Consider the following 288,358-nt stretch of genomic DNA (forward strand, 5'->3'; position numbering starts at 1 on the left):
CCCCTGTCCTGTTTAAATGTATTTGGGGATGGGGTTAGATTTATGTATGGTAATAAAATATTACTTTACATTACAAACTAGCAACTCAATTAAAAAAAAAAAAAAAAAAGGTTAAAGTAATGTTATAATTAGGTGAAATGTTCACTAACAAAGTAACATTTTAAACTCTAAAAAACACATAACTTCACCTGTTATAGTTATTGTTAACTCAAGTAACTACAACTTGTGTCCTAATGTAACTATAACTCCTCCCCTCGCCGTGCACTGCTAATTACTCCATACATCACAACACCAATTAAATCTTCTATACATTATTGATAATATCACTGCAATATTTGCAATTAAATTATTGATGTGCATGGTGGTGGAGTGAGTTACAGATACCTTAGGACACGAGTTATAGTTACTTGAGATAATTAGAACTGGTGAATTTCTTTCCTTTTAGAGTTTAAAACGTTATGTTGTCACTGAACATTTTATCTAACTATAACTTTTACCTTAAACTTTGGAATTTTCAGTAAATATATATATATCTATAATATGTGCACTTTTTTTTACCTCCCCCCTTTTTTTCTCGGCCTCCCCTTGGCAGATCATCCTGAAACTTTCCATGTACAACAAGACCTTAGAGAACACGTTTGTCAGAGAATTTCATGACGATTTGTCAAATGGCACCAAAGACATAGCCAAGTCAAATAATGCTTTTTTAATGGAAATTAGGTCCTAACAATAACTACACGCTGGCGAATTTCAGTAGGTAATAATATATATTTTATATATATATATATATATATATATATATACACAACTGTCATCTGTAGTCTGCAGAATTCAGTTTCAAGTTGAACCATACCCATAAGACGTATGTTTTATTCATCATGAATTCTTGAGTGGAGCACTGAAAGTATTGAAAATCAAACTTGTTTCCAGCATATAATTCAGACCACTGCTTTTAGCTGTTCAACAAACAGCATGTTATTAACAGAGTAATATCCCTCTAGTAAGAGCTTTCGGCCCTGGGAAACATTTTATGTAGAACAGCCTCTATGTGTACCCACTGAACACAGGACTGGCACTCACCAATAGCCTGCAGCTGTGAGGTTTAAGTAAAACCATGCTTAAATGCCCTCCCAGTGCATTCTGGTCACTGTGGTCTTTTCACAGCTGCAGTTCTTCCAGTGAAGCAAAGCTTAATAATTGTTCATTTCTTTCAAATATTTATTTTGTCTTAGCCAACAATACCTGTTTTGCTCTTCATGAGCTCTACAATCCACATTTGTTTGCAGCATAACAGTCGAAGACCAGTGACTTCTTGACAGTTCAACAAACCACATTACTGCAAGGTTCATCCCGCCCTGCCCCCTCAACCCCCCCGCCCCCCTCCCCCAACGGTGGACACTATATCCTGCAGAACCTAACTGGCTTTTTCAATTTTGTTTTCCCTGGACGATCACTGGCCTTTTACTACGTTTTTGTCAGTGAGAATATATATATATATATATATATATATATATATATTCATTCATGTTCATTCGCCATTGGCTTCCTTTCTGTCCCTGATGTTTCCTGGTACTGATAGTAACAGGTGGCATCACACGATGTGCTGTTCAGGTTTTTTTTTTTTCTTTAATAATTTACATAATGTGAAAAATGTTCATGGCCAACACGTTTCGGCTTCTTTGCCTTGAAGTGGACCATCGAGTCCCCATTGTGCTGAGTGTCCTTTAAAGAGCTTGTGCAAAAGTCCTTTCACCATTTCTCCTAAAAAACAACTAGATGGCTGGCCATTATTCTTGAGGAATGATTCCAACGCCATAATTTTTCCCATAGGAACCCTAAGAGTTTGTATAATCTACAAGGGAAACGGTTCATTATCCTTCTTCCCATTTGCATTTTTTCAATGTCATGGAAACAAGCTTGGCAGCTCCATTTTCTATCACATCCATTGTTCATGATTGTGCCCTGTGATGATTTCATCTGGTTTGAATTTTAAAAAAATAGTTATACTTCACATAAGGTACAATGTGCAAATTTCATTAATCATCTGTGTTTTCATCATTTCAAAGAGATAAGTATGTTTGCCACCTTCTAAAAAAAACACATTTTCCTGATTACATCTTGAAATGATTTCACTTCCCTCGAAGTTGTAGGATGGTTCTATGACTCACAAAGTGCACTGTGAAAAGAGCATTGTATATTTCATTTTTATTTTCTTACACAATCAAAAGGCTTTCTCCTTCCATCACATGAACCGTTTGTAGTTTCCTTCATCTCTGGGGGCGTTTTCCGCTCCATTCCACGACGAACAAATTATTCTTGACTACTTTCGAAATAACTGTTAAATGCATTAGTTTAGTGACATTCTTTTCATCTGAAGTAGATAATTACTATTTTCCATGGTTTCAAACTTCAGATATTTCAAGACTGACTCATTTCATTAACTTGTAAAGTGCAATTTGCAAGATATCTTGAAAATTACAATTTTTCTCAATTTCAAAGACAGTTTTCCCTGCCACAATTAATCGTATTTTGGAATTATTTGGCCAGTTCTTAATTTGCCATTTTTATTATTCAATATTTTACCACTCATTAATATTTGTTCTCTCAATTATATTGGCCCTAGGAAGTCCCAGGAAGTCCAGGTCCCCAGGAAATCCAGGTCCCCGGGAAGTCCAGTGCCCCGGGAAGTCCAGTGCCCCAGGAAGTCCAGTGCCCCAGGAAGTCCAGGTCCCCAGGAAGTCCTGTGCCCCAGGAAGTCCAGTGCCCCAGGAAGTCCTGTGCCCCAGGAAGTCCAGTGCAGAAGTCCAGTGCCCCAGGAAGTCCTGTGCCCCAGGAAGTCCTGTGCCCCAGGAAGGCCAGTGCCCCAGGAAGTCCAGGTCCCCGGGAAGTCCTGTGCCCCAGGAAGTCCAGTGCCCCAGGAAGTCCTGTGCCCCAGGAAGTCCAGGTCCCCAGGAAGTCCTGTGCCCCAGGAAGTCCAGTGCCCCAGGAAGTCCTGTGCCCCAGGAAGTCCTGTGCCCCAGGAAGGCCAGTGCCCCAGGAAGTCCAGGTCCCCGGGAAGTCCAGGTCCCCGGGAAGTCCTGTTGCAGACTGCTTGAATCAAATATCAGCGCATAGGAAGGTGCCATGAGATATCATGCTGTATTGTTAACTTGATTCCTTCCCTGATTAAAAAATACTACATAATCTTGGACAATTCCTTCAATATGTGGTCTTCATGGTCATTTTACAATCAATTCCAGAAACTGTCAATGTGCATCGTAAGGTATCCCAATGAATCATGACTGTAAGACACAGCCCGATAAGGTGCATGTGTATTTAAAAGTGTCTTTGTGCAAGATCCAGTCCCTAAATTCATGTCCGAAATGTAAAAAGCCAGCATGCGTCTCTGTGTGGTCCTCATTATGAATGCACAAATACCTCTACATCCTTGTAAGTGCCCACGGTTTGTCTGGGCCCATTAATATCATTATTCTCAGTTCTGCTTCTCCTAACTGTTAATCCTGATTTCCTCCTCTCCCTGGATTCTGCATGTCTTAAGCACCAAATCACTCCATGTCTGATGTACTCCCTACATGTTTCTCCCAAAACTGCCTTGCAATCAGATAGCTGAACTCTTTGTTTTGAAGATGTTGCAGAACTCTTAAGTTCACTTTATTTGTGGTAGTTTCCACGTATCGTCTTTTGCAAGCACATTGCAACACATACACCACATGAGAAAATCAAATCAAAAGACAAAACTACAAAAAAAGATGGTGAAAGACTATTCATTCAGACATCAAATTTAAAATTCCTGCAGATGGCATAACGTGCATATTCAAAACAGTAGCAACATCTGGCCGGAAACACAAAGGTTGGCAACTTCTAAGGCTATACGGCTTATTAAGTTGAGCATTTAATAACCTGGTTATTGAAATTGTGTAGTAATACACCACACGCTTGGCTTCATATGCTATATGTTCTTTGATCATTCTCTCTTTCCCGCTCATGAGTTCAAAACTGTTTTTGCTCTTTCTACATCTGCAACTTTGTGCTTCGTACACTTCCAAAATCTATTTGCCTTGCACCTGGCCAGTTTGACAGTCTATAGTGCTTGAAGTTAACATGTCCACTAGGGAAGATACTGTACTATTTGTTACCTGTAGGTGTTGTGATAGTTGATTGTATAGGTCCTCATCCATTAATAGTAGCTTCCAGTTCCTTCGCAATATTTGCTTAACTTGTTTGTGGGACAAATTGTAATGTTAATGAATCTCAAGCTCGATTCTTCATCTGTACTTTTTCTTGTACTAGACATTAGTAACACCCTACTTTTTCTTATCACTGAAAGTGGCATTATGGCTAAGTGTTTGAGTTAGGGCCTGATTACGATCTTGCCGAGATCGCCAATAAGGCGGGGTGAGGCTGCTGTCAAGCCAGCAGCCTCACCCCGTCAGATTACTACTTTTCAGCCGGTCAGCCTGGTGGAAACAGTGTGGCAGCATTGGCCTCAGCTCCCTAAGGAAGCCAAGGCCAATGCCGTCACACACAAGCACCCTCGGAATGCGCAGAGCAGACAGTGTGCATTCCGGGGGGCCGCAGGGGAGTCATGATCAGCACGGCGGTGCCAAACTTGGCACCAGAGTGGCTGACCATGACTCTGACCACCGCCAACCCATCGGGATCCATGATCCTGGCAGTGGTGGCGGTCCTGGCGCCAGGTCAGACCGCCAGGTTCGTAATCTGGAGGTCAGACTGCCAGAAGTGCGGTGGCCCAACCACCACCGCAAGTTTGACGGTTCTTGAACCGCCAAACTTGTAATCGGGGCCTTAGACTCAAACTAACTTTTAAAAACCTAAAAAACACTGAACTACTTCAGTTGTAGTTTAGTGAATTAATTATAACTTATGCCTCCATCGCGTATGGTTATGACCTCACATATTACATTTCAGGGGGCTAACATAGATTACCAACAAGTCAGAATTGTGACTTTAGCTAAATGTTTTGACACCCTACGCAAGAAAGAGATTCATGTAGGAAATAGTGAACTGCTATCAATTAACACGATAGAAACCAGTATTGAATAAAGTTCTGATACCGAGGGCTAGGCTAGCAGAGAATGAAAGATCTCAACATTGGTGATGCATTTTTAGATAACTTCGGGCTACTAAAAAAAGAGCCCACTAATCACCACATCTGAAACGGTCAAACCGAAAGGAGCAAGAAACAAAGTTGGCAAAGAAGAACAAGGAGAATGGGGCAGAACAGAACCAGACACCAACAGGAAAACTGCCAGACAGGAGTCCAAGAAAGAACTCAAAATAAGATGACAGTAGATGTCAATCCTCCTAATAAATCTATAATACTGGAATTTGTTGATTCCAGGATTGATTTGTTTTGATTTGTAACAAAACTGAAACTCAAAAATCACTCAGTATGTACAAACCAAAATGTGAGAGAGGGTATCAGGCCCCAGAGGTCCCTGCCAATTTACAAGCTGGTTACCCAGATTTACATTGTGCCCTTTATGATTTTGGGCATGAAAACAATTGAGGATATTGTTTAAATGGATAGGATACTTGATTCAAGATTGGAATTTGTGGGGGAAGCAGTGGTCTTAAGAATAAATCTAAGTACATTCACATTATGCCCCATGACACCCTAGACACCTTCTATGGTGTAGTCATGCAGGGTTTGACAAAAAAACTAAGAACCAACAAATAAAGTTTGCTGCAAAAAACTAACCTGGTCACAGTGGAGGGTTCAGAAAGGTCTACAATATGATCCTACAATTGTCATAAAACCTCCAGGTAAGGATGGTAACATTGAGTTTCAGATGATGAAGATAATAGACAATTTGACTATAAGGAATGGCATACTCCCATTAGCAGAGATACATATCACAATGTTAAACAATAGTATTTGGGGCTCTTGATTGATTAGAAAGACCAGGAATTAATAAATGAGGAGGAACATCAAATTGTGAAATCAGAGTTTCTCAGGTAATCCACATTTTATTTATTAACAGAATTAAATAAAAATCCCACACATCCTTCAGGGAGATGCGCTGTGGTGCACAATACCACAGCAAAAATGGAGGAGACAGAATAACCTGGCTGGCTGAAGAAACTTAAATCTAAATATAACCGAGTTACGAAGTCAAATTCCGAAACTTAACGCCGATGAGGAACAAATGCAAGTTGCAATGTACCAAATGCAGGTTGCAAGTCAGAAATGGCTTCCCTACTCTCAAAGTGCACTTTGAACCCCCCAAGAAATCACAAAGTAAAAGGGGCGTGGAGGGAGCATCCGCCATACTTTAAGATTTGCTTGAAATGTATAATTTGTTTATGACTGCAATTGTGTCTAAGCAGGCACATGCGTTTGTAAATAGGAACCTGGCCAGGCTAGAAAGCTTCCACAGTTTTCACAATGAAAATGCCAACTGTGGGCACCCCAGTGACGTACGAATGCTCTTCACAAGACCATTCACATAATGGTGACCTTTTCTTTGGATTGCAGCCCCGGTCCCTTTAAAGGACAGCGGCATTGTCTCAATAAGAATGCAGGGGTGGAGTTCTGCAGCCCCTCCCACAGATCCCCTTCCTTTTCAGCCATTTGCAATGAGCTATAAGTGGAGTCCTGCCTCATGCAGACTAATGACACAAAAGATTCATGACTCTTTACCAATGATGGTTTTGTGCTGCTACTGGTTTATAGATGTAACAAATATGCAAATATATAGTTTTAGAAACTAAAAAGGAACTTACAAAACCCTCAGAGGTACACCTGGGAAGCTGTGACTGGCACATGTTTCTATGAGTAACTTGAAAAGATTTTGTAACCTGAAATCGGTTGGCTATTTACTCCCATCCATGAGTCTTAAGATGCAGCAATAATTATATAGCGCTTACTACCCCTGATGGTGTAGAGAAGTGCTTTGCGGTTAGCAGCACGCTTTTCAGGAACAGAAGTTTAGAGATGTTTTTTAGTTAGAAGATTAGTAAAAACAATTGTGTTCTTGGGGATTAGTGCTGTAAATTGTGTTAAGCAATTACTCGTTGAGATTTCACGCCTAAAATGTATAGTTTTGAAGGCATAGAACTATGTTTGCTGAATTAGTAGAGGGAAAATGTGAACTGTTATTTGGACAGTTGGACATGTGCACCTGTTGACTGGATGAAATAGGGCAGAGGAGAAATATAGAGGGAAAGAGTTTTTAAATGTTGATCTGGGTGGCCACAGTAGTATGAGAGGTTTGGCATGAGTCAGAGTGTAGAGGTAGACGGATAGTTTGAAAGAGGTTAGTGTGAGACAAGAGGAAGGGGTAGAGTGTAAAGGGGTTTTTGTATTTGTGTATTTTTCTCCACAATAGGTGGATAATTTATATATGTATAGATACATACCTGCCACCACATAGAAGGTATACATACCTAGAGGTGTTAACATATTACTCACATGAAAATAGTTTCAAAGTAAAAAAGTTGTTCTATTTAAAAACCCATATGTAGATGGAAGGTATAAATCTTTACAAACACATGTATTCACATTGTTGCTGTTGATAAATAAAGTTTATTTTTTATAATTGTTCCTCCCAATATTTCATAAGTAAATCACTTACAGATACATTTCCTATTATCATATTTACACATTGTGATAAATATGTTTTATCATTGAAAAATAAACCCATAAGCATGCACTCATCAACTAAAATGTTATTAATAAATTGACCTAGTTATATTTGATGAGGATAAAAGTATAGTATAATATATATATATATATATACACACACACACTACACTTTTATCCTCATGAAATATAACTAGGTAAATTTATAAATTCTATTTCCTATCTATAATGTCTCTGTAACCTTTGTTTTTCTCGGAAAAAAATAATATATATAAAATATATATATTTTTTCTTTCAGAAAAAAACAAAGGTTACAGGGACGTTAAAGATAGGAACTAGAACTTAAAAAACATAGAAATTCAGTTAAAAAAAACAAAGGTTACGTAGACATTATAGTTAGGCTCACATTTTAAACGTACAAAACCATAGAAATTCACCTGCTATAGTTAGAGTTTTCTCAAGTAACCATAACTCGTGCCCGAAGGCAACTATAACTCGCACCCACGCCATGCACAGCTGTTTCATCAAAAAGTTAACTTCAAGTATTACATTGATATTATCAACGATCTTATCAAAGATGTCATGAGTGCTGTAATTTGTGGGGTAATTAGCAGTGCATGATGAGGGTGTAAGTTATAGTAATTTCTATGGCTTATTAAATTGTATTTCCTAATTATACGACCCTGTAACCTTTGTTTTTATCAGTGAATTTCTATGTTTTTTTTAACGTAAAGTAATTTTCATTACTATTTGTTAATACAATCACTGCCACGTGCGGTCTTTGGCTGTGGGTAGTGGCAGTTGGCCACAAGGCCCGTCGCCACCCGCTATAGCTGCCCAACTTTAAGCTGTGAACAGTTGGCCGCAGGGCCCGGCCTGGCCGACTCCCCTAACCACCTAACCCTGAGAGAGAGAAAGTAAGTGAGAGATTGAAAGAGAGAGCAATTTAGGCTTTGATGAAGGGTATACTTAGAATGAGTTATTTCTGAACAAATTGAAACGAAAAATGATTTGTCAATTAAGAAGAGTGAGATCACCTTTCTGTATGTAATTTAAATATTTCTAGTTGAAAAGAAACTAAAGCAAGAAATGACCACAGACTCACCGAGACTACAACCCTTAACCATGGACGTCATTTAGGGGTTGGAGCGACTTGTGCCTTGCTCCTTGCGACCCCTGGCACTGCCTTTGCGACCGCTGGCCATAGAGGTGGCAAAATGAGTCAGGCACATAGGGGCAGCTCAAATGTCCTTGTTTTTTGTCAACTCTTTATTACACTAATTGTGAATATTTTTTTCTTATTTACAATTAGTGTAATAAAAAATGAATTAAAATTTGCTGGCGCATGATCCTGATGGCACCTGATGTAAGTATGAATTTAAATGTTTGTTGGGTGCACGCTTGCGGGTGAGAATGTGTTTATGTGAGAGCGAGTGTGTGTATTTGTAGACGTGTGCAGGTGTAAGCATGCATGAGTGTGTGAAAGTAAAGGTTACATAGCATGTGATGTCACCTTCGCTCCCCCTGGCATTCATGGTGAATTGATGTTCATGCCCTTAACCTTAAGTGTGTATGTTTGAGACCTTAACCACTTGGCCAGAGGTGACTCGTTACTGTGCAGTGTCCAAAATTAGCTATCACATTCAACCCACAGATTGTGAGGGAAAAAAGACTTCAATGTTCCATTACTAGGAATGTTTACCTGTAAAAACACTAGAAAATAAACAGTCGCACTGCCCAGCGCTACTAGGATGCGAACCTTCAGCCTACTGAGTGACAGCACAGGACATTCACCATTAGGCCAGAAGTGCCTCTGTTCTGCTAGTCTGACTCTTTGAAGTCATTGTATGGAGAGACCATTGCAATAACAATCTTCCATTTTCTTCCATCCCTTCTGTGCTGCCCCCACATTGTAGTTGATATGAGTTGCAGGGAGGTGGTCCCAGGGGCTGTAGGGGGGCCGGCTGACTCCCCCAAACTGTGCACAACCCCGGGGTTGTGGTGGTCCCTGAGTCTGCAGGGGGGTGCACTCAGTCCCCGCACACATCGAAAACCTCACCCCAGGGAGGGGGTGGTCCCAGGGCTGCGGGGGTAGCAGGCAGCCCCCCTCATACCTTATTAGTTTAGCACCGGGGAGGTGATGGTCCCCGGGGCTTTGACAAGCCCAAGAGGGTAGCCCTGTGTGCCCACCTCTTTAGTTTTGGCCTGACCCCTGGACTTGGCCCACCCATTCATTTCTTTTCTTTTAAACATTGGAAAAATCCGCAGATCCATCCACTGATTTTTCTGACGTTTAAAAAAAATACTTTTAAGTCCTGGCGGCGTCTCTCTAGGACTCCAGCACCAGAGCCAAGGGGACCCTTTTCTGTTTTTTTAAACTTTTTTTTCTAGGACTTGGCTGATGCCAAGTCCCAAAATGACTGCCAAAACTTCCTTATTGAAGTGTTGGCAGTCAATCAGTACGGGGACAGTAGGATCCTCAGTGGACCCGCATCCCTGGATATCTATATATTTTTACCTCTAATTTCTCCTAAACTATTGAACAGATTAACACCACATTACAAAAAGTGCAACCTGTGTAACAAGATCCTCCTTCCTGCCAAATTTGGTGTAATCCGTTCAGTTGTTTGGGCTGTGGGCATGTATAAAGACCCAAAGGAAAATTTAATGGGGAAAACATGTTTTCAGACCCTCCCCCTTTTTATTTGGCTGCAAATTGACAGATCACCCCGACAGCGGCCGAACGGACCCAAGTATAAGTTTTGAAAATTTTGTAAAGATTTGTCAAGCAGCGCCAAAGTTATTGGCAAAACAAAAATCGATCTTCTAATGGACACTAGGTCCTAACTATAACTACCTACTGGCGACTGCCAGCAGGTAATAAATAAATAAATGTAACAAAAATATATATATATATATATATATATATATATATATATATATAATTTTTACAAGTGCTATTTTCTTTCCACCAGTAAGTATGAAGAGGTTAGAGGTTATTTTAAATATATAGATACAGACCCAGCATTATAATTATATATTTCTGCAGTATAAGGACGAAACTGAACTAGAGTGTGCTCTTCGTGTGCACATGAAGCCATCTGGTAACCCTATCTATGACACAAGCATTGTGCAGTCCGGGCAGGCTCATGGGTGTAGCCGCGGGCATGGCAATGGGCAGGATAAACGGGGCTGGCAGCACCTCCATGGTGCCCACCAGCCCCACCATCCTTGGCGCCTCCCCATCTCTCGCTTCCTCTGTGTTTGAAGATGAATTGTTGCATTTCCTCCAGCAGCAGTTGCCATGGAAACCTAATTAGTCATGTAGCAACCATGGCGAGAAGCGGTGCATGATGGGATTGGGAAACAGAGCCCAGCTCTAACGAGCTTGAATGTGCCCCTTTAAATGATTTCGAGCCGATGAGGCTCCGGCTGTATTATATTCTCTGACAAATAAATCCCTGGTAATAACATTATTAGCCTCACACTGAAGGAGATATTGAAGGCCACAGAAAAGGGAGGAGAGGGGAGGGAGAAGCACCATGTACAAAGAGAGGGGTGCATGTGAGGCAGAGGGGAGAGAGGTAGAAAAACCTTAGGGACAGATCTTACCAGGAAAGGAGGGGTGGATAGGCAACAAAAAAGATTGTATGAAAGGAGCGAGACATCAACAATATGCTAGTAGGTACGCAGAGAGACTTAGAGCTCAAGGACGGCGAGGAAACAAAGAGAGAGAAAGACAGAGAATGAATTTCAGGGCAAGATTAATCGAGAGAGGGGAGGATGCAAGAATAAAAGCAGGGCACAAGTCCTAAAAAAGAATTGGGGGGCTAACCAAGTTAGGAAGTACACAAGTGACATCTTGGCACGTGACATCAGTTTGTGACATCACTGCATGTGGCATCACAGAAAGTGTCATCACAACCCATGACCTCCTGGAAGTGACATCACAAAAAGTGACATCTGATCTTAAGACGTCACAAATATGTTTAGCAGGTCTATCATGAGTACATTTGAGCGCATCACAATGTATCACAAATGAGATTTTGCATCAGGGTTGTGCCACAAAATGACGCAACCTCAACGCAAATTCTAGGCCTCGGCTTTTACATTTATTTTTTAAAACCCTGCCACAGAGAAATTGGCAACAAGGAGAAAGATGCCAGTAAATCGTTTCAACTTATTTGGTTGCAAAGTCTGCATCTAAGAATATCTTTAAGGTTAAGGCACCTGCTGCAGTGATCTTTGTGTGGCAACTACATCTCAGTGAATAATAACAATGGTGAGATAACTCCTGAGGTTAGCATATTTTCTGGAGTGATCTGTGTTTTTTCTGGTCCCGGTTTGAATCAAAGTAGCATAGAGGGTAATATGTTTCCTGCAAAGCACTTTATATATCACAGAGATGACTGATTTTTATTTTACATAAAAAGGTAAGTCGGTTTCTGTGTTTAACACAGATCCTTTTGTGACTTGCAGTTGGCAAATTGTAATCCTTCTAAAATAGCAATGAGCTGTGAAGGATGTGTGGCTCCTACACCTAGTAACCGGCACTTTCTTATGTAACACATCCTACAGGTTGATTTACACACATATGATTGTCTATCTATAATGTTATAAATGAAAAAACACAAAATAGTGGTATTTCAATTATTTGTGTAAATATTGAGACAGGCCAAACCATCTGACATTCTTACACTGCATGCAATCTCTTAAAGCTGCTTCCCTTAAATACTGAAGTGATAAGCTGTGTGCCCTTGCCCCCCTCCATTGCATCTAGGTGTGAGGCTCCCCATAGCTCCCAGCCAGGAGACTCCACCACAAGGAAGCCTGATGGCCCCTCAACTCCAGGCTTTCTTTTGGGCCCAGCTGAAATTTAATAAGCCCCCTCCCTGTCTGCACATTGCTGCCTGGAAAAACAGACAACATGCAAGCCTTCCTGAATGTGTCCTGGTGTCAAACAATTACACAGGACATGCTTAGCCTATTTCTGTGGGGCCCAACCCCTTAGCAGGGTAGATGGCGTCCAGCTTGTGTAAAGAGTGGGTAGACCCTGTCTACACTGGGACCCCTGGACTTGTGCCCTGAATGAAAGAGAGATTTGCAGGAGGAGACAGGGAATGAGAGAGCAACCGAGGGATGCATTGACACGTGGGAGATTTGCAAAAAAAGGCCCAGGAAAGGGCCAGTTTAGGATGCATTATTGGCCAAGCGAGATTTACAGGCAGAGGCAGTGAAAGAGTGTTGGGGTGCGTGAATGAGAGAGATCTACAGAGGGGGGCGGGCAACGATTTTGAGGGCTACATTATTAACAGATATTTATAGAAAGAAGCTGGATAGGAGAGACCTACTAAGTCCACTTCCTCTTAGATTAGGGTTTGATCTTGTCAAACAAAATGGCCACCTTTGGACTTGGCCACCTAGGACCTCAACGTAGGATGATGTATAAGTTAATAACAAATAATTTACAGAAGGTGCCAGGGGAAGAGAGAGCGAGAGATGTGTTAATGACAAAGAGAGAGAGATTATCAGAAGAGAAAATTAATTAAGTGCATGTCTCTATCATTAATGATAGAGACACATTTACATAATAATGAGTCTGGAGAAAGTTAGCAAGAGGGATACATTAATGGAGCAGACTTATTGGAGGAAGGAGAGAGAGACACAAAGATACATTAATGCCCGAGCGAGTGAGATCTACAGAAGTAGGATGAAAAAGAGAGATTGGGGAAGAGACAGAGCGAGGGCGGATGCATTAAAGATGGGGAGACCTTTGGAGAAGAGGCAGGAAAGGAGAGACGGAGAAAGAGACCAAGAAAGAGACAATAACGACCGAGAGAGATTTAAAGAAGGAGAAGGACACAGTAAGAGCGAGAGGAAAAAGAAGAGAGACAGAGAGGTAGGGATGACAGACACAAGAAGAGCGATAGACAAAATACACCGCCGGAGAGTGAAACAGACTGGCAGGAAAGAGATTGGTGGGTTTAGCTGAGAATATTGTCCACTGTACCCCGTAATCAATAAAATCACATGTAGGCCAGGACAAAATATTAATTAAGATCCCGCAGAGGCACGACATAGGCCTTTGCTGCGTGGCGGGGCGGAGGTTGCACAATTGAGGGTGCCCGATTCAGCCTAAGGCCTATTAATATTTATAACCTATGGGAGTCACAAGGTGGACCCCATCACTTTGTGTTACAGCACTCTTACAGGAGCATGATATGAAACACTTCAAAGCAGGTTAGTCCTTCATACATCCATGCTGCAACGTCAAGTAGTTAGCAAACTTTTTCTGTACCACCCAATGGAGATTTGCCTGAAGCCAGCACCCTCTCTTTGGTCCAAGCTAGCCCTGGAGCAGACCCAGCGACCCTGCCCTGTTCTACCCACTAAATTATAACCTAGCTTGGACAGTGTGAAGCAGGAACGCTAAAGCCTGTCTAGACTAGTTCATCCAGTGTCCAGATGAGTAGATCGCATTCTCAAGTAACCCCAGGAACCTATCAGTTCCACTTCCTGTAAGATAGGGGTTTGGTCTCTTCAAACAAAGTGGCCACCTTGTGATCATAATCTTGGACTTGGTCAATTAGGACCTCTAGTGTACGCATCAATACGCAGACGCGGGCCCTTTATTGTTGTAACCAAATTTGTGATATTGTTTTCTAACAGGAATATGGAGACCACCCAACATGGATCTCAGGATAACACACACTGATGTTAGTTGATACTTGGACAAGTCAAGTAAACTTCTGTTAAAGAGGAGGGATGCCAGGGCACCTCACTGGGGAACCCCATAATTATATGATATGAGCAGGTCAATGTCTATGGTGGTTGAGTGGGGTGCCCTCAGCAGGGGGTATCAGAGTGCCCCTGGAACCTACAAGTTTGGCCCGGTAGTAGGCGGCAGTGCCATAATATACCCCACGCCCACACTATAGCTTGCATCAGCAGTGCCAATGAGTTGCCACTTTGACGTAAATCATACCTTGGGTGAATTTACTAAGATGAGCTGTGCAATAGTTCAGACCATCAATGGGTCCGCGTGAACACTCCAGCAAGGTCAGGCACAGAATGGTTCTTTTAACAATACTGAGTACAGAATAAAGGTCTGGTCTGCAATGCCACTGCCCCAACTTAAATACCTTTAAATAAAGAGCGGAGATCGGAAATAACCCCCTACTTCTATGCAGACTGCCAAGCCATTGCAGGTTAATTTGTCAGATAGTTTTGAACTGGCATCTAGTAATTAGATTGGTTTTGAAATGGGGGCTCCAAATGACCCCCTTCTATTCTTGTATAATGGGTTATATATGGGTCCGCGAACCATATACAATCAGGATATGAAAGTTACAAAGGAGCACTTCACAAACTATAGGCACAGGGCTACGGGTCAGCTAGGTTTATAGAGCCAATACCTGGGTGACAACGTTCATTTTCCTCATTAAAGCTCAACGTTCTAAATGCATTCAGGGCCATTGTTAGCTGAACTGTATAGGAGTATCTTTAAATGTCTCCGAGCATACCTATTGCACATTATAGTCAACAGTCAGTCTGCTCCTGAAAGCTAAATAATTTAATTGTGATCGGGGCCCAATGTTACTGGTGTCCTGCTGGCAAGAGCTTCTCTGGCTTCTGCAGTCAGCACGTGCTTTCAAGAAACCGAAGGCTGCTTTCTCTGAAATTGTGCATTCTTAACCAAATAATGCAATATTTATGCTTCTTTTTACTACTTTCTGCCAACAATAGGTTTTAGTATTTCTCAATGTTTTTAATAAACCTCTGTTTAAAAAACAAAAAAAATGTTGGACCCTACTGTTCTGAATCAACTTCTGAATTGCCTTGCCCTTTTTGTACCCACTGACTCCCAGGAAAAGATGGTCATCGACCAGAAACTAGCAGATTCTGTCAAGGTAAAAGTGGAGATTGCAGCCAGGTCATCAGAGTGATCGACTGATCCACAGGAGAAGGAAACTATATTTGAAAAGAAGGCTGGACCAGCTTGTGCAGGAAAGAATGAAGCAGAGGGCAGCTGGGCAGACACTGTGTACCCTCGCTGACGTGCAGAGCCGAGGGAATGGTGGCCAGAAAGATGCCTTTCAGAGAGAGCAGATGCAATAGGCAACTATGCATGGGTTCAAAGTGCATCAGAAAAGAAAGCATCAAATGAAGGTCCTACTGTGGCAAAACCAACAGCAAATGGAGAAACAAGTGGGTCCATCCCTTTACAAATCTCTTAACAATAGGAGGCTTAAATAAAGAAGGCTGGTCCAGTAAACAAAATAGTCCTGCAGCAAAGCTGTGGCGGGCAAGAGAAAGCTCAAAGGACAAAACATCTCATAAATGTGCCTTGAGAGGATCAACCCCTCCACTGACACATGAAGAAATGAGAAGGGATCTTCGACCTCAATAAAGAGACTTCGAAGATGGTCGCTCAGATGACAAATGACTGCTACGACTTCTGCGAGCAGGCCAGAAGAGCTCAAATTGTCTTGATAAATCACTAGACATGAAGATGGAGGGTCAGGAGGTTTGAAACCAGCCCTTCCGACAGAGAGAAGGTCCACCCTGAGAAGAAGAGACGAGCAGGTGGAACAGAGCTTTGTAATGCACCCTCTGTGGCTAGATGTTTAATATTATCTGTAAACAGTCCTGACGCAGCTTCCTCAGAATGCAATTAATCCGAGGCATGGTGGAAAGGAGTGTAGATGGAAGCCTCATGTCAGATGGAATGTATCTCCCAGGGTTCCTTGCAGCAGAAACTGCAGGGTACAAAACTGAAAGTGGTGCTTGCCCTCATGAGTAGCAAAGAGATCCTCCAGAGAAGTACCCCAGAAAGCGAAGATGGATTGGACCACTTCCAGGTGAAGATGCCACTCATGGCCAGCAGGATGGCACCGACTAAAGTCTTTGGCCCGCACATTCAGAGAACCTCCAGACTCTTCTGGACCAGCCAGACAATATGAGCCAAAGCCTAGACCTTAACCTCAGCACCTTCAGATACAGGGTAGACTACATCAACCTGCCTCTTAGTGTCCCCATCATGGTCATGTTGACCTGAGCCAGCAGACTAAAGATGGAGGACAGGATTGCCTCGGGGGCCGGGGGCATTGCAAAAAGCTCAAGTTGGCTGACTTGAAACTTCTCCTTAAGGGAGACCAAAGGCCGTGACCTACACTGCATTGAGATGACCCCTTTACCACAGGAAGGAGGTATCGGTCACCACTGTGGCCATCACTGGTGGAGGGCAGAAAGGTTTTACACATTTGAGTTGATGCATCACAAGCCACCATGCAAGTCAGGAGTCACCTCTGGGGAAATTCCAGTGTTATCCTTAGGGCTCCCAATTCCTGGCCCTGCTGGAAGATTAGGGCCCAAGAGGAGGGCACACGTGTGACGCTACGAGTGAGGAACCAGCGAAATGCACAAGGCGATTAGACCCAAAAGGCAGAGAACTGTCAGAGCTGAAAAAATAACTCATGACATTTTGGCATCATAGTCAGAATGTTCCACTTTCACTTGGGAGGTTGGAATGCAAAGCAGCATTCTGTGTCAAGCTCTATGCTGATGAAGAGGAGACACTGTCAGGGTTGGAGGTGCAATTTGAGGGGATAGAGGGAAAGCCCGATGTCGAACAGCAGGGAAATCACAGCCTGCAGTTGGTCAACACTAGCTGCAGTGAAACCACTGGTAATCAAGGTACCGGAATGCAGAGATCCTGGACCTGTGAAGATAAGAACTGACATAACCTTTGTGAAGACTTGAGGTGCAGATGTTAACCCCAATGGCAGGACTGTGAACTGGTAGTAGCACAAAGAGCAGGTACCTCAGGTGCGACAGCGGGTCCAGTATACAAAAATACATCTCCTGCAAGTCAAGAGACATAATCCAATCTTCCAGCTCCAGAGATTGGAGAACCTGCATAGGAGACAGTATCTTGTGCTTCTCTTTTGTAGCAATGCATTTCACACACGAAGGTCAGGACTCGGGCAGAGGGTGCCGCTTTTCTAGGGGGAAGAAAATTTACGAGAATAGCATCCCTGCCCTATCCTGTTCTCTGGAACCAACTCTGCCATACCTCTGCTCAAAGGAGTCAGCACCGTCTGCTGCAGAATGTGAGCGTGGTCCTCCAGGATGATGAGAGGATAGCAGGGATGGGACTGGGCAAGTCCTCGAAAGGAAGGGAGTAGCTTTGCTTGACAATTTGCTGGACCCAATAGTCCATTGTGATGGACTACCAGTGTGTCAGTCATGGTTATCCCACCTTCACATGCCGCAGTTGCCCCATCAAGGTCAAAGTAAAGCAAATTTGCTGGTGGCCACAGACGAAAGAGGAAGAGGACTGCTTCTGTTGCCCATGCCAGCCTCCTGAACTGCAATGTTCTTTGTAGCAACAAAAAAGCTTGCTCTCTTGCTGTACAGGCTGCAACAGCTGGCATCACCAAAAGGGTAAAAATCTTAATAGAATTCACTGAATCCGCTGCTCTACTTGTGGAAGTGAGTGCAGGGGGGGCTGCTCTGATGACGGGCCATAGCCCGACTCTGGTTTAACCAGTCCAGAGTCAAGTCATCTTTCTTGCCATAATGACAAGCGCTTTTAAAGGGTATGTCATAAGCTTCTCTTGGGCGTCCGTGAGAACCTGGTGGAGTACATACAAGTGTTCTGGCAGAACCCTCGGACCACACCACTGAATGCACTGTGTCCAAGCCGGAGCGGAGGATTTGTTTGCCGCATCATGTCTATCACACACAGCTCCACAAAATTGTCACAAAGGTGATCAGGAAAATTCTGAATGACCATTTGCTACTTAGCCCACAAAGAGTGGAAATAACAGGCCAGGAGGCAAGTTGCATTTGTGGAGCAAATGGTAAGGCCTCCAGATGAGAAGACTTTGTTACCCATGGCCTAATTCTTCTTTCATTCCCTATTACAAGGAGAAGTGGTGAAGTAAACTGAGTTCTGCTTAGAGGATGGAGATGCCTGACCACTGGGATCTCCAGGGAGGGATGAGCCATCGGAAAGTTTGGGTTCGTAGGTGCTGACCAAAGGCAGTGGACAAACTGGTGGTTTAACATCAGACAGAAGCTGGTTTCTCTTGAATGACCAAGGGGAGCACTGATTCAACTGGTGCAGAAACAGGCTGGAAAATGTCTTTGAGGAGGTTGGTCTTCCACGAGCAATGGCAACTTGAGTACTTCTTGAACTCTGTATGGAACAGCTATGAATGACGCAACTTCCTCAGTGGGAGGCTCCAAAGAGCATTCCAGATCCAACTCCAGACCACATGCATTCTGCAGGTCAGGAGAGTAACCAGCATTCACCCCAGTGAGGGGGAGAAGATGACAGGCCTAACTGAAATTATCCTCACTGTGGTAAATGATGTGAGACATCTGAATATGAACCAAAGAGCTCTCCAAGTCTGCAAAAATACTCCATACGAAGTAAAAAGGTGTTGAAGAGGGTTGTCCTCCACCAGGTGCTAAGTTCTAAATGTGGACGTGACCTAAACAGCCTTGGTTTCTAGAAAGTTTTCTAAATGTTGTAGCGGCTCAGAAGACTCTGAAGAATCATGAGTAGAAGATGGGTCTGGGCACTGGTGGTGGAGCAACTAGCAAGTCCTTTAGTGGAGGAATTGTGGCATGAAATGAGCTATCGTCAGAAGCCTGGTTCGGGGCCCCTGGGCTACTTCCACATTTGGATAAATCGTGTGACCCTGGGCAATTTATTTTCGGCTTATTACTCTGTCACCTCTTGTCAAGACTGGGCATTTGTATCTAAATCAGGTTTAAAGATGTTAGCAAGTATACAATAAACAAATTGGACAGGAACCCAACCCTGGAGGAGAGAGCGCCCACTCTCATAGTCTAGTCACCAAATGTGTTAGTTTGGTGGCTGTGGGACATCCAATAACATCCAATCCAAATAAAAGTGGTGGGTGTCCCAGCCCCACTGTATATAGTGTAAAGAGTCTTTATCATTCTTTATATGGAGGATGGGATATCCGCCACTTTATGACAGATGTCCCTTAGCAACCAAACTCTAAATAAGGCCCTAAGTGTCAGGTTCTGTCTATGCTGTTACATTACAATTAAAGAAAAGAAGTGCTTGCTAGCCCCCGGGAAGCACGTCAACACCTTGTCAGCGGTAGCCAGTGCTATATTAACACAATTACAATATAATAAAATAAAATGAAATACAATTCAGTTGCATATTCCTTTTTACACACTATAATATTAGTCAAACACACTGCTTAGAGGTGCTGTCAGTAAGGTTACTTGAAAGGCTTTCAGCAGTGCTGCTCCAACACTCTTAATGGTTCAGTGCCACTTCACTTTAGAAGTTAATATCCCTCATTAGTGGCGGGCTAGACATTTGTGTTGCTGCAACTCCTCCCTTCCAGCCGTCTTTTAAAGAAACACTGGCCACCCAAAGGCATCTCTTCACAGCTCTTCATGCTGAAAGCATGTTGGACTGGAAGAGACAAGGCGTATCGAGGCACCTTGTCCAACCAATTCAAACATATTGTCCTGCTCCTAAACCCTTTCTTGTGTTCTCAACTATGCGTGGCAGAAATCAGGGTATTTGGCACCCAGCACTTGCTGGCTGCAGAACATGAAACAGACAACCCCAAAGTGAGCCAATCCCACACTAAATAGGACAAGTGGCCATCCTACTCAGGAAAAGCAAAGTCTCAGGTGGGCGATAAGGTCTCTTCCCGCCCTCAAACATGTTATTTAATAGAATATTATGCTCTATACATCTGCATATATGACCTAAAAAAGTGTATTTGTTTTAAAACAATGGATTCAACCAAAACCATGACACATGTAGATAAAATTGTTTAGTAAGGTAGAGGCCTCCTGGCAATTATAATATGTACTCTCTCTTGTCATTGCAACATGCACTTTATAAGGTACTAAACAGTGTTTTCCATGAGTTTTTTTTTCTTTTTTTTTTTTTAGATCGAAGCCTACCAGGCAGGGCAGCTATCTAATTTACTAAAGACATCTTAGGAACATTCAGAAAGCTCACATAGGAGTGCATTCTGCCCTTTGCTTACTATTGGCTTTGTGGATTGTAACTCACATTTTCTGGCTTTCTATTTGCTGGCTTTATTTGCTTTAACCTGTCCGGATGGAGTTCATCCCTCCCGTATTCCAAACCTTGTTTACTGAATTCTTCCACAAACTTGCTTTCTGTAAACAGGCCTTTAAATCTTGTTCTTATCTTGTCACATTTGCTATGGATTCAAATACAGAGGTCAAATATTAAACTCTCTCTTCCCTCTCTGACTTCAAAGTGACAGAATTTATGTGACAATCCTGCTGAGTATCAGTGTAAGCGGAGAGAGTGTAGGATGTTTTTCTAGCATACAACAACAAAAATTGAACTGTGCTGATGTCTCAGAATATATCAGGATTAGGACAAATGAAGCACTAGCTTTTTGTGTAATTCTGAAGTATGGTGGAAACAAATATTTGAATATGATCAAAACACATCAATACAATGGGTGATGACATTTGCACACACTATCATTTGTGGACAGTAAAACCATATTTCTGTGCAAATTTAATTGTTGTTTCAATTGCAAATATGTTATCTATAATGGCAGTGTGTCACCACACCATGCGTACAGCACAATACACCACTCCACTCTGTGCCCTTCCACTCTTTGCCACGCCATTTCATCTACAACACTTAACTCCTCTCTACAACAAGCCACTCCACCGTACCCCCTCAACTCTAAGTCACTATACGACACTCCAGTCTATGCCACTCACTCCACAACACAGCACTCCACTCTATGCCCCTCCATTCCTCACCACTTACCCCACTCCACTGTACCCCAATCCAGTCTACTCCCATCCACTCAAGTGTATCCCACTCCACTCCAAAGTGCCCCAATCTACCTCACTTAACTCTACTTTGCTACAATCTACTCCACTCATCTACCCAACTCCATTCAATCTACCCCACTCCACTCCACCCTACTCTACTCCAATCTACCCCACCCCTATTTACCCACTTCACTTCACTCCTCTCCAGTCTGCCCCAATCCACTCCACTATGATTCAATCTACTTCACTTCACTACAATCTGTCCCCCTCCACTCTATCCCAATATTCCCCACTCCACTCCAATCTACCCCACTCCAAACCAATCTACTCCACTCCACTCCACTCTACCCTAATCCACCTAACCCACTCAACCCCACACCACTCTGATCAATATCCCTCCACCCCAATCTACAGCACTCCACTCAAATCTACCCAGCTCTGCTCCATTCTACCCCAGTCTACCCCACTCCAATCCAGTTCACTCCAATCTATCCCAATCCAACCCATTCCACTCCAATCTACCCCACTCCACTCCACTCCAATCTACCACACTCCAATTCACCTAATCCACCCCACTGCAATCTACCCTACCCCACTACACCCAAATCATCCCCACTCCACTTCACCCGAATCTACCCCACTCAAATCTATCCCACTCCAATCTATCATACTCTACCCCACTCCATTCTATCCCTGTCTACCCCCACTCCACTATTCGCCAATCTACCCATTTCCACTGTACCCTGCTCTACCACACTCCAATCTACCCCATCCCACCCACTCTACACCATTAACTTTTAGGCATGCTGAACAGCAGTCCCACATAGGCGTGACCTATTGGCTTTGCCAATGTTAGTCTTATACTGTGGTGTTATTAACCCTGTTCACTGTAGTAATGTTTATTAGTACACTTTCTGCCTGCATACCTTTTAGCTGCAGTATGATATGATTTTCACATCTTTCATAAAAAGACAGTAGTTTCTGCGTATCATTTTTAAAGCTAAAATCCCTTAATGTTCCACGTTTGTATATCAGACTATGGAGAGTATTTTCAGGCAGATCCAGCTGGAAACAGATGTGTCATATGGGGACTAATGACTTTAGGGAAGACACAGAGGACAGCTGGCTCATGTAGCTGTGCGGTTTTGCCTCAAGGGATCTCAAATTAGAAAATCAATTCTGTTGCCAACATTTTCTTCTTTGGAAATGTAACTCTAGCTGAAGCAAGTCTGAGAGCCTCAGGAATAGATGGACCCTGTGGTCCTCACAGACAAACCTACCCTGGAGTGCTGGCACGGCAGTGCCTTCCTTCACCTTCTTTGGTTCCCCCTTTGCCAGGCTCTCTCCCTCAAGGGCTTGACCTCTGTCTAGAGCAGGGTAGTGAGTCTCAGATGCCACTAAAACCTCACTCAGCAGTTAAGTGATGTAGCTTAAGGTCCCACTGTAATTTTAATACAGTGATGTTTGGCTTTCCATTCTGAGTTGAAGATGCTTTCATCTATCTTCTCATGTGACCAGCTAATGATGAACATGTGACAGCACTTCCTGTGCAAAGTTCCATTCATAACTTCTTCTATTACCCTGGCAGGGTGGTTGTTGGGAATATATGGAATACCAGGTGTGTTCTGTCTTTACATTTTTGGGGGGTTATGGGTGGGGGCAGAGCAAGCCTACCCGTCTTGCGCAATGTTTCCTTCAGTGGGGAAGCAGGGGAAAGCCTTTCATATATCAGTCCAGACTGGTCAACTGCCTCAAATTAAAAGGGACTTTGTTATACTAATAGTGGGCACATGGATATATATTTTGTATTATTCAATATCACTAGGAAAAGGTGGTTTTTGAGACGTTTACCTGTACTTACTGGTGTTTCCAGGTACTGGAAAACTATTCCTCTTTGTTAATCAACAAAGAGATGCTTCATGGGATCATTGACACAATGTTGAGGTAATCAATATCTTTTGACACAAATATTCTGTCCAAAATATCGTTTACCAAAATATTGTGTCCCTATACTTATAATGGTAAGTACAAAGATATAGTATAAAAAAATTATTTCACACTAATATCGCCAAAAAAATACAAAAATATCACTTTTTAAATATATACAGTGTGAAGTACTTGGGGGCTTATTTACAAGCCCCATACGCCGTGGGTGCGTCAATTTTTATATAGGAAAAAGTGACAGACCGGGGGTACAAGGGGCTTCAATCTTAAATTTTTTAATATATAACATTATTATAATGTAAATTAAATAAATCTCACTAATACTTGATGCTATATATAAATATATACATGTGTGTGTGTGTTTGTGTGTGCATATATTCGGTGACAGGCAGTGATAGAGGTGCATTGTGACAGCAGTGTGCGTCCCAATAGTGGTGCATGACAGGCAGTGATAGAAGTGCGTCGTGACAGCAGTGTGCGTCCCAATAGTGGTGCATGACAGGCAGTGATAGAGGTGCGTCGTGACAGCAGTGTGCGTCCCAATAGTGGTGCATGACAGGCAGTGATAGAGGTGCGTCGTGACAGCAGTGTGCGTCCCAATAGTGGTGCATGACAGGCAGTGATAGAGGTGCGTTGTGACAGCAGTGTGCGTCCCAATAGTGGTGCATGCACGGCCAGATTAAAATTCCATGGAGAGATCTCTGCTGAGGTGCACTGTGAGAGCTCTGCGGATGCACCAGTAGTGGAATAGTGGAGCATGATGAACTAGGGCAAACATTAGATGAGAAAGCTTTGTAAATGACTGCGGGCCTGATTTAGATTTCAGCGGGCAGGTCACTCAGTCACAACAGTGACTGATAAACCATCCACCGAAATATAAATCCCATAGGATAGAATGTGAATTCGATTTCGGCGGAGGGTATTTCCATCGCCATTGTGACAGCTGAAATCTAAATCAGGCTCTAAGTTGTGGGAGAGTGGTGCTCAAAAGGTTGGTGTAGACGTGCATAATGAGAGCTCTGCAGATGTCTAAGTAGTCAGATAGTGGCACTTGACAGCTGTGGGAAGAAATGCACCTTGAGAGCTCTGGACATGTCTCAGAATAGTGGTGCTCGACAGTTTGCATAGTTGTACAGTGAGAGTTTTGTGGATGTGGTAGATGGTAGAGGTGCTCAGTTAGAGTTCTGCAGATGTCTCAAAATTAAGATAGTGGTGCTTGACATGTTACGGTCAAAGGCAGAGGAAAATTGTGAAAGCTGTGGACTAGTGGTCAGGCCTCTATATTTTCTGAGTGCAGGAACAGTAGGTTAAATTTTACCATCCAGAAATTCCATATGGTAAAAATCAAGGCAGATCAAGCAGTGCTATGGGCACAAATGCATCCTGGCCCCCTCCCTGCCGCTGTCCAGGGGCGAGCATGGAACGCTCCTTCCCTGCTACCCCTGCCCACTGACACTCCGCACACCCTACTCTCATGCACCGTGTCTTGCACTAATTATCTGCTTCCACTTTTCCACTTATTACTTGCTCAGACCATTAATCTGTATGGAATTTGGAATTCTAGGGCTAATTCCACTCAAAAAAAGAGATCTGCATCATTTTATCCCAGTCTGTAGGGATTAATTTATAATCGCACCGAACTGGTGGTGTTTTTCCGCATGGTACTGCTTTTACCGGTGGGTTGTTCGCTCCACACCAGTATTGTGCAACCTTAACGTCCTGCTTTAGGAAGTTCCTCAGTATGAAGTCTTGGCTAGTTACAATGTTCTATTTCAGAGCAAACAAAGTTGAGATAACCTCAAGAGAGATAAAAGCAGAAATAGGGCTATCATTTTCTTCCTGCGGACTGTTCCATATGCATTCTCATAACACCTTTTCTTATCCTATATCAGTGCTATGTGGGATGATCTTGCATCACAGATATCATATGCGTCTCTTCCACCGTGGTTGATCAGCGACAAACAATTTTTCATTTTCTATCCTCACAATTTATTTATCTATATATTTTTTAAAGTTTGAAAAACCTTTATTGACCATTCAAAAAAGCATGACAATAGGAAGTGCAGTCGGCAACCACCCAGCAGGCGAGATACCTATGCAGCTGGATGAAATGCATTACGCAATACATAAATGGCACTACAACTATCAGAGCAAAGTACACAGTACAATAAGCGTTTAGTAGAATGCAGGCTGTACAGAGGTATATAAGACAGACCGCCCAACCAGTACCCAAAACCCAGGAACACTCAACAATCTCCCACCGAAGAGGAACCCTCCTCGTCCCCCTCCTCACTGCCTACAAGTTTTTGGCAGAGTAACCCCCAAACCTCTATATCAATGATCCTTAGAATTGATTAAACTGAGAATCTCTATTGCAGTGCTTTAGGTGAAGCTTTGGATATCTGGTCACTATTGGCTTTAGTAGACTCAGGAGGTCCATAAAGGTAAAGAATTCCGGCGGGCAGACCATACAGTGTGCAGGTGGAACGAGCCGACTCGTGATCTTGGTGCGGGGACTGCGGAAGGCTCACAGCAGGGTATTGGGTTGATCGCTGCGGAGTACAAGCTGTCCCCCCCCAGTGCACTGGGCCCTCTACTCCAGTGCCTGCAGCAGACATCAATGGATCCAATCCACAGCAAGCCAGATTACGAACACTGTGAATCGCAAATGGGTTTGCATAGCAACCATGCAAACTGAAGGGGCTTCAAAGGGACATGTCAGGCCAGGTCTCTGGGCCTGCCCTAGAGAAGGCTGGCTGGTCAATCTTTGGAGAAGTATTGCAGCTATACCTGGAAATGCAGACGCCAGACACTCCTAGAAGCTCAGTGAACTATCAGTGGCCCCTTTTCTTGGCTTTGATTTTAATGTGGTAGCGGCATTAAGCAGTCAAGGTTTACTCTAAAGGAAGGACATCTAGTTCAGGAAGCACATGTGTTCCAAAAAAAGGTGATGGTCAGCCCAGTGTTATTCTTCTCATAGGAAATAACATTCTACCGCCATCTGAGCCGATGGAGGGATGCGTGTAGGAAATGCAGCTAAACACACAGATGGTTTCTCTGATTGCACTAAGTGTATCATACTGTTTGCAGTCTTTTATGAGAGTTTACGGCTCCCAGGAAGGCCAGAGGACCTTCTATGCTCAGGAATGCCAGATCTGCAGAAGCAGGGGAACCCCACGTTGAGACATGCAGACCTTCAGTGGTAGAGGGCAGACTTGACGGTGTCAATCATCATGCAGCAGGGTGAGCATTGGTTCTCTTATGTGATGGGAAGAGCCAGAGGTTGCTGGGCAGAGTGCAGCAGAAACAATGGTGTAACGCAAAATGATGGGGGCGCGCTGCCGAATGTGACAAGGAGCACCTGAGTAGTCAATTTCACATGAATATTCATATGCTTTGGCCTAAATGGGGGACCCCTGAAGGGTTAGGGGCCCCCTCTGTGCCGCACAGGCCTGTGTTACGCCTCTGCGCTGAGGGTGTAAAATCACATTGGCTCTGATGATGGTCTCATACGTGAGGGGAGACGTTTCTTCTGTGTAGCTTGTGGGCCTTACATTTGGCATGCTGGCCCTCACATACACTTACATATCAGATGAGAGGGCAGTGACACAGATAACAGGCCACCACAGCTAGTGTCACTTTGCAGGTTCACGCATGGCTCATCTTTGTCGTGATGTAGGGGTTCCCACTGGTGATGGGCCACCTTTTGAGATGGTTCTGACAAAGTCATCCCAAGCCTGAAGGGTACCGTCACTTATAACGATGGTGGGCCACCACAGTTGAGGCCTCCGAGTCACATATCACTCTCACAATGAAGAGTGTAGAGGCTCACCGTGGTGATAGGCCACCTCAAGGGGTACCCCTCACCCCCCCGGTAGGATCACATGATCACATCTTCCTCAAGCTGGGTACTCGAAACTAGAGCATTAGTCAGTTGAACTATAGACTATGGTCTCCAGTCGGACTTAACAAAGCTACCCACCTCGTGGTAGCACAGGCACATGGGATCCCAGGATCTAGTGGTGATATGTTACCTTGGTGTTTATAGAGTGCTTGTTCACCTGAGTCTCTTAGCACTTTAGAGTACATAACTAACAACAAAATACAAAAATTGCACATGTTATGAGAATAGTTAAAAAGATGAGTTGTTAAAGACTTGCAAAAACTCGGTGGCGAGCGACTGGAACGGAGATGGGTGCAACTTTTGTTTCAGTCCCTTGTCTCTGCCACTGAAAAAGGCCTGTCCTCAAAAAATATGCAGATGGAAGGAATGCTTGCATGAATCTCAGCTACTGTGATTGCTGGGCCGCATTCCAAGCAACTGTTTTTCTCCCACTGTGCCACTCTACACAGACGGCTTGCAGCCTGAACTTGCCCATGACCGGCAAAGGAATGATGGACTGGAATGTTACCCAGAGTAATTACCAGTGTGACACCCTAATGTGTGATGATGTTTCCAGATGAGGGCCCACGGTGCCACAGGACCTGCAGAACTCAAGCTGCACCCTGGTGATAAGACCCAAATAGGCCGAAACAGGGCCTGTTCAGAGGGAAACTGGCCTAGCAATTTGGGCTGGGCTGGTCCTTTTTGAGCACTGCCTAAACTGATTTGCATATGGTTGGTTCCTGTTTGAGGGGGGTGGTGAGAAAAAGAATGATGGACTTCAGTGGAGCCCAGATTAATTACCAGTGGCTGAGACTAAGTCAGGCATTCTACCCATCACAGTTTTGTTTGCCTCAGTTCAATGCGCTGTCTGTGACAGGTGTGCCCAGATGTGGAACCTCTGCTCACTGTGTGTATGACTCAAGCTGCACACTTCTGAGTGTTGTGTCTTGTGAGTACATTTGATGGAACCTTTTTGGATCCTGAAAGACTCCGTAGAGTGATGCAGTACACTTTAGAACATAGTGAAGTGAACGCAGATTTAAAACGTTGAGTTTGCGGTTGCACGCTGAAAAATAAAGACGTAATACATAGCTCCGTGTGAGGCGTATTTATTTGTGGGTACCTAGGCTGGGAAGGACACTCCACTGAAGAGGCCCTAATAGGCTGAAATTGTTCTGGGTTCACTCTGTGTTCCCGCTCGGAGGGGACCTGGCTGGCAGTACAGAATGAACTTTTGCTGTTGAATCAGGATCAAGACTGATTTGCAGAAGGCTGATTCCTGTTCAGGATGGAAGGGTGGGAGATAAAATGCTGCACTGGAATGAAGCCCACATTAGTTACCAGTGGCTGAGATTATTTCAAGCATTCCACCCTCACTTCTTTGATTACCTGTGCAAAAGCAAGGCGGTTCGAAGCAGAAAAGGAAGTCCACCCCATTCTCAACAAGGCTCAGCAGCCTAGATCTTCTCTACAGTCCACAAGATTTGTTCCTGACTCCCCGACTCCTTGAGGGACGACAGACATCAATTATGTTGCTGCTGTGGTCCTTTCACTGAAAAGGTTTGCAGAGCCCATTTAATGCAGGAAAAGATGAGCAACAGATAGGAGAGAGGGCCACTTATATATACTCAGGAGACACTGGCACTTCCACATCCACTCAAATTCAAAATCTACCCCACGTTTTAGAGAGAAATCAATCTCTGTAGAGTCCATTTCTCTTTTAGACAGCTACATCTCCATGGCAACCAAAGGGGAAGAACCTTCCTCTTTTCCACTTGTGGATTCCAGGTAAACAGTTTCTGTTCTCAGCACAAAAGCATAAGACGAGGGGATGAGGCAACAGCGTAGTCTTTTGTATGAAGAGTGCATCATTTGGTCAAGGCAAAGACTTTGTCTCAGTGTGGGTTTGTCTGGTCACGACTATAACTTCGAGAACTGGATTCTTGCTTCAAGCCGAACAAAAAAGGGTCCTTCCTGGGGATGTGCACTGCAAGCTAGACCAGTGCATTGGGTTTACAGTGGATTCCAGGGGGAGCGGTGGGGAATTGAATGGAACCGCGAGGAGGAACACAAAGGCAAGAGGCAGGTAGTTATCCACCTCCAAACCTATGGAGCAACTTACACCTTTAGGGGCTCCATACATATAGGGAGTAATCCATTCCTGGATACCCAAACTCCCACGTATCTTTGTTCAGAAGCAAAGCATGGTCGGGGGAGGAAAGGGGCCGAGTTACGACTGCACAGATGTATGAGCAGGAACTAGGGGACAATCCTTACAGTGGGCTTCAGGAAAAAAGGCCTGCACCTTGCACCTAGATTCATTTGCCACTGGCCATTAGCTGTGTCATAGCCGTACCTGGGTACGGTCATCCCCCACTCTAAAAGGGGTACCAACTTAGGTGGCCCCCAAAAAAAGCTAAGAGTGGCAAGCACTCTGTGAATAAGGCCGCGCATGGTGTGGGTTTGGGTGCCCGTGGGAGTTTGATGTAGGGCCTGTGCCAGTCAGGCCCTGTGCCCATTCTCACCCCGCTCACGGCCAAAAGTTGTGTGCTGCACGGGGTTGGACACCCCACCCTACGCCCCTCACGACAATAGATTTTACATTTTAAATCTTTTTTTTAAAGTGAGGTTTTAGTTAGGAATTGTAGTAATACCTTACTTTATAATGAAATAAATATAGGAATTCACTGGAAAAAACAAAGGTTAAAGGGACATTATAGTTGGGTGATGATGTCAGTGAAAGCATACTATTTTAAAACAGCAAAATACTGAAATTCACCAGTTATAGTTATCTCAAGTAACTACCACTTGTGCCCTAAAGTAACTATAAATGCTTTTTCGACATGCACTGCTTCTACCCTCGCACGATACGTCACTCACGACATGTTCAATGACTGCATTGATAACATCCCTAATGATGTGGTATTATGTCATTGATAACACTGTGCACAGCGGAGCGCAACATAGTTACTGTCGGAAGCCGACTCTGTATATACCAAAGTAAGGTATAGTGCGCAGAGAGTCCAGTGGATCCCCAGAGGCTCAACAGAGGCTAAAGTAGATAATACTAATGTTCTCTTTGTGGTAGTGTGGTCGAGCAGTTAGGCTTATCAGAGGGTAGTGCAAAGCATTTGTTGTAGACACATAGGCAAGAAATGAGGAGCACACTCAATTACTAACTCCAGGCCAATTGTTTTATATAGCAAAATATATGATGTTACTTTAATTCTAGAACCAAAAGATCTTTGTTGCAGGTAAGTACAGTTTAGAAGTAGCAATTTACTATTGTAAAAGTTGACACTGCAATTTTTCATAGGAGTAAATAAAGTCTTAGTGGTGAAAGTGTGAGCATGGTTAACAGGTAAGTACACAACTTACAATTCCAGTCTTCGGGAATTAGGGTGTCCACAAGTCAAAGTTTAGGCTGACCCCAAAAGTGCACCACCTTCAACACAGGGCCGGCTGGGTGCTGAGGTCAAAGTTTGTGTCGGGTTTACAATGGAATCCTATGAGGACTGGGGGGGGCTTGGTAGAAAGCAGTTTGCAGGTAAGTACCCGGGGTTCCAGGACACAGGCCTGGGGGATGGGGGTGTTAGATCAGGGGGCCACAGGTTCACACCCGAGACACACCCTCAGCTGCACTGGGGCACCCGGGTGCAAGGTGCAAACACAGAGCTGGGCGCCCAATGCTTTTCAAAGGAGGGGACCCCAGGGGTCACAAAAGATGCTGCAGTCTGGGTCCACAGGCTCGGTTCCGAGAAAGCAAAGGCTGGACGGGCAACGGGTGTGCCCGTTGGACGTCGCTGGACCATCGGTCGGAATCTCCAAGGCGAGGAGGCTGCTGGTGCATGGGTGTCCTTGGGCATCGGATATCTTCATGGGATCCGGTTATGGACACGGGGGCCTTCTGGATTCAGGCTGCATTGTCATTGTGCTGGTCAGGAGGTGGCGACCCAGGGTGGACTGAAGGTCAGAATCGCCTGGGAACATTCTCTGGACAGATGGGCCCCCTGGACTCTGGCCATGGGTGTCAAGTGCAGGTTGGGCAGGGCTCATGGATCCGGCATCGTTCTGGAGTCCTTTCTGATGGTTTCTTCTGGACAGGGCTGCTGTCCTCTGGAGTTCTTGGCTCTCTGCTGGGCAGACAGTCCTCTGGGGGTTTGTAAAGGTCGCTGGTGCTGCAAGATGCATCGCCTTTTTGGAGCACGTGTCTTGGAAGCTGCAGACAGGCTGGCAGGGCTGGGTCCAAGTCAGTTGTCATATGGAGTCTTCACTCCTGGCGTCGGCTTAGCAGTCTTTCTTGTTCCTTCTTGTCTTCTTCTTGAGGTCACCAGGAATCTCGTGAGCTAGGTTCAGGGGAGCCCCTAAATATTTGATTTAGGGGCGTTAAAGCGGTCAGAGTGCAATAGCCAATGGCTACTGTCTCTGAAGGTGGGTACACCCTTCCCGTGCCCACTCCCTTTGGGGTCGGGCACATTCCTAACCCTATTAGTCCCTACCCCCTAAAACAAGATGGAGGAGTCTGCAGGAAGGGGGGTCACTTCATCTCTGGACACCTTAGGGGTGGTCCTAGCTGTAATGGTCACTCATCCCTGTTTTATGTAATTTTCACACTGGACATGCCACAAAAGTGGGGCTTGGTCCGGGGTGGCATCTCCACTAGCTGGGAGTAGCCTGGGGCACTGTAACAGGAGGCCTGATCCTTTGAGGCTCACCCCTAAGTGTTACAGTTCCTGCAGGCTTTGTGCCTGTCCCCAGAAAGCACAAAGGCTCTCACCCCATGGTTTCAGGAACTTGTCTGCTAGGGGCAGGCTGGAACAGACCAGTCAGCCCTACACTAAAGGATTGGGTAAAATACAGGGGGCATCTCTAAGATGCCCTCTGAGTACTTTTTACAATAAATCCAACACTGGCATCAGTGTGGGTTGATTGTGCTGAGAGGTTTGATACCAAACTTCCCAGCCTTCAGTGAAGCCAGCATGGAGCTGTGGAGTTTGCACTGACAGCCCATTTACTTAATATGGTCACGCTGCACTTACGATGCCTAAGAATGGACTTAGACACTGTAGGGGCACAGTGCTCATGCACCTGTGGTATAATGCAGCCTGTCTTTGGGCTGTAAGGCCTGCTAGAGGGGTGACTTACCTATACCACAGACAGTGGATTGTGGGCATGGCACCCTGGAAGGGGTGTCATGTTGACATTACCTTTTTCTCCTCACCAACACACACAACCTGCAGTGGTGGTGTGCATGTGGTTGGTGAGGCGGTCCTTGGGGTGGCACAATACATGCTGCAGCCCTTAGGGATCCTTCCTGGTCACAGAGCCCTTGGTACCACTGGTACCATTTACAAGGAACTTAGCTGGGTGCCAGGGGTGTGTCAATTGTGGAAACAATGGTACAGTTTAAGGAAAGAACACAGGTGCTGGGGCCTGGTTAGCAGGACCCCAGCACACACTCAGTCAAGTTAACATCAGATATCAGGCAAAAAGTGTGGGGGTTAACTGCAACAAGGGCCAGTGTCCTACAGTTACTTTAGGGCACGAGTTATAGTTATTTGAAATAAATTTAAGTGGTGACCTTCAGTGGTTTCATTTGTTTAAAACAGTATGTTTTAACTGAAATTTTCACCTTACCATAACTTCCCTTTAACATTTACTTTTATCAATATATGATAAATAGAAACATTTAACATAGGGGTGTTTACCACCCAATTAAAAAAAAATTAAATCATTCAAACACACTTGTGTGTGTATTTGTGTATAGATACACACACAATAAAATAGATATATAAGAAGGGAAGGGAAAATGTTTTAAAAACTGTAAGGTTAACACTTAAATACTCAATAAATTGAATAACGAATTTAAAAAAGGGCAAGGTGAATAAAGGATAACTAAACTTTTTAAAAAATGAAATAAATTATCTGAAATAACAGGATAGTAATCCAAAATAATGCTGAACTAAAGAGTGGTGTACAACTACCAGAGGCAGCCTCCAGATTGGGACGTAACATGTCAAAGATGTATTCTAAATACAAAAAAAGCTATTCTCTGTGTGAGGAATTAAGAGCTAGAAATCTTACACCAGGGGCCATATTGCAGAAGTGCCTTGAGGACGCAACAGGCATGTGCTCCTGATCTGCATGACCCCGGCTCGCTTGGCATCACCGAGGGGTCCGCAGACGCTTGTGCGACCCCCTTCTCTAATACCAATAGCACTGGCGCACATATAGCGCTATCACCAGACAGTTTAACCTCATATGTATGGTTGCATGGTCCCACGTAAACTAGGGAATCCCTTTGCCTCTGTGCCCATGATGTATTATAGGAGGGAGCAAACAAACACAAATGATGGACGAAATGCGGAACTAATCAAACATTCACCCCCAGTCACAGATCTGGGTTTAATCTAGCAATTCTTTTGCTCACCATGCCACCCCAGTTTGGAGCCAGTCATATGCAAATCAGCCCTCACCCTGTTCCCCTGCCAGGCCAGGTCCTCCTTGGACCGGAAACAAGCATCCTGGGACCGGTTTCAGGGTATCACCCTTCATCTGCCAGGGTAGCTTGAATCCAGTGGCATAGTGTGCCCGGAACCCATGTCTGGGCATACCCAATGCACTTAGGGGGACACAAGCAAACAAACACAAATGATGGGTGGAAGGCAGAACAAATCAAACATTCACCCCGTCACAGATCTGGGTTTAATAAATCAATTATAGATGGGAGCGCAGAGGCGAAGAAGTTGTCAGGAGGCACACTAACAGTGTGCCACCTGAAAGGTGGCACACTGTCAGTGCAGCCCCTGATGGCAGCCCTCTGGTGGGGGGATAGGTGGTCCCCATGGACCCGCCGACATCCCCATGCAGGCGGTGCAGTCACTCACTGCACCCGACTGCAAGGGGATCTCTAATCCCCCTTCAAAATGCAGGCGGGTTACCGCTTGCACAGTGAAACAGGAAGCGGCTTTGAAGCATCTGGTCTGTTTTTCACTTGAATGCGCTGCCCCCCAGGGCAGTGTGAGTTGGCGGCTTCCCTGGGGGCAGCGCATTCATGCTCATATGGTGCATTTTCCATGTGTACACCGGGCGCACCTTTTAAAAGGAGCACCTAGCACAAACAAGGGAAAATGCGCCATATGTGTAATACGTTACCAGGTACGAGTTCAAGCACTTGATTGCACAGTGTAGCCTCAGAAACCAGAAGCAATATGCAGATGTGGCCCCACAAAGAAGGAGCAAAGGAACACCCAAGGTAAGGCTCTGACATGATACTTCAGATGAGCCCTTCAGAACTCTCTCTAGGAAAGGCTTAACCACTGAGGGTAATTTTGGACGGTTGTAACACAGCCTCCCTTTCCTCCTGGCATTATCACCCCTCCTACTACACTGCACCGGTCACTTTGCTCTCCTCTGCCCTTACTATGGAAATGATTTAGATTTGCAATTAATAAATTAGTAGTTTATGAACTGGTTCATAGAACTGGTGATTTGTGGTCATTTCTGGGCTTTTTTTCCAATAAGAAACGGTGCGCATGGATCGAGAGATCTTGTAGATCGAGCAGTGAATTTCGCCTTGAAGGAGCAAATGGCACGGCAGGGACCCCACCAGTTAAAGCACATGCAGCTGCATTGCAAGCTTCCCTTGTTTTTGAGCCTCTTGGAATGTGCAAGTCAAAACACAGAGGTTTATATGTCAGAAACAAACACAACATGGTAGCACTGGTTTAACCAGTGGTCAACCTCCACTACAATCATACTAAAGAAGTATTTTTAAATTCCACATTCTAAGTGTTAAAGTCATTGCTCAAGCAACATTCCACTTCTCTGATAAAAAATTAGCATTAATGTCAGCACACATCATGAGGGGAACATCTTCTAACACTTTGAATTAAAACAAACCCATTAAGCCGATTATAGGTTTCCGAACTACTATGTCCATCTCGCTCGTCACAGTCCTAACACGTGAGGCGCGTCTTCACCTAGGAGAAAGTAAGTTCAATTGCCTTGAATGTAATTTTATGTTGCCCCACCCCTCTCCCTTGGTATAACATCCTGCAGGGCATCAAGAACTTCTTAAAAAATACCAAGCTAGAAACATTAAAAGGCAAAAGCAAACAAAGGAAGGGTTGAGGATTTACAATGAAGCCTGGGCTTGTATTCATTAATATTGCTGGTAACTAATTGGGCCATTCTTTTCATTAATTTAAGAGTAGTTTCTATAGACAGCTGCCAGAAGCTGCACATTAAGGACCTTGTGTGCAGATTGGGGTAACCCAAGTGAAAACGTCACCCCGACATAAATAACGTTTCCACTGGGTGAGCGCAATATTGAAGGGTAACAGTGCAGTTCTTGCATTTGGTTTTACCGTACAGCTTATGCTAAGTCAGAACGGTAAATGGACTTGAGGCCCAACTTTAATATAGGTTCGGACTGGTACTCCCCAAAGCTAAGCTTGGGTGCCTTGTGGATAGCAGTGCAAAGGCAGAGGCAATCAATTTTTGTTGTGGCAAAGCTACATTGTGCCAGGGACTGGCATGACTACAGAATGAAAAATGTTTTCTGCTGCACAGGTCTTCACCTGCTAGGATTAAATAAAAACCCAATCAACTAAAATAGAGATTGCAGGCTTTGCATAAAATCCTAACACCAAATCAAACCTGGCATACACAAAGGGCAAGTCGAATATTGTGTGATGTTCCAAAGTGTCATATGTGTAATTTATGTAAACTCATTTCACACTGCTTATTCGGTGCCGGTTGTCATCCCATAGGGATCTGCACTCACAAGTGTATCTTGAATAAAATTTACATGAAACCAAGACATCGCTCCCTTGCGCATGTGCCACAGAACAACCTTTAACCTTGCACTAAATTTATGAGAAATTACAGAGTTTATGCAGATATCTCTTTGCCAGCTGACATCAAGTAGGGATTTGTACTCGAGGGTGTAACCTGAGTACAAGTTCCAATCAACATTCTTCTGCCTCGCCTTAGCACTACAACTTGATGCATAGCGATGCTTCAAAAAATCATTTTTTCGCACAAGCGTGGTTATATCATCAACACACAACTTTCTAAGTTTCATGCTGGGCAATTTGTCCTTGTTCACACAAGGCAGCACTGCAGTTTTTCATCTAGCACTTCATTGTGTAAACAATAGTAAATCAGGACCTGAGAGAGAAATATTTTAGCTTATATTGCAGTAAGCACAGCAGTAACAAAGCAGTGTGTTCAGATGAGAGAGCCATCTGGCTGGGTTACGATGGGGTGGATGGGAGGGGGGAAAGAGGCAAAGAGGCCACAGGAGATAGAGAAAATGAAGAACTATATCATTTTAAACACTGCATAAGTTAAATATAATTAACCTACCACTTAAGCACAAAGAACAAAGAAACTTCTACGCTTTACAAAAGTGCCAAGGAAAAAAAAATAGCTCAGGTGAAGAAAGAAGACGGATGGCAGGCGGACGGAGTGCAGGCCTGTTTATAAAAACAGAGAAGAGCGAGAATGCTCTGCAAATCAAAAGGAAAGCTTAGCCAAATACAAGCAGGAAACTAAGGAAAGAATAGTCCCACAAAACGAACAGATAAGCATCATAGGGAAAAATACCAGTAGTTCAGTGCTGCTCCATGGAAGGAAAGAAATGACAACAAGGAGGGGCAAAGATGAAAGATTAACCACTAGCAAGCAAGCCTTTTCAAAGCACAATCTGAGTAACGAATAAAAAGGCAATGCGTGGGCTGTAAGCCCACAAAGTGTATACAACATGCCCCAAAGTGTCACCGCCAGCAATGCCTAGGCTCAACCTAAAAAGAGGCACAAACATGCTCAAACCCATTCTTAATTCTTGCCTTCTTAGCTATCTGATGTCAAAGACCTATAGTATACAATACCAATAATTAGAGTAGGCTTTGGGTCAGTCCATTGCTGACCGTTTGTTATCTTTTTTGTCAATCTCCTTTGCTTGCTTCTTAACCAATGTTTTTTTGCTTCTTCCTGTGCCGTATCTTGATCCTGTCCAGAAGTTTTTGTGCATTTCTCTTTCCCATCTAAAGCACACACATTAACTCTAAAAATCTCCAGGTTAATTGAGACCTGCAGTCAAGACGGCTCGAAAAGACAGACCGTAATCGCCTCTGGTTGTCCAAGCTCTGTTATCAGCAGCATAGGTGCTAACTTAGAGATTTTATGAGATAATGTATGTCCTGTAGTGAAAATGCACAGACCTCTTTTCCATGAATGCAGCACAAAGAATAGCATCATGTTATGGCCCTGTGTGTTTGACCCTGCCCTGGGGAATAGATTTTTAACCATCCTTTTGATTGGACAACTTCTATCATTCCAGTGCTCCATAGCAGGGAACTTATTTTCATTCATTTTATTTCACTATTATTTGGAAGTGTGTGTTTTTTCTGGTCTCTTCCTCTGTCTGCTACTTCTTCCATGTCATTCCTGTCCTTGGCACTCTCCCTGTTGCATCCCCCTCTTCCCAACCCTTAAAGCACAGAAACAGATATATTTGTGCCAGGTTTCAGTAAGGAGAAGACTTACTTCTTGGTTTTTTTTCATCTCCTGCCTTCCACATGTTTCCTGAAAGCTCAGGCCTTTGTGCCCAATGTTAGCATTTATGGCGTTAGGAAGGGGCAGCCTGTTGCACTCACTTAGCCTGCCTTTTGGACAGAAGGGATACCTAGAGGGATTGAGAAGATGTATCTTGTACCTGGCCCATACGTCTGCTCCCCAAGCTGCTCCAGAGCACCAAATGACTGGAGCATTTGTCCCAGTACCTTGCTGGGTGACAACTAGATGGCAAGCACTTTTTCTGAAATACGGACACATTCTCTGGCATCTGTTAAGGTATTTTAGGTACCTGTAACTAATCCTCTATGTTGCCTTTAATTTAGATTACATTCAACATCCTTTTCAAAGTCTGCTCATAGTTTCCTTTATTAAGTTTGTTAAACCAATGTGCTGATTATGAAGATGGAATGAATTCAGTATTTAGTCTTGAGATACCTTAAAATATATGTTTTCCTTTCCTCCAATATTTTGAATTGTGTTTCTACTACTTCTTAAACAATGCTTTGCAAACATGCAATGCTAAAGCCAATAGCTTAGCATTCAGATTGTAAAGGCAAGGTTGGCTTAGCCAATGCTTGTGGCTGCTACGTCCATGACTGTTACTGTTGCACTTTTACAGCAGCATGCAATCCTTAAAGCTTCCGTAACCAAATTCCCTCTATGTTAGGTCTGGGGGGAGCACTTTACATAGCTATTCAACTACTCTACTTGTTTCCACAAAGATGAAATATTCTCATTTCAACATGTGAGAGTAGAGAAAGGGAACAGTAGAAATGATGTTAGCACTCATCTTTGCATATGAAAAAAAGGCATTTTGGAAAGGTGATAATTCCCACATATCTTTACACATGACAAATGGCTTTGTGATTAAACACTGTTGTGCTTAAATCACTGTGTGACCTGCACTTTATATACTTATTTGTATTCAGAAGAAAACCTCCCAGACTGAAAGATGTTCACACGGCCGATGCAAGGTACATCAAAGAACAAAGTAGGGGTCGCGGGTTCGACCTGGATTCTGCATTGATCTGGAAAAGAGCAACAATACCAATATCAAAATTACACGGAGGGTGCATTTCTGCTTCATTTTGTGGGGTGGACAATGATTTTACAATGGGTTCCATGCATGACATGTCACATTGTAGCTATGTGAACAGTGGGAGGTTCTGCGATGTGAGTAGAGGAATTGAATACTTTCCATCAAGTGATGCCATAGACATTTTGACAGATGGCCACACCCCTTCCACAGGATGTTCCAGCCCATCCAGTGGAAGTCCCTCCTTATACCCCACACCATTTCAATTACAAATAGCCAATTTTATGGCCGTCCTGGCTTTGATCTGTCACTTTGTCCTTCTTTAGGTAAGCTACATGGCGGAGTGCACATAAATGAAACCCAGCTTTTTTTCCAGTGGTTCAGGGTAATTAAAATGCTCAGCTGACCCCTTTTTTCCTGCACCTAGTCTGACAATGTAGGGGTGCTAGAGGTGAGAGCCCCTAGCCATTAAAGGAAGCAAGGGATTATAGTTTGTGTTGGATTAAGAGCCCAGATGTTTACATTTTCATCATTCAGTGATTTATGTGTTTCTTCTGAAGAGCAGAAGTTTTCAACTTTTCTATAAAGCACAAGTAGGGCATGTGTCGCATATCTTGATTTGTGAAATGGCCGAACAACTGATGGGTGCCGTCCAGACATATCCCTGCAATGTTCTGCTGAGTGATGGGTGCTGACACAGGGCAGACTGTTCAATGGGTGTTCACTCCAGCACCTCTAGATTGTATGTCGATGTTCTTGATGGTGTTGGGGCAGCTGAGCTCTCTGGAGATTCCCACTCGTGTACCACATTATTGTCTCACTGTGAGCTGGATATGGATGGCGGCTGAACACACTATGGACATTCACCCACACTACTTCCCAGAACCTCTCTGCAGTGGGTGCTGAACCCAGACAAAATGGTGGATTTGGTGATGGGGGGGTGACTGCTTGCACCATACAAGACTCAATGGTTGGATGAGGACTCCTTGCAAAATGGCAGTCCCCAAAGAGGGATGCAGACTCCGAGCAGCATGGCTCAAGGATACGGAGAAGAATTTGTGCAACTCCTCGCAATATGGTGGACTGAAGTATAGGGCACACAACGCCCTATAATGGCAGCAACCCTCCAGCAGGGACGTAGCTTCGTGGGGTGTTTGGGGTGGTACACCCTGCTAGTAAATGTATAGTTGGGTACACGTACTTTCAGTCAGGTATTGGGAGATAGCAGTCGGATTTCAGCAGGCATGTGTACATACACTTAGACAAACAAGCATTTGCAATTCAGTAGGTCTCGCATTTGCTTGAGTTAGAGCTATTAGCATTGTAAATTCATAACTGGACCTTTCTTGCCACATAAATTGGTCACCCCTGCCTCATAATTTGGTCTTTTCCTGCCACATAATTCCAGTGGCACTTCATATAACTAAAGCACTTCCATTTACCTTCTTCCTCTATCTACAGGAAAAAATGAAAATTGTGTCATCTGCCATGCTAGATCCAATAGAATACCACTTTCACCACCCCACCATCAGAGATGCTGACTGGCTAACGCAATCCACCCCCCCCCCCCTCTCCCCCCAAACAACACAAGACACCCAAGGAGGAGTAACGAGAGAAATAAACTAGAAGGGTCACCCAAACATATCACAAGTGTTCAAACAGTCACAGTGTAGTTAGGATGTTAAGTTGGCCAGAATCATGGTCATAATTGCAATAAGGAGGGATTAATAAAACATATACAATTGTTATGTAAACCCAATAAAAACCTTTATCAGAAATAAACTTTTGGCATTAGACTGCAATACTCAGAACAGACCTACAGGGCACCACAATGCATTTGTAAGAAACATGGTCATGTAACCATATAGTTAGCCCCTAGAGGACATAACCACATGAAAAGAAAACGTCAGAAAGTAATGCAGTGTAACCATGTACTTAGCCCCTACAGGGCATAGCACATTGCAGATTTTTAGGGTTAGCTGGCTTACTGCAATGAAATTACAAACAAGGCTTTTAAAACACAAATTACTCCCAGCTGTAAAACAAAAGTTATAATCATGAGAGCGCTTTAAAAGAAACTGAATGGTGGGAGGGGTTATTATTTTGGGGTCCCCACTAACCTACTGTGATGTAGACAGAAAAAGCACATTGTAGTGAACGTTTTGAAGGTGGTCCCATTGTCCTAGAACCACCACAGGCTGAGTTAAGAGTAAAACATTTTTGTTGAAGTAATGCCCCACAAAGCATTATGGGGCGAGTTTTCGTGCCTGCGAATGTTGTAGTATGTTGACTGTAAACCTCAGAACAGCGCCTAGAGGACACCACAATAAAAATAGCACTTGTAAGTAACAGGGTAATGTAACCATATAGTTACCCCCTAGAGGGCATAACCACATGAAAAGAAAATGGCAAAAAGTAATGCAGTGTAACCATATATTTAGCCCCTAGAAGACGTGGTGCATTACACATTTTGAAGGCTATCAGGCCTACTGCAATGGTATAACAAACAAGGCCCTTAAAACAAAATTCCTCCATCTGCAAAACAAAAGTTCCAGCCATAAAAGAACTTAAGACACTGAATGGAGGGAGGGGTTATTATTATGGGGACCCCACTAACCTAGTGTGGGGACCCAGAGATGATGTAGACAGAAAGAGCACGTTGTGGTTGATGTTTAGAAGGTGGACCCATTGTCCTAGGATCACCACAGGTTATGACCAAACATGGTTTGTAAAAGTAATGGCCTGCAAACCATCATAGGGTGAGTTTCTATGCCGCAAATTTTGTACTATGTTGATATGTTGACTGTAATGCTTAGAACAGCCCCTAGAGGACATCACAATAAAACTACATTTGTAAATAACATGGTCATATTAACCATCCAGTTAGTCCATAGAGGGCATAACCACCTGAAAAGAAATAGTGAAAAGTAATGCAGTATAACCATATATTTAGCCCTTAGAGGACGGTGCCTTACACATTTTGTGAGCTAACAGGTCTACTACAATGATGTTACAAATAAGACCATTAAAACACAAACTACTCCCAGCTGTAAATCCAAAGTTCCAACCCGGAGAAATCTTAAAGACAAAATGGTGGGAGGTGTTGTTATTTTGGGGTCCACGATAACCTAGTGTGGGGACCCAGAGATTATGTAGACAGAAAAAGCACGTTGCCGTGAATGTTTTGGCGGTGATCCCATTGGCCACCACAAGCTGAGTTATGAGCAAAAAAAATTTCTAAAAGTAATGGCCTGCAGAGCATTATGGGGCGAGTTTCCCAGTGCAGTGAATATTGTAGTAGTGGCTCTCCTGCTGTGTTGGGAGACCCACTTTGAGGATTTCTGTGTTTCTTATGTAAAGCATTTATCAGTTACAAGTGTTTTTGTGAAAGCTAGGGACCGTGAAGGGTAGCGCCAAAAGAAATTATTCCAGTGTGAATAATGTGACCAGCGCTTCAATACCACAGATGAAGTTCACACTGTTCTGTGCTGTGAGCACCATGGCCGCCATGGAGAACAAAGGGGAGAGACAAAGGACAAAAATAGTTGGTTCACGCTGAAGTATATCAGCAATCATGCAAAAATGTATGTAACAGGGTCAGTCTGCAAGGCGGCAACAAAACTGCCGCACGTTGGGAGAAGCGTAATGCATTTACCAATTACATCGAGGGATTTTTTTTAAAGGCAAGCCAATGAACTAGTGAAAGTGATGGGTGTGAGGTGGGCATGGTTAAAAGTCCACAGAATACTTTCAACGGGTCGAAAAGCGCTTGCGCTCGCAACCTGAAAACACACACACTGTGTGAAAGTCTTCAAAAATATTATTTTACATAATATTGTGTTTTCTCTCTTAGTACTCCTGCCAAACTACATTCCTCAATCTTTCCACTGCCCCTTAGGCCCCACTCGTGCGCCCTGCTTGTCCTGTAATGTATTTAAGCATTATATGCCAGCCTGATTGTCAGAAAATCTGAACCCCACATCCCTCTAATCTGCCTTCCAGTGGGGTCATCAGCCAGAAGAGGTGTGGCCACCTGTCAAAATGGCTGTGATGTCATCTGATGGGAACAATGGACTTTTCTACTGATGTGGGAAGTGAGGTAAGAGGGAAACATGAAGCAAGAATCACTGCATAACTGTTCAACTTTATGCCCTGAACTTCCCTCTCTGCACACCTTAAGAGTTGCCCATAAAAAGACCGACTGGCTCTCGCGACACAGCCAGGCTTAAGAGGAGCTGCAGAATATACGAGCTCCTGTCAGAGGTGAAACATGGCGCGGAAGGAGAACATTGAAACACGGTGATCAGCAAGGGCGGTAATGACTGTAGAGTTTGACGTAATGGAACCATGTACTTTGGCAAGACGTCCATGACTCGCTGTGCCCATAAATGATGATTGAATGGACTTCAATGGGAGGCGGAGTGCAGGGGAGAGGGAGGGAGCCCACGAAAGCAGAGACAGGGACGTATATGAGGAAAAAGCAGGAAGAGGAGAAGAGGATGAAAAGAAAATGAGAAAAAGAAAAGTAGGGAAAGAGGAAAGCACAATGAGAGGGGTGAAGAGCAAAGGGACAAACTATAAAGAGGGTAAAGGAAAGTAAACCTAAGTGCTTGTGTAAAGGAGACAAGAAGAAAGTGGGAAATACACAGTATAGAGAGAAAGAGAGGGAGAAGGGGGGGAAGACATGCAATTAATAAAAGAGAAAAACTGAGAGAGATAGGAGAGAGTTAAAGAGTGTCTGTGAGAGATGAAGAATGCTATCTCTATGGTGGAGAAAATTCCATCAGTGGATTTTGCTCTTGATTAAATATTTTCTCAAGAATTCGATTTGTTTTCCTTTTTTGAAGATTCTTTTTTTTCTTATTTCCTTACTTATGTTTATATTTATTTTGTACTCATGTACACTATTTTGTTGTTGTACATCACCCTGTCACCCTCGAACTACGGTATGCTTAAGTGCCTAATAATAAAAAAAAAGTCAATTAGAATAGTTTCTGTAAATCAGGTCCTTCGCTACCTGGAAATGAGTTGGCACAAGTGAGCAATGATTTTGATGGTGATAGGTGAAGACGTCCAGATAGCATACCCAGTGCCTCGAAGCTGGATGCAGCCTTCTGGGTGGTACTGTAGTGGTGCTATCATGGGCGATGACACCATATTGAGAGTTGGCTGATCTGCAGCGAGACGTTCCTGCGGATGGCACCAGACCTCGAAGTAGTGTTTCCGGTGAGCACACAAGACTTGTAATTTAACAGTCTTCCTTTACTTAGCTCTTAGGAAACATACTAAAGTATACAAAGAGTGTTGGGTGGAATGCCTGAATTAATCTCAACCACTGGTAATTACTCGGGCTGCATTCCAGTCCATTGTTCTTTGCACAGCATGCCACTTCAGTTTGGGCCCAGCCATATGCAAATCAGTCTTGACCCTGCTCCAGTGGGAACAGTCCAGCCCGAACAGCCAAGCCAGGTCCCCCCGGAACTGGAACGCATCAAACCCAGGACCGGTATTGCCCTTGTTATGGGTTCATCAGCCGGGTACAGCTTGGTTCCAGTGAGACAGTGTGCATGGGACCCACGTCTGGGTACACCAGTCCCACTTAAGGCAACATACTAAAGTATACAAAAAGTGTTGGATGGAAGACTTGAATTAATCTCATCCACTGGTATCTACTCAGCCTGCGTTCCAGTCCATCATTATAGTGCACAACATGCCACCTCAGTTACATTTGCAAATGATGTCCTAGTCACATTGGATTCATCCGTTCCGGATTTATTGAGAGTTTCACGCTTATCTTTGCTGCCATCTAGAGTGTATTCTTATTTATTTCAAACATGTTTTCTAAATATCTTTCAGCCCTGAAAAACTTATGAGGGAATGCTGCAGGGGGGTGTGGGTAAACGGACATTTTTTTTTTATTTTGGTCAGGGAACACATCTCTCCTAAATTGCTTCCAATTATTACTTCATTTTTTATTAATCCGATTCTTCCATGTTGAGTACTTATGCATGTGCGACAGTCCTAATTAGCAGGCCAACTTTGTTTCTACATTTTCCATTTAAACACCAGAACTGAAAGTCCCTACACATGGGAGATTATCAACTCTCAATATTTTTGCAACAAAATTATATTGCATTTGTCCCGAATGGAAGACCAGACTCGTTGCATTTAATCTATACCTTGCAGCATTCCACGTAGTTAGTGTAACTGCTTCACAGTTCTCTCTGTGGTAGCTCCAGACCTACCAACCTTAAGGAAAAAAAAAAAAGAAAAAAAATTCGCTGTGTGTGTTGGGGGGCGGGGGGGCTCGGAGGGGGTGGGGCTTGTGCCCAGAATTACGTAGGACGCACTTCTGCACCCCATCCCACCAAACACCCTCCTCCTAAAAACAATCCTGCTAAGGCTGGTGCGACGTCAGCTCGTTTTTCCTGCCACTGTGTGATATCGGCTCCTCACCGGGTGACCGTGTGAAGGGAGCCGATATCACGTGACACACGGTGGCACCGTGTGAGGTGGTAGGTCTGTAGCTCCCTCACTTAGATCTAGTAGGAGAATCATGTTTAAAGGAAACAAAACTTTGAAAAGCAGGGAATGGTGTCCTAAGTAACTCAGTAAAATGTATTTCTTTATTTATAGTCGTTTTATATAGTGCAAATTCGACCCAAAGGTATGAAGCACTTTACATGAACACCGGTTCTATTACACAAGTTCTTTTTTTGGGCACAGAGAGATTAATTTATTTGCTCAGAATCACAGAATGTGGACTCAAACCTGATTCTTAAGTTCCAAAGTTAGCCGCTCTGCCATAATGCCAACCCTTTTCTTGTTTGATGTATCAATAGACGTGGGGCATGAAGATCAGCCTTTGGCAGGTCCATTGATGCACACTTTGTCTCCTTTGCAACGAGCAAGCCAGGGTTCTTCAAACAAATATGCTTTCTTCGGGGTTACCAGGTGTTCTGCAAATGACACACTTCTTACATTCTTTATCCTCAAAGAGTTCCTTCCCTCTTGCAGCCAGCTTCTCCCTCCTGTCTAAGAGGCAGGATCACAAGTTCAGATTCAAAAAGCCAAGGCTGATGCCAAAAGCACCAAGGTTTCAGAGAGCAGAGGATGTGCATAAACCATAGACCCTTGGTAGAGCCAGCTGACGCCCCAGTTCAAATCTGATAATCATAAACGTATGCAATGTTATGTTGTCTGCATTTATAGTCTGACCCTAGTGTAGTCTTGCATCACTGATGGTTTACCTGATGCCATTTCTGTTTGTCCAAAGTTTCCTTCCCAAACAGGAGTCTGGAGATAGCTGTGATGATCTGTTTAGGATGTTCTGTTCCATGTATAGTGCTGAGAGAGGGGATTTCCTTACTATTAGGTGGGTTGATTTAAAGGATCATCTGTGGTTCTGTTGGATATTTCATAGATGATTTAAGTGTGGAGATCTGTGGATGAGTAATATAGGTATCAGAGAATTTGTAGTCAGAGGGACTTACCGTGCACATACATGGCTTATGTGAGTTTTAATTTATTAAAATGCCCATGGCTTCCTCATGCCAGTCTTTGCATTTTGAGGTGTGTCCACGCCCTGGATAAGATCACCCTCCTGTCCACTTACAAGAAACACGTTAAAACCCCTTCTCCTGCAGACTGGGCAAGGAGCATCCAAGGAGTGACTCCTTTTCTCTACCAGACAGTGACCTCTCCAGTGGGCTATGGGTGACTTCCTGGTTGCAGACATTGTAATTGACGACATTTGAGACACAGCCTGTTTTTTGTACCAGAGAGTGAGGGCTGCAGTCCTCTATGATCTAAATAAAGAGTGTCCACCCAGATCACAACTGCTTTCCTGAGGGGATTTGCGTGATGAAATGCTGCCCTACCCCAGTCAAGTTACCAATGTTTGGTGTGAGTGGTGGGCATGGAGCTGCTGAGATTTGAAGTCTCCTCAGTACATGTCATTGTTGCATTCTGGTCATGGCCTTGAGACATAGGCCCAAATTTACTAAGGATTTGCACCAGCACAATGCAAATCAATGTAAATCAGCAGTGGTTTACGTTCACCCGCAAAAGGTGTTTTACAGTGGAAGGGTGCCTCCTTTACACCGCTAAGTTTACCTTGAACTGCCTTGCATCAGTGAGGCGTTTCGGAGACAAATCAGCACAACCACTCGTAGATTTTGATGCCAATCATGAGTAACTCAGACAGCCTAACAGGACCTTGTGTCAAAAAACAGCGCCGACAGCGAGCAGGGGCCAACAAGGAAGAAACCCCTGATTTGCCCCAGATACTGATGCACTGTATGCATTCTGCAGGAGGGCACAGGACAGATGCAAGCAGACCCTTCTGCAGTTGTCTATGCATAGGGATTAGAACTGAAGGGAATGCCTACAGCACAAAACATACGCAGCACAGTGCACACTCCGGGGCCAAGTCACACTAGGCAGCCGATAGGAACATCACTGCAGGGGATGGCAGCAACGGGAAGAGGTTGTGTTGCACTGTATGCATTCTGCAGGAGGGCACAGGACAGATGCAAGCAGATCCTTCTGCAGTTGTCTATGCATAGGGATTTGAACTGAAGGGAAAGCCTTCAGCACAAAACATACGCAGCACAGTGCACACTCCGGGGCCAAGTCACACTAGGCAGCCTATACGATCACTGCAGGGGATGGCAGCAAGCCAACGGGAAGATGTTGTGTTGCACTGTATTTTCCCCCTTAGACAACACAGTAAATGCGATTGTTGCACTTTATCTGTAAATCTGGACCCAAGCGTGTTATGAGTAAATTTATTTTTGACTAATCTAGCACTCCAGATTGAAAATCACATAGTGGTTTGTTATTGGTATTGCCAAATATTCTTGAATAAGAGGCGTGGCAGCCTGTGTGTGTTGTCCAGAGAGTGTGTATGCCGGAGCGTTGGCAAGGCTGAAAGAAAACTTAGAACATAAAGTCTGTTTATGATGGCATTACATGTATGTGCAAAGGCTGGGCACCGTGAAATAACATAGCAACTATGTTCCCAAGGGTCGTGACAATGTGACCACACCAGGAATGCCTCAGGTCACATTGCTAATTAAAAAGAGGCAACCCTTCCAACATATTACCATTATACATACCTGTCACTTTGAATTTTTGGACTGGGTTTCAAACGATCTCTTTCCACTGAGGTGCAGTTGCAGGGGTCTTGCCTCTCTAAAATAAGATGAAAGAAGTTAGGGTGACGGGTAGCGCCCATCTCTTTTTTGTAGGTGTTCAGCCTTCACTACAGTCTTTCTTTTGTCTCTCCAACAGAACAGGCCTGGACCCAGGTACCGGCCCATCTCTTTGTTGTAGGTGTTGAGCCTTCAATACGGTTTTCTTTTGCCCCTTCTTCAGAACAGCACACACGATGATGTGATGGGTACCAGCCCATCTCTTTGTTGTATGTGTTTGTTGTATTCTTATATGTCGGTCTCTTTAAGGAATGTAGATTTAGAATGTGAATACGTGGGGTAGGGAGGAAAAGAATGTAGAATAGAGAGAGTGACAGTTTAGCTGGGAAACGAGTTACGCTTGACGTACTTTATTTACTCTGAATAAATACTTAAAATCTACCTGTTCCTGCATCGTTGATATGACAGAAATTGGCGACGAGGTGGAGAACCTGTTCCTGTGATTTCCTGCGCCACCATTGCTAAGGGAATTTTTGTTTCATTGGTGCAATACGGCGTGTTGCTGATCTTTTGAAGAAGGACGTATGAAGAGGAAAACAATTAACTAGCAAACAACGCTAGTTTGTGAAACACACTTTCTTCTCTCTAAGCGCAAGTATTACTTGGGTTATTTTTTTTTTATCAACAATATAACGGGAACTGTAATTGGTGGGGTTGCCTAGCAACCGAAGACGCTCCTTTGCACGAGCACGCTTCAAAAGACGCTTGCTGAGTTCATTTCATGTTTTGCTCAACCATTGAAATTTCGAAAGACACGTACTGTGTCAGAAACGCTCGCGTGAATTTGGGAAACGCTCATTGAGTTATCGAGTATTGTTTAACAACTAAAAACACACCTGTACAAACAGTTGGAAGGCTGTTTTAAAGCATTATTTCTATCAACTCAAGGAGTGTTAAGCATATAAAAGGAAAAAATACTAGAATAAACTACTATTTATTCATAGACTGTTTGCAAGGACTATTACTCTTGAATTGCTGTTAAATTATTTATTTTGTTACTATAGTAAGATAAATAGATAATTTTGAATCAATATGCAATTTGAGCCCCCTACAAAAATTTTGCAATTAAAAGGAGACCCTCCTATTCCTTGGTCGAGGTGGAAGGAATAATTTTTAACTCATCTCAAAGCAATTGATGTGGATGGAATGTCTCAAGAGAGAAAGAAGAACATTCTATTACATTGTTTAGGATCAGAAGGACAGCTTATTTTTAGGACACTTCCACAAGTAATGCTTCAGGATGAAGAAATTGATGTATTCAATGATGCCCTGTGCAAACTTGAGAAAAGATTTAAACCAACCACAAGCATTGCATTGAACAGATTTAAATTTTATACTAGAACTCAACAGGAAGGCGAAGCATTTGACAAATTTTTGACCAGTTTACGTAGTCTATCCATGCACTGTAATTTTGGACCCATCACAGATGAAATGATCAGGGATCAGATCATTGTTCATGTAAAGAGTAAAAGGATTCAAGAACAATTATGGGTAATGGGGGATCCAAAGTTACAGGAAGTTATAAACACAGCCAAAGCATTGGAGCAATCGGAAAAATGGATGAGGACTGTGCAAGACGCTGAAAAAAAACAACTCTTCTAATTGGGATACCGTTGCAGCTGTTGGGAATAGTAGTAACTATAGTAGATCCACGTTGAAGTATAATACAGGAAACAAAAGAGAAGTTAGAAGTAAAAGAACAGATAGAATGTCATGCTATAGGTGTGGGAGTCTGAGTCATATTGCAAATTCTACACATTTCCCTGCTATTGGTAAAGAGTGCAACAAATGTGGAAGGTCTGGACACTTTGCCAGAGTGTGTAAGGACATTAAAAGTGCTGATAATAATGATAGGAAGAAAATCTCGTATGTACAGGATGAGAAGGAAAAGGGAGTAGTTCTTTCTGTCAAAGATGATGTCCTAGATAGTACAAAAAATATTGTGAAACAACCTAAATGTACTATAGTGGTTGAAGGTCGTGAACTAGAACTCATGGCGGATTCTGGTTCTCCTTGGACAATTATTACATATGATTATTTTCTGGAAAAATGTAAGTCGTTGTGGGATATATCTAGTTTGAAATCCTCAGACATAGTAGCTGAAGGGTTTGACAGTACAGCAATCAATATTCTTGGTTATGTAGAGACTTCTGTGTGGTTTAAAGAACGTATTGCTGTGATCAAGGTATATGTTACAGAAAAAGGGGTCAATGTCCTGGGATGGAGGGATCAAGCAGAGTTGGGCATAGCTCTGAACCCCAGGGCGATTGAACCAGTTATGCTGGCGAGTGTTGGGGAAAAGTCCAGTTGGATTACATCAAAATTTCCTAAAGTATTTTCTGGAAAATTGGGGAAATTAAAAAACTACAGCCATAGGATTAAGCTTAAACTGAATGCTAAACCTGTGACGCAGAAATTGAGAAATGTTCCTATTAGTATACGTGAGGAGTTGAGAAATAATTTGGATGAATTGGTGAAACATGGCGTTATTGAGGAGGTGGAGTCATCCGAATGGGTTTCTCCCATTATGTTGGCTCGTAAACCAGACAAATCGTTGAGATTGTGTGTTGATTTGAGAGCGCTGAATGCTAATATTATAGTTAATTGCCACCCCTTACCAAATATTAATGAAGTAGTTAGCATGATGGAAGGAGCAAAAATATTCTCTACATTGGACCTGAGGTCAGCTTACCACCAGATTGAACTCACAGAAGACTCTCGTCATCTCACGGCGTTCATCACACCACAAGGACTGTACCAATTTAAACGTATGCCGTTTGGATTAGCGTCAGCGGCATCTGTGTTTCAGAGGGCAATGTTTATGATGTTCAAAGATATGGACAAATTTGTTAAGTGTTTCCAAGATGATGTTTTGATATATTCAAAAAATGAACAAGAACACAGAGACCATCTGGAAAGGGTGTGCGAGGTATTCAATAAGAATGGACTAACTCTGAAGTTCAAGAAATGTCATTTTTTTGCAGAATCTGTCGAGTATTTAGGGCACACCATCTCAGGCAACGGTGTTGTACCCAAAAGTTCTCTGGTTAAAGCAATACTGGATGCACCTAAACCGGACAATCGTGAGAAACTTTTGTCTTTTGCTGGGTTATGTGAATACTACAGCAAGTTTATTGAGAATTTTGCTACTAAAATGGAACCTTTAAGGGAGTTAACCCGGAAAAATGTAGAGTTTGTGTGGTTGGATAAACAGGAACGTGCATTTGAGTCTATAAAAAAAGAGATTGCGTGTGCACCTACCCTCAGACCTTTCAATATCAGAGCTTGTTGTATGGTAACAGTAGATGCCAGTATGTATGGTATTGGGGGGGTGTTGTCACAGAGAATTGGTAAGGATGAATGGAATGTTAATTTTGCTTCTCGCACTTTGAATGATGCAGAGAGAAAATATGCAGTTATTGAGAAGGAGTTGCTTGCATGTGTTTGGGCTATTGAGCACTTTCGTAATTACTTATGGGGTTCACGGTTTGTGCTTTGCACTGATCATAAGCCGTTGGTTGGCATATTATCCCTGGGTGGTGGTTGGAATGCAACTGCTCGAATTGCAAGGTTAGTATCGAGATTGCAAGAGTATTCCTTTGACGTTGAGTATGTGCCTGGTAAAAGCAATTCAGTAGCAGATTGTTTGTCACGCCTACCTCAGGAAATGCCAGATACGCCTAATAGAGGTGAACCCAGGGATTTAGATGTTGTGTCTGTGGTGTCTGAATTTGTAGCTGATGAGTTTAGATCTCTTGAGGAGAAAGAATGGTTTGAGAAAGATCAGGAAGACTCTGTATTACAACAGGTAAAATATTTTGTGAGATTGGGTTGGCCAAGGAAGGAAAGAATATTAGAAGAAGTTTCTCCCTTCTTTACGATAAGAGAAGAATTGGAAATTGAGAATGAACTCCTGTTTAAGAAGGGAAAATGTATTCCACCTACGGGCATGCAATCGGCTATTCTAAGTTTGGCCCATCTTGGTCACCCAGGAATGTCCTCCATGAAAAAACTAATACGTACTTCTTTTTGGTGGCCTGGCATGGACAAGATGGCGGAGAGGACGGTTAGGGAGTGTAATGTATGTATTAATGCTGAAAAGATGCTGAAGACAGTGCCTGCGCCTCTGCGTCCTGTACCTTGGCCAGATTCCCCATGGCAAAAGCTAGGGTTGGACATTTCTGGTCCATTCTCTTTTCTACCTCATGAGGCAAAGTTTGCTTTGGTACTTGTTGATTACCATTCCAAGTGGCCTGAAGTAAAGTTAGTACCTCAAGTGACTTCGGGTGTGGTTGTTGAATTTCTTAAGGAGATTTTCGCAAAGGAAGGCAATCCTGAGACTCTAGTAACAGATAATGGTACTCAATTGATTTCGAAAGAAATGAAAGGGTTCCTTAAGTACTGCAACATCAAACATGTGACCACCTCTTTATATGAACCGCAGGAGAATGGTCAAGTAGAGAGGTTTAATCGTGTACTTAAAGATTGCACAGGTTGGGCGCGAAGTTTTGGTGGAGTTTGGAAGGAAAAGGTAAGAGAGAAATTGTGGTATTACCGCATTGCTCCGCATAGTACCACAGGTGTTGGCCCATTTAGATTATTAAGGGGTAGAGAGCCTGTGTCTACGCTTTGTCCTTGGTGGTTCAAAAAAATAACTGGAAATAGTGATGGTGGTTTTGATATTGAGAGAGTTAAAAATTATGTGGTAAATAAGCAGGAAAAGAGCAAGGAATCATATGATAGGAGGTGGGAGGTGAGAGAACCTACTTTTCTGGTGGGTGATTGGGTCAGGGTAAGGAGACCAGGAATTATAAGAAAAGACATGCCTAAGTTTAGTAGAGCCATGAAGATTGTTAAAGTCTTCAATAAGAGGGTGGTGACACAGGATGGCAAAGTTTGGAATGTTAACAGACTGGCAAAGTGTCCCCCTGAACATGATGGTGAGCTAGATTCAACGGGGTCGTGGTCCATTGGTTGTGAGAAGTTTTTTGAGCCCATTGGTGCGGATGTGTGTGGGAATGGTGACAGCGATGCGGTCGATGAAGAGAGAAGTATTGTTGTCACCGATGGTGTTGTGTGTAATAGAGATTGGGAGAACAGTGGAAGCAATGGAAGGAGTTGTATGAATGATGAGATAGAAGATGATTCTATTGCATCAAGAGTGAAGTCTGATGTGCGCAACCGACAGAGATCTTCGCGGTTAGTTGATTATGTTTAAGTGCCTATGTTAATTTCTCTTTGTTTTTAGTGCATATCTTTATAGTTATTGATTTCACTTTAGACTGTTATTATATTTCTTTATTTTGTTAAGGAGGAAAATGTGTTGTATTCTTATATGTCGGTCTCTTTAAGGAATGTAGATTTAGAATGTGAATACGTGGGGTAGGGAGGAAAAGAATGTAGAATAGAGAGAGTGACAGTTTAGCTGGGAAAGAGTTACACTTGACGTACTTTATTTACTCTGAATAAATACTTAAAATCTACCTGTTCCTGCATCGTTGATATGACAGTGTTGTCTTCTACAGTCTTTCTTTTGTCTAACATATCGGGACACAGGACGGGGTGACGTGCAACACCCCGTCTCTTTGTTGTAGGTGTGCAGGCTTCACTAGTGTCTTGCTTTAAGTGTCGCTGCTCTCAGGCCCCTGGCTGACTGCTGGAACTGGCTGGAACCAGGACTGGTCACCACAAGGGATCCTCCCTCTTGAGGTGGATATGAATTCATCTCCAGGCTCATACTCTTGCTTTTACAATGGTTTCTCCAGAGGAGGAGGGAAGGAGAGGTGCAGAGGACACACTTGGGGGGGGTCTCCTAATGAGTAACACAATTCCACATGCTGTCGGTGAGTAGCGGACACAATCAGGTCGCGTGCTCAATGAGGTACCTGTGTCACAGCTCCAGGGATGGCGGAATAAAAAACGGGAGCAGGGCATGACGCGGAGATCAGGCAATGGCCTTTGACCCTACAATTGTGGTATTGTAAGGAAGTGCAATTCGAATAAATGGGAAAGGAATGATGAGGGGGTGGAGCGGAAAGGGAGGAAACCGTGACGGACATGCAAAGAACGTAGAGTGACATCAGAGGTGGGAGTAAGAAGATGCGGGGAAGAGAACATAATGAGAGAATGAAGTGAGGCAAGGAGCAGAGAACTGGAGGGAACGTGAGCATGAAAGCGAGAGTTGGGGAAGAAAGCGAACAGAGGTGGGGAGAGAGCAGGCCCGAAGTTTTGCTCAGAAGTCTGCGGCCAGTACTGTTGAAGGTCAGTGGCACTGAAGACCACCTCATGGATCTTTCATCCACCACCAGGCACTCTCTGCCCCTTTATCTCCTTTATATGGAGAAGTGTGGCACAGTGGTTAGAGCGGCAGACCCTGATGCAGAGATCTGGCACGGGACCAGGGTTAAATTCCTGCCTTGGTGGGTCTTGGGCTCAATTCCCTTGGACCAGATAATTCTATCCTTGGTGCCTAATCTAATTAATGGGTCCCGCTTGGATGCCTAGCTTCACCCTAGGGGTGCCCAGGAGTGGGTGCCTCACAGGGAAAAGCCAGGAGGGGTTTCACAGCAGTATGCGTACAACGCCTTGAGACCCTAACAGGTGAGTAGTGCGCTATACAAGTGAAAAGTTTACAGTTTATCTCACTTTTCCAGGTCCTTTTTCATCCCTGCTTTCATTCTTTGTCATTGCTAGGTCGAGCGCGCAAGCGCTTTCACCTGTTGTAAGAGTTGTGGGTTTTCAACCACGCCCATCACTTTCACTTTTCTTGGGCTTGCCTTTCAAAAATCCTTTGATGACATTGGTAAATGCTTTACATTTGTCCCTCCTTGGGGTGGTTTTGTTACCACCTTGGACACTGACCCTGTTACATGGATGATTGGACTTTTGCCAATACATCTGAGTGCAAGCAAACTTCTTTTTCCTTTTGTGTCTCTCCTTCGTGCTCATGGCAGCCACAGCGCTTTGAATCAGCTCGCTTATGTCAACTGTTTTACTTTTCATTTTCAGTTTAAGAGGCAATAAAAGACCAGCTAGGAATTTACAACCCTCACAGATCTAACTCTCGCGAATGCGAGACCCATTGCATTGCATATGCTTGTTTAATTTTACCTCTTTCTCTGTCCCTTTTGTGGTGTTCCATCTCCTCCTCAGGGTCAAAGTCTGAAGAAGACAAATAGGGACTGGTCCCCAAAAACGAGCGCGGTGGTCCCCACCTGCGACCACCGGCTCAAATTAGGCGCTGAAACAATAAAAGGGAGAGAAGATAGAAGGAAAAGGGGCAAGAGGGCAAACAAGTGAAGAGGAGAAGAGTGTGAGCGTGAATAAGGGAAGAGAGCGGGAAAATAACAGGAGGTAAGGAAAGTGAGAAGAGGCGACGAAAGAAAGAAAATGAGAGGGAGGAGAGAAAAGGAGAATGTGAAATGGGGGCAAAGCGAGGGGAGGAAAACGAAAAGGGGGTGTAAAAGATGGAAAGAATGCTTACAAATGGAGAGAAACAAATGAGGGGGGTGTGAGGGAACTAGAAAATGGATCCGAGAGGAAGTGAATGAGGAGAGAGGGGCAGAAGGAGAGAGAGAACGAATAAATGTTATCGTGAAAAGCGAGGAGAAAAGGGGCGAGAAAGTGGGAACGCTGGCGCCGCCCAGTGGCCGGGGTTCACTACAGATGGAAAGTGAAACAGAAGCGGGAGCGTGGAAGAAGCCCCCTCTGGGGGGGTCCGAGCCGGCGTCTCCCCCCAGAACCCCGTGTTCAGAGGGGATTCGAACTGGCATCCCCCCAGGACCCCATGTTCAGAGGGGGTCCGAGCTGGCATCCCCCCCAGGACCCCATGTTCAGAGGAGTCCGAGATGGCATCCCCCCCAGGACCCCGTGTTCAGAGGGGGTCCGAGCTGGCATCCCCCCAGGACCCCGTGTTCAGAGGGGGTCCGAGCTGGCATCTCCCCCAGGACCCCATGTTCAGAGGAGTCCGAGATGGCATCCCCCCAAAAACCCGTGTTCAGAGGGGGTCCGAGCTGGCATCCCCCCAGGACCCCGTGTTCAGAGGGGTCCGAGCTGGCATCCCCCCCCAGGACCCCGTGTTCAGAGGGGGTCCGAGCTGGCATCCCCCAGGACCCCGTGTTCAGAGGGGGTCCGAGCTGGCGTCTCCCCCAGGACCCCGTGTTCAGAGGGGGTCCGAGATGGCATCCCCCCAGGACCCCGTGTTCAGAGGGGGTCCGAGCTGGCATCTCCCCCAGGACCCCGTGTTCAGAGGGGGTCCGAGATGGCATCCCCCAGGACCCCGTGTTCAGAGGGGGTCCGAGCTGGCATCCCCCCCCCAGGACCCCGTGTTCAGAGGGGTCCGAGCTGGCATCTCCCCCAGGACCCCGTGTTCAGAGGGGGTCCGAGATGGCATCCCCCCAGGACCCCGTGTTCAGAGGGGGTCCGAGCTGGCATCCCCCCCCCCCAGGACCCCGTGTTCAGAGGGGGTCCGAGATGGCATCCCCCCAGGACCCCGTGTTCAGAGGGGGTCCGAGCTGGCATCCCCCACCCAGGACCCCGTGTTCAGAGGGGTCCGAGCTGGCATCTCCCCCAGGACCCCGTGTTCAGAGGGGGTCCGAGATGGCATCCCCCCAGGACCCCGTGTTCAGAGGGGGTCCGAGCTGGCATCCCCCCCCCCCCCCAGGACCCCGTGTTCAGAGGGGGTCCGAGCTGGCATCCCCCCAGGACCCCGTGTTCAGAGGGGTCCAAGCTGGCACCCCCCCAGGACCCCGTGTTCACTGCAGCGTAACAAGAGGTGCTCTGGCAGCTCCCGCGTCTGTAAATCACGCCAGAGGAGCCTGTTAAACTGCAATTAATTGAGATGAAGTGACGAGGGGGGGAGAAGTCGAGGGGGAGGTGGGAAGAGCGGGCATCTGGCGCCCCGGTCCGCACCCCCACAGAAAGACAATTAGCCGCTGCGGCCTCTTGTGGGGGCTTGAGGGGGGCGGGCGTTAATCACAATCTGCTGCTAATTGATTAATCACCCCCAGAATGAAACGGGGCGGCGCCGGGCAGAACCCAGGCTTCCCTCGGGGGATGGAGGAGGCGCGGGCCCTCCAGATGCTCGGGTGCCCGTGGCTTATGGAGTGAGAAACGGGTAGACCAACAAGTTTATGTTGATCAGGCCACACCTTTATGGGCCACGTTTCACCCCCATCGGCCCTGACTTCCTGCCGAACAGAGCGCGATTTTGGTGAACATTTTCGGCGATACTTAAGATATTGACAGCTGAACTACAAGTCCCAGAATGCCATGCGCTGTTGACTAAAAAACTAGAACTGTCTGTTCATCAGTACGAGTGGGGGAGGTGGGGGGGGGGAGTCTTCTCTAGGAGTTGCAGATTTCCCGAGAATCACGTGGGCACATGATGTTAAAATACATTCTACCTTGTGATTGCTAGTGCAAAGTGAAAGAAACGCAATATTTTGTAAAATAAATTTTTTTAAAGGCTTTCAAAACAGAGATGACACATTTCTACTGACTCAAGCTCTTCTTCTTTATACTTTCCAAAGAATCATCACAGAGTCTCATGTTTCCCAGGTCGAAGACGGAGTAGCTCATTCAGTTAAAAGTAGACTCCTTTGCATGCTGGGATTTGTAGGCTTGTATTTGTTCCATTATCAGATTAGGACTACAAACCCCAGAATGCAAAGATAAAGCCCTGAAATGGGCGAGGTACTTAAGCACGGTCCTGGACCAGAGAAACCTGCGAGCTCCGTCCTCTGTTAATCACGTTTTTTCCCAGGTCACCAACATTTTTTGCAATTAACGGAGCTACTGTGACTCCAATGTCCAGACGAAGTGGACACTGGGCAGAAATCCGCCAGAGACCTCGTACTGCTTCAACTGGCCACATCCATCCATATTTAGGTCAGTTTATGCTGTCAGGACTGATGTGGGCTTCCTGAAAATGTACAGAGATTAAAAGCCTGCCCATTGCTTACCATTGGTTGTCTTTATTGTTACTCATTTGGCTGGTTCTTATTTAATGACATCCATTTTATGTTTGTCCCTCACACTGGAGCATAATCTCTTTGTCATCTCATAGATGGGTTGAATTCCATCCTTCTACTGCTCACCCTTCGGGAATTACTTTTTTTCTTTTGCTTAAAAACTCCATGAGAATGCATGTGTTTTTCAGCTGTTCGCTCCACTACAAAATACCCACCACTGCACACTCCATCTAGTTGTCTCTCTCGTGTTGCAAACTCTCTTGTGTGCTTTTCCCCATCAAAGTCCAGCCTGAGTTCCGAGTTGCCTTCTAGCTTGTGTAATTCTCCCACACCCTTCCTCTGTTGCTCTCCCATGTGTGTTTTTCCCCCTTCCCCCACGCACTCCTCGTTGCTTCCACGTCTGTTCTTCCATTGCCCTCAACCCCACAGTTAAAAAAAATATATATATGCAGTTTATTATGGAGAGGTCCAGGCAAATTGTTGCCTGCCTCTTCGCCTTTTATTCTCATGCTGCTATTTATTATTATTTAAAAAAAATGTACTGATCCATCTTGGATTGGTAGATAAATAAACAGGTACTGTGAAATTTTGTTGGCACGCTGCAGAATGATGCCTGTAAGCGCCTCCAAAATGGCACTAGGGCTGTGGCCTTATCATCGCATATTTTTTTTGTCCTTTTGACCACGCTGCGCTGCACTGCACTGTGCTAATGCTGTACAGCATCGCCAAAATTTATTGGCTGAGCCAAAAGGTCCGAAATGCACCATCTGTTGGCGTTGCCAATGCTTGTTTGATAAGAGTGAAGCCCTCAGCAACTTTCAGACGATCTGCTTCAGGACCATGAGAAAAACAGAACACCATTTGTGTGTTGTCTATGTAATTTTGTAAACTACCACCCAGGCTGAATGGTAGCTGATGTAAGGGCTGAACGTAATGTAGATATTAAATGAGAGGAACCTGCAGTACCGCAAATCAAGCTTCTCCTTTTCCTTTCTTTTTTATTTTTTTTAATGTTTAATTTGTTTTAAATAGATTTTTTTTTTTTTTGGCAGTTTTACATCATCGAGACAATATGATAGCACAGATCACCATGATAAACATTGGTATGCATAATATATACATCTAACATCAAATGTAAACACTCCCTCCCCTTGTGCATCTTGCATCCAGACAATCTCTCAGCACCCTGTTGATGTACCAGGACCACCCCTGCCAGTAGAACCCACCCCACTCTCCGAGGTGTCGATGCACCCCCCATAATCAGGGCTCTCGGGTATCACCGCATCTCATGGTGGGTCTAGCAAATCAGCCAACATGGCCGCCCAAGCCCGTAAACCATCTGCAAGTTTAGTGTCCTGTGGGTCCAGCGCATAAGACTCTCCTCTGCCTGTGCCCAGTCAGCCGTATCCTTCTTCCACTCCATTAATGTTGGGCCTTAGGGACAGACACCTGATCGCTAACCGTTGTTTGGCCAATGTGAGCCCCAACATTAAGAACTTACTACTCAGTTTCTTTTTCTTTCCTATAGGGACCCGTCCCAGTAGACTTTGCCCGATTTCTCTGGGGGTGTTCCATCCAGTGGCCCCATTAGGGACGGTCAGAATCCCATCCCAGTAGCCTACCATGTCTGGGAACCACCACGTTATATGTATGGAGTCCGAGCCACATGGCCACACCGCGGACAGGAAGAGGGTTTCATTGGATACATTGTGTGTAGTCTTAGGAGATACGTACACCTGATGTATGATGTTAAAGTGTGCCAGTTTAAAACGAACATTAGATGACTCCGTCCGAACCCCCTCATGAGTGGTGACCCAATCCTTCGATGTCAACGAGTCATCCAGCAGAGCCTGCCACTTATTTTGTACTGGGAGTTCCCCCGCTGGCAGGTCCTCCTGCAGGGCTCTATCAAGGTGTGTCAATAATTTGTGTCCTCCCTCAGGTTTAGCAGGGCTCCCTGAATCAGGGATTCTGGGGGCGCCTACGGTAGAGATGGACCAATTGGTCCGGCTGTCACCGATATCTTAGCATAATGCAGAAGATGCCCTGACTCCAACCCAAATGTGGTCAGGGCCTCAGGTAGAGTAATGAACCGGCCATATAGATATAAGTCTCCAGAGGTTTCACATTCTCCTTCACACCTCCGGACCAAGTACATTGATTTGGCTATCTGGGAGAAGGGGTCTGAGGGCCCACAGAGGCATATTGAGAGAAAAGGGTGCTTGGGGCATCACCCCCTTGACTACTCGTTCCCATGTCACGCAGACCTGTCTGACCACGGCTGGTGCCCCAGCCGGGACTCTAGAGTCCATCATGAAGAATTCAGGAAGAGAATGGTCCCCACAAGTACCTGCAAGCAAGCAAAAGCATTTCCCAATTTTCGCTGCCAGCAAAACAGTGTACCAGATGTTACAGTCAGGTAGTATAGTTCCCAGTGAGGCAGCTCAAGCCCCCCCTACCCCAGGTCTGCCTATGCGTAGCAAGGCTTACCCACTTCCTCCCTGTCACTCACATCAACTCAGTGATTAATTCATCCAGTTCGGTGAATACCTTACTTGGGATGTCCAATAGTGTCCCCTGAAATAAATATAGGCAGCGAGGCAATGCAATCAGTTTAACTAGCGCCACTTTGCACATTAGGGATAGGTGTTGAGTATTCCAAAATCTTATAGATGACTTCAAGTTCTCCAAGACTCTCCCCATATTGAGTTCCCTGAAGCGGGGTGTGCCATGAGCTAGCCTTATGCCCGAATATCTAATATTGTCAATTAACCAGGGCATATCAGTTGCGGTGGGGGGAGTAGAGCGGCCAGAGGCCTGCCAACCAGCCCTCCTATGGGGAATAGCCTAGATTTAGTGCAGTTCATTTTAAGGCCAGATAGTTCCTGAACTTAGCCGGAAGTGCCAGCAGAATTGGGAATTAATATTCAGGCTGCCACAAGTAGATTAGGGCATCAGCAGCATACAGGGAGACCGCATGAGTGCAGTTCCCAATCTGTTTGCCCCATCCCAACCCATCACAAAAATGTATCCCCTACACCCACCCTGCCCAAGACATCCCACAAAATTTCCCAAGACAAGGACTCAAAGGCCTGTTCGATATCCAGATGGGCTAGTGCATAAGGGTCCTCCCTATCAGCAAAGGCGTGCCAGACCAACGCAAGTCTCAGCAGGTTATGGATGGTATTTCTGCGTGGAATAAATCCACATTGATCCTTGTGTACTAAGGTGAGCAGGTAGGGTAGGAGTCGCTCCACGAGGACCTTACTTAGAATCTTGATGTTGACATTTAACATAGAAAGGGGGTGGTATAATGCAAGCTCCTCCGGGTCACAATCTATCTTGGAAAGTGCAACCACAACAGCCTCCCGCATGGAAGCCGAAAGTATGCCCTTTTCGAAGACCTCCATGTAGAATTCAAGGAGCGTTTCAGCCATCACACCCGCCCTGCGCTGATAAAATTCTACGAGCAAGCCATCACTGTCTGGGGCCTTAGCGGTCTCCAACAACCATATGGCCAACACTATCTCCTCCTTGGATATGGGAGCCCCCAAACACCCCCTCTTCCTTAGTCCACACATCAAATTGTATCATCTCAGCTGACTATAACTGTTTTTCCAATCTGACATGGAACACTCCATCTATTTTAAAGAGGATGCTGGTAACCCTGCCATCTAGGCCAACCTGTTCCACGTGGAATGATCAAGGGTGTCTAAAGCCACCAAGAGACCCTGGAAATTCGAGAGGAGTTGGGTCCAATGAATGTTGAGCAAGCCTGTTTTTATTCCTATATTAAGGCAGAAGCAAGAAACCATATCTTGTAGAACAGAATAAAACTCTATGACCTGAAGCTGAAATGTAGCTGCTTCCTCGAGTACATTCAACAGCCAAGACATGTTGGGCATTGGAGTATAATATTTAGAGTTTATGGCATCAACACTGCTCTTTGTCCAGAGAAGGGAGATCAGTTTTCAGACTGATATAATAGGACAGACTGCTGCTTGATCACGCCAAATCTCATCTGGCTCTTACACAGGAATTATAAATACATAGGGGGGAGTGCTTTTTAAAACAGAGCTTTTAAAAGAGGTTCCTCCCCTGCCAAGAGTTCAGAAACTAAAATCAGAATGAGTGATCTCAGGCTTCTTCAGCCACGGATTGGTTGAGGGTGCAGAGTCTCATGTCCTTCACAGTTGTGATCTCCCCCGTGGGCCACGTTACATATGAAGCGTCTGGTCAATCACCTGTTGGTGCGCTGAAATCCCGCATCCAAGGAGTACGATCAGGAGGTCAGGGGGACATGGAGATTCATCATGCCATGCAACGGTGGTTGAGGGAAGAACATTTGGTAAAAGTGTCCCAATTTATGTCATTCTCCACAAAGATGTTTACAACAGATGACCAGGGGTTGTGGTGCAGTTTTGGAGCTGAACGTGGCATGGGGCTGTCCAATGGGAAGGAGTTAAGGGTGGTTAAGTTAGCCGTGCAGACCTTTGCCCCTCAGATCCTTCAGCAGGAACTATAAGTGAGAAGAGACAAGAGACTTGGCATGAGATACCTCAATCACCAAGTAAGCTGGTGGGCATGGAGAGATCTTTTTGCATCATCACAGAATGTCCTGCTTCCCAATATTTGCACAGTTATACCCCCCTGGGAGGCATGCAGGGTAGACTCAGTGTATTTCAGATGGTCAAGGGTACTGCTTTGCATTTTCCCAGTGGTTCCCATAATACAGCGAGTCTTAATGAAAAAAGGGAGGACAGGGTGAGGGTTATCTTACTGGTCCCATGTTGGAATCATCACCTGGGTTTCCATTGGTTCTCCAGCTATCAGTTCTTCCCCATTGGATGATCCCACTGGACTCTTATCTATTAAAGACTCCACAGTTGCCCTTAGAAGTGCTATATCATCTGCAATGTAGGTTATGGTTATTGAGAGGTCAGCGTTGGAATCAAAGGGGCGCTCCCCACAGGCAGCGTGGTTGAAACCACAGCCTAGATGACTGTCTGCTTTGAAGTCGTACTCTCGCCATTGACAATCCTGTGAGAGATGATGTAGTATTAGACGGTAGTTTTTATTGTCTATTGATCTGCTCAAGATCCTTGACATTCTAAGAGATGGATGTGATATGGGTTTAGCTATTTCCACCTTGTGTGCTTATTGGATACCTGTAAGGACACTCCAAGTCCTGAATTTGAAACTTTGTTCTCTTTAGTGTCAAAGTTATTGAGAAGTTTATTTCTGGACATGTTTCTGGGAACCAGTTGCCTGATTGGGATTTTCCATTGGGTTCGCAAGCTTTAGAGAGATCGCCTTTTGAGCCATTAGGACAGGATGTTTTAAAGTTTCTTGCTTATAATGTGTTTTTTCATTGGTTGCTATTTCTTCAGCCAGGTGTGAGGGGGAATTACTGGTTCTCTTGTTTCCGAGACTATTTTTAAGGCCTTTTTCCCTTAAAGATTGCTCTTCTGCCACATCTCCAATTTGTTCCAAAATTTCAATCAACTTTTAATTGTTAGGTAGATTTGGTTTTGCCCGTCCTTCCTCAGGTACGGTTTAGAAGTAAGAAATGCACACTTTGGATGTCAATAGGGCATTGTTAGTGTTTTTGCCTAGAGCTAAATCATTTCTGAAAGTTGATTCTTTATTTGATTTTTTTGAATCCGCAGTTCAAGAATTTAAGCCCTAGGATGTTACCTTGAGTATGTGAGCAAAACGGGAAACCGGAGCCATAAGAAGCACAAGGAAAACCACTGGCCAGTGTAATCCGGAAGGGTCGAAAAGCATTGCAGGTTGGTGGGTGGCATGGAAGGCTGCATCAATGCTAGAAATTAATAAAGCCGCCGCCTCCTACTTTTATGAATCATTAGAAATTGTTTGCAGGGCGTCATCCGCTTATAGCGCTTGTGTGTTAAGTTCAGTAGAAAATTATTGATGATTTGAATCGTCAGTGAAATTCACCTATATCTTTAGTGGTTTGAGCGTCCTATTTCTTTTTTCTTCCTTTATAAAGATTGGGTCTCCGCTCACAGGGTAAGTACTGTGCCGGGGAAGATGGACGATGAGGTAATAGCTGGTTTCTTACTGGTAATCGTCATTACTCCAAATCACAGGCTTCCCAGGCACAGAGCAGGTTTCCCATCCCACCCATCCTGTTTGTGCTACTGGCTTCATATGTTAATAGGATGGACATACAGGATATGAGCTCAGCCTTCTTCCTGTCTCCTGCCAAGTGACTGGAAGGGGAGTGTGGCCATTTTGAAGGGATGAGAAATGTGATAGTTTTAGCTTGGTGAGTATGTAGGTGGGAGAAGCCTTCGCTCATAGGTTAAGGGCTGCGAGAGGAATACTAGGTCTCGGGGTAATGAATATTACCGGCAAGTGAGCAGCCATCTCCATCCCAGCAGAGAGGGAGTAAGTCTGAGGACCTGATGGGCTCTTTCAACTACCCTTTGCTGACCCTGCAGTCTCATCCTGGTAGGTGCTGCAGCTCTTCCTCGGAGTGGGGCTGACACTGTGGTAATGACGTCAGCCTCTGAGTACTATGGCTGTGTCATGGATGGGAGTTAAGTCATGCAGATCTTTGGCTATGAATTATCAGAGCATAAGCAGGGAGGGAAAACACTGATGATTAGGTTCAGATGGATGGGTCAGGTGGGGTAAGAAATATGAAAGGTTTGAAGCAAGTGGAACAGGCAGAGTTCACTGGGTTTCACACCTGCGCTCTTTTTAAGGCCAACTTAAACACCACGTCCTTGGAAAATTACAGGCCCAGTGGAGGAGGGAGGAGTATTTATAGAGGTATCAATGGACAAAGAAAATGGACAATGTTTTGGAGCCTTCTGCTTAGAATAGTGGTAAACTTCTTGTCGGAGGCGGGATTGCCTTATTCCATTAGCACTGGGACGAGGAGAATGGAGTTGAGGGGGTAATGTTGTCTTCCTGTGTTTATGTGAAGAGCCACACTTTCTTTGAATGCACAAGTTCTGTTTTGAGGATTTGTAATGGCTTGGAGTTCTTGTGTAGTGCCTCTCTAGTGTGTTCAGTGTGCATGGATGTCTGTCTGTGCTGTCCAGTATTGCTGCACAGTTCGTGACTGCTGAAACGAGGTGGATACATGTTGCCAGTGCGGCCATATGTAGATAAGTGCAGGACTAAGCTGTAAGGCTGCACCCTTGCCAGGATACTTGAGGGAGATTATTTTATCCCATTCTCTGGTCTCTGATTTAGGATAAAGTAATGCATTTTAAGTGTGGCCTCTGGTTCTGGTGTACAGGGACGGACGGTGACGTTCCCCGTATAGTCACATGAGTACCAATGCATTAATGGGTGTACGATTGCGGTCTGCCCTGGATTCTTGTGATGATGTCGCTTTGGGATAACATAAGAACCAGTGCAGGAAGAGGGTTTTGTCTGCTGTCTCTCCTGAATGCTTTTTATGAGGTCCATGTGTGGTGATATATCGACCAGTGCCCAAGTGGGTGTGTGGTGATAGAAGGACCAGTTCAGGAATGGGCTGTACATGCTTGTGAAGATATCCCTGTGCAGTAGTGGAAGGACCCATTCACAGGTAGGGTTATGTTAGTGGGCCACCATGTATACTTGCGGTGGTGTGCAGAAGCAGCGGTGTGTTTGCGCCCTCCATGCTTATAATGATGTCCCTGTGCGGTGGTTGAAGGACCCATACACAGGTAGGGTTGTGGTAGTGGGCCACCATGTATGCTTGCGGTGGTGTGCAGAAGCAGCAGTGTGTTTGCGCCCTCCATGCTTATAATGATGTCCCTGTGCGGTGGTTGAAGGACCCATACACAGCTAGGGTTGTGGTAGTGGGCCACCATGTATGCTTGCGGTGGTGTGCAGAAGCAGCGGTGTGTTTGCGCCCTCCATGCTTATAATGATGTCCCTGTGCAGTGGTTGAAGGACCCATACACAGCTAGGGTTATGGTAGTGGCCGCCTTGTATGCTTCTGGTGGTGTGTATGTGCCCTCCACGCTTATAATGATGTCCCTGTGCGGTGGTTGATGGACCCATACACAGGTAGGGTTATGTTAGTGGGCCACCATGTATGCTTGCGGTGGTGTGCAGAAGCAGCGGTGTGTTTGCGCCCTCCATGCTTATAATGATGTCCCTGTGCGGTGGTTGAAGGACCCATACACAGGTAGGGTTGTGGTAGTGGGCCACCATGTATGCTTGCGGTGGTGTGCAGAAGCAGCGGTGTGTTTGCGCCCTCCATGCTTATAATGATATCCCTGTGCGGTGGTTGAAGGACCCATACACAGGTAGGGTTGTGGTAGTGGGCCACCATGTATGCTTGCGGTGGTGTGCAGAAGCAGCGGTGTGTTTGCGCCCTCCATGCTTATAATGATGTCCCTGTGCAGTGGTTGAAGGACCCATAGACAGCTAGGGTTATGGTAGTGGGCCGCCTTGTATGCTTGTGGTGGTGTGTATGTGCCCTCCACGCTTATGATGATGTCCCTGTGCGGTGGTTGATGGACCCATACACAGGTAGGGTTATGGTAGTGGGCCACCATGTATGCTTGCGGTGGTGTGCAGAAGCAGCGGTGTGTTTGCGCCCTCCATGATTATAATGATGTCCCTGTGCAGTGGTTGATGGACCCATACACAGGTAGGGTTATGTTAGTGGGCCACCATGTATGCTTGCGGTGGTGTGCAGAAGCAGCGGTGTGTTTGCGCCCTCCATGCTTATAATGATGTCCCTGTGCGGTGGTTGAAGGACCCATACACAGGTAGGGTTGTGGTAGTGGGCCACCATGTATGCTTGCGGTGGTGTGCAGAAGCAGCGGTGTGTTTGCGCCCTCCATGCTTATAATGATGTCCCTGTGCGGTGGTTGAAGGACCCATACACAGGTAGGGTTATGGTAGTGGCCGCCTTGTATGCTTCTGGTGGTGTGTATGTGCCCTCCACGCTTATAATGATGTCCCTGTGCAGTGGTTGAAGGACCCATACACAGGTAGGGTTATGGTAGTGGGCCGCCTTGTATGCTTGTGGTGGTGTGTATGTGCCCTCCACGCTTATGATGATGTCCCTGTGCGGTGGTTGATGGACCCATACACAGGTAGGGTTGTGGTAGTGGGCCGCCCTGTATGCTTGCGGTGGGGTGCTGAAGCAGCGGTGCGTATGTGCCCTCCACTCTAATGATGATGTCCCTGTGTGGTTGTGAAAGGACCAGCGCAGGACTTGGGTGCATTGCTGACCAGTGCATAAATGCGACATATGCTGCAGTCTTTCCTGCATGCATGTGATTTTGTAGGGCGATTGATCAGTGTGGGACCGGATGGATAGCTGATGCCTGCCCTCTATGCTTGCTGTGCTGCCCCCATGTGGTGATATTAGAACCAGTGCACATGGGGTGCATGGCTGCAATCTTCCCTATATTCTTGGGGAGTTTGCTTTATTCTGGCCTCAGACCTCTGAATCAGGTTGAGATAATGAATAGTAAATCCTTTTGTTGGTGTGTGCCCTGCTGTGGTGTGTAGTGCTTTCCGGCTTGTTGCCTTCTCACACTCGAGTTGTTCTGTATGGTAGGGTGCCTGCGTATGCTCACTGTGAAGGAACACGTGTTGTATCTCATGTTGGGCGGGCTGAGAGTGCTCAACCAGCTATGAGTTCACCCACTCACTTTGTGCCACTTTAATCATCCCCTCTCATCCTGGTTGGACATTGGCTACTGGTGACGTCAGCGCATTAAAGAAGTTAACATGTAAACTGGAATCGGCCTTCACTGCTCAGCCTCATTAGCCCACTGATTACCTGAGACAGACAAAACATACCCTTAATATGGCCGCCCCTATCCCAGCATGCCGTACAAGAGGAAGCCTCACATGACTACATCCTGCACAGATCCAAGCTAACATGCACCAAAATACAGGATGGAAGCAGCTAGAGTGGAATTCAGGACTGAGATGAGGAAGACCGGTACTTGGAGTAATGAAGTTTACTGGTAACCGAGCGATATTCTCCATGCATTCTTGCTGGTGCCTACTCAACACCACAGGACCAGAGAAAAAGCGTCCAACCACTTTTCAAGTGACATTTTGATGAAAAAGGAAACTTTTTTGAGGGTTTAGGTAAGAAAAAACAGGGAGCAGAAAAGCTTATAAAGAAACTGAGTTATTTCATTACCTCCCCATCTTTCGTCATCATCACAGCCCTAACTTATTATTTGGATCCACCTCTCGGACAAGAATCAATGCTGCTGTTAATCACATTTTAACCCCACCTACCCTGACCCGGAAGGACATCTGCTCTGCTATAGCAGTAGTCATTGGAGTTGTATCCTGTCTCTGTAAGACCAGGTGACCTGCAGCTGTGGGACTTCTGCCAGAGTGGGGACCCAGCACCCCTTCCTGTAGCTCCATTGCTACAAGAAGTGGGGGACGATTGAGGGCCAGTGTGGAAGGAGACGGTTCAGTGAGGGGTGACTTGCATGTTGAATATGGTGATCTTGGGCCATATGAGGGTGAGTATAACAGAATGGGCAAGATGTTCACTAACCCTGGTCAATACACTCCCCCCCCCCACACACACAATCTCCTGGAGCATCTGCAGATGCTCTTCTGCAGACACTGTAACCAGACATCATGTGAAGCGTAGATAGGCATGGTTTTCAGCTCATAGTTTTTTTTTGTGGAATTATTAGGTCTCCATCTTCTTGTCCAGTGGATAAATGCTGAAATTCACCACTGAGTGAAGCACCAGCTGAAGTAGGCAATGGCGTCCAGCATCAGGCCTTGTCTATTCACTTAATGGTTCAGGGGGAGAGCAAGTAGGGACTCTGGCCACATGGGCCTCAAAAAGAGTACAGGAAAGATGCTGGTGAAGAAGAACTGTGGAGAAATACTGTAAATAAATACGTAAAAATGGGGGGCCTTCCTCTCCTCCCGCTAAGATGAAAATGTAGTAAGAGGACAATAGGTGTTTTGATCCAAGGACAGTGCAAAGCAGTGGATACACAGATTTAAGATCTTAAAGGGGTCGTCCAGTGTTGAGAGAAAAACAACCATGTACCTGTATGATGTCCTGTATCACTAACAATCCCCAATATTAAGCGTCCTAGGACGTTACTTTGTTTGATGATGTCAGCTTGGGTTTTGAGATGCATTGTGACATCAGTCACCGGATGGTCTCTTTAAGTCACCGCCTGCCCTTCAAGGGATGGGGCCCAGCCTCACATCTGCACTGCAGCAGTGTTGGATCAGCATGTTTTGGTGCAGTCACTCCTGTCCTGCATTGTAGCCAAGGTCTGACACAGTGAGGGATGAAACAGCAGCACTCCTGTCTTCAGGCCTCACAGACCCCCTCTGGCCCTCCACACACAGGAGGGGAGGTGGTGAGGGGGAGGTGATGAGGGGGATGCTGCTTTTATTCTCGGCCATCTGTATTAAAAATGTTTTTAATTATGAACGCGTGTGGCGGCTGCCCATGCGCTTAAAATTGTAAAACATCTACTTAATGTAAGTGGCAGCAAATCAAACAGCCCTGCTGGTGGGAGTGTACGCACCCGGCGTATGAAGGTCTGGTGCTCACCGGAAGCCTTGTTGTGCTGTGGCTGTCGCACTCAAAGTGCAGTGCTACATTCAGGACAGAACTGAAGCCTGGTTGTTGCCAGGGCAGAGGTACAGGGCAGTGAAAGCCAGATCAGGCTGCTCTCTGTATGTGTTTCAAGCCTGAGTAAAATACTGCCCAGGAGTAAAGCACGTGCAAACTCCTCTTTGCACGGGGATCAGAATTACAAGTTTTGTGGCAATTACAATATTCCTGAAATTTTATTGGGGAGAAACTGCTCAGTAATTACTGGTACATGCAGATGTTGGTTTGCAAATCACCAAAATCTGCCGTTTATGCCAGATTTAAAGGGCAACACTTATGAAGGATAGAACGTAGGAATTAATGATCACACCTCTTACATTCCGATCCCAGTGGCCTTGGGATGTAAAAGGTGTGATAACAACCACATGCTCTATGGGCGTATCACAGCAGAGGCCTTAGAGTCCGGGCCTTAGAACTTGGTCCTGATCTAGGTGCAGGCAGGACATCTTTGTGCAGGCATTGGATGGATGTTCCATTCTCTTTCTCCCTTCCTGAGACCTCTCCTCATCCAGACAGAAGGGGGGAGTTTATTCAGAGCCTGAGAGGGATCCTAAGTACAAAGATCTCCAGTAGGGTGTCATGCAGCTGAAGAATGTCCGGGTTAGAGAAAAGATGTCTTTTAGCGACATAGAAGAAGCCAACACTTCCTTCAACGTGATGCTGTGACAGTGTACGAAACCTTTGCAAGATGGGCGCTTTCTGTCCAGGAAGTCAAAAATTGCATTTTCAAGGAATGGAGAGGTCATGAAAAAAATATCCATGCTTGAATGTAAGTATAGATAAAATCTGTTAGAAGGATATTAAGGATCACCCCTGGGGGAAATATGGTGGAGAGACCTGCCCTTTGTTCTCCAAAATACCTTGCGACTGCTCCTGTTTAACAATTTGTTGAAAACCAGGCTATTTTAGGCCTTCAGAACATTTTGTGACATGCACTGAACTTTTGCTTCACTTAGTGCCTGGATGCACATAGGATTTGTTACCTTATATATCAGTGGCGGCTGTCGCAAATCTCAAGGGGTGGAGCGCAGGGTGGGTGTGTCAGGGGAACGAAGAAGGGAAAACAAAATAAAAAATAATTTTAAAAACATACCTGTCTGCTGCCGGCCGCCTCACTCCTCTTCTTTCCTCTAGATGGTGTCCCAGCAGTCCCTGGGACGCCAGCACAGGCTCCCCATGCAATCCTCCATGAGAGCCACACCAGGATTCGTCTGAGCAGCTTGATCTGCCGCTCAGATGCTGCTTGGGAGTCTGTGCAGTTTCTCCAAACTGGTTGTGCAACACAGTCGGGTTGGAGAAACCTAAGTGCACATGTCAGTTTGGCCGGCTGAAGACGACAGGCCAAACAAACGTGCACTCAGTGCACTTCACTCCTCCCCTCCCCCACTCCCATGGCCCAGCCCCACCACTACCTTCACACGCTGGCTGAGCGTTTTAGTTTTCCGCTGCTGGCTCTTAGCCGGGGGAGCAACGCTCTATCGCCATTGCGAAGGAGCTGCCCCTGCTCTATAGGCAGATTGATTGATCCAGTAGATTCTCTCCTTGGTAGCCAATCCAAATGCTCCCTCCTTGGCAGACGATGATACATCTGTTTGTAACCACAAGGACAAAATGGTGGGTTCATCTGTAAAGTCTACGCAGGCTCACGCCGGGTACCGGGAGCACCAATGCAGTGTAGACCACAGTGACTCCGCGAGGACTTCCCTACGGCTCTGCGAGATCTGCCTTGCTGCTGGAGATGGAGAGGAAGAACAAACCCTCACCGAGTCCTCATTGATGGCTTCCAATCCATGCATTACAGCAGGGCATCATGTGCACCTCAAGGAGTGGTTTATAGATCTTCAGAAGAATGTGGAAGCTATGAAGATCTGCTTCTGCGGCTGAGCTGGCCACCAAGCAGCCAGAAGAGAAGGCGCTAAAAATGTTCAAGGAGAGAAAGCAAGCACAACTGTGCAAGGAAAAGAAACAGAACTTCCTCATCTTTCAGGTTTGTGTCCTTTGATAAACTCCCAGCAGAGATTCATCCTTAAGAGGCCCAGAGAAGAAATGCAGGAGAGACAAGCCAGCAGCCTATAAGGGAGAGTCTTTTTCTTCAAAGGAAAGAACAGTGCTCCCACCAGTGCTGGTGGCGTGGGCTGCCACCCGGTGAACATCTGCAGTCCTTCTAGGATGCATATGTGGCACATGCATCATTGGAGGGCGCGGCACATGGATACAATAGTGGCTCTTGACTCAATGACACCTATTCAGGTGGTCTACAACTGTGTGTTAAATAAAATATTAGCAAATTAATACAGTATATGTACATAGAAAAGAAAATTTGAAAGCTTCAAAATCCTCTGCAAATGTGAGGAATTTGAAATTGGAAACTAAAACTTGAGTTGTCATCTTTATCTTGGTTTGGGGGAGCAGTGCAAGTTCAGCAAACAGAATCTAGTAGAGATGACCAATCGAAGCCGCGCCGGTGTGCGCCGATATGCACTGGGCGCAGAACAACACAAAGTGATCTGTCAGAGTCCAGCATATTGCCTTATCTTTAGGAAATGAACACTGCATTCTGAAAAGCTCCATTCTTTCCATTAAAATGTTGATTTTCACATATACTTTGTACGTGAATTAAATAAAATATTTCATAATGTATGTATTGTGTTTGATGTATACTTGTTTCTGTATTTTCGTATATTCATTTGAGGTTCATATCATAGAACTTGCTTCGGCGGGGCCCCCTCTTCCAGTATTGACTCAGTGGGGGTGCACAAAAGTCAAAATGTTAGGAACCGCTGGGATACAACATCAAGTCCGCTTCCATTCCATCAAATAGAGAAGCACTGCGGGATGTTCTGCAGAGCTGGCCAGAGAGGCGTGCAGGGATTTCTGTTTGCCTGGGGCAGAGAGGTGCACAGCCCTTCTTCAGGGGTATTCTCAGGTGTCCATCCACTGGTGGTCTTCAAGCCACTCTACTGATCTGCAAGAGGGAGGCTCTGCAGAACATAATTCATTTCATAGTTCTGGAGGAATTCTTGCTTCCCCGAAGAAGAACACAAAACGAAAGAAAGTTTAGATGAGAGAAGAAAGGGTGGATGGGTGACATAAGGAAGGGTCACCGAATTAACTGAGGTCTAAGAGGCGCAATTGAGCAGATTGTTTTCAGCAGTGAGGCAATCAGTCAAGAGTTGGACTCCCTGGCCTACCTGGTCACTCAGTGCTGTATGGGACACGTTCACTCCTTGGTGGAAGGATTTCAGTAATGCATATCTGCACTCAGTACATCTGCACACTGTGCACGTCCAGGGCCTCTGGGCAAAGACAATTCTTTAAAAATATGTGTTGTTTTTTTAACTTCTTTTACTTCTGGATAAACCTCTTAGCGTTGGCACACACGAATTTTGGAAGTATTCGTTGCCCACCCTGGAATAGGAATTTACTCCTGCCCACGACAGGAGGATATATCTGCCCAATCACCTTCAGAGCAATTCTTCCAGTCGTGAACCCAGCTCTGCGACGTGTGTAAGTCAGGCTTTTGGACCGAAAACATGGCTTTGAGACGCAAGCTCTGTCTTGTATGTAATACATTACCTCCCTCTCGTGGCAAATAATTGAACTGTCTATTTGAAGTAAAAAAAATAGGGCCATACCAACTGGCTAATTAACATTAGTTTTTCATTAATTCTTTAATTTTCGAATATACAGAGCAGTATCCCAGCCCCAAAATGTGGACAGTGTTTGAAGAAAACATTAGTGTAAAAAAATCTAATGCAGGAAACAATATTAAAATGCAATTGTTAAATGTATGCCAAATAGAAACGAACAATGGAAAATCTATTGTATTTTATTGTCTCAGAAAAAGTCGCAAAACAAATTTGAAAAAATCAACACAGAAAGGAAACAGGAGAAATAGTACTACTGGAATGACATTCGTGTGATAGAAAATGAATTTAGCACATGGAAACAAAAAGGTGCTGTAAACGATGGATATGCAAATACTATTTTAAAATATCCTGTCCTACAGTACCCAGGTGAAGGCCACGGATTGCCAGGGGAGCCACAGCGAGCAGACACCACAGAAGACAGGCTGGCTCACCAAAGGTAGAGCTGGCGAGGTGCGGGACTATCCTTCTCGGGGTCACCCCCACACCCTGCTATCCACAGTGGGGAGACTTGGGTTCATGCCCTTATTGTATTGTAGTTATTTATTTTTATATTTTTTACAAATGAAGCACTCTGTTACATAGCACAAGTGAAACAGAATCCGAAGGTGCAGCAGTAATCAGTTGCAAACTACCAAGAACAAGAGATGTGGGCAAAATTGTTTTCCAACTAACAAACCCTCATATCCGCGGCTCAAATTAACTCATAATAATACTATAACTGTACTCATATTTCCCTATATTAATCACCACTAATTCCTTTTGGGTTCCAGAGTAGCGTGCTACTTGCCGAAAAGCGCTTCGACGCCTCGTCAGGGGTAGTAAGCACTATATAAATACTATTACAATACAATATGAGTCATGCAGGTCAAGGTGGCGCCGTCTGTACCGTGGGAAGAGTTAGGAAGGCCAGAGGCAATAGTATTTACATCATTGCTCTGAACATTTGCGTTATTCTGTGCTGCCTTCCCCCTAGTCACCAAACGAGCCGACATTCCCCCACAGTTTGCCTGGGCCTTCTTGCAACGCACCACGAGTTAGCTCTGCACACTTGGCTCTTACAAAGGGAAGTAAAATGATGACGTCATTTGTGTCGCATCAGACCTTGGTCTAGAGAGTGGGAGCCCCAAGTCAGGCCGTGCGGGTATCATATGGTACACCTGGAACCCTATAGGCTGAGGCTGCGTGCGCTCACCTAACCCCAGCCTTTGTATACATTAAATGCTCGCGCCGATTCTCTTATCGGGGGTCATGCCCCCTGCATTTGTGCAGTACTGACCTCTGGATGGGGCACAGATGCGCGAGTCTGGCTGTAGATCTAGGTAAGGCTGTGCGCCATCAGCAGTAAGGTAACATGGACACTACCACAGCTACACGCAATGCGGTTCCCATGGGCGTCAATTCACCAAAATGCCGGGGGTACAGGAGTGACATCACACGCTATTTTATCTTTACTTTCACTCACACACATGCACACACATTCACTCATGCACACATTTTTTTTTACATACGCACACCCACAAACATGCACATAACATACATTAAGAAGTGTTTTTTACTTACCTCAGCTACTAAGGAGGGTAATAGACTCATAGTCCAGCTAAATGTACTCCATTTTTATTGCAATAACAGTGAATAATATATCATCCACTATTATCGTAAAGCAAAAACTGAAAACAAAGTAGTGAATCACCAAATGAGGTCGTAAGGATGAGCTGCCCCTGTGTTCCTGGCACTGATTTTACCACCTTAAAGGCCAGGGGTCGCAAAGGTAGAGCCAGGGGTCGCAAGGGGCAAGCTGGGGGGAGCTGCGAACCCCAAATGACGTCAATGGCTGTTACAGGAGGAGACTCTGGCCTAGGGATGCCCTCTACTCCCTGTAGCTCTCTTATCCGGCCACCAAAGTGTATGGAGGACAGGACTGATGTTATCATCACACAACCCTCGGTAAGACCCTGCTTAGAAGTGTCCCCTCTTGACAAAGCACCAGCCCTCTTCAGCTCAACTCGGGCCAGGTGTCACTACAGATTGTCTTATAAAGTGGATATTTCAGGGCTAAGCACCTCTTTTTTCATTTTCGTGTCATTCTTAACGTGAGAAATGAAGGTTGTGATATTTATGACCCATGCCCTCTGTTTACTCATGGAGATGTACATCTGAAGATACTTAAAGTGACCTATACCCTTTTAAGGGAGCAAGGTACATTGATGTGAGTGAGATCACCACTGACCTCCACATAAATACATTTAGACAAGTTAACAATCAGACCTGAGCTGTCTTTGTAAATTCTCAACACTTGCACCAGTCTGGGAATAGAAGCCTCTGGGCTACAAATATACTGAAGAGCGTTGTAGGCATGTAGTGATGTCCTATCTTCCCTAGGAGTCGCGCATCAAAACCCTTCGAATTGTGCGTCCGTATAAAGCCATTCTGTCAGTGGCTCAATAATGAGTGCAAAAAGGAGGAGCAATTGGGAGCATCCCTCTGCTATCACATTCAATTGCAAAGGGAGAATACCGGACTCCATACTGTTACGCGTGCTCAGGGATGACGATGTATCGCACATACCTCTGAAAGTGACGGCCAATATTCATATGTTCGAGCCGACGTATCATAAAAAAGGCCAATTGTTGGAATCAAATGCCTTTTCAAAGTACAATAAAAGCAGCAGCTGTCCTTCCCCCTAAACCCTCTGACCTGCTTGGGCCAGGAGTACACTTCGGCTTCACCAGCCTGCCTCCGTGCCCGTGACCCGGCCGTTGCTGTTACCTGAAGAAGTTCGGGGCCCTCCACCACCCGCAGGAACCCACCTGTGCCTCATCCCTGGTGCCTAGTGGTAGGTGTGTCTGATATTTCATTCAGTAGTTTGTATTTCGTTTTCTGTATTTCTGTATTCGTTTCTAAAATTGTTTTGTATCTGGACGTGCCCTTTTTGTGCCCGCTTTGCTTGTTGCGATTCTATTGTGCCCGCTTTCCTTCCGGCTCTCGCCGGTTGCCGATAACCCAGCCGCTGTGTCCCCTGCAGCCCTGCCCCCCCTTGCGCACCCATTGGACACTCCCTCCCAGCTGCTCCTCCCTCCCACCTCCCTTCTTAAGGGCACGCCAGAGGCAAGCCCATCTGCGCCCGTCTGTGGCTGGACCGCGCCCAGCGCCCGTCCTCCTGGTCCTCGGTCCTCTGACCCCCACCCCCCGAAGTACCCCTACCCTCTCAACCCGGGTCCGCATCCTGCCTGCACCCAGGCCACCCCCATACACACACACTGACCTTTCTCATGCCACTCTTGCCACTTCTCCTGCACTCACACTACCACCAGCAACACCAACAAGCACTGCAACAACACCAAACCATGCAACCACCTCAACTGCATCCTCCCAAACACCGCTCCGTCCACAAGCACGCCATTGAACTTTGGGACCTACTCACCACAAACTCCCCTGACATCGCCTTCCTCACTGGAACATGGATGAGACCCTCATCAGAACCTGACATCGCCATAGCCATCCCAGAGAGTTACAAAATCACCTGTAGAGACCGCACCAACAAACCAGGAGGAGGCATCGCCATAATACACAAAACATCCATCAAAATCTCCACCAACACCACAACTCCCGAGACAACGCAGAACACCTACACTTTCAAATACACATAAATGCTAACACCACCCTTAGAGGAACCCTCATCTACAGACCACAAGTACCCCACCCCTCATTCTGTGACACCATCGCCGATACCATCAGCTCCCACGCCCTCCCCTCCACAGACTACATACTCCTTGGTGACCTCAACTTTCACCTGGAAAACACCCACGACTGCAACACCACAGCCCTGCTGGACAACCTCGGCCTCAAGCAACTGGTCACCTCACCCACCAAATCAGCAGGACACACTCTAGACCCAATTTTCACCTCCAGCAACCACATCACCTTCACTAACACCACCGAACTCCACTGGACTGACCACCACTGCGTCCACTTCTCCTTCATAAAACCCACAACTCACCACACCCTACCGCAAGTGGAACAAGATCTCCAAGGAACACCTGATCTCCAACCTCCCACAAACTCTAACACCCATCAACAACGACCCCAACACCGCCGCCCACAACCTCACACGATGGCTAGAAACCTGCATAGACTCCCTCGCCCCATTGAAAACAAACAACACCTGCACAACCTAGACCGCCCCCTGGTTCACCACAGAACTTCAGTCTTCCAAACGAGAATGCCAAAAAACTGAGCAAGCCTGGCGCCAAGAACCCTCAATGAGCAACTTCTCCGCCCTCAAAGCAGCTATGCGCAAACACCACCAACTTATCCGGACCACCAAACAATCATTCTACAAAGAACTCCTAGACAACAACATACACAACAGCAAGGAACTCTTTGCCATCATCAAAGAACTCACCAAACCCAAATCCTGCACCATCGACCCCCCCCCCCCCCTCCACCCCCACACTCCCAAGACCTCGGCAAATCCCTCTCCAACTATTTTCACTGCAAAATCACAGCCATACACGACAGCTTCACAACGCCCTCATCATCAACACCCACCACTGACACAACCAACACCACAGCACCCTACCGCACCAACCGACTAAACAGCTGGACCCCCACCAACGACCAAGAAATCGGCAAAACCATGAACTCCATCCACTCAGGCTCCCCAACAGACCCGTGCCGCCACCACATTTTCAACAAGGCCAAATCATCGCTCCCCAGCTCCGCGCCGTCATCAACAGCTCCTTTGACACCGCAACCTTCCCAGACATATGGAAGCACACCGAAGTCAACGCTCTTCTAAAAAAAACAAAGCAAACCCGGAAGACCTCACAAACTACCATCCCATTTCTCTTCTCTCTTCCCCGCGAAGGTCGCCGAGAAGATAGTCAATGTACAACTATCTCACTTCCTTGAAGCAAACAACATACTTGACACCTCCCAATCTGGATTCCACAAGAACCACAGTACTGAGACCGCCCTCATCACCTGCATAGATGACATCAGGACCAGAGTGGACAAGGGCGAGACCGTCGCCCTCATCCTCCTAGACGTCTCTGCAGCTTTTGACATCGTATGCCACCAAACCCTTCGTTTGCCCAGCTGCTGTCCCGATCCGTGGACCAAGTCGGTTGAACCCAAGGGTGGATTCCAGACAAGAAGAATCTGAATAAGAAGGGGACAGAGTCCAGACCGCTCGAAGATGTCCGGCCGGTGCAGGTAGGCAATGCCCACCATTCTTGGGAAGAAGTCCCTGCAGGACGATGATTAAAGGGGCACAGCTGCAGAGTCCACGTTATGCACGAAGATCTGTTGAGTCACCAATGGGCTGTCCCATGTTGGTTGGCAAATTGCAGAGGAGTCAGTGGTCAGCAGAACCACCAACAATCCTTGACAAAAGCAGGAAGAAGCTGCAGGGAAGTTTTCAGGATTTTGGGGATCAGCAAGGTCTAAACAACTCGACTCTTGGAGGGGATTCAAGGCTTGCTCTCAGGAGAGCCAGGTGGAATCATTGAAACCCCCACAAGGACCCAATGGCAGCAGACACAGGGAGTCGTAGGGAGGCCTCATTAGGAGGCTGGGTCTTCTTGGAGCTCGAAGATCTTCGGAAAGAAGAATCACCAAGCCTTGGTAACAGCAACAGATACAATGCACAGGGATTCCATCCCAGTGGCTACAGCAAAGGGCCACCATCTCCCAAGTTGGACAGAAGACAAGTTGGAACTGGAGAGGGTCACAGAATCACCACCTGTGTTGCAGAGCCTTTCATTTTCCAGGGGACAACAGGATCCACTAACCGTTTGTTATTATTGTCGAGATGCCTGCAAATTCAGGGGAGTGACACCTTCATTCCAAGGGAAATTCCTTCTTGCTTCCTGATGCAGGCAGAGTTCTTGTGACTGTGGAGCATGCACAGCCTCGGGGGTTGCAGAATGCTTGCTGGAGCTGAAGAAACAATGTTGCAGTAGGAGCCCTCCCACTGGATACGGTCTTGTTTCAGTTCCTAAGGCAGACCAGCAGCGGTTCAAAAGTCCAGGTTGCAGAAGTGTCTTGCAGAGAATTCTTTGTCAAGTCTTACTTGACGAATCTAGGGTCCCACCCTCGGAGTAGCACTTAAGTAACCCAGAAAGGGTGTTGGAGATTGCGGTGACCCGGCAATAAGGGGGGTTCAGGGACGTCATGTAGCTGGCCTAACCAGTCAGATGCTCAATGGAACCTGTACCCATCTTCTTTCCAAGATGGCAGAATCAAGCAGCCACCCGGCAGAGCTCTGTGCAGCCCCCTAGGGGAGGAGTTGGGCAGGGGGTGGTCACTCCCCTGTCCTTTGTGTAGCTTTGCGCCAGCATAGTGACTGAGGGTCACTGTACTGCTGCAGCAAATGTGCCCTTCAAAGCAGTCTGGTGGCGCATAGAGGCCACTCCACCCCAGCCCAGAGACACCCATTTTAAAGGGAGAGGTGGTAATACCTCTTCCCTACAGGAAATTCTTTGTTCTGCCTTACCCTGCTTGAGTTAGGCTCATCAGCAGGAGGGCAGAACAGTGTCTAGGGTCAACAGCAGTCCGGGCTGGCATGTAGAGCCTGCAAGACTGTTACAGGCAGATCTGGGGATCCTCTAAGGAACCCCCAGAGTACATGGCATCATAGAGCTAACACTGAAATCTGCGTAGTTGCATGATTCCAACATGTTTGATAGCAAACATGCATAAGTTCAGAGAAGCCATTATGTAGTTGGACATCTCATGTTGACCAGTGTCCACTACATTCTTTTAAGATGACTTACTCACACTTACAAAGCCAAGAGAAGGGAGTCTGGGGTTTGTAGGGGTACCTCTGTTGGTGCAGGGGTACCCTCCCACTCAGAACCATGCACCCTGCTGTTGGGCTCAAGGGCCTACCATAGGGGTGACTTACAGTGTCCAAGTGCAGTGACCATGATAAAAGCCAAGCCTTATATCTAAAGTGAAAGGTGCATGCACCATTTGACGCAGGCTGCAATGGCAGGCCAGCCGACCCAGTTTGCATGGGCTCCCATGGGTGGCATAATACATGCTGCAGCCCATGGGAGACCCCTGGGGTACCAATGCCCCGGGAACCTAAGTACCATTTACCACCTCCTTACAGAGGGACCCCTAGCATGTCAATGGTGGGTGAAAGATGCACTTACCAAGTCAATTTTAGGAGAGAGAGCACATACACTGAGGTCCTGGTTAGCAGGATCCCAGTGCACTACAGTAGAAACACACTGTCAGCAGGCAAAAAGTGGGGGTAACCATGTCAGAAAGACCCCCCTTTCCTACAGCATATATCAGGGAATCATAAGTGCTGAATTACTTTTGTTTATCATACAACTTAAGTTAACTTTTAAGTTTTACTTGTGGTTGTCTCAAGGTGTGTTGTCAGATGAGTGGTCAGGAAAATCCCATGTAACTATGGTGAAAACTGTCTCACTGTAACAATTTAGGCATTTTACAAACATCTATTAGGGTATTTGCCTCAATTACCTGCATACTTATTATCTGGAAGCTCAAGGTGTAACTGGTGCGCAACGTTTGGAACGATAAACCCTTGAATGGTGAAAGTGGGGGGAAGAACGGACATGTTAGAGAACAATATTTAAAGGGAAAGAAGAGAGTGAATCAAAAATGTGTTTCATGTCAAAAACGAAACTGGTATATGTTAGTCAATCTGGAAAACATCCAAACCTAGGGCAAGGAAAACTTCATGTGGTTGTAGTAAACAAATCCTAAACACTTAGGTCTCAATTCTGCACAGAGGGTTTGGTGCTTTCAGGCACAGTGATATCCAAGAGGTAGGTATTCACCAGATGTGCTCTATAGCACCAACTATGAGTTTGCCCCTAAAATGGGGCATATTATGTTATTTTGGTGTTTTTCACACTAAAATGTGCATGTCATATATTTAACGATGGTTGCATTTTGTTACTTTGAAAATGGAACAAATATGGAAGGTGTGATCTTTCTTTTACCACTTGTAATTGTGACCCAGGGTGGTAATATAGGGAGACACTCTAAGTGCTTAGTTCGTGAAAGAAAGCGTGCCCGGAGCTTAGGTCAGAAGCCCAGTGATGTAACGAAACTCAAGAGGGCCCCCCTGCAAAGTACATAGTCACCCGCATGGCCCCGCCCTTTTACAAAGAAAAGATAGTAAACACTGTTTATTAACGTTTCCTTGTAAAGGTTTTTGCACCTGCCGCTGCTGGCGATGGGGTGACGCTTCCCCCGCCCTCATGGAGGCGCTGCCCCTGCTGGCACCACATTGTCACGCAATTCTGAGAGCTCTTTCTAGCCCTCTTGCGTCCTTAATACACTAGCACTGGCACCCAAAGCAATGATATTTTAAATGAAGCCATCTGTCATATAACCCAGCACTAACGGACAAAAACAGACTTCGTGGAGTGGTTAAATCACCATATCCAATTTGTAAAAGCCATGGATAACCTGGATGTTAAAGTTTCGTTCACGTACCTTCCTTCACATAACATCGATATCATGGAGGGAACAAATTGGTTCAGGCAAGAAGGTGGCACAAGAGGGTTAGTTCATCGCCTGCTCCACGGTGATGGGTGAGACCAAAGGCACAATAAGGACAAAGGGGGGTATCCTGGCTGCATAGAGGGGCATGATTTGATATAGTATTCAGCTATTTGAGTAGAATCAATGACAGTCACCTTGTGGAGCCCCTCGCTTGGGATGTCCTCAGTGTGTGATGTTCTCCAAGTGGGCACTCTTGTATCAATAATTCTGCTGAACATCAATTGCATATTAACAGGAATTCCTGGGCATGAACCTATCCAGCAATCCATCATACCAGTTTATCTTTCTCTCTAATATATATATATATATATATATAGATAGATAGATAGATAGATAGATAGATAGATAGATAGATAGATAGATAGATAGATAGATAGATAGATAGATAGATAGATAGATAGATATTCCAAATTAAATCTTCCACCTTGAATATCGGCGAAAGACGAGCCACTCCAGACCAGCAGACTCAAGTTGCTTGCTTTATTATAAGGCACAAAACAAACAGATGACATGTTTTGACCACTACGGGTCTTGCTCAAGACCCGTGATCCAGACCCGGTGTGTTCGAAATGCATCATCCATTTGTATTGTGCCTCAAAATAAAACAAATAACTTGAGTCTGCTTATCTGGAGTGCCTCATTTTTTGCTGATATTCGAGGTGGAAGATTTCATATGAATATATTTGCAGGGGCATCGATATGCGAGCTGCATCAACCAGCAAGGCTTAGCCTGCCCATAACTGCCTATTAACGTGGGAAGCATAATTATATATATATATATAATACGTATATTACCTAGTGGCGGTCGCCACTAGGTAGTTATAGTTAGGAACTAGTTTCTATGGGAAAAGCTGTTTTTTGCTTGCCTTTAATCTTAGAGCCGCTTGATGAATCTTCACAATAATATCCAAAAAATTCAACAGTCAAGTGAGCTGCTGTCTGGAAGGTTTCGGGGTGATCTGTGAAGCAGGGGCCAAGATAAAGGGAGGGTGAAATTTAGAGTGTTTCCAATGTTAATTTCCATAGGAGAAATTGAACAACGATAACGCCAAAACCACTGGACGGAATTGCACCAGATTTTGCAGAGAGGTAGCTTTTGCTCCAGAAAGAGCCATTTTTGTTATTTGGTGTAAATCTGTTTAGTAGTTTTAGAGAAATTAAGGAAAATCGAAATGTGTATATCTAGGGACGCGAGTGGCTGAGAACACTTCAACAAGGAAGAGTTGTGAGAAAAAATGGTTGCCTGGCCCCCAATACAATCATGTTTTAATATAGGAGCTGTGTTAATGGCCATCCATAAGCACTCCAGGGGTGGTGCAGCTGTTTCAGTGAAAATTCCAGAACTTCTCTTTAAGCGAATGTTGGTGCTTTTTGATATTTATCTTTTCATGGATTTCACTGCTTGGTTTTGCTAGCAATAAAGTGTCACTCAAAGTGTCACACATAATCAAATGACACACATAAGAAGGCTAAGACTATGGAAATGTCACACATAAGCACTCTGAAAACATGGCAGCCATGGCTAATGACAGAGCTCACGCTGTGAGATATTTAAGACACACACCCTGAACTCGCGAAACTGAAAGACAGAAACGCAACTTATAAAAGTCTGTAAGTTATGACTATGTCAGTAGCTCCTCCCCAAATTGTTGCAAAACAGAGAATTGATTAACTGAGACCAAAGAGAACTTCCATACTGCAAGCAAGTTGAGGAAAGGCTGTTTATGTAGACGCTATTATCAGTATTGTCCACTGGGTGGCAGCATATTATTTTATAAAGACCACATCACGCAAAAGGAGGAAACTTTATTTCTCATTAATCTCTCGATAGCTTTTATATTACGGTAGGTGGTATTAACCAAGGATGTGCTATTTTCATTGCGGGATCAAAACGGTAGGATCGCCAGAGGGGCGTGGCCTATGGAATTAAGGGCGTGATTTAAACACATAAACTAAATGTATGTGATTCCCATAGACCTATTTTGGTGACACTCCGAGCTTTGTGTTATGTAATCAAAATATATAACACAGCTACTGACATACACCTAAAACCATAGAGAGCTATGGGCTTTGTCAATCGTTGTTACCTGTTTAAAATAAATGATTTTGTATTCAATAATTACTATTCAAAATGTGTCAATTCTGAAATTGTGAGATTTTAAATAAAACTTTACTGAGGCCTGTGGAAGGCCAAGTGGTTTTCAGAGTGTCTCAGTTACTCCTGTAATGTTCACTCTGTGCTAAAAGCCCCCTTCCAAACACACAACACACCCACTCTGTAAGCTCTGCATTTCCTTTTACTTTCACCTTGTCTATAATTTCACAACTGTGTACTTCCTTAACACACAACTGCATAGAACCACAATTGCAACCAGGATATGTGGCCACCTCCCTGCGCGCTCTTCGGAGAGGCCTAGTATTGGATGTGCATGTATCGGCCACTGACGGATACTGTGAGAAACTCACACTGGCTTCAGCCTCAACTCCAGAGCGCTCAATCCTGGCCGAATATAGACACCTGGAGGTGACTCCGTCCAAGGTAGCACTATACAAGAGCGATATGCTACACTAAAAAATGCAGAAACACAACATCCTGGAAAAAGCCAACACTCTCAGGGAAGGCAAGCGTAAGTAAGACATGTACAGTATAAACGGGTGGTGAACCAATGACCCGCATTACCTTATCATTATCCACATCCATGTCTCAGAAATTGATCAGTGTTTTGCCAGTAAAGTTAAGGCAGGAACATAGGCCTCAACAGGGCTTTCAGTAGTGTTTCCAATGTCCCTTTTTAGGGTCGAGCTTGCGTTGCATGCGCTCGCGCATGCGTATCGCAGCGAGACGCTTTAGTATTTATAAAAGGGCTCGGAGCCCTGTCAACTTCACGTCAGTGTTTTTTATTGGTTCGTGGGCTTGCCTAATAAAATCTTCTTGCTTTCATTAGTCGAAGGCACATAAACGTCATGCCTTTTCCGGTAGCTAGCCATCCTCGAGCGCAGCGACCAAGTACAGAAAACATGCGAGGCTCGCTGTTTTCCATCGGGCTTGTGGACTTCTTTTTCTCTAATTTACGAGCGCGATCTTGCTTGGCAGAAGTCGAGCGCTTTACATAGTTAATTTTGCTTTTTCGGGTTATGTACATAAATGCACTTTTGCCCGATAGGTGAAAAGTCAGGTTAGGAGTTTACAAAGCGATCAGCTCTAACATGAGCAAACACAAGACCCGTTGCATTGTAAATGCTTGTTATTTACTACCGGGCCTGAGACCAGGATGGACCCGGCCCTGGCTGTATCAGTGCTATGATACATTTGTGATAAGTCTTTTTAAAAAGTGCAAAGATTTACAAAGCAGCTTTTGTGTAAAAAATATGAGCCTTGTGATATGGTAGTTAGTGAGTGAAGGTTCATCCTGTGTATGAGTGAGTGAGACGCCATTGAGGCCAATGGCGGTGAAGTAAGTGAAACCCCATTAGAGGCCAGTGGTATAAGAGTAAGATTACTTGAAAAGAATGAGGTACGTGATATGGGAGTGAGTGAGACTTCTGTGGAGCCCATGAGGCCTGTGGTGCAGAAATAATCAAAATTCAACTGAAATTGAGGAGAGGCTATGGTGTGCGAGACATTGCAATGAACTACGGGGCCACTGATGGATGGCATGAGTGATACATTATAGACCTATATGATGCAAGGAACGTAGATGTGAGTGAGACTCTATTACAGCGTAGGGTGTCTATGGCAGCGGATGAGTGAGATTCCTTTGAAGTGTATGAGGGGGTGATATGGGAGTGAGTAAGACTCTAGTGAGTCGTACTACAGCAGTGGCAGAGGAGTGAGTGAGTCTCTTTGGAGTGGATGCAGCTAAGGCTGGGGTGTAGGCTGGGAATGTTGAATCCCAAATAACGACGGGGCGGAATATCTTTACTGCAATATCGAGGGGCAAAATACCAAAAGGTCAGTTTCTATACACAACTCTATATATACATACCCTGCGCGTGTGTGTGTGTGTGTATATGTGTATATATATATTAATCTACAACAGCTCTTCGTTAGCCCTTGGCACGGCGGCACGCTGTGATTCACTTCCAGCATATGAACAAAGACAAAAATCACACAGATGAAGAATGTTGTTTCTTTTATTCGGATGCTCGCACATAAAACCACGTACAATGGCCAACACGTTTCGGCTGTGGGCATTCACCTGGGCCCTGACATCTGGGATTCGATATTCCTTACTAAGGTCATGCCAGATAGTGACAGAAACTTCAGTGAACTGTATGAGGCCTGTGGGTAAGTATGCATGGGAGTGAAAACGAAAGAGTAATGGCCTGATTACGAGTTTAGGTGCTGTTTATCGTACATGATAACTAACAATACAACAGGGTGCGTTATTTATCACGTGAATTAAATAACACCTATCGTGAGTTTCTGGGCAATAACATGTGAATTTTGGTGATTAACGCACCAAAATCCAAATGGTACAGTAAATACCATACAAGTTCCCCTGTTACATTTTGCCAGATTTAACCTGCTGAAATGTAATAATAGCTGAGGTATATAATATCGCCAAACTTGTAACTCTGATCTGTCCATAAACAGGGGTTTACACACGGGTCGGAATTTACCAGTCTACACATAATGAGGCCCTGAGACTACCTTGAGTTGTACTAGGCCAGTGATATAGAATTGAGTGAAACTCCACTGAAGAGTTTGAGGCCAGAGACATAGGGGTGAGTGAGACTCCACTGAAGAGTTTGAGGCCAGAGATATAGGGGTGAGTGAGACTCCACTGAAGAGTTTGAGGCCAGAGACATAGGGGTGAGTGAGACTCCATTGAAGTGTATTAGGCCTGTGAATAAGAACAAGAAAGATAAATTTAGAGTGGAAAGAACATCAGCCCTTAGGTATCAACACATTTCCTCGTAGACGCAGAGTGGGTGATTCATACATCACGCCTTAAGACTCCATAGTGATTGCCTCTGGTACTCAGTTAAAGACAATGCTTCAGTGATAATAGGGGATGAATGAGACCCCACAAAGAGGCAGGGGTTTCTCAGACAGTTACGTGTGAGGTCCCATTTAAATGCCTTGGGACTGAGCAGGACTATTAAAGTGTTGAGGGCAGTGACATCAGGTGCGGTGCCAGGTATGACAAAGCCTCTTAGGTATGTGTGTGCAAAGTTGTGTTTTTTCCTTATATACAGCACCTGATTACCCGTGCTACGTTAGACCTCTGCTGTCGAGTCAGCTGTGAGGAAAACTCTGAAAAACTAGACTCCTGTGAATGCCCTTTACACACAGCTTGAGCCCAGCTTGGCAGTGAAACATGTTTCTCTGCCCCATGCTGCTTGCTGGTGTTTCTGCCAAGTTGTTCTACGTGAGTTTATTTGTCTTTGCCTTCAGTTTCCTGTCGAGAGGGACAGAGCTCTGTCCTGCAGTTTGTGGATGGGCGGTGGGACTCTCCCTGCCACCTCCAGCATCAAAGCTGACACCACTGACCCTCTGTTGCATCTCTCTTGCTCATCCGCTCTCTTACGTGGACACTTTTCCTTTTTTTAATGCTTTTCACGGCTACATACACACAAAAAACAATATGTTTCTGTTTATTTTGAAAACAGGATAATATAAAATGTAGGTCTTCTTTTGAGTCACTCTCAGTGCAGTTGTTCATGACTGATACACCAGTGTTTGTGCAGGTTGACAGTATTTGCAGTTGAAAGGCACAAGAGTTTTAGGTCTCACCTACTTTTAGCTGTCTGTTGCCACAAGACCTTTTCTAGACCACACCAAAAAAGTACAAAGGGCTTAAAGCCAGCCTACTGCTTGCCATTGGGTGGTTTTCTTGTCTCTCTAATTTGCTTGCCTCTTATTTGATGACTTATTTCCTCTTCTGGTGTTTGTCCCTCTGCTGGAGTACATTTTCTCTACTATCACTTTTATTAGAACATTGGAATGTTGGCATGTCCATTGAAGACAATGGACTGCTGCGGGCTTTTACAGGCCGGTAAAAGCCCGCAGCGCCAACATTCCAATGTTCGCTTTGTTCACAGCAACAGCTTTTTTTTTTTTGATAGAACATTCTGCCCTGTGTGGCAGAATGTTCTAATAGCCTTAGAACCCGCCGTAGCGGGCTCTACCGGCTATTAAAGTCCCTCTCCCTTGTTAAATGCCCTCGCCGAGTTCTAAGGCTATATTGGATGACTTGTATCCTTCCACTGCTCACATTCAAGGAACTGTTTTTCCTTTTCTTTCTGCACTCCATGACAGTGCATGTGTTTTCTAGCTCTCTCCGTCATAATCTCCCCTTTCAATGCATGCCAACCTCAGGCTTGCACTGACTCCATGTTGGTCCCTCATCCCTCTACCCCCAGCTCTTTCTTTGAATTCTCCACCTCTTAATGGTCTTTCTTTTTTTTAATAACCTTCAGCCCAGCACTGAATGCCTCTGTTGCTCCACCATCCCTCCCCGTTGCTTCCCTGCCCTCTCCTTATTGCTCCTGCACCCCTCTTTTGGTAGTCTTAAAAAAAACAGTGGTTTTTATGGTCGAGCCTGTGCTAGCATGCGCTTGCGCATGCGTATCGATTGTGAGACACTGTAGTAGTTAGAAAAGGCCTCGGAGCCCCGTCCGTGTCACGTCAGTGTCTTTCATTGGTTCGTGGGCTTGCCTTTTAAAATCTGCTTGCTTTCATTAGTGGAAGGCATGCATACGTCATGCCTTTTCCGGTGGTTAGCCCTCCTCGAGCGCAGCGACCAAGTACTGAAAACGTACGAGGCTCGCTGTTTTCCGTCCAGTTTGTATATTACTTTTTGTCTTTTTTCACAGCGCGATCTCGCTTGGCAGAAGTTGAGCGCTTTGCATGACATCGACCCTGTTACATAGTTAATTGCACTTTTGCGGGTTACGTAGATAATTGCACTTTTGCCAGTAGGTTTCATACGAGTGAACAGTAGCAGCGCGATTGTGCTCTTTTTTTCCATTTAATGAGGCAAGAAAAGTCCAGTTGGGAGTGTACAACCGCTAATATCTCTAACTCGGAGAAATGCGAGACCTGTTGCATTGCAAATGCTTGTTTAAAAATATTTTTGTGGGGCTCGACAGCGGCCTTTACTGCCAGGCCACTCCTTAACCTCAAGTGCCACGTTGCTCCGCTGCCCATTCCCTGTTGCCCCTTCCCCCCACACACAGACATTGCTCCCCTGTCTCATCCATGGTGGTTTAAACAAAATCAAAATAATAAGCAGAAGTTTCTCCTTATAACTGTTTTTGGACGACCCAGCAACTGCCATTTGCCTCCAGGCTCCTCCTTTTTCTAGATGTGCTTTTGCGCACATTTATTTTTTATTTTTTTACTGGTGTGGTTATGCTCGCATACTCCCATCAGGTCCTTGTCCTGTGTGACTGCTGTCTTCTGCAAGGGTTTGATGGAGGTTTTCTTTGCCTGGTGAATGGGACACCTTGCATGCAGCTTTCCTATGGAGGAGGTGGCTCTTTGGTTGCCTTGAAGTAAATCACATCCATATCTTGCCACACCTGAAGAGCTGGTTCTGCTGCCTGGGAGTGTCCCCTGATCTGCCAAACTACCAATGAATCCTGCACGAGATGCTTTGGTTGCGACATCCCAGGTTGTCTGCAGGTAGCAGGTAAACATGTGCTGTTTCCTCCTCCCTCTGGTTGGGAAACTCCTGGAAGAAGTCTGCATAGATGCTTCCTGCTCTGGTTACCTGGGTTTCTGATTAGCGGGGCCTTCTTTACAGACCCACATGTGTGGATCAGTGCTCACCTACAGTACCAATACTTCATCTTCACCTTGGCTTTATATAAGGCTCTGAGAGGGAAACACATACCAGGAGCACATCTCTTAGTTGCTGTTCCCTCAGAGTTGGCAATAGTCCCTCATCCATGGAGAAGCCCTGCTGCCCTGAACTTCATGGATGATGTGCTTGCTGAGCTGCCCAGAGAGGTGCAGTCACAAGACCCGGTGGACTGAGGCCTGTAAACAGTGCCTATACTGAGCCAGAGGTTGCAGGTGGTGCTCACAAGCTCTCATTTTTAGGGGACCGACTGTATTTTCCTCATCAGATTTTGATCCAGAGCAAGAGAGAGAAAAACACGCAAAGGGAGGGGAGAGGAAGAGAAAGAAAGAAAAACTGTGACAAAGGAAGGAAGCAGGGATGAAAGAGAACCTGCAGGCAGGGGCCTAGTGAACCCTCTGCTTTAGCAGCCACAGCTGGGGGCGTTTTTATGGGTCTCTTTTCTGCCACTTGACAGAAAAGAGGTAATAATTAGCTAAAACGAAAAAAAGAAAGGTGGGTTGCTAGAAGAAAGGGAGAGAAGGATGGAAGAGTGGATGCATGAGAGGGTTGATGAGTGGATGAAAGTATGGGTGGATGAAAGAATGGGTGGGTGAGTGGGTAAAAGCATGGGTGAATAAAAGGGTGGGTGGATGAGTGTGTAAAAGGATGGATGGTTGAGTGAAAGGTTGGATGAATAGGTGAAGGGATAGGTGGATGAGTGAGTGAAAAGATGTGTGGGTGAGAGGATGGGTGGCTGGGTGGGTAGATGAGTGGGTGAAACAAGGTGTAGATGGGTGGATGAAAGGATGGCAGAGTAAATGGAAATCTGGGATGGATGGATGGATAATGACAAAGTAAGTGGAAATCTGAAAGGAAGGATGTGTGGGGGAAGTATGACAGTAAATGGAAATCCGTGAGGAAGTGTGGGTGAGAGAATGAATGAATTAATGAATGGACAAAAAGAACAAATGATGGCTGAAAGGCTTTATTGATTGATGGGTAAGTCAAATGGTGGCTGCCAGGGTGGCTGCACGGATGCATCCACGCATAGATGCTGGATGTGTGAACAGATGTATAGATTCAGGGAATGGCCATTGGATGGTTGGACTGGGGAAGACTGTATGAATGATGCATGAAACAATGACTGGATGACAGAATGCAAAGGTTAAATGGTGGAAATGAGCAGATAAGTGAAGCGTGAACGGATGATGGATAGATACCTGGATGGAAGTGACAAAGGCTTAGGCTCACTTACATCACATGTAAGACTTGGGCTGAGGTGAGGGGGACTTTAATTTTCCGGCTGCTCCCTTGCTGCAGGAGTGAGTGAAAGGGGCAGGGCGTGTCTGATGGTGTGAATGAAAGGGGCAGGAGGTGGAAGAAAGACTAAGCATTCTTGGCATTTGGCACCCCGACATTCAGTAGCGCCGTTGAGCAAAACTTTGGGCCCCAAAACCTCTTTACTTCCTTCCTATCTCTTTCCTGTATCACTCTCTGTCTCTTTTCTCTCGCTCTCTTTTTTCTCTCTCTTTATCTTTTATCTCTCTTACTTTTCTCCCTCGCTCTTTTCTCCCTCTCTTTTCTCACTCCCCCTGGCACAAGCTGCAGGGCAGACATGTCACAGCACACAAGAATTGCTAAAAGGCGCCACTGATCCAAACCAGTGTAAAAACTGCCTTTTCAGTCACTGCTAGAACTTCTAGGTGCTAGAATAATCTTGAGTGTCTCATCTAGGCTCGAGAAGGGACCAGGGATTTCTGGTCTTTGTGATGTAGCCTTCTTTACCTGCCATTCCTTCCTATTCTGTAAATGAAGACGGCTGTTTCTGCCCTAAAGGCTGTGATAGGACATATTTGTCATGTGATATCTGAGGTCCAACCTCTTACCGCCTCCTGGAGTCAGCCTTGACTGCTCGCCCACGCTACCTTTGGAGAGTCAAGGAACACCTCCTGTTGGAGGTGACTGCAGATGTATCCAAGACCTGGGACACCTGATAAATGAGACCATACACTAATGATACTGTCCAGGGGGCTCAGAGACAAGGCCTCACAAATGTGCCCAAAGCGCTTTCGTGCACCTCCCTGCAACAGTCACAGGTTGCGAGTCCAGTAGGTGTCCAGCACTTGGTAATCTGACAAATCACTGCCTATCTCTGTAGTGCAGTTATATCTAGATTCTAAAAGATTTAGAGTCACCTTTTACTGTAAACTATGCATTTGTCAATTTAATAAATTGTTCGACAATTGTATTTACATCTTTTATATTTAAAAACTAAAACACATAAAATGCAAATTTATGCAGCAATTGTCGTATCAAAGTGAAAGACATTTAGGGGGTGCACCACTCCAAGGCATCCAATAAGACGCAGTGAGTAAAGAAAGTCCAATACTGTTAAGTGAATCAAGGTGCAAGGCTTCTGTTATTTTCTTCCCGAAGACTTTAATTGATGTAGAGTACTTGTAGCAACATAAGGTTCATGACAAAGAAGCAGCCAACACGTTTCGCCCTATACAGATGGGCTTCTTCAGGGCAAAGTGGTACTCCAATTGGAAAAAGTGATCCTCATATGGACCACATCATTAGATAAGTGATATAAACACATCTTCCAAGGGATACCATGAATCCAACACAGGCAACACGTGTTTCGCAGCACAAAGCTGCTTTCTCAAGGCTCTCTAAATACAAAGTAGGGAATGTTGCCAACAGAAGATGAAATGTAATTCTTGAGGCCAGTTTCATGAAAAAAATAGTCTGTGCTGCACGGACATACAACACACAAGCTTCGAATCAGCCATAAATGCAATACAAATTGTGACAAATATTAGGAAACCCATGATGCGTGCCGTACTAAGATCAGAAAACAGACTGGCAGAGTTTCTTGAACTATTCCTACTCTTCTGGGAAAGGATAAATGAATGAGTGAGCCTCACAATGAAGCTCCCAAAGGGCACTGCTTGGCAGAATGACTATGTCTCACTGATGAATCTAAAAAGAAGAGATTTTAATTTACTAGGCCTGATGCCTGAGGTTAGCCAAGACTGCTTGGTTTTATTAAAATGATATCTTAAATGAGTTTAGTGTAGGGGCTTCCAGCCAGCCCTCTTCATCCATTGGTCCATTATTGTGTCATTTATATTTTGCTTCCTCCAGGAGACAGCATGGAGCAGAGGGTCAGCCCACTTCAGCCATTGGCTAACATCACTGACAGTATTCTGCCCTTTCACAAGAGGCACATCCACACACAAGGTAGTTCCCTTCAGTGCCAGGTGCTATTATGACAAAGTTGAGACCCCCAAAAAGCTTCCCAGCAATAAAGTTTGGCAAAAACAATGACGAAGAAAAACAAGCATTCACAAAGTGAAAAGGCTGGCAGCTAGCGCCAATCTATGGCTTTTCGTTGCTCGTTTCTGTTGGCTTCGGTGCAGATGGCCACAGGGAGGGCATCCTTTAAGCCTGTGGCACATGAATGCCAACGGAAGCTATTGATCTCTCGTCACTCCCACATCTGCCACAAGAGGGCGTCATACTGCAACAAATGGTCTAAAAAAGGTGGTTGTCGACAAGGGAGTGCCTAAATGCCAAAATATAATTTTAACTGCAGATCTGGGAATCCTTTCTAAGGAGCTGCACTTTTCTTAGCCAGGGACCTTGGACCACAATATGTTGGCCTCAGTTCAGCTTCTGCGTGTTTAAGAGCTGTCCGAAGAGCACACAAAGCGTCAAGGGTTACAGTGCTGTAGTCTGTTGTTGAAGTCATGTGTGTTGGGCCCGAGGTGAGTTTGTCAGTGAGTCACCTTGTGTGAGGGCAGGTGAGGCGCTAGGGTAGATTTAGGGCTTCAGGGCTCCCTCCCAGCTACCAGACTGGCTGACCATAGGGCTAATTTGTAAGTGCCTACAGGCACATTTGTGGAGACAGATGGCATCTCGCTGGCCAGATTTCTACGCTTTTGCATACGTTTCCTACTGATTCGCCACACATGGCGCTGTTTGTGGCATCAAGGTGCGGTGACATTTTCTTCTTAATGCAGCCGCTGGCCTCTGACATTCAAGACCACTTGGCGGAGACCTTCCATATTTCAGGAAGCTGAGGCACAGTTGCTGGAACAATCTACGTTTTTTTCGCACTCAAACTAATGTACGTACACTCAAAAAAAGGGAACTTTTCAGATCCTTTGTAGTACTTTGCTACCACCTTAATGCCAACAGATTAGCAAGGAGAGCGGAACTAGAGCCGAGCCAAGGGCATGGCTCGGCTCCTACATCCTGTGCACGAGTTGAGCCCTGAACATGTTTGCTTTGTAAATCATACAACAAATATCACATAAAATATGATAAAGTCTTCAAAATTCAGAAAAGTGCATCCCTTTAACATGCGGAAGCTTTGACATTAATACATCACTGCACTGAGATGTGATCGTTTTTAAACTTGAACCATCATTGAACTAGGAAGCAAGACAGTTGTCATGTAAACTCTGTACGTGGCCCAGATTATTCTAGAACAACATTATAGTCTATTAAATTGAATACAATAGATTTTGGTATTCTGAGCACAAATTTAAAAGTGCTTTCATACATGATAATAAAGAAAAATGAATTTTGGTGAAATAAAGTGTTTGCCTAAGATCACAAAATGTAATAGCTGAAGCCGCGATTCACTTTGTACAAATGAGGCAGGAAATGGATATCTTTGTCTTTCTGTATTCTGTTGCAAGTATTCTGTGGGCTTTTAACCACACCCATCTCACGCCCATCACTTTCCCTCGTTCGTGGGCTTGCCTTTGAAAAATCCCTTGATGTCATTGGTCAATGCTTTACATTTGTCCTGCCTTTGGGCGGTTTTGTTACTGCCTCGCAGACTGACCCTGTTACATGGATTATTGCACGACTGCCGATATACTTCAGTGTGAGCAAACAATTTTTTTCCTTTGTCTCTCCCCTTTGTGCTCCATGGTGACTACGGCGCTCACAGCGCAGAATAGCGTGAACTCCATTGCGGTCCTGAAGCGGTGGTCACATTGTTTACACTGTTATCTAATCAGAGTCATTTCTTTTGGCTCTCCCCTTCACGCTCTATAGTTGTCACAAAAACACTTGTAATTGATAAAAGCTTTACCTTAAAAAACGCAGAAATCCCAAGACAGCGGGAAAGCTGATACTACAATATTCATTGCACTCGTGAAGCTCGCCCCATAATGCTTTGCAGGCCATTGCGTTTAGAAAACATTGTTGCTCATAACTCAGCCTATGGTGGTCCTAGGACAATGGGAACACCTTCAAAACATTCACCATAACATGCTCTTTCTGTCTACATAACACTAGGTTAGTGGGGACCCCAAAATAATAACCCTCTTACCATTCAGTGTCTTTCAAAGTTCTCTCATGGCTGTAACTTTTGTTTTGTAGCTGGCAGAAATTTTGTTTTAAGGGCCTTGTTTGTTATATCAGTGCAGTAGGCCTGTTAGCCTTCAAAATGTGTAATGCACTATGCCCTCTAAACATATGGTTACACTGCATTGCTTCCTGCCATTCTCTTTTCATGTGGTTATGCCCTGTAGGGGCTGACTCTATGGTAACATGGCCATGGTCCTTACAAGTGCAATTTTAGAGACTGTTCTGAGCACCACAGTCAACATATACAATATTCGCAGGCACGAAAATTCACCCCATAATGGTTTGCAGGGCATTACTTTAACAAACATGTTTGCTCATAACTCAGCTTGTGGTGGTCCTAGGACAATGCCAAAAGTTTATTTCTGATAAAGGTTTTTATTGGGTTTACGTGATAATTGTATATGTTTTATTAATCTCTCCTTATTGCAGTTATGACCGTGAGTCAGGCCAATTTAACATCCTTTTTACACTATGACTGTTTGAACAATCTTGATATGTTTAGGTGACCCTTCTAGTTTATTTCTCTAGTTACTCCTCCGAGGCTGTTTGTTTCGGAATTGTATTAGCCAGCCAGCAACTCTGATGGTGGGGTGGTGAAAGTGGGATTAGCATAGCAGATTTAAATTAGGATGCTAAATGGCAATATTTTCATTTTTGGCTGCAGATAGAGGAAGAAGGTAAATTGAGGTGCTTTAGTTATACGCAGGGCCACTGAAATTATGTGGCAGTAAAAGACCAAATTATGAGGCAGGGTTGACCAATTTATGTGGCAAGAAAAGTCCAGTTATGAATTTACAAAACCAATAGATCTAACTTAAGCAAATGCGAAACCTACTGCAATGCATGTTTACCTTTTTGTGCATGTCTCTGCAGTTTTTATATAGCTCGAACTCGACCTGACGGTAGTGCTGCACTCTACAAGAGCACCGGTTACGTTTACATTCAATGTTTATAGGCACGAGGATATTAAGTGATCTGCCCAGAATCACAAGATGTTGAGCAGATGAGGAGACCCAAACCTGGTTCCCCAGTTCCAACGTCGGCAGTTCTGCGTAGAGGGGGGTGGAAGGCTTAGGCCACGTGAAAGATCAGTTCAAGATTCCAAAAGGACCTCAAGCTGAGCCGGAGCCAGGCTTCTGGCTCGGGCCTGGCTCGAGCCCTGAATGGCTCGCACACCTCTACTTCACACTAATGCCTTACCCACCCTTCTGGAAGAGCTGCTATGATGTGAGATGCTGTGATATCTGTGCTTGCATAGCGCCTTCCACCATTAATATAGAATCATAGAGCTTTCTTGAACTGGCTGTCTCTAGTGCGACAATGTGATGTCCAGGGATTTCTATCTATCAGATTAGTTGGGTGTTCTTAGTAGACATTTGTTTGTTCAAAGCCTAGTGTACTACAGGTTGTGTTCGTTAATATGAACGTAAATTGACTTTGATCCAGGAAATAATCAGAATGTGTCTAGTCCTGAACAATTTTTTTTTATCGTTTCAGAAATCTGAAATTTCACTGGTTCAGGGTGGTTTGCTTGGGGGGAGGCAGTAGTAGGTCCTGGTCGAGGGCTTCAGGGCACAGTCCCTCTGCCTCCTGAGAGGTCCCTGTGCATGTTTTCAATTAAGCGGTGTTCATGAAAACATGCCAGTGAGCAGGTCAGCCCTATCGGCCTCAACGGCAACCTCCTGATTACAGGGGAAGAGGTGGGTGGTGGTGGGGGGTGATTGGGTTGAAGGATGATCCAGCTACCGAGTGTTGTTTCAAAATAAAACACTCTGTAGGTGGATGTCTGGATTGCACATGTCTGAGGAGCGTACGTTCCCCTCACACAGGCACAATCCATTTTATTTAGTAGACATATTGTGCATGCCTCAGGCAGCAGGATATATCTGCTAAAATGAGGCTGTCAGGGGACACACAAGTGCATCCCAGAGTCCAATGATGAGCCACCCAGAGGCAGGATCCTCAGCACTGTTCCAGCTTCTCATAAAGCTGTGCTCCAGTCCTATCAAGAAGTTGGGAGAAGGATTGAGGTGGTTCTTCCCCTCTTCAAACCCACCCTTGCTGCTCCACCGGGCTCCTCGTTGGGCATCATGGCTTGCTGGTTCCAGTGCCCAGCACCAAATTCCTGATCTGCTGCTGCCCTGACACCTCTGAGGTACCAGCTAACTAAGCAAGGTAAGTACAAAAAAAGTTATTTCTCTATGCATGTTTGTATGTGTTGGTGAGTGATTGAGAGTGAATAGGATTGAGTGAAAGTGTGTGAGTGTGTTTGAGAGTGTTAACGAGAATGGAAGTGAATGAGAAACTGAGTTTGAGAGTGCTGAATAAGTGAAAGTGAGTATGAGGGAGTGAGTGAAGGAGTATGCGTGAGTTACAACCACTGATTGATTGGAAGTTGTGAGAGGAAGTCAAAGTGGTAAAGGGGTGAATCTTTCAATGGTGCAAGAGGTGCACTTGCACCAGGGCCCAGAGTCAGTGAGTGTGTGTTTGTATGTGAGAATGAGAACCAGTGTGTATGAGTACATTTGTGTGAGAGGAACAGTGAGTGGGAGTGAGTATGAGCAAGTGAGAGAATGGGTTAGAGTGAGTAAGGGGAAAGAGACTGAGGTCCAGATTATCTGCATGTTCACACATAGCAGCACAGCGTTGTTGCACTGCGTTGCGTGACAGGGAGGGATCAGAAAAGCCCCATATCTTCATAGGTATGGCACTGTCCCGCTCTCCCCCTAGCACTGGTGCACTGTTAGGCTGCAGAGTGCCGACACACACCTTTGCATCACAGTACCAGGTTGTCTGCGTGAGTCTAGGATAGGTTTTGTACTGAAGCATGTCCTTCCAGTGCATGGTGCTATGCTTTGACTAACTTTGAAACTCTTCCTACTTCGGATATGGGCTTTACAGTGCAGCACACATGCAATGTGTGAAAAAAAGCTTTTTAACCCTTTGGGATAGAACCATGTGTGCAGCAGCTGTGAGTGAGGGTGGGGGGGACTGAAAATTCAAGAAACTAATTTGTGAAATTCCATCCTTGAGAAACAAATTCGTGATAAAGCAGCACATTTTTCCATAGGCCCATTTTGTGGATTTTCCATTTCAGCACAGTGTTTTGGAGGTGTGCTGGGTGCTTGAGGTAGAGTCTGTCTGCTGTGCACAGAGTGAGTGGTTTTGTGGTGCTTCCTGGGTGTGGTGGGAGCATGCTGTTTGCCAAACCTAGGTTTGCAGGGAAGCTGCTCTGCCAAGGGATGCCAGTGGCTAGAGTTGGCAAAGCGAGGTCTGATGTCTAGGCTGGCTCCAGCTACTCTTAGAGAAGGCTCTTTGTGAGCAGGGCACCACATTACCATTCCAGGGATGTCCTTCAACGACTCAGTGCATGCTGGGAGCTGTAGTCATAGGGTGACCAGACGTCCCGGAATAACCCAGACAGTTCCGGTTTTTAGAGGACTGTCCCGGTGTCCCGACTCTTCTCCTAATTTTAAATAAATGTCCCAGTTTTTGGGACAAAGGTCAGATCGTCTAGGGAAGTATAAGTTAAAGAGTCCTACAAAGTATGAAATAATTAAAGTATTTTATCTGTTACTGTCAAGCAACACAGTCCCCTGTCTGCTCCAAGCAGAGAGAGGGAGTGGGGAGCAGAGAGAGGTGGTTGGGGGCAGGTTGGGGGTGCAGAGTGAGCGGTCAAGCCATAGCTAATTTTATATATTTGTAGACTTTTTCGTGTGTGTGTGTATATACACACACACACACGTATAGGCACACATTCACAAAGCTACGCAAAAAAACGGGACAGGCCAGATATAAAAGTGAGAGTAATGTCTTTAGTCCTTCTTTTATGTCTGACCTGCCCCGGTTTTTGCTCCTCAAAATCTGGTCACCCTATGTAGTCTTCCTTGTCTTCACTTGAGTAACAGATCTAATAGTAATGTTGTCAAAGAACATCTTCTAGAAGCATGAATTTAGTACCTCGAGGACAAGCTATATCTGTAGCTTAAGCGCTTGATGCTAACATCTGCTGTCGTCTTCAGCTAATGAGCTCGGATCCGGCACAGCTTCCATCTTCTAAAGAGCTCAGGGACTAACATTTAGTAGGAAAGCGCTATATCAGTGGAAATACTATACATGGTCAATAAAATGAGTATCATTACATTGGGTAATGGTAACAAGTGTACTCAGTTTAGGGAAATGCAAAACAGCTCTTCGAAGAGCTCCGTATAAAATAAAGTTTATAGTAGCATTGTACTCTTGGGCTGCATAGAGGAGGGACTGGAGTTTTATATCTCCTACCACAGTGCACAACCCGCAGCTTTACTTCTGGTGGCAGCAGCAGGTAAACCGACAGTGGCTTCCGGATTAAGTGGGAAAAGGAGAGGAACTCAGGCTGCTTCCTGTTGGGACAGAGCCCGTACTTTCACGCGCCAGTCTGGGGCAGCAGCACAGGAAGCAAGGCGGAGGGTCATTAAAGCACCTGTGTTCTCCTGCCAGAGGAAGGGCAGCCGCGCAAACTACTGCTGAACAGTGACGGGGGTCAGTCTGCAGGAGGTAAGCGAATGGAGGCCTTACCCCCTGCAAGACGACCCTGCAGGCAGTGCTTAATTTGAAAAGAGAATATATATATATATATATATATATACACACACCACTGCCACCACCACCACACCCTATATATACACACACGTGTGTGTGGGCCAGGACCCATGGTATTTCAAGACAGTGCTACTGTTACTTATGTTACCAAAACATAATTATTTCATGTGACTAGAGCTGTAAGAAAGACCTGGACAAGGTATTGTTATTTTAATTTACATCAGTATAGAAGTTTTAAACAAACTGTGGAAGTTCTCTGTTTAAAAAAAGTCCGATAGCACCTTTGACCCTGTCACCAGGCAGATCGTTCCCCCCATCTGCCACGCAGCCCCCTGTGGGTTGAACCTCCGTTGCCGCTTTTGCCCCCTGACTACTCGCTCCCTTTTTTCTGTACCCCTGCGCTTGGCTTCTGTGCCACTTCGTTTTTTTCATTCTGTGCCCCTGTGTTTTGCTTTCTGTACCCCTGTGCTCTGTTGTCCCTCTCCCGCCGTCTTTTCCCGCCGTTTTTCCCCCGGGTTTTTCCCTTGCTGCTGAGCCCCTGCTGCCCCGCCCCCTTCACTCCCATTGGCCGCCCCGCTCCCACCTCCCAGCTGCTCCTCCCTCCCTCCCTCTGCCCTCATATGGAGGCCGCGAAGCGGGCACGCCGCTGGCGCACCGAAGGCAAGCCCGTCTGCGCCCGTCTGCGCCCGTCCGCACCTGGACCGCACCCAGCACCAGAACCCCTGGAACCCGCACCCCCCGCAACGCCAGACTGCACTACGACGCAAACACCCTCCACACACTCAACACCAGACGAGACCACCCCTGCTACCGGGCCACCCCGAAACGCACCCAGGGGCCTTTCTCCTGCCGGAACTGCAGATTCACCAGCATCCAACCAGCCAGAGAACCCAACCACCTCCGCTGCATCCTCCTCAACACCGCTCCACTCGCAAGCACGCCATCGAACTTTGGGACCTCCTAGATTCCACTGCCCCCGACGTCGCCTTCCTGACAGAGACCTGGCTGAACGCCACCTCAGCACCAGACATAGCCCATCTCCCTCAGAGACCGCACCAACGGAGTGGGAGGAGGAATCGCCATCATCCACAAAGACTCCATCAAAATCTCAACGAACACCGATGACACCCTCACCACCGCCGAGCACATGCACTTCCAGATCCACACCGACCCCAACACCACCCTCAGAGGAACTCTCATCTACAGACCTCCCGGACCCCACCCACAGTTCAGTGACACCATCGCCGACCTCATCAGCACCCACGCCCTCGCTTCCATGGACTACATCCTCCTCGGGGACCTGAACTTCCACCTCGAGAACAACAACGACGCCAACTCCACCGCCCTGATCGACAACCTTGCCAACCTCGGACTCAAACAGCTCGTAACAACACCCACTCACGCCGCTGGACACAAGCTCGACCCCATCGTCTCCGCAAGCCCCCACGTCTCCTTCAACCACACCACCGAACCACACTGGACCGACCACAGATGCGTCCACTTCACCTTCAGAAAACCCACCACACACCACCGCACCCAACAGCTACCACGCCGCTGCTGGGGCAAGGTCACCGAGTACCAACTGACTACCGCCCTCGCCCTGAGACCACCCACCGACCCCACCGACCCAGACACTGCTGCGACCAACCTCACACAGTGGATCAACGACCGCGCCAACACCCTCGCCCCTCTCAAGACCTTTACAACCAACCACACCAACAAGAAAGCTGCCTGGTTCACGAGGACCTCCGGATCTCCAAGCACACCTGTCGGAAGCTGGAGAAGAAATGGCTCCACGACCGAACACCAGACAACCACACAGCCCTCAAGAGCGCCACCCGCAGACATCACCAACTCATCAGGACCGCCAAGAAGACCGCCTTCAAGGACCGCCTAGACAACAACGCACACAACACCATAGAGCTCTTCAGCATCGTGAAAGAACTCTCCAACCACAGTTCCATCACCAAAGACATCCAGCCATCTCAAGACCTGTGCGACTCCCTGGCTACCTTCGTCCACCGCAAGATCACCGACATCCACAACAGCTTCAACCCCGACCCCCCCACACCCACCACCGAGTCCACCACCCCTGCGACTACCACTCGCACCAGTCGCCTGACCGTCTGGTCCAGCGTCAGCGACAAAGACACCATCAAAACCATGAACTCCATCCACTTCGGATCCCCATCGGACCCCTGCCCTCACCACGTCTTCAACAAAGCCAGCGCAGCCATCGCACCCCACCTCCGGAAAACAATCAACTGTTCCTTCGAGACAGCAACCTTCCCAGAAAGCTGGAAGCACGCCGAGATCAACGCCCTTCTGAAGAAGCCCAAGGCGGACCCCAAGGACCTCAAGAACTTCCGTCCCATCTCCCTGCTCCCTTTCCCGGCAAAAGTGACCGAGAAGATTGTCAACAAACAGCTGACCCGCTACCTCGAAGTCAACAACATCCTGGACCCGTCCCAATCTGGTTTTCGCAGTAACCACAGCACCGAGACCACCCTCATCGCCGCCACTGACGACATCCGGACCCTGATGGACAAAGGAGAAACAGCCGCCCTCATCCTCCTGGACCTATCAGCAGCCTTTGACACGGTCTGCCACCGCACCCTATCAGCACGCCTCCATGACGCCGGTATCCAAGAGAAGGCCCTGGCCTGGACCACATCCTTCCTCTCCGGCAGAACCCAGAGCGTCCGCCTCCCACCCTTCCGCTCCAAAACCACCGAGATCATCTGCGGCGTCCCACAGGGATCCTCCCTCAGCCCGACACTGTTCAATATCTACATGGCCCCCCTCGCCCACGTCGCACGACTACACAACCTCAACATCATCTCCTACGCCGACGACACCCAGCTGATCATATCCCTCACTGAAGATCCCCACACCGCCAAAGCTAACCTCCACCGAGGAATGAAGGCTGTAGCCGACTGGATGAAGGACAGCAGACTGAAGCTGAACTCAGACAAGACGGAGGTCCTCATTCTCGGACCCACCCCATCAGCCTGGGACGACTCTTGGTGGCCCACGTCACTAGGCACAGCCCCGGAACCCACGGACCACGCACGCAACCTGGGGGTCATCCTCGACTCCACTCTCTCCATGACCAGGCAAGTCAACGCCGTCTCCGCATCCTGCTCCAACACCCTCCATATGCTCCGCAGGATCTTCAAATGGATACCCCCCGACACGAGAAAAACCGTTACCCAGGCCCTCATCACCAACAGACTCGACTATGGGAACGCCCTCTACTCAGGAACTACATACAAGCTCCTGAGACTACTCCAACGCATCCAGAACGCCTCGGCCCGACTCATCCTCGATGTCCCCTGCCGCAGCCACATCACACTCCACCTGAGAGGCCTGCACTGGCTCCCCGTCAACAAAAGGATCACCTTCAAGCTCCTGATCCACGCACACAAAGCACTGCACAACACCGGACCCACCTACCTCAACAACCGACTCAGCTTTCACACCCCCACCCGAAGCCTCCGCTCAGCCAACCTCGCCCTCGCCACAGTCCCCCGCATCTGAAAAACCACCGCCGGCGGCAGATCCTTCTCCTACCTCGCCGCCAAGACCTGGAACACTCTCCCCACCATCCTACGACAGACCCAGGACCTGCTGGCCTTCAGAAGACTCCTCAAGACCTGGCTCTTCGACCAGTAGCATCCCCCCCCCTCCCCAGCGCCTTGAGACCCTCACGGGTATGTAGCGCGCTTTACAAATGCAGTGATTGATTGATTGATTGACCATCATGTGGTAGATTGTCAGAAATAAGTGCTGGTGTTGAGAAGTAAGTGCTGATACTGAGCACCTAGAAACACTGGCACAAATGAAGCACTGCCCTGTGACTAATTTGAGATTTACTGACTGCTTGGGATCTTTGAAAGGGCAGTCGGGCGGGAGCAAAGACAGTCACATGACAAGCCAGTGACTGAAATACTCATAGGTTTGTGGACAAACTCATTTACTTGATGGCCTGGGTGCAGGGAACGAAAGGTAACGGTCACAGCCTCCTGGCCTTGTATACAAGTCTGCTCTTGCATTGTGATCCAACCATGACGTTACTGATCTTGCGCTCTACGTCTGCCCCAGGCCTGTAATTTGGGAGTAAGAATTGGCAATTGGATGTCCTGACCCAAATCTAGAACTGATTCCAGGGAGTATCTCCCCCCCTCAAAGTATAGGTGGTTGGTGATAGAAAGTTATCCCTAGCCCAATACTCTTTCTGCCACTTGTGGGACGTTCACCAAACAGTACCTGAGAGCAGCGCTTTAATTACTACACATTAGAGTAACTAAGATTACAGCAGTCATGCAGGTCCTTGCCACAGATCATTTGATTGGACGAGGGAATGTGGTGAAAGGTGGAGTCAAGATGATCTGTGTCGTTCGAAAAGATGGAGCAGATCTGGTCCAAAGCTGTGTGCTGGACCCCGTTGGTCATACTTGATGGGGCACAATGCTTGTAATTCCCAGTTCCTTCTTGGCCTCTTGTGTTGCTTCTCTTACACAGTCCACTGGGGTGAATTTCACTTTCAAACCCTTGGTCAGTCATTGACAAGTCAACCATCCTAAGATGATAGACACAGATCGAACTCTTGACATATTTTCAGGACACCTTTTGTCAGTGAATTACTAATTAAGACTGTTTCAGAAGTTGGACTCACCTCTGACTGTAAATTGCTTGATTAGGGTGTCAGGAGCTCGCCTCACCTCTGTCTGCATTTTATTTGGTATGCAAATTATGGTTTGCATGGCTGTTGTGTGAGTTATGGAATCTGTAGCTTATCATAAATGGTAAACTTTAGTTGTTTTTAAAATTGTAACTAAAAGTTAAAGTGTTATAACCAAAGCAAACACAACTTCACTTTCACTGTGTTTTTCCTGTGAATGTGTTTTTTGATAATATACTATATTCAATGGTAGGCTTTAAGAGACTGGCCTGCGGCAAACCCTTGCACCCACCCTACCTGGGATGGCTAACCTCCAACCTTCACTCCCCCCGTGTATGGCCTTTGGATGTTTGCATCAGGGGTTGGCCTCCTCATACCCAATCATCTCACGAGCAGTAAACCCCTACCATGCACAGCCTTTGTCAGAGTGCAGCAGTTAGTTTGAAACCGCACACGCAATACTCAGTAAGTATCCTAGCCACACTCTGCACACCCTTCACCATGGCTCTAGGGGTTGGCTGTGCCAGGACAAATGTCCATTGTGCATGGATATGGATTTTTGCTGAGTACCGTGGGTGGGGGTTGACCACTGGGCCTTGGGCACCGAGGAGCCATGGCTGGCCGCAGTGCTTGTCCTCGACCAGGTCCTGCATCCTACTATCCATGAAAACAGGTCATAGCCACCATATTGTTTTTAAACGTGCTTTGAAACCAGAGACCAGTTCGAGGACTGAAATGGACCACATTTTTGCCCTTTAACTGGGCTTTTTTTCCAGCACCCAACAATGCAGAATACTGTGCATGGCCCCTGTACTATGTTATTTATTTTTTTATTCAGTACACAAATTGTCCTAGAACCTAAGTTTGAGAATAGTTTGAGGACCCAATTGGGCCTGTCCAGGTCCTGAATATATCCTCAAATCAAATTCGATAACAGTTGGAGCACCTACGCAGGCCACTTCAGGTCTCTCCTCAGCTAGAGGCTCAAGGGACTCTTCCCCTGCCTTTTAGGACTCCTTCAATGTTTTCTTTACAAGACTAAGAGACTGGGCCCTGTGCTTTGTAAATGCAACACAATTTTCCTTGTTGCAGCAAGCCAATCAGAGGGATCAAGTTCACAGTGCATTTGAAATGGACAATGAAGGTAAAACCTCCCTCACCAATGACATCCCTCTATTTAAAATTGGGTCCTCGAACTGTCCTTGAGGATGATTTGAGAACTAATGGTCCAGATATCACTATTTTGTATTTAACCCCCTCAAGCTCATCCGACACAAAGGGGGTCATTCTGACCCCGGCGGTCAGAGACCGCCAGGGCCAGGGTCGGCGGGAGCACCGCCGACAGACCGGCGGTGCCCCGCAGGGCATTCTGACCGCGGCGGTTCGGCCGCGGTCAGATGCGGGAAACCGGCGGTCTCCCGCCGGTTTCCCGCTGCCCTGCAGAATCCTCCATGGCGGCGGAGCGCGCTCCGCCGCCATGGGGATTCTGACACCCCCTACCGCCATCCTGTTCCTGGCGGGTCTCCCGCCAGGAACAGGATGGCGGTAGGGGGTGCCGTGGGGCCCCTGGGGGCCCCTGCAGTGCCCATGCCCATGGCATGGGCACTGCAGGGGCCCCCGTAAGAGGGCCCCACAAAGTATTTCAGTGTCTGCTATGCAGACACTGAAATACGCGACGGGTGCCACTGCACCCGTCGCACCTTCCCACTACGCCGGCTCAATTCTGAGTCGGCGTCCTCGTGGGAAGGTTGATTTGCCCTGGGCTGGCGGGCGGCCGTTTTGCGGCCGCCCGCCAGCCCAGGGCAAATCCCAAAATACCCTCAGCGGTCTTTCGACCGCGGAGCGGTATTTTGGTGGGGGAACTTCGGCGGGCGGCCTCCGCCGCCCGCCGAAGTTAGAATCACCCCCAAAGTTTCCAATACTCAACACTAATGAACAGATTTACTCCAAACCAAGCAAAAGCACTTCCTTGAGTAAAGTTTGACTTTTATTCCAAGCTTTGTGTAATTCCTTTTAGCTCTGTCCTTTTTCTGTAAGAGTAACTCTGCTATGGAAATTAAAAGAGCATATGTCACTTTTTTGATCCCAGCTGCTGTCATTCCCCTCAGGAGGGATCTCTACAAAACGGGTTATGCTGAACACACATTGGATGAATTAGCAAAACTAAAAAAAATGTTTTAATGGAAACTGTGACCTAACAATAACCACATTCATTATTGCCAACTAAGCATTAAATATATTTCAGGGCATGTTGAGATGAAGTAAAGAATATTAAACCTATAATTAACTTCAGTGCATTTAGGAAGACAATACTCTGGCTATGATTATTTTGTAACACAATATTTTTATGCTCAGTATTCAGGTGAACCCTCATACTCAGTGGTTCAGTCACAGAGGGTGAGTTCAGTCCAAACCCTTGCTCAGTATCAAAGGCACCACTTTTTAATGCCCGGATGTTCTCCTTCAGGCCCATCTGGGAGGCCCAGCATACAGAAATTATTTTCTTCTGCTTGATTCTCCATCCTCTGTGGGAGTCTGTGTAGGTCCTTATCAAACGTACTTCATTTGCCTTTGTTTTCAGCAGAGCGGCTTTCAGCGTGGATGCAAAGGGTCTACTTGCAAGTGGCACACAGTGACTTACCTGGTGGTCAGTGAGGCACCTCCATCAGGAGAAGCAGAAACTTGTGTCATTTATATTGGCCACAATTATTGTGTCATTTACATTAGCCCACAGTTATTGTGTCATTTATATTGACCCACAGTTTATTTGGTCATTTATATTGACCCACAATTATATTGTATCTGGAATTATTGTGTCATTTATATTGACCCACAATTATTGTGTCATTTATATTGACCCACAATTATAGTGTATGTGTGATATCGACTACCAACGTATCGTCAAGGTAAGGATAGACAGGGAAGTACAGGGTTACTATTATTAATTCCATGCCCAATTATCTTGACAATATGTTCGTAGTCCTCAGCATGGGTATAAAATATGTGCATGTCGATATAAAAGACGCAAACAAGCGGCACAGCACTGCAAAAACGTACTTACACTATCTCAGACTGGTACAAGTGTGTGTGTGTCACTTGGTGGAGTCACCATTGAGCATATGGCTACTCACACAGCCTGAAAAAGTAAGTTGTAGAGAAGACAATTCAACCAATTGACCTGTAAATCTGTCTCTTTATTATATACAAGTATAAATACCCATACGCATAAGGTGCAGTGGCAGTCGAGAGCTTCCACAGTCACAGAAAATGCACATGCCTCAGTCTTGCGGGAGTCCACTGCCCAAGCGTTCCGCTCCCAGTTCCATCCCGCCTTGCGGGGTAGCTGCCACTGCGTCATGCACACCACCCTTTACAGTGTTAGTCAGTTCAGTACATCATCAGCAGTTGGTCACAGCAGGACATTTCTCATCTACTGTGGCATTTATTCACAAATCCTGTTTGGGGACAGGTTTGATGGCAGCAAGTCCAGTTTTTGGCTGCTAATAGTGCGTCTCTAGCTGGAAGAGTTGTTACATAGAAAATGTGGATTGTAGCAAAATTGATTCCTATTTTTGGCTTCAATAAAAGATAGCAGCAAAATGAAAATTGGAATAAGCGCATCTGTACAGTTGCTTAATTGTTGGCTTTTTAGACTTGCAAGTCATCTAGGCATTAAGACATATCTTATATGTTAATATTTAACAGCTACAATTAAGCCCTCTTTAAGCTCACCCATGAACGCCTAAGGCCTATCACAAAAAGTTAAAGTTGGCTCCCACAGCAAGGTTAGCCCAGCACCTCACCAACATATGGAGGGGTTGTAGGGTCCGTTCAGGCCTACTCTGTGTGAACATAGAAAACTTCCAAGAAGGGGGTCTTTCTTTCAGAGGCCTAGCTCTTCCAAACAGGCACAGATGAAGGTGGCTACATGAAGGACTGAGATCTGAACCAGTAACGAGTCTCTTAAAATAATATAATTTGCAAGCCTCTATGAAACACCCATAACATTCAGTAAAGCCTTTTTAATGTTTGATTTTTATTTGCAAAGAGGTTGTTTCCCCTAAAACCTTGGTGATTTATAAAAATTCTAATCTGGTTTAGATTGTTTGTAATGGTAGAATTAGGCGTCTAAATTGGATTTTTTGATCTTCGCTCTGGCACAGCCGGAATGACGGGCACTATTTTTCATCAGCTCTTGCCAACTCATGCAGGGCAACTGTTACCTCACAATAAAACCGTAGTCTACTTTGGCCACTGGTCTCCCCTGTCCACATCACTTACGATCGACCATTCGCCAGTATGCTTAGCTGCCCCTTACAACCTATTTTGTAAAAAGAGTTTTTCAAAAATATCATTAACATACAAAAGCCATTTATTTAGCAGCACATAATTTTGTTTGCATACCAGCGTGCTTACTACGGCGCCATTTTCTGTCTCCACCGGAAGTTAGAATGCTGCATGCATCAGCAATGCCGTGATGCGTGTCATAGGAGAACATCATGGACTGCAGACGACAGTGTAAGGTTCAGAGTACTGGATAAACTATGTTGGTCATGCTCCTCTTTGGGTTGGCAGGCGTATCCCTCATTGCTTTCACACATGCACTAGGTTTGGGAGATGAGCCCTTCATTAACGAGAATACACAGAATACCCCAGAAGAGGAATCATTTCTTTAGGGCGGCGGAATGTTATGATCTATAGGGGACAGAGCAGAGTAGGGTGCAGGCAAAGGGGACTTGGCTAAAACTGGATTCTCAGCTCTATCAGAGAAGAGGGAGGTACGACTGTGAGTGTGGTGACACATTTGTTCGGCCGGGGCCCACCTTCTCCCACGAGGACAGGGGGAGGGTCACGGTGGGCTGTGTGGCTTCTAGGCGGGAAAGTCCAGGACCTCTCCTTTGCCTCCAACACTTAGCGACAGGAATAAGATTCTCCACATCAAGGAACGCCGTATGCTTTCCATGCTCCATCGATGATTATTTGTAGTGAAACCCATATCCATCCTCTGGGCACCTACCCCTCCATCCAATCCTCTTTTAACAAAGGCATTTCCTATCTTTATAATTTCTTTACCTCCTGCGCCGAATATATCACTAAGTACTTGTCCCGTAAACTCCTCTCCCCCCCAATTCTCACTTGTTCCTCCCAGTTCCATGCTGCTCATGTTTCCCCCTCTACTGCTTGCAATGCCCCATTGGCCTTCTATCCAGCTCTTCAGAATCTTCATCACTCCCCTTTGGAAGTCCTATCCCACCAAAGGCCAACACTGGAGAACATCAAAATGGCCGCCAAGGAGTTGTATTCCCGCAGAATTTAAAATCATTTTCATCCACCTATTTTAATTTTCTAACATATATCAAGCCACCCACCCCAGATCTTCTCCTGTTTAACATGCAATATAATAAGGGGAAACGCTGAACCATAAGACAGGAAGAAACACCACCACCTGTCACTCTCTCCGCATCCCACTCCCTGATCTCCTTCCAACTCACAGCTCTGCTCCTTTACTTTCCCTTCTTTGCTTTCACTTGATCCCTCCAATACTTTGAAGTCCATATATATCTCATGTTTTCACTCCTTTTTTTAAGTATCTCCAACCTTCCTGCACCTCAGACGCTCACACCTGTCTCTGATGAACACCTTGGTGATATCTTTGGGAGGGTTCTGCTCAACCGAGCCCTCCCCTCTTTACCTTTGCACACTCGCTACTCCTCATGCCTATCACACCTTTAAACTTGACCCATCTCTGAAGGAGAACATCACTGCTTGTAATTGCTTGCTCCTCTGCATAGCCCCTTATTCCCACTCAAAGAAGGCCCCTTGATATTTCTCCTACCCAATTACTGTCCACCAATCCTTCAACACCGTACAGCAAGAATCCTGAGCTGCCTCTGTGGCTCTCACCATGTCTCCCCGTGCCATTAAGACCCTACGCTTGCATCTCATTTAACAGACTCTTCACTTGAATGCCCAAGGCCTCACTTACATGGCCAACCACTAGATTAAACTTGTTGTGAACACATTTTTTTCCCCAACCACAACAACTACATGGCAGGGTGACATACAATTGAATCTAGAATAGATCCAAGCTGCAATACCTCTTCTTCACGGGCACCACAAGCAACACCATAACGTCCTTGTATATTTCTGGACTACCCCTTCCGTAATCCACTGACAAATTGCAGCAATAGCAGTACACGTAGAAAATGCTCCTCTCCCCACCTACCAACCTCTTGTCTTTCTCCTAAAACAACTCCTTGCATCCCTTATCCGTATTCACTGAAGGCTTAATGTAAACTATTTTGGTATCTTACAATTATTGGGCCTGATTCATACAGGTAAACTTACACTTTTGTGTACGTTTATGATTGTTTGCTGTTCACAAAGGGATTTGCGGGTATAATCTTTACGACAGTGGAGTCTCCACCCGTGAAAAGAGAGGACTGTCCTATCTTTTTATGTGCGGGACCCCACAGTCGTAAAGAAACTACTAGTAAAATACCTTTGTGAATAGCAAACAATCATAAGAGTGTAACTTTACCCCGGTAAATTAAGGTCATTATTGTTAACTGCAGATCACCTCTCAGATCTAGAGGATGCAACCAGCCACGCTACCTTTAAACCTCATTCTGCGCACAGAACTTGTGCGGAGTCTGGTGGCCAGCGAGCACACTCTCCAGCCTCTCATGTACAGCAGATCAGTCACACATCAACACTACACCAACACAACATACAACTAGCCTGGCCTCATCATGAATACAAGAGAATCCTGACATAACAGGAGCCATAGATGCCTCTCCAATCTGTGTGGGACATCATCAAAAAAGGAAGGCGCCACTGCAATAATTAGAGACAAACTGTACTCCGGACAGCACTGTGTGTTTGCCAAGTGACCATGAATGCATTTGGCTAGTTAAACAAGCAGATGCAACATTAATTAGGCTATATTGCGCAATGCATCTTTGGCAGAGCAGTAGTGCCTCCTCTCCGGAAGAGCGACATGGGCCGACCCTGCATACTTCGCTGTTCTTTGCATGCTCAGACCACCTGACAGAAACTTAGTGTGGGGAGGGCTTCCAAACCGTAGTACATGCACAAGAAAACCATTAGAGCGAAAGGCTCAGTTCCCCATTTGATGGTGGATTCACTTGGCAGGTCTGTCTAACCCTGGAGAAGTTGTAGACTGGCCAAGAGAAAAGTTTTTTGAGGCACCAGCATGTTGGGTTATCTTCCAGTTACCCGACATGTCTGTCCACGATGACCTCTTTACCATTAGTACCAGACCCGGAATCCAAGCATCGTCTTCTTCGCTGTTCCTCTTCTCAACCCGGAAAGCAGATGGAGCAACATTCAAAGCAAATTTCAATGCAGTCCGAAGATTCACAGCAATCACCCAAGAACCCACAGTCTGTGCTACAGGGGCAGCTGTCCTCATCCCCACAGGCACTGTCGGGGCCACAGCAGCAGCATCCACCACCGGCCTCACCACCACAGCCGCCACAGGTCAAGCAGCCAACTATCTCAGAACACAGGGTGAGGAACTCGCAGAAGAGCACCGCCAGTATACAGTGGACACAGCGGTCTGCAGCAGGAGAAAGAGAATAAAGAAAACAGAGTTACTAAAAGAGAAAATGTCCCTTTTAGATGATGGGACTGAAAAAGTCCCCACTAGTCAAATGAAGAGTCCTCATACTGATTTCAAAATCTCTTGAGCACACCTAGTGGAATGTGTTGCAGTACTGAGGAGACTGTTTAAGCAACTTGAACAGCAGTGAGAGACCTCATTGTGTCAACGCAGAAGAGACATCATATTTGTGTGCACAGCATCTCTGAGATGGGTTGCAGTTCCACATTAATGTGGTGGTCCTGGAACAGCAGCAGGTGCCACTGATCTCCAATGAGATCACACTGGGTTGGAGTGTTCCAGAAAGTAATTATTCTATTTAAGGTGTCTTAATTAATCTTAAACATCTTCTAATGAGCATTTTACCAAAGTAGATTCATTAGGAACTAAGGACCATATGTACAAAATTTACGAATTGTGATGTCCTAGTTGAGATTATTAGTGAATCGCAATTTGTAATGTAGGAAAACTTAAATGTTTTCATTAGCGACTCTTAACGGGTCACAGAATGGACCTGCCTCATGAATATTAATGAGGTAGGTCACAATTTGAGACCCATTAGAAATGATAGCCATCAGAGAGACGGTGGCCTGCTGGTGTTAGCAGACCACCACATCTGTGACTGCTTTTTAATAAAGCAAACTTTTGTTTTTTTTAACGTAACCTGTTTTCCTTAAAGGGAAATGGGATGCATTTAAAAAAAGAAAATTAAACTCTGAAGTTAATTTTTTAAGAGTGGGCAATGGTCCGTGGAACCACTGCTCGCTCCTAAAAGATATCTGTTTTCCATCCTCAACGGGGAAGGGGGCCTTGGGGGACCCCTTCCCCTTTGCACATGGGTTACCACCTACTTCAAGGAGTCAGTAAAATATTAATGTTTTGCGACCGCAATTCGGTCGCAAAACATTTCATACAGCCCATTCGTATTTGGTATTTGGAAGGGACACCTTAAGCCCCTTCCAAATACTGAATTACAAATACAAATGGCGAGTCTGTGACATGTTACTGAATCACAATTTGGTTTTTGTACATATGAAAAAGCATGTTTGAGGTCGGAAACTGCCCGATCGTCCTCTTCCACTGCAAAAACGGTTTGTACTCATGGCCCCCAGAGCCAAATGAACTCAGGGTGATGATCTTTGGATTTGAGAGACCAAATACAGCCATAGATGTGACTGAACTAATCTACAGCAAGGGGTGCTGGGTACCAACCTTCCTGCTTTCATCTCTAGGTGTCTTCGTGCTCAGTGAGTTGTGCTCATCTTTAGCAGTCCCAGAACGGGATGTCCACGGTTCAGGTTGTAGCTTTCATTAGGAGTGGCCCAGTTAATTGCAATATATGTGATGTAACACTTACACCGCACCCCTGCAAGTTTCCCTTGATAAATTTCGGAAAGTCAAACCTGACAAAATTTATCAGGTGAAATGAGGCTGATAATTATCGAGCTATGCAGATGTTGTTGCAATAAGCACCAAAATCTCTCTGTTATTCCCCTTTTTGAGGCACAAACTCCGATATGGGAGTTATTTATTGGGCCCAATACATTTCGATCCAACAGACTCGGTTTTTGTCAGGCTTGATCAATTTTGGTTCAAGCACTGGGCCACTCCCAATGAGGGCCCTGATCTATATTGAGTTGTAATGAATTCGAACATGTCTCAGCCTTCCAGGGAGGTGAATTGCCACCTATAACTCTATGTAATTATTGTGTTCTGCTATGGATCAGCCTTACAGAGAGGTGGATTCCTAGTTGTGGCCTTGCATGTGTAATCAGTTCTGAAAAGTCTAAGCCAATTAGAGCACGGATTTCCAGGTGTGGCAGTGTATATGTCATGAGTTCTGACATGCCTCAGCCTTCCATGGGGGGGGGATTGCGAGCTATTGCTTTGTATGTATAACACGTTTAAATACATCTCAGCCTTCTGGGGTGGGTTTCCAGATGTGGTACTGTACATGTTATGTGTTCTGACTTTTCTCATCCTTCCTAATGAATGGATGCCCAGGTGTGTCAGTGTATATGCCATGTATTCTGACAACCCTCAGCCTTCCCAAGGGATTGATTCCTAGATGTGGCACTGGATATGTCATGCTTTTTGACAAGCTTCGGCCTTCCATAGGGGTGGATTCCCAGATGTGGCACTGTATGTTTTATGAGTTCTGTAAAGTCACAGACTTCCTAAGGGATGGATTTCCAGCTGTGGCAGTGTATATCTAATGAGTTCTGACAAGCCTCAGCTTTCCATAGGGGTGGATTCCCAGTCGTATATGTCATCAGTCAATCAGTGCTTGCAAAGCACAACTACTCACCCTCTAGGGAGGGGGGGAGGTCATCCTTCTAAGGGGTGGATTCCCAGCTGTGGCAGTGTATATGTAATGAGTTCTGACAAGTCCCATCCTTACATAGGGGTGGATTCCCAGATGTGGCAGTGTATATGACTTGTGTTCTGACAAGTCCCATCCTTCCTAAGGGGTGGATTCCCAGATGTGGCAGTGTATATGCAAAGAGTTCTTACAAGTCCCATCCTTCCTAAGGGATGGATTTCCAGCTGTGGCAGTCTATATGTCTTGTGTTCTGACAAGCCTCCGCTTTCTAAGGGGTGGATTCCCAGATGTGGCACTGTATGCAATGTGTTCTGACAAGTGCCATCCTTCTTAAGGGATGGATTTCCAGCTGTGGCAGTGTATATGTCTTGTGTTCTGACAAGTCCCATCCTTACAAAGGGGTGGGTTTCCAGATGTGGCAGTGTATATGCAATGAGTTCTGAAAAGTGCCATCCTTCCTAAGGGGTGGATTCCCAGATGTGGCACTGTATATGCAATGAGTTCTTACAAGTCCCATCCTTCCTAAGGGATGAATTTCCAGCTGTGGCAGTGTATATGTCTTGTGTTCTGACAAGCCTCAGCTTTCTAAGGGGTGGATTCCCAGATGTGGCACTGTATGTAATGTGTTCTGACAAGTCCCATCCTTCCTAAGGGATGGATTTCCAGCTGTGGCAGTGTATATGTCATGAGTTCTGACAAGCCTCAGCCCGCCTCAAGTGAACTGAGCGAGAGTGACTTCCTTACCATGGCTGTCTCAGGTGTGAGCCTGAAGGGAGGTTAGTAAACAGTGCAGAGCCAGAAGGGTTAGTCAGTGGTAGCAGATCTCCGAGATCTCCAGGGCCAGCTCGAGGCACTCGCCGGTCTGGTGACAGGCCTCCAGGATGGAGCAGTCGCAGTCCACGCAGCAGCCACAGTGCATGTTGTCGCAGAAGCCATTGAGGAGCTCGGGCAGTGCCTCGGAGCAGCCCTCGCAGCACTCGAGGTGCAGCGGGCTGCAGAAGCAGGCACAGATGGAGGCGCAGATGCTGTGCGCGCAGAAGCAGCAGGCACTAGGCACCAGCAGCAGGCAGTCGTAGAACTGGCAGAAGAGGCAGGTCAGCACCAGTGTGGCACAGATGTCTGAGGGGAGGGCAGGGGGGAAGAAGACAGGGACAGAGGAAAGGAGTGAGGAGAGGGCGTGAATGGAAGAAGGAGGCATGGGAGGGACCATCAAAAGGAAACGGAGAGAGAATAAGGCACACAAAGAATGTAAAAACATAGAGCATGGGAAGAAATCACAGCGAGAGGGAAAGAGAAAGCAATATAAAATAAAAAACAAGAGTGAACAGGAATATAGAAAGGCAGGGAATATGGAGAGGAGGAAAATTAATAGAAGAAGAGACACAGAAATATAAAAGAAAACAGAGAAGACAGAATGACAGCAAGCCAGAGAAAAACAGCCAAAGAGAACAGCAGATATGTGGAGAGGGAGGCAGGCAGACAGGCAGGCAGACAGGCAGGCAGACAGGCAGGCAGACACAGACAGATTTAATGATCGCAGGCAGCAAAATGAGGGAGACGGTGAGATGGTAGGATGGGAAGGGACCAGAAGGCAAGGGAGGAGGTGGAACGAGAGAAGAAGACATGAAATGTTATAACTGGAGCTCACAGCATGTGGTACAGATGGTTTCTTGGCTCCAGATAGAGCTGAATGTGGGTTTGGAGTAAGGTCACCTTTCCAGAGGAATCTCAGGTGCCCTGACTGCTAAAGATTGCCTTTAAAAGACCAGCTGGGCTGAGGGTGAGTTAGTCAAATGTTAGGTAACAGACGGCTGTGACTGATTGTGTCTTGAAATTCCAGTCTCTTTAGAAATCATCCCAATAACTCAAGGTCTTCCCCATCTACTTAAAGCCACAAACCAGAGAGCAGTTCAGGGAGAGGATCACTGCTAGAAAGGGACACACCCACCGCCCTTCAGGGCTTCACTGCTCCGATGGCAGGTCTCAGGGCTTCTCTTAGCCTCGCAAGGGGCTCTTTTTCTTGGTAGTTCTGAGGAATCCAACATTCTTGGAAGAAAAAGCTGAAGTGAAGATAGCAGAAGGGGTCTTGAGAGAGACAGACATCCTGATGGGATCCATTAAATACCCCAGTGCTCCCAGCCCAGCTCCACCACCTTCTCAATCCTTGGTGGAAGCGTAACGCCCTGGAGGGAGCATTAGAATTCCAAGATCAGGGGACATGCACAGAGCTCCCTTACAACATTCATCATATTAATGTAACTTTTTAAAGGATGAACTTCTCAACACCATCAGCAGCCGAACAGAACAACCACAGATGCAACAAAATACAACACCTCCCACAGGCGACAACCTACAGTTTCTATACTGTCCTATTGCTTCCAGTCTCAAGGAGCCCCCTTCCAGTTTATTCCTAAAATTCTGCATGACAATCTACTTTGAATTAACTGCACTGATTGCTCTCACCTTCCTTTCTTTCGAATGACCCTCTCCCACCCTCCATCGTCCGCATGCCCTCCTGTCCCTGCTTCGTCGCATGCCTGTCCCCTCTACTCTATTCAATATAAACAGGCCATACCTCACCACATACATCACACGTTCTGCATCTGTGCAACCCAACAATACCTAACCTCCCAGCCTATCTACGCTTCACAGCATTAATGATCACAGCTAACTCGTTGTAACTTACCCTCCCAGAAGGGAAACGGAGGGAATGTTTGAAGCAGATTCCTGAGAGCACAAGACTAATCCCAATACACATCAATAATTAACAACAACTGGGCTAAACACTAACTTTGGTTTCTGGAGTGGCGTACAACTCGCCATAAAGCGCTTCGACACCTTGTCAGGGGTAGCAAGCTCTATATAAACATAAATACATTACAATACAGTGTGCATCTCTCCATGGCCTCACGTGTGTGCAGCCTTGTGAGCACAGCACTTCCACATGAGCAGCCACCGCTGGTCCCTCAGTTATCACCTATGCTGGGCTATGTGCCCCCCCCTCACCTGGCTCCCCATCTCCCAGCCGGCCAGGGCCGGCACAAGCCTCGCTGGTCCCACCCATGCTCAGCCATGCCGGACCACGTCCACCCATGCTCAGCCATGCCGGACCACGTCCACCCATGCTCAGCCATGCCGGACCACGTCCACCCATGCTCAGCCATGCCGGATCACGTCCACCCATGCTCAGCCATGCCGGACTACGTCCACCCATGCTCAGCCATGCCGGACCACGTCCACCCATGCTCAGCCATGCCGGACCATGTCCACCCATGCTCAGCCAGTCTGATGTCTTCCTTGCAGTGCCTTCTCTGACCTTGCCTGTACATTAGCCGACTAGTAATGAAGCAAGGAACTGATGCTGTGGGAAGCTATTTAACCCACTCTGTATAATTCTTTGCATAAACCTCAACCACCTTCTATAGTCAGCTGAACTCTGGGTCCATACAGAAAAAAAACATCTAGATACCATGTCAGAAGTAAGTGACTGGCACTCTGGCACCTATATACTTGGGAAATGCCACGATCACACAGGAGAGATGTGCAAGTGGCCACAGGCAGGCTTGTCTCCCCTCATTCGCTCAACACTTTCAAGAGATGATGTGTTGATCAAACCTCTGTCCTCAGAGCACCATGATTGCCAGCTAGGCATCCATCCCCCTTACACCACCGGGAGAGCTCCCATCCTCTCTGAGAAGGCATCGCTGAAAGCTCCATCTTGGCTCCGCTGGTGCTCAGGGTCTCCCGTGGGACTCCCCAGAGAGGTCATCTCTTCAGAGCTGAGAGTGGTGAGATGATCTCGCTGACCCGGTGGGAGCTGGAGCTGGAGGAACTAATGGACGCTAAGTGGTCCCACCTCAGTGATTAATTAGCACACCGGAGGTTATTTACCGCGTGGGCAGGAGGATTGCAATCAGTTCCCCCACTCTGGTGTGGAGAGGGTCCTGCTAGGGCTGGGGTGCTCTGCTCTGTTAATTAAGGCCTGCACTTCCTTTACATCATCTTTGCAAGGGTGCAGAGTGGGTGTTGCAATGGCGAGTTGCATTCATGCAGCCTATCCGGACTGCTGCAGAAGCAGGCTCGCCTGCTCTCATGCACAGACCAGCTAAGCGCACTCACATGTGCACTCTTATGTAGGTGTCATGAATGACAGGCGCCAAAACAACACACTCCCTCTCATATCATCTCAGATCATAGGGATTCATGCATAGTATTAGAGCACTGGAATGCTGGAAGCTCCATTGAAGACAATGGAGCGGTCCAGGGCTAATAATGGTTGGTATGAACCTCCTACTTTAACATTCCAATGCTTGTCTTTCTGTTTCACCCTTTTTAATTTAGAACATTCTACACTCAGTGGATGGAGAGTTCTTATAGGTCTTGTGTTTCAGGATACACAGGTTGTTAAAGGCCCTCTCTCTCGTTATAGGCCCTCATCTGCAGCTCAGGCCTATAACTCCATTTAGGGAGTTTTCCAACTGGTCTAGCCCTCAGCAGTGGGCTGTAAGGCTTTATTCCACCTTCAGTGATGTCTGCACAGCATTATTAGTAGAATAAAATACCCCACCTAATCTGTGACCATGTCCATGAGCAGGCTAAAGTCTGAGGTCAATGAAAAGGTTACACAACCCAAGTTCAATAGCAATATCCTATTCACATATAGTAGAGGATACCTTATGTATTATAATATATGGGCATGTATTTATGTCTTATAATACATGACAAACCTGCCCTGCTCTTCAATACTCACTGCAGGGAAGTGATAGGTCATCTGTCAACAACAGGAGGGAGAGAGAGTGTAAGGAAATGCCTTCCTTGGCATGGTTACCCCCTGACTTTTTGCCTTTTGTTGATGCCAGTTATGATTGAAAGTGTGCTGGGACCCTGCTAACCAGGCCCGGCACCATTGTTCTTTTCCTAAACTGTACCTCTGTTCCCACAATTGGCACAGCCCAGGCATACAGATAAGTCCCTTGTAAATGGTACCCCAGGTACCAAGGGCCCTGTTGCCAGGGAAGGTCTCTAAAGGCTGCAGCATGTCTTATGCCACCCTAGGGACCCCTCACTCAGCACATGCACACTGTCTCACAGCTTGTGTCTGCTGGTGGGGAGAAAATTACTAAGTCAACATGGCACTCCCCTCAGAGTTCCATGCCCACCTCTCACTGCCTGTGGCATAGGGAAGTCACCCCTCGAGCAGGCCTTACAACCCTAAGGCAGGGTGCACTATACCACAGGTGAGGGCATAGTTGCATGAGCATATGGTCTGGGAGTCTGTCAAACAAAAACTCCACAGTTCCATTAAGGCTACACTGAAATCTGGGAAGTTTGGTATCAAACTTCTCAGCACAATAAATGCACACTGATGCCAGTGTGGAATTTATTGTAAAATACACCCAGAGGGCATCTTAGAGATGCCCCCTGAATATCAGTCCGACTCCTAGTGCTAGGCTGACCAGTTTCTGCCAGCCTGCCACAACCAGACGAGTTTTTGGCCACATGGGGTTAGTGCCTTTGTCACTCTGTGGCCAGGAATAAAGCCTGTACTGGGTGGAGGTGCTTCTCACCTCCCCCTGCAGGAACTGTAACACCGGGCGGTGAGGCTCAAAGGCTCATGCCTTTTGTTACAGCACCCCAGGGCATCCCAACTAGTGGAGATGCCTGCCTCTCCGGCCACTGCCCCCACTTTTGGCAGCAATGCTGGAGGAGATAATGAGGAAAACAAGGAGGAGCCACCCACCAGTCAGGACAGCCCCTAAGGTGCCCTGAGCTGAGGTGACTCCTGCCTTTAGAAATCCTCCATCTTTGGATTGGATGATTCCTCCAATATGAATAGGGATGTGCCCCCTCCCCATCGGGAGGAGGCACAAAGAGGGTGTAACCACCCTACAGGACAGGAGCCATTGGCTACTGCCCCCCAGACCTAACCACACCCTTAAATTTAGTATTTAGGGGCGACCCTGAACCCAGGAAATCAGATTCCTGCATCCTGAAACAAGAAGAAGGACTGCTGACCTGAAAGCCCCGCAGAGACGACGGAGATGACGGAGACGACAACTGTCTTGGCCCCAGCCCTACCGGCCTGTCTCCAGACTCAAAGAAACTGCACAGCGACGCATCCGACGGGGACCAGTGACCTCTGAGGACTCAGAGGACTGCCCTGAACCCAAAGGACCAAGAAATTCCTGAAAACAGTGGCACTGTTAAAAAACAGCATCAACTTTGCAACCTTTTAACAACTTCCAAAGAACTCTCTCTTCCCACCGGAAGTGTGAGACTTCTCACTCTGCACCCGACACCGCCGTCTTGAGCTCCAGAGAACTAACACTGCAGAGAGGACTCCCAGGCGACTATGATGATGTGAGTAATCTGAGTCAACCCCCCCCTGCACTCCTGCAGCGATGCCTGCAGAGAGGATCCAGAGGCTACCCCTGACCGCAACTGCCTGGTAACAAGGAACCCAACGCCTGGACGAAGCACTGAACCTGCAGCCCCCAGGACCGAGATGAACCACCTTCCAGTGCAGGAGTGACCAGAATGCGGCCCTCTTCCTAGCCCAGTCAGTGGCTGGCCCAAGAAGCCCCCCTATGCCCTGCCTGCATCGCCTAAGTGACCCCCGGGTCCCTCCAGTGCTTTCAGTAGCAAACCCGAAGCCTACTTAGCACACTGCACCCGGCCGCCCATGTGCCGCTGAGGGTGTGTTTTGTGTGCCTGTTTGTGTTCCCCCCCCAGTGCTCTACAAAACCCCCCTGGTCTGCTCCCCGAGGACGCATGTGCTTACCTGCCAGCAGACTGGAACCGGAGCATCCCTGTTCCTCATAGGCGCCTATGTGTTTTGGGCCCTCCTTTGACCTCTGCACCTGACCGGCCCTGTGTTGCTGGTCTGGTGACTTTGGGGTTGCCTTGAACCCCCAACGGTGGGCTGCCTATGCCCAGGAGACTTACTGTGTAAGAGCTTTACTTACCTGAGAAACTTAACCAAACTTACCTCCCCAGGAACTGTTGATTTTTACATCGTGTCCACTTTTAAAATAGCTTATTGCCATTTTAACCTAAACTGTGTGCACTACTGCTTTGAATCAAAGTTCTATACTTACCTGTGTGAAGTACCTTGCATTTGATGTACTTAACTCAAATCTTGAATCTTGTGGTTCTAAAATAAATTAAGAAAATATATTTTTCTATATAAAAAATATTGGCCTGGAGTCTTTGAATCTGTGTTCCTCATTTATTGCCTGTGTGTGTACAACAAATGCTTAACACTACCCTCTGATAAGCCAACTGCTTGACGACACTACCACAAAATAGAGCATTAGTATTATATAATTTTGCCATTATCAACCTCTAAGGGGAACCATTGGACTCTGTACACACTATCTCTCACTTTGAGATAGTATATACAGTGCCAACTTCATACAGAGAGGGAGAAGGGTCCTCTGGCATGTGATCAACAAGCTTAAGGGTGACAGTTGTGGAGCAGACGCTACCGCAAGATGGGCGTGATGCTTCTGGGAATTGGAGGGGAGGGCTTCAGGACGATGGAAAGGAAGAAGCAGGGGTGTGGAGGGGAGACTTTGGGTTGATGGAGGAGCGGCTTCAGGGTGTTTGAGTGAGGCTGAAAGGAGTGGAGGAGTAGCCTCAGAGAGATGGAAGAAAAGCAACAGGGTGGCGTAGACGAGGCTTAAAGTGGTGTAGAATGCCCTCCTCTCCTTACCACAAATTCACGTGTAGTCACACGGCACTGCCATACCACACTTAGGGGGTCATTCTGACCCTGGCGGCCGGTGGCCGCCAGGGCCACCGACCACGGGAGCACCGCCAACAGGCTGGCGGTGCTCCTACGAGCATTCTGACCGCGGCGGTTCAGCCGCGGTCAGAATCGGAAAGTCGGCGGTCTCCCGCCGACTTTCCGCTGCTCGGGGGAATCCTCCATGGCTGCGGAGCGCGCTCCGCAGCCATGGGGATTCTGACACCCCCTACCGCCATCCTGTTCCTGGCGGGTCTCCCGCCAGGAACAGGATGGCGGTAGGGGGTGCCGCGGGGCCCCCGTAAGAGGGCCCCGCAAAGTATTTCAGTGTCTGCCATGCAGACACTGAAATACGCGACGGGTGCAAACTGCACCCGTCGCACCCCTGCAACTACGCCGGCTCAATTCTGAGCCGGCATCCTCGTTGCAGGGGCATTTCCTCTGGGCCGGCGGGCGCTCTTTTGGAGAGCGCCCGCCGGCCCAGAGGAAATGTTAGAATGGCCGGTGCGGTAATTTGGCGGCGGAACCTTGGTGGACGGCCTCCGCCGTCCGCCAAGGTTAAAATCAGGCCCTTTGTGGTAATATCCAACTTCGTCCTGGTGTTTTGATGGCCTCCAGCTATTTCTTCCATCAATTGGTCACTTGGGCCTCAGGTTTGAATTCATGAATGTGCTTGTCTACATTGAATCCTAGTTGCCACCTCTATGATCACTCTGTGCTTTCCTTAATACTTCCACTTGAGGGCGCCCTTAAGTCTCTTCTATAAAAATACAGTTTCTTTATGGCCCCTGCTGAGAGGCCCTGATACGTTAGCGCTCCAGTTCAAATGCTGATTAAAAGGCCTATCACCTCCTCTCTTGCATGCCGAGGTACAAAGAGGCGCCATTTCAAAGTGTACAATAACACAAGAGTCTGAGTGCCTACCGAGCTACCTCTGCCCTTGCCTCCACGGTGATCCCAATTTTTTTATCATTATTATTATTATTATTTTTAGTGCAGGCATGACCCGAAGGTATTGGAGTGCCTTACATGAGCACCAGTTACATTACACAAGGATGCATTCATTTTTTGTAGGTACAGGGAAATTAAAGTAAATCAAAAATTATGAGCTACTATAATTGCAACTGGATCGATATGCTTCAAAAGCCACACAGCAGTTTGTATTGATATTAAATAATTATGTATGTCTTCTCCAACATATGTACATTACATCATAAATATGGAACACCTCGGTTTTAGGTCTAGGACTAGATGGATATCTTAATGTAAATCTCCATATATCAAAAACATCTTAAATTTCGAATTGTATCAACAAAACATTTTTTATTTAATTCATTGACGATATATGAAATGTATAAAACCTACTACGAAAATTACTCAAAGACTAATACATTCACCCCACAATATCAAAAAGCTAAGACATCTTTAAAATACAGTACAAAATATCTAATATTTTACAAAGGAGACCAATGTCAAACGTACAACTACGATAAGACACAATATATATATGTTAATACATGTCGCAGAAAGTTTGATTTTCAAAAATCTAATATTGATAATTTAGCGATCTCAAACCTAACTATAAAAAGGAACCTATTGCCTACGCGAGTTTCGGTAGTCCTCTACTACTGAGGCTGCCTTCATCAGGGCAGTTCCCAATTTTCTAGTCCCATGTATTAGTCTTTGAGTAATTTTTGTAGTAGGTTTTATACATTTCATATATCGTCAATTAATTAAATAAAAAATGACCACTGACTACTCTGAAAAAATGAAAACGAAACTTTTCTTTTTTTTGGGAATGCATCATGTTTTATTTTAAAGAAAAAAGGGCTGCATAAAAAAAAGCTGTTTTTTTTAAAAAGCAGTCACAGACATGGTGGTCTGCTGCCCCAGTAGGCCACATCCCTATGAGTGCTGGTCATTCCCAATGAGTCGCAAAATGCGACCTCCCTCATGAATATTAATGAGGCAAGTCCTTTGCGACGCATTTGTGAATCGCAAACAGTGTCTGCAAATCGCAATTTGCGAGTCACAAAAAAATGTAAACTGCGGGTCACAAACACTGAGTGTCAGACATCTGGCTATAAGTGATTTGCCCAGAATCTCAGGATGTTGAGCCGACGCCAAGACTTGAGCCTGGTTCCCCAAGTTCCAAAGTCGACAGCTCTGGCCGTTAAGCCACATCCTCTAAAGGGACCATTGAGTGACCACTAGATGTCGCTGCTGGAAAACGTTTAGTATCCCATCCGATGAGGGTATATTCAATAGTCCCGCTCCCCACCCCCCTAGTTGGCACACTCCCCTGCAGAGTTGCAGCTCGATCTGTAGATGGCTGGTGTTTGCCCTTCCCTGTCATGAGAGGCAATATAAGATGTTAACTGTGTGTGCAGCTTATACCACAGTCTTGGGACTTCATTCACTAAAAAGTTGTAAATCTGCCACAAATGTTTACATCTACGTTTTGGTATACATTTACTATTTATTTGAAATTCTCACAGAATTCCAAAAGTACTCCTGGAAGCTGTGATAGTTGCCTCATCCTTTGGGGAACTAACACGCATTGGCATTTATGCATACACCATGTGATGCAATGTACAAGGTGGTGTGAACTATACAGCTCAAGTGCACCTGTACATGGTAACCTCTGCCTGTTTCCATGATAGGAGAGGGGTACATCAACAGCCGGATCCTTGGTTGTACTGTACACTAGAATGTTTTGTGACTATTCACCAAACTCATAAGTTTGTGGATGTTGCACCTAGTTTTCATGGCACTGCCACACTGGAACAGCGACTCCCTGACCCCAGGGGCACATTGACTCCCATGCAACATCAAACCAAGATGGTGTAATATTTCAGAAGAGAATTTCCACTTCTAACTCAAGCCATTTGTGCTTCTATTTTGAAGTTTTAATTCTGAATTATAACAGGCCAAGAAGCAGAACAGAGATATGAATGTGAGAGCTGCAGGGTACACACAGCTGGAGTCAGATAATCTCCCTTGCTCAGCAATGGCAGCTTTGTTTTCAGCCTTTGGTGGAATGTGCACAACTGAGATCCTGCCCCTCCCTCTCCCTCCCCCGCCCCACCCATGCAGAGTTGTCTCAGCTTCTCTCTGGCAGGTCAGAGCTTGCAGTGAGTGCAGATAGCTGGCAGAAGCGCTTCGCCCCTCGAGGGTTCTCAGCAGGCGCTGGAGATGAGCTGTGGTTTTGATGAACAGAAATGAGACTTCAGGGTGTCAGAGCTGGCCAGGGTTACTTCACGCTTCCTGCCTCCTTCTCACACTCTGCAGGTTCTTTTTCATCCATGTTTCTCTCTTGTTTCCAATTCCACACATTTCTGCCCCTTTCTTGCTCTGGAACAAAGTTTGGTGAGGAAGTCCTGGTCCCAAAAGGCAGTGCCGGAGCAGACCACAGGGAACTGCTGGCACACAAGCCCTCATCAAAACTGGAAGCGAAACATTCCCTCGGGTCATAGGTCACAAGTGGTAAAGGACAGTACTCCACTTTCATTGTGCCCTGTACCCCCAGATCGCCCTATGACCTAGAGAACTGCCTTGCATATGCAGCTAATAGAAATAAACGTTTTGTGACACTCTGTGACACTGTGCAGTGCACCACATTTACAAGGCAGCCCTAAGCTACTTTTTGTGGCTTAACGCCACCTTGTAAATATGGGCCCCTCCGACGAAGTTTTCTGCATCAGAGGGGCGTGCAATGGGTGTTGTTGTGGGCGTTCCACCGCAACACCCTTTGCTTTTGACACAGCCCCAGATTTACAAGAAATTGTAAATCGGTGACAGCACCAAAAACGAATGCCACCCCAGGGATGGCATTAGCTTGGCATAACGAGGAGGAATAATTTTGTTCCTCCTCGTTGTTGCATTTTTCCATGTTTGCTGCATTCTGCAGCACACATAGAAAGAGCAAAAGGTTATGAATGATTGTTTATGTGCAGGAAGGTATCCCTTCCTGCAAATAAACAATCTACAATGGCGATTTGGCACTTCGATGTGTGCTGCAGAATGCATCACACACAGAAGTAACAAAGTCTCATTTTTGAATGATTGTTTGTGTGCAGGAAGGGACATTCACTTCAACGCAGGCGCCCTTGCACTATGGTGTAAGGATGCCTTCCCTGGCACAGGCTGCTGAATTTAGCACTGGCACAGGGGACAACTTAGGAGAGCGCTGTATTCTGGTAAATATGGAGCATCTCTGCGTTTCAAAACTGGCACAGCGCGGTGCTGCTATTTTTGGCGCAGCACCAAGCTGCACCAGTTTCTTGTAGATCTGGCCCTAAATTTGTTCTGCTACCACCCATTTGTGCATTCTTCGCCCTTCTCTTGTATCTCAACCTCCTTCTATGACAGTTTAGAAGCCCAGCAGAGCTTGGCTTACAATCAACAACACCACAAATGTGAGTACATAATTAAAAGTGATGGTTCCTAAAGAATTATCTTCCTAACATCTAAGCATCAGTTTCCAAACTGGAAAACCGGTTGGGTGAAAAAAGCTCACAAGCCAGAATCAATTAGACAAAGTGTACTACTGAACCTGTTTGCAGTTTTATGTCTCCTACCCCTGATGAGCTGAAGCAGCCATTCAAGTTGAGACCTGCCAAAGTTACTTGGCAGTGACTGAGGAGAAAAGGAACACTCCAGAGAGGGTTTCATTTTTGCTGTAACTAATCCTTCCTTAAAAAAATGTGGATAGGCTCATGCATTGGAGTAGCACATTTACAGCTATACAAGAATATTATTTTAGTCCTGGCAACACCACCACCCTTGGAGCCCAACTCTTCCTGAAAATGTAAGTTCTGGATATGGTAAAGAGGTTTTCAATTGGCCATTACTTCTACTGGGTAAGTAAATTACATATTCTTTCATCTTCTGAACTTGGTGCAGTCTTTCAAGGAGGCGGGGTACCCATCCGTGACCACCAAAGCCTGTTTCATGGGTTGATACTTCCGGTTTTCTCCTTAGCCTATCAGCTTAGCTTTAATAATGAGTTTATTTTACCAGGTTGGAGGCATTACCTGTGGCTTTGTGGGGATATCTCATGGAGATCTGTAACGCAGCCTTGTGGGCTCCCTAGATGTCCTTTAAAGAGGCAATGCGCATTTAAGCCAGTTGATTCAGCATAATCCCTTTCATAGAAGCCTGGCAGTTTTCCATGCTTTTCCCACCTGAATGTGCCTTATCCTTGTTAATGTTGTATCCGACTCACTTTCTAAAGGGCTCTTCCAGCCTCTAAATAGCCACAATTGATGAATATCTGCTATGACCACCTACCGTCCCGGATTGGACGCGTTCACACGCTATGCCCTTTATTTCTTCCGACTGGTCAGTCTTCCTATCCTCTTTAATGCTCATATGAGACATCTTTAAATACTATCAGCACACTGCATGATGGGATACGTAGTCCTACACTCATAATACAAAAAATAAAACTATGAATGCCAGAATGTGAGTTTTTTTAATTTTATTTAGTAACCAGAATTAGCTGAGGGTCTCCAATATGACAGGAGTCCACTTGACAGCTGTATTTTTTTTCCATCAGTCCAGAGCAATGAATGACAAAGTTAAAAAAAAAAGTTACTATACTAACTGAGGGGCTCTTAGTTAGGGCCACTGGAATTATGCGGCAGGAAAGGTCCAAATTATGTAACAATGTTTACTAAATTATGCAGCAAGAAAAGGCAAATGATGATGTTTAATGTGTCACAATTTGTTTCATTATTGTGTCATTGTTTACATATTGTAACACTGTCTGGGCAACATTTTAAGACCCAGATGCGGCAATTACTAATTTAAGGATGACCAGCCACACTTCGTGAGGGACCTTCCAATGCACAGGAATCTGTGCCGCATGTTTTTAGTAACTTTTGATCTGTTTGCCTAGAAACATTTTTTTGTTAAAATATGCAGATTATGCGGCAGATGATTGATTATGTGACAAATGCAGCAAATCCATAAATATGTGGAAAATGCTGCGACCACAGAATCTCATAATTCCAATTGCCCTGCCCACAGTCTATGGGTACCTTCATGTTGCAAATCGCTCAGCATTGGTTAGCATACTCACTGATTTAAACTGAATCTTTATCAGTGTAGATGCACGAATTCATAAAAGTCATATTATAACCGTGTCCCTGCATCCCTGCCCTCTGCAGCTCCTCCCTACCCTACAACAAGGAGGTGTAACCTGCACGATCCCAGCCAATCACATTCTGGTTTCTAGCACTGGATTTAGAGATGCAGTGATGCAGTGATGCAGTGATCAAGTGATGCTCTGATGCAGTTAAGGAGGGTTGCTGCTTTGAAGTTCAAAGGTTGTGCTACCAGTCTTGTCCTGTTGAAATGCTGAATTTTTTTTTTTTCAAAAGGAGGATGGTTGAGTTTCAACAAGAGAAAAGGAAAACACAGGCGTACAACATTAGCCCCGGAGGAAATTCCATTTGGCCAGTTACAAATGATTTCTAACTGCAGTCAGTTTTGCTGCATGGATTTTGGTACATTGAGCTATATATGTCCAGACCAGAAGCTGCTGAGTGAAACAAAATACCAAGTGAAACCAAAGGTCACTGACAGACACTGCTAGTAACTAGTGTCACGATTCAGCTAGAGCAGCTGCAATGTTCTCCACAGAGGTTCAGCAGATAACCAAAAAATATGCTACCAACCAAAGGAAACCATTTGGAACTGGTTAACTGGAACTGGTTTCACGCCCCACATTTGTCCAAGTCTTGAGAATAAATTGTTCCAAGGCGGGTAAGAGATGGATTTGGCGCAGGAGTGACTATGAAAGGGATTCCGCCAACAACACAAACAGAAAGACCCAAGAGATGGCTCCATGAGTGCCCTTATACAATGCTAGGACCTATAGAAGAACACAGACCTGGAATACTATTTTCGAGGTGTGTGAGCATCGCTTAGGACTCTTTAGCCAGAAAGTCTCGCGATTAGAACATTTAGAGGGATGAAGATTATAGAAAGAGATTCTTCATGTCTGAACATTTCTTGCAATATGTATGGCTTCCTAAATTTTGGATAAGGTACTGAGTTACATCTAACAAGATTAGTTGGGTTGATTTGTTTTTCACTTGATATTCCATATGCCTTCGTTGATATACTATGTTGTGCTGTATTTGAAGCAACAAGCACTATGACAATTCCCTGCAGATTGACCTGTAATTTCAGGAACTCTTTCCAAAAATGGCCACCAGGTTCCCTTGGCGGGGGAGTGGCTCAGCTGTGGTTCCCAGGGCATGCGTGGAGTTAAAAACGAGCATAGGGTACTCACCATCGCCTGCCACTTCCTGGATCTGGGACGCCGCTGACTTGTAGCTGCTCTGGCTCTTCCTGCTGCTCTTGGTGCAGACGGAGGAGCTGGAGCCGATCCGCACCTTCGTTGGCAGTACGCGGGCTGCTGTGGGCCGCGGCGGCTGGCACACCGGCTGGGTCCCACCACCTTTCTCTTTACCGCTGCTGTATGGAGGAGGGACATCTTTGCTGCAGCAAGGGGGGGTGATGACAGCAGGGCTTGCTTCCTGAGGTAGGGAGGAGTCTACAAAAGAAGAATGTTGAAATTCCTGAGCTCTTGCAGGTGTGCACCACTCAGAAGCTTCAGATGGAGGGCACCACAGTATTACAAGAAGAAATAACAGCTGGCGCTACATTAAGGCCACCAGAGAAAGCTGCCATGCAGCAGCACCACAAATAGCCACAAGAGGGAGCCAAACTGAAACAAATTGCCTGAAAAAGGCCATAGTGTCAGGGGAGGGATAGCGCCCAAACAGCAACATACAATTTTGCAGGGATTTCTGAAATTGCATGCTCTGGAAGTGACCTGAGTGTATCTGAGCTGTAATGGAGATCACCTACATCAGTGTACATACTGTTCAACAAGGAAAGCACAGCCCAAGTCTTGCAGTCACCAGCTGAGTCTAAAGCTATGAGAAAGAGTGAGGCACTCATGTACAGTAAACTAAAAGCCCGATTTATATTTTGGCAGTCGGGCTGCTGTTCTACCAGGGAGACAGAGTAAATTTCTCCTTCTTCCTGGCAGAGGTCCCAACCGTCAGATTTATAAATGACTGCCAAGCGGGCAGTCACTTATAAAGCACTGACAGGAACTGCCATCACAGCGGTTCCTGTTTCGCTGTTTAGTGCAGGTCTCTATCACCCATGTCTCGGGTAGAGGGGAAAATACAGGAGAGAGGGGATGGGCAAGCACATGGCTAACATTTAAAAAAGGAAATCTCTATTACGTGGCTATCACTATATCACGTTTGAAAAAAGATATTAGTGTTAGTCCGGACGTAGGAGAGTCCTCGCCCGACCGATTGTCCCATCCTCCAGGCCACCATACTAGCGATCCCAGAAGAGAGGAGAGGAACCCCAGAAAGCTTGCACTTTACTCCCAATCTGAACCTCAAACAATGCTTGGGAATTCTCAACAGACTCATTTCTCAATTCTCACCAGATGTGCAGACTGACATTTGATTACTCAGGACCTTAATCCCCAAATTTGATAATATAGTATTATTATATGCAAGAAATTTCAGCTGATGACCACCAAACCGTGAAATCTATTCACAACAGTATTTAAATAGGATTTATTTGATTCAACAGGAATATTTACTTTAGTCAGGTGGATCATTCCCCTCTGCAAAAATATGTCATTACATGATAGAGCAAACGCCACCAGAATCTGTACATACGACTCATCCTCCGTGGTAGCTATTACAGTTACCAAATTTTTAGCGGAGGCCTGGTACATCCGGCGTAGGCTTATTGTTTCAAAGGGCATGTGAGCCATCCTGTCATTAGTCGACAGAAGGAGTCTCAACTGTTATTTTATTTTTGACGAGGGCCAGGTCTTACGGGGAAACAATTGCACACATTGGTTTGTCAGACAGAATTTTATATTTTATCTTTTATCTTTTTTATTCTTAATATTTTAGCCATGTCTTATTTATTGTACTTTTTATCTATAATCAAATACTTAGTCCTGTTGATCTTATTGTTATACTGTCCTGATTATTACTGTTTTTTTATTGTTATCTTGTTTTTTTTAACAAATACTATTTTATCATGTTTGATTGTTATCTTTGTTACTCAAAATGGCCTAGATCTCTAGACCGAAAGAACTCAAATAAAATACTTTAGTCAGGTTGCCACATCAAACAGTGAAGGTGATAGAGCAGAGCCCAAATGAAGAAGGTCTGCAACCAACACCAAGAGTGAGTCATTGACAGTCAATTAAAAACCAACATAACTTTTTTTTATTTAAAAAATGTGTTTAATGCTTAACTAGTCATTAATCCAAAACAATGCAGTCAATGTTTCACCCCATCAAGAAATATTTGTGTGTGCGGGGTCTTCATCAGGTCAGGTATCGGAGACAATTGCAGTGGAAGCCCCATGGATATAGTTAGGAAGCCAGCCTACCTTGAATATAGAAAATCAGAGAGCTGGTGGACTATAATTCACAATAGAGAAATGACATTGATATATCTGTCATGATGGTTTCAGGGTCCAACTCAAAATGCAGAGCACCGTCCCTGCCGAATCAGTCGGCCAACTTCCTATATTGATATTCGAGTGTAGAATCTTCCATCTGTCAAAGCTCTATTCATCTCTGATTGGAGCACAGAATCTATTATCTGGACCAATAACTAGGGTTTTACAGTCTTGTTAAAGCTAGACACTCAGACGCCGGGCCCCGTGTCGGACAAGATCATAGAAGACCAAAGCCCACGAAGACTGGTAACGCCTTTTCTAGTCTAATCTGGGATGTACATTACCTGCCGGTATGGTTAGGTAATACAAGGTAACCACACAGAGTAGATGACACTAGGTGGACCTCACAAACAATTAACGTGATCCATCTTAGAGTAATGAGGGTGGCAAAGTGTCACAGAGTATGATGGAAAAACTTCTATCTAGCCACATCATGCTCCTAAGAATCCAGCACAGACCCTAAAGGCCAGCTGAGAAATACAAAGGGCAGATTTGGGCATACGTAGCCTGCCCAGTTACCTATCCCAGTTCTCTCTCCTGGGCTTGGCTGTGGAATCAGAGCTGTATTCTCGCTGGTGTTACAGTCCTCGCCTGCCATGGACTTCTGATTGTCAGGCCAGCCGTCACCGCCTTCATACGTGTTACAGGGGCCTGAAATAAATAAAAAAAATTACACAAAACAACATTTGGTGGTATATGGTTACATGCAGAAAATTCAAATACAAAAATTTAGGCGTTTTTTCAATCTTAAAAATTCCATCACTTCTCTTGCCAATATTCAAACATAGGGAAAGACTGTAGAGGCCGGTTCATAAACGGATTCAATTTTTTGGGTCTGGCTAGAAGCAGCATCGGCTCAATTAGACAGTCTATAGCTAAGAGGGACAGTGAGGCAATCATGTAAAGGGCTCATTCATACTTTGGCGGTTGGGCGACAGTAAATTCCTCCATCGCCCTGGTGAATGTCCCAACCGCCAGATTTATGAAAGGCCGCCAAGCTGGCAGCCATTTATAAAGCATTGGCAGGATCACCATCACAGTGGTTTCTGTCAATGCATTTCACTGTTTGGTGCAGGGGTCTGTCACCGAGGACGCAGGTGGGGGGGACAGAACAGGCGAGAGGGGATGGGAGAGCACATGGCTGAAAATAATTTCAACAAAGCTCCATAACACGGCAATAACTAATTCACACTTTAAAAAAAAAAAAAGACATTACCTATTGTTCAGGTCTTAGTGCTTTTAAAAAAAAATATTTTAGCCATGCTGCATAGAAACTGCACTGCTGCACAGCTTGGATACCAATCATCGCCAAAGCCAGTAGCTCTCATAAGCGAGGTAGTTTAGCTTTTCCAGTTCTTGTCTATTGTACTGTTTTGCGGAATTGATGATACAACGTCTACTAGACAACTAAGCCTGTCTGTAACCAGACCTAAAAACTACTCCCTGCATAGTTTATCGAGAGTCCTCGCCCGACCGATTGACCCATTCCCCAAGTCACCATACTTGGGATCCTAGAAGACCTGGGAAGGCCGAGAGGAGAACTCACCCTGTTACTGTCCAAAAGAGACACTGCAAAACATTCCAACACGCCAGAGCTCGCAGAGCGGTGGTCAGCCATGGACTGCTGTGCAAAACCAGAAGCATCAATGTATGCCGCGAGAGGCTGGTCCCAGAGACATCGGAAGAGTTGGGGCAAATGGTGGGAATTGTAAAGTTTTTTTTTTGTTTTTTTTATAATAACGGTGATGTGTGAAAGTTATGTGGGTGTATGAGACGCGCAGTGGTGACAGTCTCCTCTGTTTTTACTCAGCTATTTTTTAAAATGAATGATAAGCTGGTTATAAAAATTACTGTCTGCTAGGGCGGGCTGAAAAGTGTTATTTTGGCTACCGCCAAAAATCCTTGCGCCGATCTTGACCCCTTATGCTCTCCATACACGGTGTTTATTCGAAACAGTGCTAACTTATTCCAATGCTGGGTTATGGTATTTTGTTTTCAAGCCATTTTTTTTTTATCAACCTTTATTTAACATTTTTTGTATGGTACAGAGAATGTGCCCAGTGGGATGTCCTGTTACACAAACAGCTATGTGAAAACAGCTGCTTTATTTATATAGAAAACAGAGGTCCAGGACAACAAACATTTCTAAATTGGCAGTTGCAGTCAATGCTTATCTTAATGAGTCCTCCATAGTCAACGCCGGATATCAGTACTAGAAATCCCTCCTGAAGCTAAAACTATTGTCTGAAGGCTGCTAAGTCATCTCACTCCCCCCCAAACAGTGAAGGACTTGGTCTGAAAATCCCTCATCTATGCAACACCACTGACATGTGGCCGGCTCTCCTCTGGGTTGACCTGCATTTTTGATAAATGTACGAAAAGGGGTCCAAATTTTCTCAAACTCGTTAATTGTATTCGATGCCAGTGCTGTCAGTGCTGTCACATTTCCATAAATGTGCTATACCTTAGATCGGTACATGTTTGTGGGGTGGGTTACGTTGTTTCAAACATAAGCTATTGTGAAACGAGCAGGAAGCAAAAAGTGTGTATGAAGTTTGCATGTGGGGGTAGGTAACGGGTACTCCACGTCATCGTCCAGGTCTCCTAGAAGCAGCATCAGGGGGTTTCTAAGTAGCTTAATAACATTTAATAGGTTAATTTGTTCTTTAGCCTCCTTGCAAAATGTCTGGCCTTGGCCACAAACCTACCGTATGTGAGCCATCATTTCCCACTCCCCACAGCCTCTCCAGCACGTCTTCGGTGAGCAAACATTGCATGAAGCCTGGCTGGAGTATGATACCACCGTAAGATAAGCTTATAGCCATTTTCTTCTTTTTGCGTACAAATAGACGCCATCGCTGTTCAGGTCCATGTGTTTAACCACGAGCCCTGTGCTGTCTGCACCACCAGTTAAGTTTCGCATATGGACGCACATGGTCATTTCGTCCACTGATGTTGGTTGTTAAGGAATCTATACAGATTTCATATCCCCCTCTTCGGTAACCCATGTTTTAAGAAGAATTCCATTGGGGTAAAGTCCATGAGCACCACTTCCCTCTGCTGCTGTTGCAGAGCCCAATGCTCTATCTGTGTATAACTAAAGCTGTTGATTCTAGGGATTTGCCAAATCTACCAAAGCATGATGCCTGAGATCTAATCTTCCCTTGTCATGGTGTCACCATGGAGGCATCAAACCAGCCTCTAAAGCCCCTATCCTGCACACCAGCTAGAAAGTCAGGGTTGTTAAGAGAGTAGTGAAGGAAACCTAGCCCCCACCCACCCACTATATCTTGATGTCACCGTCCAGTACCTCATGGTGGATTTGGTTGGCATTAAATGATTTTCTGCACCACACAATTTAAGAGGTAGCCTTAGGAGAACATGTAGGAGCAGCTTTGCATATCTGTTTTCTACCTACATGCATAGCTTCTCAGAGTTTATATCTAGTAGAGGTCCTAGTTGTGTAGCTCAAACGTAGGTCTCCAAATGTGGGAAAGATAAACCACGTTTAAATAGAGTTTTTTTTAGATGTTTTAGGGGTTTTATTACTCCCATATAAATGCTATCAATGTTGTTTGTATATTTTGCAGAGTGGTAGGTGGTAACACGAGCGGGACATACATATAAAAACCAGGGGAGGAAATTCATTTTTATGGCCGCAAAGCGTCAAAATGATGTGTTTCCAATTTTCCGCAATGGTAGTTATCTTTAAATACAATATCAAATAAGGGTTGGGGAGTAAATGTGTATAATTGGGCTAAAGGGGCTGTAATGTGACTCCAGGGATTGTAGAGGGAAGAATGAAATCTTGAATTTCTGAAACTGAGCAGCAGTTATCATCACGTCTGGGAGTTCAGGGATACTTAAGCTTATAGACGTTGAGTAGTTATAGATTTTGCGTAGATACTGAGAAATCCAGAGGCCCCACTAAAGTTACAGAGGTCTCAAGTTAGGTGAAGGAAGGATTGTTCATATTGTGTAATACAGCAGATATTATCATCTGCACAAAGTGCTGATGCATAAGTGTTAGGACCCAGAATTACGTCATGATTACAAGGGTTATTTATTGGAACAATGGCTCCATGACTTGAGAGAACAGGGAGTGAGATGGGAAATCCCTAATTCGTGTCTTTTGAGAATGCTAAGGACAGAGTCTTCACTTCATTGACCTAAAGTCTAGTATTTGGGTTGAGGAAGTTCACCAATATGTAATAGGTGATGTTATGTCCTAGGTCTCTTTTTTCTAAAAGTTGAGTAAAAAATGTCCAATCGACTCTGTCAAAAAACATTTTCCATGTCTAACGAGAGAAGGAGCATTTCAAATGTTGTCCTGGTCACGTCACCACATCTCTCAAATCTGGGACCAAACTACCATTAGCTACTGGTTGTCTAATCTTAGTGAACCCTGACTGTGCTGGACAGATCAGAAAGGGCCAAAGATCTTCCAAATGGTATATTAGAATTTTAAGATAAATGTTGACATCAATAAGTAAAGCGATTGGCCAATATGACCCTTCTTTTTTGAGGTCTTTGTTAGATTATAATATCAGGATTGTTTCTGATGCCATCATTGTATCAGAGACTTTTTGAGATGTCAGATAGTAATTGGAGACTTTCCCAATGGCACCCTAAGTAGGTTTTCAAAGACTTCATCAAGTATAGCTAAGTATAGCTGTGAAGACAGCGGAGTCTGGAGCCTTATTATTGAGGAGGGTGTCTACGGAATATCTGACTTCATCGGGTGTAATGTAATCATCGGCAAGATCTACTTTCTCTTAGACTGGAAGGAATCTGATGTTGTGTAGACAGTCAATTTGCACAAATTCAGGTACTTCTTAACTTTATATAAATCTGAGTGAAAAAAATGTGGAAACTCTGAATAGCAACTTTGGGTGACACTTCTGTATTCCCTGAGGTATCTATAATATGTCTGACATTATTGAGCAAAGATTTCATTTTCAATTTAAGGGCCGGTAATCGACTGGCCTTCACCCCTTTGCATAGCATTGTTAAATTGTTCCCTGCATTTTGCAAGCTGTTTCACCCTTCAGAATTTACTCCACATCACTTCTTGCAAGCTGGATCTCCCTGGAAATGCTTCTCGATCCTGAGCCTCCTTTTGTAATTTAAGCTCCCTTACTTTTTATTCTAAGTTTATTTTATTAGCTTGGTTCAAGGGAAAAATGTGGCCGTATGAGAAATGAGTTCCCTCAAATGAGCACTTTAGCTGCATCCCATATTGTGTCCCTGGAACCCTCACCCTCTGTATTATCACAGAAATAATTTTCTATAGTTTCTCTAACTGAATGATGGCCTACATCCTAGAATGCTATCTCGTTCAAGGGTCTCTGTGCCGTATAAGTCGGCATTGTGAACACTGAATCATCGAAAGCAAAGATCACTGGGGCATGCTGAGAGAGAATCTGCATCCGTGTTTTACAAGACAAAGTTGTGTGAATAACCCCCTGTTCTATAAACAAGTAATCTAGCCTTAAAGATGTTCTATGAACATTAGAGTAGGACATATAGCTGCATTCTTTCGGATGAGCATTGGCACGAGATGTCAACCAAATATAATTCTATCAGTCATTGTATCAAAGACTGCGGGTGTTAGTGTGCACACTTGTCAAGCATGATCAGTCCTGTGCTGGATAAAATGTAGCATTGGAGTCCCCAACCATTATCAGAAGACCTTGGGCAAAGCATAATAGATGAGGGACCAAATCAGAAAAAAAGCCTCTCTAGTCTCATTTGGTCATAAACATTCACAAGAGTTATTTCTTTGTTCTCCAACTTGCCCTTGATAAGGCGAAATCGTACATCTATTCCACTGTGTGTCTTTTGGAGCATATAAGAACCCTCTTCTAAATAATATTGATACTTTCTTTGTTTTAGTGGGTACTAAGGAGTGAAACTGTAGAAGGTATTTTGTGGACCTCAATATGTGTGTATCGCGATACAGTAAATGTGTTTCTTGCAGGAGGGCAATATTATTTCCTGAGCATCTTACCATTTCACTAGGGTCCTGTGTTTCAAGTGGGTGTTTAGACTATTAAAATTGGTAGGAAAGATATTGTCTGTTCTGAGTAATTTGGACAACTCTTACCTGGCTATCACTAATGAATCCATATTGTTTACATGAGCCTCCCGTAAACTTGTACCCCATGCCTGTTGAGCAATTTCTCTAGAGAACATTTTGATGTTCCTGCATCAGGAACAAGGAAAGACAAGAACTTGGGATGGAAAGAGGAAACAAAGAAATTATTGTAATTACAAACAATGCATACAAAAACAGAAATACAGGGGACCATACATTACGACAATTGGGCTCTTTCAGGCAGAGAGAGAGGCAGATACCTGTGATATGGCCCATACCTGGATTGTGATTCCTTTATGCAATAAACTAAATTATATAATAGGGATTTACCTCATAAGTGACTCCAATAAACTAAGAAAAATATTGGTTTAAAGAGCAGATTAGAAACAAGTGTATCTGGTGCTCAAATGTAACTTCACACTAATCATAAATGAGCCAACTAGGCTTGCAGCATGATAGGGCCTCTGCGTGTAATTTGTCCATAAAGAATGCCTCTCTCGACTCTTTATCTTGTATTAAGTGGGGATGCCTCACTTTTCTTTCAGTGGTCTGGTTTGATAGCACAGCTGTCATCATACAACTATGTGAGAATCACCAGGAGAAGGGTTTTGGCTCTGCCTACATGTTGGAAGACAGGGGTACATGTTTTGATTTGACTGTGTGCTTCCACAAAAACGTGCTTCCCCTCCCCATAGCTCTGGCCATTTTGCTTCTTGATCCGACTGCCTGAGATTGAACTTTCATAGTTTCACACATGAACCTGTAGTGCAGTTAAAGTGTCTTAGATAACTAGATAATTTGTAATGTTTTTCTCTGGCAGCAGTACAGATGGGAGGAGGTCAGTCATTAACAGGCATTGGTTTTTAGGTCTGGCTTGACAATGCAACTATCACCTGACCTTTTAACATACACCAATATTATTCTACAGTTATTTTCTTTGACACAAATTCATATACATTCCAGTGTTGTGTACTTGTAATGCTTCACATTACCATACAACATTCCTTTAAACCAGACTTATTGGTATTGCCAATGCTTGTATTTTTATTTGTTTGCTGTCTCTGCCAAGAGCCTTAACTTGACCGGATCCTGAGTCTTCGCCACCAATGTTTAGTTACTCAAGTACCTGTTGCACCTCTTGTTTAGAAGCAACTGAACGCTGTTGTCCTTTTGTAGCTAAACAAGCGATGGAATGAAAATCCCCAATGAAGGAGTATGTTTTCAATTTGCAAATGAGTTGTAATGCTTTCAACTTACACCACCAGGGGTAAAAAGAAACATTTTAGAAAATGGGTAAAGAGTCTCCTTTAAATTGCATATTGTCTATTCATCTTGCTGCAGTGAGAAATTCTTCTTTCATCTGATAAAAGTGGATCCGAACCAAAACATCTGGGAGAACTTTCCTTTGACGTTGGAAAGTTGAATAGGGTCCAGTACAGGATTATTTCACTTTTTTCAGATGTATTAAGAATAGTTTCAAAGTTTTTTCTGGACATGTTCAGACATCTGTTTATTATATTTGAGCTGATACCTCTAATCCTTAAATTGTTTCGCCTTGACCTTTTTTCTTCACCGTCTGTTTTGTCTTGAAGCTCCTGTTGGTGCTTTGCAAGGGCCAGCATTCTTTTGTGCATTTCATTTTGTTCATGAGAGTGTTCAGCCAATATCATCTACAGAAGGTCTACTCTTGTTTCCATCCTTTAGAGATGATAATCAAGGTCAGGTAGAAATTTATAGACATCCAGATGAAATGAGGATATCTCTTTGCTTAGCTCTTGTATGAGCAACTGAATGTCTCCCTTTGTAGACGGGGATATTAAGTCTACTATGATTGTCACCTGAGTAATGGGGAATTCAATCAAAAGATTCAAGTTTGTCAGCATTAGCTGAGGCCAACACTTGCTTTATTGAAGGTGTCTTGGGATTCTTATTCTTTTTAGTCATTGCATTTGGTTGTTATAGATGACTCTTGCTAATGGATGCCAAGGTGCCCTACACAAATTCTTAGAGTTCCTAGGTGAAAACATCAGCTTAGAAACATAGTTCACACAATTACTGCTGAAATTGTACTATTTCCGGATCCAAGCCAGCAAATACAAATCAGGCACTCTAGTGGATGAAGCATAAAAGCGCGGCACAGCAGCTACATTCAGTCTTACTTTGCATAGGGCCCACCAATGCAAACTTTTACAAACTGCCCATGCAGTCTCACCTCAAGCGTCTAGTGCAACATCTATATTCTAGACTACCATTTGGAAATGCAGAGTAAAAAAGTAACTTTTCACAAAGGGGTTGGTTCTTTTCTGTTGGAGTAAGAAGTATATTGAATGTGCGTGTTCAGTTTTCAGCCTCACACTGGGGCCACTAGTAGATCACGGAGGAAACCACAGCAAAATGGACTATGCGGAATCCCAGGCCTGAACAGGACCAGGAGGCACCCCATTGTTCTCAGGTCCAGGTCACACAGAGTAATCCACTGAGGATAAGATGGGTCACCTGGGTTTTGACTGCGTGGAGTGATATCCTCATAGTGTGTAATAAATCTCCAGGTGGGCCCCCCAAAGTCTGTCGACTCCCCAGTGGCTGCTAGACCCTTGACCTGATCTTAGTTTGGGTTTCTCTCTCCACACCGCGCAGCTCCTCCTGACTGTGTCCGTGCCCTCTACCCCACCCTCTCTGCTGCCGGGCGTTCGAGGCCCTCCACCACCCGCAGGCACCAACCTGCGCCTCATCCCTGGTTTCTAGTGGTTGCCGTATTGTTTGTCTGTCCTGTAATTGTCTTTCTTATTGTGCCTTTTTTGCTCTGTATCTCTGTTTTCAGACGCCTTTCCCTTTTCTGTGAGCCCTTTTGCCTTTTTTCTCTAGTTTTCTGCCATTTTCAGCTTTCTTAGCCGGTCTCTCAGTTCCCTTTTCCTGCTGCGTTCCTGCCCCCACAGCGTCCCCATTCGTTTACCGCTCCCACCTCCCGGCTACTCCTCCCTCCCACCTCCCTTTCTTAATGGCAGCCGCTGTGCACCAGAGGCAAGCCCGTCTGCGCCTGGACCGCACCCAGCACCAGGGCCCCTGGCCTCGAGTCCCCCATGCCGCCTGATGCTGCTACAATGCCAACGACCTCCTCGCCCTCAACACAGGCCGCTCTGCCTTCTGCTTCCAAGCCTCCCAGAAGATCACCCACGGACCCTTCACCTGCAGGAACTGCAGCTTCTCATGCCCCCAAGCCGCCAAACACCACACCAGAACCAAACGCAACCACCTCAGCTGCATCCTCCTCAACTCCCGCTCTGTCCACAAGCACGCCGTGGAACTCTGGGACCTACTCACCTCATTATCCCCGGATGTCGCCTTCCTCACCGAATCATGGATGAACCCCTCCTCGGAACCCGACATCGCCATAGCCATCCCTAAAGGCTGTAAGATCACCCACAGAGACCGCTCCAACAGACCGGGAGGAGGGATCGCCATAGTCCACAAAAACACCATCAGAATCTCGACCGATGACGCCCTTGACGCCGCCGAACACTTACATTTCCAGATTTACATCAACGCCAACACCCCACTCAGAGGAACCCTCGTCTACAGGCCCCCCCGGCCACAGTTCAGTGACTCCATCACCGACTTAATCAGCACCCACGCCCTGGCCTCTACAGACTACATCCTCTTCAGCAACCTGAATTTTCACCTCGAACGCCAACGACAGCAACACCACCGCCTCGATCGACAACCTCGAGCTCAAACAAATTGTCACGACGCCCACCCACTCCGCCGGCCACACGCTTAACCCAGTCTTCTCTGCCAGCAGCCACATCACCTTCAGCCATACCTCCGAACTCCATTGGACCGACCACCGCTGCGTCCACTTTACCTTCCAGAAACCCGCCACACACCACCACCCACAACAGATCCTCTGCCACAGTTGGAACAAGATTACTGAAGACCAGCTGATCTCCATCCTCACCCGTGCCCCGCCACCCATCACCACTGACCCCAACACAGCCACCCTCAACCTCCGACAATGGATAGACGACTGTGCCAACACCCTCACCCAAATCGGGAAACCCTCCAACAACCGCACCAGCACTAAGGCCATCTGGTTCACCGCCGACCTTCAGGCCTCCAAGTGCTGAAGAATCGAGAAGATGTGGCACCACGAACAAACAGAGAGCAACCACGCCGCCCTCAAGATAGCCATCCGCAAGCACCACAAACTAATCCGGACCACCAAGAGAACCTTCTACTAGGATCGCATCGACAACAACGCACACAACAGAAAAGAGCTCTTCAGCATCGTCAAGGAACTCGCCAACCCCAAGTCCTGCTCAATCGACCTCCCCCTCCCTCACAAGACCTCTGTGACTCCCTCTCCACCTTCTTCAACCTAAGATCACGGACATCTACGACAGCTTCAACACTGCGACCCCCACAACCACCACAGCCACCAAAAACCCCTACACACCCAGCTGCACCAACCTCCTGCTCTCCCGGACCAACATCAATGACGAGGACACCATCAAAACCATGAGCACCATCCACTCCGGATCACCCTCCGACCCCTGCCCCCACCACGTATTTGACAGAGCAAGCCCCATCATCGCCCTCCACCTCCGTATGACCATCAACAGCTCCTTCGAGACCGCCACCTTCGTGCATAGTTGGAAGCACGCCGAAGTCAACACCCTGCTAAAGAAACCCAAAGACCTCAAGAACTACCGACCTATCTCCCTCCTCCCCTTCCCGGTGAAGGTCATTGAAAAGATCGTCACCGGTCAACTGACCCACTTCCTGGAAGACAACAATACGCTGGACACCTCTCAATCCGGATTCCGGAGGAACCACAGCACCGAGAACGCCCTCATCATCGCAACCGATGACATCAGGACCATGCTCGACAAAGGCGAAACTGCGGCCCTCATCCTCCTAGACCTCTTGGCCGCCTTCAATACCGTCTGTCGCCACACCCTCCGCTCACACCTCCACGATGCAGAGATCCGCCCCAAAGCCCTGGACTGGATCACATCCTTCCTCTCCAGCAGAACTCAGAGAGTCAGCCTTCCCCTCTGAAGCAACCACGACCATCTGCGGCGTTCCCCAAGGATCCTCGCTCAGTCCAACCCTTTTTAACATCTACGTGGCACCGCTCGCCAACATCAGCCGATCCCACAACATCAACATCATCTCCTACGCCGACAACACCCAACTGATCCTCTCTCTCACCAAGGACCCCGCAACCACCAAAACCAACCTCCACGACGGAATAAAGGCCATCGCCAACTGGATGGAGAGGAGCTACCTAAAACTGAACTCAGACAAGACGGAGATCCTCATCCTTGGCTCCAACCGCTCCGCATTGGACGACTCCTGGTGGCCAGCCGCCCTTGGAACCGCACCAACGCCCACCAACCATGCACGCAACTTAGGTTTCATCCTTGACTGAGCGCTCACCATGACCCAGCAAGTCAACACCGTCTCATTTTCCTGCTTTAACACCCTCTGCATGCTCCGCAAGATCTTCAGATGGATCCCCACTGAAACAAGAAGGATGATCACCCACGCCCTCGTCAGCAGCAGACTGGACTACGGCAATGCACTCTATGCGGGAACCACGACCAACCTCCAGAAAAAAACTGCAGTGTATACAGTGTATACAGAACGCCTCTGCACGCCTCATCCTCGACATCCCACGCAGCAACCACATCTCAGCCCACCTGAGAGACCTACACTGGCTCCCCGTCTACAAGAGGATCACCTTTAAACTCCACATCCATGCTCACAAAGCACTCCACAACGCTGGCCCTGCCTACCTCAACGAGCAACTCACCTTCCACACTCCCAACCGTCAACTCCGCTCCGCCAACCTCGCTCTCGCCACCGTCCCTCGCATCCACCAAACTACAGCCGGCGGCAGATCTTTCTCCTGCCTCACCGCCAAGACCTTCAGGAAATGTCTCAAGACCTGGCTGTTCGAGCAGTAGCCCCCCTCAGCGCCTTGAGACCCCAGCGAGTGAGTAGCATGCTTTACAAATGATTGATTGATTGATTGATTGACTAGATTCTGCCGCACCAAGCACCCTGCGTGGGTGGACCTTTGTCTCCCCATGGCTCATCTCCAGGCATTCACCCGTAACCACTGTGAAGGTGCTGATGTCATCAAGACTGCCTCAGCGGCCCCAGGACATCCAAGGGCCCCATGGACAATGCAACAAGGGATTTCCTCCGAATATCCCAACAAGCAGACCAGGCCCACGTTGGTTAGAGATACTTGTATCTGCCAATCGTCATCTTGGTTGTAGAGTTCTCCTCTGCTAGGCTCCTCAGGCCAAACTGGCAGCACCTCAGTCCCAGACACCATCTCATAGCACCTCTTAAGTCCGTGAAAAGGCTCACGTTTAAAAAGCATAAAGATTTCGCAGTGAGATGCATGCTGGGACTACCCAAGCCACATCCACAAAATAATTTTGTTTCATATATATTTGTTATTTTATAATGTTCTTTAAGAAGACACTGATCTATTTCAACCCCTACATCTGAAAAGATGGTTGGTTCAAACCTGTGCTGTCTATAGAAGGTTGACGTAAACCACCAAACACATGCTAGAAACTGTGTCATGCATGACTGCAGCCAGTCCCTGATACAAACAATATGTGAAAACAAAATTCTGACCTGTTGGCTTTGTCCTTGTAGGCCATCTCCAGAGCACCTTTTCAGTGACCACTAGTCCTCACCACTCTTATCAATTCCATCAGGCAAACTTTCATGCTCTCTGCCACGATAAAAGGAGGCACCTTGCCAACATATTTGTAAGCACACCCACACCAAACTCGAGACTTGATTGAGATCTTGGTGGACAAGTTACTCCATCACAACGATGACTGATATACATTCTGCCGCAATATAAATTCCATTATATCCTATGGGATTTATATTTTGGCCGATGGGATAACCGGCCTCATTGTGATGGAGTAACTCGTCTGCGGAAATACAAATCAGGCCCTCTGTATGCTGTGGAAGCAGCTGAGCACACACCACACTGAGCAGTACACAGACCAGCCAAACACCGCCCACATGGGCATACCCTGACCTCCCTTGCAGACCGACATCACTCTGAGACCCCCTGCTTCTCCTGCAGCGTACCTGGCTGACTCATCGTCTCTGAAACCAGTCATTTTAGCCGGTGACTTTTTTTGGGGCTTCGGGCATTTATTGTGAGCCGTAAGACACATGGGTAAGACGGGGGAAGAGAAAAATGAAAAAGCGTCAGAAAGCTGTAAAAGTGAAGGGGCAAGGAGTGGCTGTAAATGGGTTAAATAGGCCCGAAATGGCTTCAGGATTACGATGCCTCCATATTCTATACTTGCACATTTAATTGCAGCAGCCACGTGTTTCAGAAGAGAGCTTTGGGCACCGGCACTTTTTTTATTTACAAATTAAGCACTGCTGAAGGCCAACAAATGACTTCACCAGAGGTGAGAACAAAATACCAAAAGGGAAAAAAACGAATAGTAATTCTGTTGGGATGTTTCCCGATTTTCGGATGTCCCCTGCCTACTGCCCTGATGTCCTCCGAAATTTGCAGTTTTGCCAGATATTCAGGAGTCGTCGTTGGTGGTGAGGAAAGCTACATTAAGCCTCCGCTCTCTGGTATCTTCCAAAAAGGCAGGGTGATTGTGTGGACCAGTACAAGGCACAGGCCTCAGCCGCGTAAGGGCATGGTGCAGCGCCTTGAAGCGTAGGTGGTCACCGCGTTCCAAACATGACAGACCTGTGGCTTGGGGCGCCAGTGTCCTAAAGCTTCTGAGGGCAATAAACAGCACCTTCCCCTGTCTTTCAAGTCCCCCTTCCCCCGAGAATGACTTCGATGAAGTGCGCACACAAAGGGAGATTGATGGAACAGGAAGTGGCTGCCATATTGGAGAGGAACCAAAACATACAACCCCACCTAAGTGTTTTCATTGCGTTTTATTTTTGAGTAGGGTTGTGGCCTGCAGCCAGGCACTCTGCGGGAGAGTGGTGTGTGGGGAGAGATAGAGATGAGAAACGGCAGAGGAGGACTGGAGGGAGGGAGGAGGGGAGAAAAATGGGTGGGATGAAGAAGGGTGGCCAACTTTCTTTAATCACTTTGCAGGGTGCTTTCAAGGCAGTAGACCAGGGGTCTCCAACCTTTACTGTAGAGAGCTACTTCTGATAGATGAATATGTTCATGAGCTGCCGAAGACTAAAGACTAAACAACTTGCGCATTATTACCAGACACCCCCGCGTCCAGCTTCCTTGATTTTAAGCCTAATGTCCATAAAGCCAGATATTATGGTTTGAACAAAATACTTTGACTAGGGGCACTATGACAGGGCTGCCCTGTGTGTGTGTCAGCGAGAGTGTGGTCTTTCAGGATGTATGAACATATAAATAGGATATATGTGTATGGGTTACACAGCCTGTGTCGTATGTACTTGTGCCACAGGACAAACCTTTCGCCATATGTGGCACTGTTACCTGTATAACACAAACATGCAACCATTTTTTTAAAGTGAGAAATTTAAAGTGCAACGATGTTCATAATGTGGAACATTTTTCTGCACTTTGAATTTCTCCCATTTAAAAAATGACTGTATTTTTCAGTTATAAATATGGCATCGTGTTCTACTGGGAGCAAGAGACCACATGTTTATAAATGCAACACTTTGAAAAAAAATTGAGAACTTTAAAATGAGAAGTCAACTTTATCATTAAGGTAATGTTTCCATCATTGTGTTCTCATGCTCAAATATTGAGTTTACAAGGACTTTTAGTTTACAATGACTTTTAGTTAAGATTTAAATACTTCAGTGCTTCAGTTCTTCACCTCTGTGCCATGGGTCATAAATCTGACTCCAGGACTGCTCCTTATCAGGCCCTGCTATCTGCAGCCTGATAATAATAATGTAAAATAAACACAGCCTTCCCTTAACTTTTAAAGGAACAATGTGACCTTGTGCTATTTAAAAATGAAGGCTGTGAGCAACTCTGAAAGGATCTGGGAGCTACTGGGAGCTCTTGATCAACTGGTTGGAGACACCCGCTGTAGACACTTTGTATGCACAGAGACTTTTCACCAGCCGCAGCTTGCGGGGTGGCGCATGGAGGGGCAGACTGGGAGCCTGTGCCTGCTCTCTCCAGCCCGGTAACATAGTGCCAGGCTGGAGAGATCACACTGCACATGTGTACTTGGCCGGCCCGCGATGGCTGGCCAAACACACATGCTGTGCACTCCTCCTCATTGCTCGTCACCCCCTGGCCCGCCCCTTTACAAGAAAACAATAATAAACGCAGTTTATTATTGTTTTCCTGTAAAGGTTTTGCAGCTGCCGCTGCTGGCAGCGGTTAACACTCCTCTGCCCTAACGGAGCAGCCGCCCCTGCTTTTTACATGTGTGTAGACACGTTGTGTGCACAGAGACTCTGCATGCGTGTACAGGGGTACACGCTGTATGGCTGGTGGTGCTCGGTAAGAAAATCATTTTTGCACCCCCACTGAACCCGACTCCCGGACACCCTCCTCGGATTCCCACACTAACAGAAAAAGTGCCCCTCATCTCTTCATAGCCCCTTTCTCACATACGTTTCATTTGTTTTAAAGGTTGGCTTTACTAATAAGAATGTATATCTACCCAAGCAAACTCTTTTTTTTAGCAACAAAAGGAATATATAATAATAGGTTTGACCCATGCTCTCTTCCCTACTTCCTCCTCTCACCTTTTCTCTCCACTCTTTACTCTCTCACTATCCCTCCATCCTCACTCCGTCCCCCTCTTGGGTTGCTATCTCTCTTTTACATGCTTCTGACCTCGTCTCCTCGCCGAAGCCCTACTCAAAATACAAAATCCTCCTCAGCGTGTGCTCTTCATGGAAGACATTACTGCCCCTGCGGCATCCAAACCTCTGGTGGTGTTTGAGGGCATCTAAGTATCGCCCACCTGCATCTTACACTCGGTGTAGGAAAATGCATTGTTGTGCATTGTTTTCTCATTTCAGTGAGATTCTGCAATCATATGTGTCCCTGGTTACTGGGAGACTGTTAAATAGTCTCTCAGAGCATGTGTGTTGGTCCCTCCGCACAGTAAATAACTTGCTAACCCTGATTAGAATATCTGACTTTTAAGTAAGGCCACAGTAGCCGCCCTCAGTAGCATAGAAGAGAGATGTCAGACGTCGGCAACAGTGTGCAGTTACATGTGACACGTGCATCGGAGACCACGAGGCCTGGGTGTGTAATGTGTAAAATAAGGCAGGTTGACCATGGAGTTAGCATGCTTCTGGGATCACAGGAGTCAAAGTTCTGTCTCGCATTGCAGACTGCAGCAGCCTCCATTGTAAAGGCCTGCTAGGAATGAAAATCATATTATTTTCATAAATCCACTTGGGGAAGGCATAAAAAAATAATTTTGTGCCACTGTAATAGTTATAAAAATATGAAAATCGAATTAGTTTGTGGCTATGGATTTGCTTGAAAACTGATTGCTGGCAAAAGTTGTACACCTGTGCCCTGGGGGGAAGGGGGCCACAGAAGTCTGGCAGGAAATATGGGAGTGGCATCTTTGAAGGAAAGAGGGTTTTCAAGTGAACCTGTCTTTGCCGGTGGCCTGCTCCCTGCCTGGCTTACTCCTGTCACACCAGGAGGTGGCCCCAGCCCAGAAAGAGCTTTAAATGGGCCCGAGGGGTGGGAAGGGAGGTTTGTTCATTGCAAGGGGTACCTGCTAGGCAAGGACACAAAGCTCCACACAGTGGTACCGGGGCCCCGCCTTTTGGAAGTGCCTTCTCGGATAGTTTACCATCGAGTCAGGGGAAGTACTGCAACATGGGATGCAGCCTAGTGTGGGGGCTTCTCGGGGATGGGTTTATGCTCTCTAGAACCATTACTGAGGTTTCTGCTGGTACTTATTGAAGATTTCAGTGCCAGCAGCTCGGAAAGCAGCTAGACGTGGCCCAGAACAGAGGAGGAAGAGTTTACTGTTTGGGTCTGTGGTGAGGACTTGGCCTGGTTTCTCCAGCAGCTGTCCAGGGGCTGTAACTGCTGCCCCGTTCGCCCTTTAGTTCCCTGGCACCGAACGTGCTCCCCCTGATCTCAAGGAACATGAAGGTATCTGTGTGGAGAAGTGCTTCAGCCCCTGACATAGGGTTGTGGGCGCTATATTCTTAGTAAAATAAAATATTATAATACAAATGGGCAAAGCCTCAATGTCCTTCAACTTCAAATGTCAATAATGGAGGAGCTGGGCGACATCTCTGCAATCTTGTGGGTGAGCAGGGTGGGACCAAGCATACTGGAATCAACTGGATCCTGGGACAACGCGACTCACCTTAAAGCAGTCAGGGGTGATTTGATTGTTCCTGGGGTGGGGCTCACCATACTTTCATCTTCTAATGCCAATAAAGGCAGGCTGCAGGTCATACCTATGCAATGTGAGAGGCCGGCAGGACATGGTCAATTGTCTAGAAATCAGCTGGGCTAGCCTGGGACTCTGCAACTAGTCTGGAAGTGGCAGGAAGAATTAAAGGTCTGTGGTGAGAACTGAGGCCTGACACGATTTCTTTTGTAGGTGTCCAGGGGTAGTAGTTTCCCTTTAGTACCCCCTTTAGTTGCCCTTTAGTACCCCCTTCTAGTTAGATTTTTCTTGGCTGCAGGACTCGTCGGACTTTCATCTTCTAATGCCAGCACAACCACACTAGGGGTCATATCTTCGCAATGGAAAGGGTCAGCAGGATGTGGCCATGGGCCCAGCAATCAGAAAGGCCAGGAGACACTTCGACCAGCCTCAGGTTTGGTTTTTCCCTAGAATGCGCCTGTGTGTCCCAAGGCCAGACTTCTGGGGAGAACAAGGTGGGCGAAGGCTCTCCCTGCCAGAGCTGCAGTGGACTCAATTATCAAAAGTCTGGCTGGAGCCGGCATTCAGGGATGTTGAATTAGGAGCTGTCTAGGACACAAAATAGCAACAAGTGGCTAGAGTGATTTACTTCAAAGACCTCTGGCTAGAAGTGAGAGCTGAGTTAAAAGGGATGGGGCAGAGGAGGGGGCGAGTGGGAACGGACCAGGCAGAGATCACAACTTCCCAATCAAGAACCAGCATACATCAACCACCACCTGAACTTCCACCAGCCCTCCAGACACCATCACCATCACAATCACAACTTCCCAATCAAGGACCAGCATACATCAACCACCACCTGAACTTCCACCAGCCCTCCAGACACCATCACAATCACAACTTCCCAATCAAGAACCAGCATACATCAACCTCCGCATGAACTTCCACCAGCCCTCCAGACACCATCACAATCACAACTTCCCAATCAAGGACCAGCATACATCAACCACCACCTGAACCACCACATGAACTTCCACCAGCCCTCCAGACACCATCACAATCACAACTTCCCAATCAAGAACCAGCATACATCAACCTCCGCATGAACTTCCACCAGCCCTCCAGACACCATCACAATCACAACTTCCCAATCAAGAACCAGCATACATCAACCTCCGCATGAACTTCCACCAGCCCTCCAGACACCATCACAATCGCAACTCCCCAATCAAGGACCAACTTACATCAACCTCCGCATGAACTTCCACCAGTCCTCCATACATCATCACAATCACAACTTCCCAATCAAGGACCAGCTTACATCAACCACCGCCTGAACTTCCACCAGCCCTCCAGATACCTGCCCTCCGCATCCCTCTCCCGTGCACACACCCTCTGCATCTGACGCAGCAACAGTGGAGGATGCTCCTTCTCCTTTGCAGCCAAATCCTGGAATAACCCCCCCCCCCCTTCACCTGCAGAACTCATTCTCTCTTCTGGAATTCAGGAAAGGACTCAAGAGCTGGCTGTAAAACTGAACCCCTCAGCAGCTGTGTTCTCAGCACCTGGATGCTATTGCATGTGATTAGCCGCACTCTATAAATCCTGTTTGATTGAATGGTTGATTGAGTGCCTCTTTTTACCCTGAACTGTCATTTACTACTAGCAATGAACCTGGACCTGGAATTTTTTCTGGGAGGAAATGCTAGGTTGGGAGGATGCATCCTTATATCAACTAAAGGAACTAGAGTCTTTGGGATTTATGAAAAAAGTATTGGGTTCACACGGAGGGTTGAGCTGAGCACAGTAACACAAGGCAGGTTGATTCCCTCATTCGCTGTCAGGGAAAGAACCTACCAAGCGCTTTACCGCTCACCTCACCCTTTCACCGTCAGTGTGCCAGTCTAGCTACTGCCTCTGCCACGACTCGACAAGGACTAGCCTCCCTGGGATTCACCCACCTTTCTGGGTCCTTGGGCACTTAAGAGTGGCTTGTGCCATGAACTCCTGCTTAACATTTTGTCTTCCTTCAATCTAAGAGGAAGAAGTGGAATCTGGGCTTTTAAAAATGGTTTAGTTTATGCTTAGGTTGCCAGCCTTGCTTGCTCATCCATTTCCCTCATCCTTCTTGGGGTCTATTTGTTGGACAGGAGGCAGTATCCCGGCCTTTAAAAATAATAATAATAAAATAAAGGGTGCATAGCTACCGATCATGTCACCAATTCCCATTCTAGCTCTTTGGTGTCCTTTTACTCATTCAACAGCCTCTCTGCCTGGTGCATGATATCATATGGATTACTGGGCCATCTCTATTTAACCCATTTCTAGTGTACAAGCATAGAACATCCCTGGGCCCCTCTGACCTGGCCAGTGATGTGTAGCTGCCCAAATCTTATAATCCCTATTACAATGATAATTTGTGTCTATCTCTGACATTCCCTCACTCCTCACGCCACCAGGCAATGCGTCCGTCCCAGAACAAGATAACCTTGGTGGTCATCACACACAACATGAAAGCCAATCCCACTCAGGGAAAAAAAGAACACCCTTCCAACCACACACCCTACATGGTGTAGCTTGCTATCTGCATGCTTAGGCGCTTCGAGGCCTCACAGAGGTAGAAAGCGCTGTGTAAAAGAGCTTCTTCTCCAAGCCATATGCATGTTTGTCTAAGTCTCTATTAATGTATTTATGCAAATTGCACACAACTCATTTCAAAGATAACAACCTCTCCTTTTTATTTGGAAAGTGGTAACCTACCAACCCACATGCCCTAATCTCCTCTGTGTTTTAACCCCACCAGCCATATGCATGAAATCACAAACACCACCTTCCACTAATGGCCATACAGCACCCCTAATACTTGAATCTACCGCAGAGGTCTTCAAACTGGGGGCTTCAAGTGATCCCAGGGTGGGGGGAGCCAAACTCTGCCCAAAAGAAATATTGTACCAATAACATGCCTTTGTTTTAAGCAGAAGCATGTTATTGCAGTTTAAAAAAAGGTAACAGTACTTAACTGCAATGTTTAAATAGGTTTGGAACTATTTAAACATTGCCATCTTTCTAAAATAATTGTGAAAAATTCTGGGGGAGGGGGGGCAATGATTTTTATTTTTCAACTGGGGGGGGCGCGGCATTAAAAAGTTTGAAGACCACTGATCTATCGCAAAGAAACAAGTGAATGCATGGAATGATTTGCTTGAGCGCACGATGCTGATCAAAATAACCAACTATATCTAATAACACTGGACTAATCACTAACCTTGGGCTCTGGAGCAGTATACGGCCCGGCATAAAGTGCTTCAATGCCTCATCAGGGGTATTATGCGCTATATATATATATATATATATATATATATATATATATATATATATATATATATATATATATATATATAAATGCAATTACAATACAATACAAAAGGCAGCAGCAGGGACAAGGCCTAGGCATGTCTGTATAAGCCCCCCATCACTTTCTGCAGTCGGACTTCCCAAAGACCCTCCCTGGCAAGCAAGGGGGACAGTGTTGGTTTCAACTCTGGAATATCGTCCCACCTTTGTACCGGATGATACAGGCGGAGAGGGAATGAATGTCATCATGCCCTGTCTGTCACCATTAAAGAACAGTCAATATTAAATATATAGAGGACAACTAGTTTTCAAAGGAAAATATTGCCAAGGATATGTAACCTGGAAAAAAATCATTCGTCAACCAGTAGAAAGAGACGACCACTGATGTCTAACCTAAAGGATATCACAATAAAGACAATAGATGCACTTCGCTAATGGATAATAATCAATATCTTTTTTAATAACTAGAAGACCTAAATAGATATTTCCCTGCTTGAAACCAGTGTTGCAACCTTGCCTGAATACATACCGGTCCTGAAGAAGGTGCATGTTATTCCATTTCCAGCACCGAAACGCGTCAACCATACTTATTGACTTTCTTGTACCACCAACAGCAAGGATCTGATGATACTCACATGTGTTTTACACCATCCATAGCAAGGAATCATTCACAAATTGTATACCTGTGAATCATTTATTTGTATTTTCTGAAATTCAGTGGATTTAATAATGGGTATTTGTCTCTGGAAATGTGTATTGTTTGAGATGTTAACTGTATGAAGTTCGAATAAATTGGGTGCAAAATGAGCAGGTTTTTAAAGAAAAGCAAATGATGATTCTACTTTTGTATCCCATGACTAACAAAGTGTTAAGAGATTCAACCATAAAGGAATTTAATTGAGTATCTAAGTGTCTCTCCACATGGTGATTAATCGATTGGCCAAGTGGGATTTCTTCTTAAAATGTTAGGCCAGTTCTAATCCACGCCATTTTGTGAATCGATGGTCATAGAAGCAACCTTGATTAATGTGACTAACTCTGCCCCGGCCCCTCTAACGTCGCCGAACTTGATACATAACACTCATCTGGCTCTGTCTCAACCCAGCTAACCTTTTTAGAAGTCCAACTGACTTATGTTTGAAGCTGGAGTCTCTCCCCTGCACGCTGTGCTGTAAGTGAGGCTGATATTATTAAATGTAAATGAGTAATAGGAGCCCTCAGTGCTGTTTGTCTTGGGGGCCGCAGCCCCTCCCCACTTCCTGCTCCTGTGTGCATCAGTCCAGGCCCTGGAGTGTAAGGTATCCCGCGCGCCCCTCGCCAGGCCTGTGTTTTCCTTCCTGCTCAGCCTGCACCGCAGCCGCGGGTCACCCGCGCTGCACAAAGGCCCCTTTCAGGCCCGCGGCTCGCGCTCAGCGCCAACCGAGGGGGCGCACCGAGGAGCTGAGGCCTGCACGCCCCTGCAGCCAGAGACACCCTTCCAGTGCCGGCCTGCACGCTGGCATGGGTGGGCAGGATAGAGTGGCACTGGCGGAGCCGTGTGTAGGCCTCAATACTCGAGTAAGAGAGTGTGCTGAAGGGCAGAGAGAGGGGCACTGGCAGAGCTGTGTGTAGACCTCAGTACTCGAGTAATGGGGGTACTGAAGGGCAGATAGAGGGGCACTGGCAGAGCCGTGGGTAGACCTCAATACTCGAGTAATGGGGGTACTGAAGGGCAGATAGAGGGGCACTGGCAGAGCCGTGTGTAGACCTCAGTGCTCGAGTAATGGGGGTGCTGAAGGGAAGATAGAGGGGCACTGGCAGAGCCGTGGGTAGACCTCAATGCTCGAGTAATGGGGGTGCTGAAGGGCAGATAGAGGGGCACTGGCAGAGCCGTGGGTAGACCTCAATGCTCGAGTAATGGGGGTGCTGAAGGGCAGATAGAGGGGCACTGGCAGAGCCGTGGGTAGACCTCAATGCTCGAGTAATGGGGGTGCTGAAGGGCAGATAGAGGGGCACTGGCAGAGCCGTGGGTAGACCTCAATGCTCGAGTAATGGGGGTGCTGAAGGGCAGATAGAGGGGCACTGGCAGAGCCGTGGGTAGACCTCAGTACTCGAGTAAGAGACTGTGCTGAAGGGCAGATAGAGGGGCACTGGCTGAGCTGTGGGTAGACCTCAGTACTCGAGTAAGAGAGTGTGCTGACTGGCAGGTAGAGGGGCACTGGCAGAGCCGTGTGTAGGCCTCAATACTGGACTGGCAATGATGCCCAAAGGCATGATATATGGCATTGGCAGAGCTGGACGTAAGTCTCAGTGCAAGAGCAGCCAAGGTGCCAAGGGCAGGGCGAGGTGCCTTGGCAGCGGAGTACCCTCTGGCCCCATGTCGCTGCGGGTTCGCCAACTCTCAGACTGCCAGCCTGTCCTCTGTGTCCTGCCAGGGGGTGACGTCATCGGCACCTGTGGTAAAGGACCGCAGTCGGGTCACCCGAGGACCTGGTCCCCAAAGCGCCTCCCACGTAGGCAGTTTCTTCTCCCTCTCACTTCTCGTCATTACATCTATAACACATCAGGTGGCGAGCTTACTCTTGCAAATGTACTTTCCTATAAGAACAGATGTGTGTCACAATGTGTAGATATGATTATATCAATTGTATTTATAAGTGCTTCACTACTGAAATATTGAGGAACAAATATAAGAAAAAAAAACTAAGTACAATCTTAAAAAACATAATTTACAGAAAAACTGAAAGCCTGAATTTGTAAATACGTCTACATGCATTTACATATGGGACTTAATGCTGTACATTTTTTTTAGCTCCTGAGTTTTTTCCTCCCACTACAGAGAAAAAAAACAAATCTCATGAAATCACCACTATATGACTCATCCTTTTCCTCTTCCAACCCCCCCCTATCTCCACTCTCTGACTCATCCCAAGCCTCTCTTACTTCTATGAACTCTCAAACCAAACCCAAATAACCCTTTCCAAACCCTTCCTTGTCCATTCTCTATCCTGTTCGTCCAACTAACTGACTCACATCTCTAGTCTTCTACTCCCAGCACCCCCATTAACATTTCATATTCCTCGTACTAATTCACCACTAATCAACTCTAGGGTTCGGAGGAGCGTCCTACGCACCGAAAATGCACTTCAGCACCTTGACAGGGGTAGTAGCGCTATTTAGGTGCTGGAAGGATAGTGAACGCTGCTGCCCATGATAGAGATGCACTAGCAGAGCTGCACGTGGGTCTCAGTGCTAGAAGGGCGGTGCATGCCGCTGCCCATGATAGAGGTGCATTAGCAGAGCTGCGTGTGGGTCTCAGTGCTGGAAGGGCGGTGCATGCCGCTGCCCATGATAGAGATGCATTAGCAGAGCTGCGTGTGGGTCTCAGTGCTGGAAGGGCGGTGCATGCCGCTGCCCATGATAGAGATGCATTAGCAGAGCTGCGTGTGGGTCTCAGTGCTGGAAGGGCGGTGCATGCCGCTGCCCATGATAGAGATGCATTAGCAGAGCTGCGTGTGGGTCTCAGTGCTGGAAGGGCGGTGCATGCCGCTGCCCATGATAGAGATGCATTAGCAGAGCTGCGTGTGGGTCTCAGTGCTAGAAGGGCAGTGCATGCCGCTGACCATGATAGAATTACACTAGTAGAGCTGTGTGTGGTTGTCAATATTGGAAGGGCAGTGCATGGGTCGCAGTGCTGGAAGAGCAGCGCATGCTGCTGACCATGATAGAGATGCATTAGCAGAGCTGCGTGTGGGTCTCAGTGCTGGAAGGGCAGTGCATGCCGCTGACCATGATAGAATTACACTAGTAGAGCTGTGTGTGGTTGTCAATGTTGGAAGGGCAGTGCATGGGTCTCAGTGCTGGAAGAGCAGCGCATGCTGCTGACCATGATAGAGATGCATTAGCAGAGCTGCGTGTGGGTCTCAGTGCTGGAAGGGCAGTACATGCTTCTGCCCTTGATAGAGTTGCATTAGCAGAGCTGTGTGTGGTTCTCAGTACTAGAAGGGCAGTGCATGGGTCGCAGTGCTGAAAGAGCAGTGCAAGCGGCTGCCCATGATAGAGGTGTATTTGCAGAGCTTTGTGTTGGTCTCACTGTGCTGGAAGGGCAGTACATGCTGCTGCCCATGATAAAGGTGTATTAACGGAGCTGCACGTGGCTTTCAGTGCTGGACGGGCGGTGCATGCTGCTGCCCATGATAGAGGTGCATTAGCAGAGCTGTGTGGGGGCTCAGTGCTGGAAGGGCAGTGAACGCTGCTGCCGATGATAGATGTGCATTAGCAGAGCTGTGCGTGGGTGTCAGTGCTGGAAGGGCGGTGAATGCCGCTGCTCATGATAGAGATGCATTAGCAGAGCTTGTATGGCTCTCTGTGCTAGAGGAGCAGTGCATGCCGCTGCCCATGATAGAGATGCATTAGTACAGCTGAGAGTGGGTCTCAGTGCTGGAAGGGCAGTGCATGCTGCTGCTGACGACAGAGATGCATTAGCAGAGCTGTGTGGGGGCACAGTGCTAGAGGAGCAGTGCATGCTGCAGGTCATGATAGAGGTGCATTAGCAGAGCTGCGCGTAGGTCTCAGTGCTAGAAGGGTGGTGCATGCTGCTGCCAGTGATAGAGATGCATTAGCAGAGCTGCACGTGGGCCTTGTTGCTGGAAAGCAATGGGTGCTAGGGGTCGGGATTGAGGGGCATTGATAGAGCAGTGTGTGGGCTTCAGTGATAGAACAGCAGGAAGTGCCGGGAGCCAAGACTGAGGTTCATTAGCAGAGCTGAGTGAATGAGCCTGGGTGAATGGGCATCCGTGCTGCCATTAGACACTACAGGCCAGGACTGAGGTGCTCTGGCAGAGCAGTGTGTAGGCTCAGTGCTGGTACAGCAGGAGGCGCTGAGGGCCAGGACTGAGGTACATTGGTAGAGCTGTGTGTGGGTCTCAGTGCTAGTACAGCAGGAGGTGCTCCGGGCTAGGACTGAGGTGCATTGGCAGAGCTGTGTGGGTCCCAGTGCTAATACAGCAGGAGGTGGTGAGGGACAGAACTGAAGTGCATTAGCAGAGCTGGGTGCATTGACATCAGTGCTAGTACAGCAGGAGGTGCTCAGGGTCAGGACTGAGGTGCATTATCAGAGATGGGTGTGTGGGCATCCCTGCTGGTAGAGCAGGAGTGATCAGGGTCAGGACTGAGGTGCATTGGCACAGCTGTCCGTGGGCCCCAGTACGAATACAGCAGGAGGTGCTCTGAGCCCGGACTGGGGTGCATTGGCAGACCTGTGTGTGGGTCTCAGTGCTAGTACAGCAGGAGATGGTGAGGGCCAGGACTGAGGTGCATTGGCAGAGCTGTGTGTGGGTCTCAGTGCTAGTACAGCAGGAGGTGCTCAGGGTCAGGACTGAGGTGCATTATCAGAGATGGGTGCGTGGGCATCCCTGCTGGTAGAGCAGGAGTGATCAGGGTCAGGACTGAGGTGCATTGGCAGAGCTGTGTGTGGGTCTCAGTGCTAGTACAGCAGGAGATGGTGAGGGTCAGGACTGAGGAGCATTGGCAGAGCTGTGTGTGGGTCTCAGTGCTAGTACAGCAGGAGATGGTGAGGGACAGGACTGAGGAGCATTGGCAGAGCTGTGTGTGGGTCTCAGTGCTAGTACAGCAGGAGGTGGTGAGGGACAGGACTGAGGTGCATTGGCAGAGCTGTGTGTGGGCCCCAGTGTTAGTACAGCAGGAGGTGGTGAGGGACAGAATTGAGGTGCATTAGCAGAGCTGGGTCTGTGGACATCAGTGCTAGTACAGCAGGAGGTGTTCAGGGCCAGGACTGAGGTGCATTGGCAGAGCTGTGTGTGGGCCCCAGTGGTAGTACAGCAGGAGGTGGTGAGGGACAGAATTGAGGTGCATTAGCAGAGCTGGGTCTGTGGACATCAGTGCTAGTACAGCAGGAGGTGTTCAGGGCCAGGACTGAGGTGCATTATCAGAGATGGGTGTGTGGGCATCCCTGCTGGTAGAGCAGGAGTGATCAGGGTCAGGACTGAGGTGCATTGGCACAGCTGTCCGTGGCCCCAGTACGAATACAGCAGGAGATGCTCAGGACTGAGGTGCATTGGCAGAGCTATGTGTGTGGGGCCCCAGTGTTAGTATAGCAGGAGGTGGTGAGGTACAGGACTGAGGTGCATTAGCAGCGATGGGTGTGTGGACATCAGTGCTAGTATATCAGGAGATGATAAGGGCCAGGACTGAGGTACATTGACAAAGCTTTGTGTGGGCTTCAGGGCTGGCAGAGCAGTAGACACTAGAAGTCAGGACTGAGCTGCATTGGCAGAGCTGTCTGTGGGCCCCAGTGCTAGTACAGCAGGAGGTGGTGAGGGACAGGACTGAGGTGCATTGGCAGAGCTGTTTGTGTGGGGCCCCAGTGTTAGTACAGCAGGAGGTGGTGAGGGACAGGACTGAGGTGCATTGGCAGAGCTGTGTGTGGACATCAGTGCTAGTACAGCAGGAGGTGGTGAGGGACAGGACTGAGGTGCATTGGCAGAGCTGTGTGTGGGTCCCAGTGCTAGTACAGCAGGAGGTGGTGAGGGACAGAACTGAGGTGCATTAGCAGAGCTGGGTCTGTGGACATCAGTGCTAGTACAGCAGGAGGTGCTCAGGGCCAGGACTGAGGTGCATTAGCAGAGATGGGTGTGTGGGCATCCCTGCTGGTAGAGCAGGAGTGCTTAGGGTCAGGACTGAGGTGCATTGGCAGAGCTGTATGTATGGGCCCTAGTGCTAGTACAGCAGGAGGTGGTGAGGGACAGGACTGAGGTGCATTGGCAGAGCTGTGTGTGGGCTTCAGCGCTGCCACGGTAGTAGACACTACAAGTCAGGACTGAGGTGCATTGGCAGAGCTGTGTGTGTGGGCCCCAGTGTTAGTACAGCAGGAGATGGTGAAGGCCAGGACTGAGGTGCATTGGCAGAGCTGTGTGTGGGCCCCAGTGTTAGTACAGCAGGAAGTGGTGAGGGACAGGACTGAGGTGCATTGGCAGAGCTGTGTGTGGGCTTCAGCGCTGTCACGGTAGTAGACACTACAAGTCAGGACTGAGGTGCATTGGCACAGATGTCCGTGGGCCCCAGTGCTAGTACAGCAGGAGGCGCTGAGGGCCAGGACTGGTTTGCACTGGCAGAGCTTCGTGTGTCGGTCTCAGTGCTGGACTGAGAGAGGGTGCCAGCGAACGTCCAAGCTACTCAGTCATTCATGACGCTTTCACCAAGCCAACATCTTTCTGCATTCAGGGAATAGAAGTTCTCAATTCCCTTTTCAGCCTTGGGCCCACGAGCCCCAGCATTTAAAGACCTGGCACATACTAGGCCAGGACATGGCGGGGAGGGTAGAAACACGGCAGCTGTGCCCGCAGGGGGTCAGTCCCTCCCTGCCCCTTCAGTCCAGAGGTCTGCTAGGCTGTTACCGTTTCTTGGGGGCAAGCTGTATTCATTGCTCAGGGTGTCACGCCGTTATCACCGCCCTCAGAGGCACTGCGCAATCATCGCCCTGAGAGATATACTGCATTCACTGGCCCTGAGAGCTGCACTGCAATCACTTACCCCAGAGGTACACTGCAATCACTGGCCCCAGAGGTACACTGCAATCACTGGTCCTCAGTGGTACACTGCAATCACTGGCCCCAGAGGTACACTGCAATCACTGGTCCTCAGTGGTACACTGCATTCACTGGCCCTGAGAGCTGCACTGCAATCACTTACCCCAGAGGTACACTGCAATCACTGGCCCCAGAGGTACACTGCAATCACTGGTCCTCAGTGGTACACTGCAATCACTGGCCCCAGAGGTACACTGCAATCACTGGTCCTCAGTGGTACACTGCATTCACTGGCCCTGAGAGCTGCACTGCAATCACTTACCCCAGAGGTGTACTCATTTACTGGCCTCAGAGGTGCACTGCAATCGCTGGTCCCCAGAGCTACACTGCAATCACCTGCCCTCGGAGGCACTGCGCAATCATCGCCCTGGGAGATATCCTGCATTCACTGGCCCTGAGAGCTGCACTGCAATCACTTACCCCAGAGGTGTACTCATTTACTGGCCTCAGAGGTACACTGCAATCGCTGGTCCCCAGAGCTACACTGCAATCACCGCCCTCAGAGGCACTGCGCAATCATCGCCCTGGGAGATATACTGCATTCACTGGCCCTGAGAGCTGCACTGCAATCACTTACCCCAGAGGTGTACTCATTTACTGGCCTCAGAGGTACACTGCAATCGCTGGTCCCCAGAGCTACACTGCAATCACCGCCCTCAGAGGCACTGCGCAATCATCGCCCTGGGAGATATACTGCATTCACTGGCCCTGAGAGCTGCACTGCAATCACTTACCCCAGAGGTGTACTCATTTACTGGCCTCAGAGGTGCAACGCAATCGCCGGTCCCAGGGGTACAACGCAATCATTGGCCTCAGAGGTACAACGCAATCACTGGCCCCAGAGCTACACTGCAATCACTGGCCCCAGAGCTGCACTGCAATCACTGGCCCCAGAGCTGCACTACCATCGCCTGCCCTCAGAGGGTCTCTGCTCACTGGCCATAAGAAATATACTGTAATCAGTGGCCTCGATGTACACTGCAATCACTTACCCCAAAGCTGTACTCGTTTACTGGCTCCAGAGGGACAATGCAATTGCCAGTCCTCAGAGCTACACTGCAATCACTGGCCCAGAGGTACACTGCAATCATGGGCCTCAGAGCTACACTGCAATCGCCGGTCCCCAGAGGTACACTGCAATCGCTGGTCCCCAGAGCTACACTGCAATCACCTGCCCTCGGAGGCTCTCTGCAGTCACTGGCCATAAAAGATATACTGTAATCACTGGCCTTGAGGTACACCTCAATCACCCCAGAGCTACACTGCAATCACTGTCCCATGAGGTAGAGTGCAATCACTGGCCCCAGAGCTGCACTTCATTTACTGGCCCCAGAGGTACACTACAATCGCTGGTCCTTAGAGGTACACTGCAATCGTCTGCCCTCTGGCCTATCTGCAGTGACTGGCCCTAAGAGATACACTATAATCACTGTCCTTGAGGTACACTGTAATCCCTTACTACAGAGGTACACTGCAATCACTGGCCCCAGAGGTACACTGCAATCACTGGCCCCAGAGGTACACTGCAATCACTGGTCCTCAGTGGTACACTGTAATCACTGGTCCTCAGTGGTACACTGCAATCACAGGTCCTCAGCGGTACATTGCAATCACTGGTCCTCAGGCGTACACTGCAATCACTGGTCCTCAGAGGTACACTGCAATCATCTGCCCTCAGAGGCTCTCTGCAGTCACTGGCTCTAAAACATACACTACAATCACTTACCCCAGAGGTGTACTGTAATTACTGGTCCATAGAGGGACACTGCAATCACTGGTCCTTAGAGGGACACTGTAATCACTGGTCCTTAGAGGGACACTGCAATCACTGGTCTTTAGATGGACAATGCAATCACAGGCCTGCAGAGGTACACTGTAATCATTGATCCTCAGAGGGACACTGCAATCACTGATCGTTAGAGATACACTGCAATTACCGGCCCCAGAGGTACACTGCAGTGTACCTCTGGTCCTTAGATGGACACTGCAATCACTGGTCCTCAGAGGTACACCAAAAACGCCCGGTCTCAGAGGAGATATGTTAGGGCGACCAAGTTTGAAAAACAAAACTGGGACACTGAAGTAGGACAAAAAATGTCCATCCATTGGTCAAGGGACACAAAATGACTTAATTGGCTTCAATCAGCAACACAGAAGACACAGCCAAGGAGGCCCTGGAGGTAATTAAATTTGTACATACACTATTATGGCCCCTATTATGACAATGGCGGTAAAAACCACCTACCGCTGCGGCAACGGCCGCCAAAAGACCGTCGCCGCGGCTAACATCTCTCCGCCATATTATGACCACAGACGGATTTCCGCCACAAGAAGGGCAGAAATCCGGCTGTGGCCTTACTGGCGGATGGGGCTAAGGTGGCGCTGCTACCACCGGCAGCAGCCCGCCAGTAGACCGCCGCCAGCCGTATTATGAAAAATAATACGGCCTGGCGGTGTTCTGCTGGCAGGCTCTGCTGGCCGTAGCAGCGCCCTGTCCCGCCCTCTGCCAGAAGACCCCCTGGATCCAAGTAAGTCGGGTTTCCGACAGGGGAGAAGGGTGGGGGTGTTGTGTGTGGGGGGGGGGGGCGTGCGTGGATGCGGGTGTGCGTTTAGTGTTGTGTGGGTGTATGAAGGTGTGTGAGTGCATGTATGTATGGAAATGTGAATGCGTGTATGTTTTGATGTGTGTGTGAATGAATGTATGCATGCGTGTATGTATGTGTGGATGAGTGCGTGTGTGTGTGTATGGGGGGTGTGGATGTAGAGGGGGCGGGAGGTGTCTGGGGAGTGTAGGGGGCTCCTATCAGTGACAGGGAAGGAACTCCCTGCCACTGATGGGGCCTACCACCATGGTTTGGTGGTGCAGTGGCGGGTTGGCTTCAGCCAACCCGCCAATGTCATAATGTGGCAGTAAATACCGCCAGTCTGTTGGTGGTACTACCGCCACATTAACACCGACCGCCGTGGTCATAATGACCCCTATGTGTGTTAAATTACTTTCTGATAATGGCTGATAATTAATCCTGCACTGGAACACAAGAAAACACGCGTCTCTGTTCTCTGGGCCCTTTTTGAAACTGGTCAAGTTCTCCGTTTACTAATATTTGCTTCGACAGATGGAGGGGGGGACCCTGCAAGGGTGGGGGGGGGGTGTACCCTGCACGATGCAGTCACCTGCCTCCAGTTGTATAATGGAAGCCCCGCCCTCAGGAGCTATCCTGCGCTGCTTTGACATCGCCAGTCTTCTATGCGCTGCGCAAAATAATGAGCTTCATTCAACCCCATCTTACCGGCGTGCATCGAGGCAGGTCCTCCGGGGTGCACTTCGGGCCCCTGGGGGCCTTCCTGGGCTGCTCCTGTCACTTCAGGGCTGTCTTGGCTGGAGTCCGACATCTTGGAACTGTGAACCGGAAGCAGATAAGGTGAATTAGCAGGAGCATACTACGGGTTTGAATCCTCTCAGAGACATTTAAAGGCTTGGGCAAAATGTACAGCTCCCCAGGGCCCTCCGAATCAAGCCCGCCCCGGGGGAGTTGGTATTTCGCTCTATCTCACCCGTCTATTCCTCGATCTCAGCCTTTCACCCTATTTGCCCATCTCCCCACTGAGGATTTTTGGGAGCCCTGGCAAGACGTATTTCAGCCTCTTTTCTGTCACCCTGTTTACGAAAGATAATCATTTAATATTGTTTGGTATTATGTGGGAAAGAATTAGCATTATCAGTAATAAAATGTAAAACTGTTCTTAATATGTTACAGATCTTGCTTCCTGCATAGTGAGACTTTCAGAAACATGTCCCTCCATCTATCTCTTCAGCGCTGCACACACAATAGCGCGTGAACATCCGTCGGAAGGGATGTTTGTTGTCAAATGTTCGCCGGAAGGCTTCTTGGGACTAAGGTGGTGGTATTATACCGGGAGTGGTAACTCTGGGTTTGAAGAAAAACCCATCGAAATTGTTAAGTGTTTCAGGGCCCGGAATTATTCGGTCCATAAACGCTGGACCCAATAATTCTGGGCCCGGAGACACCAGGCGCCTCACAGAAGCTCAAATGGTGAAAAACTGCACATTAAAACTCCCAGTAACACGGGTGTGAGCAGCTATTCCCCATTTCTGGGTAAAAAACCTCACAATGCCGGACTTTGCAGGGGACACTGGCCAGTAAATATATTTCTGGCCTCCTGATATCTCTGCAAAGTCCAGGCAGCTTGTAATGCGACCCAAGTGAGGCGCGATGTGCAGACCGAGGCCCGACAAATCTAAAGTGAAAACAGCATTCTTTTAAATCAGTTACTCACACTGGAGTGCACAGCTGATGTTAAAGAACTGCCAAGCCAATAGGTCTGGCTTGCATTTTCAGTTAAATGCCAGACCTGTTGGCTTTGCATAAGCCCCTGGTCCCATTGGATTCTCATCCCATCAGTGATCCAGGAGCAGAAGCAGGGGGCTGCCAGCAGCCTGCAACTTAGCAAAGGCCCAGAGGCTGAGTCTGACCGCAGGGGAGGCCAAAGGGCGTACAACACTACTGGTATACCTACTAATTCATGGTTTGCCTTCAAGTGAACCAGTGTGTCTCTCAGTGAAACAATAACAAAGAAGCATTTGCAATGCAATGGGTCTCGTGTTTGGTTGAGTTAGAGCTGTTAGCGCTGTAAATTCGTAACTGGACTTTTCCTGCCACATAAATTGAAAATGAAAAGTAAAGCAGTTGACATAAGCAAGCCGATTCAAAGCACCACAGCGATGTGAGAAAGTAGCCTCTTTCTAGCATGGTTAAACACATTTTTGGCCTGTTTGTCAGTGTGTTTGACTGTGTCACTGGGATCTTGCTGACCAGGACCCCAGTGCTTATGCTCTCTCTCTTCCCAAATGTGTCACTACACACTGGTAACCCAGTATTATACCCAGAATTGTCATACTGGTCACCCCTTATAAGTCCCTAGTAAATGGGACCTGGGTCCCCAGGGCATTGGGGTTCCAGGGTTTCCCTGTGGGCTGCAGCATTACTTTTGCCACCCATAGGGAGCCCATGCAAAGGCTTCTACAGGACTCTCATTGCAGCCTGTGTGAAATGGTGCATGCACCCTTTCACTGCCATTTTCACTGCACCAGGTCACTTATAAGTCACCTATCTCACAGGTCTTCCAACCCTGAAGGCTGGGTGCAAAGTACCTGTGTGTGAGGGCACCCCTGCACTAGCAGAGGTGCCCTCACATCGTCCAGGACCATTTTCCCATACTTCGTGAGTGCAGGGACGCCATTTTACTCACGCACTGGACATAGATCAATACTTATGTTCAGCTTCACAATGGTAACCCTGAATATGGCCAAGTAAGGTGTCTAACAACTGGGAATTGTACCCCAATATTGATTCCAGTATTGGTTGCACAATCTCATGCACTCTGGGGGTTCCACAGAGGACCCCCAGTACTGCCATACCAGCCTTCTAAAGCTTTTCTAAGCAGCCTCAGCTGCTGCCACCTCACAGACAGGTTTCTGCCCTCTTGTTGCTTGAGCAGCTCAAGCCCAGGAAGGCAGAACAAAGGATTTCCTTTGGGAAAGGGGTGTTAAACACTCTCCCTTTGGAAATAGGTGTTACGGTCATGGGAAGGCTAGCATCCCGGAGCCTCTGGAAATGCTTTGAAGGGCACATATGGTGCCCTCCTTGCATAATCCAGTCTACACCGGTTCAGAGACCCCGAGTCCCTGCTCTGCTGCGAAACAGGACAAAGGAAAGGGAAGTGACCACTCCTCTGTCCATCACCGCCCCAGGAGTGGTGCCAAGAGTGTCCCTGGGTTTGCCATCTTAGATTCCAGGGTGGTGGGGCACTCTGAGTGGCTAGTGCCAGCAGGTGATGCCAGAGACCGCCCCTGATAGGTGCTTACATGGTTAGGTGAACAATCCCCCTTTCAGGGCAATTTAGGGTATCTCCTCTGGGTGTTTCTTCAGATTCGGTTTGCAAGACTCCAGCAGGAATTCTTTGCATCCTTTACTTCATCTTCTACCAACGGAACCGCAGCTGAACCCTCCAGGAACTCTACAAACTGCAACAAAGAAGCAAAGATGACTACTATAACATTGTATCTTCAGCTCCTGCCAGCAACTGCAACAGTTTCCAGGTCGTGCATCCTCCGAGGTTGTGCATCCTTTAAGGACTGCCTGTCTTCAGCCTGCACCAGAAGAACCGAAGGAATCTCCCGTGGAGTGACGGAGTCACTTCCCTGCTTCAGCAGGCACCTCTCTGCAGCCACGCCCGGTGGCGTGGGTTCTCTCTCCAGGCGACGAGCATGGATCCAGCAACACAGGTGATGGACTAAAGTGACCCCGACAGTCCCAAGGTCCAGCTGTCCAACCTTGGTGGAGGTAAGAGCTTGCCTCCTCACGTAAGACAGTACCCCCATGCACTGCGTGACTTGCAGTTGCCAAGGCTTGTGTGTGACCTTTTAAGAAGTCCTTCGTGCACAGCACAGCTTAGGCCTCCAAGAAAGCCATCCTGTGATGCACAGCTTCCTGAGTGGTTCTCAGGCAGCGTGGGATCCCTTTGTCGTGCTGCGTGGGCCTCCATTTGCAGCTTTTTTGTCCCCATGCTGTGGGACTCCTGTGCATGCTGCCTGGTCTTCTGAGAGCCCCCTCTGTCTCCCTTTCCACAGTAGAGGCCACTAGGTCCCTCCTGGTCCCGGGCTGAGCCATCTTCCGCCAACCGTGAGTTTTGCATGTGCCAAGGCTTGTTGGCAGAATCCAGCGACGCAAACCAGACTGCAATCATCCATCCGGCATTGGAAATCTTATGCACCAACCAGGAATGTTTTCTTGGATGCATAACTGACTTTGGCCCTCATTCTGACCCTGGCGGTCTTTGACCGCCAGGGCGGAGGACCGCGGGAGCACCGCCGACAAGCCGGCGGTGCTTCAATGGGGTTTCCGACCGCGGCGGTAAAGCCGCGGTCGGACCGGCACCACTGGCGGGGTCCCGCCAGTGTACCGCGGCCCCATTGAATCCTCCGCGGCGGCGCAGCTTGCTGCACCGCCGCGGGGATTCTGACCCCCCCTACCGCCATCCAGATCCCGGCGGTCGGACCGCCGAGATCCGGATGGCGGTAGGGGGGGTCGCGGGGCCCCTGGGGGCCCCTGCAGTGCCCATGCCACTGGCATGGGCATTGCAGGGGCCCCCGTAAGAGGGCCCCTAAATGTATTTCACTGTCTGCTGCGCAGACAGTGAAATACGCGACGGGTGCAACTGCACCCGTCGCACAGCTTCCACTCCGCCGGCTCGATTCCGAGCCGGCTTCATCGTGGAAGCCTCTTTCCCGCTGGGCTGGCTGGCGGTCTGAAGGAGACCGCCCGCCAGCCCAGCGGGAAAGTCAGAATTACCGCCGCGGTCTTTCGACCGCGGAACGGTAACCTGACGGCGGGACTTTGGCGGGCGGCCTCCGCCGCCCGCCAAGGTCAGAATGAGGGCCTTTGTCTTCTCACTGGTGGTTCTTCTTTTTCACCTTCTTCAGGGTAAGCAGGGGCTCCTGTTCTCCCTGGACTCTTCAGTGCTTCTTGGACTTGGTCCCCTTTTTCCACAAGTCTTCAGGTCCAGAAATCCATCATTGGTGTCTTGCAGTCTCTTCTATCACGACTTCTTGTATGTTTCATGAAACTTACTGTGATTTACTCCTGCTTCCTGGGCACTGGGGTGAGTTCTATTACTTACCTTTGGTGTTTTCTTACACTCTCAGCGCCCCTCTCCACACTACACTTGCCTAGGTGGGAAACTGACTTTCGCATTCCACTATTTTAGTATATGGTTTGTGTTCCCTCTAGGCCCATTACAATCTATTGTGATTTTCACTATGTGCACTGTTTTCTGTTTACTTACCTGTTTTTGGATACTAGTGTATACATTGTGTATATTACTTACCTCCTAAGGGAGTGTAGTCTCTAAGGTATTTTTGGCATTTGTGTCACCAAAATAAAGTACCTTTATTTTTGGTCACACTGAGTATTGTCTTTACTTGTGTATAAGTACTGTGTAACTATAGTGGTATTGCAGGAGCTTTGCATGTCTCCTAGTTCAGCCTTGGCTGCTCTGCTACAGCTACCTCTAGACAGCCTACGCTGCTACAAACCGACTACATTTCACTAATAAGGTATAACTGGGCCTGGTATAAGGTGTAAGTACCTTTGGTGACCACTACGAACCAGGCCAGCCTCCTACAGCCGCCATGAGCGGGAAGGAGAGAGACAAAAAGAAAAAGAAGTTTCTCACTATCAAATGTATTGGCAAAGTCCAACTATCCATGTAACAGGGTTGATTGCCAAGGTGGTAACAAAACCGTCCCAAGGAGGGACAAACTTAAAGCATTTACCAACGATAACAGAGTATTTTTGAAAGGCAAGCCCACGAACAAGTGATAGTGATGGGTGTGCGGTGGGCGTGGTTAAAGTCCCACAGATAGATTACAATAGGCCAGAGCGCTTGTCCTAAACAGGATTGGTTTCTGTGTGATGAAGGATAGCTTGTATCATGATGATTGGGTGTATTTTTCAGATGTAAAATAGCTGCTCATGCATTGCCCCTGTGGTTGGGGGAGGTACACCAACAGTCAAGAGCATTGAGTGGACGATGTATACTCCTGTGGGCTGATCCAAGATGTGATTGACACTGTCTCAAAGCAATGGCTGACAGGGATTGACCCAAGCACACCAATGGGTGGAGGGCTTGACGTTTACTAATGTTGTAAGCAATAAGTCTTACAGATACCTGCACTGTGAAGCCAAACCTGAAAGCTAAAACAATTCTCTGATGAGCATCTGAGAAGCTTACAGACTGATCACCAGTAAATGAACAATGGTGTCTGAGAAATCCAGAGCCCCAGTGCACTGAAGTGCTGAGCTGTGTATCTCTGTCTGATCCCAGCCTGTCAGACTGCACAATGGCATATTCTCTGTACAAACGTCATTTGTGTGTCAGTGGACTGTGCAGTGTATTGTCTGTCGCCTAATTCCAGTTTGTTAATGAACTGTGCAAACCCTTTTCTGCAGTGTAAACTCCAGTCTATTGTGGCACAGCTCAGTGCAGTGTCTGCGGTATACTTCCAGTCTACTGGTGAGCTGTGCAAATCCTTTTCTGCAGTGTAAACTCCAGGCTTTTGTGGCACAGCTCAGTGCAGTGTCTGCGGTATACTTCCAGTCTACTGGTGAGCTGTGCAAATCCTTTTCTGCAGTGTAAACTCCAGGCTTTTGTGGCACAGCTCAGTGCAGTGTCTGCGGTATACTTCCAGTCTACTGGTGAGCTGTGCAAATCCTTTTCTGCAGTGTAAACTCCAGGCTTTTGTGGCACAGCTCAGTGCAGTGTCTGCGGTATACTTCCAGTCTACTGGTGAGCTGTGCAAACCCTTTTCTGTTGTGTAAGCTACAATCTATTGTGGCACACCTCAGTGCAGTGTCGGTGGTATGATTCCAGTCTACACTACAGACTTCACCAGTAAACTCCAGGCTTTGTGGCACATCGCAGTGCAGTGTCTGCTGTATAATCCCAGTCACCTGGTGATCTGTGCAAACCCTTATCTGTCGTGTGAACTCCAGTGTACTGAAGCACACCTCCGTGCAGTGTCGGTGGTGTACTTCCAGTGTACTGAAACACACCTCAGTGCAGTGTCGGTGGTATACTTCCAGTGTACAGCTGATCTGTGCAAACCCTTACCTGTCGTGCGAACTCCAGTGTACTGAAGCACACCTGACTACCGTGTCTGCATTATAATTCCAGCCTACTGATGAACTGTGCAAAGCTTTATCTGCAGTATAAACTCCAGTCTGTTGAAATACACCTCAGTGCAGTGTCTGCGGTATAATTCAAATCTATTGATGCGCATAACATTATCTGCAGTGTAACTCCAGTGTACTGGTGCACTGCATAGTATAGCGCCTGCAATCAAAATCAATACATTTTTAAGTATAACTGCAGTGATTTGATGCACTGTCCAGGGCTGCATCTGCAGCCTGCACGAGCAGTCTAAATTCTGCTGTATTGGTTCCCTGTGCAGTGTTACTCCAGTCTGTCCGTGCACTGGACAACTCAATGTCTGCAGTCTAATTCCAATGCACTATTTCACCACGCAGTGTAACTCCAGTCTATTGGTACACTGTACAAGGCTATATCTGCAGTATTCCAGTGTCCTGATGCACGATGCACTGCACAGTGCACTGCAGCTCCAGTATATCATGACACTGCACTTTGATATGTCTTTATTTCTGTGCCATGCAGTGTCACAGTATTGATGACCATTGCAAGTCTAATATGTTGCACTGCACTGCAAAGGGAGGGCAGTGTCTGCAGTGCAACACCACTCAACGTGTGCACTATGCCTGTGTTACTCCAAGGGAGTCGAGGTTTTGTAAAACTCCTGTACAAGTTGGTTCTCTGCCACTTCAGATATATTAGGTAGCATGGGAAATAAAACAGTCCTGGTCTGGGTCACAAAGTGTGGGTGGAAGGTGGTGCCTTCTTGTGGTGCGGACAACAGATACTCGTTGTTTTCAACTCTTTCATGAATTTGTGGCAGAGCGCCTTGGATCTCAAGATGGGACCAGGCTTCTTCTAGAGTTGGGCTCCCGGGGACTCGAGGGTTCTGCTCATGTGTTACTCCTGCCTCATCTCCTCAAGACATCTTGGTACCTAGTACATTGTTAGGTCCACTTTGTGTATAAAGCCTAGGATACTAAATGTAATTATTGTTGGACAGGGAGTTAGTGTAGAGCCTCTAAGGTGGGGGTAAGGTGCCAAGTCAGAGGCATATGGAAGGCACACAACATCCAAAGGTATCTTGGTGGCAGTCAAACCTCTCCAGATTCTAGCACTTTTGGGCATCTTCGTTCTGAATGGGTTTGAATGATCATCTTATACAGTCAACTCATGTGAGGATCAGGGATCTAGATAGATCCACCAGGTGGTTTGTCTGGGGGCAGCGGGAGAACTTCTATCAGTTTGAAAAACTGGATCTCAAGTCTTTAAGAAGTTCGTCCATGTGGGCACAGAGGAGACCGAAGTGACCAACATAACACTTTAGTTTCCTACACCCTGCACCCTCAGGGAACTGAGATGAGGGGAACGGAGGGTTCAACAGGATTTCTCCCCAATAAGAAAGATCTCAGTTATTGTTCAAGATTCAGCTGATTAAGAGGAAACGTGTTCAAATCAAGGGAGGTATTGCTTTGGGTCTTAGGTCCACCAGCAATGGTTCTGAGTGTCGTCTGCGTAAAACTGGAAGTGACGGGTTTCTTTTATGTAAGCCGATGTCAGCGTAAACGCAATAAATAGGAGTGAGTGTAGTTAGGAGCAGTTTGGGACACTGCACGAGACTGCACAAGTTCAGCCATTGCTTATGCAGTTTTGTTGGTTTCAGGTCAAGAGGAAGGACTTGTTCCAGTCCAGGTGATGCCTCATACCAATTCCAGCTCTTGCTGGTGACGGAGAAAATGTGGTGCTCGAGTATGATGTGAGCCGCTGATTGGTCCTCATTCAGGGCTCTGCTAGGGTCTTCGGCATCTTTCTTGACATGTCTTAGGTACGTCTATTGACCGAAGCTCGACTGACAAACATGAAGTGCGCTGTGGTCTTATATAATCCTACAGCTAGAGGGTATCCTCAGTTTCCAAGCATCTCCTTGGGAAAGGGAAGAAAGAGGTTGACCGTGTCTAGACATCAACACTAGGAGCGCGGGTAAGAGGTGTACATGGGGTTGGCCGCTACTCTGGATTACCCGTGCCTGCAATGGAGCGGCGGGGTTCACAACGAGGGGTCCATTGCCTATCTAGCCTTCTAGTTTTTAGCCAGTGAAACTTTCAATTGAAGTTTGCACAGTTTGATTGGTTGCCTTGGATAATGCTTGTGCATTCCTCAAAACTGCACTCTGTAGGGCAGTATCTGCAATCTGCCCAGGGTGAAATGGCACGCTTTGCATTTAATTATTTGCTTTACACAGCCAGTGAAATGAAGTGGCTTGCAGTGAGTATTTTCACTATATGCCCAGTGAAATGAGCTTTGCAGTCCAGTATATTCAGTGTATTTCCTATGAAATGTGCTTTGTAGTCCAGTATATTAAGTGCATCTCCTGTAAAATGAGCTTTGCATTCCAGTATATTCAGTGTATCTCCAGTGAAATGTGCTTTGTAGTCCAGTATATTCAGTGCATCTCCTGTAAAATGAACTTTGCAATCCAGTATATTCAGTGCATCTCCTGTGAAATGTGCTTTGCAGTACAAAACACCTGCAAGTTATTTCCAGTGAAATGCTTTGCTGTGATCTGCAGTATCTGCAGTGTAACTCCAGTGTTCTGATAAAGTGTGCAGTGCACCTTGCGGTAAATGTTTATACCTTCATTGCTGCATGTCACATAGACCACATCCAATTAGTGTCTGAGTCTGCCAAGCTGTACAGTAGACTCCAGGCATATGTTTTCCTTGCCCCTGTGAGGGGGACAGCAGTTCTTAATTTGAGCTGGTGGTTTCCAGTGCTCGGCGCTGGCGCTTAGTTTTCAACAGCTGCACTTATAACAATCTGACACATGGTGGTGGTGTTTGTCTAAATTAGAGATGACCATTTGTTTATTAATTCAATATGCATTAAAATGACTCATTTTGTTGCCAAGCCATTTGTGTAGCTTTAGGGGCCTGGGATAGTCTGAACTGTCACACTTGTAGGGTGTGAATCTTTAGTAGTTGTGCTGATTCGGTCATTGGCCGCACTGGCAGGGGCCTTGTGTGGTCCAAACTGCGGTGGCCTCCTAACAAGGGCCCTGGCACTTATGTGTTTTACAAACTAAGCACTGGATGGCATGTCCTAATAGTAACGTCTCAACAGTCTGTCTGCAGTACCCAGCGTGGGTACTAACAAGCAGTTTAACGGGGGTGTAGCACAAAAGATCCCAGCAGCAAAATGCCAAGCTCTGCTAGTGCAGTGCAACCTGTGCCGCTGACTTCCTGTCTGGCTAACAAAGGGATGCAAGCATCATGCTTTGGGAATGAAGATTTAGACTGTGCTTGTGGGGCAGCTGGAATTTATCTTTGGAGCTGCTCTTAGACATAAATTTCGTCCTGCCCAAAACAATTGGAGGGAGGCATTAGCTGTGACAGTTTGTGTGTGTTTGACTTTTAGTGTTAGTCCATTGACTAATACAGCAAGTCATCACATTGGTCAAGCAGCTTTTCCTTAATGGCCCATTAGACTGATTTACTGCACAAGACCATTCATGTCAGGAGTGGATGTAAACACAGCAGTACATTTTTATAACCCTGCAGACTAAATGGAAGAATAAAACGTTTTTAACATATATAGCAAGCTTGCAACTCTAAGCCATTAGGAAACACTTTCCACATGATGAAAGAAAGCTATGGGCCTGATTTAGATGTCAGCAGATGGAATACTCCGTCAAAAACGTGACAGATATCTCGCCTGCCGTATTGCGAGCCCATAAGATATCATGGGGTCATAATACAGCATCGTGGAATATGAAAGTCAAAACAGATCAAAATGAGTAAACAATATATGGCCTGATTTAGATATTGGTGGATGGGAAATCTGTCAATTGTTGTGACAGAGTAACCCGTCCACCAATATCTAAATCAGGACATAAGTCATATTGTCGACATCATAAAAGCTAAATTTGTGTTTAGGGTGGAATATTAGACTTGCCACCATTAATGCATGCAAATTACAACGTGGAACTAGGGTTGCAAGTTCCCTCCATGATGTAAAAAATATAATGCTTTTAGTCATGTGGGTTCATTTTAGATATCATTGCATTGTTTACCACGTAGTTTTTGTTTCATTTATTTACTGCATTCTGACTAGCACACTTGATAATGATTTGTAAAAGGAAATCACTGGAGTAAGTGTTGGATTCATGTTGTTGGCAACGCACAGGGCAGTCTGGTATTCCTAAATAGGTTGATACTGAACTGTGCTCAATATGTAAGATCATGCAAAGAGGCCAAGGACAGGATGATCGAGCACAGTGCAATACACTGAAAGCTATGGGTGTTCACTGATAAGAAGACAATGGTTGGATGGGCATGGACATTGAAGTCTTTTATTACCCAATAGAAATTATTTCTACAAGGAACGGCCAAGGAACGGCCAAGATTTGAAAGGATGTTGACACTTCATTACTTTCTTCATCTTAAATATTTTTGCCTCAGAGGATCTATCAGTTGAGTATGGAACCTGAACCTGTCCATCTGTGACTGTCATCTGTCTGTCTGACTAATATCAGTATGTGCCTGCTTACGCGCTTTCTGTATGTGCGCTTTGTGGGACAGTATGTGTGTCCATGTCAGCTGACATTGTGTGTCCCAGCTTCTATGTGTAGACCCTTGTCTCAGTGGGCATGCATTACAAAGCCTAATTCCATAGGCTCTGCCAATGATTGTTTATGAAACCCACAACAGCAGAGTTTATGAAAGCAGTTTTTAATCACAGACGCGGATTAGTACCAAAGCTTGCTTCGTATAAATTAAAGCGATTCAGTGGGATTGCTTTCCTCCCAAATGTTCCCCATCAGGGCCCTGACCAGGGCTGTCTTCCTACTCTTGACTCTTCTCAACACATTTTTGTGAATCCACTTCACTTCCAGTATTGTTAAGGGTTATAGATGAGAGCATTGAGAAGGGACAGCATCTAGAACACCATAGACATCCTAAATCAGAAAGCCAGAAGATCTTAAATTTTTAATATCTGAAAAATGTAGAGTCGAGCATTTGACAGTAGGGCCATCTTAAACCTAAAAATACAATGCAGATATTCAGATCAGGTCTCAGCTGACAGAAGCAAGAACTTCATAAAACCTTTGGATTGAGCAGAAACGTGTTAATAAAATTGGACATATGTCATCTGACTGACGCTGCCTGACAGGATGCTTTGCTAGTCAAGCCTTATGGAACATTCTATTGGGTTCTAATGACAAATAACATTTCCCAGCTCATTATATCAAGTCCTTTGGGGGAAACAACTTCACTTACAATATTACCTCTATCCCATCAAACCTAGACATTTTGAAACATCATATAACAGTCCAGTTAGTGAAGAGTCCAGATTCCAGAACCTGACAGAGTTTGGCTTCTTGAACCAGGCATCTGGGACTCTGCACAGCAGATCCCAGACCTGGACACCAAGGTAGACAAAAGCCTCCTCTGGTGCCTCTTCATGACAGGAGAAATAGTGCACTTTGTACATCCAACATGATTCTGAAAGTTGTGTACCAGGGTGGTGCTAGTTGATGGGGTGAATGTGCCCCAGACATACGACCGGCCCTGTTGCCGGGATGACTGGCAAAGACCTCGTGCTATAGGCACCTTAACAGGACGTCCTCGGGTTAGGTTATCAAGTGCGTCATTCATGTTTCTAACCATGTCATCCACATTCCTCAGTCTTTCCTCAAACAGTGGTGCCAGGAATTTTGAGAGGGAAACAGCCAGTCCTTGAGAGTGGCTCCTTCATCTTTATGAAGGGAGTGCCACAGTTTCTGAGAAAAGAGGTCCACAGTTTCTGAGAAGAGAGGGCCACTGTTACTGAGAAGGAAGCGCCACGGTTTTTGAGAGGAGAGCGCCCTGACTTTGAGAAGGAAGATCCCTGGTTATTGAGAAAGACACACAGGTCTCTATGAATAAAGTGCCACAATCTTTTGAGAAGGAACCTGCTGCTTTCTCCTAGGAGAATTCTGATCTTCAAATAGGAAGTCACAGTCTATGAAATGGAAGTTTGTAGACTTTGACAGTGGAGCATCTCAGTCTTTAAGAAGGAAGCAGCCTGGGCTTTGAGAAGAGAGAATCCTGGCCTTTAAGAAGGAAGCATCCTGGTCTTCCTTTGAGTAGGGAGCATCCAGGTATTCAAAATGGGAGCAATTGAGTCTTGGTCTTTGAGAAGCAAACAGCCTGATCTTCCCTTGAGAAGGGAGCGTCCCGGGCCTTTGAGAAGGGGACAACTTGGTCTTTCAGAAGGAAGCAGACCAGTCTTTGAGACAGTACTACCCCAGTCTTTCTTTGAGAAGGGAGCAGCCCGGTCATTGAGCACCACTGTTGTTAATGTTGTTGACAGGTCTTTGAGAAGGTAGAGACCAAAGTCTTTTAAAAGGGAGCACCTTGGTCAGTCACAAGGGAGCATCCTAGTCTTTGAGAAGAGAATATACAAGTCCTGTAGAAGGAAGTTTCTAGTCTTTTATTATGGAGAATACTCATGTTATTGATGAAGGTCATCCACATCCTTAGAAAGTGAGCACCTCAATCTTAGAGAGGGGAGGTATCACCATATTTGTGAGTGAAGTGCTCAAAGTTTCCAAAAATGGAGCATCATAGTGTTAAAGAACAACCTTGTAGGATCCAATCCTTCACTACCATTTCAAGCAGAAGAAGCATTACCTCTCACCTGTTGGCCTGATGAAGATGTCAGCGGAAAGGCCGAGGCCAGGGATTGGTTCCAGTGCTAAACAGGTGGGTATCCTGGGAATCCAGGGGAAAGCCTTGTGAGATATTCGTGGACCTACAATCAAAGAGATGATAGTCAGGGTCCACCTTCACAGACAGAAAGCCATCCCCAGCTCCACCAGCAGCAACCAACCAAATGTGACCAGTGCACACAGTGATGTTATCTAGCTCTCTCTTAGCGGATGTAAGAAGCCTCCATGTTGCAAAGCCACTGACCTACACACTAGCCTGAGAGGACATTGCTTTCTCTTCCACTCTTTGGTTTTAATTGCTTTAAAGCTTCTGCATCCTTGCCCACACCTGTGTGCCCAAGTCTTCATCTACCATTTATCGCCTTAAAGTAACATTCCTTGCCTCCAGTAATGATAGGTTTGTAAACAGGCATCCACCCTCCCCAGGGTGCATCGACCGCACCAAGGACTTATTTGCTAAACTTGCTTAATGAGGGAGGATGGCTACCACTTCTAAGCAATACTCAAGTCTTGATATTTATTGGAGGAACCTATGGATTGAACTTGTTAAGAGGTGAAACCAGCTCCCCGAGTATGGGGAGAACTGTGAGTGAGTCCCTGAATGTTGTGTAAAGTTCCGACATACATGCCTTGCAGCTGCTGTTTTCGATACTGACTATCATTGCACCATGTGGTATGAATACTGATGAAGAGATACTTTAGAGGGGATAAAACTGATGATAGCGCACATTGGTCAGTCCACCATTTATATGAAGAGATTGTTTTTTCATGATGCCATCTGAGTCAGGAGACACATGGGACTTCGATCTGATCTGTGTCACGTAGAATGTAATATGATTTTCTATGATGTCATCATCATGCCAGAGGTAGTGTGATGTAGTTTTTAGCGATGTCATCATTAAGTTACTTAGTGGTTTTAAAACTTAAACAAACTATCTCTTTTTGGTCACAGAATGTTAGCACGTATGCAAGGCTTGCAGACAGACAAGCAACACCCACACCAGAACATAAACGTAATGAACCATAATTACTTCTCATGTATGTTATGAGTTACCGGTCCTTAACACCAATGTTTCCTTAATCTCATATTCCTTTTTAGACAGAAATGTCTTTAGAGTTTAATTTTTTTCTTTCATTTAGAACCCTATTATTTCAGAATACACCTACATTTTCTGAGAGTATTTTAATTAATAGACGTTCACCATGCGATTGAGTAAATTTAAAATGTGTATCAGATTTATCTTCTTGAACAAGACTGCATTCATACTACAGTAAAAAGGTACCTTTTTCATAATTTTTCATATATTTTACTGATATGCATACAATACATGAAAAGTAAATATGGTTTAATATTTTTATTTTCTAGCACTGATGAAGAAAACTAGATTTGTAAACCACAAATGATTTTTTGGGTGATACAATTTAAACTGTTCTAGAGAGGAAAGATTTAAAGGATGCTGCTGGTGTACTCAGTGTCAGCAAAGTTTATGATACATCTCTGCCAGGGCACAGTTATTAGGAACAGAAGTCATTCATTTTGGGCAATGTCTTGTTCAGGAAATGTTTTATTTGGCACCAGGAAATGCTGTTCATACAGGAACATTGTGTCCTGGAAATCTCAGGTGGAAACAAGAGAGGGGTAGAATTTTCCTTAAACTGAATTTCCACAATCTGAGGTTGTTTTCTCTTTGGCATTATAACATTTGTGATTTATTCTAGGGGAGCATTCTGCTTAGGGCAAGGGGACCCTAAGCATAGGACCAGGAGTGCTGGCTCAATATCAGATTACCTGGCTATGTACCCCACAGCGGGGCTCAATCTTCCATGAGATGGCAAGAATTTATGTTAACCCCACTCTGTTCCCAAGAAGTCTCTTTTGAGAAAATGTACTCAGCATCTGTTTTTAGGTTGAGCCACAAGCGCTTTGACCTGTTGGAATCTCTCTGTGGGCTTTTACCCACGCCCACTGCACGCCCATCACTATCACTCATTCATGGGCTTGCCTATCAAAAATCCTTTGTTATCATTGGTAAATGCTTTACATTTGTCCCTCCTTGGGGCGGTTTTGTTACCGCCTTGGACACCGACCCTGTTACATGGATAATTGCCCTTTTGCCAATACATTTAACTTCTTTTTCCTTTTGTGTCTCTCCTTCGCGCTCATGGCGGCTGTGGGGCTTTGAATCGGCTCGCTTATGTCAACTGTTTTACTTTTCGATTTTCAGTTTATGTGGCAAGAAAATGCCAGTTAGGAATTTACAATGGTAATAGCTATAACTCAAGCAAACGTCAGACCCACTGCATTGCAAATGCTTGTTTTGCAACTAGTGCTAAACACATTATGTAGTACCTATGCAATTTCAGTGTATAACCACTATACAAGTGTCCTCTTTTCTTCATGTGATAATTGTGTACACAGAAAGGAATGAAGCCAAACAGTGAGTAGTATCCTACTCATCACTGTGACACCTCCACATTTTAGGAGAAGACAAAATGATAGAAAGAGACAGACATAAGAAACCTCAACTACAAAAGAAAAATGTGTAGTTGCAAACTTTTATTTTTAATAGCTATATATTTTTTTTAAATAAGAATTCAACAGGTTGTATTTTGAACCCCATATTTCTGTTCCATGTTTTAAAATATACTTTTAAAAAATGTATTACTGACATTTTGTGTATTTCTTTTTGCTCTGTAAAAACAGTAACAACCAGTATGTTTCTGCATTAATTACTATATATTACTAATCAAGACAGGTATGAATAAAAGAGCAATTGTTTTCCGTGATTGCAAAATAGTCAAAATAAACCAGTGAATTTGCCTTGTTACTGGTAAAAGTCACTTTGTTGAGCAGAGATAGAATAAAGCCAAAATTAATGCTGAGATCTGCCATCAGAAAGCCACTGTGCCAACAGCCATGGCCCTCTCATGGCATAAGTGTGGCATTCATTATTCCCAATGAGACAGTTATTGGTACCACTTGCCATGCCTATTTACATTTTTAATGCCTTAGTAAATAGGCTGACACTGAGCAGCTTATAGTGTCAGTAATCAAGTCTCTTTGTCAGCCGGTGCATATAAACTGCTAAGTACAGAAGTATTTGTATTTTTTCCAGTTATTTATAAACATTGCAAAAACTTGCTTTCCCTCGCCTCTGTACTTATATGTATTTAACCAATTAAATTGAAATTTCACATGCATAAGCCTTAATTATAACAGGTTAGCCAGAACAACTGACTGCTTAGTGTACAGTACACAAGACAATTTACAAAATAACTGGAACTAAATCATATAATTTTCTTCTTAAAATTGAAAATCCAGAAATTACCCCAGACAAAGGCGTGGCTGTCTCCCTGTAATTAGCAGATGAGGTGGGTGTGGAGGCTAGTAAGGAGGGATAATGCCACAGAACTAAAATGTTCGCCTGCGAGCACAACCACAGGAGTTCTCCCTTCAGAGTGGCGGTGGTGGGTTTATTCAGTAGGGGTCTGAAAGTGCTGGTTTGAGTCCCACACTTCGTCCCTTAAAACCGGAGTCTGAGACATCCTTTTCCAACCTGTGACCCGGGGACACCTGGGAGTCCGTGAAGCCTCCTCAGGGAGTCTACGACTGCTTAGAAAATTGAATAATATCAACAGATTAATAAAGTGTATATAAATAAAGTGGCTAAATGTACAGTTGAAATTTTTTAAACGTTCTGTAAATGTCAAGGAATTTGAAATTGGAGGCAACAATTAACTTTGTGTCCTCAGATTGATTCCTGAGAGCAGTGCGGGTGCATCAAACAGAATGTAGTATGGATGATGTGTTGCTTCAATTGAATTTAGAAAAGCTCCAACCTTCCTATTAATTTTCTTTTTTATTTATATGTCTTTGCAAATTAAATACAATGTGTTATCATTTGTGTATGTGTTTGATGAATGTTTGTTTCTGTATTTTTGTGTATTATTTTGTGTTTCAAATCATCAACAATGTTTAAGCCGGGGTGCCCGGCTTCCAGTAATGACTCAGTGTGGGGTGCCTGGATTCCAATAATGATTCAGTGGGGGTGCCCGAGTTCCAGTAATAATAAATTGGGAGTGCACAGAAGTGAAAAGGTTGGGAACCACTGCCCTAGGATGGTCAGCAATGGCAGTTCTCAGTTTTATGGTGTCAGAAGTGGGATCCACAGTCAACGTATGATATCTGACATTGGTTATGCAGGTACTTGCCCAGACGCAAGGCTCAGCCTTTAAGATATGTTCAGGGTAGTGAAGCCATGAGAGCGTATTTATGCTAGTGAAAAAGGGAATATGATGGGATGAGTGGATTAAAGATGAAAAGAGTTAGAGGCATCAAAGAATCTCCTCGTGAAGGAGCCAGGAGCCCCTGCACCTTTTGCTCAGTGGAAGCTTCCTTAGGGTGAAACTTGAAGGTTTCAGCTTTGATTGCTGAATCCAGCCCAAAAGAAAACATGTGGCTGAGAAATTGAGAGTTTTCGGAGCACAAAGAGTCAATCATGCTCCCTGTTACCTGAACTACAAACCTTCTCATCCTGTTTTACTGTAGTCATCCCCCAAGCATTACGAAATATAAACAGAAAATATTTTCTTTTCCATCACAACATGCTAAAAAGTGTGCTATTAACCTCTTTCCAGTTTGGGCTATTAACGGGTCACTGCCATGTATATCATGAGCACCAAGGGGCTAAACCTGTTCATTGAGACAAAATGCCATTGTTAACGTAGATTCTAAATTATAGCCGCCATGGCTATTAGCTGTAGGAAAGTACCATTTTGCCTGGCATGTTACCCCCATTTTTTCACTGTATATATGTTGTTTTAGTTGTATGTGTCACTGGGACCCTGCCAGCCAGGGCCCCAGTGCTCATAAGTGTGCCTGAATGTGTTACCTGTGTTATGACTAACTGTCTCACTGAGGCTCTGCTAATCAGAACCTCAGTGGTTATGCTCTCTCATTTCTTTCAAATTGTCACTAACAGGCTAGTGACCAATTTTACCAATTTATGTTGGCTTACTGGAACACCCTTATAATTCCCTAGTATATGGTACTGAGGTACCCAGGGTATTGGGGTTCCAGGAGATCCCTATGGGCTGCAGCATTTCTTTTGCCACCCATAGGGAGCTCTGACAATTCTTACACAGGCCTGCCACTGCAGCCTGAGTGAAATAACGTCCACGTTATTTCACAGCCATTTTACACTGCACTTAAGTAACTTATAAGTCACCTATATGTCTAACCTTTACCTAGTAAAGGTTGGGTGCTAAGTTACTTAGTGTGAGGGCACCCTGGCACTAGCCAAGGTGCCCCCACATTGTTCAGGGCCAATTCCCCGGACTTTGTGAGTGCGGGGACACCATTACACGCGTGCACTACATATAGGTCACTACCTATATGTAGCTTCACAATGGTAACCCCGAATATGGCCATGTAACATGTCTATGATCATGGAATTGCCCCCTCTATACCATCCTGGCATAGTTGGCACAATCCCATGATCCCAGTGGTCTGTAGCACAGACCCTGGTACTGCCAAACTGCCTTTCCCGGGGTTTCACTGCAGCTGCTGCTGCTGCCAGCCCCTCAGACAGGCTTCTGCCCTCCTGGGGTCCAGCCAGGCCTGGCCCAGGATGGCAGAACAAAGGACTTCCTCTGAGAGAGGGTGTTACACCCTCTCCCTTTGGAAAATGGTGTGAAGGCAGGGGAGGAGTAGCCTCCCCCAGCCTCTGGAAATGCTTTCATGGGCACATTTGGTGCCCATTTCTGCATAAGCCAGTCTACACCGGTTCAGGGACCCCTTGGCCCTGCTCTGGCGAGAAACTGGACAAAGGAAAGGGGAGTGACCACTCCCCTGACCTGCACCTCCCCTGGGAGGTGTCCAGAGCTCCTCCAGTGTGCTCCAGACCTCTGCCATCTTGGAAACAGAGGTGCTGCTGGCACACTGGACTGCTCTGAGTGGCCAGTGCCATCAGGTGACGTCACAGACTCCTTCTGATAGGCTCCTTCAGGTGTTGCTAGCCTATCCTCTCTCCTAGGTAGCCAAACCCTCTTTTCTGGCTATTTAGGGTCTCTGTCTCTTGGGATTCCTTAGATAACGAATGCAAGAGCTCATCCGAGTTCCTCTGCATCTCTCTCTTCACCTTCTGCCAAGGAATCGACTGCTGACCGCGCTGGAAGCCTGCAAAACTGTAACATAGTAGCAAAGACGACTACTGCAACTCTGTAACGCTGATCCAGACGCCTTCTTGACTGCTTTCCTGGTGGTGCATGCTGTGGGGGTAGTCTGCCTCCTCTCTGCACTAGAAGCTCCGAAGAAATCTCCCGTGGGTCGACGGAATCGTCCCCCTGCAACCGCAGGCACCAAAGAACTGCATCACCGGTACCTTGGGTCTCCTCTCAGCACGACGAGCAAGGTCCCTTGACTCCAGCAACTCTGTCCAAGTGACTCCCACAGTCCAGTGACTCTTCAGTCCAAGTTTGGTGGAGGTAAGTCCTTGCCTCCCCACGCCAGACTGCATTGCTGGGAACCGCGACTTTTGCAGCTACTCCGACCTCCGTGCACTTCCGGCGGAAATCCTTTGTGCATAGTCCAGCCTGGGTCCACGGCACTCTAACCTGCATTGCACAACCTCCTAAGTTGTTCTCCGGCGACGTGGGACTCCTTTGTGCGACTTCGGGTGAGCACCGTTTCACGCATCCTCGTAGTGCCTGTTTCTGGCACTTCTGCAGGTGCTGCCTGCTGCTGAGAGGGCTCCTTGTCTTGCTCGACGCTCCCTCTGTCCCCTGACGCAATTGGCGACATCCTGGTCCCTCCTGGGCCACAGCAGCATCCAAAAACCCTTACCGCACGATTTGCAGCTAGCAAGGCTTGTTGGCGGTCTTTCGGCGGGAAAACACTTCTGCACGACTCTCCACGGCGTGAGGGATCCGTCCTCCAAAGGGGAAGTCTCTAGCCCTTGTCGTTCTTGCAGAAACCTACGCTTCTACTGTCCAGTAGCAGCATCTTTGCACCCACAGCTGGCATTTCCTGGGCATCTGACCATCTCCGACTTGCTTGTGACTTTTGGACTTGGTCCCCTTGTTCCACAGGTACCCTCGACTGGAAATCCATCATTGTTGCATTGCTGGTTTGTGTCTTTCCTGCAGAATTCCCCTATCACGACTTCTATGTCCTTTGGGGAACTTTAGTGCACTTTGCACTCACTTTTCAGGGTCTTGGGGTGGGCTATTTTTCTAACCCTTACTATTTTCTAATAGCCCCAGCGACCCTCTACAAGGTCACATAGGTTTGGGGTCCATTCGTGGTTCGCATTCCACTTTTGGAGTATATGGTTTGTGTTGCCCCTATCCCTATGTGTCCCCATTGCATCCTATTGTAACTATACATTGTTTGCACTGTTTTCTAATACTATTACTGCATATTTTGGTATTGTGTACATATATCTTGTGTATATTTGCTATCCTCATACTGAGGGTACTCACTGAGATACTTTTGGCATATTGTCATAAAAATAAAGTACCTTTATTTTTAGTATATCTGTGTATTGTGTTTTCTTATGATATTGTGCATATGACACTAGTGGTACTGTAGGAGCTTCACTCGTCTCCTAGTTCAGCCTAAGCTGCTCTGCTAAGCTACCATTATCTATCAGCCTATGCTGCTAGACACCCTATACACTAATAAGGGATAACTGGGCCTGGTGCAAGGTGTAATTACCCCTTGGTACTCACTACAAGCCAGTCCAGCCTCCTACATTAGCAAGACCACAAAAGGCGATAGAAGAGAATGCTTATGATAAGTCAAGCCAATCGCTTGAGGTAGCATACCCACACATTGTTCTTTTGCCCATCATGCCACCTCAGTTTGGACCCAGCATATGCAAATCATTATTAGGAACAGTCCAGCCTGATCTGCCAGGGCAGGTCCTCCCTAAAATGGAACACAACCAACCCACGACCGGTTTTGTCCTGATTGGGGCTTGTCAGTCGGGTGTAGCTTGGTTCCAGTGGCAGAGTGAGCAGTTAATCCACATATGGGCATACCCTTGCCACTTATGGCGTTATGTCATTTACACAAAAGAAAGTGGGAGGAATGCTTGCAGTAAGTCAAACCACTCTCAATATCTCTAGGTAGCATTCCAACCCATTGCTATTTTGCCCACCATGCCAAATCAGTTTGGACCCTGCTCCAATAGGAACGGTCCAGCCCGAACCGTCAGACCAGGTCTAATGTGAGATCTGCAGTTATGGTTGACTTCATAGGATTGAGTATATGTGCATCACAACCCGTTTGAAAGACCTGTGGTGATAGAGTTCCCACCTCACCCCAACAGGAACGAGGCATTCATCCCACCTTCTGTGACTACTCTGGAACAGCAGTTGTTGTAAAGGTAGCTTTTTATGTTATTCCAAACGATCATTCGTGACCAAAAAATTGATAGTTGATGGCGTAAAATAAGATTATAGTTAACAGGCAGCCAACCAGAAAGATTGATCTTTGACCAGCTGTGCCTCAGCCAGCCACGAGGCAGAGGACTTTGGGCTCCAGGGCTCTTACTCTGAGCGTTGGGCAAGATGGCTCAATTCAGCGGTTTGTAATGAAGATGGGCCGCCCTATATAGGAAAGGCAAGTGCTCCTAAAACTCTTGTGTTTGAATCCGATGAGACAGTCGGCTGCATTTCAGGAAGATATGAGAATGGCCACGTCCCAGCCACCCCTCCCTTCAGAAGCACTGGCCTTAGAAATGGCCATGTTTTTCCTGTAAGCCAGCCCGTATCTGATTGGTGACAGTAACCCTTTGTAACTCCCATGATTGGCTGCCACTGGGCTGTCCCACCCAAGGGTGTGGCCTGGTCCTTCTGTCACACAGAGCTATTTTGTGTGGTGTAGGGTCCACGGTGGTGCCACAGAGTCGCGCCAGTTACTCCCAGCGCTCCATCGGGGGGTGGTCGCCCTGCCATCTATCTCTGGACAGGCCTGGTGGCGAGGGTGTGTTAGGTGGGCCGGAAACAACAGTATCGCAAAAGCTTGTTTTCCCTCCTGCCAGACCTAAAAACAGAACAGCCTATCAAAGCAGGGCGTGGAGTGGAAAGACGTAGTACACACAACTGGACACTGACTCCCCTGGGTAGCGACATGGAAAGTGCCAGCTGATAACAGCAAAGCTGGCAGACTCTCTGACAGGCAGAGACCACTCAAACAAGGGGGGAGGCATCGTTTGCCAACAACAAAGGCGCAGAGAGCACGCGCACCGATAAGACCAAATGAACACTTTTCACTAGCAGCAATTGTACATTTTAAACATCTTACAGAATTTCCGGCATCTGCAAAATAAACTTTAAAAAAATTAAACATTTTTATTTTCTAATCCATTTTTTTTCTCATTTTAGTTTGTAATTGTATAATGAATTACAGTTTTGGAAAAACGCACAACGCCCTTGTTTCTTTGTCACTTCCACGATTTAGCGGATGCCACGAACTCGAAGGGTCCTGTTTACAAAGTAGCAGTAATGTACATTTGTTGTGAGCGATGTCTACATCTAGTCACAGTTTAAGCCCAAAACAGGTGTCTGTTTAAGCGATATAAGGAGCAGGCATAGATCTTTGGGGTTTACTAAAATGAAACCCCCCAAAAACATCTGCTTTGTGGCCCCACGATTGCATTATCGTCGCATTGGGTAAAACTCGGCAGATTACGCTGTAAAATGGGACAAAGTTTGTAAACTAACTTAATAAATCTTGCACAGTTTGTAATTAACTTTTAAATCTTGTTTTCCTCTTTCATACTTATTCGTGCACCACTTCTTGTGAACATTGAGATAGATGTTGCCCCCCTCCCTCCCCTACACGCCGCCCCCACAACACTTCCTGCAGCAAGTTTGTCTGGACTTTTCAAATATAAGTGTCAGAAATACATTCACAGAGCTTTACAAGTGCCAAGCATGTGTTTCTCTGACACACTTCCGGAAAGAGTGGTGTCAAAGGGGGGCCAGGGTCATGAATGCAAGCAAAGTAAACGCCCCCACCCCCAGCTGAGTAGTAAGCTACAGAAACAGTTGGGATGCAGAGGGCTCCTGAGAGGCCAGGGCCCCTGTGCCACTGCACCTGCTGCACCATTAATAGCTACATCCCAGCCTTGGAATGGCCTCAAGCGAAACTTAAGAGCAAACACAAAGGTGTGGAAATTCCACATAAATAAATTATGCACTTCTAATTCACAAGCCATAAATCTTTGTAAATCAGACCTACCTTGTTTTTCTCAATAAGAAAAAAAATGTAATTTGAAAGAAATGTCATATCCTGGGGTGGGTTCGAATGTGAAACACCTTTTACTCGAAGGATCTAAGCACCTCAATGTGAGAGGCTGCCCCGCACCAGGAACCGCCCCTCACAGAAGCCTCTATCTGCCAGGAGATGCCTACGCACAGAGATGGCCCCATGTCATCCCTGACACCATGTTCCAGCCCGGATTTTCCTTCTACAAACCAATGAAATCTACAAATTATCTCCAGTGGGTTCAATTCAGGTGTAGGAGGGAGCTGACTCCAATACGGTACCCCCGATGACATGTAGTCATCACGCCATAGTTACTGATCAATTCATTTACTTATTTATTTGATGATTTTCTGTAGTGCAGATTAGACCCCTAAGGGTGTCAGAGCACTTTTCAGATACATTATTAACCAAAAACATGAAGCGTCTTGAAAATAATGAAACCGAAGAGCAAGCAAATGATAAACTATTGAAATGATAGTAGCGTGACTGAGTCCACTTGGGGAGGGCGGGGAGGAAGGCAGCTATAACACAATGCATTTAGGAATAATGTACTCAGCTATACAAAAAGTGATGGGTGGAATGCTTGAATGAATCTCCGGAAACTACTCTGACCCCATCCCAACCCACTGCTACTCTGCAGACCGTGCCACCTCAGTTAAGGCCCACCAATATGCAAATCAGTCGTAACCCTGCTCCAATGGGAACAGTCCAGCCACGTGCTCCCTGAACCAGGACCCAAACCACCCATGACTGGCTTCGCCTTAATTATGGGCTCATCAGCTGCGTACAGCTTGGTTCCAGTGACACAGTCTGCACTGGGCCCAAATCTGGGCATACATAACCTAGTGAAGGTGCCACACTAAATTGTACAAAAATGTATGGATGGAATGCTTGAATTAATCTCAGCCACTGGTAAAAACTCAGACAGTGTCCCAACCCATCTTATTCTGCACACCGTGCTACCTCAGTCTGGACCCACCAATATACAAATCAGTCAGAACCCTGCTCCAGTGGGAACAGTCCAGTTACGTGCTCCAGAACCAGTATCACCCTTGCTCTCTATGTCCCAGGAACCAAGCTACACCTGACAGAAGAGCCCCAATCAGGACTTCAATGCTTCTCACAGAAACAAAATATTAGGGCCACGTTTTTTGGATTATGGTATGATGTGTTTTAGATAAATTAACTTTTAATTGGAGAGGAAAGTGATGCATCAAAGTGTACGTTATTGTGAGTTTTTGTTTCATACATTTCCAGTGCACTGTACAGAGATCTTTTTTCCTCTTTAAGTAAAGATCTATTTTCAGCACACACACACACACACACAAGCCTGTTTTGCCCAGCCTGCTTGTGAAAAACCTGAGTTTTCACGTCACCCGTGCATCCATGAAAAGATTTACTCATCCTGCTGATCTACAATGCAACAAAAGCAGAATCCTAGAAAGAAACAGAAAAGGGACAAAACAGGAGATCAAAGACCTTGCATAGGGCACCAGGAAACCAATGAATTCCTTTCTTCCTGATAACACCCCGACATGCTGGAACAGAGATAAAGAAAGCTGACGCCCTGTCTAGTCTTCAGCAACCTTTTAAGGGGAGCATGGGGTTGTGTTTTTATATCTCGGTTTGCTAAATTTACATTCACAAATGACGTTTGCTTGTTCGCATTTGTGTGTTTGGTTGGAAATATTGCCTTATGCAATTCATCCTCTCATTTAGTCATTATTTACACTAAAAGAATGACAAAAGAAAACTTTTATTTTAATGGTAAGCAACATAAAACGGGGTCAGTGCCCCATGCTTACACCTATATGTATTGTGGCATGATGCACAGCCCCGAAGATAGTCTTTTGTGGAGGCAAAATAAATGTGAAGCACAATGTCACTTCCTGTCCATAAACACACTCTTATGATACCAGTGAAATGATGTATCCTTGGAAGTGTCATAAAGCCAAACCTTTTAACAATGATACGGAGTAATTCAAGTCAATAACATGGTTCATATTCAATATATGGTCCATACAGATTAGTATCAGTGGGCTTCACCACTATTGGTTTTTAAATATCTTTGTTGTGATTCTAGTTGTGATTTAGCAATACATTGTCAGGATTATACACTAGGGTTCAGTGACAACAATTATTAGGCAATTATTAGGATTTTATCAGGATATAGGTCATGTAGCATCACTTCCCTGGATTTAGGCTCATAGGTCCTATGATGTCACTTCCTGTGATGTTGTTGAGGTCAAAGTATGTGATATCACTTCTTCTGCCATGGCATTTTAGTGAAGCAGCACCCATTAAAAAAGCAGAGGTCATTCACAGTTTGGGATGAGTCAAGAATCATTTATGTGGACACAAGAAGTTGGCCATTCTCTGTGCACATGTAGCACCAGGTACAAAGAGCCCTGAATCCACTCAGCAGGCCAGGGGCTCCCAGCCGAAAGGCTTCTGCACCAGGCAGGTATAAAGTCCAGAAGCAAATGAGAAATACGCAGAAGTGCAGTGAGGGGAAAGACATTGAACTGCACTACACTTACCTCAGACTAATGGTGTTCAAACATTGTAATGCTGTGCCCCCCACCCTAGTAAAACAAATCATCAGAGCCCCCCTCCAAATTGTTCACAATTATTCTATTAAATAGAAAACGTTTAACTATGTCTAGACTTAGTTAAACATTGCAGTTACGTTCTGATACTGTTTTAAAAGTGGAATAAAATACACAATGCCAAACATACTATTCTGGTCAGGCCCGCCTTACTAAAGTGTAAAGGTATCCACAGTGTGATTATTAGAAGTGATGGTGGAGTTTTGAAGAGTATTTGAAGTCCCTTCCCCAATGAAACCTACTCCCAGCGTGGATCTAAATGACAAAACATGTTAGTGAAGGTCCTTTACAGAGAGGTTTATTGATGTCCAAAATTTTAGCTTAAAACAAAGCCCTGTTATCAGCATAATGCTTTTATGGCCAGATCCTGGTGCCCCCCCCCCCCCATGGCATCACTTGAGCCAACACCACCCCCCAGGTTGAAGTCCCCTGCCTCAGACTCCCAAGTCAACCTGAAGCCCACCAATCACCAACATGAGCAATAAACTGGGAAGATGATCAGAAGAAAATGACCTGCTGGTGCAGAACAAGAGATGACAAAGAAGGGAGATACATCACACAGGGCTGGCCTTTCGCTCATCCCGCTCTTTACAGAAGTGATGTCCACAAGTACCAACACTGCAGCTAGTGACTGAGCCCCAGTGAGTGATGTGTAATATTTAAATACCGGAGCACTATCCACTAAGCCTTGCATACAGGCATCCCCCACTTAGGAACCAACACATTGGCTCCTCAGGAAAAAAACACCCTCGTGAGGTGTATCAGAATACTTCTGAGAGTGCAACATTCAGCGCTCATGCTACAGTAACTCAGTACTGATCATGTACATGCTAGTCCACCTGACGCTACATCCGCTTCCCTCAGGAGCCACATGAAACAGCATCAGAGGCTACTACACACCAGCATGAGGTTCAGGAGACTCCTGCAGAGGCTATAACTATCAACACTCGTACACAAGCTTCTGTCGGTGATTATAACACCGCGGGAGCCATGAGCTACACGAGATACTAACTGAAGCTACAATAACTCTCACTCAGAAGGTACACAAGGCTTCATCAGCAGCTTCATGTGAGGAAATGGGGTGTAGTATCTTCAACCTCACTGTGTGATACACTTACCACCCCCTTTAGGACCAGTAGGGTTCATTTGTCAAACCTTCAGCTCAGCTCTAGGTAGCTGTGGCTCTGAGCCGCAAGGCTTGCACAGAGGAACACGTGTAAAGAATTTAACCAGCAACAAAGCAATTGAAGAAGAAATGGACAAGACACTCAAGAAATCTCATACCAATTTATAAAAATAGACTGTAATTTTATGTATTTTTCTACACCACAACAAAAAAGATCCACCATTGGGTTCTGGATATACAGAATTCACAAGGTACAGTAAATCAAAGCATTTCACTCAACAGCAAACCAGCATTGCAAACTCAATGAATTTGACACTTTTTTTACCCAAACAGTTGGACTAGTTGTGTTGCGATCACTTAGAGTCACATTAGGCGACCAACTCTAATAGGGAGCCAGTCAGGGGGACCAGCAAAGTCCACAGTAGCAGTTATCTCCACAGATGAAGCAGTCTCCAGGCAGTTCCAGGCACTTTATCCCCTTTTCAAAGGCTTCCTATGGAAGGGGTCCTGATGCAAGGGAAGAAGGATGCTGGAGATGCTCAAGGATGCTGTGTAGGCAAAGCGGTTGAAGGGGGCCTTCCTGTGCCTACTCCTCGGTCCACGAAGGGGGTGAGGCAGTCCTGGTCACAGGGTCGACGTCCCTCAAAGTCCTCTTGGTGCTGGCAGAAGTCCAGTCACCACCGGGCTATTAGTCTCTTGGTATCAAGGTCACAGCCAAATCCTTCCCAGGGTGATAACTCGTCTTGTGGGCAATCAAGCTGCACTCCAGTTACTCTTTTGGGCTCAGCAATCTTGGGTGCCACTTTGAGCATCGGGTCCTGGTCTCTGGTACTGCACGTGGCGGTTTGTGGTGGGGTGAAGATCCTGGGCAGCCAACTTTCCCTGTCAGGCTTCTCAGCTGTTGTGACCCTATGCTATGGTCAGGAGGCCAGCCAACTGACCCTTGGAGTGTCTTTGCGTCGCCTGAGCTTCAGAGATAACTTCTCCATGAGCAGGACACAGCAGGCACCGTCCCTCTTCTTTGCTATCCACCTTGTTCAGCAGGTGCAGTCCATGCCAGTGCAGCCTCTCTATGCTAGTTCCTCAGTTCATCAGGCAGTCCTTCTTCTGTCCTTCTCCCAGTCCAGTTGATATCTGAGTTTCAGGTAGCAGGGGTGCCCTATTTATGCCCAGACAGTACCCTCAGGGTAGATGGGGGTTAGTAGCTAATGGGCTACCATGATCCCCCCGATGACCACTTCCTGGGAAGTGTGGTGTCTGGCTGTGCCAGGATGCACCATTCTGCCCAAGCCCAGCATGGCAGAACCTCCCTGTCACGTCCACAGCTCCGTAGCCCAACTCAGGACTGTGGGAACGAAGGGGGCTACACATTCCAGGAAAACCAGTTGACAACAGGTTTCCCCTCTTCTTCCTGGGTTCCAGCTAGTCTGCATAAACAACGGGGCTGCCCCTCTCCCAAATGTTCCCCATTTGCTCTTCAAAGGCAGCTTCAGCTTTGAAGCTCTCCTTTTGGGCCAAAATCCGTGTGGCTTCCTGCAGCAGGGAGATAATACCTCTCTCCGGTGCAGGCCCCTATTGTTTCCTTTCCTGGAGTCTTTCGCACATCTCGCTAAAAGGGCAGAAGGTGGTCTTGGGTTCAAGCTCCTTGTGTAACCGTTAAAGGCACAGTATGTTGAAGGAAACAAAGTGGCATCTTAGTAAAAGTTGCACTTGTTACATTAATTTTGGCTTCAGACTCAAGTCGGGCTTATATAAGAAGTTATATGATACCTTGGAATATCAAATTCAGTTGTACCATTTAGGAGTTAGCACAGCTGAGGGGGGGTCAACGTGCAACCCCGTGCTCACCAGTGAGATGATCAAGTCCTTCTACAATGAAAATTACAGTTTTGCATTTTTACTGCCAGACCATGTAAAATACATATCCTGCCTGTGAAACACGCTGCGCCCTGCCTCACACTGCCAGGGAGGTTTGGCTTTTCCGTGGCTGTAAGTCGGAAAAGACAGGCTTTCAGTTTAAAACTGCTCCTCCATTCTGCGATGGCAGACAGGGAGACTCGTTTTACCTGTGTCACACCCAGGGTAGCACAATCAGTAATGCCATCACTGGGGTGACTCTCTAACGTACATGCCCCGGATACCCGGGTACCATATACTACATATTTACAGGTAAGTTAGCCTATGCCCATTAGGTATAGCCAATGTAACACACAATTTGGGGTCAGAGCACTGGCACTGAGGTCTAGTTAGTAGGCCTCTGTGCACTCTCAGAGTCGAAAAACCAACAGCATCAGTCCGAAAGCTTGGTGGTGGCCATACAAAAAGAGGCATTTCCTTACACATCAACACCCACCCCCACGTTGTACATATCATTCCATCACAGACCACAGTGCCCCTCCTTATAAGCTACATGTTACCCCATCTGAGGCTATAACGCCCACCCTCAGGATATGCATAAAACTCCACCGTTCATGGTGTACCCGACACTCCATCTGAGGCTACAACCCCCGCCCTCATGAGATGAATAAGACTCCATCAGAGGCTACAAAGCCTACCGCCTTAAGGTACATGAGGCTTCATCAGAGGTTATTACCTCCATCCCTAGGATATGCGCGAAACTCCACAGCTGATGCTGTTCCCAAGACTTCATCTGAATCTACAACCCATGCACTGATGAGGTACATGAGACTCCACCTGAGACTACAAAGCCTACGACTGTTAGGTACATGAGTCTATCTTAAGATACAACCCCATTCTCATGATTACACATGATTCACTGTGTGACCATACCACCTCACCCCCCTATGGACACCAGAGTCTTTATGAGGATGCAACACCCCATCCTGATGAAGTACTAAGACTCCACCTGAGGGTACTGAACTTCACCATCATGAGGTAGACCATTCCAGATGAGGCAACATCACCTAACCCTCGTGAGGTACGAAGCCTTCATCTGAGGATACACCTAACCCATCTTAGGCACTAAGCCTTCAACTGAGGATACAACACCTCACCCTACTGAGGTGCATTCATCTGGGGATACACCTCACCCACCTTAGGTACTAAGGACCTGATTTAGCACTCTCATTATCTTCTATGTGATTTAGATTTTGGCAGACAGGATATTGGTCACCGTAGCAACAGAGTAACCCGTCCGCCATGTTCTAAATCAGGCCATAAGCCTTCATCTGAGGATACAACACCTCACCCTATAGAGCATAGGTGGTCACAAACATTTTCCCTGGGGCCACAAATGATGGTCTGCAGTCAGCCCGAGGACCGCATTGATGCTATCAGGATGGAAGTGCGGCTTTGTGGGTGGTTCAATAGTGCAGGATACTTTATTTTCTTCTTTTCCTTTACTCCAGTTAGCTTGTAAATTAAAGCATCCTCCTTTATTTAACATAGTTCTAAGTGTTAGTGCTCTCTGAAGTAAACGGCAGCCCTGTGCTGCTTTAATCTGGAAGCCGAATGTGATGGTTAGGAGGGCCGCAGGTGGCCACAGGGCCGTACTTTGAGTATCACTGCTATAGCAGTACTAAGACTTAATCTGACTCTGCGCGGTATTGTATTAAGGCTCCATCTGAGGGTGCAACTCACAGTCGTCTCATGAGGTACATGATTTCGACTCTGATGCTACCAACCACCTCTAATCACATCAACCCTAGACCTTCTTTACATGCTCAGCTGACTGACAATTCTGGCTACTGCTAATTCCTTAAGTGTAAACCTGCCTTTACTGTATTTGGGATACCCATGCTGTACAATATGGTGCAGTCGCTGGTTTGCAATCAAAATACATGTGAAAAAGAAAGAAGGAACACCACGGAATTCCGGGATATTGTCTGGAGAAACTTTTGCTGCTCTAGAATTGTAATTGATGTGTCAAAATGTGCAGATGAAAATAATTCACACTAAAGAAAAGTTGAAAAAGTTGGCTTAGAGTTTAGCAGAGTCAGAGCTGCAACATAAATGGATGAGTTCTATCCAAACTAATGGTTGGTTCCCTTCACTCAGGATTAAAGAACCCATGACTTACCACCAGTGGAGACTCCACCAGCTCCTTTGGAGGTGAAGTATAGACAGCTACATGGCGCTGACCTTAGTACGTGGTGAGGGGGCAGATTTATTAAGAATTTCTGCCACCGCAAAGTCGTGCAAAGTGACACAAAGCAGCACAAAGCCTTGGAAGGGTATTTATATCCATGTAAATCTTTTTTTGTGGTGTAAAGATGCCATTTGTGCAGAGCAAATGACAATTTGCACTGCTTTGCAACACTTTGCAACAAGAGAGCGTTACATGCATGGTATTTTGGCGTTCCAGCACAAGCACTCAGTTGTAAAGCCCTATCTACATGAATTGTCAGACTGGGATTTGCATCATAAAATTTGCATGTGGGCTGCACTGTACAACATATATCCATTGTGTGAAATGTTTTAAAAATTGTCTGAGCACAGTGTTTGTACTCCAGTGCAAACTGGAAGGGTCCCCATCCAGCACCCACCCTTCCAGTTTGCAATGCAGATCAAACCCTGTAATGCAGTTGCACAATGCAGCACAGCTCCTTTGGTTGCTACTTTACATTGCACTATATTTAAATACACTTGCCCCCTGGTGCTCTGCTATGTAGGGTGTTTCTCCTGATGCACCTTTTTCTTGGCTGGGTCCAACTGGCTCTGCAGATCTGAGCAGGGATTATCAACACTGACGAATGCACGCGTGAAGTAAACTCCCTGCGCATCTGGGCTGTTGTTTTTCAGAAACAAACTGTGTGGGGGTGGAGAGTAGGATTCTTTTTGAAAAACCATGCTGAGCGGGCCAAAAGAACTTGGCAGCCCAGATGCAGTTCAGTTTTGCTGAAAGTGTACCCCATACCAGCGGATGCACTCTCAGCAAACGTTGCCTAACGGTGTGGGGGGGGGATCTGAAGCAGGCGGTCCTCTGCAGGGGGTTACCGGCTAAGGCGCATGGTGCGCCAGCCGCCGATATCTAAACTAGCCCCTAAGCAGTGCTGTAGTTGGAAAACAATGACTACGGGAACCCATAAATTGGGGGTCAAGGTGTGGCAGAGGAAAGTGGGTGGAGTCACAAGGGGCGCAGCATTAAAGAGTCCTGCAAAGAAATTAGCTACAAGGATATATGAGAGTAAATCTGTTCTCGCTTACTCAATTGGCCACAGTCTGCAGTTTAAAATGTCCTACAAGGTTAAGACTCCTGCTGCACAGATCATTATGTGCTCAGCAATTCTGAGGCGATCATAATAGTGGTAAGATGACTCTAGTGGTTACACAGGTCTGGGAAGTTCTGTGTTTTTTCTAGTCACAATTTTGACTCATAAAGTAGCATGTGCAAAGCACATTGGGTAACATGTAGATTATAGATTTGTATTTTATTTAGATAGGTAGGTGGGCTACTGCTTTTAACACAGAGATCATTTTGTTACTTCCAGTTCATATGTTGAATGCCTTTTAATGTAGCACAGTGATCCATTTACAGGCATAAGGAGCTGTATTTAAACTGTAAATCATGGGTTTAGATCCTTATTTTTCTCAATCTGTTGTTATTCTAAGATTGCAAAGAAGGGTGTGCAGTACAAACAACGAAAGTCACTGCCTTGCATTTTATATCCTGAATTTGTGTTTCTAATGACCATCAACTCTTAATATATAATGTCTACAAATATGGATGAAATGTGATTCCTACACCTTATAACCCCCATTGTCATATGTAACATTTCCTGTGCTTTATTTACACACCTATGTGATTTATTGTGCCTCTTTATGTGATGTATAGCACTCTCACACCTGCACTGGGATGAGGAGCGCTGTAAAAGGCTTACATAAAAAAATAGTAGGTCCCATCTAAATCAATATTTGTATAATTACTCATACATTTTACATTCTTACAGTGCAGGATTATCTCTCACATAGGGAGCTGAACAAAGTCAACAACCTGCCTTCTTTAAAGTGCTTGTGAAGTGATATGTTTTGCACCTTTGTTTCCTTCCATTGTATTGGCATCTAGCTTTTAGGCTCCACATGGCCACCAGCCAGGACGATACTTGAACAAAAGGAGGGCTGATGACCCTTTAAATCAGGCCTTTATTCTCAGCTCAGCTGAAAAAGAAAATAAACAAGCATTGGCAAAGCCAACAGTTCGCGAGCTATGGGCTTTGCCAGTGTGTTTAGCTATGTTGTACACTAAATTGGCAGCTGTTCAGCAGAGCTAAAATCTAGTGTCATACAGTGGAGTGGCGTAGCGTGGAGAAGTGTGTCAGAGTGGAGTGACATCGAGTGTAGTGAGGTAGAGTGTCATGGAGTGGTGTAGAGAGGAGGGTTCTGAAGTGGCATAAAATGGAGAGGGGTGTCATGCAGTCTGTAGAGTGGAGTGTTGTGGAGTAGAATTGAGTATTGTAAAGTAGAGTGTATTAGAGTAGAGTGATGTGGAGTGGTGTGGAGTGGTGCAGAGTAGAGAAGGGTGAAGTGGTGTAGAGTAGAATGAAGTGGTGTGGAGTGCTGCAGAGTGACATATAGTGGAAGGGTGTAGAGTTGAGGGGTGTAGAGTGTTGTAGACAGTGGCACAGTGTGACATAGACTTGGGTGGCCTAGAGTGTCACAGATTGGAGTGTTGTAGAGTGAAGTAGTGGAGCAGACTGGAGTAGTGTGTCAGAGTAGAGTGGAATGGCTTAGAATGGAGCAAAAATGGGTGGAGTGGCATATAGGGAATTTCATAGAGTGGAGTAAAGTGTCAGAGTGGAGTGACAGAGTGCAGAAAAGTTTTGTAGAATGGAGTGGCATGGAGTGGAGGGACATAGAATAGAGTAGAGTGTTATAGAGTTGAGTGGAATAGGGTTGACTACAGTGTTGTGGAGTGGCATAGAGTGTGGAAGAGTGTTGTAGAGTGGAGGGTCATGGCATAGAGTGGAGAGTTGTGGCATAGAGAGGGATGTCATAGCTTAGAATGCAGTGTCATAAAGTGGAGTGTAGAGTATCATAAAGTGGAGGGTCATAGTGTAGAGTGGAGGAGAGCTGAGTAGAGTGGAGTGGAGGGTCATAGGGTGTTGTAGAGGGGCATAGGGTGTCATAGAGTGTTGAGGCGTAGAGTGTTGAGGCGTAGAGTGTTGAGGCGTAGAGTGTCATAGAGTGGAATGGCATGGAGTGGAATAGGGTGCCATTGAGTGGAGTGGCATTGAGTGTTGTAGACTGGAGTAGCGTAGGGATGAGTGGCATAGAATTGAGCGGTATAGGGTGGAGTAGAGTGGAGCAACGTGTCATAGAGTGGGCTAAAGTGAAGTAAAGTGGAGTAAAGTGTTGTAGAGTGGAGTAGAGTAAAGTGAAGAAGAGTGACGTAAGTGGAATAGAGTACAGTGCTGAGGAGTGTCATGGAGTTGAGTAAAGTAGATTGGTGTAGAGCAGAGGTCTTCAAACTGGGGGGCCTGAAGTGATCCCAGGGGGGGCCCCAGACTCTGGCCAAAATAAATATTATACAGATAACAGGCTTTTGTTTTAAGCAGAAGCATGTTATTGCAGTTATAAAAAGGTAACAGTACTTAACTGCAATGTTTAAATAGGTTTAGACATATTTAAACATTGCCATGTTTATAGAATAATTGTGAAAAATTCTGAGGGGGCCCCAATGATTTTTAGTTTACAACTGGGGGGGCGCGGCATTAAAAAGTTTGGAGACCTCTGGTGTAGAGCGTCATAGGGTGGAGGGTTGTAGAGTGAAATGGATTAGAGTGGAGTATCAAAGAGCGGATTAGAGTGGAAGATCGCAGAATGGAGTGGAGTGGCATAGAGAAGAGTGCTGTAGAGTGGAGTAAGAGTGGTGTAGAGTAGAGTGGCATGGAGTGGCATAGAGTGGCATAAAGAGGATTGGAGAGTGGTAGAGTGGTAGTGTGGTGTGGTGTGTGGAGTGGAGTGGCGTAGAGTGGCATTAAGGGGGTCATTCTGACCCCGGCCGGCGGCGGAAGCCGCCGGCCTGGCTGGAACCGGCAGAATACCGCTGCGCGGTCAAAAGACCGCCGCGGGTATTCTGAGTTTCCCGCTGGGCGGGCGGGCGACCGCCAGAAGGCCGCCCGCCCGCCCAGCGGGAAACCCCCTTCCATGAGGATGCCGGCTCCGAATGGAGCCGGCGGAGTGGAAGGGGTGCGACGGGTGCAGTTGCACCCGTCGCGATTTTCAGTGTCTGCCACGCAGACACTGAAAATCTATGTGGGGCCCTGTTAGGGGGCCCCTGCAGTGCCCATGCCAGTGGCATGGGCACTGCAGGGGCCCCCAGGGGCCCCACGACACCCGTTCCCACCAGCCAGGTTCTGGCGGTGAAAACCGCCAGAACCAGGCTGGCGGGAAGGGGGTCGGAATCCCCATGGCGGCGCCCTTGCAGCGCCGCCATGGAGGATTCCTTTGGGCAGGGGTAAACCGGCGGGAAACCGCCGGTTGCCCTTTTCTGACCGCAGCTTTCCCGCCGCGGTCAGAATTGCCCATGTAGCACCGCCAGCCTGTTGGCGGTGCTACCCCCGGCCTCCACCCTGGCGGTCATAGACCGCCAGGGTCAGAATGAGGCCCTAAGTGTTGTAGAGTGGTGTGAAGTGTCATACAGTGGAGGGGCGTAGAGTGGATTGACGTATTATAGAGTGGAATAAAGTGTCATAGAGTGGAGGGGCGTAAGAGTGTCATAGAGTGGAATGAAGAGTCATAGAGTAGAGGGGCACAGAGTCAAGGTGCATAGACTGTCGTAGATTGGACTGTCATAGAGTGGAGGATCATAGAGTGGAGGGGTCCAGAGTGGACTAAAGTGTCATAGAGTGGAGTGGCGTGGAGTGGAGTAAAGTGTCTGAGTGGAGTAGAGTGACATGGAGTAGCATGGAGTGGCGTAGAGTGGCATAGTTTCATAGAGTGGAGTATCATAGAGTCGTAGAGCGGAGTAGCATAGGATGGAGTAGAGTGGCCTTGATTTAAGAGGCATAAAGTGGTGTAGAGTGCGGTAGAGTTACATGGAGTGTCTTACAGTGGAATGGAATGGAGTAGATTGTCATAAAGGGGAGTGACATGGATTGGAGGGACATAGAGTGGAGGGGTGTAGAATGGCATATCGTAGAGTGGAGTAAAGTGTAATAGAGTGGAGTAGCACGAAGGAGTGCAGTGGAGTGGCGTAGTGTGGAGTGTCGTGGAGTAAAGGGGCATGAACTGGCATAGAGTGGCATTGATGTCACAGAGTGGCATAGAGTATCATAGAACGGAGCGCCTTAGAGAGGTGCAGAATGGAGTGTCATAGAGAGGAGTGAAGTGGCATACAGTGGAGTGCAGCAAAGCGTCTTAGAGTGGAGTGGGAAAGGGTGGAGTGTTGTAGAGCTGAATGTTGTATAATGGCATAGAGGAGAGTGGAGTAGCGTGAAGTGGCATAGAGTGGAGTGGAGTGTAGTAAAGCAGTGTAGAGTGGAGTAGAGTGGTGTAAAGTGGAGGGGCGTAAAGTGGCATAGAGTGTCATTGAACAGAGTGGCGTAGGGTGGAGTATGCATGGTCTGATAGTGCACTGCCATTACAGACAACACATTTTCAGTTGAAATGACCATTACATTTGCACAGGCATACAGTTTTACAGATAAACCTATACAGTGCACAAACTATAATGTGTGGAAATAGTATCACCTAGTGTATTGATTTGTTTTGATCGTATTCAAATATTTGTTTCCAGCATCCTTCAGAATTACAAAAAATGTGAATCATTTGTGCTTTCCTAATTGAGATATATTCTGAAATATTTGCACAGTGCATTTACAGACATTTAAGTTTTGTTGTGTGCTAGAAAAAAGCTTTTCCTAAGTAGGTAAAATAAATTTGTAGAGCGCACAGTACCCAAAAGGGTCACAGTGCTAGCAAAACCCAGAAGCTGTGACACAGGCAAGGAAAGCAAATGAAAAAGACTAGTAAATCCTACACCTGATCACACCCTCCTGTAGTCAGATAAACCCTCTCACTTTGAAGTCAGGGAAAGAAAATTAAGCATCATGCTCCCTCAGAAGACAGATCCTGACATTTGACCTCTGTCTATGAATGCAAAGGAAAGTTGAAAGGAACAGAATTTAAAGGGCTATTTATAGAAGGTGAGCAATCTTGGTATAATACAGTAAATAGGCAATGCTTCATGGGAGGGACAAAGACATGGTGGGCAGCCTAAGACAAACAAAGCCAGCAAATAGAAAGCAAGCAAATGTGAGTTACAAACCACAAAGGTATGCAATGGGAGGAATACATTTCTAGAGCAGCTTTCCAAATGTCCCCCTGATGTCTTTAGCAAACCAGACAGCTGCGCTGTACAGGAGGCTTTGACCTAAAAAGGCCCCTCACTGCCTGCAGGTTGCTGCTCTGAATATGGAGGCGTGCAGGCGCTCCTGAATTATGTCCCTGTGTTGGAAAATGACACCAGGAAAAATTCAGCATTTTACTCTGAATAATAGTTGCGGGGACTCGGGGGCCGGTGGGTTCCCCCTACTGTCCAGCACTGTCCCTAGGTATTAAATACAGAATATTGAGCCTTTATTCGTCGACTAAACCTTCTACGGGCATCCATCACACAGCCCCTGGCGGTCCAGGCAGCACTGCGCCTTTAATGCTGGTCTATGTGGTATCATTAAATAGAGGCAGAAGTGCTCCTCCGAGCACAGAATATCCCACAGCATTTACAGAAACCCCCCCTGGAAGGCGATCAATACAAGAAATGTGATTGTGTCTGACTGGGCGAAGATTCTTATTACACCGAGTAGCTTCATTTGTGTTTTTTATCTCACAGGAAATCGATGAAGCAATTTGAATTCTGTGCAGTAACCCAGCGTATGTTTTTTCTCATCACTCTCTGAGGTCAACACCAGGGGACGATTTCAGAGCTTTTAGGGGAAAAAAACCGCGAGCACTCACCATAGTGACTGGTGCGGGGTGGGTGTAGATGCCTAGCACTGGTGGAACTAAAAGTCAGACATGTAATGGGGTCATGGCTTTTCTGGTGGGCATCAAAGGCAGCTTTAAAAGTGTGTGTGGGGGTCTAGCTGCCCGAATTTCAGCGGGCAAGCCCACCCTCCTCTTGGAGAGTTGGTGGGAAGAGGGGCTACCCCTCTAAAAATATGTTTAAAAATGGGGTCAGTTTGTGTATTTTACAACACTTTCACCAGATTTGCAAAAAAAGAGAAAGGTTCTGAAAGGTCACTCCAGGAATAGTCCATTGGTTGCCCGGCAAGCACGTGTGGCCCTCCCCCGGTGTGCTGCAGGCTGGTCTGCCCCAAGAAAGTATTGGGGAAACTGTGGCAAACTGATCACATTTCGGTCCAATTTCTAAAAACAAAATCTGAAAAGCTGTGGGTGATGCAAGCAGATTAGAAAATGTATTTCTAAGCGATCTCTCCTAATTAATAGCATCCCACCACCTACACTTATAAATTTTAGCCCTTTCTTTTTTCCGCCCATCCCATTCAAAGGATATAGAGTGACCGAGCATCTCATTGCGAGGGGCAAACTGAAAACTAAAACAAGCATTTACAACGCAATGGGTCTCGCATTTACTTGAGTTAGAGCTATTAACATTGAAAACTCCTAACCGGACTTTTCTTGCCACATAAATTGAAAATGAAAAATAAAACAGTTTCACATAAGCGAGCCCATTCACAGCGCCACGGCCGCCATGAGCGCGAAGGAGACACAAAAGGAAAAAGAAGTTCACTCGTAGTCAGTCTTATCGGCAAACGTGCAATTATCCATGTAACAGGGGCAGTCTGCAAGGAGGTAACAAAACCTCCCCAAGGTGGGGAAAACCAAAAGCATTTACCAATGTCATTAAAGGATTTTTGAAAGGCAAGCCTATGAAGGAGTGATAATGATGGCTGTACGGTGGGCGTGGTTAAAAGCCCAGATACATAGCAACACGTCGAAAAAGCAGCGCTTGTGTGCTGCCATGCTCAACTTAAAAATACAAAAATGTTGAACAATCAATCAATAATCAAACAATAAATTTGTTGAGCGCACTACTCACCCGGTAGGGTCTCAAGGCGCTGGGGTGGGGGTGGGGTGCTACTGCTCGAAGAGCCAGGTCTTGAGGCGCTTTCTAAAGGACAGGAGGTCCTGGGTCTTGCGTAGGTTGGTGGGGAGGGAGTTCCAGGTTTTGGCGGCGAGGTGGGAGAAGGACATGCCGCCGGATGTGGTGCGGTGAATGCGAGGGACTGTTGCGGGGGCGAAGTCGGCAGAGCGGAGCTGGCGTGTCAGGATGTGGAAGTTAACACGGGGTAACTAGACAGACTACAGTTCAAACAGCAGTACTGTCGCTCAGTTTGTGGCTGATTACACCGATTTGTCAGACTCTAGAGTGCCAGAAAAGATAATCACTCAAGTATGAGCTTCAAGGTATATTTGGAAATGCAATCGTTTTTACCCCCAAGTAGCAGTCTGTGAGTTGCTCTGTCAAATACAAGCTTTTAAGTTTGTAAAAATAATCTCAGTTCCTCCAAACAAGCGCTTATTGTTGTCTTCATAAAACACAAATTCTGTCCTGAAATGCCAGGAGCTTTTCGTTTTTACTTAACATTTTTGGTGCCTAAAGATCAATTTGTCACCATCTAGTACTCCCATGTACTCCTATGTCACGCAGACAGGCTCTTCCTTGGATGCCTCCTGTATCACATCTCATGCCAGGAATGCCCACACAGTACCAAGAACTAACACTAATATCTTACCAAGTGTGGGTATCATCATGCCAGGAGTGGCACAAAAGATCTTGGATTACTACCATTGTGGCAGGCCCAGAATTATAACAACGGTGGACACCTTGATACCACAGATACCCAAAATATGCCAAGAATTACAAAAGTACGCTGGGACCAGCAAATAGGATGGACGGGCATCATGCCATCAATGCTCAGAATTCACCAAGAGCCACAACATTATGACAGGACCACCAGTATCTTGCACTGGCAAAAAAGAGAGGTCAAATCAATTCTGCACTCTTCAGATGGACATGCTATGGGAGCAAACATTGTGCCCCATTCCCTATTACTGAGAGGTTTTGCATCAGGGTAAAACAGAGAATATGAATTACAGGACCAACACACATGAAAATTCCAAAATAGGGTCACCGTGCAAACAATAGTACCATGCGCAACAGTATAAGCAAGCATTGGCAATGACAATAGATCCGGCTTTAAAGGAATGTGGTATGGTAATGTGAACCATAGCAAGTAAATAGCATGGGAATGGATATGTATTTGTAGGGAAGCAAAGAACTGCAGACCAATACTGGTGTAAGTTAAAAGGTCAAGGGACAGTTGCACTATCAAGCCAGACCTAAACATCCATGAGAAAAGGCCGTCAAGTATTTAGTTATCTAAAACACTTGAAGGGCATTACAAAGCCATGTGTGCACACCTGGAACTTCAAGCTCAAGCAACTAGATGAATAAACAAATTAACAACAAATATGTGGAGGCCACGGGCTTTTTTTGGAAACACACAAATTCTTCCCAAACAAAAATGTACTCTTCGTTCCCAAAATGTGAGCGGAGCCAAAGCCCCTCTCTAGTGATGCTCACATAATTGTCTGGCAACAGCTGTTCTGTCAAGCCATACTAGGACAGTCCGTGCAAAAGAGTGTATAAAAAAGTGGTCACCGAGCAGCGAGTTAAATCCCCACCTCGCTACAGTGCATAGGTGTCCATTGCAACCTTGAATAAGCGATGAAGGGCTCCGCACACTATACTGTATAGGGCAACGTACCCATGCACAGGTACTAACCACATCCTCAGCTCAGCACACAGACAATGGGTCCACCTGTGCACTCCAGGGCCAACGTGTGGAAGGGGTCCAATGGCACAGCCCTCTGTACCTCTCCCATCGGATACGGTGGTATTAATGTGTGTGACAATGGTGCATTAGTCAATGCTCCTTCCCCATGGCTTGGTGCATGTGTCCATGTGCGTATTTCAGTAACAAGAGCATGCATGCTAGTGAAGGGACTTTGGCTACCAAGTGCAGTGCACTGATACAATGCAGTTCTCTGGCTGCTCTCCTAGCACCCCCAGGGGTGCACCAACTGCTCCAGTCCTAGATGCATTTCGAGAGCTCATGTTGCATATCTAATATGTGTACTTTAAGCCCATCTCTTTTGCAGTTATACCCTTTCATTAAAGTCTGTTTACATTTGTGACTCACACGTTATACATACATACATTATTAATGTGCTTAGCATAAGTGTACTGTATATATGGAGAAAGCTTTACCATTCGAGCCCGCTGAGAGAGACGGCGAGGTCCGTGTCTGCGAATAGGAAAATAGGGCCTGAAGTAATCAGCCCCTTTGTGGTCGCGAAGCCTGTGATTTGCAAAATAGATGCTTGTAACAGCAAAAGAGCAAAACAAAATATACTGATGAGAAATCGCACCTTTCACGACCCATATCTACTTGCAAAGGAAAAGGGTCTGGGATGGACCTCACCCTTTCCTTTGCTGCTCCGTATCCGGTGTATCAATGGTTTGCAATGGCTGTTGCCAAAAGAGGTTTTGCACAGTACAAATTGTCTCTGAGGGACAGCCCCCATCTTTTGAATGATTACAGCTAGCATCAGGAGTGACTCGGGGATCCCTCAATCCATTCACCCTTCACAGGAAGTCACAAAATGTCTCCTGAAGGAGACTTTGCAACTCACTGTGAAGGGGCATTTGTCGAGATGAGAGAGTAAGACATTAGATGCATTGCTTAAAGGAAATTTGGGTACCAAACCCGTCAATATTTTTTAGAAAAACAAACGCCAGCTGGTTTATGACCTCCCCCTTCATACATCGAACCTCTAGTCACTCTCTCTGAGCCCTAAATCCTGCAGCCAATGGTGGGGTTCATGCCACAAGCACAGCATCTACAATGCACATGGCTGGGTCCAAACTGGAATAGCATGGAGAGCAAAAAACAATGTGACTAGGGGTGAATGCTTGATTTGTTCAGCATTCCGTCCATCTTCTGTTATTTTTGCAATTGTCACTCTAAATGGGAAGGGTATGCCCAGACGTGGGTCCCGTGCTCACTATGCCAGCAGATTCATGCTAGCCTGGCTGACGAGGGGTGATACCCCAAAACAGGTCCCAGGATGCTAGTTTCTGGTCCAGGGAGGACCTGGTCTGGGAGTTCGGGCTGGACTGTTCTCATGGGGAACATGGTCAACACGGATTTGTAAATGGCTAAGTCCAAACTGGGGTGGCATGGTGAGCAAAAAAAATGATGGATTTAACCCAGATCTTTGACTGGGGGTGAATGTTTGATTTGTTCAGCATTCCGTCCATCATCTGCTCTTTTTCCATCATCTACAATCAACACAAAGAGGGAGTTCCAGGACCACTGCACTAATGAGGCAGGGGAGCACCAAACTATGCAGCAGAGTTGACTAAATTATGCAACAAGAAAAAGCAAATTATGCGGCATTATGTGCAACATTTGTTCTAGTATTAGTCCATTATTTTGACATTTATACACATGGTACTACTATCTGGGCAAAGATTTCACCTCAGTAGTAATAGCTTAACAACCAATTACAGAAGTAAGCAACTGAAAGATGACTATTTAAACTTTGCGAAGGGCCATCTACTGCACGCGAGCACTTCACCATGTTTTACTGCATTTTGATTTGTTTGAGCTAGAAACAATATTTGTTTTGGTTAAAATCTGCAAATTATGCTGCCAATGACGGATTATGTGGCAAGTGCAGCAGATCCATAATTATATGTAAAAAAAGCTGCAGCAGCCGAATCACATAATTTGAGTCACCCTGGTAGTTCACACTTTTATACATTTGTCATGGTAGGCAACCTAACCTCACAATTTAGTATTCACAATCTCAGGAGCATAGCTTCAGAAGGGGTGTTTGGGGTGTTACACATCCTAATAAATGTGTTCTGTAGTAAATAGTTTGGTGCAGGTGCTTTAAGTCGGGTATGCTGAGAAGGCTGTCGGATTTCACCTGGGATTTTTACATGCACACACAGACAAAAACACACTCTGTCCCTCTCTCTCTTTGGTTTTCAGGTTCTTAAAACTGTTAGCTATTTTACAACATATTGGGCCAGATGTATCAAGCTCCGGTTTGTATTTCTTAAATAGCAAATTTTAAGAAATCGCTATTTGAGAAATGCAAAACGGGATGTATGAAAATTGCGATTCGCTAATAGCAATTTCTAAAAAATCGCAATCGCTATAAGCGTATCGCAATTAGGGAATGGGACTCCATTCATCCCTATGGGCCTGTAGGCCCATAGGTGCAAATGGTTTTGCATTTCTAAATTTGTGAATTCCTGTTAGGAATTCGCAAATTAGGTAATGCAAATCCCAGGGTGCTGGGGGCCTAAGGCCCCCTTTGATGCACCCCCAAAAAATATTTGTGGACATGTAATGCGCACACATGCCCGAGGGGCATGTGTGAGCTACATGTCATTTAAAAAAATGCATTCTTAATGCATTTTTAGGAACTGCACATGCTTACCACCAAACTTCAATTTGTGGTAATTGCATTTCCTAAATGCCAAATTCGCATGTAGGAAATGCATGATACATGTGCACTGGTAATCGCAAATTGGTATTTCCTATTTGCAATTACCTATTTAGGGAATCACAATTTGCGATTCCCTAAATGGAGTCGCAATTTCAGGGAATCACTATTTTAGCAATTCCTTGAAATTGTACAGCGAATGCCTTTCATACATTCTGAAGGGCATTTTTGTATTCACAAACAGTGGAATTTTGCAATTCACACCGTTTGCAAATGGAAAAAGCTTTGATACATCTGGGCCGTTGTCTTTTAATTAACCCTAACGATATGCGCTGCTATCCGTTCCCACCGCCCATTAAGACCCCTTATGCTCTGTTTCTCTAATAATGTATTTTACCACAATGTGCCAATGTGATCGTTGGGAAATTTGAAGCTAACACCCCCCTCCACCCAATCTTACTGACCAAGCTACGCCCATGCACACTCCCTTCCCAGTTGTATTATTTGTAGGTGGTACGCCGTGCATATTTCAGCTTGAATATGCAATTATCCATCCATTTTATCCACGTACTATGCTGCTAGGCCTTTTCACTAATCCACTCATTCTACCCCTGTACCATGCCTCACAAACTGTTCACTCAACCACTCATCTGCTCCTAAACCCTGGTGATTGGACTATGCACTCACCCACTACTCAAGCCTCTGTACCTTGATGCAAGTCTCTCCATTCGTCTGTTCATGCTGCCAGGACTACTCGCTCACTGGACTACCCAGTCAAACACTGGGGCCCAGATTTATACTCTGTGCTGTATTGGCATCATTTTTTTACGCAAATTTGGCGCAAACCTAATTCCATATTTATACTTTGGCACTAGACCAGTCTAGCACCAAACTTTTGGAGTTAGTGTAATTTTTTGCTTGCGGGAAACTACCTTGCATCAATGAGACGCAAGGTAGGTGTTCCAGTGCAAAAAATGACTATATGGCCTTAGTGCCATATTTATCCCCTGTGCTAAAATCACACACAGGGGAAGGGGGCCTTAAATAATGGGGCTAAGCTTGCATAGTGCCATTCTTTGACACCTAGGTCAGGGCAGGCGTTAGGGGAGCTGTGGACCTATTTCCAGGGTCAGAGAGCCCACAGGTGCCCTTCTCTAGCCTCAGAGACACCCCCACCCACACCAGAGGGACACCAGAGGATAGGGGGAGCCCGTCCCAGGTAAGTAAGGTAAGTACAGGTAAGTATTTTCATTTTTATTTTAAAGTGCCAAACGGGGGCCTAACTTGGGCCCCCCTACATGGCACTGGGCCCAATGGCCATGCCCAGGGGACATATGTCCCCTGGGCATGGCCATTGGGGTGGTGGGCATGACTCATGTCTTTACTAAGACAGGAGTCATGTCCATGGGGGTTGTACGTCAAAAAATGACGCTAGTCTGGTTAGAGGCATTTTTATGCCTCTAACCAGACTAGCGTCAACCTTTGACGCACAACCTCCTGTTCCCCTACGCCTCCCCCTTCCAGCTAGCGTCCTTTGTTATGACGCTAGCTGGGCCTTACCGTTGTTCCATAAATATGACGCCTGGCCGGTGGCTTTGGATGGTGCTAGCCAGCAGTAAACTGTTTCAGGCAAAACTTTGTTAGCGCAGTTTTGCGTGAAAAAGTATAAATCTGGGCCTGAGTCTTTCCCTGTACATGTACAGCACACATCCAATGGGTTAAATGTTTTAAAAATTGTCTAGGCACTGGATTTGTGCTTCCAGCATGCACACACCTTTGCACCTTCTCTGTTCCACTTATGCAACAAAGTGCAGCAACATTGGCTGCTGTGTTGCATTGCAGTATTTTTAGTAAATGTATCCAAGATTTGGTTGTTTCTGTAAATTGAATCAAGGAGATAATGCATCACATACCTACAGGTCTATAACTACATCAATGGAACACAAAGATGACAACTACAACGGCCATACAACCACACCACCAACTATATAACCTACAACACTGTAACAACAATACCAACAACACAACTAAGACATGTAACAACATCACTGCAGCTATAGTGCTACAACACTACAACTAGTACACTGTTACATATACACTGCAGCACTATATCTACACAACTATAAGTACAACACTAGGTATATCATCAAAGTACTTGTAAATTCCATTTCTACATAACACACTACAACACTACAGAAACAACATCAATACTGAAACTAAAAAATGTGACATTCAACCACAAGGATAGAGCATTGCAACTAAAACTCTACAACTACATTTCAACAGCACACCTATAACACTGCATCTACATTGTACACAACTAAACCTGTGTGATTACAGCTCTCTCCCTACAACATTAAAACTAAACCTCTGCACATGCAGCTGCATGACAGCAGGACACCACAAGAAACCTATTAACAATACAACTCTGCAAGGGCAGCGCCACCTCAATACCACTACAATACGGTCACTACAACAGCACAACAAAGTTAAACATGCTACACTCCAACACTCCAGATGCAAGACAACAAAAGTAAGATCACATCACTAAAACTACAGCACATAACATAGTTACAACAGGCTACAGATACAACCCCTCAACACAACTGCAACAACACAACACTACAGTCTGAACACAGAACACTGCAAAACACTGATTGGTACACTGAAAGCCAACAATGTCACAGTCCATCCTGAAGAGGGGCCATGTGTGCTGGTGAGCTCAAGGAGCCAGGGTTCCCACTCCACCCATTCAGGCCATTCCCTGCACCTTGAAAGTCAATGTTTAGTAATGACACTAAGTGGTCACCCGAAGCGACAATGGATGGCATCAAGCAGATGTCCTCAGATCTGATGACACTCCCACTGCACCACATCAGGGGGTGTAGGCATCTTTGGTACAGTAGATGCAAGGCACTGAAGCTCAGTGGTGTGAGGGACCCACCACACCTCAAGCTATAGCTGTCTTTACTACCCAACCAGGGGGGAGGCTCACATTTCCACACTTACATTAAGCCTCATGGTCCCCTGGCCAGGCACACTGCACAATAATCATATTTGCAAAGGATGGATTGCTGCTGCCCCCACTCCCTCCTCCTCCTCATTCCTGTTTAATTAACCCACCCTCCCCTAGGTCCATGTTACACTTCCCGAGCTGGAAACCATGAATCGTGCTGCGCACAAGCCCCTTCGCAGCCGCAAGACTCCATAATTTAATCTAATTTACCCCTCTCGGTCTGGCTCCGGCTCTACATTGATGATGGCTGATGTATGTGGGCTTTAGAAATCAATAGCGTAGCTTTCCTCCTGGTACTTGCTTTCCACCGCGGAGGCACAGCGATCTGAATTCAAGCGTCGTCCTGCGGCTGAGTGTGGAAGTCGGCAACCATGTCACAACAATGGTTCCCTCATTGCAGTGATGGGTGGGCACCCTAAATTCTTGTCTGTGATGGTGACAAGAGTAGGGTCAACAGCCACAGATGTGTTGGTTGACTGGGTTATTGACTGGCTACAGACACCACTTCTGCGGCCCGGGCAGCTCAGGTTAGGTAAACCCAGGTGATGGTTGGTGAGGTGGCTGTACAGAAGGATGGTGTACAGGAGGCTCCGGGCAGCTGGCATAGAGGTATGGTCCTTCTGCTCAGGTAGGTCATGGCTCATCTGCATAGAGAGTCTTCCTGCTCCTAGAAGACTATCTTTGGGGGAGTCTTTGGATTGTCTCTTGGGTGATCATTGCTCTCAGGACAGGAGTGAGCCCATTCCAGTGGCAGGGGCTACAAATATTTACATTCCTTCCATTCATAGTCTTCCCAGACTTACCCCTGCAAATTTAAAACAACCATTGGCAAAGCCAATAGTTGTGATGTGTATGGTGCATATGGACTTGCACATGCACACAAAATAACCGCGCACACATTGACATAGATTTTACATTCATAAGATACAGCAATGATAGATAACTTATAGATAGATAACTTATGCTTAGAGGTCTTCTGGCACGCATGCAAACAGACTCAGGACTTTGCAAGTCATCCAAGAATTCTGTGACCACAATAGAGGATTGAAGCAGAAGGCTGAATTCCTTCATAAGGTCATGGAACTCTGAGGCAATTTCCAGTATTCTTTTAACCTACGGCACAGAGTATTTTAATGTGTATAGTACATGGTCACACCATCACCCTTCACACAAACTTCTATGCTATGACCTGTAGCATGCAAAAATAAAACTTGTGTACATAAATATCTCCTTTCAGCTAATGATTGTTCATTTTAGTAAAACAGAAGAAAGATGTAAATCAGAGCTGAGGCGATCTCAAAACTGTAGCAAAGGGGTGGGGTTTCAGTGCGGATCACATGCTAGGGCAACACATTTAAGCCCCACGTCATCAGAGCGAATCCAATAAACGAAACTGCAGCATCCTCGCCGGCGCCTGATAACCTATTGGTAATGGGACAGCAGCTTCACAGGACCAGGAGAGTACATGCTGAAAGAGGAGCCGGAGAAAGGCAGTAGCAATAGCTGTGTTATAACCAGGGCAACTAGAATTATGTGGTAGGACAGTAGCAAATTATGCGGCAGAGTAGACTAAAATAAGCAGCAAGATAATGCATATTATGCGGCCTAATGCGGCTCATTTTGTGATAGTATTACTTCATCATTTTGACATTATTACCCATGTTAACACTGCCTTAGCAACGGTTTCAACTTATTAGTAGCAATTTAACACCCAAATACAGCAATGAGCTACTGAAAGGTGACCAGTCCACCTTTGCAAAGGGCTTTCCACTGCATGGCAACACATGTTGCTGCTTTTTTTTAATTCAATTTTGATCTTTTTGAGCTAGAAACAGAATGTTTTTTGGGTTAATTAAAATTTCAAAATTATGCAGCAGATGATCGATTGTGTGGGAAATGTATCAAACGCATAAGTCTGCAGAACCCGCCACAGCCCTACACCGCATCATTCCAGTGGCTGTGGTCATGATGCACGGGTACATTACTTCTGGTTGCCAGGGGTAATAGTGCACAGAGTTCTACGTCCAGCAAAAATAGGGTCCAGAAAATGACAAAAAAACTGGGGTGATCACACAGAACATGCAAATTTGCTACAGAGCATATGTAAATAAAACAACTGTCCAGAGCTTACACAAGAGACTCATCTTAATGGAGAATGTGAAAGAAAACAACTTTCTAGAGACTGAGCCAGTCAGAGCACAATAGAGCAAGTGCAAAGAAAACACCTTTCTAGAGACTGAAAGTCTCAGAGCCTAATAGAGCAAGTGCAAAGAAAACACCTTTCTAGAGACTGAAAGTCTCAGAGCCTAATAGAGCATGTGCAAAGAAAACACCTTTCTAGAGACTGAAAGTCTCAGAGCCTAATAGAGCATGTGCAAAGAAAACACCTTTCTAGAGACTGAAAGTCTCAGAGCCTAATAGAGCATGTGCAAAGAAAACACCTTTCTAGAGACTGAAAGTCTCAGAGCCTAATAGAGCATGTGCAAAGAAAACACCTTTCTAGAGACTGGAGGTCTCAGAGCCTAATAGAGCAAGTGCAAAGAAAACACCTTTCTAGAGACTGGAGGTCTCAGAGCCTAATAGAGCATGTGCAAAGAAAACACCTTTCTAGAGACTGAAGGTCTCAGAGCCTAATAGAGCATGTGCAAAGAAAACACCTTTCTAGAGACTGAAAGTCTCAGAGCCTAATAGAGCAAGTGCAAAGAAAACACCTTTCTAGAGACTGAAGGTCTCAGAGCCTAATAGAGCATGCGCAGAGAAAACACCTTTCCAGAGACTGAAGGAGTCAGAGCTTAATAGAGCATGTGCAAAGAAAACACCTTTCTAGAGAATGAACGAGTCAGAGCTTAATAGAGCATGTGCAAAGAAAACTACTTTTTTAGAGCTTACACAAGAGACACATCTCAACGGAGCACGTGAAAGAAAACTACTTTCTACAGCCTATATTAGAGACACAGCTCATTGGAGCATGCTAAAAAAAAAAAAAAAAATCGGGCCTCAGCCGAGACGCGCAGCACAATAGACCAGGCACAGAGAAGTACCCATAAAAGTGAAACACTGAAAATCCAGCCATTTTTTCACTCTGCTTTAGTAGTTGGTTGTGTCATGTGGTAGGAGAACCAAGGTTTTTTTTTTTTAGATGTTATTAAAAAAGCACGAGCAACAGAAATTATGGTCTGTCGAAGGTACATGTAAATGGAAAAAACATGCGAATGCCTTTCCTGTGGGCTGTCCCAATGAGGGGTGAACTCTGGCAGTAAAGAGGGTGGATCCATCGTCCACTCTGTGTGTGCTACCTGTGGCCAATCCAAAATAAGAATGACAGGACAAGTAGCCAATGACTAAAGAGGCTGTTTTTGCCCCATTTTTTCTATAGATGTACTCTTCCTTACAATATTCTTCACATGAATGTGCAAGCACCATTACCTGCCAAAACTAAAAAGACACTCTCAGTGCAGATCTCCTCCTGTGATTAAGAAACACGAAAAAGCCTTGCGAAATAACCAGCTACACAAAGAAAGCTGTGCACAAATTATAAACAGTGGATCTCTCCACCACTACTGAGGCCAATTGAGTCCACGTCACCAGAGCTGGATAAACCTCCTTGCAGACCGAACAAAGGACAGACGGTGATAGGGTAGGGGGCGATTAGCCATGCTCCGGCATATGCACATTAGTAAAACTTTCATCTGAAAATAAAAATACTTCCCGGGGGACCAGCTGCAGGCGTATACATGGTTAGATATATAATGAGCTGCCATTGCAAATATTCCAGTAGACTGCAACTCAGTTTTTTTTAACAAGGAGAACGTAAATGTAAACCTTTGATAGACTCATATTTGCACAAACCCATATCAGATATACACATTCAGTAGAAACCAATTGAAAACAATGTATTTCTGACATAACTAACTGGCATGGAGCCATCGCCTAGGCAAACAGGCCACACCCACTGTTCCCCCCTAAACGTTGGAGGTAAGTGGCTCCACAGAATATGAACAGGCAGAAACCCCTGCAGATGGTGATCTTCCTGCAATGGCCTGGGGTCTTGCTTTGAGGCAATCAGGCCCACGTGTTGCACTGCAGGGTTGCATTGCTGTAGGAACCCTAACCCTTCCCCCTTGGGTTGGAACACCCCTGCCACCGATAGCTGGCAGGATAGGTATAGAGGGTGTGTTGGTAGTGGCGGCTGGTGGATTTTAAAAGTGATGGGGCCGAAACCTAGACCTATGTGAGAGCAAGCCTGAACTGGAAGAGGTGGGTGTTGGGTGCTGGTCGAGGAGGTTCTCCCTGCAAGCACATTTTGAAGAATTAAAATGGAGGATTTTACATACAGTTATTAAAGTAATGCATGTATTTTTGATGGCTCCCATATTGCTACCACATTCTAAATACGTAGACAAGAAGCACATATTTTTAAGTCTGTTAAACCAAGGGCCGGGTTTTGCGCTTCCACGCACAAACAACGATTTATGGTTAAGAAAGGAAAGGACAATTCTGCAGAAAATTGTAGCAAAATATTTGCAGTGAATTTACTGCTGCCACCTGTACCAGGAAGGAATAAGCAAGTCCGACTAACCCCTGTAGCCTCTTCTGGTGTTTCTTTCAAACCAATAAACTATAGCTGCAGTGTTTAAAAAACCTGCCTTGTTAGTGGAAAAGAGCAGCTGGGCACTTCCCTGATGAGCCTGGCATTGCCACCCACTGCTGCAATGCCCCCTGAAGGCCTACGCGACCCCGGACATTAAATGAATGGAGTTGAATTAACTCCACCCTGGGCCATCACATGGACGCCCAAAACGCAACCCTGTGGACGCAGTGAAAATGTAAAGCACTCTCCACTATGAGGTAACAAAGGTAGCCTGTGCCTTCAGAGCGAAGAAGAGCTCACCCAGCCTAGCCCATGCACAGCCAGCCACCTTCAAATCCCCCCCGCCCTCAAGAAAATAGAAACAGACAGATTCGGACCACTTGAACAGCAAGCAGACATTTCCTTCCAGCTGCTCTGAGTTTTATCTATTTTTCTTTTCTTTCCCAGGCTGGTAGGTCGGTGCCTATTATGACCATTGATACCAGCCGCCCCGGCATGTTGTACCGTAGCAGCTATGGGGCACCCGGCCTTTGCAGCCCCTTACCACAAAGCCCAGCCTGTCCTACAGTGGAGGACAAACCCACAGCACAAAATGTGATGGGAAGATGCTTGCAATAAGTCTAACCACTGAAGCATTCCAACTCGTTGTTTTGCCCACCACGCCATCTCATACTAGACCCAGCTATATACAAACCAGTCTTGCCCCTGCTCCAGTAGGCACTGTCCCATCCAAACTGCCAAGCTGAGTCCTCCCTGAACTGGAGCACAAGCAACCCAGGGCTGGCTTCGCTGATTAGGGCTCTTCGGTTGGGTGTAGCGTGGTTCCAGTGGCACAGTGAGCAAGGGACCCAAGTCTGGACATACCCTCGGTAACTCAGGGTGGTACATCAAATGCACAAACGATGATAGAGGATGCTTGTAACACATCTAGCTGCTGTCAATCCCGCGGGTAGCATTCAAACCCATTGTTCCTTTGCCCACCGTGCCACCTCAGATTAGGCCTCATAGGGATGGCCAGACGTGGGTCCCATGCTCACTGTGTCACTGGAACCAAGCTGCACCCAGCCGATGAGCCCATAACTAGGGTAAAACCGCTCCTGGGTTGCTTGTGTTCTGGTTCAGGGGGAAATACTATTCTCCGGCTTCCGTTGTAAGGCTCATTTCAACGCCCCATCCCGGTCCCCTCCAATCTTCGGGAACCACGGACCGGGGTAGGTTACGTCCTGGTCACAGCAGCAGACAAAAACGTCATTTAGCGCTGGACCATTGGTCTGTGTATTCCTAGGATGCGCGTCTTCAAGTTTAGGACGGGCACGAGTTAGGAACGACTGGTTCCACGTTCATGTAAGTGATTGTTACTCCCCCCAGCTAATTGCGGGCTTATAGTAACTTGTATACCTTGTTCGGAAATATATGTGGCCCTTAGTACTTAGGAGATACACATAGTCATATAAGGTCCTGATGAAGCATCACTGGATCCGTTTGGACCACCAGGATGCGAAACATGTTGACCCATGAGAGGGTAGATTTTGGAAAATTCCCAGACCCCTCCTTTTGATACATTTTTTCACTATAAGAGTGATTGATCTTAATTTCTCTATTCACTCTTCTGACTATATATTTTTAACCTTGGCCCTGACCGTCCATCTGGTCTAATAAAATCCATTGTCTCAGTGGCGGTTTTGGTAGTCAATTTTAAATCACATTCTTTTTTGATCTCCGTTGACACTTCAATTACCTTTGGGGTCACGGCACCACCACAAAAAAAGATCTCCGGCAAAGAGCCCCCCCTCACGGGGTGGTGCCCGTCAGACATTGCAGCGCCGGTCTGACGAGGAGCAGTGCCTATGATGAAGCATGACACCCTATGGGTGTGTGAGGCCTCTTGCTCCTAGAATTTAGGACCCCGGTCACTACTTTCTGTTTTACATGGTTGGAACAGTGTATTACTTATTTTTGATTTTTTTGCTGGTTCAGGGGGGACCTGGCCTGGCAGTTTGGGCAGAACTGTTCCAGTTGGAGCAGGGTCATGGATCTGCATATGATTGGGTCCAAACTGAGGTGGCATAGTGGGCAAAAGAACGATGCTGAGTGATTGCCAGTGGTTAGACAAATTGCAAGCATTCCTCTCTTTCCCTTTTGTGTGTTTTTATCCTCCCTTCCTGTCTATCTCTATTAACCCCTCCCTGGCTCAGTCTCCCATCTAGTCTTAGCTCTAACCCTCTAACTGTCTCTATTCCCCTACCTGTCTGTCTCTGTCACCCCGTCAGTGCTTAATTTGTAAATAAAAAGGTGCCAGTGCCCAAAGCCCCCTCTTAAACACGCGGCTGCTGCAATTAAATGTGAAAGCACGGAATACTGAGGTAGCGTAATCCTGAAGCCATCTCGGGCCTCTTTAATCCATTTACAGCCACTCCCTGCCCCTTCAGCTCACTCTTGAGGCTTTCTGCTTTCTCCTATTGTGACACTTTTTCATTTTATCTCTTCCTCCGTCTTTCCCATAGGTGTCTTTTGCTCGCAGTAAATGCTTGAGGCAGAAAAATAAGCACCGGCCCTCAGAAATAAGTGCTGGTGCTCATTACCAGAAGCAACAAGCACAAATTAAGCACTGCACCCCGCCCAGCCTCTATATCTATCGCCTCTCTACTCCTGTCTCTTTTTTCCTCTATCTGCCTCTGTCTCCATTCCAGACTCTGGGCCTGATTGAGATATTGGCGGAGGGGTTACTCTGCCACAACAGTGACAGATATCCTACCCCCCCGAAATCTAAATCCCATAGAACATAATGAGATCTAGATTTCGGCGGACAGGATATCTGTCACTGTTGTGACTGAGTAACCCCCTCCACCAACATCTAAACCAGGGCCTTTGTCTCAATCTCTCTTATTTGTCTTTCTCCACTTCAGTCTATATCTTTTTCCAATCTCTACCTGTCTCTTTCCCTTCCTTGTCCTATCCCACTCGGTCTCTTTCTCGCTCTTGCCTCCTTACAAGCCTGTCTTAGGGTCTGACTTGCATCTCGTGGAGGGGAATACTCTGTCACAAACGTGACGGATATCCCATCTCCTGGATTATGATCACATTATTTCCTGTGGAGATCGTAATACAGCGGACGGGATATCTATCACGTTTGTCAAGGAGTATTCCATCCACTGAGATCTAAATCCCTCCCCCTACACATTCACTCTCTCTCCCCCTCTTCTGCCCCATCCTCCACTCCCCTACCCGCCTCTCCCTGCCTCTGTCGATATATGTGCGGGTGACGCCACGACCCCTCCTTCACAGAGATATCACCAACGCCTTCATGCCTGGGCCCAATATTGCCAATTAAATGGTCTTCCTATCACAGTTTGGAAAAATTAAGCAATGAGATTTGGCTCCTTCCAGCCCCTTAACAGCTGTTCACAATAAATTGTTAAACAGAGGAGACGTTCGGTGTTTGATTACCCAGAGTTAAGATATACAGAGCACATATACTGGAGAGAGCGCACTATGGAACCTTTTTTAAAAAGAAAGGAGGGATTATAAATTGCCTGGTGTTTTTCTTTATGCCTAATGCTCTCTGGATAAGTAATAAATGACTATGGGCCTCATTCTGAGTTTGGCCCAGGGGATTACTCCGTCCCAAACGTGACGGATATCCCGCCCGCCGTATTAAACGTTCCATTATGTCCTATGGAACTTGTAAAACAGCGGGCGGGATATCCGTCACCTTTGTGATGGAGTGATCCCCTCCGCCAAGGCCGTAATCAGGCCCTGTATGTTTTGATTTTTAATGGTGAATTGTTTGGAGCATATTTACAAGCTTCTTGCGCTGGCGGTGCGTCACTTTTTTTGACGTTCTGGCGGCGCAAAATGTAGGTCCATACCTACAGGGCCACGCAAACCACTTTGCATCGCTTTTCATGGCCTTATAGATATGGTGTAAGGCAACGTAGCGCAAGTCACTGCGTTGCCTTACTCTGTGTCAGGGAGGCATTCCATGGGCGTTGCAGTGGGTGTTTTCACGCAACACCCACGGGTTTTGACACATTCCCAGATTTACAAAAATCTGTAAACCTGGGAATGCGTCAAAACTGAACGCCTCCCCAGGGCAGGCGCAACGAGGAGAAATATCTTCATTTCTGCTCATTGTTTCCTCTTTCTGCGTGTGCTGCATTCTGTAGTACACATAGAATGCGGAAAAAGCCTCTCTGGATTATTTTTGTGCAGGAAGGTCTTCCTTCCTGCACAAAAAACACCTTTCTGCACAAAAACGTCCTACCAACAACGCAAACGCCCCTTGCACCATGGTGCAAGGGTGGCTATATTGGCGCTCGGCAGCAATTTGTACACCAGCACAGGGGGAAAAGGCAAAAATACACCACATCTTGCAACTACGGTGCATTTCTGCCCTTTCGAGTTGGTGCAGGGCAGCGCAGCAGAAAGGCCTGTCACGCTGCCCTATGCCAATTCCTAGCAAATATTCCCCTTAGTGTTTGTTTCACAATGAGGTATTCTTAGATATTCTAGTCCCAGACAAGTAGAAAATACATTGTAGAAACAAAACTACATCAATTTTCAATGTTTTATGTAAAAAAATGTTTTTAATCCGCATAATTATATTCTGATGTTTTGAGACCGAACCCTCATGAAACTACAGTATGTTAATATCATTCTAAGTGAATCCATCAGGCACCTTCAGTTTCACCGTAGCAGGTACATGCTTTAGGACAGGTTTATCAACACTTTGTACCGGTGCAGTCTCACCAAAGTTAACACGAACTGGGCGTGAAGTGTTGCTATGAGATTTACCCTACCAGTACAAAACTGGCTTTGCTCTGGAAAGCAGCTCTAAACTACTTTGTGCTGAGAGGGCCAGTGGCGTAACAAACTCCCCCGCAGCCCGCGCCCTGCGGTGGGGGGGAGGGGGGACCCTGAGCTCCAGGAGGTCCCCTCAGCACAGTACCCTGGCCTGAGAGCTCCTGAGTGAGTTCACAGAGGGGCTACCCCTGTACTTTGCATGGGGTCCCCTCAAGTTTCATTAGGCCACTGGAGGGGGCATCCCATGGGTGGTACATGGGTGTTCCCATGCAATCACCCATGGTTTTTGACACAGCACCCTATCAGGGCTCTGTGGCAAACATGTACACCTCCTCGAAGTAGGCGTAACTTTTGAAAAAGGCTTATTTTTAAAACCTTTTCATATTTTGCAAGCGTGCTCCACTTTCAGCACAGGTACAAAGTTAGAAAAGGTTTAAACTTTGTCTAAACACAGTATTTGATACTGAAATCAAAGCTGTAATTGGACAAAACACATCTCTCCAGCAAGTGCATTAACCACCAGAATTTTCTTGCTATTACTTGTATACCCGGAAAATTGCTGGGCACACAAGCATCTTTGCAACAGGTCCTGTGAGATACTGAGAAATTTCCTAGCTATCATGAAGGAAAGTTTCAATTCTATTAAGGACACGCAAGCGAGGATTATGCCTTATCTTTCTTCACTTTTTATTAACAGCAGGTTGGATCTCTAAATGTTTTCTATTTCCAGCACTGCCTAGCAGTTAACAAGTGATTCTGTATACAGCAGAGCTACCCCTCATTGAGCAAAGCAGTGAAATGGCAGCGCCTTTCACAGAAGTTGTTTCCCTCATAGGGCAGACATTATTGATGGTGCCTTACACAGCAGAGCTACCTCCCAAATAGCAAACGAGTTAAATGGTGCTGGCTTATACGGCAACGCTATCCCTGATGTTACAGGGTAGGTAATGGAGTATGCCTTAGCAGAGCTACGGAGGTAAAGGCTGAAGCCTTATGCAGCCGGGCTGTCTTTCAAATGACAGAAGAGTTAAAGACTGATGGCCTGCACAGCAGAGCTACCCCGCATATGGCAGGGTAGTTAATAGACGAATTCTTAGGAGAAATACGGAGGTAAAGGTAGACGTTGGTTTCAACAGGGGGATCCCTCACATAACAGCAGAGTTTGAGCTTGATTGCTTATACAGCAGAGCTACCCCTCATCATGTAACAGGATTTTTGAAGGAGGGTGGCATAGAAAGCTACGGAGGAACATTTTGCAGACTTGTGCAGCAGAGCCACCCTTCACATGATAGAGAGAGTTCAAGGGTGAGGGCTTACACAGCAGAGCTATCCCGAGTTAAAAGGACCATGCCATAAGAAGAACAAGTATCATTCATATTACACAGGAGTTTACGATTCCATGGCTTTTACAATGGGGTTACTTATAATACTTCACAATAAGGTCAGCTAGACACTGAGTGCCCTGTTTATATAGCTCCACCGATAAAGCCTTTCCTCCACGGCTCTGTGGGCCTTGTAGCAACAGTGGTACTGTCACACCATCTCTCCTCAGCCCCCATGTCCTCTATCACATCTATCTGATGACACAATCACTCCTCAGCCCTGTGTGTTCTGGCATAACATCTCTGGTACGAATATCTCTCCTCAGCCTTGTGTGCTCTGTCATAACATCTCTGGTAGCGAATCTCTCCTCAGCCCTGTGTGCTCTGTTATAACATCTCCAATAGGAGAATCCCTCCTCAGCCCGGTGTGCCCTGTTATAACATCTCTGGGAGAGAATCTCTCATCAGCCCTGTGTGTTCTGTTATAACATCTCTCGTACGAGAATCTCTCCTCAGTCCCTGTGTGCTCTGTCATAACATCTCCAATAGGAGAATCTCTCCTCAGCCCTGTGTGTTCTGTTATAATATCTCTGGTAGAGCATCTCTCCTCAGCCCTCTGTGCTCTGTTATAACATTTCTGGTAGAGAATCTCTCATCAGCCCTGTGTGCTCTGTTATAACATCTCTGGTAGAGAATCTCTCCTCAGCCCCTGTGTGCTCTGTTATAACATCTCCAATAAATGAATGTCTCCTTGTACCTTTGTGTGTGTTCTGTTATAACATATCTTGTAAGACAATCTCTCCTCAGCCCTATGTGTTCTAACATCTCCAATAGGAAAATCTCTCCTCACATCTTTGTGTATGTTCTGTTATAACATCTCTGGTAAGGGAATCTCTCCACAGCCTGTATGTTCTCTGTTATAACATAGGTCCCTGACGAGGACATCTCTCCACAGCCCCATATGTGCCCTCTTATAACAATCCACTAGGACCAAGTCTCCACCACCCATGGGTGGCTTCTTACAACATTCCCCCGACAAAACCATCTCACCACACCCCTCCTGTAACATTCCCTGATAGCATATCCCCGATGAGGACATCTCTCCACAGCCTGTGTCCTGTTATAACATATCCCCGATGAGGACATCACTCCACAGCCTGTGTGTCCTTTGTTATTACATATCCCAGACAAAGACATCCCTCCACAGCCTTTATTATTACACATCCCAAACAAGGACATCCCTCCACAGCCTGTGTGTCCTTTGTTATTACATATACCTGACGAAGGACATCCCTCCACAGCCTATGTGCCCTCTGTTATTACATATCCCAGACAAGGACATCCCCAAAGCCTGTGTGTCCTCTGTTATAACATATGCCCGGAAGGACATCTCTCCACAGCGTTTGTATCCTCTGATATAACATATCCCCGACGAGGACATCTCTCCACAGCCTGTGTGTCCTCTGTTATATCCCTGACGAGGATGTCTCTCCACAGCCTGTGTGTCCTCTGTTATAACGTAGGTCCCTGACGAGGACATCTCTCCACAGCCCTCTTGTAACATTCCCTGATAGCATATCCCCGATGAGGACATCCCTCCACAGCCTGGGCCCTGCTATAACATATCCCCGATGAGGACTTCCCTTTACAGCCTGTGTGTCCTCTGTTATAACATAGGTCCCTGACTAGGACGTCTCTCCACAGCCCTCTTGTAACATTTCCTGATAACATATCCCCGATGAGGACATCTCTCCACAGCCTGTATGTTCTCTGTTATAACATAAGTCCCTGATGAGGACATCTCTCCACAGCCTGTGTATCATCTGTTATAACATAACCCTGATGAGGACATCTCTCCACAGTTTGTGTCCTCTGTTATAACATAGGCCCCTGACGAGGACCTCTCTCCACAGCCTGTGTGTCCGTAGTTACAACATATTCCTGACAACATCTTAAACCATTCCCCTGACAAGGCCATCCCTCCACAGCCCCATATGTGCCCTCTTATAACAATCCACTAGGACCAAGTCTCCACCACCCATGGGTGCCTTCTTACAACATTCCCCTGACAAAACCATCTCTCCACAGCCCTCTTGTAACACTCCCTGATAACATACCCCTGATGAGGACATCTCTCCACAGCCTGTGTGTCCTTTGTTATAACATATCCCCGACTAGGACATCTCTCCGCAGCCTGTGTGTTCTCTGTTATAACATATCCCCGTTGAGGACATCTCTCCACAGCCTGTGTGTCCAATATTATAACATAGGTCCCTGACGAGGACATCTCTCCACAGCCTGTGTGTCCTTTGTTATAACATATCCCCAACGAGGAGATCTCTCCACAGCTTGTGTCCTCTGTTATAACATATCCCCGATGAGGACATCTCTCCACAGCCTGTGTGTCCTCTGTTATAACATAGGTCCCTGACGAGGACATCTCTCCACAGTCTCCTCTGTTATAACATATCCCAAAGAGAACATCTCTCCTCAGCCTCTGTGTCCTCTGTTATAACATAGGTCCCTGACGAGAACATATCTCCACAGCCGGTGTGTCCTTTGTTATTACATATCCCAGAGAAGGACATCCCTCCACAGCCTATGTGTCCTCTGTTATATCCCTGATGAGGACATCCCACCACAGCCTCTGTGTCCTTTGTTATTACATATCCCAGACAAGGACATCCCTCCTCAGCCTGTGTGTTCTTTGTTATTACATATCCCAGACAAGGACATCCCACCACAGCCTCTGTTTCCTTTGTTATTACATATCCCAGGCAAGGACATCCCTCCTCAGCCTGTGTGTTCTTTGTTATTACATATCCCACACAAGGATATCCCTCCACAGCCTGTGTGTCCTCTGTTATCAGAGGCTGAAGTAGGGAGGAGAAAGGGGGAACGACGCTCCCAAGCTTTATTAATTTAAGCAAAACAATTCCCATACATATAATTTAAAAATAACCATTCCTGTTGGGGATCCAGTAGAGACTTTAATTAATAGAATCTAGATTTTACCATTTTAAAGGAAACTTATAACCACGGCAACTGGAATTATGTGATTGTGCGGCGGCTGCGATTTTTACATAATTGTAGATTTGCTTCATTTGCCACATGATCCATCGTATGCTGCATAATCTGCAGATTTCGCCAAAAAATGTGTTTCTAGCTCAGACGGTTCAAAAGTTACTAAAAATGCAGTGACACCTGTTGGCGTGCAGTGCAAGGCACTTTACAAAGGTTGACTGGTCTGTAGCTTATTGCTATCCTTGGGTGTTAAGCTGGTACCAATGAGGTGTGACTAATGCCCAGAGAGCGTTAACAAGTGTGCCAATGACAAAACAATGAAGTAAGACTATCACAACATATGCAGCATAATTCTCCATAATTTGCCTTTTCTTGCCATATAATTTTGCCACACCCTCCACATAATTCCCCCGCATAATTACAGTAGCCCTGCGTATAAAATATAGTCGAGCACTAGGTAGATCAATATATTACTAAACACCTCTCCACTGCCCAGTGCACCTCATAGTGCATCAGGAGAGGCCAAAGGGTCCCCTCAGGCATGGACTCCCTTAACCTCTTCTCACCGGGAGGCATGTCAGAGCTCAAGCAGAATAGACACATGTATTTGTTTTTTAACTCTATTGGCTCAAATATGGCTTAGTTCATAGACAGAAACCCTACAGTTTTTGTATACTCTGCTGCTGTGCTCTAACTTCTCACACCCGATGATCTCTGATGTCAGAGGTAGCCTGTACTGCCTTACCCAAAAGCATCAAGGCCATGGACGGAATGCTTGGAACAGTCCAGCCCGAACTGCCAGGCCAGGTCCTCCCTGAACCCGAAACAAGCATCCTGGGACCAGGTTTGCCCTAGTGAGGGCTCTTCAGCCAGGTATAGCTTGGTTCCAGTGGCACAGTGAGCCCGAGCCCACGTCTGGGCATACCCTGCCCCCTCAGGGCAACAAATGCAGAAACAAGAAGCTGCTGGATGGCATGCTTGAATTAACCTCAGTCATTGGCGATCGCTCAGGCTGCATCCCACTATCAATCGTCTATTTCCCCACTATGCCATCTCAGTGGGATAGATGGGGAAGCGGCCCCTAGCATTCTATCCATCACCTTGTGTTCTTCACGTGTACTGCCTTACAGCACTAGGGTTCCTGCTGCCAGAGACAGGTCATGGCGTTAAGGGCCTCTGCCTGCCCCTTGAAGGGCCTACCCAGTGCAAACACTAGCTCTCTTGTCCAACCTATGGCTCCAGCAGCCACTACCAGTCATTATTGAGGAACATGCCCCCGCCTGATGACGTCATTCATTACATGACCCCCGTAAACCCTTAATGAAAGGGTTCTTTGCAGATTCCTTCAGTGTGAAACTCTGACTGTTACTGGAATTCAGGAAACATAACATTTTGCAAGTGCTGTACAGAGGCCTGCGTCAAACATGAGAAAGAGGCCCATCTGTGTTTACTGTTTATAGGTTTATGGACTTGTAGGTAGAGGCCGGAAGTGGCCGGCCTGCAGCTTGGGGCACTTTACGAGCACAGATTAAAACAAAGTAAATTATTTGAAATGTTTGTAGGAAACAAACTCCTGAAAAAAAATGTTTTTTTCAGATCTAAAAAATACAATTTTGATGTTTTCTACAGCTCTGCACCAGAGAAGGCAGTGCTTAATTTGAGCCAGTGGTTTCCGGTGGGGGGCACTTATTTTTGAAGGGCTGGCGCTTATTTTTCTGCCTCAAGCATTTACTCCGAGCAAAAGACACATATGGAAAAGACGGGGGAAGAGAAAAACAAGAAATCATCACAAAGGAGGAAAGCAGAAAGCTGCAAGAGTGAGCTGAGGAGCAGGGAGTGGCTGTAAATGGATTAAAGAGGCCCAGGATGGCTTCAGGATTACGCTGCCTCAGTATTCTGTGCTCGCACAGTTAAGTGATCTAGAGGAGAGCTTTGTGCTCCGGCACATTTTTATTTACAAATTAAGCACTGAGAAAAGGTCCCATGTAAAAGAGAGATCATGACATCATCATAATGCTGTATGGTAATGTGAAGCTTCACAAGTAAATACCATGGGAATTAATATGTATTTGTGGGGAAGGACATAACTGTTGAATAACATTGGTGTAGGTTAAAGGGTCAAGTGTCAATTGCTCTGTCAATCCAGACCTAAAAATCCATGTAGGTGAATGACGGAGGACCGCCCATCTGTGCTGCTCTCCAGAAAAACAACATAAATTATCAGTTATCTAAGACACTTTAATAGCATTCTAATGCCATGAGTGGGCCCCTGAAAGTTCAAGTTTAGACAGTTAGATAAATAAACAAAATGATCACAGCTGGGTGGATGCACAAGCACAGTTTTGGTGAAAGGGCACCAGCTCTGCCCAATCAAGACATGTACTCCTGACTCCCAACATGTGGGCGGAGCCAAAGCCCCTCTCCAGTAACGCTCACATAATTGTCTGGCGGTATATGGATGACTAGATTAGAAAATAAATTGTGGCCTTGGGAGAGACTTTGGCCCTTGTAATTTTGCCTTGAAAAGACCACGCAACTCCTCTATAACGTGAGGTTCACCGAAGAGTAATTGCAGTTGCATTTGTATAGCGCTTCATACTCGTCTACAAGACGCTAAAGCGCAGCATTGGATGTGTAGAATCGCTTGACATTGTGCTGAAGGAAAGACAAGTGAGTGACAGAACACAGGAGTCTGTGCACAAGAGGGATGGATTACACACAGGCGCTTCAAGTGCCACCCTAGACAATGAAAGCACATCTACAGCACTGTGTTGCGTTGCGTTGTGTTGCGTTGTGTTGCGTTGCGTTGCGTTGTGTCAGGAAGTTTGCTACCGCCAGGCACAGGATTCATTGAAGGAGGTGTGTGTGTGGCTGGTCCAGCCACACTAAGGCCCCAGCCTCCCTAAAACATGCTGCAAAGGGTCGAGCGGGTCATCTAACTAAACATAGCTCAGGGAGTAAACTCAGAAAGGTTCCAGGTAGTTACAAATATCACTGAAACAAACTGACACATTAGACATCAATAACCAACTCCAAAATTATTATTCAAAAAGCCTATACGCCAGCTACTGGGTCCAGCAGAAACCATGTGTAACTGGTAAACTCAGATTTTAGCCAGGGTGGCACCAGGGTCTGGAAACACACAGTACTGGTCAGTGGTGCTGGAACAATGTTCAGAATGGGGGTGCTGCCGTCAGTGTTACCTCACTAAAGTCACAGGGGTTGTGAAAAATCAAAGCGCTATGTAAAACGACCCACATCCGTTCCGCAGGAGAATGGTAGGGTTGTAGTATGTGCCCAGTGGTGCGTGGTGCAGCACATTGACCCAAATACAGGAGTAAGGCATGGAGTGGTACAGCACAGCCATGTCCAGAGAACACATCTTCCTTTGATGTGTCCTTCTGAAATGGCTTTTACCTTTGCATCAGGCATGTACTTTTACTGCTGAACCTTTATGGAGTAGGAACTAGGCCTGGCACTTTTAATGATTTTTATCTCACAAGTAAAGTGTCTTGGTTTGTTTTGATCCTATCAAAATCTTTGTTTCCATCACACTTCAGAATTAGAAAAAAATATTATTTCTGGTTTGCAACTGTATATTTTTTAATTGTTGACTTGCCCTTTCTTCGGAAGTCATTTGCCCTTTATTTGCTGCTGATATATTTTGAAATATTTGTAAAGTAAATTTACAAGCATTTCAGTTTTGCACTCTGTGTTACAAAACATTTGACAGCTTTCTGCTTTCACTCTCTGTTCCACAGGAAGATTATCACTTGATTGCAAAATGCTCTCTTTGCAGTAAAAGAAAGGAAATGTAAATATCAATCTCCATGTTAACAAATATAAGCGCAATTTGTCAGAAAACACTTCCTGAAATGTGTCCTCTGCCTTTGAATATACAACAAATGCTACAAGATAAAAACAAAAGGAATGGTCTGTCTACTGGCATCCCTCTTTTAAACTCCTGCGAGGTTATTCTGGGGGTGCTGCAGTACCCCCTGCACCCCTCGTTCTAGCGCCTCTGTCACTGGCCCTGGCCTCTGCAGAGCTAGTGATGCTGGGGTCCTGAATTCTAAAACGAAATGCACCTTTCATGATCTCAGAGCGAACCCACATCGTGTGTTTCAAATGCTTGAGCCAAATTTATTTTACTCTTCCATACTTAGAGCAGCACAGACACCCGTCAAGTCCTCCTGGAGTTTATGAGGTCTATAGTTCTCTGCCTGTGATTTTTTTTTCAATAATAGTAGAGTTTTTAACAATTTTGCCCCCAGCACCCACTGTATCTCGCATTTCTTCTTCAAAGCACCTAGAGGCCTATTAACTCACATAGGGCCATATGTACAAACATATTTTCCCATAGACACAGAATGGGTAAAACCCTTTGGTACATCTGACCCATGGTGTGCTATATGAGGATCACACTCTGCCAGGCGGTGTATTTGCACCAGTTCCTGCTGTTTAGAACTGAGGCACCCCTTAATTGGAAACAGACAATATAAAAAGCTCAGGGGTGATGCACCGGCAGTGTGGTGGGTGGGATGTGTTGGTCGCTGACCTGGGCATGTCTCATCATGTGGATGCTTTGCTCGCTCTCTCGCTATAGAAAGGGACCGGTCCACTTCAGTCCTGGCCATTCCCCCAATTGAATAGTTCCGCCCACACTGCCAGGCCACATCCCTCCCAAGGACACACAGCACCCAGACATGGTGCACCTTGTTGTGCCTCGTCGGTGAGTTACTCATGGTATCCCTGCCGCTGTGTCACAAGCAGGGGTCTCACTTATGTGTACACATCACGCTTGGGAAATCTCCCTCAGTTAAACAAAAACTGCTGGGTGGAAAGATTGAATGACTCTCAACCACTGGAAATCACTCTGTGGTGCATTCCAGTTCATTGTTTTTTGCTCATCTATCCCAATGCAGACAAGTGCCGTCAGTATGCAGATCAGTCTTCCTCCCACCATGCAACGGGCAGTCCAGACCGAACTGCCAGGCCAGGGCCCCACTGAACAGAAAGAAGGCAACCCCAGAAGTGTTTCATCCTTCTTGGGCCTCATCAGAGGGGTGCACCCTGAGCCCTGAGACAGTGAGCTCACAGACCCGCGAAAGGGCACGTGTGTAGCTCGGAGGGCAGTGGATTGAATGCTTGAATTAATATTAACCAATGGCCATTCTGATTAACGAAATCCTGTCCCGAGTTGTGTTACTCGGAGTGCAGGGCCGAGGCATATTCAAATTAAGTAATTATTGGCATAACTTTACAAAGCAACACGGCGTAATAAAATGATAGTAGTGAAAAGGTGAAACAATGACATTGCGTGCTTTAATAATCTATTTTTAACCCCACGCTACTTCATTATTCTGTTTTATCCACCTTAAAAGGATGAAGGGCGGACTTAGTTCTTCCACATTCGTGCCTAGAACCTCAGGTGAGTTTGGGTGAAGGTGTTTAAAATAACGTAGTTGTCTAGGAATTTGTTGTAGCAGTTTGTTGGCTGCAGGTGTGTGATATTAACTAGAAGTTTGGATGGAGAGAGTTTATTATAGGTGTATTTTCGCAGTGTTATTTTTTTTTAATGTTGCCTCAGAACAAACGGTTCTTAGACTCACCCCTGTGAGGACAGTGGGACAGTCCTCGGTGAACTTCCGGGCCACGTCCACTCTGGGGGGAACACAAAACTGCAGACATGTCTCAGCCATGTTGAGCCTCACCAGGGAGGCGCAGATATGCACCTGTAGCGCCCATGTCCGGACACGCCAGTGGCGCTTAGAGTGACTCACAAGAGATGAATAGAAGTGTCAGTCAATTCTGGGAAGGAATCTGGAAAAATAATCAACCACTCCATTAGATGGTTCGGTGGTGACTGCTGGAGTGCGTGATGACGCTTTAAAGGGTCAAGTCGGCACTGACAGAAGTCATTGTGGTACCAGAACCCATTGGCTATCGGTACCAGGCACCCCCTGAAGTTAGAATTCAAGTCTGTTCCCTAATTAGAACATTAGAAAGCTGGGGGCTCCACTGAAGGCCAAGAGATGGCCCCGGCTTCTAATGGCTGATGTAAGCATTCTGTCCCAATCTAGTGTTAATCTCTCTGTGCCTCTGTTCTTAATTTAGGACAGTCTACCCTCAGTGAGTAGAATGTACAAATACCCTTATAGCTCTTTTGCCTCCGGCTATACCGGCTGTTAAAGGCCCGCTCCCTCGTTAAAGGCCCTCAACTGCTACTCAGACATATAACTCGGGTTCAGGGCCATTAACAGCCAGTATAGCCCTTACAGCAGGCTGTAATGCTATATTATGGACTGTGACGTCACACAACCTTTTGCAATATGATTATGAGGAAGTCATTATAAAGATACAGCAAAGGCCAGGTTATTGCTTGCAAACTATCAGATCGGAGCCCTCCCACTCAGATCTACCACTCCCCCAGAGAGCCACGAGAGCAGACCTCTCCAGCTAAGGCTAGTAAAGGTAGCCAGGAGGGTTGGATACCTGCTGCAGAGAGGGATCTGGGTGCAGCCGGCAGGCTCTCGGCACGAATGTGGAAGAGCTAAGTCTGCCCTTCATCCTTTCAAGGTGGATAAAAACAGAATCATGAAGTAGGTGGGGTAGAATATATTATTAAAGCACTCCGTGTTCAAGGTGTACCTTAGAATTAGACACTGTTCTTGAATTGCCCAGTAGTGCCATGAGGTGGCTAGCGCCGCGGGTGTGCCTCTTACCTGCTCCTTCGGGTGTGTCCCGGCCAGGTGTCGGTGGAGAACCACGATCACCGAGGAGAGCCTGCAGGGGTGTCTGTACAGGTGGGGAGGGGTTCACACGGATGTGGGGGTTTGAAGAACAGAACCGCACGTGCCATAGAGCGCCTCGAAGCCAGGGGAGAGGAGCTTGGCACCGATGTACGGAGGAGTCAGCACAAGGGCAGGAGTGTTAATGACGTGGTCCAGCCTCTGTCACCGATGCAGGGGGTCTGGTGCCTCGAGGAGTCCAGTGCCTAGCACTCCCGCGCTCCCGTCGAGGCGCTACTCAGCTCTCCGTCCTCCTTATCTGGCAGGTTTCAGCATCGCCTGGGGCCGCAGAGAAGGATGGCTGGGGGAGGTGGGACCCCCCCCACACCCCTCTGTCTGAGAGGATGTCTTCGAGGCGCTATCTCCCTCATCCACAGATCGTGCGTCCTTTATTTTCTCTGTTACCCTCTTTCCGTGTCTGTCTTGGTGTCTTGGTGTTTCTCTGCGGCACACTCCTCCCCCTACAGTCCCTCACCCTCCAGTCACCCTGTCTCTCTCTGCCTTCCTCTCAGTGGTCGTCTTTCCTCCACTACTTCGCGAAGCCCCTCCGGCCTCCTCTCTTACTGCCCTTCGTATCTGTCTCTTTCTCTCTCTCCCCGCCCTCCGCCCCTCCTTCCCTCACTCCCCGCCCCTCTCACCCCTGGCTGTCGTTCCCTCCTCTCTTGCTCACTCCCCCTCGTTACCTCTCGCCTCCCCTCCGTCCCGTCCTCACTCCGCGCCCTCTGGCTGCTCTGCATGGTCACTCCACTGTCCGTCTGTCTCTCCCGTGGTTCCAGGGTCTGTCCCTCCCCAGTCTCCCCCCCCCCCCGCCACCTCCCCGCCTCTTACTGAGGGGAAGACTCACTCCTGCCCCGCCGGCACTCACCACCCCCGGCCCGGCCCCGGGACCCTCTGAAGGGGCCTCTTTCAGGACCGGGCGGGGGGACCTCAGTCAGAGTCTCCCCAGAATGTGCTGAACCAGGCGCTTTCACTTAATTGGCAGCATGCGTGTGATGCCATGCGGCAGGAATGTGCTGGCCGAGGGCTGCACCCTGCCCTGGCACCCCACGGACAGGCACAGCGCGGGGGCATGGACTGGCACGGCCTGGGACATGGCAGGTACTGCATGGGACACATACAGGCACAGCGTGGGGGCATGGCAGGTGCTGCACGGGGCATAGGCTTGGACAGAACATAGGACATGGCAGGTACTGCAAGGGGCATAGACTGGCACAGCATGGGACATGGCAGGTGCTGCATGGGACACATACAGGCACAGCGTGGGGGCATGGCAGGTGCTGCACGGGGCATAGGCTTGGACAGAACATAGGACATGGCAGGTACTGCAAGGGGCATAGACTGGCACAGCATGGGACATGGCAGGTGCTGCAAGCGACATATACTGGCACAGCACGGGGCATGGCAGGTACTCCACGGGGGCACGGACAGACACAGCACGGGGCATAGACTGGCACAGCATGGGGGCATGGCCGGGTACTGTCATTGGGATGGACAGGCACAGCATGGGGGCACGGACAGGCATAGCATCCGGGCATGGTCAGGCACTGCTCTGGGCTAGACAGGCACCGCAAGAGGGCACGACCAGGTACATCAGGGAGGCATGGCGTGGCACCGCGAGGGGGGCATGGCTGGGTACTGCACGTGGGCACGTGCACCTACTATTTAGGGGATGGAGCGGAACAGCACGGGGGTGGTAGGTACTGCGTGGGGGGGGGGGGGGGTGGCCAGGCATTGCCCGGGGGCTCTGACACACACAGCACGGGGACACGGGTAGACACTGCACGGGGTCACGGAAAGGTACTGCATGGGGACGTGGACAGGCACTGCACGGGGTCACGGAGCGGCACTGCACAGGCGGATGGCCGGGTATCGAGAGCTCTACGGACTACTTACTGTTTCAAAGGAGCACGAGTCGGCAGCGCCGAGAAGCACGGGCCCCGCTGTGTTTTGAGGCGTGGGATAGGCACTGCACCGAAGCATGGGTGGGAACTGCGTAAGGGCCCTGGCCTGCAATGCAGGGGGTAATGGAATTGAGAGGTACAGCACGGGGAAGTGGCCAGGCACTGCACAAGAGAGTCTGCAAGGACATAGACACTGCTCAGGGTGGCGAAGAATCACTGCACAGGAACATAAATACACCATGCACAGGGGCATAGGCAGGCACTGCACAGGAGGATCCATGGGGGGGGGTCAATAGCGGTTGCACATAGCATGAATAGGCACAACACAGCGACGAGGACACAAAGTGCACGTGGCAATGGCAGGCACTGCACAGGGACACGGAAAGGCACTGCACAGATGTGATAGGCAATTCTCAGTTGCAAAGACGGGCACTGTGCAGTGGCATGGACAGCACTGTACGGGTATACGGAGAGGCATTGCACAGGGAAAAATCTGGGCACTGTACAGGGTCCTGGGCAGGCACTGCACCAGAGAATGCACAAGGCTATGGACAGCCACTGCTTCGGCACATGAACACCGCACAAGATCCAAGGACAAGTAGTGCACAGAGGCCTAGACAGGCGCTGCATCGATACATTGACAGGCACAGCACGGTGGCACGGACAGCGCAGTACAGCAGCATGGACAGGCACTGTGCAGGAGGATGGGTAAGGGTTTAGACAACCACCCCTTTGGGGCATGAACAAACTCCACAGAGGGCAAAGGGCAAAGCGGTGCACAGCATGATAGATAGCTGCTAACCAAGAGCAAGGGCTGCCCCTTGCATGCACTGGCCGGCACTGCAAATGTACTGCGATAGGCACAACACGCCAGGAATGACATCATCATGAGATGCAGAGGGGAAAGGGCAGGTAAAGCTGGACCAGTGCTTGAAGTGGCCTGTGCTGCCTCGGTTGCAGCAGCTGTGCCAAAGATTGCACTGTGCCCTGCACGGATAGACAACATGAAAGGGTACACACGGCACTGCACAGCTTCATGACACAGGCTGCACTGTGCCATTCACAGGCACTGCACATGTGCACAGACAGACAATATAAAGGGCACACACCGGCACTGCACAGCTTCATGACACGCGCTGCACTGTGCCATTTACATGCACTGCACAAGTGCACGGATATACATTATAAAGGGCACACACCGGCACTGCACAGCTTCATGACACACGCTGCACTGTGCCACTCACATGCACTGCACATGTGTGCAGACAGACAATATAAAGGGCACACACCGGCAGTGCACAGCTTCATGACACGTTTCACTGTGCCATTCACAGGCACTGCACAAGTGCACAAATAGACATTATAAAGGGCACACACCGGCACTGCACAGCTTCATGGCACGCGCTTCACTGTGCCACTCACATGCACTGCACATGTGCACGGATAGACATTATAAAGAGCACACACTGGCACTGCACAGCTTCATGAAACACGCTTCACTCTGCCATTCACATGCACTGAACATGTGCACGGATATACATTATAAAGGGCACACACTGGCACTGCACAGCTTTATGACACACGCTTCACTGTGCCATTCACGTGCACTGCACAAGTGCACAGACTGGCATTATAAAGGGCACACACCGGCAGTACACAGCTTCATGACACAAGCTGCACTGTGCCATTCACAGGCACTGCACATGTGCACGGATAGACATTATAAAGGGCACACACTGGCATTGCACAGCTTCATGACACACACTTCACTGTGCCATTCACACGCCCTGCACATGTGCACGAATAGACATTATAAAGGGCACACACTGGCACTGCATAACTTCATGACACACGCTTCACTGTGCCATTCACACGCAATGCACAAGTGCACGGATAGATATTAAAAGGGCACACACTGGAACTGCACAGCTTCATGACACACGCTTCACTGTGCCACTCATAGGCACCGCACATGCGCATGGAAAGACATTCCACAGTGCCGATGGCAGTGCCAGACGTGGCAAAGGAGCATGAAGAGGGTCTGTTGCCTCTGCAGCCTCACACATTCCATGAGTGCCTGGGTGGGGTATTATTGTGTACATGCACCAGTGGTGTGTATGAGTGTGCTGTGTAAGTGACACAATAAAACACAACATGCCCTTCTGTCTACAAACATGAAGCTCTCAGGGTTTGAGAGTGAAGACAGTTCACACCCAGGGGTGTCTGCTTGGATGGGAGAAACAGCCTGGAAATTCACATCCAGACACTTGTCCTTTGTTAGGCAGAGCACATGTTGTTGCACGTTTGGGGACTTTTCTTTTCCTTAGTTTTTGTTGATCAGAACTTCAATCATGACACTTCAGACTTCATTTTTACGTGATAGTCTACCAAACACCACAGCTGTCTGGTTGCAAAGACATATTTGGGATGTGCTGAAAGCTTCTATAAGAATACATTCCACCCATGACTTACTATTGACTTTGTGTTTTGTAACTCACATTTGCTTGCTTTCTATATGATGGATTTATTTGTTTTAGGCTGCCTAACATGTCATTGTTCCTCCCATGGAGCATAGCCTGTTTACCACCTCTCTGACTAGCTCCTTGTATTCTTCTACAAGGGCTCACTTTCTAGGCACTCTGGGCCTTATTACGAGTTTGAGGGTCAGACGAGCCGACTGCCAAGCTCGAGGGGAGGATGGTGCCGTAATGCTGGAGGCATCCCCCCGTTGTATTACAGTGTTTCTGCCGGACTGACAAGTGGGAACATTGTATTATGATGTTCCTACCGGGCTGACTGGTGCGAACAGTGCTACTGTAGGTCTCAGCTTCCTCAATACCGTAGCACACGAGCACGGAATGCGCACTGTCTGCAAAGCAGACAGTGCGCATTCCAAGGGTGATGGTCTGGGAACCCTTGCACTGCCCTCTCGTGGCCCCATGCAACAGCTCTCAGCCAGGCTTTTCATGGCGGGGTCTCCGCCATGAAAGGGCTGGTGGGAAGCTGAGTTGTAATCCGCATGGCGGCGCTAAGTGCAGTGCCGCTGTGGCTAAACACTACTCAGACCACCGTCAGCCTATCGGGAACCATGCTCCTTGAGGGGACAGCAGTCCGACTGCCAGGGTTATAATGTGGCGGTTGGACTGCCTGGAGTGAGGCGTTCCAACCATCACCACGAGGCTGGTGGTCTCATGACAGCCAGCCTTATAAAGAGCTGTTTTTTCTTTTTCATGAGGCACGCCACACGGGTAGATGTGTTTTCAGTTGTTTCCCTTGTATGCTAGTTCACAGCAGTTAAGGGCTGTATTTCTTTGAAAAGCTTTCCTGCTTCCAATCTTTCTGCTTGACTGAGTGTACTGGACTGAGTGTACTTATCTCTGCCACTACCAGTTCATCAGTCTCGCATGCCTGTGAGGAACAATGTCCTGCCTACCATCTTGTTTGTTTTGGTCGGTGTTCTTTACTAGCATAACTAAAACAATCCTCTTCCTCAATTTTACACCCTTGCCATAGGTGCTGGAAGTAGGGAAGTAAGGGATGCTGAATCATCCCCAAAACAAACATGCTGGAGTTCAGAAGTGAATGAGCAATTAAAAGGTCTTTACATTTTTGGAGCAGCATAGAGTGGAGAGGCGTACGGTTGAATGGAGAGGCATGGAGTGGTGTGGCGTAGAGTGGCATAGAGAGAAGTGGCGTAGAGTAGTGTGGAGTGGTGTAGAGGAGTGTGTCATGGAGGAGCATACAGTGGCATGGAGTGGTGTAGAGCAGGGTGGCTTAGAGTGGAATGGAGTAGAGTGGTTTACAGTGTTGGAGAGTGTAGTGGAGTATCAGGGAGTGGAATGGAGTAGAGTGGCATAGAGTGGGGTGGAATTGACAAAGAGTATAGTCGCATAGAGTGGAGTGGTGTAAAGTAGAGTGGTGTAGAGTGTCACGGGCTGCTCATCGTTTATGTCTCTGGTCAACTGGAGCTGCAGAGTGGTCTTGATCTTTGTAGGTTCTGCCTTGACCAAAGTAAGGGTGGAACTTTCTGGTAGCCACGGTGCTACTGACGACGGAATGCCAAAAGGCAGTACGTCCCCTCCAGAAGGAGTCCCAGAGGAAAAAAACCCAAAGCAAAAAACCTTTATAGCAGGAACTCCCTGGAACAAAAATAAGCAAAAAAGGTAAGTCTTCCAAAAAGAAAACAATACTGGAAAAAACTGGAGAAAAAAACAATAGGAGTGAAGATCACAACCAAAGGAAGTGTTGCAACGCAAGAACAAGATTCACAAAACAGGAAATGACCAACAGGAAGAAGAAAGACACCATATTGGATTGGGAAAGAATCAGAGGAAAATATAGAGAAATGCACAATTTTGGAAAAGGGTCCTAAGGCATACAGGGAAAAAGAAAGGCATGCTAGGACAAAGAAGAACATGGCTGCTGAGTGTAAAAATAAGGAAAGAAGAAAAGGAGAAAAAAGAGAAAAAGAAGAAAGGAACAGGCTGCAACAGGTAAGTGAGGGGTTCGGGGTGCCCATGCCTATTATCGAGGGCGTGCCACACCCAGAACTCGCAGAGGCCCTATGCCCAATTTGGGGCCTTGTGAGAGGAAATATAGAACAGAAGGGGCCCAGCACGCTCGGGCGCCAGAAACAGGAACCGCGGCCCCAAGCTGAATGCTCAGCTCACGCCGCAGCGAGCTGCAGCGCGACATAGAGTGCAGTATCATACAGTGGGGTGGCATAGAGTAGAGTAGAGTAGATGAGTTCAGTTGTCAGTGTAAGTAACTTAAACAAGGAACTAAACTTAAAATCAGCACAAAGGTGCGAGGCATAAAAGGGATGAATAGCTGAAAGGAATGAGGCATAGATAGTGTAAAAAATGTGTTGGAAAACACAGCAAAGGGAGAAAGCAACACAAGAACTTATAACAGAGTATGTGTCCTGTTACACATACATGTATGGTGATGGGCAATAAAACATATTTTAAAAATGTATATAAAAAGTGCAGGAGTGGAAGAAATAGTACCTGAATCACAGCTCGAACAGCGGACAGTCACTATTTAAGATGAATCAATCTGTGCTTGGTCCATGCTCCACACAAAGACAAGGAAGTGATGCCCGGTACACACTGGCCAATTAGGAGACATCAAATAAGAGTAACAAGGATGCCAATGAATGGTAAGCAATAGGCAGGTTTCCAGCCCTTTATAGTAAACAATACCCCTCCCAGTGGACAATGGATGCGCCATCGTCAGGTGAGACCTAAAAAGGGTCTTTCTTTTACCAACCATTGTGAAGTTATGTACCAAATAGTTTGCCAGTTAAGGTTAGAAAATCAAAATATAGGAGACATTGGGGCTCACCGTTATTCTTTCAGCACCAGGACCTCCTAGTGCAGTACATTGCATTGAAATAAATCTAGCAAAGCAGGAGGAGGGTTACTCTTCTCTAAAGAACCTTCTAACTAGTTTAGTGCAACATTTAAATTCAGCTCACGAAATTGGAGATATTTGTGAATTCTGGATTCCATGAAATGCACAGACCAGTCTTCTGCTGGTATTTTATGGGGCTTTTTTCACCCGAGTTATGCCCCCACATTGAAAGTTCACCCAACATCCAGGCAAATCCTCAGTTCTGACCTTTTGTGTAATTTTCATTAAAACATTACACAATATCAAACACCCGTACTCGCAAATCCCACTCCTGTTCTATGGGAAACCAGGCCCAGGATCTAGGCACTGTGGATAATTCTATCTGCAATTGCTTTTTGGGTCATTGATGTGGAACTACCAACTGCTTTTGACACTATCTTTATGTTCCTAATTTCTGCCATTTGCTCCCTCACCTATTCTGAATATGATGCTGAGACTTGTTTTCACACATGGCTTCTTAAGGTCGGTTTAAATATGTAAGATTCACAATTTGGTGAACTCCTCTTCTGGTCCCGGGGGCAACCTCAACATGGCACAACTGCTGACAATATAAATGTTGGTGGTTCATAACATGTAGCAGTGAGAGAAACATTATCTTACATTGTTTAAAAAAATATTTTTATTGTGGGTCAAATTTTGGGTTGAATCCTAAGAAAAGCAAATATTAGAAACATATTGATAAAAGTGTTTCAATGTTTGTTACTTATTCATTAAATTAACTTTGGAAAAATTGCTTGGAAATAGCACAAACGAAAAAGTAAAGAATATTTTCATCAGTACTTTATTAACCGTAACAACCTAATTAAAAAACACTCAGCTTCTTTCCCTATTTATGAATGTTCGTATTCACACAACATAGAATTCAAAATAACTTTCAAGTGTAGAGCTTAACTATTATAAAAACATTTAACCATGATGTGAAGCAATAATTAACAATAACATTGGTTTTGCTCTCAATGTTGTTATGTATGATCTACACAGTTAAGCACAAGTTAGAAGTAATCAATAACAATGCTGTGCAGGACCAAAACTTTTTCCAGATGTGTAAAATTTCAAATCTAAGTTAGGAAGCAGATCCACAATATCATTCCTTTAAGTACATCAATGCTGCACCATGCAAAACAAGAAAATTAAAAGAAAAGCTTACAAAGTCACTATTAAAATGGCACCCAATGTAGAAAAACATTTAAAATAATAACAGTAAAATTGAAATTACATAAAACAGTTAAAAAACTCCATTAACATTTACACCAACATTGGTCCAAAATTATCTAAAACATAACCAAAATTATTTTTGAAAAATAAGATCAGGTAACTGAATTTGGTGGCACATTAAATACTTGTTGTAGTTTTCAGCATTTCCTGTTTCCGAATATCAATTTTATGTTATTTGTATTAATAATCTTTACAACATTTTGTCTGATCTGAACTGGAAACAGTCACCAAAGTAATTGATTATCTTCTGCTTCCTTCATATATGTGAAGCAGCATAATTTAATATCCCATCCTTTATATGCAACTTATATACTCAGCATGTGTTTAGTTGTATTAATCTGTGTGCATTTTATTAATCCATTGTAATGAGTGTATTCATTAGTATGAGAGCCACACATATACTGACCAGAATTAACATCAATGTATTTGTCATAAAATAAAAGGGAATGTATACCTTTCTTAAATGTGTTTTACACATAGAGAGAGACAAGGGAGGTACAAGCCCCAATACTACCTCCCAGAAACAAAAGCCTTATACACAACAAGTATGGGGGGATCTAGTGAACGAACCGACAGAGCCTGTTCAACTTAGTGATAAGATCACTCTTTTCTGTGATCTAGTTAAAGATGAAATATGATTGTAATAACCGTGTCTTGGGGACCTGTTAAAGGGGCTCCTCCTTACAGAATAGGTGGTCTCACACACATTATGGTGTCATGCTTCATCATTTGACCACCTGTCCTACACAGGTAGGCTAATACCACCTGGGAGGACTCGACCTCGTGGTTAAATGAACCCTGAGGGACTGCTGAAATGAAATTTCTCTGGATAATGTACGGATCCAGTTATATGAACAAAATTACCTAGCAGATCACCAGTGCAGCTCACACCTTTTAATGATGGTGTCTGATGGTAAAATAAAAACAAAGTCGGGACACTATTGCGTATAATGGCTCATGTTTGCTGTGGTTATTCTCACGTATACATAGACTCTGTGCATGCTGTGTTTTAATTATTCCTCCTCCGTTTCTTTTCTTAGGCCTCCCATTGAGTTAATACTCAAGTAGGCCTAGTGTGTGCTATGTATGAGCCTTTCACCATTAATTTAGGAGAGGCACTCTCCTCACACTAGATTTAGGAGGGATCCCAGGCCCTGACGAATGCCCCAGACCAGTAAAGGCTAGATGAGTGGGCAGAAATATGTTGGCCAGTAGGATTAGAGCGACATTATGAGTTTACAGTCTTCAAGAAACATTTTAAACACTTTTTTATTACTTTAAAATAGCGATACTATGTTTGAAAAATTAAAGCACGTATTTTAATGGAATTGCAGAGTAAAAAATGTTCTTTTCAGATTTTGTATCTCTTTCTCTCTCTGTTCAGCTAACTCCATCACCAAGTTACTTAATCATGCTGTTCTTATTGCTGGTAGTGCATTGACTTAGATTATTTTTATGGGCTTCTTTTTGAAGTAATCAAATCCACCACCAAGGCACGGTCTGCTGCCTTTGTGATGGTGCAGGGGTCTAGAAAGTCAGGACACCTGTGCTTATTTGGCTGCTCACAGCAGCAAGCACAGTGGGTGCGATTTTTATTTAAAGCATGCTTTTAAAAGTTCAGGAATACCCTTTAGTTTGAAGCAGATTTTTAACTTTTTGGGGAATTCACAGAAAATCCCAGAGCTAGTCTCATTAATCTATGATACTTTTCATCAGCGTTGTGATGGAAATGTAAATGATATTTCCATGAACACTGATACTGGGCAAATATACTCGTGTGATTTTCTACTTGAAAATTCACCTGTGCAAATCATGTTGAATTATGCCTTTGCACATGTAACTTTTTACCCAACTGAGATTTATTTTTCCCCTGTGGAAAAAGCCTTCCCATATTCACTCCATGAAATCTGATGGTATTTTTTTCTAATTCCTAACCTTTAAGGCACTTACTCCTGCCTTTACAATAGTAGTTTACACACACTTCCAGGGTGGATAAACTACTTGCAAAATGTTTGTAAAAACTCACAAATTCAAGAGGTTGTGTGTTTTCACTGCATTTTGCACAGCCAGCCCTCACAATGCTCCTTTCTGCCCCCACTCTCAATCAGTCACTCAGACAGGATTAATAAAGCACTGCAAATCACTAGTGAGGGTCTCAAGGCGCTAGCATTGCTAGCTGCTTCACGGTGCACTGTTCATTCAAACACTCATGTCTTGAGTTCTTTTCTGAACTCCCAGAGCGATGCAGTGTTCCTATGGTGCAGGGGAAGGTTCTTCCAGACGTTGACCACCAGGTGAGAGAAGGAGCGACCTCCGCTTTTGGATCGGCGGACCCAGGGGGGTGTCTATGAGGAGATGGGAGGCAGATCGCAGGTGTCTGGTCAGTTAGTGGAAAGTAAATCGTTTGTTCATGTATGCTGGTCCTTCGTTGTGCAACTCTAAATTTAAGAAGAGGGAAATCTCCATTCTGGCAGATTTTCCACCATTGTAAGAGCAACTTATGACCCAAGTGCCTCCGATCAGCTTGTTTGACTCTGTCTTTCAGTATGCCTTCTCAACCCTGTCACAACAGAATCTTGGGTCCCGGCATTCCTTTAAGCGACATTAGTGACCAACAACCCCTTCCACATCTGAGTAACGCTGGGCCTATGTTCTCGCTTCACTTGACTCTATTGTGAATGAATCTTGATATAAACCAGGCAGCACCACGAGACCCTTGGAAAGGAATAAGAATGCTTCGAAAGGTCTTCTTCCTGACCATGTACTGACTCTACCAATATGGCAGCCGTGATGCGCCACTGACACCAGCATAAGAAACACAAAGGCGGAGAGCTAACTTCGGGTGAAATAACGCAATGCACAATTACAAGTCTTTTGGGGTCCGGAATTATTGGATCCAAATCACCAGGTCCACTATTTCTGGGCCATGAGACACTCAGCAGCACATTGAGGCTGCAGGTACTGAGGCAGGGCCTAGCGGCTTTTCACATTCCCGCTTGCTGCAGTCTCGCAAGAGCGGATTTATCCTTCACCCCCTGATCAACAGACCCAGCCGCAGTTCCAATGACAATTTTCCACCTGCTCAAAGTAGGTGGAATGTGTCAGTTTTTTTCCCAAAAAATTGAAAAACTGCTTAGGAATGACATCTGGGTGCAAGCAATCAGTCCCCATTTCAGGGTAAAAACTCGTGATGGCTGGAGCTTGCAATGAAGATCCCAGACACTAAACTTTATTCTGGCCCTCAGTAGGGCTGTGTTAAGCTGTAAAAAAAAATGTTGCAACCTCTTTACTGTTCTTTAGAAAACTTCACAACTTCTTCAATATTGATTTTTTTCACTTTGTCATTTAGGTGCCCAAAATTGACTTTTGCAACTTTATGTCACATCTATCCTTATTAAACACTAATAAAACGATTATACTGCACACACAACAGTTACCTTCAGTACAAGTTTGGAGGCTCAGCAAAGGAATTCTGCACACCTGTGGGTAGTTTCACATTCGCTTATTAGAAAAAAACGAGGCAAAATATGAATGTGGAAAAGGGCTGCTGGTGCAAAATCACTAATATCTGTGGTGAACCCTCATTACCAGCTCTGGAACTCGTAACCAGGAGAAAATTCTATGCCAGGGAATTAGCGATCCCCATGTCAATAACTGCCCTACAGCTGTAGGTTAAGTTATATGTTGCACAGCATTTCTAAAGCACATGTTCACCGGAGCTTGTTGGTGCTAAAAATATCATGAGACACAAATATCGCCTAGAATATCGTGATGTCAAGAATATTGTGGGATAGTATATCGCAAGTAACAACACACATTTTCTTAAGATCAGGTAAAAATGTTTGCGTTTAATATTATAATATATTGTTTTATGTGTATATATTGTATGTTTTCATTCTTTTAAAACATTTTGTTACTTATTTTTTGTTTGTTATATTTTGTAATATAATGTTAGGAAAGGGATGGAGGCTTTGTAGGGGAAGAGTAATGGTCTTTTTTCATTTGTTAATTTTTTCAATATGTTTCTTTTTGAAAAATTAATGAAAATAGATAGGGGCTGATTAAGAGTTTCAGGGATGGAAACGCCCATCTGCCAAACTCCCAACGGGGTGGTCGCTGCCATGTGGTCATCCTCCCAGCCAGCCCCATTACAACTTTCACAGTGAGCTGACCGGTGCAAACCAAGGTTTCTGCCAGTCAGCCCAGTGGAAAAGGGGCAGCAGCATTGTCACTGGCTCATAATAGTGCACATTTGGAGGGTCCTGGGCAGGGAGACCCCTGCACTGCCTATGCCACGGGCATGGGCAGTGCAGGAGCTCCCAATGGCCCCCTGCACCTGTTCTCTGCCAGCCTTTTCATGGAGGTTGGACCGCCATGAAAAGGCTGGCGGAGAACAAGGTTGTAATCAGTAAGGTGGCGCTGACTCCAGTACTGCCCTGGCTGAGGGCAACCTGCACCGCAGTTAGCACGTTGGGATCTGAGATGCTGGCGGGGACAGCGGGAGGTTGCTGGGTCTGCCCGCCAACCTCGTAATGTGGCACAATACACAGCCCCAGTAGGACATTTCTTATTTCCATTTCTGTAATAGTAGGGTGACAATTATATTTCCTAATGTTTTCTATCATTTCATTTTTAGTTCTAGCTCTGTCAAAGAATACATCTGAGTAATGTTTGGTGTATTTTTGGTGTTTTTCCACTGGTGGCTCTCTAATTGCGATACGCATATCCCCTATAACTTAATAAAAGCTACCCTTTTGGGGATTGTATGTATGTTGCTGGTTCCAACATTTTATCTATTGCTTTTAGAATATAAACATTATATATTAATTATATTAAAATATATTATTTATGTTATTGTTTGTGCATACATTTTAACTTTATAGCTGCACAAATTTACTTCCATTTTGGATTTTTTCTCCTCTTTGGTTCTTGTAGATTTCTGTTTTGAAGAGCTGTTTACGTCTGATCATGATGACAGCTGGTGGTTGATGTAGTCTGTTGAGATTAGGAGAAATATTAGATGTGTTGTATTAATTAGCAATACTAAATCACAAATGAGAGTACGGGGTTCTTGTAACGTAAGTAGGTCGATAGTGTATCAATTGTGACACTAGACCACTCATATACCTTGACTAGAGGTGAAATGTAGGTGGGCTGTGGAGTGGTGTAAGGTCTGTACGGGGGATTTCCTTTACGGACTAGGTGGTCTCACACACTATATAGTGTCATGCTTCATCATCTGACCACCTAGCCCCACCCAGGTAGGGCAGTGCCACCTGGGCGGACTCAACCTCACTGTTAAAAGAACAGGAGGGAGTGCGTAAATTAATTTAATTTCTGGAAAAGGGGATTCAGCTATGCTAGGGTAATAAAAACACCTACTCAGATACCCGGGTGAGTTTAATAGAGGGTTCTGTGTGGTGTGATTAAAGAGAAATGGGGAACCAGTGTGAGAGCAATGACTCACAAGGTCACCTATCTAAAAGAAGTAGCCGACATGTTTCTGCCCTTATAATTGAGCTATGGAGGGTCTCTGGGCATTCATCAGGGCGTTGGATCCCTGTTGCAAATGCTTCTTAAGTGCTGCAGAAATGATCACAATAGAAAAGGGGTTTGAGGAAGGGCCTACCTTAACCAAGGAAATACCTGGGGAGGACCTATAGTAAATGGGATAAAAACAGACCAAAATTGATAGTGAAAGGAAATACACAGCAAACCGCAACACACGTGACATAATTCATGCAAGACGCAGGAATACTAGTTGTAATTATAAATAACAGTCGCATCAATGCTAACTATGCAAGGCGGACAATAGGCAAGAGAAGCGAATGTCTTACCCTAACACTCGAGGCTAGTGGCCTCTGGTATCCTGGAGAGGGAGCGTCCCCTTATAGTCAGACTCTAGGGTATGAGGGAAAAGACAGAAGGGAAGAACAAAGATGAAGATAGATGGAAAATACACAGGAGGAGAGAAAAAGTGGGGTCTCAAGTGAGTAGAATGGAACGAGAGGGGAATGAGAAAGAGAAAAGAGGGTAGTCCATAATGGAGGAATAGGAGAAACCGAGAGAAGAGTTAAGAAAAAGAAAGAAAAGAGAAATCAGAAAAGGAGGTAATTAGCAATACATTTTGTTTTGATTTAATTAGTTATAGCTTAGTTTTGTACTATGTCTGTAAATAAGTTTTACTTTTAACATGGTTTAGTTATAATACTTTTGAGTTTGTCTATCTTTGACTTATAATTTTAAAATGTCTGTGGCTTGATGTTATTTTTCCTTTTTCTGCTTTTCTCTTCTTGTAGTGGAGATACCTGTGATTTGATTATGGAAATGTATGGCCTAGTTCTAATTATTTGTTTCACTTATTTGATTTTTCAGTTAGTGTGATGTTACATTATTTTTCTAACTTACTTTTTCAGTTGACTTTAGTATTCCTTGGCAGTGTAGCAATCGTCTTATGTGGAGTTTCCATCTGGCAGAGTGATGCTTTTCTTTAGAGCTACGTTTTCAGGATGTATTTTGTTGTATTCAGTTGTGTTTTTATACTGTTTTTAATTGGGAAAAATTCTATTGTTTTACTACCTTTAAGTTGAATTTTCTTAGGTTGCTTGGAAAGTAGTTTGAGTTTTGCTTTTTGACATTTATGGTGAATGCAAATTAGTGCTTTTGTTTTAAGTGAAATGTATATATTTAGTTATTATATCTTTTATATGAATATACATTACGTTATTCAGAACATTTGTAGGTATATTCTTTTGGTGTTCGATATTTCGGTGTCATATTTATTGTTATGTTTCTTTAGTTTTCATGGAGTCACAATTTTATGTCTCATTGTTTTTGTTTTTGATACTGTTCCATTTTAGATATTTATTTGTTCAACTATATTTTTTGTCAATATGTGTGTTTTTGTTAAGTACTGAGTCACAGTATTTTGATTGTCAGTATTTTTAGGTGATATTTTTGTGTTTTGATATTGTTTTTATCAATATGTTGTCATACAATCCTCATTTAGTAGATTGGATTAAGGTTAATTTAAAAACAGCTTTAATAACAGGTTGTTATACGTTTCCTAACCAGATCAAGAGAAAATTGTGTGTGTAATTTCACAAGAAAAAGGTTTCATTTTTGGCTGCTGCCATCTAAAAGGCGGTTGTCTGTACTTTTAGAATTTGGAGCAAATATTTACCAGTGAAATGCAAGTAATTCTCTAAATGGTGTGAGGAAGTAAAATGTAGAGGCTAGACATAACGGGGCATACCCATGCATAATCATGAGAAGAATTAAGAACACTAACAATGGACTAAAAAAGAGTGGAAAAACCTTAAACCTTTGCACACCTTTAGCGCAGAGTCAGACCATCACACGTGCATCCTCAGTCACTTATCGGTGTCCATTGTTTGTGTTGTCTCGGACAGATCTTTAATGGGGAGCATGTGTCATAGGACTGTCTAGCCTCAGAAGATAAGATTTCTCGAATTTGCTGCATTCCTAGAAGAAGGGGCACCAGCATGAACTCCTGTGAAGTTTTCTTGCTCTCATTAGAGCAGAGACTTGGGGGCCAAAATGTGATTTGTGACTGTCAACAAAGCAATCAATCAATCAGTGTATTTGTAAAGTGCGCTACCACCCGCGAGGGTCTCAAGGCACTGAGGGAGGGGGGGATTCTGCTACTGCTCAAATAGCCAGGACTTGAACCGCTTTCTGAAAGTCAGTAGGTCTTCGGTCTGTCGTAGGGGCAGGGGAAGGTTGTTCCAGGTCTTGGCGGCGAGGTGGGAGAAGGATCTGCCTCCAGTAGTCGCTCTTCGGATGCAGGGGACGGTGGCGAGGGCGAGGTTGGCTGAGCGGAGTTGGCGGGATGGGGTGTAGAAGTTGAGTCGTCTGTTGAGGTAGGCTGGGCCGGTGTTGTGGAGCGCCTTGTGTGCGTGGGTGAGGAGCTTGAAGGTTATCCTTTTGTTGACGGGGAGCCAGTGTAAGTTTCTCAGAAGGGGAGTGATGTGGCTGTGGCGGTGGGCATCGAGGATCAGGTGTGCAGAGGCGTTTTGTATGTGTTGCAGTCGTTTGAGGAGTTTGGCCGTGGCTCCTGCGTAGAGGGCGTTTCCGTAGTCAAGTTTGCTGCTGACGAGGGCTTGGGTGACTGTTCTTCTTGTATCTGTGGGGATCCATCTGTAGATCTTGCGGAGCATGCGGAGGGTGTTGAAGCAGGATGATGAGATGGCGCTGACTTGCTTCGTCATGGAGAGTGTTGAGTCAAGGATGACGCCCAGGTTGCGTGCTTGGTTGGTGGGTGTTGGGGGTGCTCCTAGAGCGGTCGGCCACAAGGAGTCGTCCCAGGCTGAGGGGTTGGTGCCAAGGATGAGGACCTCTGTCTTATCTGAGTTCAACTTCAGTTTGCTGAACCTCATCCATTCGGCGATAGCCTTCATTCCATTGTGGAAGTTGGATTTGGCGGTGACGGGGTCCTTGGTGAGGGAGAGGATCAGTTGGGTGTCGTCGGCGTATGCGATGATGTTGAGGTTGTGTAGTCGGGTGACGTGGGCAAGCAGGGCCATGTAGACGTTGAACAGTGTAGGGCTGAGGGACGATCCTTGGGGAATGCCGCAGATGATCTTGGAGGCTTCGGAGCGGAAAGGGTGGAGGTGGACGCTCCGGGTTTGCCAGAGAGGAAGGAGGTGATCCACTGCTATGTGGAGGCGTGTGCGTAGGATGCGGTGGCAGACGGTGTCGAAGGCGGCCAAGAGGTCCAGGAGGATGAGAGCCACGGTTTTGCCGTGGTCAAGCAGGGCCCTGATGTCGTCGATGGCGGCGACGAGGGCAGTTTCGGTACTGTGGTTGCTGCGGAACCCTGACTGGGATGGGCCCAGGATGTTGGTTTCTTTGAGGCAGTGGGTCTGTTGTCTGTTGACGATCTTCTCGATGACCTTGGCCGGGAATGGGAGCTGGGAGATGGGGCGGAAGTTCTTGAGGTCTCTCGGGTCCGCCATGGGTTTCTTGAGTAGAGGTTTGATTTCAGCATGCTTCCAGCTTTCGGAGTAGGTCGCGGTCTCGAAGGAGATGTTGATGGCTTTGCATAGGTGGGGTGCGATGGTGGCACTTGCTTTGTTAAAGATGTGGTGCGGGCATGGGTCTGATGGAGATCCAGAGTGGATAGTGCACATGGTTTTGATTGTGTCGTCTTCGTTCACGTTGGCCCAGGCGAGCAGAGGGTCGTAGTTAAGGGTGGGTGGAGAGTCTGGGGCGTCGGTGATTGGCAGGGTGGTCTGGCTGTTGAAGCTGTCATGTATGTCTGTGATCTTGTGGTGGAAGAAGGCAGCGAGGGAGTTGCACAGGTCTTGTGAAGGTGGGATGTCGTTTGTGTTGGAGCTGGGGTTGGAGAGTTCCTTCACAATGGTGAATAGCTCCTTGCTGTTGTGTGCGTTGTTGTCCAGGCGGTCTTTGAAGGAGTTTTTTTTGGCAGATCTGATGAGGTGATGGTGATTGCGGATGGCATTCTTGAAGGCGGCATGGTTGTCCGGTGTCTGTTCGAGGAGCCACTTTTTTTCCAGTTTCCGGCAGGTTTGCTTGGATGCAAATAAGGTGATATTCTGCAAATTATGAAGGAGGCTCATGTTGAGTCAGCCTTGACACTCTGCATCTCTTACTGAGAAAGCATTTGATAGAAGAGATGGCAGTTCCTATTTTGTGCTGTTGGTGGGTACCAGCATTCATTTTTGGGGACCTGGATCGATCTTTCATCATCACACCCAGAACAAGAATGAGAAAGGTAGAAAATTGATTAAAAAAACTCGGAGGATAAAATAGAAAAAGGGGTAAATGGAGATATGAGGGGTAAAGAAAGAACATGTAAGAGTGGGATAAAGAGAGATGAAGGGTGGGGAGGATGAAAGAGGCCTGAGGTGGAACCAAGTCTAAGCAATCTTGGTGCTCAACAACGCTGGCCTATAACCGGATCGGAAGAAGGCTTGTGGTGGGAACTTTGGCACCTGTGCTTATGTGTGTCCCAAATTAGAGAGTGAGAGGTAGACTGTCAGGAAGATTTATTGATATTACCAGAGGTTAATGCCTTTGAAAGGCCAGTAGCAATAGGTGCCAGAGCAATGTACATACACGGATTACCTGCTGGCATAGCACTGACTTTACCCCATTTCTATTGATCTGTCTAGAATTATCACAACTTAGGCCAGCCCTAGCCTGTCATGTAATGGACTATCCCAGCCCCCTCACTAGGCATGATCCCCTCCTCCAACCTGCCTAGCTAGTGCTGTTGGTCAATGTTAGAAATGGGGTCTCTAGTTGGCAGTCGGTTTGCACCCTGTCCAAGTAGGGACCCTCACTCTAGTCAGGATAAGGGAGATACCCGCTCAGATAACCCCTGCTCACCCCCTTGGTAGGTTGGCACAAGCAGTCCGGCTTATCTCAGAAGAAATGTGTAAAGAATTTGCACATAACACACAGTAATAAGTGAAAACACTACAAAAGGACACCACACCAGTTTTAGAAAAATAGCCAATATTTATCTATATAAAACAAGACCAAATACGATAAAAATCCAACATACAGTAAGAAAAATATGAATTCTGCAAGATTTACTCAAAACTACAGTTCCTTGAAGTCGATAGCTCCACCTGAGCTATAACGGCATCGTGATCAACAAAACCAACAGTTCAGGCCGGTCACGGCATTGCGGGCCAGCTATGGTGACGGGAAGACCCGCAAACAGTACCTTGGATTTGCAGGGCGTCGTGATCCTCGTGGTGAGCTCCAGAGAGCGGCGTCGCTGGCGTCGGTTCCGAAGTTGGTGCAGGAGTCGTCAGGCCCTTGAAGTCACGCACCTCGGGGATCGAACTCCGGGCTGATGAAATCAGGTGCGCTGGCGTGGATGGCGTCGGGGCTGCGGTGTGAAGCGGGACGATGCAACATGCGGTGCCCACAGGTCACGGTGCAGGCAGCGGCTCGGTGTGGGCGTCCAGCAGCGTCGGTGAGACCAGGGCTGCAGTGTGAAGCGGGGTGGTGCAATGTGCGGTGTCCACAGGTCAAGGTGCAGGCAACGGCGTTATCGTTGCGGAAGCGCTGTCGTCGGTAGGCAATACAGCAGTGCGGGACAGGACAGTGATTTGTGACCCTCACGAGCGGTGTCCACAGGCCACGGTGCAGGCAAGGATGCCTGGTGATGACACTGGAGCAGATGGTGCTGGCCTCGGTGGACCGGGCTGCATGCGGGACGGGACAGTGCATGCTCCTCACGAGCGGTGTCCACAGGCCACGGTGCAGGCAGCGGCACCGGTATCAGCAGGAGCGACGTCGTCGGGGATGCCCAGGCTGCGGTGTGAGCAGGTGACACCAGAGTGCGGGGCCCACAGGTCGCAGTGCGAGCAGTGGCTCGGTGAAGTCATCCAATGACTGCATCGGTGAGACCAGGGTCGCGGTATGAAGTGGGGCAAAGCGACTCCGTGCGGGGTTGGCCGGTCACGGTGCAGGCCAGCGGCATCATTGGCGGCGGCGCTGTCGTTTCTCCTTTTGAACAACACAAAACGCACAGTTCCCAGTGCTGCAGGTCGAGGAAGCTGAAGTCTTTGGTGTCCCTGAGACTTCCAACAGGAGGCAAGCTCTACTCCAATCCCTTGGAGAATTTTCTCAAGCAGGACACACAGCAAAGTTCACCCTTTGCACTCATTTCAGGCAGAAGCAGCAACTTCAGGCAATTCCAGAAAAGCAACACAGCAAAGGGACAGTACTCCTCCTTCAGCTCTTCAGCTCTTCTCCTGGGCAGAGGTTCCTCTTGATTCCCGAAAGATTCTAAAAGTCTGGGGTTTTGGGTCTTCTTCTTATACCCAGTTCTGCCTTTGAAGTTGGCAAACTTCAAAGCAAAGTCTCAAATGATTGCAAGATCCTTCCTTGTCCAGGCCAGGCCTCAGACGCACACCAGGGGGTCGGAGACTGCATTGTGTGAGGGCAGTGTAGGAAGCTGGCCTGGCTATAGTGGGTACCTTGTGGTACTTACACCCTGTGCAAGGTCCAGTTACCCCTTATTAGTAGAATAGAGATGTTTCTAGCAGCTTAGGCTGATAAAAGGTAGCTATGGCAAAGCAGCTTAGGCTGAACTAGGAGACATGCAAAGCTCCTACCATACCACTTATATCATATAGCACAATTTCATAAGAAAACACAATAGAGTTACTACAAATAAAGGTACTTTCTTTTTATGACAATATGCCACAAGTATCTCAGTGAGTACCCTCAGTTACAAGGTAAGTAATATACACAAGTTATATGTACACAAACCCAAAACAGGTAGGTAATAGTAAGAAACGTAATGCAAACAGTGTAGAATTACAATAGGCTGCAATAGGTGAACATAGGTCTAGGGGCAACACAAACCATATACTCTAAAAGTGGAATGCGAATCACAAATGGACCCCAGAACTATGGGAGCTTGTAGAGGGTCGCTGGGACTGTAAGCACTGAAGACGGATTCCTGGACCTGAGGACCTGCAAGGCAAGGGGACCAAGTCCAAGAGTCGCGATAGTGTCCAGGGGGGCAGGAGCCAAGGAAACCCCGGATGAAGGTGCAAGAAGGCTGCCTCTGGGTGGAAGAAGCCAAGGATTCTGCAACAACGAAAATGGCTAGGAACTTCTCCTTTGGATGGAAGATGTCCCATGGCGTGCTGGAGGTTGCAGAAGTGTTTCCACGCAGAAATATAATAACAAGCTTTGCTAGCTGCAAGGGTCACGGTAGAGGTTTTTGGGTGCTGCTGGGGACCAGGAAGGACCAGGATGTCGCCCCTTGGAGGAGGAGACAGAGGGGGCGCTCAGCAACTCGGAGAGCCCCCACAGAAGCAGGCAGCACCCGCAGAAGTACCGAAGCAGGCACTTAGAGATTTATGAACCGGAGTCCACTCAGAGTCACAAAGGAGGGTCCCACGACATCAGAGTCCAACTCAGAGGGTTGAGCACTGCAGGAAGGAGTGCTGGGGAGCCAGGCTAGGCTGTGCACAAAGGGATCCCTGGAGAAGTGCACAGAAGCCGGAGCAGCTGGAAATCACGCAGTACACAGATTTGCAGTCTAGTGTTGGGAGGCAAGGACTTACCTCCACCAAACTTGTACTGAAGGATGATTGGACTGTGACTTGGATGTAGCTCCTGTGTTCCAGGGACCACGCTCGTCAAGATGAGAGGGGACCCAGAGGACTGGTGATGTAGAAGTTTGGTGCCTGCGTTAGCAGGGGGAAGAGTCCGGCAACCCACGGGAGATTTCTTTGGGATTTCCAGTGCAGTGTGAAGGCATACAGCCCTCAGAGCATGCACCACCAGGAAGCAGTCGAGAAATCCGGCAGGATTATGCGTGACAATGTTGCTGGTAGTCGTCTTGCTACTTTGTTGCAGTTTTGCAGGCGTCCTGGAGCAGTAAGCAGTCGATCCTTGGCAGAAGTCGAAGAGGGAAGTGCAGAGGAACTCTGGTGAAATCTTGCATTCGTTATCTGAAGAATACCCCAGAGGAGAGACCCTAAATAGCCAGAAAAGGAGGTTTGGCTACCAAGAAAGGAGGATTGGCTACCAAGAGAGGTAAGAGCCTATCAGAGGGGGTCTAGAGGAGAGGTGTGAACAGCCCAACTGTCAAACTGACCCAGACAGACAATCCACAAACAGGCAGAGTTACAGAATGGTATAAGCAAGAAAATGCCTACTTTCAAAAAGTGGTATTTTCAAACAGACAATTTAAAAACCAACTTCACTAAAAGATGTATTTTTAAATTGTGAGTTCAGAGACCCTAAATTCCACATTTTTATCTACTCTCAAATGGAATCTGCGCTTTAAGGATATTTAAAGGCAGCTCCCATGTTAACCTATGAGAGAAATAGGCCTTGCACAGTGAACCCCGGATTTGGCAGTATTTCACTGTTAGGACATATAAAATACACTAGTATATGTCCTACCTTAAACATACACGCACCCTGGGGACCCCTAGGGCCTAACTTAGGGGTGCCTTACGTGTAGTAAAAGGGAAGGTTGAGGACTGGCAAGTGGGTACACTTGCCAAGTCGAATTGACGGTTTAAAACTGCACACACAGACACTGCAATTGCAGGTCTGAGTCATGTTTACAGGGCTATTAATGTGGGTGGCACAACCAGTTCCCACTAGTAGCATTTGATTCACAGGCCCTGGGCACCTGTAGGGCATGTTACTAGGGACTTATTAGTAAATCAAATATGCCAATTATGGATAAACCAATCCACAGTACAACTTATATGGGGAGCACTTGCACTTTAGCACTGATTAGCAGTGGTAAAGTGCGCAGAGAAAATAAACCAGCAAAAACAGACCTAAAAAAATAGGAGGAAGATGGCAAAAAGTTTGGGGATAACCCTGCAAAAAGGGCCATTTCCAACAGTCAATATTTCAGGTATTCACTAGGTCAGTGGCATCTTACTGTGATGCGTTGGGTGTCTCTTTTCTGTGTGAAGGGGACAGGGTGCTATGTAGATGTATGTACCATAGTGCTGGGTGTGCATGACTATCCTGGCTGCTTGTCTCAAATGAAAGTGTTGAGAGTCAACAACATGGCTGGAGCTACAAGAAGGCCAAAGTAAGAGGCTGCATTAATGTGCCACCATGAATGGGCCCAGAGGACCAGGACTACAAATACCCTAAGCGTGGGCCTGTTACCGGGGAACAAGGCCACCTAAATGATGGAATGTAGTTTCTCCAGGGGCCTGGAAGTCCATGCACAGGAGTTAGTGAGGGCTGCATCAGGAGTCAACTGGGAGGACTCATGGGATGGACTGAGTGAGAAAGAACCCCTGAATGGGGGGTTGTAAATAAGGAACCTACTGAAGGGCACTGCTGTACTTGTACCTAGTAAGATCTGTGATGTACTTGTACCAAGTGAGTGCACTGGTGCACTTGTGCCTAGTAAGAGCACTGGTGCACTTCTACCTAGTAAGAGCACTAATGTACTTGTACCTAATAACCGCACTGGTGCACTTCTACCTAGTAAGAGCACTAATGTACTTGTACTTAGGGAGAGCACTGGTGTACTTCTACCTAGTAAGAGCACTATTGTACTTGTACCTAATAACCGCACTGGTGCACTTCTACCTAGTAAGAGCACTAATGTACTTGTACTTAGCGAGAGCACTGGTGCACTTCTACCTAGTAAGAGCACTAATGTACTTGTACTTAGCGAGAGCACTGGTGCACTTCTACCTAGTAAGAGCACTAATGTACTTGTACCTAATAACCGCATTGGTGCACTTCTACCTAGTAAGAGCAGTGATGTACTTGTACCTAATAAGAGCACTGGTGCACTTCTACCTAGTAAGAGCACTAATGTACCTGTACCTAATAACCACACTGGTGCACTTCTGCCTAGTAAGAGCACTAATGTACTTGTACTTAGCGAGAGCACTGGTGCACTTCTACCTAGTAAGAGCACTAATGTACTTGTACCTAATAACCGCACTGGTGCACTTCTACCTAGTAAGAGCACTAATGTACTTGTACTTAGCGAGAGCACTGGTGCACTTCTACCTAGTAAGAGCACTAATGTACTTGTACTTAGCGAGAGCATTGGTGCACTTCTACCTAGTAAGAGCACTAATGTACTTGTACCTAATAACCGCACTGGTGCACTTCTACCTAGTAAGAGCAGTGATGTAATTGTACCTAATAACCACACTGGTGCACTTCTGCGTAGTAAGAGCACTAATGTACTTGTACTTAGCAAGAGCACTGGTGCACTTCTACCTAGTAAGAGCACTAATGTACTTGTACCTAATAACCGCACTGGTGCACTTCTACCTAGTAATAGTAGTGATGTAATTGTACCTAATAAGAGCCCTGGTGCACTTCTACCTAGTAAGAGCACTAATGTACTTGTACTTAGCGAGAGCACTGGTGCACTTCTACCTAGTAAGAGCACTAATGTACTTGTACTTAGCGAGAGCACTGGTGCACTTCAACCTAGTAAGAGCACTAATGTACTTGTACCAAATAACCACACTGGTGCACTTCTACCAAGTAAGAGCACTAATGTACTTGTACTTAGTGAGAGCACTGGTGCACTTCTACCTAGTAAGAGCACTAATGTACTTGTACCAAATAACCACACTGGTGCACTTCTACCCAGTAAGAGCACTAATGTACTTGTACTTAGCGAGAGCACTGGTGCACTTCTACCTAGTAAGAGCACTAATGTACTTGTACCTAATAACCGCACTGGTGCACTTCTACCTAGTATGAGCAGTGATGTACTTGTACCTAATAAGAGCACTGGTGCACTTCTACCTAGTAAGAGCACTAATGTACTTGTACCTAATAACCGCACTGGTGCACTTCTACCTAGTAAGAGCAGTGATGTAATTGGACCTAATAAGAGCACTGGTGCACTTCTATCTAGTAAGAGCACTAATGTACTTGTACTTAGCGAGAGCACTGGTGCACTTCTACCTAGTAAGAGCACTAATGTACTTGTACTTAGCGAGAGCACTGGTGCACTTCTACCTAGTAAGAGCATTAATTTACTTGTACCAAATAACCACACTGGTGCACTTCTACCAAGTAAGAGCACTAATGTACTTGTACTTAGCGAGAGCACTGGTGCACTTCTACCTAGCAAGAGCACTAATGTACTTGTACTTAGCGAGAGCACTGGTGCACTTCTACCTAGTAAGAGCATTAATTTACTTGTACCAAATAACCACACTGGTGCACTTCTACCTAGTAAGAGCACTAATGTACTTGTACTTAGCGAGAGCACTGGTGCCCTTCTACCTAGTATGAGCAGTGAGGTACTTGTACCTAATAAGAGCACTGGTGCACTTCTACCTAGTAAGAGCAGTGATGTACTTGTACCTAATAAGAGCACTGGTGCACTTCTACCTAGTAAGAGCACTAATGTACCTGTACCTAATAACCACACTGGTGCACTTCTGCCTAGTAAGAGCACTAATGTACTTGTACTTAGCGAGAGCACTGGTGCACTTCTACCTAGTAAGAGCACTAATTTACTTGTACCTAATAACCGCACTGGTGCACTTCTACCTAGTAAGAGCACTAATGTACTTGTACTTAGCGAGAGCACTGGTGCACTTCTGCCTAGTAAGAGCACTAATGTACTTGTACTTAGCGAGAGCACTGGTGCACTTCTACCTAGTAAGAGCACTAATGTACTTGTACCTAATAACCACACAAAAGATAAAGCAACAAATCAGAAAGTTGCAGCGGACCTGGCTCAAAACAAACAACAGTCAAGACAAACTGCAGCTACACAAACATAACAGGATATACAAATCATCAATCAAAAAAGCTAAAAAAAAAGATACTACTCAGACAGAATTCAAAATGCTCAATCTACAACCAAGGAATTTTATAAAATTCTCAATGAATTTCGAAAACCTACATGCATGTCATCCGACTACTCAAGATTTCACAAACAAATTGGCAACTCACTACACAACCAAGGCAGACAGATTGGACTCCTATTTAAAACAGAAGAAAACCATCAGCTCCAACCCCTTTCCTAAAATACCCTTTAAGAATAAACCAGCCCAACCTCTACAGTCCTTCAAACAAATATCCCAGGATGAATTTATGGATTTGGTCAAAGCAAGCAGACTTTCTGGTTGCCCTTCTGACCCTTGCCCACCACAAATCTTCAAGAACATTCTTCTATCTACTTCTGCTGCCACACCTGTAAGAAGAATCATCAACAACTCTTTAACTTCAGGAACTTTTCCTACAGACCTGAAAAAGGCATACATACGACCTTTATTAAAGAAAACAAACATAGACCCGCAAGACCCCAACAACTACAGACCAATCACAAATGGACCTTTCTTGGGCAAATTGATAGAAAGAGCAGCATTCGCCCAGATGTCACAATTCATTGAAGACAATTCTATACTTTCAGACTTCTAAACTGGATTCCGCCCAGGAAGAAGCACTGAATCGGGACTCATAGCAATCTGGGATGATCTTAAAAACACAGTCGACAGAAATGGAGTTGCTGCACTACTTCTCTTGGACCTCTCAGCTGCCTTTGATACAGTCGACCATGGCACCTTAACTCAAAGACTCCACGAAGCCGGCATACAAGGGATTGCTCTCGACTGGATTACTTCCTATCTTCAAAAAAGATCGAATATCATCCACTCGCCCCCTTCTCGTCTGAACCCTACCTCATAAAAGCAGGGGTCCCCCAAGGGTCAATCATCTCACCTTTGCTTTTCAACATCTACATGATATCTTGACCAGAACTGATCAATGATTTCCATCTCACATGCTACAACTATGCAGATGACACACAAATACTACTTAAATTAGAATGCCCCAAAAACATTGAAAACTCACAAATCTTCAGTTGCCTCAGAGCCGTTGATCAGTGGATGACCTGGAGCCATCTCAAACTAAATACCTCCAAAACAGAAATACTCATATGTGGTGACTGGAAAAATTATGACCCTCTGTGCGTCTGGCCTGACGATCTCGGACCACCTCCTCAATTATCCAAGGAAGTTAAACACCTAGGAATCACCATGGATTCCAAGTTAACTATGAATGCCCAAGTGGACAAATTAGCACAAACAAGCTTCATCACCTTGAAGACTTTACGACGCATCTTCCCCCACCTCGGATTTCCACACAAGGTGCAAGCTACTATCTCGCTTGTACTATCCAAACTGGATTATGCAAATGGCCTCTACCATGGATCATCTCTATCTGTTATGAAAAAACTACAACGTATCCAGAATTCCACAGCCAGGATACTATTACATGTAAAGCCGCAATCCCACATCTCCCCTGCCTTGAGCACTACACTGGTTACCCATTGCCAGAAGATGCACTTTCAAGCTGCTTTGTATCACCCACAAAGCTATACATGGAACAGGACCGCTTACTATCAGAAAGAAAATTACCAAATACATCCAACAAAGAACCCTCCGCTCAAGATTGGCACCCCACCTTAGAACACCACCATACAAGAAAAAGACTATAGGTGGGACATCCTTCTTCATCCAAGCAGGCAAACTATGGAATTCATTACCCCCAACTATAAGAGCCACAGACAACTTTCTTGTCTTCAGAAAACTACTCAAGAGTTGGCTCTTTCCTTCATAACCACCATATTCAAACAACTATGAACTGTATATGCCTATGTTGATAAATATGTTTTCAGATTATGTGTGTATTGCTATTTATTTATAGTTTCTTTAGAAATATGTATCTCTACTATGTCATAACAATAAAATACACACACACTCTTTAAACCTGTTTGACTAAGTATTTTTTACCCATGGTTCTAATTATGTGTTGTATGTGCATGTGTGTGTGTGTGTATATATATATATATATATGTATGTATGTGTATATGTTGTTTCTGTGCTTGGCATGTTTCGTGGATCATTGCATGGCTCCTGGGTGGGTTGCTATACTAGATATCTATGAATTCCTGCTCTCATCTTATCACACTTATCTACTCATCATCATATGTCATGTCTCTATCAACTATCCTCCATTCTCACTCTGACTTATCCCAAATCCCTTCTACTACTTTAATCTCCTAAATAACTCTTCCCTCCTCTTCCACATCTAACTCACCAAACCTCACTTTACTACCGTGATCTCCCAAACAACCCTACTAAATTCTCCCGCATTTATCTCGCCCTGCTACTTTGCTCTCCCTAACCCGTCCACATACTCTTCCCTCCTCCACCCCCATTTACTCATCCCAAGCCTTTGGGTTGAGAAAATGAAGGATATACTCCCAATTAACACTTCTGGATTCTTCCCTCCTCCACCCCTCCATTACTCCAGTCAATCTAACTAACAAACTCTCATCTCCGCGGCTCAAATTAACTCATAATAATACTAAAACTGTACTCATTACTTCCCGATACTAATCCATCACTAATTCTTGTTGGGTTCCAGAGTAGCGTGCTTCTCATCGAAAAGCGCTTTGACGCCTCGTCAGGGGTAGTAAGCGCTATATAAATACGATTACAATACAATACAATACACTGGTGCACTTCTACCTAGTAAGAGCACTAATGTTCTTGAACTTAGCGAGAGCATTGGTGCACTTCTACCTAGTAAGAGTACTAATGTACTTGTACCTAATAAGAGCACTGTGGCACTTTTACCTAGTAAGAGCACTAATATATTTGTACTTAGCGAGAGCACTGGTGCACTTCTACCTAGTAAGAGCACTAATGTACTTGTACTTAGCAAGAGCACTGGTGCACTTCTACCTAGTAAGAGCACTAATGTACTTGTACCTAATAAGAGCACTGGTGCACTTCTACCTAGTAAGAGCAGTGATGAACGTGTACCTAGCGAGAACACTGGTGCATTTCTTCCTAGTGAGTGCATTAGTGCACTTGTACCTAGCAACAGCACTGGTGCACTTGTACCTAGCAACAGCACTGGTGCACTTGTGCAGTTCTACCTAATAAAAGTACTGGTGCCTTTCTACCTAGTGAGTGCACTGGTGCACTTGTACCTAACGAGAGCACTGGTGCACTTGTACCCAGTAAGGGCACTGGTATATTTGTACCCAGTAAGGGCATTGGTGTAAATGTACCTTGTAAGTGCACCTGTTCACCTTTACTTACACACACATTGGCCCATCTTGGACGGTCCGCAGACATACTGCATGGAGCTGATGCAATGATGGTTCGTTGCAGAACCTGAAAAAGGTTCGACCAGTGTGATCTTGGGCAGGGAAACATATCATCCGGCCGTTTTGGGCTTATGAACTCGCCTCAAAAAGTTAAACAGAGGGTCGTTCGGGGTTTGGAAGGGAGAGGGTTAAAATGACCTTTTGAGTGAAGAGATAAGCTATGCTAAGAGATAAACAGTTGGACAAGCGTAGGCCTCACGGTCAGGGCTGCCCCACCTGACAGGGGACAGTCAGTGTTGCGTCACACTGACAGAACACCTCACAAAGCAAACAGTAGTGCTCTGTTTTTGGACCCGAAAATAGTTCATTTAGGATTCTTAGCTGCTGAAGCCGCCCACTGACCTCATCACCCATCAGAGTGAGTTGGAGTATCAGCCGCCAGCGCCCCCCCCCGCTATCAGCCAGCGCCTCCGCTCCCTTTCCTGTTTCTCCCACTCCCTCCCTCATTATCTCTCTCCTGCTGCCTCCCTCCAGTTGTACCGTCTGTTTTTAAGTCTGGCCTGTAGACCGCTTTAGTTGTTTTGTTAGCCCCAGGTTGTAAAAAAAATATCGTCATAAAAATAGATGCATATAAATACGAGTCTTTCTGCCAGTTCTTTTGTTCCATTGGTCTGTTCCAGCATCATTCACGTGCAGCCTGGGGCGATGGGTGAGCCCACTGCGGCCACAGAGTCGCCTCACTGTGAGTGATCTAGTTGAGATGTGCACATCCGCCTAGAGAAGTAGTCCGCTATGGTGCCATTGCCGGTGGCTCCATTGCTGCTCTCCTTTTATGGACTTTTGCAAACTAATATACACCATTGTTAGATGGCGCTATCACACCAATGCGTACAAAAAAAGAAAGTAAAAAATTACATTTTCAACGCCAAGCGCTCTAACTTTCACAAATGAGAGGCCGATTGCATTGCAAATGCTTGTTACTTTTGTTACTTTTCTATTCATTGCCTATGGCAGGTGAGTGCAGAAAAGACAATAAAAGAAGAGTTGCAGGCTCCCCAAGGCCAGGCTTGGTAGCTTGTCTATGGGTCTGGCAGCTGCCCTGCCCCCATGCATTGCTGGAGGGACTGCAGTGGCCTTCAGTGCTTGTGGTCGCATGAGCAGCTGTATGGGTTCTTTTTGGGGTGAATCCCTCTTGCTGTGGCCCTTGGAGTATGTGGGGCCCCAGACTTAAGTGTAGGAGAAAACTGCATCACACAATCTAATCCATATTCCCTAGAGGATTAGGGGGACCAGATTTTTAAGGCCAAAAACCGGAACATTTCACAAAAAGTAGAAGGACTACAATTTTACTTCAACCGAGCACACAGAATGACAGCGCTGATCAACACAGAATCATAAAAAAGTCACTAAGAGCATAAATAGAATGCAATTTTTAGAGCCAGTATAATGCCTGTTAATTAAAATGCTTTCTGATAACACCTGCTAGCTATCTCTTCTTTGGAGAACAAAAAAATCACCTCCCACAGTTTTCAGGCGACCCTCTCTAAAAACCGGGGCATGAGCCAAATTTCCCTAAATCTTCTGGGATGGCTGGTGAAAAACCAGGACTGTCCGGGCCCTTCCGGGACGCCTGGTCACCTTATGGAGGATAGCGCAGAGTACTCAGGAGCGGCTACTTGGAGCAGGTCCTGTAGCAGGTGAAGTGTGTGGATCTGCTGTCATCCCTAGACTGGGTTACATGGCTCTCTGTTGGACTGGCTCTCTTCTTGTCATGGACTGATACTGGCTCGTAGTTATTTTGGCTGTGATCTGGAAGATCAAGGCAGTTGTGTTGTTTATTTTCAGAGCTGTAAGTTGTAGTAGTTTTACAGACCCTTGAGGCTTTGTGCTGCCTTTTTCCCCAGGGGACGGAGGACCACAGCATCTGTGCAGAGCAGGCAGATAACCCTTGCATCTTCTAGGGAGATCCAGGGGCAGATGATTCTCCATCTCCCTGCCTCTCTCTCTGCACCTCTCTCTGTTCCTCTTTCTTTTCCTCTCACATTCTCTCCATCTCTGCACTTATCTTTCTCTTATACCTTCCCCCTCTCGGTTTCATTCACTCTTTGCCTATCTTTGACCTTCTCTCGCTCTTGGTTTCTCTTTCTGCCTTTCCCATTCTCTCTCAGTAAATATCTCTTAGCAATTTCCTTTTATTTTATTCTCCTTTTCTCTATTTCTTTCAGTCTTTCTATTTTCTCCTTCCTTTATTTCGCCTTCTTTGCTTCTTCCTTACCCTCTACTGCTCCCTCTCTTCCCCTCTATCTCTGTGTGTCACATTCTAATTATCTACCTCCATCTTGGTCTGCCTTTCTAGTTTTGTCTCTTTCTCCTCTCTCGCGCATCCTCACCATCATGTTTCTCCTTCCATTTGACACTCTCTCTCTCTCTCTATCCCTCTACATCTCACTTAAATTCAACTGACCTGTGTTAGCCTGACAAATTACACTGAGTTACAGAGTACAGAAGTGTGCGTTACTGCTTTCTCAGATGCGGGCACACGGGCAGATATACCAAAAGCACACTTGGCAGTACATACTCAGTGCTGCGGCCCATCCCACTGGATGAAGGGATGCACAGCTGAATTCCACTTCTGTCTGTGATGACCTCTATTATCGTCAGTTTGCGGTAACTGAGCTTGGTCTTACTTACAGATGTACCATGTGCCATAAGTAATCTACATACTTGCTTTTCAAATTTTGAGGTTATTCGTAAACTTACAAATGGGTGGCCACTTATTGAATATCAAGAATAGAATGCCTGTTTTTACGTGGAGCCTGCTAGACAGCACATATATTGTCTGCTGCAAGGGATATTGTAGCTTATCATAAACATAGAGAGGCCTGAAGCCCATCCATTACTTACCATTGGTTGGCTTTCCTTGTCACTCTCATTTGCCTGCTTTCCTATTCGTTGCCCAGCTTGTCAATCTTGTGTTTGTTCCTCCCATAGAGCATTGCCTCTTTACCATCGCTTTGAGTGGCTGGTATCTCTACTTCCATTGCTTGAATTTCAAGCACTACTTTTTTCTTCTGTGTTGAGAACTCCGTAAGTGTGTATGTGTTTTTGGACAGTCTCCTTTGGGTACTTCCTCACAATGGACCTTCTTTGGGAAAGCATGTGGACTTAACAAATATTGACTTGACCCAGGAAGACCCATGATATTGACTGAGCAGAGAGTAACCCCTTGTCACATTGGGGAGAGGCTAGCGTAGAGGCTCTAGTTCCAGATGGGAGGCCCCTTCTTCTGGCCTGCTTCACCGGCATGGACTCTGTTTGCAGTGTACAGAGATGAGGTCACGGGGACAGTGGAGCTCCACGAGTTGAGACCTTGGCCATCTTGGAATTGCACGAGATTGCGTACTTGACTTAAATGGGCTGCTCTATCCCTTTTTGTCACTCCATCACTCTTCCCCTACTTCTGCTCTCTCTCCCTGGTCTTTCACCTCTCTTGTTTGTATTCACTCGCCAGGTCTGTCCAGGTCTCCTTTCCTGTTTCTGTACACCAACTAGGATCTCTCCATCTCTCCTCACCTGTTTGTGTTCAACCTTTGTGATCTGTCCTCACCTGTTTCCGCTCACTCTGTCTGGTCTCAACATCTCTCCTCAGCTCTTTTAATTCATTCACACTAGTCTCTCTCTCTATTTCTATCTTTCTCTCCACTGTCATGTGTTTCTGCTCTCTCTCTCCTCATTGGCTTCTGCTCACTCTCTCTGGTCTCCTGCTCTCACTGGCTCCTCGCTTTTTCTCTTCACTCCCTCTGCTCTTTCTTTCCTCTCCCACTGGTTTCTCCATTTCTCCACGCTTGTTTCTACTCCCTCCCTCTGATCTCCCCTCGTCTTGCCTGTTTTAGCTCCATCCCACTTCTCTCTCTCTCTCTCTCTCTCTCTCTCTCTCTCTCTCTCTCTCTCTCTCTCTCTCTCTCTCTCTCTCTCTCTCTCTCTCTCTCTCTCTCTCTCTCTCTCTCTCTCTCTCTCTCTCCCTCTCTCTCTCTCCTCATCTGTTTCTGCTCCTCCCTCTGGTCTCTCTCTCTCTCTCTCTCTCCTCATCTGTTTCTGCTCCTCCCTCTGGTCTCTCCCTCTCGTCACCTGTTTCTGCTCCCTCCCTCTGGTCTCTCCCTCTCCTCATCTGTTTCTGCTCCCTCCCTCTGGTCTCTCTCTCATCATCTGTTTCTGCTCCCTCCCTCTGGTCTCTCTCTCTCTCCTCACCTGTTTCTGCTCCCCCCCTCTGGTCTCTCTCTCTCTCCTCATCTGTTTCTGCTCCCCCCTCTGGTCTCTCTCTCCCTCTCCTCATCTGTTTCTGCTCCCTCCCTCTGGTCCCTCCCACTCCCTCTCCTCATCTGTTTCTGCTCCCCCCCTCTGGTGTATATCTCTCTCCATTTTCGGCTCCCCCCTTTGGTGTCTCTCTCTCCTCATCTGTTTTGGCTCCTCCCTCTGGTCTCTCTCTCTCACACCCTCTCCTCATCTGTTTCTGCTCCCCCCCCTCTGGTCTCTCTCTCTCTCTCTCTCTCTCCTCTTCTGTTTCTGCTCTCCCCTCTGGTCTCTCCCTCTCCTCATCTGTTTCTGCTCCCTTCCCCTGGTGTCTCTCTCTCCTCATCTGTTTCTCCTCCCCCCTCTGGTCTCTCTCTCTCCCTCTACTCATTTGTTTCTGCCCCCCCGGTGTGTCTCTCTCCTCATCTGTTTTGCTCCCTCCCTCTGGTCTCTCTCTCCTCATCTGATTCTGCTCCCCCCTCTGGTCTCTCTCTCCCCTCATCTGTTTCGGCTCCCCCCTCTGGTCTCTCTCTCTCCCTCTCCTCATCGGTTTCTGCTCCCTCCTTCTGGTCTCTCCTTCTCGTCACCTGTTTCTGCTCCCCCCCCCCTCTCTGGTCTCTCTCTCTCTCTCTCTCCTCATCTGTTTCGGCTCCCTCCCTTTGCTCTCTCTCTCCTCATCTGTTTCGGCTCCCTCCCTCTGGTCTCTCCTTCTCCTCACCTGTTTCTGCTCCCTCCTTCTGGTCGCTCTCTCTCTCTCTCTCTCTATTCACCTGTTTCTGCTCCATCCCTCTGGTCTCTCTCTCTCTCTCTCCTCATATGTTTCTGCTCCCTCCCTCTGGTCTCTCCCTCTCCTCATCAGTTCCTGCTCCCTCCCTCTGGTCTCTCCCTCTCCTCACCTGTTTCTGCTCCATCCCTCTGGTCCCTCTTCCTCCTCATCTGTTTCTGCTCCCTCCCTCTGGTGTCTCTCTCTCCTCACCTGTTTCTGCTCCCTCCCTCTGGTGTCTCTCCCTCCTCATCTGTTTCTGCTCCCTCCCTCTGGTGTCTCTCTCTCTCCTCATCTATTTCTGCTCCCCCCTCTGGTCTCTCTCTCTCCTTATGTGTTTCGGCTCCCTCCCTCTGGTGTCTCTCTCCTCATCTGTTTCGGCTCCCCCCTCTGGTGTCTCTCTCCCTCTCCTCATCTGTTTCTGCTCCCCCCTCTGGTCTCTCTCTCCCTCTCCTCATCTGTTTCTGCTCCCTCCCTCTGGTCTCTCCCTCTCCTCATCTGTTTCTGCTCCCTCCCTCTGGTGTCTCCCTCTCCTCATCTGTTTCCGCCCCCCCTCTCTCTCCATCTCTCTCTCCTCATCTGTTTCTGCTCCCTCCCTCTGGTCTCTCCCTCTCCTCACCTGTTTCTGCTCCCCACTCTGGTCTCTCTCTCTCCTTATCTGTTTCGGCTCCCTCCCTCTGGTGTCTCTCTCCTCATCTGTTTCTGCTCCCCCCTCTGGTCTCTCTCTCCCTCTCCTCATCTGTTTCTGCTCCCTCCCTCTGGTCTCTCCCTCTCCTCATCTGTTTCTTCTCCCTCCCTCTGGTGTCTCCCTCTCCTCATCCGTTTCCGCCCCCCCTCTCTCTCCATCTCTCTCTCCTCATCTGTTTCTGCTCCCTCCCTCTGGTCTCTCCCTCTTCTCACCTGTTTCTGCCCCCCCCCCCCGGTGTCTCTGTCTCCTCATCTGTTTCTGCTCCCTCCCTCTGGTCTCTCTCTCTCCTCATCTGTTTCTGTTCCCTCTGGTCTCTCTCTCTCTCCTCATCTGTTTCTGTTCCCTCTGGTCTCTCTCTCTCTCCTCATCTGTTTCTGTTCCCTCTGGTCTCTCTCTCTCTCCTCCTCTGTTTCTGCTCCCCCCTTTCTGGTCTCTCTCTCTCTCTCTCCTCATCTGTTTCTGCTCCCTTTGGTCTCTCTCTCTCCTCATCTGTTTCTGCTTCCCCCCCCCCCCCCCCCCGGTCTCTCCATCTCGTCACCTGTTTCTGCTCCCTCCCTCTGGTCTCTCTCTCATCTGTTGCGCCTCCCCCCCCCACCTCTGGTCTCTCTCTCTCCTCATCTGTTTCTGCTCCCTCCCTCTGGTCTCTCTCTCTCCTAATCTGTTTCGCCCCCCCACCCCCCACCCCCCCGGTGTCTCTCTCTCATCTGTTTCGGCTCCCCCCCTCTGGTGTCTCTCTCTCTCCTCATCTGTTTCTGCTCCCCCCCACTGGTCTCTCTCTCTCTCCTCATCTGTTTCTGCTCCCTCTGGTCTCTCTCTCTCCCCAACTGTTTTGGCTCCCCCCTCTGGTGTCTCTCTCTCTCATCATCTGTTTCTGCTCCCCCCCCCCCCCCCCCTGGTCTCTCTCTCTCTCCTCATCTGTTTCTGCTCCCTCTGGTCTCTCTCTCTCTCCCCAACTGTTTTGGCTCCCCACTCTGGTGTCTCTCTCTCTCTCCTCATCTGTTTCTGCTCCCTCTGGTCTCTCTCTCCCTCTCCTCATCTGTTTCTGCTCCCTCCCTCTGGTCTCTCCCTTTCCTCATCTGTTTCTGCGCCCTCCCTCTGGTCTCTCTCTCTTCATCTGTTTCGGCTCCCCCCCCCCCTCTGGTGTCGCTCTCTCCTCGTCTATTTCTGCTCCCCGCCCCCCCCTTTTCTGGTCTCTCTCCTCATCTGTTTCGGTTCCCTCCCTCTGGTGTCTCTCCATGTTCACCTATTTCTGCTCCCTTCCTCTGGTCTCTCTCTCTCCTCATCTGTTTCGGCTCCCCCCCCCTCTGGTATCGCTCTCTCCTCATCTATTGCTACTCCCCCCCCCCCCTTCTGGTCTCTCTCTCCTCATCTGTTTCGGTTCCCTCCCTCTGGTGTCTCTCCATGTTCACCTGTTTCTGCTCCCTCCCTCTGGTCTCTCTCTCTCTCATCTGTTTCGCCCCCCCCCCCCCCCGGTGTCGCTCTCTCCTCATCTGTTTCTGCTCCCCCCCCCCCCCCCCCCGGTCTCTCTCTCTCTCTCTCTCCTCATCTGTTTCGTTTCCCTCCCTCTGGTGTCTCTCTATGTTCACCGGTTTTTGCTCCCTCCCTCTAGTTTCCAGGTTCCACTCTCTCTACTTACCTGTTTCTCTTCGCCCCTGGGGTCTCTCACTCTTTCCTCAACAGTTTCTACTCTCCCTCTGGTCTCGTTTTCAGTGCCCCCCCCCCCACCACCACCACCACCTACCCCCCTGGGTGGACTCACTGACTGCCGACCACACCCAGGGAAATAATAGGGCAGGACCAGCTGGCCAGTGGGCACAGCCTCACCCCGCACATACTCATTAACCAAGGACCTGCCGTGACCCTCACACATCACTGGAGCTAAAGGAACTGGTCTGTCCACCTCCATATCACCAGCAGAATGTTTACTCACCCGACTTCCCCGCACGAGGTTATCATAGGATCATATCTAGAACAGGCCAGTTTCCCTGGGCTCGGTCGATAGTCACGTAAAAGGCAGGAGAATGCAGCAGCCTTGATGCAAATGCCCCATAGACGGCTGCTTCCGGGGGCCTCCAGGGGCCCCTGGGCTGCCTCCTGTCTGGAGCATGGCACGGATTCCTTAGGCTCTGGTGCATGCAAAGGAAGTGGACCCTTTGACCGCTGCTGGGGCAGTAAAATACAACAATTATCAGTGTTCAATGGGCCCCTCAGGCCGCTGGGCTATGGTGCCACTGCACCTACTGCACCAATTAGAGCTGCCCCTGCCTGCTGGGCCCCAAAAGATGGGGAAGAGGTCAGAGAGCTGAACTCCTTTCCAAGTAAACTGAGAGACTAACACCAGCTAGGAGCAGATGAAAGCTGCCCACTCAAGGGCTCTCTGCCCTGGCCCAGACCCCCGGGCCCCTTCTGTTCCTCTGACCTATAATGTTCGCTTCTCTGCGGATTCCCAAGTCGCAGCACTAGATCAGTCTGAAAAGCTTGGAGGGGCTGCGTGTGTCCTGCATGGCAGTCAGCCACCGGGCAGGAGCGTCCCTCGCATGCCTTCCGTTCCCACCGACCCACCCCTCCCTCTGTCCGAGGCCGGTGAAACCGACATTGTTCAAATCAGCCCCCCCTGGAGGAGGGCCGGCTGGCACCCTAGCTGTGCAGGGATCGCTCATGCCACTCTGAGGGCAGCGTCCAGGCCCCCATCCCGCCGGGGCAAGGGCCAGTTCAGCCCTACGGTCTTATCCTCTGCTCATCCGGCATGGCCCCATCTCTTCTCTGTCATTCCACCCCTCTCCTCTGCACCTAATCTGCACTCCCTCCTCTGCCCTCTGAGCCCTCCACCTTCTCTGCCCTGCTGTGGCACTGACCCATCCCTGGACAGCACTGAGCCCGGGATTGCAGCTGCATTCACAGCCTGTTGGAAGAGGCTGGCACTTGTTGGCCTGTTTAGAGCCTTGTTACTTTCACTGTAGTGGGGGCTTCTCCACATAGCAATGACCCACGAGGAGATGTCTCAGTATAGGGGACACCGCAGAACCAGCACAAACAGCACACCTCCAGCCGACCCCAAAAGGGCTTCCAGGATGCTGACTTGGAATCTCACCAAGCGAAAATGTGATCAAACCTCACGCGTTAACTCACGCATCCACCTATACATTCATCTCAGTGACTCGGGCACCCGCTCTAGAGATCTGTCTGTGACCTATATGTCGCTCAAGCATTATCCATTCTTTTCTGTGAGTGATGCAAGCTCGACCAGCTCTGCCATGGGGTCTGTGCCCAGGACATTGAAGGCTGCAGGTTTGGCCTTCTGTGAGGGAGGGGCTCGCTCTACTGCTGCCGCCAGTATGGACCTCTCCTGTGATGGGAAAGGCTTGGCTGCTGCCATATCTGCACCGCCCTCTGGAGCTGGGAAGTTTGCATCAGTTTCTGACCAAGGTCCACCTGTTCTACGGAGATATTTCCAATGCTGTTGCCCCATTGTATGAAAATACAAAGGATATTTTGAATGTACTTGCCTAAAAGTGCCAAGGCCAGTCAGAATCTTTTATTGGACCCAGGGCAAAAACTAGTTATGGGGCCCTGACCCAGTGACTGGTTTCAGCCACAGTTTCCCAGCTTGACCAAACTGTGTGACCCTGGGCAATTACTTTTTTTTCCCTCTGCCTCCTTTTCTGTGACCATCGCATTTGCAAGCAACTTGAAATAATTCAGTTCATGATGTGCACATTACATAAACCTTTCTCATATGGTTTAATGCACCATAATCTTGCTTCATCCATAACAATAAGAAGGCCTTGCATAGGCTTTGCACAAACAACTAACTTGCAGTTCACTAAATAATTTGTCCTCAGGGCAGAAGAGGTAAAGAATGTGATGTCCATCGAGGATTGGAACTGCACAATGTCTAATCAGGAATCCTGTTTTTAATTCTGGCTCCCAAACTTGACCAATCAGGGTGACCCTTGGTGATTATTATTTATCTTCGTTCAGCCTCCTTTTCCATGATCATCACATCTGAGAGCACCTTCAAATATTTCACTTCAGGATGCACACTGCGATTGGTTAAACCAACCATAACGCGTCTCCATCTAAACAAATGAAGGCTTAGACAGGAGAAACAAGACGACAGACCTGCCTTTTGCGTCATTGATAAAACTGTTCTGGTAGAAAGGGAGTGGGTCACTAACTCTAGCAAAGGCCACTTGGTGTAGTGATGCAATCCAAGATGCTAAAGTGAAACATTCTAAACAAATTCATGTTTTTATGCAAAAGTTTGAACCTCAGCTGTAAAAAAAAAAAAGTTAGCCGGGACCGTTTCAGCAGGGCACGAGCCCAAGATCAGCTAAGGGCTGTTCTTCTCTGCCTCCATGATGCAGCTCTTCTAGGCAGGATAAAACACAAAGGAGGCTGCAGAGAATTATGGGACCCGGCTTTCATCGCCTTACTACCACTGTCCCATTGGTATTGTTAGAGACGCTGGAGATGCATTGGTGTTGGGCCTGCAGTTTGCGGTCTCAAGACCAAAGCTCTCCCGCTCTCCACACATAATCAGCTGCGAGGGTGGCTTGGCAGTGCGGGCATGAGAAGATTACATGATTTTGCCAAGATCGCAGGCTGTTGAGCCTAGACTGAGACTCGAACCCAGTTTCCCAAGTTGGCAGCTCTTTTCGTTACTTGACATCTTTATTATAGTAATTTGCAACATGTACAAAAAACATTGACAAAGACAATAGATTTTCCGTAGGTGAAGCCTATTGGCTTTGCCATTGTTTGTTCTTTATTATTACATATAATACGATCTTGAAATACATACCTTCAGGATGTGCGCTGTATGAAAACTTCTCCAACATTAGATTTTACTAAATGTTGTCCATGTGGAATAGGAGCCCAGGCCATCCAAAGGGAACACATAACTGACTTAGTTCACTGTTGGCATTGGCAAGGTGGGTGGAACAATGAACGTTGCAAAATTCATGTCTGAAAACCATTCCTTGGAAATAATACTTGCGCTGATTTAGCCTGATATACTACTAGTACTAAGATGAAACAGTTCTGCATGTGACTAATACACATTTTTGGAATTTGTGAGGAGATCATTCATTTTTTAAGTGTGTTGCAGAATGTCTTTAAAAATGAAGTTGCCCCAGAGGTTAACTGTGCAGGACACCCTAGTTACTTGTTTTCTTTCACATTGATTAATTTGTAAAAAAAGGGCCAAATGTATCAAGGTTTTTTGCATTCACAAACGGTACAAATGCCCGTTTGCAAATGCAAAAAGCCATTTCAGAATGTATGAAAGACATCCTGAACGCAATTTTAAGGAATCGCTAAAATAGCGATTCCTTAAAATTGCCACCCTGTTTAGAGAGTCGTAAATTGCGACTCTCTAAATAAGAAATCACAAATATTTATTTGCGATTTCTTAGCACATGTATGAAGCCATTCCTAAATGTGATTTGGGCAACCATGTGCAAAATTTAAAAATGCATTTTAAATGCATTTTTAAAATGTACATGTAAAGCACGCATTCCCTTTTGGCATGTGTGCACCTTACATGTCCCAAAAAATAATTTTGGGGATGCTGCAGAGGGGGCCTTAGGCCCCCAGCACCCTGGGGTTTTGCATTTCCAAAATTGCGATTTCTGGTGAAGAAATCGCAATTTTGGAAATGCAAAAAATTTGCAGATATGGGCCAACAGGCCCATAGGTGCGAATGGGGCCAGTATCGCAATTTGCGATTTGGTAATAGCATTTGCGATTTTTAAGAAATCGCTATTACCGATTCGCAAATGTGATACGTAGCATTTTGCGAGTCGGAAATAGCGATTTCTTAAAAATCGCTATTTCTGAATCGCAAAAGGCCTTCATGATACATCTGGCCCTAAATCATTGCCCGTTTTGAACAGGAGGCTGCATGCAAAGGGCAAGAGTGCACTTCCAGCCCCCAGATTATATAGATCTATGGCGTAGGTCTTCAAACTTTTTGATGCCGGGACCCCCTCTTAAAAGCTTTTAGGTGTAAGGACCCCCTTATGATAAAAAGTTCTAGAACCTGGTACACCTCATCATCAACAACAATAATAAACGTCCCCATTTCCCACAGCAAATCATTTTTGCTGTGAGGAAATAATATTAAACAGTGTTTAGCAAACCAAAGGTCGGTGAGTGTGGGGGTGTGGTCAAGGGTGTGGCTAAAAACAAAGGTACTCATTTATGAGGATTTGGCATAGGAGAGTGCCACAAATCTTCTTGCTACACTGCCCCACGCCGATACAAAAGGGCAGGAATGCACCGTATTTATGAAATACAGTGCATTCCTGTCCTTTCCCCCGCGCTGGAGCACAATTGTTGCCTAGCGCCAATTTAGGCAGGATTGTATTTGTGCAGGAAGGGGCACCTTCCGGCGCAAAAACAATCCAGAGAGGCATTGTACCTCTTTCTATATGTGCGGCAGATAGCAACACACATGGAAAGAGGAAAAAACAATGAGAAATGAAAACATTTCTCCTCATTATGCCTCTCTGGGGAGGCGTAAGGTTTTGGCACTGCCCAGTTTACGTGATTTTGTAAATCTGGGGCAGTGTCAAAATCCATGCGTGTTGCATGGGAACACCCACCACTACTCCCATGGAACGCCTCCTCGACGCAAAGTAAGGCAATGCAGCAGCTTGCGCTGCTTTGCCTTTCTCCATATCTACAACGCCATTCAAAGCCACTCAGGAAGGCTTTGCGTCACCTCCTAGGTATGATTGAGAGGCCTGTGCCACTGGAGCATCCAAAAAGGTGATACTCCAGCAGCGCAAGCCTCTCATAAATAAACTCAAAATATTCTCTACGTTTTTTTTTAGGTCTTTCACTGTCAGATAGCTACATATAAAATAAAAGCCAGCTTAAATGAAAAAGTTGTTACTTATTGGCAAATGCACTGTAGTGCATTATGAAACCTCTATTAGTTAATGCACTGCAGAGGTCGGCGTGTAACCAGAGAGCGACAGAACGAAATCTTGGTTAGTGCAGTTGAGAATAGTGACTTGTGTATTTTTAGTGCCATGAGGTCACAGCCTGTGACAGAAAGCACTGTGAATATGTGAGGCATTATTTTATACTTGCATCACACACAGTATAAGATAGGCCACTACAAAAAGGTTTAAGACAAAACTGTGGTTCCAAAATGTAGATTTAAGTAATACCAGAGCATGTGCAATACCTTTTTTTTTTAAAATAGCTGCCCCTTCAACACCTCCAGGTGAAGTAAGCACTGTGGAAATACAATTACAATTAAAAGCACGCACTTCACAGCCCAGTTGTTAACTCTTTGCACTACCCTCAAAAAGAATAAATATTTTTGGTCCCAAAGCTTTGAGTGATTCCATCATTTAAAGCTGCTCCCAAGCACCCTTTACATTTGCAGATGAGCTCATAGAGCACATTTGCATTTCATTCAGGAAGCAGACGCTCTGGGAAGGCCTCAGCTGTCTGTGCAGCTTTCACAGCGCAGGAGACTCAAAGTTCAGCTGAGGCATTTTGAGGATCAGCTGAGGGACTGCGGGACCCCCTTTCCAGGACTCCACGGCCCCCCTGGGGGTCCCGACCCCCAGATTGAAGACCTCTGATCTATGGGAACATTATAGTACAGATTATCCTGCATTGCTGGCTTCAGTGCAGCGTAGGAGCTCGTTAAATAATGCTACAATGCAGTCACCGTTGTCTGTGTCCAAAGCTTTTTATCTTTACTTTCAGCGATTTGCAACATGGCTAAACCACATTGGCAAAGCCAATAGATCTTGCAGAGGCAAGACCTATTGGCTTTGCCAATGCTCTTTTTAAAGTTGTGGTAGGGAGACACCATCAAACACATATTTTTATCTCCCCAACATACAATTTGAATATAGGTCTGACAAGTTCACAAAGGGACAAAATAAAAGTCAACATAAGTGACATAACCTCACCCAAACCAGGAAACCCTTACTAGGATTTCTGTAGAACCAGTGGCCAGTCCGGCCCTTCAGTGCTTCCCCGTGTAAGATATGGAATGTAGTGATGAAGCATACCACACTTGTTAGGTGAGGGGTCATCATCCTATATGAGTACATTAATGCATGTTGATTCCATAAGATGTTTAGCTGCTTCTTCTAAGAGGTTTGCACTTCTTGTATGTTTTTGGAAATTGCATATTAGTTGTTAACCCCTTCTCACTCAGGCGCATATTTATACTCTATTTGCACCAAATTAGTGTCATTTTTTTAAAACTCTAATTCAGTGCAAAACTAGCTCCATATTTATACTTTGGTGCTGGACCCGTTTAGCACCAAGGCCCTGATTTATACTTTCTTTGCACCGCATTAATGTCATCTTTTGACACAAAAGTGGCACAAACTTACAAAATATTGGCCCTTATTTATACTTTTTGGTGCAAAACTGCACTGACTCAGTTTTGCACCAAAAAGTTTAGCACCGGCTTGCACCATTTCTGAGCACCAGCCGGGCACCATATTTATGGAATGGTGCAAGCCAGTGCAAAGGGTAGGCTATAGTAAAAAAAAAATGACTTGGGTCGGTGGGGCTAGCGGTATAGAAGAAGGGGGTTTTAGCACCAAAAAATGACTTTAGGCAGGTTAGAAGAAAAAAAAAATGACTTTAACCAGATTAGCGTCATTTTATGGTGCTAAACCTACCATGCCACATGACTCCTGCCTTAGAAAAGGCAGGAGTCATGCCCACCATCCCAATGGCCAGCACAGGGGACAAGGGTCCCCTGGGCATGGCCATTGCACCCTGTGCCACGTATGGGGGCCCATTTCAGGGCCCCCTATTTCACTTTCAAAAATAAAATGCAATCTTACCTGTACTTACTGGGATGGGGTCCCCCATCCTTCGCAGTCCCTCTGGTGTGGGTGGGGGTGCCCCTGGGGCCTGGGGAGGGCACCTGTGGGCTTATTCCATGGTGTTCCACATTGGAAATAGGCCCATAGGTCTCCTAACGCAAGCCCTGACCCAGGCGTTAAAAAAGGGGCAAAGCAAGCTTTGTACCATTTTTTGACCCCTCCTCCCTCCCTTGCACCATTTTTGCATGGGAGTATAAATATGGTGTTAAGGCCATAGAGTCATTTTTTTGCACAGGAACTCATTAAGGCAAGGTAAGTTTCCACTTCCCAAAAATAACTTTAACTTCATAAATTTGGCGCTAGACAGGTCTAGCACCAAAGTATAAATATGGAGTTAGTTTTGCACCAAATTAGAGTAAAAGAAAATGACACTAATTTGGTGCAAACAAAGTATAGATATGCCCCTTAGCGTAAAAAAATGACACTAATCTGGTTAGAGTCATTTATTTTGACTCTAACCTGCCTAACGTCATTTTTTTTTACGCTAGCCTACCCTTTGCACCATTCCATAAATATGGTACCCAGCTGGTGCTAAAAAATGGTGCAAGCCGGTGCAAACCTTTTTGGTGCAAAACTGCATTAGTGCAGTTTTGCACCAAACAGTATAAATAAAGTCCCCGTCTTTAGTGGATTAGCTGCCTGTGCTGTACCTGCCCTGCATGTGTGAGAGATTCATGTTCTGTTCCTTCTGCTGTCGCATTTGTCCTTATCTGAGTTGTGTTGGGGAAGGTTGCGCCGCTGCTTGCCATGTTGTACCTTTATTGTATTCTGAAGCTCGATATAAAACTTTGCACTACACATACGACAAAACCTCATGTTGCCAATGATTCTTTTAATGCGTAATGCAAGTAAAAGAATGAACCCTCACAAAATATATAAACAAAGTTTTCTTTTGGATTTATATTTGAAAGAATTATTTTTTTTAATGGAGTAGTCGACTTTGCAGAATTTTAAAACAGCTGAGAAGAAAACTGCAAAAAATATAAAACAGCTGAAAAGACAACTTTGTATAAATTTAAAACATAACTGATGAGTGGCCAATTCTGATATTTTCTGATAGTCTTTGTATGCTGGGGGTTTGAGCCAATGGTGAAACTGGTAGAAAAGAACTACAAGCCCCACAATGCAACATGCTTAAGGTCGAAAAAACAAAAATAGATGATGGTATTCTGTGTAGTAGTGTCAGAACGCAGAGTTGTGAAAGGTAAACACAAATTTAATTCCTGGTTTTCTTCTTGTTTTTTCTTGTAGACAATCACATTTTAAACAGTCCAGTGGGTGAGAGGGCAGAGATCCCTTTCAGATGCAACCCTGAGCATCTCACTGCTGATAGGTGAACATTAGCATCCTTAGGAAACATCCAAAAAGAGTCATTTAACACAACAAAGCAAGCAGCTTCCCTAGAGATAGTCAGAAAGGAAACATAATGTCCTCTCACTGCTATTACAGAAGACACCCTTGGCTTAGAACCTGGTGCCATTAGGGGGCGGCATACAGCATCCTGTGGAGCGCCCTGCTTGAACAAGTGCAGCACATGATGGAGGTGCTGCCCCCGAGGACCCCCGGTGCAGCCTTCCATTCTCTGTGACTAGTCACACTGACCCCTCCTTCCATTTTCTGTCACTGTCACCCTGACCCCTCCTTCCTCTTCTCTGTCGCTGTCACCCAGACTCCTCCTTCCTCTTCTCTGTCACTGGCACCCGGACTCCTCCTTCCTCTTCTCTGTCTCCCGGACTCCTCCTTCCTCTTCTCTGTCACTGTCACACTGACCCCTCCTTCCATTCTCTGTCACTGTCACACTGACCCCTCCTTCCATTCTCTGGGACTAGTCACACTGACCCCTCCTTCCATTTTCTGTCACTGTCACCCTGACCCCTCCTTCCTCTTCTCTGTCGCTGTCACCCAGACTCCTCCTTCCTCTTCTCTGTCACTGGCACCCGGACTCCTCCTTCCTCTTCTCTGTCTCCCGGACTCCTCCTTCCTCTTCTCTGTCACTGTCACACTGACCCCTCCTTCCATTCTCTGTCACTGTTACACTGACCCCTCCTTCCTCTTCTCTGTCGCTGTCACACGGACTCCTCCTTCCTCCTCTCTGTCACTGTCTTGACCCCTCCTTCCATTCTCTGTCACTGTCACACTGACCCCTCCTTCCTCTTCTCTGTCGCTGTCACCCGGACTCCTCCTTCCTCTTCTCTGTCACAGTCACACTGACCCCTCCTTCCTCTTCTCTGTCGCTGTCACCGGACTCTTCCTTCCTCTTCTGTCACTGTCACACTGACCCCTCCTACCTCTTCTCTGTCACTGTCACCTGGATTCATCCTTCCTCTTCTCTGTCGCTGTCACCCGGACTCCTCCTTCCTCTCGGACTCCTCCGTCTTCTTCTCTGTCACTGTCACCCAGACTCTTCCGTCCTCTTCTCTGTCTCCCTGACTCCTCCTTCCTCTTCTCTGTCACTGTCACTGTCACCCGGACCCCTCCCTCCTCTTCTCTGTCGCTGTCACCCTGACTCCTCCTTTCTCTTCTCTGTCACTGTCACCTGGACTCCTCCTTCCTCTTCTCTGTCACTGTTACTCGGACTCCTCCTTCTTCCTCTCTGTCACTGTCATCTGGACTCCTCCTTCCTCTTCTCTGTCACTGTCACTGTCACCCAGACCCCTCCTTCCTCTTCTCTGTCACTGGCACCCGGACTCTTCCTTCCTCTTCTCTGTTGCCCTGACTCTTCTTTCCTCTTCTCTTTTACTGTCACCCGGACTCCTCCTTCCTCTTTGCTGTCACTGTCACCCGGACTCTTCCTTACTCTTCCGTCACTGTCACACTGACCCCTCCTTCCTCTTCTCTGTCACTGTCACCCGGATTCATCCTTCCTCTTCTCTGTCGCTGTCACCCGGACTCCTCCTTCCTCTCGGACTCCTCCGTCCTCTTCTCTGTCACTGTCACCTGGACTCTTCCTTCCTCTTCTCTGTCTCCCTGACTCCTCCTTCCTCTTCTCTGTCACTGTCACTGTCACCCGGACCCCTCCCTCCTCTTCTCTGTCACTGTCACCTGGACTCTTCCTTCCTCTTCTCTGTCTCCCTGACTCCTCCTTTCTCTTCTCTGTCACTGTCACCTGGACTCCTCCTTCCTCTTCTCTGTCACTGTTACTCGGACTCCTCCTTCTTCCTCTCTGTCACTGTCATCTGGACTCCTCCTTCCTCTTCTCTGTCACTGTCACTGTCACCCAGATCCCTCCTTCCTCTTCTCTGTCACTGGCACCCGGACTCCTCCTTCCTCTTCTCTGTTGCCCTGACTCTTCTTTCCTCTTCTCTTTCCCTGTCACCCGGACTCCTCCTTCCTCTTCTCTGTCGCTGTCACCCGGACTCCTCCTTCCTCTTCTGTCGCTGTCATCTGGACTCCTCCTACCTCTTCTCTGTCACTGTCACCCCGACTCCTCCTTCCTCTTCTCTGTCACTGTCACCTGACTCATCCTTCCTCTTCTCTGTCTCCCTGACTCCTCCTTTCTCTTCTCTGTCTCTGTCACTGTCACCCGGACTCCGCCTTCCTCTTCTCTGTTGCCCTGACTACTCTTTCCTCTTCTCTGTCACCTGACTCCTCCTTTGTCTTCTCTTTCACTGTCATCCGGACTCCTCCTTCCTCTTCTCTGTCACTCTGACTCCTCCTTCCTCTTCTCTGTCACTCGGACTCCTCTTTCCTCTTCTCTGTCACTGTCACCCGGACCCCTCCTTTCTTGTCTCTGTCACTGTCACCCGGACTCCTCCATCCTCTTCTCTGTCGCTGTCACCCTGACTCCTCCTTGCCCCTTTCCTTGACCCATCCCTCCTCTCCTCTGTGTGACCTCTTGCAGCCCCTCACCAAGGGACCTTGCAGGATCTTCTCTGCCCTCCTTTCGCCCTGGCCTCTCCTCCCACTCACCCTGTTCCCCTGCCCCATCCGTCCTTTCCTGCCCCCCTCTGTTATTCTCCACTCTTCCTTTCTCTTCTCTGCGCCCTCCCTCTTGCCCCGTGTCTCTTCTCTGCCTCTCTCCCTCTGTCCCTCCTCTGTTGCTGCCAGTCAGGGCAGCTGGATGAAACAGATGTTTTTCTTGACAGCCGCTGCCTGAGCTTCGAGGCACGTCCGCATTCCAGGGGAGTGGAGCTGAGCCAGGTGGAGCCTGCTCAGGGAAGGATGAAACGCCCTCACGCCCCGCCCCAGGCCAGGGCCCGCTCTGAGGGGAGGCTTCACTGAGACAACAAGGCCTGAGGCCAGCAGATGTAAACAACGCCCTGTGCAGGGTCGGGGCCTGCGGAACAGTGCAGTGAGTGTTAGGACCAGCGTGCATCGGAGGCATGCACGTGCTTCTGGCAGGCTGAAGGGAGGACCTTGCAGGCAGAGAAAATGCAGAAAAAATGTAGAAAAAATAGGGCGTGATGGGGCATTTTACAGCACAGTGTTCACCTACATTTGCATTTTTGAGAAAAGAAATATGTTAAAAATGTGCATCGATCAGCATGATCCTTCTTAAAAAATGTCTATTAACTGTGAAGACAGTCAAAAAGCACAGTTTCACGCGGCATGTGATGTATTGTGTCTTTACTGGGCATATCTTGTTTGTTTTAATATTACACTATAATTTGCGCTATTTGTTTCGTAATCTAGCAAATATAACAACAAAATAAATAAAGTGGTGTTAAGTAAAGGGCGGAGAATAAGACACTTTCAGGACGCTGCATGCAGAGGTTGTGTACCAGCCCCACATCAGTTAGGGAGCCAAGGGGCCACCTTTGGGACATAACATCACTTTACTCTGTTCTCCTATGTTTAATTTCAGCAACCCTCAAAGCAATGATCTTACCTTACCCAAAGCAATGAGCTTACCTTACCCAAAGCAATGATCTTACCTTGCCCAAAGCAATGATCTTACCTTGCCCAAAGCAATGAGCTTACCTTACCCAAAGCAATGATCTTACCTTGCCCAAAGCAATGAGCTTACCTTACCCAAAGCAATGAGCTTACCTTACCCAAAGCAATGAGCTTACCTTGCCCAAAGCAATGAGCTTACCTTGCCCAAAGCAATGAGCTTACCTTACCCAAAGCAATGAGCTTACCTTACCCAAAGCAATGAGCTTACCTTACCCAAAGCAATGAGCTTACCTTGCCCAAAGCAATGATCTTACCTTGCCCAAAGCAATGAGCTTACCTTACCCAAAGCAATGATCTTACCTTGCCCAAAGCAATGAGCTTACCTTACCCAAAGCAATGAGCTTACCTTACCCAAAGCAATGAGCTTACCTTGATTTCTTAAACCTATCAGAAGGACACCTCTATAGCCTGATAGCCCACTATACCACCATTAAAGGCCTGCTCCAGCGCTAAGGGCCTTTACTAAGGGAGTGGGACTTTAATGTCGGTATAGCCAGGTACGGAGGGCCATAAGGCTAATAGAACTCCTCGCCACTAAAGGGCGGAATGTTCTAATAAATAAAAGTGCCCGAGGGCTCCGTGAGGCCTTTGTTCACAGCAACAGCTGTGAACAAAACATTGGACATTGGACCACCGGGTTTCTACCGGCCATTAGAAGCCCAGAGCACACCATTGTTTTCAATGGAGCGCCCAACATTCCAATGTACTAATTATGCTCCATTCATTTTTTAGTTCTCTACCACAGACAGCTTTAGCAGCTGTCGTCTAAAGATCTATTACATACAGTTCCAATACTTACAGTCAGCTTTGGGACCACCTATTCCTTATTATAGGTTGGTTTTCCTGTCAATCTTAGTTTCTTGTTTTTCCTTCAATGGCTTCCCTTCCTTGTCTTTTGCTTGTCCTTCACTGGAGCATAGCTTCTTTACCATTAATTTGATTGGATGACTTGCATCCTTCAGCTCAGGGAACTGTTTTCTCTTTGCTTTTAACACTCCATGGATTTGCGAACATTTAACGGCGGGGCAAACACCTACTCACGCTAAACACTAGTGTTTGCCTTGCAGTAATTGCCATTTTGTGTTTTGTTACGGGGTTGCACCAGTGCTCCCAATTCCCTCCACAACTGTTGACTGGCATTTTAGCGCCTACAACTGCAGCACTGTTTAATTAGGCCCATCAGCAAAAATGGCGTGCCACAAAGGCCATATCCTGTTTTTTTGGCTCCATCTTCCTCGCCTGTGTTCGTCCCTACCACTTCATATTCCCACGCTCTCTGTCTCGCTCTACCACCCCATAGCTTTTCTGTTGGCTCCCCAGCAGCCCGCTTCCCAAACTCTTTCAATAGCTCACTCTGTTGTTTTCCTGCTCCTTACTGCTCACCGTTGCTGTTCCAAGGTGGCATTTACATGTTCTCCATGCCCACACACTCTGTTGGTCACCTGCCCCCATTTACTGTTTTTCTTAACTTACATTTTTTAAGGTTTTTAGAAGGACCTGGCAGTTGCATTTTGAGACCGGGCGTTCCTTTATGTAAAGGGGCTTTCATGTCACTTTTTTTTTTTAAACTTTCAACCGCAAGATAGGCGTCAGGCTTTTTAGAATTGAAAATTAAAAACAACATTGGCTAAGCCAATAGGTCTCACCTATGCAAGAGCTAATGGCATTGCCAATATGTTTTAGCCATGTTGTCCACCAGCATGCTTCTGTTCAGCATGGGTAAAAGTTAGTGGGGTAAAGGAGAGTGGTATGCAGTGTCGTAAAGTGGAGTAGAGTGTAGTGTTATGGAGTTGGGTGGAGTGGCGTAGAGTTCAATGGTGTAGGGTGAAGTGGAGTGGAGAGGCATGGAGTAGTGTAGAATGTTGCGCAGTGTCGTGGAGGGAGTACAGTGTTGTAGACTGGAAGAGCATAGAGTGGACTAGAGGTCAGTGGAGTAGAGTGCCACAGACGAGTAGAGTATCGTGGAGTGGAGTGGCATGAAGTGGTGTAAAGTGGAGTAGAGTGGAGTGGCATAGAGGGTGTTGCCTGCAGTGTAGGAGAGATTAGAGTAGACTGGCATAGAATGGAGTAGATTATTGTAGAGTGGCTTAGATAGTAATAGTATAGGAAAGTGGAATGGAGTGGCATAGAGTGTCACAGAATGGAGCGGCATAGAGAGGAGAGGAGTGGAGTGGCATAAAGTGAAGTTGTAAAGTGGAGTAGCATGCTCTAGATCAGAGTGGAGTAAAGTGGCATGGAGTGGAATAGAGGTAGTTGCGTAGAGCGTTACAGAGTGGAATAGTGTTGTAGAGTGGAGCAGCATAGCCCGGAGCAGAGCATCATAGAGAGGAGTATTGTAGAGTGTAGCGTCATAGAATGGAGTGTCAAAGAGTTGAGTAGATTGGCCTAGAGTCAAGTGGCATAAACTGCAGGGGTGCAGAGTAGATTGGTGTAGAGTGCAATGGCGTAGAGTGAAATGGTTTTGTGTAAAGCAGTGTAGAGTGTGTTGTGTAGAGTGAAGTAATATAGAGTAGAGTGGCATAGAGTGCAGTGGCGGCATAGAGTAGAGTGGTGCAAATTAAAGTGCAGTGGCATAGAGTGCAGTGGTATAGAGAAGATTGTTTCAGACCAGAGTGAAGTGCCAGAGAGTGGAGTGGTGCAGGGTAGAGTGCAGACATGTAAAGTAGGATGGCGTAGAGTGCAGTGGCATAGAGTGGAGTGGTGCAGAGTGCAGTAGCATGGAGTACAGTGGTGCAGAATAGATGAGCGTGGAGTGATGCAGAGTGTATTGGTGTAGAGTACATTGTCGTCGAGTGCAGTAGGGTGGCAGAGAGTTGAGGGGTGCAGAGTAAAGTGCAGTGGCATAGAGGGCAGTGGCAAAGAGTGCAGTGGGGTAGAGTGATGCAGAGTCGGATGGTGCGGAGAGCAGAGGCATAGAGTGCAGTAATGCACAGTAGGATAGACTGGCATACAGTGCAGTGAAAAAAGCATAATGATGTAGAGTGGTGTAGCATGCAGTGGTGTAACATGCAGAGTCGTAGAGTGCAGTGGAGTAGAGTGTTGCAAAGTAGAGTATAGTGACGTAGAGTGCAGTGGTTGGTTACAGTGCAGTGGCATAGAGTGCAGAGGTTTTGGGTAAAGTGGTGTGAAGTGGATTGGCATAGAGTGCAGTGGTTTAGAGTAGAGTGGCATAGAGCACAGTGGCATAGAGTGTTGTGGATTGGCACAGCATAGAGTGCACTGGCATACAGCAGGATGGCACAGAGTGGAGTGGAGTGGTGTAGAGTGCAGTGGCGTAGAGTAGATTGTTTCAGAGTAGAGCAAAGTGGCATAGAGTGGAGTGGTGCAGGATAGAGTAGAGAGGTGCAGCGTAGAGTGCGGTGGCCTAGTTTGCAGTGGCACAGAGTAGTGGCATGAAGTGCAGTGGCATAGACTGGAGTGCAGAGAGTGAAGTGGTACATGGTAAAGTGGAATGGCTTAGACTGGAGTGGCGTAGAATGCAGTGGCAAAGAGTGCAGTGGTGCATAATAGAGTGGGTTAGAGTTCACTGGCATAGAGTAGGGTGGTACAGAGTAGAGAGGAATAGAATGAAGTGGCATAAAGTGTCATGACATAGAGTGCAGTAGTACACCATGGATTATAGTGGCATAGTGTGTAGTGGAGTAGAGTGTAGTGGTGTGGAATGCTTTGACGTGGAATGCAGTAGAATGGCATACATTGATGCAGAGTGCATTGGCACAGAGTGCAGGGTGCACTGGCACTGAGCAAAGTGGTTCAGAGCAGAATTCAGTGGTTGAGTGGGCAGCTCTAGTAGAATGTCATAGAGTTTAGTAGTGTAGAGTGGTGTAGAGTGCATTGGTGTACGGTGCAGTGGTGTAGAGTGGTGCAGAGTAAAGTGACGTACAGTAGAATGGTGTGGAGTGGCATAGATAGTAGTGACGTAGAGTAAAGTGTTGCAAAGTGGAGTATAGTTGTGTACAGTGCAGTGGTGCAGAGTAGATTGGCAGAGTGCAATGATGTAGAGTTTTGAGTAAAGTGGTGTAGACTGCTTTGGTGTTGAGTGTAGTGGAATAGAGTGCAGCGGCGTAGAATACAGTGGAGTGGAGTGATGGTGGGTGGATTGGAGGGGAGTGACATAGAATGGAATGGCGCAGAGTGGAATGGAGTGGGTAGAGTGCAGTGGTATAGAGTAGATTATTTTAGAGTAGACTGCGATGGCATAGACTGCAGTGACATAGAGTAGAGTGTCGTAAAGTGCAGTGGTGCAGAGTAGATTGGAGTGGCTTAGAGTGACTTGGCGTAGAGTGCAGTGGCGTAGAGTGGCATTGAGTGTTGTGGCATACAGTACATTGGTGTACATTGCAGTAGAGTGGCATGGAGTAGAGTGGTGCAGAGTAGAGTGCAGTGGCACAAAGTGCAGTGATGCATAGAAGAGTGGTGTAGAGTTCAGTGGCGAAGACTGCTGTGTTGCAGAGTAAAGTGGCCTGGAGTGAAATGGCATAAAGTGGAGTGGTGCAGAATAGAGTGGAGCGGTGCAGGTAGAGTGCGGTGGCATAGAGTGAAGTGATACAGAGTGTAATGGTGTAGAGTGTAGTGGCATCGAGTGCATTGACGCAGAGTGGTGCAGAGTAGAATGCAGTGTCGTACAGTAGAGTTCAGTGGCAGAGAGTGCAGTATTGCAGAGTAAACTGTCATAGACTGCAGTGGTGTACAGTAGAGTGGAGTAGAATGCATTGGTGTGGATTCAGTGGAGTAGAGTGGTGCAGAGTAGAGTTGGATAGAGTACACTGGTGTAAAGTAGAATCGAGTGGTGCAGAGTGCAGTGACAGAGTACAATGGCGTAGAGTGCAGTGATGTATAGTGCTGTGGTGTAAAGTGTTGCAGAGTAAAATATAGAGGCTGAGAGTGCAGAGGTGCAGAGTAGATTGGCTTTGAGTGCATTGGTTTTGAGTAAAGTGGTTTAGAGTGCATTGGCATAGAGTGCAGTGATGCAGAGTAGAGTTCAGTGGTACAAAGTAGAGTGCAGTGGCATAGAGTGGTGTGGTGCAGAGTGGAGTAATGCTGAGTGCAGTGGCACAGAGTGCAGTGACATAGAGTAGATTGTTTCAGAGAAGAGTGGAGTTGTGCACAGTAGAGCACAGTGGCATACAGCAGAGTGGTGTAGAGTGCAGAGTTGATTAGAGTGCGGTAGAGTGGACTGGCACAGAGTGCACTGGAATAGAGTGGAGTTGTACAGAGTCGAGTATATTGGCGTAGAGTGCAGTGTTGCAAAGTAGAGTGGCACAGAGTGGAGTGGTGCACAGTGTAGTGATGCACAATAGAGTAGTGTGGGGTAGAGTGGTTTAGCATAGAGTGGTGTGGCATAGGAAGGATTAGAGTGAAGTGGTGTAGAGTGGTGTAGTGTAGAGAGGTGCAGGGGAGACAGCAGTGGTGTACAGCGGTGTTGAGTATAGTACAGCCAGGTAAAGTATGCATAGAGTGGTATCACACAACCATTACCAACGACACATAGTCAATTGAAATGACCATTACATTTGCACAGACATACACTGATTGTCACATAAATCCTCTCACTTTGAAGTCAGAGAAAGAAACCTAAACACCTAGCTCCCTGAAAGACAAATCCTGCCATTTGACTTCTGTCTTTGAATGCACAGCAAATGTTTCAACTTAAGAACACGATTTAAAGCCCTGTTTACAAAAATCTGGGACTAGTGGAAGAATACAGTAAATAGGGTTTGGGCAATAGAAGGGACAAACTCATTTTGAACAGCTGAAAACAAATAGAGCCAGCAAACAGAAAGAAAGCAAATGTGAATTACGAACCACGAAGGAGTAATGCATTCTGAGGGAAACTTTCTGAATGTCTCCAAGATGTGTTTAGCAAACCAGACAGGGTATGCTTCGATCTAAAATCCGCCAGCCAAAAGACAAAATTGCCTGTACCTGACAATGCATGTGCACACACATCATCTTCCTATGCCCATTTTGGCATTTTTCAATGTCTAGAATTTTTTTCTTTTGGCCAAAGCTGAACAGCATCAACTGAAAGCAATGGCAGAGCCACAATGTCAATCACAGACTTTCAAAGAAAAGACCTATTGACTTTGCCAATGCTTGTTCTTTTCAGTTACAGAAGACTGTCAGAAGAGTTTACTCGGTGTGATGAATGCAACCTGAGCCTTTGGCTGAGCTGTGATGCATTGGTATACAATGCATAACAGGCACATAAAAGCATTTTTCTTTTTGGCTAATGTATTTTAATTTTAATGATGAGAGTCCAGGAGCTTCTCCAGCTATAATGTTTTACTAAAAACCAAAGCTGAACGAAAGAAGCATTGACAAAACCAAAAGACTTGTGGCCAATGCCAGACGTTGGGTTTGCCAATGCTTGCTTTTATTCTGCAGACAGGTTCTTTGTGCAAAATGATGGCTCCACAGAGCGGATAGCGCCAATGCTGGGTCCAAGCAGGAGTGACTGCATGAGCAAACTAAGTGTGACCTTCTGCACCTGGATTTATCAGCCTCCAGGGTGGGGCCCTCAAGGAAAGCACCGGACAAAGGCTCTTCTGGGCAATGCTGAGTCAGCCACATCCCTGACCACTGACTAAATGTCAGCACCGAGGAATGACTAATCAGAAGTCTCTTGTCTAAAAGGTCACATTGCATTTTTAAAGGCAGTGCTGGGTCTCTTGCTCCAAACCTCTGTGTCTAGAGTTACACCCTCTCTTACACCCTTGCACCATCCGGCTGTTGTTTCACAACCTCCATTTTGGGCCACTCAGCCCAGGGGAATGATGCCACAGGTAAGAGCATCCACACACTCGCCAACAACACGGAGGCCTGCAATCACACAGAGCACGTGCACCTGACACCCGCCAAGGGCTGTCAGTGCAAGGTCTGCTCGTGGCATGTGACCCTTCACTCGCCTTCCTCTCCAGAGGGGTAAAGAGACCTGTTCTGCAACCGTGCACTCAGGACACGGTGCACGGACACCACCACTCACCTCTTGAGTCGGAGCTGGCGCCGGCCACCAAATGCTGCCAGGTGGCAATGTGACACGCCTGCTCCGTGGCTACTCCAAACACGCCTTTCAAAGTAGGGTGTGATCTTCAAGGTGCTGCGAGGCCCATGGCCTCAGGCCTCAGAGTGCTAATCGTCCATACAGAAAAGTCTAAGTCCGAGATGGGACTGTGTCCTGCAGCAGAACACGTGGGTTTACGGTCCAGGACAGGGCGGCCACGTGAAGGTCACTTTGGGTCTTGCGCGCCTCTTCACAAACACCGCCAGGGTCCCCAGACTGCTGCTCACTATGCGAAGATGACCCCGCTGGGGAGGAGGCAGCACAGTGTTAAGGGGCAGCACCATGCGTGTCTGGAAGCCCACTGCCCTCGATGTGTTTGGGTGCAGGGCATGGCCGCACCACCGGCCCTTCACTGCAGCATTCCGCTGTGACTCCGATTCCATAGCCCCTGCTCACCGCCCCCACAGGTCCTGCTTGCAGTTCAGGTAACACACACGTGTGTTCTTAAACAGCCCACCTCTGCCCCGGGACACCTATTAGGCGGCTACGGGAGACTCTCGCTGCCCACTGAACTCCCAATCCCGGCACGTTCGGCAGGCGTGCACTTTGCAGATACCGTTAAAGTGCTTTCAAGTTCTGTCCAGTCCAGTGCTTTAAATGTGCAGGTACTGTCCGGTACTGAGTGCATGCACTTCTTTGCTTCGAAAAGGGAGAGTACCTGCAGTTCTCAGCACTGCTGTAATGCATTTAAGGGAGAGTACCAGCACTTCTCACCTCTGCTTCAATACATTTAATGGAGAGTACCTTCACTTCTCAGCACTGATGTATTCCTTTTATTGGGAGAGTACCTGCACTTCTCAGCACTGCTGCAGGGCATTTAATGGGAGAGTACCTGTGCTACTCAGCACTGTTGTAAAACATTTAACGGAGAGTACCAGCAGTTCTCACCTCTGCTTCAATACATCTAATGGAGAGTACCTGCACTTCTCAGCACTGCTGCAAGGCATTTAATGGGAGAGTACCTGCACTTCTCTGTACTGTTTCAATACATTTTATGGGAGAGTACAGGCATTTCTCAGCACGGCTTTATTACATTTAATGGGAGAGTACCGACACTTCTCAGCACGGCTGTAACACATTTAATGGGAGAGTACTAACACTTCTAACACAGGTACTCCACATAGTGAGTGCCTGCACTTCTATATTTCCATTCAAAGCAATGATCCAATTAGACAGAAAAATATATTGTTGAGGATTGAAAGATAAACACAAAGGAGCAACGCACCATGTGTGAATGCGATGAAAAAGTACATCTTTCTCTTCAGTTTAGCAGTCAGCCTACGTCACTGCCGAGGTTATGCTGCCATCCTTCATCCCTGTCCTGGCCCACGTGGCAGGCTATTCTTCCCTGGGTAGCGCCAGCTGGGGATCCTGTCCGGTACGCCACTTGTCCCCTCCTGGAGGCGGAGCGCCAGATTTACTTTCACCGCATCCTATCCTTGTGTTTGCACCCAACGGCATAACAAAGGCACCCACAGCCCCCAAGCTCCAAAGGGCTCCCTTAGCACAGTACCCTGGCCTGATTGCTCCTGAGTGAGTTTGGAGGGGGGGCCCTCAAGTTTCTTTATGCCACTGGTTGCACCTGACCCACCCACTCTCCATTGTACATGTAGGGGCGCCCACCACTCTCATCCACACTTGGTTGTCTGTGTGGTTGCCCCACAACCAGCCCCACCAACATTCTGTTGTGTTGTCAGCATGAGGCACCTCAGGTATCCTCGCCCTCTCTCAGGTTTTGGGTCCTGAACAATCCTGATACTGACAGAGAAGTGCATATGGCCTATGTCTCAAGAGAGGTGACAAGAATAAGGTGCATATTTGTACTCTGCACCAAATTAGCGTCATTTTTTTTTACTCTAATTCAGTGCAAAACTAACTCCATATTTATACTTTGGTGCTAGAACCGTCTAGCACAAAATGTATGGAGCTAAAGTCATTTTTTGGAAGTGGAAACCTACCTTGCCTTTTTGAGATGCAAGTAGGCGTTCCTGTGCAAAAAATTATTTTGTGGCCTTAACGCCATATTTGTACTGCTGTGCAAAAATGGTGCACGGAAAGGAGGAGGGGTCAAAAAATGGGGCAAAGCAAGCGTTGCCCCATTTTTTAATGCCTGGGTTAGGGCAGGCATTAGGGGACCTGTGGGCCTATTTCCAATGTGGAACACAATGGAATAAGCCCACAGGTGCCCTCCCCAGGCACCAGGGA

At 46.4% G+C, this 288,358-nt stretch overlaps 1 protein-coding gene across 4 annotated transcripts; it reads right to left on the reverse strand.

The window, feature by feature from the left end:
• Nucleotides 1-37,610: 37,610 nt before the first annotated feature.
• On the reverse strand, nt 37,611-231,034 carry LOC138261013 (myoD family inhibitor-like). Of its 4 annotated transcripts, none has more exons than XM_069209611.1 (6): nt 230,367-231,034; nt 176,335-176,448; nt 163,218-163,327; nt 132,077-132,208; nt 129,336-129,599; nt 37,611-38,884 (listed from the first exon to the last, which is right to left on the reverse strand). In XM_069209611.1, the coding sequence occupies exons 3-6, from the start codon at nt 163,318-163,320 to the stop codon at nt 38,772-38,774; spliced, it is 612 nt and encodes a 203-aa protein (XP_069065712.1). In that variant the 5' UTR covers nt 163,321-163,327; nt 176,335-176,448; nt 230,367-231,034; the 3' UTR covers nt 37,611-38,771. The 4 variants fall into 4 exon arrangements, with proteins under 4 accessions (XP_069065712.1, XP_069065708.1, XP_069065709.1 ...); XM_069209607.1 differs by lacking the exon at nt 37,611-38,884 and adding an exon at nt 107,512-111,920 and having other exon boundaries at nt 230,367-231,033; XM_069209608.1 differs by lacking the exon at nt 37,611-38,884 and adding an exon at nt 107,512-111,920 and having other exon boundaries at nt 176,328-176,448; nt 230,367-231,033.
• Nucleotides 231,035-288,358: the final 57,324 nt, after the last annotated feature.

The sequence above is a fragment of the Pleurodeles waltl genome, chromosome 10 (genome assembly GCF_031143425.1).
Source record: "Pleurodeles waltl isolate 20211129_DDA chromosome 10, aPleWal1.hap1.20221129, whole genome shotgun sequence".
Taxonomy (NCBI): Eukaryota; Metazoa; Chordata; class Amphibia; order Caudata; family Salamandridae; genus Pleurodeles; species Pleurodeles waltl.

Excerpts from the sequence above, each read along its gene's own strand:
- LOC138261013 (XM_069209610.1), bottom strand. The coding sequence starts at position 163,320 with ATGTCGGACTCCAGCCAAGACAGCCCTGAAGTGACAGGAGCAGCCCAG. Across the intron at positions 132,209-163,217 it reads ACCTGCCTCGATGCACGCCG|GCCCCTGTAACACGTATGAA; the intron begins GTAAGATGGGGT and ends TATTTATTTCAG. Across the intron at positions 129,600-132,076 it reads AGGAGAGAGAACTGGGATAG|ACTCCTCCCTACCTCAGGAA; the intron begins GTAACTGGGCAG and ends CTTCTTTTGTAG.